Source organism: Watersipora subatra, chromosome 1, assembly GCF_963576615.1.
Source record: "Watersipora subatra chromosome 1, tzWatSuba1.1, whole genome shotgun sequence".
NCBI lineage: Eukaryota > Metazoa > Bryozoa > Gymnolaemata > Cheilostomatida > Watersiporidae > Watersipora > Watersipora subatra.
The window spans coordinates 21,263,151-21,545,557 of NC_088708.1; the positions used below are offsets into that span (position 1 = coordinate 21,263,151).

The 282,407-nt window shown below is 36.2% G+C and overlaps 11 protein-coding genes across 14 annotated transcripts; 6 read left to right on the forward strand and 5 right to left on the reverse strand.

Annotated features, from left to right (window-relative positions):
* The first annotated feature begins 1,396 nt into the window (after window positions 1-1,396).
* Window positions 1,397-7,971, forward strand: LOC137407070 (cytochrome b-c1 complex subunit 6, mitochondrial-like). Its single transcript, XM_068093678.1, has 4 exons — window positions 1,397-1,502; window positions 6,161-6,244; window positions 6,359-6,514; window positions 7,790-7,971. Exons 1-4 carry the CDS (start codon window positions 1,452-1,454, stop codon window positions 7,820-7,822), a joined length of 324 nt encoding a protein of 107 aa, XP_067949779.1. The 5' UTR covers window positions 1,397-1,451; the 3' UTR covers window positions 7,823-7,971.
* Window positions 7,972-8,989: 1,018 nt separating this feature from the next.
* On the reverse strand, window positions 8,990-16,287 carry LOC137387260 (serine/arginine-rich splicing factor 7-like). Its single transcript, XM_068073645.1, has 5 exons — window positions 16,147-16,287; window positions 15,172-15,224; window positions 14,081-14,173; window positions 9,851-10,016; window positions 8,990-9,552 (listed from the first exon to the last, which is right to left on the reverse strand). Exons 1-5 carry the CDS (start codon window positions 16,250-16,252, stop codon window positions 9,185-9,187), a joined length of 786 nt encoding a protein of 261 aa, XP_067929746.1. The 5' UTR covers window positions 16,253-16,287; the 3' UTR covers window positions 8,990-9,184.
* A 316-nt stretch (window positions 16,288-16,603) lies between these two features.
* LOC137407520 (fizzy-related protein homolog) lies at window positions 16,604-52,696 on the forward strand. Its single transcript, XM_068094078.1, has 12 exons — window positions 16,604-16,670; window positions 22,986-23,180; window positions 23,365-23,540; window positions 27,894-28,115; window positions 28,714-28,941; window positions 29,389-29,517; window positions 29,613-29,783; window positions 31,664-31,768; window positions 35,312-35,404; window positions 49,706-49,783; window positions 49,898-49,966; window positions 52,290-52,696. The coding sequence occupies exons 2-12, from the start codon at window positions 23,105-23,107 to the stop codon at window positions 52,320-52,322; spliced, it is 1,380 nt and encodes a 459-aa protein (XP_067950179.1). The 5' UTR covers window positions 16,604-16,670; window positions 22,986-23,104; the 3' UTR covers window positions 52,323-52,696.
* A 1,825-nt stretch (window positions 52,697-54,521) lies between these two features.
* Window positions 54,522-64,248, reverse strand: LOC137401017 (serine/arginine-rich splicing factor 7-like). Its single transcript, XM_068087362.1, has 5 exons — window positions 64,096-64,248; window positions 60,440-60,492; window positions 59,358-59,450; window positions 55,417-55,582; window positions 54,522-55,117 (listed from the first exon to the last, which is right to left on the reverse strand). The coding sequence occupies exons 1-5, from the start codon at window positions 64,199-64,201 to the stop codon at window positions 54,738-54,740; spliced, it is 798 nt and encodes a 265-aa protein (XP_067943463.1). The 5' UTR covers window positions 64,202-64,248; the 3' UTR covers window positions 54,522-54,737.
* Window positions 64,249-64,631: 383 nt separating this feature from the next.
* Window positions 64,632-93,827, forward strand: LOC137407494 (fizzy-related protein homolog). Of its 2 annotated transcripts, none has more exons than XM_068094077.1 (12): window positions 64,632-64,680; window positions 74,168-74,278; window positions 74,409-74,604; window positions 74,789-74,964; window positions 75,840-75,938; window positions 80,501-80,722; window positions 82,211-82,438; window positions 82,885-83,013; window positions 83,109-83,279; window positions 86,108-86,212; window positions 90,136-90,228; window positions 93,348-93,827. In XM_068094077.1, the coding sequence occupies exons 2-12, from the start codon at window positions 74,231-74,233 to the stop codon at window positions 93,387-93,389; spliced, it is 1,509 nt and encodes a 502-aa protein (XP_067950178.1). In that variant the 5' UTR covers window positions 64,632-64,680; window positions 74,168-74,230; the 3' UTR covers window positions 93,390-93,827. The 2 variants fall into 2 exon arrangements, with proteins under 2 accessions (XP_067950178.1, XP_067950177.1); XM_068094076.1 differs by having other exon boundaries at window positions 64,651-64,736.
* Window positions 93,828-98,057: 4,230 nt separating this feature from the next.
* LOC137408273 (TLC domain-containing protein 4-like) lies at window positions 98,058-118,253 on the reverse strand. Of its 2 annotated transcripts, none has more exons than XM_068094732.1 (7): window positions 118,042-118,253; window positions 109,739-109,965; window positions 106,399-106,488; window positions 103,466-103,524; window positions 103,248-103,342; window positions 99,843-99,916; window positions 98,058-98,824 (listed from the first exon to the last, which is right to left on the reverse strand). In XM_068094732.1, the coding sequence occupies exons 2-7, from the start codon at window positions 109,921-109,923 to the stop codon at window positions 98,506-98,508; spliced, it is 822 nt and encodes a 273-aa protein (XP_067950833.1). In that variant the 5' UTR covers window positions 109,924-109,965; window positions 118,042-118,253; the 3' UTR covers window positions 98,058-98,505. The 2 variants fall into 2 exon arrangements, with proteins under 2 accessions (XP_067950833.1, XP_067950841.1); XM_068094740.1 differs by having other exon boundaries at window positions 118,029-118,253.
* Window positions 118,254-121,952: 3,699 nt separating this feature from the next.
* Window positions 121,953-130,213, forward strand: LOC137408625 (uncharacterized). Its single transcript, XM_068095217.1, has 7 exons — window positions 121,953-122,045; window positions 122,309-122,367; window positions 126,343-126,371; window positions 127,774-127,825; window positions 128,568-128,672; window positions 129,184-129,318; window positions 129,758-130,213. The coding sequence occupies exons 2-7, from the start codon at window positions 122,343-122,345 to the stop codon at window positions 129,826-129,828; spliced, it is 417 nt and encodes a 138-aa protein (XP_067951318.1). The 5' UTR covers window positions 121,953-122,045; window positions 122,309-122,342; the 3' UTR covers window positions 129,829-130,213.
* A 24,810-nt stretch (window positions 130,214-155,023) lies between these two features.
* On the forward strand, window positions 155,024-169,225 carry LOC137402013 (uncharacterized). 2 transcript variants are annotated; one of them, XM_068088491.1, is made up of 8 exons: window positions 155,024-155,046; window positions 156,210-156,325; window positions 156,680-156,781; window positions 159,922-160,125; window positions 160,366-160,440; window positions 163,481-163,654; window positions 167,292-167,378; window positions 168,626-169,225. In XM_068088491.1, the coding sequence occupies exons 3-8, from the start codon at window positions 156,710-156,712 to the stop codon at window positions 168,689-168,691; spliced, it is 678 nt and encodes a 225-aa protein (XP_067944592.1). In that variant the 5' UTR covers window positions 155,024-155,046; window positions 156,210-156,325; window positions 156,680-156,709; the 3' UTR covers window positions 168,692-169,225. The 2 variants fall into 2 exon arrangements, with proteins under 2 accessions (XP_067944592.1, XP_067944584.1); XM_068088483.1 differs by lacking the exon at window positions 155,024-155,046 and adding an exon at window positions 155,073-155,171.
* On the reverse strand, window positions 169,206-175,241 carry LOC137402002 (uncharacterized). Its single transcript, XM_068088474.1, has 5 exons — window positions 175,205-175,241; window positions 172,270-172,411; window positions 171,937-172,104; window positions 171,216-171,292; window positions 169,206-169,981 (listed from the first exon to the last, which is right to left on the reverse strand). The coding sequence occupies exons 2-5, from the start codon at window positions 172,406-172,408 to the stop codon at window positions 169,394-169,396; spliced, it is 972 nt and encodes a 323-aa protein (XP_067944575.1). The 5' UTR covers window positions 172,409-172,411; window positions 175,205-175,241; the 3' UTR covers window positions 169,206-169,393.
* Window positions 175,242-184,026: 8,785 nt separating this feature from the next.
* LOC137385534 (solute carrier family 28 member 3-like) lies at window positions 184,027-203,089 on the reverse strand. The gene is made up of 12 exons (XM_068072011.1): window positions 202,988-203,089; window positions 200,531-200,815; window positions 198,342-198,486; window positions 197,427-197,618; window positions 196,640-196,720; window positions 193,707-193,787; window positions 193,482-193,607; window positions 191,404-191,527; window positions 189,002-189,180; window positions 187,424-187,693; window positions 184,644-184,824; window positions 184,027-184,213 (listed from the first exon to the last, which is right to left on the reverse strand). The coding sequence occupies exons 2-12, from the start codon at window positions 200,731-200,733 to the stop codon at window positions 184,161-184,163; spliced, it is 1,635 nt and encodes a 544-aa protein (XP_067928112.1). The 5' UTR covers window positions 200,734-200,815; window positions 202,988-203,089; the 3' UTR covers window positions 184,027-184,160.
* Window positions 203,090-207,103: 4,014 nt separating this feature from the next.
* On the forward strand, window positions 207,104-234,203 carry LOC137403932 (solute carrier family 28 member 3-like). Its single transcript, XM_068090059.1, has 13 exons — window positions 207,104-207,281; window positions 208,910-209,046; window positions 211,110-211,391; window positions 214,109-214,253; window positions 215,396-215,587; window positions 217,250-217,330; window positions 217,460-217,540; window positions 219,412-219,537; window positions 220,191-220,314; window positions 220,424-220,614; window positions 220,726-220,995; window positions 223,526-223,706; window positions 233,553-234,203. The coding sequence occupies exons 1-13, from the start codon at window positions 207,156-207,158 to the stop codon at window positions 233,609-233,611; spliced, it is 1,995 nt and encodes a 664-aa protein (XP_067946160.1). The 5' UTR covers window positions 207,104-207,155; the 3' UTR covers window positions 233,612-234,203.
* Window positions 234,204-282,407: the final 48,204 nt, after the last annotated feature.

Below are 282,407 nucleotides of genomic sequence, written 5' to 3' on the forward strand. Positions count from 1 at the left end.
AGGTACATACACTACCTGCCCTACATTCACTGGTTGTAATGCATACATACTGTATGCACTACATACACTGGTTGCAATATTTAGGCTATATACTGTAGGCACTTCATGCACTGCTTGAAATACATATACATTATACTGTATGCACTACATACACCACTTGCACTACATACTTTACCTGCAACATACATGCTGCATGCATGATCTCCGTATGTACAAATATTATGTTCTTACTTGCTCTCAAACATTAGGGAAATATCGATCTATTAGAGCCTTTTGGAGCAGTTTTAAGGTTCCAATTCTAACTTTCCTAATCCATATCAACAAGCAGTGATTCGCACCAATGATATACAGCCCCCTTGGGGGCTGTATATCATTGTTCGCACAGACAAATTGGACTACTAATTATTCACTGGACTAATACTGACACGCACTAAACACAAACAGTTATCATACAATGGAATACAGGTACCGGTAACCAAATAGTAGGCCGATGAGTAACAGTGCAGCACGACCTTTTTCCTCAACAACCCCCCCCCAGCAAAGTGCTCAAAGGCAGAATATTTGTTGTTTTAATAGTGATGCAGAAATATTTGCACAAAACCGATAAAATATACAAGTAGGTAAAGTATAATTAAGATAGCTCTTTGTGAGATCATTTTGAGGATTCATAGCCTTCGAGTTCTAGTCGGTTTGAAAAACGTGTAGCTGTGTTGGCGATTATATGTAGGCCTAGTCAGTAGTAATATAGACGTAAGAAAATAGTTTTGTATAACTTTTATAACATTTGTATAACATTCCGCAACTGAGTTAGGAACTGCAGCCTAGAAACTCACAAACAGTTATCTACGAGTAATAGTTACCATACAAGTAACTCCGTTCAAAGGTGTTGTTACATGTAGTCGAGTTTTCAATTCATTGTCAACGCTTATTGATCGTGTCGGCTCCGGTATACGAATCAAACCTTTTAGGAACTATGGTTGAAGAGCTTTTCGAAACAGCTAATCAATCAACACACCTTTTAACCGATACGCATGCGTGTGGATACGTTTCGAAAGACAGCCTAACGTAGCAATACTTAACGTAGCAATACTGAGTAAAGCGCTGATTGGTAGTTAATACAGCGTGACAAAATTAACGCGTTTTGGGATGCGTTTAATATATATCAAGTCATTTAAAAATGCAATGTAGAAAAGCTATGAGGAAAAATCATGTGTAGTTATGTCCTTTATTGCACTGACTAAAATTCAAAAACTTAATCACTTGTTTGTAAAGTAATTGTATCTAGAACTTTAATAAATGCTCAATAACTACTTATACGTTTTGCGGGTCATAAAAAGATACCATTTATTCGAAAACACGCCTACAAATACGAACCTGACTTACCGGTTCTGTATTTAAAACGTCAGGTCACCGGGACTTCAGCGACCATACAACGTCTCTACTGCCGCAGCATGTCTCTTCTAACGAACAACGTTAAAGCGTCAGAAGAAGAGGACGAAGATGTATGTATTATTTTAAGCTAGCTTTTGGCAACTGTAGTTTTAGCACTTGGAACGATGCCATCAAATAATAGTAAAGCACGAAGCAAGCTTCCAACCTTTTTGGTTCTTTCTAATACACTAGTCGTGTAGGAAGTAGAAAGCTTATATAGCATTATTTTGGTTTATTTGCGTATTATTCACTGGATTATATCATCCCTGAATCAAGCTGTTCTGAACAGAGAAAAGAATACATGTTTTCGTATCGGCGTTCTTTTAGTTGGGTTAATGTAGGGCCACCGTCTGATTTCTAGTCTGGTGTAGCGTTCACAAGAACTTTATTAGATCCTGAATGTATGGTATTAGTGTGCTAAATGTCTGCGCAAATAACTGCTCTACACTCGACAACCAAATCATGTCGTTGAAGAGCGTATTTTGCAACCAGCCCACAGCAGCGAATATCAGTCAATCTGGTCATGTAGAATATTGTTATTGTACAGCTTGTTGTACAGCGCATTTGCACAAGACCATTGATTGCAGCATTATTAAAAGTAAGTAAACCATTTTCACATAAAAACATGTACTATTCTTTGTTGGTTGATTTGGTCTACTCTTAGCCAAACGATGTAATTCATTGTGACAGTTATGAGCGTAAGGGTAGTGTCGTATAGGGTGAGTTACGTCACCAACGGAGCCTATACAAACGCATCGAAAGTTCCAAACCATAGATATATAAACCTAGATTGGCCAATAGGGAAAAAGCCTGTCAGACTTAAATAGCATGACATAACGTCATTGTATTGTACCTCATGCTTGACTGCACTCTTGTTAACAATGGAGCTAATCAGGAGAAGGTGACAAAATCACATTTATTTTCACATAAAAACCTTCTTGGATACATAATCCAGTAAACTAAAGCAATTCTGTGATAATATCTGATAACCACCATAGATTAAAAGTATAAAAGCTATGAAATGTTGCACACAAATCATGAGCCATCAGGGCTTTATTTGCCACCCTCTCCTATCCCCATTCTCTCTTTTCCTCTTCTCCAAAGAAGAAATGAGAAGGGGAAAAGAGAGAAGGGGGAAATGAGAGGGGGGCAAATAGCCCACCCACCCGAAGCGCCAGACCCTGGCTAGGTGAATAGACTAATATCATGCTGAACTAAACATGACTAAATATGAGCCTGTGAAGTTTTGATCTGATCAGGGAAATGGAATCAATGGCTTTCTTAGCTAAAGCTGGAAAGAGACCAAGGAATGCAGGGTCGGACCAGACTCAGGGTCAGCAATGAGGGCCAAGGTCAGGTCAGCAGGCGGCGATTTTTTATTCATTTAAGGTTAAGAGATAGTTCTATTACAGCCTAGTGTTGTTACATCAATAAACTAAAATAAAAGAAACCATTATCACACCAATCATTATATTTTGTGGCTTGGTTTATAGCTGCAATCTACAATTTATGGCTAGACATTGGTGGATCAAGGCTATTCAATGGGTTAGGATAAGAGAGAACTTTCAATGATACTCCAACTTGTGACATTTAGATTGGTGCACCGATGCTGTAACACCTGCGCCAATCAATGGGCGCTTTCAAGTATCATATGAACAATTGCAGAGCTACCCATTCTCTGTTTTGTCAAAACATCTGACGATGTAGCACGACAAACTAGAACGGCACAAAAATTGTTTATACAGTCAAACATGGATAACTCGGCCACGGATAGCTCGAAAACATGGTTAATTCGAACAGTTTCTTTGGTCCGTTCCCACGTAATGATAAATTGCTATAGATAACTCGAACTCAACACTGTTAATTCGAACTGTTTTTTTGCCCAACGGCTACCGAAACGGTTGTTATCGCTTTAGAAAATCACTTTATTCAAAGCCATAGAGGTAAACCTCATATTTTCGTAATTCATAAGCGTTGTTATCACCACCATCGGCAAAATAATTTTGTCAACGACTTTTCTAAAGGTTTGGTGAAATTTGATTTACACTGCTATACGATTAATAGCACGGGCTTGCCGGATCACGCGCGCAAGGATTTTCGCCACGCACATACAAAACAAAAACAGCGTGTTGTTTTGTATGTGCGTGGCGAAAATCCTTGAGTGCGTGACCCGGCTAGCCCGTGACGAATAGTTTTCCGACGTTGATTCCGTGTTGAATCAACGTCGGAATGTTGAATGTTTAAAACGTCTTAAAATTGTTTTTACTAAACGTATACGTTGTCTTAGCTAAAAAAACTATTCATCGTTTGACCTAAACACAGAATACGTGTGTACATTCAATAAGTATCCATTCAAAAAGCGTGAGTGATATACAATGTACCGTTAAACCTCGTAAAACTTTTAATTGAACTGCCTCGGAGTGTTGCTCTTAACGAATCCCAGGTAAAGTAAGGGATTTTTCTTTGGTAACTTTTTCTTGAAGTTGCATAAACTTCAAGAAAAGTCGGCAAACTTGATCGTGGGTAAAACGCTCAAAAGAAAAAGATGTCTTTTCTTTTGAGCATTTCAATAACGATCAAGTTTTGCCAATGTCAATCTAAAAAACGTCCTGGCAATAACATCACCTCAAACAACAAACCAATCTCAAGTGATAGAAAAATCTCTATACTTTTTGATAAAAACGTTTTAAACTTTACATTAGAAGCATTTAATTTGAAACAAGCCATTTGTGCTTCTGATTTATATTATAGTTTGCATATGTACATGTATCTACTAATAAATAAGTAAATACATGGACTTGTGACAGTGCTCTGATAACTTGAACGCTCTGATAATTCGAACACTTTTGCTCGGTCCCTTGAAGTTCGAGTTATCCATGTTTGACTGTATATATTTTTTCTCTACCAAGTGCGGCGATATAGGTTACCGGTCAAATTGAATTTGAGAACTCGGCCGGCATAAACCTTCGTTTTTTCGTGACGTCATTTTATCATTGTTGGCCATCTTTATAGACAATTTTATCATTAAAAACGCAAAGCTTTTGCAATGAATTTTGAAAACGATGCTTTTGTTTGCAATTTTTTATTATAGTTAAAACAACACCAAAAAGTACTATTAAATAAAATAAAAACGATCGTTTTCTACAAATATAGCGACTTTTTCATGAACGAGCGCATGTGCAAACGACTTGATGACGTCAAAAAAACTATGGATACTTTGTTATATGGGATTTTTTCACAAACTCTACATTAATTCTATACATTATAGGAGGTATATGTTTTAGGAGAGTCTACTGTACTAACTGATCACTTGCTGTAACAGAGCGAAGGTTTGCAACAGTTTTTCGTGAAACCTTATTACCGGGTCAACAAGCCTGCTTCAAATTAATAACAAGCACAAAACTTGGCTTTCAATTAACCAGAAAAAGATCACTAAATAGAGTAATGGCAACCTATCACAAGTACATAATAACTGCACATTCCTTGTAGTGAGTTCCACACACTTTGGCTTGAAATTTTTTTTTAGGTTGATCGATCTTCCGGTTGTTAGATGAAAGAGTTGGGAAAAATCATGATTTTTTTTCAGAAATTATTGAAAAATCGAATTTTTTTTCAGTTTAGTCAAATTTTTGATGTCTTTGTTTCTCTTAATAAATTTGAATTTTCTCGTGCTAATTGTCTGTGTATTGCATTGCACATCAGAATACTGGTGAACCCACTTTTCAGTGTTACTGACTTGAATGTTTTGAACTTGATAAATTCATATATTTCTCGAATTCAACAGGCAGATAAAATTATAGTGGGCAACTTACATGTAAGTTAGTGGAGTAGAGCTACTAGCCATTTCACACAAACTATGAATTAAAACCAAAGACATAGAATGGTAGTATGAAACATTCAAGCACATTCTTCCCTGGTGTGCTCGATAGAGTTGATCACACCAAATATAAATACCAGGTTGTTGGGTTTTTTAGTACCAAGTACGAAGCCAAATGTGAAGAATACTTTTTCAATGCTTGCACTTGAGCTGATTGCAGCAAAGGGTGTGATCTCGTAATGTCTTTTATTAAACAGAGTAGTGAGAAAAAACAGTACAAGTTACAGTTGCTACCTCACAGCTAATTCTGCCTTCAAGTTTACTAAATAAACTCTTCAAGTCCTAATTTCAAAACCAAGCTTTTTAGTCAAGAACCACTGATTTTGGCAAAATTACGAAATGAAATCATGAAAGTTGTCTTTTTTTCCTAAAACAAAATCGGTTATCCTTATATGGATCAGTGATTTAAACTACATTGAACCCTCGCCAAACATTTTTAATCTGTTCCAGTGTTGGCACCGTAAGGCAAAAATGTTGTATAGAAACCCATAATAATTATCTAATGCAAGCACCCCCTGGTAAAAAACATCAAAATTCTGTGTACGTACTATACATATTAAAAATTAGTTGCAAAATAGTATGTTAACCTTAGTAACTATAATTACTTAGAGTAACTTTAGTGTACTTAGTGGTTATGATTTGCAATAAAATGTAACATTTCATTGTATGATGTGCGTATGTACCGTAGGTAGTTCTTACCTTTTGGACAGACAAATAACGTAAGCGCTGAATTCAACTTATATAAATTTAGCTGACTAAGCACATAGTTGAAGCTAAGTTTTAGTATGTATGTTACTAAACTTCAACATTGTCATCGTCAAAAATTTCATCATTCTATCTTTTATCGTGCAGGTGGAAGAAGTAGAGGAAGACGGAGAAATAGACCCTGAAGAGGATGGAGGTGATGAAGAGGACGAAGATGAAGAGGATGTTGAGGTTAGTTATATTAGCTATGATGTTACCAAGCAGTCTATTTAGAGTCATAGCTGAAGCTATGTTCGCAACGCATACATAGAGAATTATTATCTATCACTCCTATGTGTTTTACAGGATCCGCAGGAGTTGTTGCGAGAAGAGTGTGCCTCTCGTTGTACAAAGTACCAAAAGGAGTTGGACATATGTACTGATCGAGTAACTTCAAGGTCAAATACAACAGAAACCTGCGAACAGGAACTCTATGACTTTATTCATTGCCGGGATGAGAAGGTAGGAATGTCTTGACTTCAGTAGTTTGATAATATCTTCAGTTTAGTCAGTACAATGAGCGAGTTGTGGTGTGGATTTCACTAAGAGTAGAAATTTTAATTACGTGTATATGTATGATGAAATTTTGTAAATTAATTGATGATAACGGGGAAAATTTAGTTGACAAACTTTTTTATGCTTTGTCTCAGACCCCTAATCAGGTTACCAAGTGACCAAAGTGTGTGTAATGTGGCCATATGGCCCCCACCATGTGTGCTAAATAACTTGCTAACAGCTCATGGGATTTCGATTTTGTAGGTGTGGCATTGTGAAAGTCTACAGTTTTTCAACATTTATTATTGCAACAATTTTATTTTAATCAAGAATAATTTTTTGTGGATCAACTTATAATCAGCCAGCGCTCTTTTGCTCTAGCAATAATACTGCTTCATGTCAACCTCAAGTACTGTCAATATTGTTGTGTAGATATCTAACTACATTATGCTCACAGCAATGCACCATATTTGCTGTTTGAGACCTGGAAAATGTGTTTGAGATAGCAAAACGTTCATGTGGCAAAGGCACTTTTTTCCCTATTATCGCTGTTGATACATTGACATTCCACATAGCTTTTTGTAACCGCTTTGTCATAGTTTAAAGCCTCTTGAGCACTGCTGTCCAACAATATGGGTAATAGTATCTCGCTGTTGCGATGTATATAATACTATTTGAATTTTTGTTTTATCATAACTTTTGTAAATTTAACTAAAACAAAGTTTATATTTTGGCTGCGCTAAATGTATAAAGACAGCTCAATATGAAAGCATATGATCTATGGCATAGTCAGCAATTAATGTATTGTCAGCAGCATTTTAACAACCCATCTGACAGAACTCGGACTCAAGGCAGAAAATCTATAATGGGTGTTGGCATAAATCCAGTCATAAAGTTGTGAATATATCCTGTCACACCTATAATCACTGTTTACACAGCCAATGATGGCTATTGGCTTTAGGCAAACAACTTTACAAAGTATTCATGCTTAGAACCGTGATTTTAGTAAAAATTCCAAATTTTGCTTGAAACATTGGAATAGTAACATGATTGTTTGCCACAAGAGTAAATTTAGTACCAAGAAATGATTCAGGTTCATTTATTGCTCCAGTGTATGTATGCTTAGTACTCGCAATTCATCTGCATGTTGGTGATTTCTAGTCACTGATTGTTTCAGCAATATCATTAAATATGAATGACAGTGTTGTGGTTCCATCAAATTCTGTGAAATGTGTGTTTTAGGTAGCCAAGACTATCTTCACCAAGCTAAAGTGATGACGATTGCTGAAATCCATTGCACCTGGTTCTCAATCTGAATTTGCCGAGTTTGTTGATTTTGGAATTTGTTTTTCACGTGTACTTTAACTTAGCAAGGATATCATCTTGTGCCCGTGTTATTAAAATATATGAATGTATTTATTGAACCTGCATCTCATCTTCATCAATGCTTAATCGACCATTTGGTTATATTCCATGATTAATATGATCTACGGTTGTGTCTGTATTAATGTGACACAATATAATTTTTTGGTTTAGTGGCCTAATTAGTTTCAACAACATTTGTTATTCAAAAACTCAGATTATTTCTTGACCTGGTCACGGTGTTAATCAGGTAGATTAGTTTGAGGCTCCCTGACACAATTCACTTTAGCTAAGATGGATTCTATAAAGGTGGCCAGTTGGAGCTTGGGTCAACAAATAGCGTGTTAATTGGTTGACTTAGGGCAACTATGAGTGCATATACCTACCTTGTAATATGAAATTGGGGGCCACATTTTATTAAGGCTTGCAACTGTTTTAACAAATGTGGCTGTTTTCGTGTTATTGTTGTAACAGGTTTAATAAAAACTACTAACAAATAATCCAAAAACAATTTCAGTGAGATAGCGGTGGCGCTATATGCGTTTTAACAGCTTAACATTCATTTTCACCTTCGTTTAAAAAGCGTGGACCATTAACCAAACTAAATTACATTTTGTACCTCAAGCAATTGGATTCTGCACCATTCTTGGCCTAAGGTAAGCAAGCCTCAGCTTCACTGTAAGCAATGTCGATGCTGTTTTACATTACGCCATTCAAACAGATTTAAAAAAACTGTTTTGTCTCCACTTTAATATCTTGATGAGTGCCCAGGATCCACTATAATTGTTCTATAATATCATTTAACTGTTATTTCTGACTTATTTGGTGAATGAGTTTTGCATCTGCTGTTCAGCAAAATTTTTGTCCAATATGAATTAAGTAGCTAACACCTTTGGAAATGCAAGATTGTGATCATGTAACTCATTATGGATACTAGACGTATTACCAATAACTGTTTTGAATTAATACCGTACCTAATCATCACTACTTGTTACCCATATGTGCTGCCAACAAGAATACTTACTAGATATGACAGTTTCCCTCATGATCCAATGATGAAAATAGAAAAGGAATAACAAGTGTCTGTCATTTTGCAATAATATTATCTGTACTACCATTGGTTACTGATAGTGGCATAATACATGCAACTGCACAAATGCAGTCAATGAATCATGCAATTAAATAATGAAAAAAATTTAGATTCGCATTGATCTATTACACGGAAAATCGCTATGTACAAACTGTGGACAAAGGAGCAATGTTTACTGAGTCACACTATCGCGAATGGCTACGATCTGACTGACTTCTTGACCTCGCTCGAGCTGTCTCTGGCGATTTAGATGCTCTTGGTGAGCGTGATCCCATTTTGTTAGGTGACCGAGAGTTCTGCATGGACCCGGACCTTTGTGCTGATCTTGACCTGCGAGGTGACTTAGACCGTTGTCGTCGAGGTGATTTAGAGCGTGATCTGCGGGGTGATTTTGACCTCATTCTCCTTGGTGATTTAGACCTTGATCTACGTGGAGACTTTGACCTAGATATCCTGGGTGTCTTCGAACGAGACCTTCGTGCTGATCTTGACCTTGATCGTCGCAGTGATCGTGAACGCGATCTTGAGTTTGACCTAGATCTCCTACGGGATCCTAAAGTAAAAAACAACAATAAACAGTGATTTTAATTAATGTTGTCGAGCTCTAAATCGCAGCTAGCAGAAAATGTTGAAAATAATGTTTTCCCTCAAGCACATCTGTTGTTAAAAATTCAAACAAGAAACTAATGTATTTATTCTCATGGTTACTGCAATGAACAATTGATGTCATAGGCATACTAAATGTAATTTATCACAAGGTACATATGTTTTCTGTATATTCTTGTTGGTAAATGCCATGTTAGACACGATATAACATTAATTTAACTAAAAGCTGAATAGGTTGAACTTACGTGAACGACGTCCGTAACTGCGACTACGAGACCGTGACCTACTGTACCTAGACCTTCTAATCACAGGAGAACGGCCTCTACCGTAACTCCTGAAGCCAGACATACGACAGTCTCGGCCAAAATGTCCAGGTCTTCCACACCTGTAGCATTCATCTCCTGGTCGCCCCTGAAATACCCAATGTCACACAGTAAAGGTTTACTAGCAACAAAATTCATATTACAGTTATTCAGTATCAAAAGATTCACCGTGTCTTACTCGGCTGTGTTATAGGTGCAAAATATGTGGAAATGTGATTAGAAGCTCTTAAAAGCTCAAAAACGAACACTTCATCGCAGCCATCACGAAAACGCCAAGTTTAGAATCCCTTTCCAAAACAGCTCAAATGGGACGTAGTTGAACAAGATGGCTTCTGTTTACACTTTCATGCAACCTCATTCGTCGAAACATTTTCACAAATGTACTTCTCGCATTCAATAAAACCATGTCTATTGTTTTACGCGGCTATTTCATCATCATCGTAACGCTGTCACGAATGTGCTCATACGCGAATATGCATGAAAAGACAATTCTCGCAAAATTTAACTCCGCGAATAATCTCATCCTGTAGGGTAACTATTCGTTTTTGAGCTTTCAAGAGCTTGTAATCACATTTCCACATATTTTGTACCTACAAAACAGCAGAGTAGAGTAAGACATGGTGAATCTTTTGATACGAAAAAACTTTAATGAGAATTTTGTTGCAAGTCAACCTTTAAATAATATAACCAAAAGGTCTGGCTACACACTCTTGATGAAATGCAGTTACTGTGAAGTGTACAGGGTTGGCCGATTAAAATCAAATGATTTAAATCATCCTAAAAAAACCATGTTTGATGAATTATTTTACTTTTTCCATGTCATAGGCTGTGATTTGAATCATCCTAAAATATCATATTTGATTTATTTTCTTCAGAACTTTCCCATCTCAACGGCTGACCCTCAAAAATGGGATTTATAGCAGGTCTACTGTGAATATGAACTGCACAATTTGGTCAAAATTAAAATAAATACAGCTTTTAATAAATTAAAGTGATGCAAAGTCGTTTTGTTATGTTGCTAATGCTTTCATATGGCACACTTCAACAAAATAAAATAATATTATGTTAGCAGTTATGAAAAAAGCTGGTAATTAATGTTTTTAAAAAAATCTGATTTTTTTCAACTTTTTGTCAAATCATGATTTTTTCCAACCCTGGAAGTGTATTTATTCGTTATGACTATACATACTGAGACTAGTGAATGACACATGATAACTATATTGACAAATGAGAATTTACTTCAGTCCTGTGAAGGCCATGACACCCTTACCGGATTTCCATTATCATAATAGAATTATTGTCGGCATTTTGATTACAGTCCTAGCTTCCTCATACAAGTGCCCAAATATATGAGAAAATTGAGATACTTTTACTCAAGTTTCTGTCTTGAAATATGAGCCAATTCTCGATGATCACCAGTAAAAATGTTAATCAAATTGACAAGCATAAGCTAGCCTAGGAATCAGCCAATGGACTCCACTACTGATTAGTTTTGGAGGTGGGTGTTCCAGGTGAATGGTCGGTTTTGTCTGGTAGAAATGTCTGGCTTTTGTCACACCTCAACATACACACTTAACCCTTTGGCTGGGTTAAAGCCCGGCAAAAACTCCCGAAAGTCATGTAATTTATTTTTCAAAATTTAATTAAATCGGTGTTTTATGAACATGCATAGCTCAAATCTTAAATTTATTTCTATGAACAAAGTATTTTGTACATTAACATTCATTTACTTATCTACTACTACAAAAATACAGCTACAGTCAAACATGGATAACTCGAACTTCAAGGGACCGAGCAAAAGTGTTCGAATTATCAGAGCATTCAAGTTATCAGAGCACTGTCACAAGTCCATATATTTACTTATTTATTAGTAGATACATGTACATATACAAACTATAATATAAATCAAAAGCACAAATGGCTTGTTTCAAATTAAATGCTTCTAATGTAAAGTTTAAAACGTTTTCATGAAAAAGTATAGAGATTTTTCTATCACTTGAGATTGGTTTGTTGTTTGAGGTGATGTTATTGCCAGGACGTTTTTTAGATTGACATTGGCAAAACTTGATCATTGTTGAAATGCTCAAAAGAAAAGACATTTTTTTCTTTTGGGGTTTTACCCACGATCAATTTTGCCGTTTTTTCTTGAAGTTTATGCAGATTACCTTACTTTACCTGGGATTCGTTAAGAGCAACACTCCCAGGCAGTTCAATTAGGAGTTTTACGAGGTTTTACGGTACATTCTATATCACTCACGCTTTTTTAATAGATACTTATTGAATGTACACACGTATTCTGTGTTTAGGTCAAACGATGAATAGTTTTTTGTAGCTCAGACAACGTATTACAACAATTTTAAGACGTTTTAAACATTCAACATTCCGACGTTGATTCAACACGGAATCAACGTCGGAAAACTATTCATCACGGGCTAGCCGGGTCACGCACTCAAGGATTTTTGCCACGCACATACAAAACAACATGCGATTTTTGTTTTGTATGTGCGCGGCGAAAATCCTTGCGCGCGTGACCCGGCTAGCCCGTGCTATTCATCGTATCGCAGTATAAATCAAATTTCACCAAACTTTTAGAAAAGTCGTTGACAAAAATATTTTGCCGATGGTGGTAATAACGACGCTTATGAATTACGAAAAGATGAGGTTTACCTCTATGGCTTTGAATAACGTGATTTTCTAAAGCGATAACAACCGTTTCGGTAGCCGTTGGGCAAAAAAACAGTTCAAATTAACAGTGTTGAGTTCGAGTTATCTATAGCAATTTATCATTACGTGGGAACGGACCAAAGGAAATGTTCGAATTAACCATGTGTTCGAGCTATCCGTGGACGAGTTATCCATGTTTGACTGTATGTGCAATTGTTCCTGTATGAAATGCTTGGAAGCATTTCTTTCGTTAGAGTCAAACGCTATAACGTAGCCGTGCGAGCTACCATAACGATTGTTTTTCTCTGTATATTCCAAGTATACACAGAATCTGTAAAGCCCAAAAAAGTTTACATCACTTCTGTCTTCTGAATAATTTTTATTCTGATCAGACAAAAAGTCACTAACGATCGCGGGATTAAATAATTTTTTATTTTACCGTTTTGAAAGTCAAGTCGATGTTGACTGGTTTTTCCAACTTTTATTCTTTTCCAATGAGGCATGATTTCTTTAGCTGTTTGCACAAAGCAACACCTCTCAGATAATCGTTTCATATTGTAAATCATCGACTGATATCTTGTTGATGATATTTAAAACTTACTAGCGTTCATATCTTATGTTTAACGTTACTAGACGACAGCTTTATAAACGTCTAAGAAAGCGACATAAATGTTGTTTCCCCACGCCACCGATAAACGACATTTTGGTCGTTTCCCCAGTCAAAGGCTTAATGCGTTCTGAACTGAGCTCGTATGTCCATTCACTCATGTCTCAAGACACTATTTTTTATATAAAATAACTAAATATAGTAGAGGCTCCTATAACATAAATTCCAGACAACATGAAAAATGTGTGAAGTTTTGCTTCTTCTTATATAAAAATTTCCATATATCGTCAAGTGTGAAGTTATGCGATTTTATAAATTCGATTTGAATGTTAATCCATCTAGCCGTATTTGTGGAAAAAACGTTGCGCGTAGTTCGTTATATCTAATATAAATAACTTTCGCGACATCCAAGGACGTTGTAATAGACCAATAAATGTGTCGACAAAAAGGAGAATAGGATAGCAGCGCAAGTTCATAGACGATCGTTTGGTGCAGGTTTTACAGCATCAGCCTACTATCTGAATGTCATGAATTGGAGTATCGCCGAAAGTTGTCTTTTATCCTAACCTTGACCCCTGAATACAGATAGACGACGAACAAGCAGAACTGTATTCTATAGTAAAAAGATTGTTGTTTGGCCTTATTGCAGATGCACAAAATATTTGTTATTAGTTTTACTTGGCCGAATAGACTTTGTCGTTTAGAAAATAATAAGCAGACCGTTGTGAATGAACACCGAAAATGTGCAGTACCCATCAACTTGTAAAATTGCTGCAATCATGGTCTATAAAACCAGTGAGATTGATCATAAAAAGGCTTTAGTCATTCGAAAGCAAATCCTATATAAAATCAACTCCGAACAACCATTTTAGGAAACTTACCGATGGCATACTGCGCCTGCTGAAACCCTTGGACCACTCAACAACCATTGTGGCACCTAATAGTTTTCGACCATTTTCACTTTTGACTGCATCCTAAAATATAAATGCGAAGATGTTGATAAAAACTGAGCATATCCCTGAGTTAGCCTAACTCCCAATGATGATGATCAAAATAACCGGACAATTTCAATGGCTCCATCATAGCTATCCAGACCCTAGCCCGAAAACTATAAATGACAAATTCCTAATATTAATATTTAGTACAAATAGGTACACTGTTGATTTATAAATAGTAGTTAGCAAGAAACTACTTGAATAAGGAAGTTGGATGCTTGTGGCAACCAACAGAGACGGATATATTTGGTGCCATTTTCTTGGATAAAACCGCCGGTTTAATTGAAAGCTGCAGACTACAACTTACCAATACTAGCAATACTGTAGACAGATATCGCTAAAAGCAATCAAACGAACCCATCACCTAAATCTCTTGGATTCATGGCTCACTTAGACTTGATTAGGGCTAGTCAACGGATTAAGAGATAATCGGCACTATCTATCTGGACATGGAACAAACTCCTAGACATAGGTGTGTCTTGGAGCAAGAGAGAAACGGATCCATGGAAATGGAGTGTCAGGTAAAGGCGTGGCTCCGGAATGGAGTAGAATGGAGTGGCTCCATGGACACCCATGGTACTAGCCCTGAGAAGATGACAACTTATTAGCGTACACATCTTCTGTCTGATCACAAGTGCTTTTGTATAATAGCTGCCAACATGGAGCTCTATATATTTGTAGAAGATAAAAAATATGTGTGTAGAAATCGAAATGGTCTTGACAAAGATTAAAGCTTCGAAAACCTTTCCGTCTCCTTTCTGCTTACCAGCGTTGGCTAAGTAGCACAAAAGGCATAATCCTAGATAGGTCATTTGGTCACGGATAAGCAGTTGAATCGCTCCCTGCTAGTTGAAATATGTTGGCAATGATACCAGAAAACTTTTCTGTTAGCATTTACTATAGACAAAACCTTATAATTTGATATCAGCAGTTATAAACTAGCAAAATACAATAGGATTATATAACTGTCTGCATACCTCTGCATCTCTATCATTGTCGTAGTCAACAAAAGCGTATGCCGTGTCTTGACCTACAAAAATGAGTTTCAAACAATCTCAAAATATGTTCAACATCTCACACTTCTGTTCTGATAAAATGATCAACATGCAAGAACAAATAATTCATTTGTAAAACCAACCATGAAGCTTGTAAGACCTGTATATAACAAGTGAAACTGCCAAACCACTATTCACTACCGTTTACTTATGATTCTAGCACATGCTTAAAAGCAAAGATTAAAGTAGTAAGCTACTTATTACAGCCACATGGCAATGAATTCAAAAGCATCAGCGGTCTGAAAATGTAGAAAAAAATACATTGAATAGTGGAGTTCCTGAATGAATAGTTGGCATATGCTTAATAACAGAATAAACAATAAAAAATTGTAAGTGACTCATTTCGCTTTATAATCATTGCAACATAAAATATTAATATTTCTTCTTTGTGGATAGATTATAATGAGCTCTACCAACCAAACACAATTGGTGAAGATAAACTTGACTAACAGGTAAAAACTTAGTATTATTATAAAATTGTAATAATATTTTTGGCCAATAATATTTTAAACTAAACCACTTTTGAGTTTTCGACCAATAGCCTAAATGTTCGACCTAAACTACACTTTTCGACGAACTGCTTCAATTTCGACAAACGACCTTACGGAATTCGGCATATGTGTGTTTCGACCAATAGAATTTCGGCCAAATAACCATAAACCCTAATCCACAACAAGAAAATTGAAGAGACTAACGCACAGCCGACACTATAGGACGTACGTAACTGCAGAACTGATGACAGTTAAAAAAAACATCAGTGTCCATCAGAGCGCTGTAGATTCACTATTGAATACATCATCAACATACGAAAATCGAAATCCTTCATCATTTCGCGTGTTGATAAGCTATAACTGGTGATAACTCTCGGAAAATTATACTTTCCATCATAAAACTTACCATATTTGACATCGCAACGACTCAGACGACCATATCTTTCAAATACTTCTTCAACGTCAGCCGTACGAGTTCTTCGACTCAATCTACCGATGAACAGCTTACGCATTGCTATTGCTAAACGTCTAGTCCTGGAAGCGATGATAAGCAAAATGGCGGACTTGTCAAACCGTTTCCGTAGCCTTGGCTCGCAGGTTTTTCGATATAGACAACCAAGAGGTTTCCAAATTTGTGATGTAGTCCTGTCTCTAAGGCATGCTTGACGACGTTTACTAAATCATTTTCCGTATATCAATCCGCATGTTTAATTAAAAAAAAATAAGTTGCTATTTAAAAGTGTTTAATTTATTACTATTATTATTATCATTATTGATTTATTTCCAAATAATTTGTTACATCGTTTTATAACAATACGTTACCATTGTCGTATCGCGGAAGCTTATGTATAGAGTTTGACATTCTGGTTTTGCAGTTTAGATCTATGGAACTGTTGACACCAAGAATATAGGAATATCTCTCCGTATTGCGTAGGTAATTCTCCAATAATAACTATGATTGTTTGAGTAACCGGAAAAACCGCCATCCCGATATGTATATATATAACGCAATTCAACAACCTTACCAACGCTCCCCCTGGGTCCGTACGATTTCGTTTACATTCGTGCGTGACCTAGCGCTTTTCAATACGCCATGACCTATTATTCATTCTTATCAAAGACATTGTTATAAATCTACTCGTTCATTACAACAACTAAACAAACAACATCCTCACCCAAGCGAAGGGGATTTAGATTAGTAGGCTAAGAGGGGTTGTCTATTCAATGACCTTCTCTTTTAAAGGAATCGCAACTCCTAACTTGTTGCTGCTTTGGTAAGGGAAAAATCCCACTTCTGGTGGGTCCCGACAAGTGGAAATGACCAGAGAGATGCAACTGTTCTGCTGGTGCACTGTGATGCTGGTACAATCGAAGATGATGGTGCAATCTGAGAGATTGTCATTTGTCAGCCTAGTTGCTCATTGGAGATAATGCTTACTGGTGCACCGTATTGCTGGTGCCATCTGAGAGATTAACAGCTCAACTGTTAATTGAAGATAAATCTTGCTGGTGCACTTGTGTATGCTGGTGCGCTTGTGTATGCTGGTGCACTTTTGTATGCTGGTGCACTTGTGTATGCTGGTGCACTTGTGTATGCTGGTGCACTTGTGTATGCTGGTGCACTTGTGTATGCTGGTGCACTTGTGTATGCTGGTGCACTTGTGTATGCTGGTGCACTTGTGTATGCTGGTGCACTTGTGTATGCTGGTGCACTTGTGTATGCTGGTGCACTTGTGTATGCTGGTGCACTTGTGTATGCTGGTGCACTTGTGTATGCTGGTGCACTTGTGTATGCTGGTGCACTTGTGTATGCTGGTGCACTTGTGTATGCTGGTGCACTTGTGTATGCTGGTGCACTTGTGTATGCTGGTGCACTTGTGTATGCTGGTGCACTTGTGTATGCTGGTGCAAGTGAAGTCGAGCTAGTTGATGTTCCTAGAAAGATCCGGTGAAGGTTGCAGTGTGTCTTGTTTTGTGCACATGAATGAACATATTCATACAGGCAGGAGGGTATTTATATCTTAGAGGGCGGGCCTTAGCAAATTCAACTAGGTTAAGAAGAGAGCTTGGTGCAAAAGAGTTTGTAATGAAAAACAGGACCCACCCTCAACACATGATTAGATAATGGCTATGCATATAATGACAACAGAAACAAGGAATAATTATGAATATGTATACCTTGTATCAGTCCACATCAGGAGTAAAACAGAAAAAAAAGTACACTGTTCACATAATAAATTATGCTTTGCCACATTTGTAGCAAAATACACATCATCAAATTAATTCATATTGAACCTACCAGGTATGTAGAGTTAATGCTCCTAATCGTACATAAAAAGAATGTAAAAACTAAACAGAACGCGTCTTCATAACATATTTAGGCTGAGGACAGAGCAGCCAATGAATATCTAATAAAAGTCGATGGTATGTCATGTTTCAGGTTAGTGTACTTGATGTAGACTCACTGGAAAGAATGGATCATTTCGAGTAGACTAATATAAACTGTTTTAAAATATAGAAAAAACACACATTTTAATTCACAAATACTTATGAAGTGCTCCACATGATTATCAATAACCCAAGTTGTATTAACGTTAGAAATTAATAAGTTTTGTAGCACTGCTTTCAATACATTCATTTATTGTAATTTTTCATGAAGTTTTCTGTATGGCATTTACTCATTTTTCAAATGTAGTGTTAACTTTTTTCTTCTCATTTTACATGCGACATTAATTTTTTTACGTGTTTTCTTTCACCGTACTGCATCTATTCCACGCACTATTTTTCGCTTTACAGTGCTCCTACAAGCCATTCCTTTCATTCAATCAGAGAATCTTATCGTTCAACTCCTTAGGCCTATATATATTACCCTTTTCACACAGTTCACTGAATTTTTCCACTGTTTTCTTATTCCCATTTTTGCTCTCTACTGAACTCAAGTATCTGCAATCTTAAACTTCTCACCAAGTGTTCATTCAGCTTATGTATATATCATCTGTTTGTTCTTTCATTACTGACTTGTACTCGGGCTTGCTTTGACTCATCATTGAGACCTTACTTTTCAACCCATGTCACCACTTTTCTACAATGGCACAACATTACATTTTCTTCGCTCAAAACAAAGCCATATGCGATCATCATACCCCAAAGGTTTTTTGTTTACTGTCATCTCAGTTAAAATTTGCAAAAAGATTGATACGCATAGATGAAGTTGGACTCATACCTGCATGTACATCAATTTTTACGAGCATCAAAATAGTGCGCTTTACAGCTGGTGTTCTTATGTTTTTGGAAGCGTGTCTCGGACTCACTTCAAGCTTTTTCATGTCTGATGTAAGGCTTTTCTTGATCAATCAACAGCCCAACTTGCTTGTCCACATTTATTTTCTCTTAGATTTTTCAGGTCAAGTTTCAATGGTAAAATTCTTATCTTTACCTTTTTCCTTGGTCTTTTTTCCACAACCCTCTTCCATAACTTTGGGTTATCACTGGTAGTTTTATTCTTCGGTAGGACTCCTAGCCGGCTAGCTCAATTCCTTCTTTAGGTGGGCACTAGCACCGCTTTCTCATTTCATTTCAGCTGTTACCGCTCAGATTACAAGTAGTCTAATCTGAGCTTAACAGATTTGGATGTTAGAGATTTTGTATCAAATTTATTTATAAATATTCCAATAATCAAAATCCACATAGTGCATAAATCAAAATCTTTTGTTGCTCTAATTGGTCAGCGCTGCGCTTTCACCAATTTTTGGTGATGTTAATGGCTTGTACATTCTTTATTATTTTCACTAAGGAAGGTTCTCAGTGTCTTTAAAAAGTACCATGAACCACATAGTGTTGACACTCCTTTAGGTAATGGCTTTGAAAAGGCTTTAAAGGTTAGCTGACAGCATTTTAAAATTGCATGTATTCCTACCAACACCACCAGGATATTTTACTTTTTAGCAACGATTCTGATGTTAGAAGAACAAAAAAACTGTTGTTGGAGACAAAAAACTCGCGATGCAAGCTCCAAGCTTTCATATAGCAAGCTCATTTTTTTGTCATAACAGATATATGATATGATATATACATATGATGTCATTGCCGATGATTAGCCAATAGGTGCATAAAGGACAAAAGCTACTCGGTAGGCTGCCATTCTATTCCATTTCTATCTTTTGGTTATCTAACAGCAGATAATATTAACAGAGGGTCGAAGCAGATTCTACAAATGTCTAAAGTATATGCCTATTTATTCATCCCACGCTAACTTTTGAGCTGTAGTTATAGACTTACACCGACCAGCTTTTGCATGTCTTGAGGAGTGCGCTAGCAAAAAGTTTTTTTTTCACGCAAATAAAAAATTTAAAAAGCTGTCAAAATCAGCTATGCTCGGAAGCCATCTGTTTAAAACATAACACATGTTCTGCTTTAATGATGTATTTTTTAACAAATGTTTTACAAAGTTCGCGAATCTTTCCATCCATTTTCACAACTTGAAAATAATTGATAAAGCCTGGTATTTTATTGAAACTACGCAAATATGTTACTGAAAACTCAATCTGTAATATTATCTGCTGCTGTTAATGCAGTAATATTTGGTGCTGTCGGTTAACCTTACAGAAAACTGCACAAATATCAAGCTTACTTGGTTTGCATAGAATAATACAAAATATGTTATGAGACCTTAGAAACATTGTTTATTTTTTCAAGCTCATCAAAAGGTAGTAGTATTAATTGTTCAAACTTATCTGTCTAATCCGGTGGTTTATAATCTCACGAATTTGAAGTCATCTTCAAAATTCAAGTCGCCTTCAAATTCAAACTTGAATTGAAGTTTGAATTTGAAAGCTCTCTTGAAAGTTGAGCGTTATGGTGAGTATGTATGATACATACTCATTGACCTTGCATTTAGCTTCTACATATTTTGTACATTCAAAAGTACTCTTTAATTTTTACAATCGACTTGTCGATTTAATATTAAATATCTTTTATGTGTGTCATGAAGGCATCAATTTATGCCGGTCCAATCTCAGAATGTTGTTTGCAAATTCTTAGCTTTGAAATGATTTTGCGCTTTACATGCTATGCACAACAAGTTCACATACTACTATCTACGCAGAGGTGATTGTTAAAGGTTGACTTGCAACAAAATTCTCATTACCGTTATTTGATATGAAAAGATTCACAATGTCTTACTCTGTTGTGTTTCAGGTGCCAAATATGTGGAAATGTGATTACAAGCTCTTAAAAGCTCAAAAACGAACAGAAAATCGCAGCCACACGAGACCGCCATAGTTTGGATTCCCTTTCCAAAACGGCTCAAATGTGATGTAGTTGTGAGAGATGGTTTCTGTGTTTACACTTTCATGCAACCTTATTGGTCAAAATATTTTCACCAATATACTTCACGCATTCAATAAAACTATGTCTATTGTTCTTACACATCTGTTTTATCGTCATTTTAATGCTGTCACTTTTAGCACTGATATCTTATAACTTACCGTAAAAATTCGTTTAATTTTTTAGCCTTAGCTTGAAGGAGTACATATCATTGTCTCATAATCATGACGAGCCTGTTGGTCACTTGTGATAATCAAAAAGTGCTGCAGAAATTATTTGCGAAGTATTGGGTCACATGATCAGATTACGACTTGCCGATTAGACCAAGCCGAAACAAAACTATAAAGTAGCGAGCATCTATATTTGATACGGGGTCTTCGGTAAAACTCGAAGTGTCTGTCATAAAATAGTACTACGATAAGTTTTATATTGAGCTTTGTATTGGCCTTTCAATTTACGTGAGAACATACGTGACAAGACGATAACCAAATTTTGTGGTTGTGTCATCGAAATAAAGAGATTCCAATCTACGGCAGCTTTTCGTTTTTGAGCTTTCAAAAGCTTGTAATCACATTTCCACATAATTGGCACTTACAACACAACAGAGTAAGACATGGTGAATCTTTTGATACCAAATAACTGTAATGTGAATTTTGTTGCAAGTCAACCTTTAAATAATGAAGGGTTAGTTTATTGGATTTGTAATAAAATAAGCCTCATACCATTAAAATATATCAGCATTTAAGATACACGTAGTCCTCACTTAACAATGAGGTCAATTGAGGATTTAGTTTTCCAATCCCTTATGTTAAGGGATTCCAAACAAACTCCCTTAATAAATAAATAAACAATCCCCCTTCAAGTCTTTGTTGCATACATATAGGCTATTCATACTGTAATGTACTTCTTCACCTTTTCGTTGTTTATACCTCCTTTTAGCTCTATAAAAATCAACTTAGACAACATTGTTGTAGATTTTATCACAAAGTATCAGTATTTTTTAATATTTGGGATCATTTTTGGTGTTTGAGGAGATCTGATTGCCAGGATGTTTCAAGATTAACATCGACTAAACTTTGTTGCGATTAAAACGCTAAGAAGAAGAATAAGATCCGAAATGATGTCAGCATGCAAGGTTTTGACTACTTCAGATGTTGGCATAACACCTGGTTCCGTATGGGCCTAGCTGAGGGATAACAGCTCAACTCCGATATCATATAATAAGCAATGCCATGGTTAAAGTGCATGTTTAACATCTATACATTCTTGATTACTTCAATGGCATTAAGAGATCACTTATATTTTCTTTTTTTATATTAAATTTTCATCTTTAAGCATGTTTTGATCATTTTTAACATGCCGCCAAAACTCGTGAGTTGTCGTTGAGTCCAATGTTAAGTGAGGATTGCCTGTAGGTAATTTTCAAGAAAGTCTCAGTAATTTTACCTATGGTTGTTACAAGATCATTCATGTTATTATTGAGAAGGTTGTTACATTTTTTGAACTGAACTTATTTGCTTGTCTATTATTTTATGAGTTCTAATGACTATCGACGATTTTAACATATTTTTAGGCTTGTCTTTGACGCCATCATTTCATAGACTTGTGTAGTTCTCTTTGATTATCAACTCAAATTTCTTCATATATTAATTCTGTCTCATCACACCATACACAGAGTCTTTACTAATGCTTTTTTGCAGTACACTTCCAACTGATATTTTCTAAAGTTGGAAATGGACCTTTTTAATTCAGAATGAGTGCGTAAAGGATCCATTATACAAAAAAGACGACTGACAGGCTCACCAGTTTCTTACAATATAATATTTGCTGTGGGCCTCTCAAGGCAACTATTAGTTGAGGTACGAGTTCTACTATTGCTGCGAAAGTAGAATCTAAAGATTTGCGGATGTCTCCTTTTAGCCGGTAAAGCAGCTTCCTAATTCCAGTCCGATTGCCTCTCCTACTAAGCTAACGTATGGTGACCAATTTATTCTTATTCGGAGTCGTCTCAAATAGCACATCACTTTGACTCTTCAAACATGGAGTCTGAAGTAGCTTCTCAAACTGCTGCTTCTACCCAAACACGACTTACAAAGGAGGTCTCAAGTTCTGAAGGTTTGCATAGTTTCCTTGTATTGAGTTCATACATTGACATCAATCATTCAACCTGTTTTATTGGTTATGGTCAATTTTATGAAATAGGTATTACACTGCTTAAAGATTGCAGCCTTGTTGCTTTCACTTTTCCTGTTGACTAGGTTTTTATGCTTGCATGGCATACATGCCCTGCTCATTGTAGGTAGCTTGGAATCATTAGCTCACCAGTGCTTGCTAAAAAATGAGCTACTTAGAGCGAACAAAGTTGACCTGAAGCACTCTCATAATGAAGAAGTAGCTACTGAAACAGCTGCTACCCCTCCCACATCGAAAAGGAGAAAAGTACTTATCGAAAGAGAAAACAACAAGCTACATCAGGTTTTGTAATATTCTTATATCCTTACTGTCTTAAGACTTGCTACCTTTACCTTTCTGATCTCGATCTTCTGCGTTTCTGTGATAGTTTCTTTGACCTTGTTGCTATTCGTGCCTTTTATTTCTGGCTTGCCGTCTTTTGGTTATGAACAATGACTTGCATCGTAGTGATGCATGCTTGGGTCAAGCAGTATGGTAGAGGCGAGGCGACCCAGTTCTCAGTATAGTAGAGAAGAGGTGACTCAGTTCTCAGTATGGTAGCGAAAAGGTGACCCAGTTCTCAGTATGGTAGCGAAAAGGTGACCCAGTTCTCAGTTTCTACAACTTGCGGAACTATGAGATTAATCTGAAGGGATGCCTTTGCAACACGTCCAGTCTGAGAGAGCTAGGTAGCCATTTGACTTGTCCAATATGCAAAGGACAGAGGTGGATCTTTAATGTGCTCACGTGGTCAGTGTGGTACACGGGAAGCCTCCAAGTTATGGTTTAGATCTGAAAGACCCAGCAATTTAGGGTTGAAAGCTTGCTGAGAGCTTTTTGGTCAGATTGGCGTTAAGCAGTACTCGAACCACCAACCCCATGGTTGACAGTCAAATGCCATATCACTAGACCACCCTGAGGCCCTGATTTTTATTAGAATTGCCCATTTTTGTATTATTGACTTCTTTAACTTTTTTGATGTTGAGCATTGCATTAGCAAAATTTTAAATTTGCCCATTAATTTCATGGGAAACTATAGTCATATTTAGGTAAGCCCATTTGAATCAATAAAGTGAGCTATTCCGATTGCGTTGCGAAGCTTGATCTTTGTTAAATTATAACCTAAGTTATTATAATCCTTCATCTTTATTTAAAATTGACAGTGTATTCAACTTCTGTTGACTCGACATCATTAAGTAAAGGGTTGACTATGCATGGTTCACGTTACATTTAAAACAGTAGTAAGGTTTTATGAAATATATCTTACTTCGCAAATGAGAGTCATGAAATTACTTTTAAAAATTTCTTAGTTTTTAAGCTAGATAATCCTTTGCATGTCTTCAATAAGGAGAAAAAGGGGTGTTTAGATTCTTTTGTCAATCATTCAGTTATGGTTAAAATTGTTTATTTCTTAGTCAAGAATCAGTCAGAATGCACTAGATTTCTATAGAGTAGTCGTCCGAGGATTTGTTTCGAATCAGTTCTTTCGTACTTACATCAGTTAATAAAGTGGCATAGCGAGTTACTGATCCTTAGAAACTGCTTAAATATCAGGGGGATGTGAAAGGTGTGTGCGAGCATAGGTGTGTGCGTGGGCAGGCGTGCGTGTGGGCGTGCTTGTGTATAAAAAAGGTTACTGTTTCACCAGAAGCTATCTATCAAAACTTTGAATGCGACGATACTGGTACCTCCCGATACTGGTACAAATGGAAAAATGAGATATCGTACTGATTTTGTTTGACTGAACAGAGAGGGTATGTAGAGGCCCTTCTTACGAAGATAATACTATTGTCCGTATAAAAAAATTGGCTTTGTTCGCGATTTAGCAGTTGAACGTTACGAATAAATCAAAAATAAAAGTTCAAGAAAAAACGAAAAAGCCTCATGTCTCATAGAATCCTTAGAATTCATAGTTTCAAATAGTTTTCAGCGTATTGTTTGTTTAGAGTGTGCATACGCTATATGGTATATGATAATGTCTTTGATTAATATGCCTTGTATAGCTCAGTGGGAGAGCACGTAAATTTAAAACTCACGGTATCATAATGCAGAATTTTAATTCCTAGGTTTTAATAGCTGTAGCTTGACATACACAGACACACAAACTTTGAGAAATATCAATATAAATTAACTAGCTGCGCTACCCGGCATTGCCCGGGTAATAAAAAAGTCTTTGGATAGAAAATTGATTTGTATTCAACATATAACGGCATTTGCCATTCAAACTATCAAACTACATATCATGAGAAAAGTGTTTTGTCTTATAAACAATGCGAAGTAGTGAGAGTTGCTCGCTATTAACCAACACGCTATTAGCCAGTAAGTTTAATAATGTGAACGAACAGCTTCTCGTGATGTTATGTGATGACCAAAGCAGTTAAGTATTTGCTTTCATATAATGACATATTGGCAAGCAGGCAATTCGATTTCTGTAATCTAGTGGGTAGGGCGTCAGACTTGTGAACGGCAGGGTCCGAGATCGAATCTTCTTTGGTACAGAATCTTCATTCCAAGATTTTAAGATCTATAGCCGGACAATCAAACCTACCAATACACATACGACGACCAACTTTAAGAACTATATATATAGTTATATACTAGCTGTGCTACCCAGTGTTGCCCGCGTAATAGAAAAGTTTTTAGACAGAAAATTGATTTGTATTTAACATATAACAACATTTGCCATGCTAGCTATCAAACTACTTATCATGAGAAAAGTATTTTGTCTTATAAACAATGAGAAGTGGTGAGAGTTGCTCGCTATTAGCCAGTTTAATAATGTGAGCGAACAGCTTCTCGTGACGTTATGCTATGACCCGCGTCATACGCAAAGCAGTTAGGTGTTTGCTCTCATATAATCAATTATATTGGCAAGCTAGCAATTCGATTTCTGTAGTCTAGTGGGTAAAGCGTCAGACTGGTGAATGTCTGGGTCTGGGATCGAATCTTCTTCGGTACGGAATATTTATTCCAAGTTTTTAAGATCTATAGATGGACAATTAATTCTACAAACCTACATACAACAAACTTTGATAAATATATATGTAGATGTTTAAGATACGAGCAGCAAGCGCCATGTTTCTCGGGATCTCTTCCATCTTCAACACAAATTGCTACACTGCTTTTATGACAATCCAAAAACATGTTCATTGAAAATACCTGTCTTTCATGAATGCAAATGTGCATTTTTCAGGTTCTAATCTGATAGCCCATGGTGCATTTATAGTTTTATACCAAAAACGAAGTTCCAAGATTTTCTATTGAGCCCAGCTTTGCTTGGAGTTGGCTCGCTTTTTCACATTAAAGGTTGACTTGCAACAAAATTCACATTACAGTTATTTGGTATTAAAAGGTTCACCATGTCTTACTCTGCTGTGTTGTAGGTGCAAAATATGTGGAAATGTGATTACAAGCTATTAAAAGCTCAAAAACGAGCAGTTAATTGCAGCCATCACGAAAACGCCGTAAATTGAAATCTCTCTCCAAAACGGTTCAAATGGGGCGTAATTGAACACGATGCGTTTCTGTTTACACTTTGATGCAACCTCATTCGTCAAAATATTTTCACAAATATACCTCCCGCGTTCTATAAAATTATGTCTATTGTCTTTACGCGTTTATTTATTCTCATTGTAATGCTGTCATTTTGAGCACTGATATCTCAAAACCTAGCCTAAAAATTAGTTTAGTTTTTAACCTTAGCATGAGGGGGTGCATATCATCCACTAATAACCATGAAGAGCCTGTTGGTCACCTGTGATAGTCGGAAAACGCTGCAGAAATTGTTAGTCTCATTTGGCAGGAAGTATGGGTCACATGATCAGATTACGACTGGATGATTAGACCAAGCTAAAAAGAAACTGTAAAGTAGCAAGCATCTACCTATATTTGATAGGCGCTTTCTGGTAGAACCCGAAGTGTTTGTCATAACCTAGTGGTATGAGACGTTTTATATTGAGCTTTTTATTGGCTTTTCAATTCCCGAGATAACATCACGGTTCAAAACAATAACCATGTCGAGTTGAGAACAGCATCGAAATAAAAGGACTCCAACCTACAGCGTTTTCTTGGTGGTTGCGATTAACTGTTCGCTTTTGAGCTTTTAAAAGCTTGTAGTCCCATTTCTACATATTTTGCGCCTACATAACAGCAGAGTGAGACATGGGGAACTTTTTTATACCAAATAACTGTAATGTGAATTTGGTTGCAAGTCAACCTTTAAATAAGCTGTAGGTCATGCATGGAACTCTGGCAGTCTGCTCTTGTAACTCTTCCATCACCTGTGAATTGCTTAACATCACGGAATATTATTCTTATGATAGGCAAGATTATTCTTTAAAACTAGAAGTCGGTCAGATTAGTGCAGTCGGTAGAATCTCGATATTTTAAGCTGAATGTCACGAAATCGAGCTCAGCGCATAGCAATCTCATGAAGCATTTTAATTATATTATTTCTTTTGTGAAATGGTATCAAGTGAGATTGCCAGACAATCCGAGATTTAGAAGTAAGTGTATATAGATATGAATGCAGATTAACGAGGTACCATTGTTTTAGGCTATATGAGAACATAAGTTATATGACTACCATTGTGCTGGCATAAGTACTATTATACGATTGATATGTACAGCATCGTACCAGTCTCTTGTATACTATAGGCACAGCGGAAGATATCAAGAGTTCCATTTAAGGTGCTGGATGCACCGGAGCTCCAAGATGACTTCTACCTCAATCTGCTCGACTGGTCTTCTCAGAATGTGCTGAGTGTAGGCCTTGGCTCGTGTGTATACCTCTGGAGCGCTAGCGATAGTCAAGTCATCAGGTTATGCGACCTTTCAGTAGAAACTGACAAAGTCACATCAGTTTCCTGGTCTGATAGGGTGAGTAATGCATCTGTTTTGTGCGGCAGGTAACCAGTGGTGTTCTCTATTCCTCACCTTAGCTACCTAAAGTTTCATTTGAACATGTCTAGCAAACATGCATGTAGATTTTGTGCTAGTGTGTTGTGTCACATTAACAAGACCCATTATAATTTTGTTGTATCAATAATTATAACTAGCAACAGGTGGTAACCTTAAATCAAGGTGCAATTAGCTGTTAGATTTACCAGTTAGCGAGTACCTCCTAGCTAAAAAGGGCATCTGAAGACGGATCCTAACTGTGAGTCACTTTCAAAAAGGTTAGCCAAGAATTTGTTGGCTCGCTCATGAATAAACAGAAATGTAACATTAATATCAATAAAAACGGACAATTTACTTAAAGCTCATGAGATTCAAGAATGTCAGGTCATCTTTCTGTTAAGATGTTGATTTAGAGCAAGCTGTTTCGACCACTTTAAGAATTTATAGTGTCCTACAGAATTTAGGCAATGTTTTTGGTCATTTGTTGTGCTAAACTATTGTTGAGAACATGATAAACCTGGATGTTCGCTGTAGTAAAATGCTCTGCACACGGTCTGTAAAGTATTTCTAAACACAGGGTAACGTTGTTGCTGTGGGCACAGATGCTGGTCATGTTCAGATTTGGGATGTAGAAGCAACGAAACGCATCACTTCCTTTGCTGGTCATACAGCGAGGGTAGGTGCCCTTGCCTGGAATGCTAATCTCCTCTCATCAGGCAGCAAGGACAGACTAATAATACAAAGAGATATTCGTTCAAATCTCCCGAGTGAGAGAGTTCAAACGCTTTCTGGTCACAAACAAGAGGTTGGTTACTCAAACAACATCCCATTTATTTGCTTGTGCCCTCTCCCTTGTCTTTTCTTCAAACTGTTTGTCTTGGCCTGTCAATTTATCTTTGCTCTTCATCTCTTGCCTCTGCCTATGAGTGTTTCTTAGAAACTTCACTCATCTGTAATGCTCTCCATAACTCTTCCTGAACTTGTTTTCTTTTGTCATTTACGTTTCATTTTTCAAGTTAATCTTTTCTCCTTTTCCTTTGTCTGTTTCTGACATGCATTGTATTTTTAGCTGTATTTATTTTTCAAATTTCTGGCTTTGTGCTAACTTTCTTTCTCCTTACATTATGATTTTTACATATGTTTTCTTGTCATGCCTCTACATTCCCTCTGCATCCTGTTTTGTCCAGTTTTTGTTATTCCTTTCTGTTACTATCTTGACTAGCTGTTTCATTAATTTGTTTGTATCTGCTAGGTCTGTGGATTGAAATGGTCTCCTGATCACCAACACTTAGCTTCTGGTGGCAATGACAACAAGCTCTTAGTATGGAACTCCGTCTCCAGTGCTAGCCCTCTGCATACATACTCAGATCACAAAGCAGCTGTATGTACAAGCATTTCTCTTATACATCTCAATGTCTAACTAGCTTTGTTCTATCACATAAACTGACACATTTGTCATTATTCGCTGCATGGCAGGTGAAAGCTATCGCTTGGTCTCCGCACCAACATGGCCTACTAGCCTCCGGAGGTGGCACTGCTGATAAATGTATTAGATTTTGGAATACACTGACAGGCCAGCCTTTACAATCCGTTGACACCGGGTCTCAAGTCTGCAATCTTGCATGGAGCAAGCACTCCAATGAGCTAGTAAGTCTATGTTATTTCATTTTGCTCGCTGTACTGTTTCTAGTTTTGATCAAACACCTTATTCTATGTAGCCTAAATACATTAAGAGTTTGGCTTGTTGGCATTCTCACTTAATTATCTACTTGACAAGGCATGCTTTATATAAACCTAACTTACTTGCGCAAAAAGATATGGCGAAACATTTTTACAACTTTTCTGAGCGGTATGTAGTCGAATAACAGTGTACGGCATATTTTATCATGTCTTCACTGCAGTTGGTTGGTATTATATTTAACGTTGTAGTGTTTTTCGTGAATGAACTCAAAAACTTTGCCAAACGAATTTCAAAGCAGCTGTCGCAAATAAATTCTGCTTTCGATCTAGCTTTTCATCTGCATGGTTTAGGTTTTTGTTTTCCCAAACTTTGTTTTTTAAGGGCCAACATAATTTGATTAACTTACAAAGCCTACAATTATAAATGGATACCAAAATGTTCATCAGAATTATTCAGCATTTTAATATTTAGGTGTCACTATAACAGACACTTGCATTTAACTGCTTTATTGTTAATGTAAATAGTACAAGTTTGTTCTATTATCAAATTACTAACTATTAAACTGCTAAACTACCATAAAACCTTTATTTGAACGCCATGGCGCTCTATTTTTCAACCTTTCTCTTAGACTGGTGACTTCATCAGAGGTGACTTTCAAATAAAAGGTGACATTGTATTTTTCAAACACCTCATCAGAATATTGAGAACATAAATTTAACCCTTTCACAGTCAAATCGAATGCCATCTATGTTTTACTCACCTTTGAGCCATACAGCATTAACCTTATTGTATGAAAAAAATTCACTAACTTTTCTACTGATTGCTTGCTATTATGGTTTTGTAAAGTTCAAGAATGTCAAATAGTGGCGCCAAATATAAGTGGCATTAAAATAGAGGTGGCTTTCAATTAAAGGGTGGTGCTCTATTTTTCAACTCTTCTTTCATAGTGACTTTTAAATAGAGGTGTTGTTTAAATAAAGATGACAGTCAAATACAGGTGTTATGGTAGCTAACTAAAAATTTAATATTTTATGTGGTATATTTTATAACGATATTTTAAATTGCTTCCTGACATATGCATATATATTTTCTCTTTAAAAATTTTGGTGATAAGCCACTAAATGATTGGCACGATGTCATTTTATTTTTAATGCAAACCATTCATAACTTCAATTGGAGAAATATATTGTTCTTTGTTTAATTCTTTTAACAGCAAAACTTTGACAATAAATACCTCAAAACTGAGAACTTAATACCACAAGTAAGTTGAAAAAATCTAATTCAATTCTGGTTTTTCAAATTACTGTTAATTTTTCTCACCAAAATTGCATAAACAACCATAACCCATTTAAAAAACTCATTCCATTTTAAAATTTACCATCTAACTGTTCTGATTTTAGATTTAAATATTCATCAAAACTCATGATGAATTGATTTTCTTAGATGATGCAATCTTGCTTTTGTATGGCATACTTTATTTGAATGGCATCATTTTTCTAGCCATTGCCAAATGCTGCAGCTGAAGTCTGTGCTTCCCTTCGCAGATAAAAAATTTGGTACCTTTTTCAACTCAACAACATTAGAGTGGAGCTTTTTAACTGCCTTTAAATCTCAGCTTTTTCTATCATTTGCTCATTCCTTTGTGAAAAAATAATATTCAACAATATTAAGTGTTCCATTCCCAAGTGTTCCCAATATTAAAAGATTGTAGATTGTAATAACACCCTATTAAGTATAATATTATTAGTTTAGTTTTATAGTTATATTTTAAACGGAAGGCATGATTCTCACATGTAGTACGCCTCCTAATTAACTTTCTTTATTATACCTTTCCTATGCTTGGCAGGTAAGCACACACGGTTATTCACAGAATCAAATACTTGTCTGGAAGTATCCATCTTTACTCCAGATGGCCAAGCTTACTGGACACTCCTATAGAGTTCTTTACCTGGTAAGTTACTTTTTAGTCCAGAGCACTCCTAGTGCTCTTGAGTGCTTGACCTGTAAACAGCAGGTCGAGATTAGCTTCTTAAAAAGGCCACTGGTGGTAACAGGAAGAAAATCTAATCTGATATTGTTCTCTGTTAAATCAACCTTGCGGATTCATCTGCACTTTGACATTGAAATAGATGAACTAGAGTTTAGTGTTTGGTGAGACTGAAATTTTGTGAGACTAGAGTGTGGGGAGACTGGAGTTTGGTGAGACTGGAGTTTGGTGAGACTGGAGTTTGGTGAGACTGGAGTGTGGCGAGACTGGAGTTTGGTGAGACTGGAGTTTGATGAGACTGGAGTTTGGTAAGACTGGAGTGTTTTGAGACCGGAGTTTGGTGAGACTGGATTGTTGTGAGACTGGAGTGTTGTGAGACTGGAGTTTGGTGAGACTGGAGTTTGGTGAGACTGGAGTGTGGTGAGACTGGAGTGTGGTGAGACTGGAGTGTGGTGAGACTGGAGTTTGGTGAGACTGGAGTTTGGTGAGACTGGAGTTTGGTGAGACTGGAGTGTGGTGAGACTGAAGTTGATGAGACTGGAGTTTGGTGAGACTGGAGTGTTTTGAGACCGGAGTTTGGTGAGACTGGAGTGTTTTGAGACCGGAGTTTGGTGAGACTGGAGTGTGGTGAGACTGGAGTGTGGCAAAGAAGTTAGTACTTTCAAGCTTCGTCGCTAATTCGTTTAAAGTGTTGAGGTCCTTACAGTAGACTAACAGAAGTTTCCCATGGTTTTTCAGTGCTCAAACTCTCTTTTATGAACGTGTAACTTGGCAGCCGACAGGTTAAAAAAGTTAATATTCGCTCTCATCACAAATTTATAGAATACACTAGCTGTGCTACCCCGGCGTTGCCCGAGTATTAAAAATCAGCTTATAAACAATGAGAGGTAATGAGATTTGCCTGTCACTTGCTATTAGCCTGGTGCATTGCCAAATGACAATTTGAGTAAGCTTACTAATAAGAGCTACTGCTTCTCATGACATTACGCCATCACGTTGCGCGATTATGGAAGCGGAAATGTATTTGCTCCCATATAGCGACATATATTGCCCAGAGTATCTATCAAGCTCGTTTGGCTTAATTAGTAAGGTGTTGGATTGGTGAATGGATAGTTCTGGGATCAAATCTTCTACGACATGGATTCTTTATTCCAAGATTTTAATAGCTATAGATGGATATATACAAAGACGAACAAATACACACACAACAAACTTGGAGAAATATATATATATATAGATTAGTGATGAGAGATCAATGATGATATAGTCACAATCACACAAGCAATAAACTAAAGGCGATTAATATTGACTGATGTTTTTTATGCTGCAACAGATCCTCTAAAATTATGATTGTAAGCTCTTGTCAGTACCCTGTTTTAGATCTCAAAATAAACTACAAATTATCAACTGTAGTACAAATTGCATGAACTCTATTAACAGGTTATAAAAATTACAACTAATTATTTTGAGCTACAAATTGTAAATGAAATTGGAATTTTGAAATGTGAAAAGTTGCTTAGTTCAGCTATTGTAACCTCATCAACAAATACAAGCTAGTAAGTGTTATGAGAACAGGAAAATATAAGTGTAGAGGGTTGGAAACTGTAGGATGTTATAGTAATGAGACAGATGACTCTTATTTCTTCCATGTCATTATAATAATCAGTGACAAACCATGTGCACTTACACTATATCTATACATGTACACTTTCATTATATCTGTACATGTGCACTTACACTATATCTGTACATGTACACTTTCATTATATCTGTACATGTACATGTACACTTACACTATATCTGTACATGTACACTTTCATTATATCAGTACATGTACACTTACACTATCTCTGTACATGTACACTTACACGATCTCTGTACCTGTACACTTACACTATCTATGTACATGTACACTTTCACTATATCTGTGCATATACACTTACACTATCTATGTACATATATACATCCTTACATATACACTTACACTATTTTTGCACATATACACTTACACTATCTCTGCACATATACACTTACACTATCTCTACATATACACTTACACCGTATATGTACATACACACTTACACCATCTCTGTACATAGCGGAAAGAGGGGCACATTGCAATGCAGGGCACGTTGAAACACTCCTCAAATTTCTTGCTTGTTTACATCATTTTAAATTCTTACCTCACTAATTAAAGAGCTTTTTAGGTCATCTTATGAGATATCTTGAATGCATGAAATAAAAAGAACGGCAACTTAGGTGAGCCATGAATTTGTAAAATTAATTGATAATTTTGGCGTTTTTATTTTTATATCCAAATTTAGAGAATTGCATATCTTCTTTGTACATGATCCCATGTTAACAAAGGTCAGTGGAGGCAGCTATTATTAGACATGTTCTTTTCACAACGCAGCCACTAACCTGTTGAGGTTAAATCATCTCGAGTTGGGATGAACATTTTGGTTACTCAGTGTCAAGTGGGGCATGTAGAAACCCAAAAGGCGTTGGGCAAGTTGCAACACATTTTAATGATGAGAATAGAGGGGCAAGTTGCAACATGTCGCAACTTGCCCCTCTATTTTCATAGAGGGAACAGCTCGAGTAGCATTGAAACTGCTGTTTGATACAAACCTTGATGTCATAGCTAAAAGTTGATCCTCACGATGAACCCCTACATTTCTGGACAATATTGATATCACGACTGCAAATAATAATCCTGTATATAGACAGAAAAGTTACATCTTTACATCAACTGCACTATAGCTGTTCTACCCGGTGTTGCCAGTGCAATAAAAAGTCTTTAGACAGAAAATTGATTTGTATTTAACATATTACAACATTTACCATTCTAACTTTCAAACTACACATCGCGAGAAAAGTGTTTTGTGTAGTTGAAATAAATTAAAAAAGAATATACAAACAACTGTTAAGGTTTTCAAACTTTGTCAAACAACTGTAACTTTCAAACTTCATATCATGAGGGAAATGTTTTTGTGCAGGTCAAATAAATTTTTAAAAAAACACAAAAGGATTTAAATGTAAAATAATTAGCAATTAATAGCTAAATTAAGTCTGTTTTGTTAATATTACAATAAAAGATGATTCGGTGATGATACAATAAATACAAACTGAGAACACAAAATAAAAATCATGAATATGTAGAATTAATAATGACTATTCTTGCGTAGAAGTGTGTGTGCATAAAAAGGTTACTGTTCCACTAGAGGCTATCCATCAAAGCTTTGAATAGGACGATATGGAAACAATATAATTGTCTGCGCGAGAAGAATTGGCTTTGAACCCAGATGTAGTAATCGAACCTTACGAAAAATATTTCTTAATAGGGGCATCGTAACGCGTGCCGCATTAGTAAAATAATCAGCGTGCGCTGTAGCTATAGCTGGAATGACAGATCCACAGACATACATGTACTTTGAGAAATATATATAAAGATTCTATATCCGCTTCTCTGTCAGGTTACTGGTATGTGTGAGCTCATTGCTTTAGGCCATGTCTCCGGATGGTGAAGCTATCGTGACAGGAGCTGGTGATGAAACTCTTAGATTCTGGAATGTTTTCAGTAAATCCCATTCTAACAAAGTACGTAGTAAGTCCCAGCTCGCATTATTCATGGCATCTTAGTGAGTTGGCCCAGACGGGTGTTCACAATTCTGAGTTGCACTTTGCTCGTGTCTCTTTTTATGATAGGCACTCAACAGTGGTTCAAAAATTGGACTTGTGCGTTACAAAGCAATTAACGGGAAAACTTGTTTAGGTGACTATAGTTAATAACTGATTTGTAGGCTGTAATTCATTAGTAGTATATAGAGAGCAGATCTACACACAAAAGTGACGGATCCAGCGGGGGATAGAAAAAGGGGGTTGTGAATTAAATTGGCTAGGGGTGTAGATTGAATCGTGTGGAGTTGAATGAGATGTTGGGGTTTGGGGGGAAATTGTGGTGTAGAGTAGGGGGTTGAATTCGAGGGGTTACGGATCCGCTCCTGGCGTAATCGTCGGATTATCTGTGGATGAGTCATCGGATTAGCGGGGGATGAGTCATCCGATTGAACGCGGATTATCGCGGGATTAGTCGGGGGAATCGTCGCGGATTAGTCGGGCGAATCGTCGCCGATTATCGGTGGAATAGTGGGGGTGAATATCTGGGACATCGAGGGCTGGATGGTTTTCCGGAGTGGATCTCGTGGATTATCGAGGAGAGCGAGAGATTACCTACCGGATGAGTGAGGGGGTTAATATCTGGGACACCGAGGGGTTGATTTTCCGGAGATTGTTATATATTTGAAACATTAAATATATATGAGAAAGTGTTTATGTACAAAGTTATTTTTTGAAGATTTGATGATTTTGTAATGTTGAAGCTCTTGAATGGTTAAGAATTTTAAGGAATTTATTTTCAGTTTTTTTTTTTTTGTATTTTTTTGTATGTAAGATTGAAATTTGTTGGAGAAATTAATATGTTGAATGAAAGATCAGTTTTATTACAAAATTATTCACTTTAAAAGATATATTTATATGTATTATTCATTATTTCCATCATCATTTTGTTTCAATAAAAATAAAATAGTTTATGTTTAACTTGAAATATATGAAAATATTCAAGTAGATAGGACACAATAAAGATAATATAGTATAAATGAAACATTGAATATATACATAAGAAAATGTTCATGTACAATCTTTATCAGTACTTTATAATAATTGTACATATACTTATTCTCTGTACTTTATTAACACACCTGATGATCTCTTACAGCACTTTATAATAATTGTACAAATACTTATTCTCAGTACTTTATTAACACTCCTAATGATCTCTTACAGCACTTTATAATAATTATACATATACTTATTCTCTGTACTTTATTAACACACCTGATGATCTCTTACAGCACTTTATAATAATTGTACATATACTTATTCTCAGTACTTTATTAACACACCTGATGATCTCTTACTACACTTTATAATAATTGTACACATACTTATTATCTGTACTTTGTTAACACACCTGGTGATCTCTTACAGCACTTTATAATAATTGTACACATACTTATTCTCTGTACTTTATTAACACTCTTGATGATCTCTTACTACACTTTATAATAATTGTACACATACTTATTATCTGTACTTTGTTAACACACCTGGTGATCTCTTACAGCACTTTATAATAATTGTACACATACTTATTCTCAGTACTTTATTAACACTCCTGATGATCTCTTAATACACTTTATAATAATTGTACATATACTTATTCTCTGTACTTTATTAACACTCTTGATGATCTCTTACTACACTTTATAATAATTGTACATATACTTATTCTCAGTACTTTATTAACACTCCTGATGATCTCTTACAGCACTTTATAATAATTGTACATATACTTATTCTCAGTACTTTATTAACACTCTTGATGATCTCTTACAGTACTTTATAATAATTGTACATATACTTATTCTCTGTACTTTATTAACACTCCTGATGATCTCTTACAGCACTTTATAATAATTGTACATAGCCTATACTTATTCTCTGTACTTTATTAACACTCTTGATGATCTCTTAATACACTTTATAATAATTGTACATATACTTATTCTCTGTACTTTATTAACACTCTTGATGATCTCTTACTACACTTTATAATAATTGTACATATACTTATTCTCAGTACTTTATTAACACTCCTGATGATCTCTTACAGCACATTATAATAATTGTACATATACTTATTCTCAGTACTTTATTAACACTCTTGATGATCTCTTACAGCACTTTATAATAATTGTACATATACTTAATATCTGTACTTTATTAACACTCTTGATGAACTCTTACAGCACTTTATAATAATTGTACATATACTTATTATCTGTACTTTGTTAACACACCTGATGATCTCTTACAACACTTTATAATAATTGTACATATACTTATTCTCTGTACTTTATTAACACTCTTGATGATCTCTTACAGCACTTTATAATAATTGTACATATACTTAATATCTGTACTTTATTAACACTCTTGATGAACTCTTACAGAACTTTATAATAATTGTACATATACTTATTATCTGTACTTTAATAACACTCCTGATGATCTCTTACTACACTTTATAATAATTGTACATATACTTATTCTCTGTACTTTATTAACAATCCTGATGATCTCTGACAGCACTTTATAATAATTGTACATATACTTATTCTCTGTACTTTATTAACACTCTTGATGATCTCTTACAGCACTTTATAATAATTGTACATATACTTATTCTCTGTACTTTATTAATACTCCTGATGTTCTCTTACAGCACTTTATAATAATTGTACACATACTTATTCTCTGTATTTTATTAACACTCTTGATGGTCTTTTACTACACTTTATAATAATTGTACACATACTTATTCTCTGTACTTTTTTACCACACCTGATGATCTCTTACAGCACTTTATAATAATTGTACATATACTTATTCTCTGTACTTTATTAACACTCCTGATCTTTAATTAAATTAAACTAGTAGACTTGCTAGCATCACATTCTAACTGATATCTTCAAAATATGGAAAAGACTGTGAAGTGATATATAATACACAATCTTTCGATAAAATCATGACAAAATACTTTTGGTAAAGAGAACCCTGTTATCATTCATCAATCTTTGAGAGAATAAATGATACATACTACATTTATTCAAAACAATACATATATTCATTTTCTTTATATTCTTGTTGAATATGTGTGTAGTTAATGCTGTAGAACGTATATTATGAATAACGAACAATAGTACATGTGAATAAGGAATACAATACAAGAGCATTAGAAAAACGTGTAACGCATCCTCGAGGATAAAAACAGAACTGCGTGCGCATGCACTAACCGGAAACGGCAAATCCAATGATTCAATAACGTAACAATTCTCTTCAAAACGAATACTTACCTATACCTACCTTAGTACAATTCCTCAATCTGTCCATTGGGCCTTCTTTTTTTTTTGCTCATCCCTCTATTTACTGGGCAAGAGACTGTTATGGAATGGTTAAGCCAAACCAAACAGGAGAATTCCATAGGCAAGCCTAGGAAAACACTCAGGTCGATTGCCAAGGCGCTTGTCCACACGACAGCCTGAACACAGCGACACTCAACGAACTTAATCGCGAGTAGCCGGCTAACAGAATTCTAGCTGAAGCATACAAGCCTTATGGTATCAACGCTCGATTGCCCCAAAATCTCAATCTGTATATAAGTAGGCATCAGGAGCAGGACTAAGTGATGAAAAGGAAAATTACACTGAGCAAGCTTCTTATACAGAGTATTGAAGAATAGTGGCGTATCCAACAGAATCAATGAAGCGAAAATAGTAAACAGATTTTCGCGAAATTGAATTTCGCGAAAGTGAATTTCGCAAAATTACACATTATATATATATTATATAGTCATCTTTCGCGAAATTGAATTTCGCGAAAGTGAATTTCGCGAAATTAAACATTATATATATTATATAGTCAACTTTCGCGAAATTGAATTTCGCGAAAGTGAATTTCGCGAAAGTGAATTTCGCGAAAGTGAATTTCGCGAAATTACACATTATATATATTATATAGTCAACTTTTCACATATAATATATATGTGTAATTTCGCAAAATTCACTTTCGCGAAATTCAATTTCGCGAAAGTTGACTATATAATATATATAATGTGTAATTTCGCGAAATCCAATTTCGCGAAATTCACTTTCGCGAAATTCAATTTCGCGAAAGTTGACTATATAATATATATAATGTGTAATTTCGCGAAATTCACTTTCGCGAAATTCAATTTCGCGAAAATCTGTTTACTATTTTCGCTTCATTGATTCTGTTGGATACGCCACTATTCTTCAATACTCTGTATAAGAAGCTTGCTCAGTGTAATTTTCCTTTTCATCACTTAGTCCTGCTCCTGATGCCTACTTATATACAGATTGAGATTTTGGGGCAATCGAGCGTTGATACCATAAGGCTTGTATGCTTCAGCTAGAATTCTGTTAGCCGGCTACTCGCGATTAAGTTCGTTGAGTGTCGCTGTGTTCAGGCTGTCGTGTGGACAAGCGCCTTGGCAATCGACCTGAGTGTTTTCCTAGGCTTGCCTATGGAATTCTCCTGTTTGGATTGGCTTAACCATTCCATAACAGTCTCTTGCCCGGTAAATAGAGGGATGAGCAAAAAAAAAAAAAGAAGGCCCAATGGACAGATGGAGGAATTGTACTAAGGTAGGTATAGGTAAGTATTCGTTTTGAAGAGAATATAAAGAAAATGAAGATATGTATTGTTTTGAATAAATGTAGTATGTATCATTTATTCTCTCAAAGATTGATGAATGATAACAGGGTTCTCTTTACCAAAAGTATTTTGTCATGATTTTATCGAAAGATTGTGTATTACATATCACTTCACAGTCTTTTCCATATTTTGAAGATATCAGTTAGAATGTGATGCTAGCAAGTCTACTAGTTTAATTTAATTAAAGATCAGGAGTGTTAATAAAGTACAGAGAATAAGTATATGTACAATTATTATAAAGTGCTGTAAGAGATCATCAAGAGTGTTAATAAAGTACTGAGAATAAGTATATGTACAATTATTATAAAGTGCTGTAAGAGATCATCAGGTGTGGTAAAAAAGTACAGAGAATAAGTATGTGTACAATTATTATAAAGTGTAGTAAAAGACCATCAAGAGTGTTAATAAAATACAGAGAATAAGTATGTGTACAATTATTATAAAGTGTAGTAAGAGATCATCAAGAGTGTTAATAAAGTACAGAGAATAAGTATGTGTACAATTATTCTAAAGTGCTGTAAAAGATCATCAGGAGTGTTAATAAAGTACTGAGAATAAGTATGTGTACAATTATTATAAAGTGTAGTAAGAGATCATCAAGAGTGTTAATAAAGTACAGAGAATAAGTATATGTACAATTATTATAAAGTGTATTAAAAGATCATCAAGAGTGTTAATAAAGTACAGAGAATAAGTATATGTACAATTATTATAAAGTGCTGTAAGAGATCATCAGGAGTGTTAATAAAGTACAGAGAATAAGTATATGTACAATTATTATAAAGTACTGTAAGAGATCATCAGGAGTGTTAATAAAGTACAGAGAATAAGTATATGTACAATTATTATAAAGTACTGTAAGAGATCATCAAGAGTGTTAATAAAGTACAGAGAATAAGTATATGTACAATTATTATAAAGTACTGTAAGAGATCATTTGGAGTGTTAATAAAGTACTGAGAATAAGTATGTGTACAATTATTATAAAGTGCTGTAAGAGATCGTCAAGAGTGTTAATAAAGTACAGAGAATAAGTATATGTACAATTATTATAAAGTGTATTAAGAGATCATCAGGAGTGTTAATAAAGTACTGAGAATAAGTATGTGTACAATTATTATAAAGTGCTGTAAGAGAACATCAGGAGTATTAATAAAGTACAGAGAATAAGTATATGTACAATTATTGTAAAGTGTATTAAGAGATCATCAAGAGTGTTAATAAAGTACAGAGAATAAGTATATGTACAATTATTATAAAGTGCTGTAAGAGATCATCAGGAGTGTTAATAAAGTACAGAGAATAAGTATATGTACAATTATTATAAAGTACTGTAAGAGATCATCAAGAGTGTTAATAAAGTACTGAGAATAAGTATATGTACAATTATTATAAAGTGCTGTAAGAGATCATCAGGAGTGTTAATAAAGTACTGAGAATAAGTATATGTACAATTATTATAAAGTGTAGTAAGAGATCATCAAGGGTGTTAATAAAGTACAGAGAATAAGTATATGTACAATTATTATAAAGTGTATTAAGAGATCATCAGGAGTGTTAATAAAGTACTGAGAATAAGTATGTGTACAATTATTATAAAGTGCTGTAAGAGATCATCAAGAGTGTTAATAAAGTACAGAGAATAAGTATATGTACAATTATTATAAAGTACTGTAAGAGATCATTAGGAGTGTTAATAAAGTACTGAGAATAAGTATGTGTACAATTATTCTAAAGTGCTGTAAGAGATCGTCAAGAGTGTTAATAAAGTACTGAGAATAAGTATATGTACAATTATTATAAAGTGCTGTAAGAGATCATCAAGAGTGTTAATAAAGTACTGAGAATAAGTATATGTACAATTATTATAAAGTGCTGTAAGAGATCATCAGGAGTGTTATTAAAGTACAGATAATAAGTATATGTACAATTATTATAAAGTACTGTAAGAGATCATTAGGAGTGTTAATAAAGTACTGAGAATAAGTATGTGTACAATTATTATAAAGTGCTGTAAGAGATCGTCAAGAGTGTTAATAAAGTACTGAGAATAAGTATATGTACAATTATTATAAAGTGCTGTAAGAGATCATCAAGAGTGTTAATAAAGTACTGAGAATAAGTATATGTACAATTATTATAAAGTGCTGTAAGAGATCATCAGGTGTGGTAAAAAAGTACAGAGAATAAGTATGTGTACAATTATTATAAAGTGTAGTAAAAGTCCATCAAGAGTGTTAATAAAATACAGAGAATAAGTATGTGTACAATTATTATAAAGTGTAGTAAGAGATCATCAAGAGTGTTAATAAAGTACAGAGAATAAGTATGTGTACAATTATTATAAAGTGCTGTAAGAGATCATCAGGAGTGTTAATAAAGTACTGAGAATAAGTATATGTACAATTATTATAAAGTACTGTAAGAGATCATTAGGAGTGTTAATAAAGTACTGAGAATAAGTATGTGTACAATTATTATAAAGTGCTGTAAGAGATCGTCAAGAGTGTTAATAAAGTACTGAGAATAAGTATATGTACAATTATTATAAAGTGCTGTAAGAGATCATCAAGAGTGTTAATAAAGTACTGAGAATAAGTATATGTACAATTATTATAAAGTGCTGTAAGAGATCATCAGGTGTGGTAAAAAAGTACAGAGAATAAGTATGTGTACAATTATTATAAAGTGTAGTAAAAGTCCATCAAGAGTGTTAATAAAATACAGAGAATAAGTATGTGTACAATTATTATAAAGTGTAGTAAGAGATCATCAAGAGTGTTAATAAAGTACAGAGAATAAGTATGTGTACAATTATTCTAAAGTGCTGTAAAAGATCATCAGGAGTGTTAATAAAGTACTGAGAATAAGTATGTGTACAATTATTATAAAGTGCTGTAAGAGATCATCAGGAGTATTAATAAAGTACAGAGAATAAGTATATGTACAATTATTATAAAGTGCTGTAAAAGATCATCAAGAGTGTTAATAAAGTACAGAGAATAAGTATATGTACAATTATTATAAAGTGCTGTCAGAGATCATCAGGAGTGTTAATAAAGTACAGAGAATAAGTATATGTACAATTATTATAAAGTGTAGTAAGAGATCATCAGGAGTGTTATTAAAGTACAGATAATAAGTATGTGTACAATTATTATAAAGTGCTGTAAGAGTTCATCAAGAGTGTTAATAAAGTACAGATATTAAGTATATGTACAATTATTATAAAGTGCTGTAAGAGATCATCAAGAGTGTTAATAAAGTACAGAGAATAAGTATATGTACAATTATTATAAAGTGCTGTAAGAGATCACCAGGTGTGTTAACAAAGTACAGATAATAAGTATGTGTACAATCATTATAAAGTGTAGTAAGAGATCATCAAGAGTGTTAATAAAGTACAGAGAATAAGTATGTGTACAATTATTATAAAGTGCTGTAAGAGATCACCAGGTGTGTTAACAAAGTACAGATAATAAGTATGTGTACAATTATTATAAAGTGTAGTAAGAGATCATCAGGTGTGTTAATAAAGTACAGAGAATAAGTATATGTATAATTATTATAAAGTGCTGTAAGAGATCATTAGGAGTGTTAATAAAGTACTGAGAATAAGTATTTGTACAATTATTATAAAGTACTGTAAGAGATCATCAGGTGTGTTAATAAAGTACAGAGAATAAGTATATGTACAATTATTATAAAGTACTGATAAAGATTGTACATGAACATTTTCTTATGTATATATTCAATGTTTCATTTATACTATATTATCTTTATTGTGTCCTATCTACTTGAATATTTTCATATATTTCAAGTTAAACATAAACTATTTTATTTTTATTGAAACAAAATGATGATGGGAATAATGAATAATACATATAAATATATCTTTTAAAGTGAATAATTTTGTAATAAAACTGATCTTTCATTCAACATATTAATTTCTCCAACAAATTTCAATCTTACATACAAAAAAATACAAAAAAAAACCGAAAATAAATTCCTTAAAATTCTTAACCATTCAAGAGCTTCAACATTACAAAATCATCAAATCTTCAAAAAATAACTTTGTACATAAACACTTTCTCATATATATTCAATGTTTCAAATATATAACATTCTCCGGAAAATCAACCCTTCGGTGTCCCAGATATTAACCCCCCACTCATCCGGTAGGTAATCTCTCGCTCTCCTCGATAATCCGCGAGATCCACTCCGGAAAACCATCCAGCCCTCGATGTCCCAGATATTCACCCCCACTATTCCACTGATAATCGGCGACGATTCGCCCGACTAATCCGCGACGATTCCCCCGATTAATCCCGCGATAATCCGCGTTCAATCGGATGACTCATCCCCGCTAATCCGATGACTCATCCACAGATAATCCGTCGATTACGCCAGGAGCAGATCCGTAACCCCTCGAATTCAACCCCCTACTCTACACCACAATTTCCCCCCAAACCCCAACATCTCATTCAACTCCACACGATTCAATCTACACCCCTAGCCAATTTAATTCACAACCCCCTTTTTCTATCCCCCCGCTGGATCCGTCACTTTTGTGTGTAGATCTGCTCTCTATATACTACTTTCATTGTATTACTCGTGAAGTTGCAAGGTGTTTACACTCATGTAAAGATCTTTAAATTGTGTGTGTTATCTCTTTGGCTTCTCAACATCATCAATGGGTGTAGCAAGGTTTATACAGTCAATTAATTTATTAAGGCAATCGGAAGAGATATCAGTCATTCAGTTCACAGGTGGCGATTCTTTACAGTTGGGTTTCCGAGTATACTAACATTACCTTTGACATTAGTGGCGGTATAGAGGCGCCTTATTGTGAGAATGCTGTACTGTTGAACAAACTTTGCTGTAATATTGTTATTATCAGAATATTGGTCAAAGTAAATTGGAAATTCCTCGGTCAGATAAAATCTTAACCTTTTCGACCTTGACTTTTGAACCATGGCCATACTTGCCAACGCGTGTCAGTAATCCTTGGCAATTTGTCCAACGATTCGGAGTTTTTAAACTTTTACTAAATACATGTATATCTAAATGTGTTCATAATACAATGTTATTTGGTAAAATACTAGTAAAAAGTCAAGCTACTCACACACCAAATGTCTTCAAACTGAAAAAAATCAGTATTTAACCATTATTCGGGCTAAAACTATAAAGGTTTGTACAATTTAAAAAGCTTGTAAAAACATTTAGTGTCATATCTATCGAGCACATATTCATCATCTTTTCATGACTCAAAATAAACTGCAAAATTATATTTAGTCTCACAAAAATTTTTTTATCACATTCAACCATGACCTTCCATCGAACATGTCGTATCAATTTTTTCGCGATATCGTTCTAATAAAATTTGTTATTATAGCGAAGGAAATAGATAAAGATATTTGAAAACTGTTACAAATGGAAAGGAAATTTCTGGTGTAACATCCTGTGCAAGAATTAAGCTGATTGGTTTACGCTGTTATACTTAGAAACAGCTTTTGTAAACAATGCTGGTATTCCGAGTGCTAGGGTTTCTGACACGCCTTACACAGTGCCGGAATAACGCCCGTTAGGGTTCAAATGGTTAAGGCTTTCACAAATACAGTGCAACCCCAGTTTGCAATTATCCTGTTATACGTTGTTTTGCCTTACGCTGTGCAAATTGATGTGTTTTCAGTTTTTGCATTCAGAGCAGCTGTAACCTGGCCTTAGCATTGTATGGGTATTTCTAATAATAATAATTAAGAATAACAAGTGATAAGAATAAGTGAGCAAGAATAATTTAGATGTTTCCAGAAGGAAAGGATCAGCAAGGATCAGCAGAACTTGATTGACGTTTTGCTGCATTGGGTGAAAATGGAAGTTGAAATTATCTATGGCTTGTGATAGTTGGAAATAGTTTGGATTCTACTATGAAGATGGGATATTTTAGCTTGGTTGATCTTCAGGTTGTTCGATAAAGAGTTGGGAAAAATCATGATTTTTTTTCTGGAATTATTGAAAAATCAAACCCACTTTTCAGTATTAATGACTTGAATGTTTGAACTTAATAAATTCATATATTTCTCGCATTCAACAGGCAGATAAAATTATAGTGTGCAAATTACATGCAAGTTAGTGGAGTAGAGTTACTAGTGATTTCACAAACTATGAATTAAAGCCAAAAATATAAAATGGTATTATGAAACATTCAAGCACATTCTTCTCTGGTGTGCTCTATGCAGTTGATCATACAAAATATAAATACCATCTTGCGGGTTTTTTCAGTATCTAGCTGGTTTTTATTTGTCAATAAACGAAGTTCAATTTGGAGAATGCTTTTTCAATGCGTGCACTCGAGTTGATTGCAGCAAAGGCTGTGTTGTCATTATATCTATTATATTACACAGAGTAGTGAGGAAAAACTTTACAAGTTACAGCTGCTACCTCACAGCTAACCCTGCCTTCAAGTTTACTAAATAAACTCATCATAGCTTCAAAAACAAGAGTTATGGTCTAAAACCGATGATTTTTGCAAAATTACAAAAAAAATCGTAATTTTTTTTCTAAGAAAATACTTATGCAGATCAATGATTTAAACTACATTGGATCCTGGCCATACGATTTTAATTCGCACTAGTTTTAGCATCGTAAGGCGAGAATGTCCTATAGAGGAGTATAGAAGCCCATAGTAATTATCTAATGTAAACACACAACCCTGATAAAAACATCAAATTTTTATATACATACTCTACATATTAAAAATTAATAAGTTAAATTTAAAAATCAGTAACAAAATGGTATGTTAACCATAAATAACTATAGTTACTTACACTAACTTTAGTGTATTTGGTGGTTATGATCAGCAAGAAAATGTAACATTATATTGTACGATGTGAAGTGCATACCGTAGGGAGTTCTTACCTTTGAGACGGACCTATAACATAAATGTTAAATTTATCTGAAATTAATTTTGTGTACTAAACACAAACTTAGAGTTAAATTTTTGTATTTATTTTACTAAACTTCAACTTTGTCATCGTCTAAAATTGTATCACCAATCTGTTTCTAGTTTTGTTTCACTACAACTTATAAAAATGATGCTAAACTGAGAAAGAGAGTGAGCATCGTATTTCTTTCAGGCATTGTGGGAGTGAATTCAATGAATAGCATATTGGCATCATTGTTATTTTGATGTATTCAGCACACTGACTGTCAAATTTGAATTTTGAGAGAAGTTTTTGTCGATATCATACGGCGAAATAAATGTCATATGACGGGGATGAGAATTTTCATGCCAATCCTGTTAGATAACATACATTATTAAATTTATTACAAAGCTGGGTTTTGCTGCATGCTGATAAGGATGTAAGGTTTAATGTCACTACTGTATATCCAGTATCCACAGCTAAACTGTTTGTTTCTCATAAGATATAGTTATATTATAGTAGTAGTTCAATGTGACGGATTTGAACCCACAAATTCTAATTGCAGATCAGTATAGTTGAAGGTTGATTTGCAACAAAGTTCACGTTACAGTTATTTGGTATCAAAAGATTCACCATGTTTTACTCTGTTGTGTTGTAGGTGCCAAATATGTGGAAATGTGATTACAAGCTCTTAAAAGCTAAAAAACGAACAATTAATCGCAGCCACAAAGACCGCCGTAGTTTGGAATCTCTTTTAAAAACGGCTCAAATGTGACGTAGTTGTGGTAGATAGCTTCTGTTTACACTTTCATGCAGCCTTATTCATCGAAATATTTTTACAAATATACTTCACGCATTCAATAAAACCATGTCTATTGTTCTTACGCATCTGTTTTATCATCATTGTAATGCTGTTTATTTTAGCAGCGATATCTCATAACTTACCATAAAAATTCGTCTAATTTTTTAACCTTAGCTCGAAGGAGTACATATCATTGTCTGATAATCATTACAAGCCTGTTGGTCACCTGTGATACTCAAAAAGTGCTGCAGAAATTATTTGCGAAGTATTGGGTCATATGGTCAGATTACGACTTGCCGATTAGACCAAGCCGAAACAAAACTGTAAAGTAGCGAGCATCTATATTTGATACGGGGTCTTCGGTAAAACTCGAAGTGTTTGCCATATACTAGTGCTGCGATAAGTTTTATATTGAGCTTTGTATTGGCCTTTCAATTCACGTGAGAACATCACGTGACAAGACAATAACCAAACTGTAATGACAACGTCAGAGAAATAAAGCGATTCCAATCTACAGCGGCTTTTCGTTTTTGAGCTTTTAAGAGCTTTTAATCACATTTCCACATATTTTGCGCCTATAACACAGCAGAGTAAGACACGGTGAATCTTTTGATACCAAATAACTGTAATGTGAATTTTGTTGCAAGTAAACCTTTAAAAGTTGACTTGCAACAAAATTCACATTACAGTTATTTGGTATCAAAAGATTCACCATGTCTTACTCTGTTGTGTTGTAAGTGCCAAATATGTGAAAATGTGATTACAAGCTCTTAAAAGCTCAAAAATAAAAAGCCGCCGTAGATTGGAATTTCTTTATTTCGATGACATAGCCACGAAATTTGGTTATCGTCTTGTCACGTATGTTCTCATGTGAATTGAAAGGCCAATACAAAGCTCAATATAAAACTTATCGTAGTACTAGTTTATGAAAACACTTCGGGTTTTACCGAAGACCCTGTATCAAATACAGATGCTGGCTACTTTACAGCTTTGTTTCGGCCTGGTCTAATCGGCAAGTCGTATTCTGATTATGTGAACCATTACTCCGCAAATAACTTTTGCATCACTTTTCGATTATCACAGATGACCGACAGGCTCGTCATGATTATCAGACAATGGTATGTACTTCTTCGAGGTAAGGTTAAAAAGTTAAATGAATTTTTACGGTAAGTTATAAGATATCACTGCTAAAAGTGACAGCATTACAATGACAATAAAATAGACGCATAAGAACAATAGACATGGTTTTATTGAATACGTGAAGTATATTTGTGAAAACATTTCGACGAATAAGGTTGCATCAAAGTGTAAACAGAAACCATCTCTCATAAATGCGTCACATTTGAGTCATTTTAGAAAGAGAATCCAAACTACGGCAGTCTCGCATGGCTGCGATTAACTGTTCGTTTTTGAGCTTTTAAGAGCTTGTAATCACATTTCCATATATTTTGCACTTACAACACAACAGAGTAAAACATGATGAATCTTATGATACCAAATAAGTGTAATGTGAATTTTGTTGCAAGTCAACCTTTAAGAAAAGTTTCAAAAGGGTACCTCTTATCACAAACTCTCAAGAATGTAAATTTGAGCAAATTAACCAGCATAAGTGTTTATACATATTATATGTAGAAACATACATTTCACCAGCCAATTGGCTCAATTTTACAGTCATGAGTGTTCAAATCAGTGTAATTAAATATTTAACTAATTTGCAATTTGGTTTGTGTGTGTGTCAAACCTATATATATACTCACAACAAAAGAATAAAATATTGGTATTTGAAACTGCCACTAAAACAACTTTTTTATCGTGCAGGTGGAAGAAGTAGAGGAAGATGGAGAAATAGATCCTGAAGAGGATGGAGGTGATGAAGAGGGCAAAGAGGATGTTGAGGTTAGTTATATTAGTTATGATGATACCAAGCAGTCTATTTAGAGTCATAGCTGAAGCTATGTTCGCAACGCATACATAGAGAATTATTATCTATCAGTCCTATGTGTTTTACAGGATCCGCAGAAGTTGTTGCGAGAAGAGTGTGCCTCTCGTTGTACCTTGTCACCTTCTCGGGATGAGAAGGTGGGAATGTCTTGACTTCAGTAGTTTGATAATATCTTCAGTTTAGTCAGTACAATGAGCGAGTTGTGGTGTGGATTTCACTAAGTGTAGAAATTTTAGTTATATGTATGATGAAATTTTGTAAATTCATTGATGATAACGGGACAATTTAGTTCACAAACTTTTTTATGCTTTGTCTCAGACCCCTAATCAGGTTACCAAGTGACCAAAGTGTGTGTAATGTGGCCATATGGCCCCCACCATGTGTGCTAAATGACTTGCTAACAGCTCATGTGATTTCGATTTTGCAGGTGTGGCATTGTGAAAGTCTACAATTTTTCAAAAGTTATTACAGAAAAAGTTTTATTTTAATCAAAACTAATTTTTGTGGAACAACTTATAATCAGCCAGCTCTCTTTTGCTCTAGCAATAACACTGCTTCATGCCAACCTCAAGTATTATCAATATTGTTGTGTAGATATCTATCTACATTATGCTCACAGCAATGCACCATATTTGCTGTTTGATACCTGGAAAATGTGTTTGAGATAGCAAACGTTCATGTGGCAAAGGCAATTTTTTCACTATTATAACTTTGGGTCTGTTGACATTCCACATAGCTTTTTGTAACTGGGTTGCCATGGAGTTTTTTAATCTCTTGAGTACCGCTGTTGAACAATATGAGTAACAATGTTTTATTTTAGCTGCACTAAATGTATAAACACAGCTCAATATGAAAGCATATAATCTATGGCATACCGTAAGTCCTCATGCTCAAGCCGCGTGGCTTGTCATTCGGCGCGCCTTCTAGTTTAAGGTAATAGACCGCGGCGAAAGCCATTTTTTAAAAACTTACGTGGGGCTCAGGGCAGCTTCTCAGCTTCCGCGTTGTAACCATAGAATTGCATTCATGATACACTTTTATGTACGGGGGTTTTGGCGACCTACCTGTTTATTTTCAAGGTCATGTTTTTGAAATACTTTAGACTAAAGAAGAATTTGCTTCTCAACTGCAACATGACCAGATTGTTCTTCGATAATATATTTAATTTACATTTCATCATATTATCACTGGTATGTTTTTTTTCTTCCAATTCTGATTAAAATATGGGATTTTTTTTCAGCTAAATGACAGACAGAGGCAAACCGGATAAACTAACCTCACAATCTTATTCAAATTATCAGTGAAGATTTTATTTAGTTTGAATCCAGGACATTAAATTTCTTGAGTGTTTTTTTTGTATTTTTTTAAATAAATTTAAATTCCAAACGAAACTTCTATCTATGAAGATGATGTGGTATGTTTAACTCACCACAGTCATAGGTTGTTAACACCTTTTCATTCTTGACCAGCATCTTTCCATAAACATTAAGCCCTCTAACAGCGCAATAAAAATCTAGCTGAGACATGGCAAGTAAGTTCTTGATGCAAGGGTTCAGGAATTTTAATTCGAAATTGGAAGTCAAAGAAAATTCTTTTCACATGTACTGATTTAGCTTGTTTTCTTATTCAAGAGGACGGGGGTACAGCAAAACCCTTCTCAACACTCTCGCTCCTAAAGGGGTCAAGGACGACAAAACCTCACTTTTTAGCCGCTGTCTGTGGGCATATGCAGCTTGTTGGTAAGGGCGGCTAGATACCACAAACGGCTTGTTCGAGGATTATTTTTTCCTTCGTGAGTCATCTGTTTTTGAGCACAAGCCGCGCGGCTTGAGCATGAGGACTTACGGTAGTCAGCAATTAATGTATAGTCATCAGCATTTTAACAACCCATCTGGCAGAAGTCAGACTCGAGGCAGAAAATCTATAATTGGTGTTGGGATAAATCCAGTCATAAAGTTATTAATATATCCAGCCTCACCTATAATCACTGTTTACAGTTTACACAGCTGCTAATGATAGCTATTGGCTTTAGGCAACCAAATTTACAAAGAATCCATGCTTGGAATATTATTCGTGATTTGAGTGAAGACCCTTAATTTTGCGTGAAGCTTGGAATTAGTAACATGATTGTTTGCCACAAAAGTAAATTCAGTTTATGTAATGACTCCACTGTCGTCGTATCTCATATTGGTTGTCTCAGGCCGTTGTGTCAAGTACTATGCTCAGAAAAAGGTGGCAAGAGATTGATGTAGGCAATACAAGAAGGTTCTAGTTATCAGTTGACCAACCTTTTCATTCAAGTACCAAGAAATGATTCAGGTTTATTTATTGCTCCAGTGTATTGTACCCGCATTTCATCTGCAAGTTGGTTATTTGTAGTCACTGATTGTTTTAGCAATATCATTAAATGTGAATGACAGTGTTGTAGTTCCATTCAATTCTGTGAAATTTGTGTTTTAGGTAGCCAAGACTATCTTCACCAAATTAAAGTGATGGCGATTGCTGAAATCCAATGCACCTGGTTCTGAGCTCGTCTTGGTTGCTTTGGAATTTGTTTTTCACATGTACTTTAAACCCGGGGTTTAAACCAGCCAGAAAAAAAAGTTAGTTTTCTCATCATTGTTTGTGAAAAATGTAATATTGGAAGCTCCTAGTGGTTCCTGTGTGGTAGAAATGCATTTCTATGTAATTATCAGCTGTGCAAGTTCATTTAACACATAGTAGTAAGGTGGTGGTAGAGCTCAAGTTGCAACTATATGAAATCCTAGCACAACAATGAATTAGTGAATTTCATTTTCAATTGCTTTTATCAAGTGATATGATGATCTCTTTACTGATGAAATATGAAAATCATGTGAAATATACTAATCCCATTATCATCTCTATTAATGCATGAAAACTTTCTCAAGTCTGGCCAGTGAGAGAGGATTGCTTATAATTAGAAAAGATAACAATACAATATTTTTGGGCAGAGCTTTAACTTTGTGAACTAATATTTCATATGGTGGGCACAAGACAAAGTAGTTAAATTATTAAAATTCAATTTCTCAAGTTTTTTGTCTTTCGAAAAATCAACTCTAGTGATAGCATTGAGCGGATATTCTCAACATTTGGGTTTGTCTATTCAAAGGGCAGAAATAGACTGGGTACAGAGAAAGTTGGGAAACCTGTATTTATTTATCGTATGACCAATACCTAAGTACACATTCAATAATATATTGTATCTACTACTACCCTTACGAATTTACCAATTTTTGGCTTCAATTTTAGCAATTGTAGATCATTATGCTCTGCTCTTCACTACCTCACAATTAATCACTAGGATTAAAATTCCAACTCAAACAAAGAGCTGTAGGTTATATACTCACTTTATGTGATAAGATTTCCACTCTGTGTTCCTTCATTCATGTTTGATTAAAGGTTCATTCTGAAATTTCCATGTTTTATCTCCTTTTTCTCATAACAACTCCCACAATACCATCTTCAACAAATGATTCCACAAATGTGTGTTCAATACTCAATTATGCAGCTATAGCAAGTGATATTAATTAGACTTGGAATTGCAAAACCTTGGCTAAATTATATAAACTATAAAAACTGGTTTAAACCAAAAAACCTGGTCTATTCGGTTTTTACATGAAAACTAAGGTTTTTCCAACCCTGCTTAGCAAGGATATCATCTTGTGCCCGTGTTATTAAAATATATGAATGTATTTATTGAACCTGCATCTCATCTTCATCAATGCTTAATCAACCATTTGGTTATATTCCATATGATTAATATGATCAACAGTTGTGTCTGTATTAATGTGACACAAAATTTTTCTGATGCGATTTAGTGGCCCAATTAGTTTCGATAACATGTGGTCTTCAAAAACTATCGCAAATAGTATTCCTGACCATTGTGTTAATCGTGTAGGTTAGTTTGAGGCTCCCTAAAACAGTTCATTTTGGCTAAGATGGATTCTATAAAGGTTGTCCAATTAGAGCTTGGGTCAACAAACAAGTCATATGTTTAATGGTTGGCTTCTGGGTAACGAGTGCATTAACATACTTCTAACAATGAGTGCATTAACATACTTCTAACAATGAGTGCATTAACATACTTCAAGATATAAATCTGTGGCGTAATGTTTTACCAAGGTTTGCAACTGTTTTAGCTAACAAATGTGGTTGTGTTGGTGTCATTATTTGTTAAGGTTGAATAAAACACTACTATAAAACCAAAAACCAATTTCGATGAGGTATTAATATATACCTTTAAACAGCTATAACATTCATTTTTCACCTTTAACCAAACTAAATTACCTCGTGCAATTGGATTATGCGCCATTTTTGGGCTGAGGTAGGGTTGAAGCTTCAACTTCACTGAATAAACAATGTTGATGCTGTCTTACAATATGCCATTCAAACAAGTTTTAAATAAAATTGATTGGTTTCCTCTATAGTATCTTGACAAGTGCCCAGGATCCAGCATAATTGTTCTGTAATGTCATTCATCTGTTATTTGGAAATGCAAGATTGTGATCATTATGGATACTATAGGTATTATCAAATATGTTTTTGAATTAATAGGGTACCTATTCATGACTATTTCGTACCAATATGTGCTGCTAACAGGAATACTTACTAGATATGACAGTTTCTGTCATTATCCAATGAAAGTTGAAAATTAATAACAAGTTTCTGTCATTTTACTTTGCCTAAACCTGTTAAAGTATATTTGCAACAATATTATCTGTACTACCACTGGTTACTAATAGTGGCATAATACATGCAACTGCACATTTGCAGTCAATGAAATATGGCAATGCAATTGAATAATGATAAGTTGGAATCACATTTATGTATTACACGGAAAATCGCTATGTACAAATTGTGGACAAAGGAGCAATGTTCACCGAGTCACTATCGCGAATGGCTACGATCTGACCGACTTCTTGACCTTGCTCGAGCTGTCTCTGGCGATTTAGATGCTCTTGGTGATCGTGATCCCAGTTTGTTAGGTGACCGAGAGTTCTGAATAGACCCTGACCTTTGTGCTGAGCGTGATCTTCCAGGGGATCTTGATCTACGAGGTGACTTCGATCGTTGTCCTCGAGGTGATTTAGAGTGTGATCTGCGGGGTGATTTTGACCTCATTCTCCTTGGTGATTTAGACCTTGCTCTACGGGGAGACCTTGACCTAGATATTCTGGGTGACTTCGAACGAGACTTTCGTCCTGATCTTGACCTTGATCGTCGCAGCGAGCGTGAACTCGAGTTTGATCTAGATCTCCTATGAGATCCTGAAGTAAAAACAACAATAAACAGTGTATGTCAATTAATTTTGTCGAGCACTAAAATGCAGCTCACAGAAAATGTTGAAAATAGTGTTTCCCTAGAGCACATCTGTGGTTATTTAAGAAATTTTGATCAATAAACTATGTATTTATTCGCTTGGTTACGGCTATGAACAACTGACATAAACCTTCTAGTTGTAATTTATCAAAAGGTATATAATGTTTCTGTACATTTTTGTTGGTGAATGCCATGTTAGACCCAATATAGCACTAACGTAAATAAAAGCTGAATGGGCTGAACTCACGTGAACGACGTCCATAACTGCGACTACGAGACCTTGACCTACTGTACCTAGACCTTCTAATCGCAGAAGAACGGCCTCTCCCGAAACTCCTGAAGCCGGACATACGACAGTCTCGACCAAAATGGCCAAGTCTGCCACACCTGTAGCATTCATCTCCTGGTCGTCCCTGAAACACCCAATGTGACACATTAAATAGAATAACCAAAAGGTCTGGTCACACACTCTGATGAAATGCAGTTGCTGTGAAGTGCATTTATTTGCTGTGACTATACATACTGAGACTAGTAAATGACACATTGAATCGACTGAAGTCAATTATCATTGTTTAATGAGAATTGACTTCAGTCCTGCGAAGGCCATGACACCCTTACCGGATTTGGATTATCATAATAAGTATTGTCGGCATATTGATTACAGTCCTACCTTCCTCATACAAGTGCCCCAATATATGAGAAAATCGAGATACGAGCATAATTTTAAGCAAGTTTCTGCCTTGAGATATGAGCCAATTCTCGATGATCACCAGTAAAATTGTGGAACAAATTGACAAGCATAAGCTAGCCTATGAATCAGCCAATGGACTCAGCTGCTGATTAGTTTTGCAGGTGGGTGTTCAAGGTGGGTGGTCAGTTATGCAGCTTGAAAGATGTCTGGTTTTTGTCACACTTCGACATCATGCTTAATGCATTCTGGAAATGAGCTTGTGTGTACGTGTATCTCCGTTTACTCATGTCTGAAGACACTATTTTTTATATAAAACAACTAAATACATTAGATGCTCCTATAACGTAAATTTTGGATACCGTAAAAAATTTATGTGAAATTTTTGCTTTTTCCCATGTAAAACATTCTATATAACATGTGTGAAGTCAGGCAATTTTTCAATTTCGATTTGAATGTTAGTTTATCTTGCCGCACTTGCGGAAAAAAAGCCACGCACAGAGAGAGCGTTATATCTATTAAATATAACTTTCATGACATTCTAGTTCGTCGTAATAGATCATTAAATGTGTCCACAAAAAGGAGAATAGGATAGCTTCGCAATTGTCCATAAATACAAAAGCAATCGATTGGTGCAGGTTTTACAGCGTAGGTCGACCAATCTGGATGTCACAAGTTGGAGTATCATAGAAAATTATCCTTTATTCCAACCTTGACCCCTGAATACTGATAGATGACAAACAGGTGGAACTGCTTTCTTTAGTAAAAATATTTTGTTGTTTCACCTTATTGTAGATGCACAAAATACAATCAAACATGGATAACTCGAACTTCACGGGACCGAGCAAAAGTGTTCGAATTATCAGAGCGTTCAAGTTATCAGAGCACTGTCACAAGTCCATGTATTTACTTATTAGTAGATACATGTACATATACAAACTATAGTATAAATCAAAAGCACAAATGGCTTGTTTCAAATTAAATGCTTCTAATGTAAAGTTAAAACATTTTTTATCAAAAAGTATAGAGATTTTTCTATCACTTGAGATTGGTTTGTTGTTTGAGGTGATGTTATGCCAGGACGTTTTTTTAGATTGATATTGGCAAAACTTGATCGTTGTTGAAATGCTCAAAAAAAAGACATCTTTTTCTTTTGAGCGTTATATCTATGAACAATTTTGCCGACTTTTCTTGAAGTTAATGCAAAGATTACCTCACTTTGAACTATGAGGTCAACAGAACACCATTTTTTCATGAAAACCTCAACAAATAATATTCACAAACAAACTTTACCTTGCTTCCGAAGGGCAATCGCTAAGCGGATGTTTGGTATAAATCAAATTTCACCAAACCTTTAGAAAAGTCGTTGACAAAAATATTTTGCCGATGGTGGTGATAACGACGCTTATGAATTACGAAAAGTTGAGGTTTACCTCTATGGCTTGGAATAAAGTGATTTTCTAAAGCGATAACAACCGTTTCGGTAGCCGTTGGGCAAAAAACAGTTTGAGTTAAGTGTTGGGTTCGAGTTATCTATAGCAATTTATCATTACGTGGGAACGGACCAAAGAAACCGTTCGAATTAACCATGTGTTCGAGCTATCCGTGGGCGAGTTATCCATGTTTGACTGTATTTGTTATTAGTTTTAAGCAGATCGATGTGAATGAACGTCGAAAATGTGCAGTACACATCAACTTGTAAAATCGCTGCAATTATGGTCTATAAAACCAGTGAGATTGATTATAAAACGAAAGTCGTCGATGCAAACCAATAATACTGCAGTTACAGTACAGCCCACAAATTGTAAGAGTTAGGTCAAGTTTTTCCTTTTTACATGGCCAAAGGGGTCGGAGTGTGTAAACGTCTTAGAACGGATTAGGCATATTACATGAATTTTACTGTTCTTGTAACGTTAATTCCCTATAACGCAAACGCTCCTAGAAAAGATTAATGTAACAGTACAAATTAATCCATTACCGTACAATGAAAATACCACATAAAACAGCATATTGCAGGGGAAAAAACTTGCTTTTAATTGTAAGTCTGTATCTATGCTAACAAAGTAACAAATACCTATTTAGGCGCGCAAACTTGCAACGATACGTAACATTACTATGTATACTACTGCACGTTTTCACATTCGACACAGACCTGGTGACATTCACTAGTGTTACATGCTGCGAATATTTGAACTTCGAAGTTATGGTTTTAATTATAGGAATGAGGAAGGCGTATTTACATGATACGCAGGAGTAGTCGCACAACTCCCAATTGTTCATAGCTGACGAGTTCACATGCTATGAATAAATTGTCGCACAGCTTCACTTTTTTATATTAGTCTGTTGCGCTTTTAGCTACACCGGGGCGCATATTATACATCGTGGCTGACACTCCTAAAATGCGTTCATGGTCAAATGTCAATGCGGGTAGAAAATTTTTCTTTCAAACTCGGGAGTTAATATTTTTTATTTCGGAATTGAGTTTTTTAAACCCTTGCATTAAAAACAGAACAGCAGAGGGATACTGTTAGGACATCACTAATGAAAATCCAACTTCCGAGCGCCAAGATTTGTGCAGCAATACGAATATTGACGTTTACATCATACGCAGTACTTCGTTGTTGATACAATGTTTTCAAACATACGCCCTTTGAAACGGAGGTTTGAATTGCTTTGAGGAATTAAAGATTCAACGTTTTAAATCATTTACACGCTCTGAAGATAAAAAATATGACAAAAATTCTCAGGATGTAACACTAGTGTAAGAGGCGTCTGAGAAATACTTGACAGCAACGCATTCAATACACTAGACTTTGGGAACTCTATGTTACAGAAACTTTGAATTGAACTTAAATGAATTTAGCTTACTAAACACACACTTGAAGCTAAGTCTCAATCTTTTACAAAATTTACTTCAAACTCTTTATTTTTTATGATGCATTTGTGGTTTAGCACTTTTTGCCTCACGGTAAATATAAACTTTAGCCAACCTTTTTGAAATGGACCAAGCAACGCTGTTCTTGAAAACGATCTTTCGCATACTTGACAACTTAGTGCCCATCGAGAAACAGCTCGTATACTTATATCAAAGGCGTCTCATATCTCAAAGATGAAACATGCGCGAAACTCTGCTCATATCTCGATGTTCTCGCGTGTTGGAACACTCATATGTTGAGGGATGACAATATAAGAAATATTGCATTGAGACATGACCACATTGGCATGTAAGCTCAGCTCAAGGACGCATTGATTAAGCTTGTGTGTCGAGGTATGACTGTATTCAATATGGATCAACAATTGTGGTAGGCATGATGATGCGGTTAGTTTTAGCGAAAAAAAAAGTGCTGCACATTAACGATAAAAATCAGACAAAAATAAAAATAATACAGCTCTATGAATAAACCATATATAAACAGGTTACGTGTAAAGACTTGTCTAAGTCATTCGAAAGCAAATCCTATATAAAAGCAACTCAGAACAACCATTTTTAGGAAACTTACCGATGGCATACCGCGCCTGCTGAAACTCTTGGACCATTCAACAACCATTGTGGCACCTAATAGCTTGCGACCGTTTTCACTTTTGACTGCATTCTAAAATATCAATGTGCAGCTGTTGATAAAAACTGAGCATATCCCCGAGTCATGCCTAACACCCAATGATGATCAGAATAACCGGGCAATTTCAATGGCTCCATCATAGGTAGCCATACCCTAGTCCGAAAACTATGACAAATTCCTAATATTAATATTTAGTACAAATAGGTACATTGTTGATTTATAAATAGTAGTTAGCAAGAAACTACTTGAATAAGGAAGTTGGATGCTTGTGGCAACCAACAGAGACGGATATAGTGGGGCCATTTTCTTGGGTAAAACCGCCGGTTTAATTGAAAGTTGCAGACGACAACTTACCAATACTAGCAATCTTGTTGACAGATATCGCTAAAAGCAATCAAACGAACTCATCCCCTAAATCTCTTGAATTCATGGCTCACTTAGACTTGATTAGGGCTAGTCAACGGATTAAGAGATAATCGGCACTATCTATCTGGACATGGAACAAACTCCTAGACATAGGCGTGTCTTGGAGCAAGAGAGAAACGGATCCATGGAAATGGAGTGTCAGGTAAAGGCGTGGCTCCGGAATGGAGTAGAATGGAGTGGCTCCATGGACACCCGTGGTACTAGCCCTGAGAAGATGACAACTTATTAGCGTACACATCTTCTGTCTGATCACAAGTGCTTTTGTATAATGGCTGCCAACATGGAGCTTTATAAATTTGTAGAAGATAAAAAATATGTTTGCGGAAATCGCAATGGTCTTGACAAAGATTAAAGCTTCGAAAACCTTTCCGCCTCCTTTCTGCTTACCAGCGTTGGCTAAGTAGCACAGAAGGCATAATCCTAGATAGGTCATTTGGTCACGGATAAGCAGTTGAATCGCTCCCTGCTAGTTGAAATATGTTGGCAATGAAACCAGAAAACGCTTTGATTAGCATTTAGTAGTGACAAAACCTTATAATTTGATATCAACAGTTCTAAACTAGCAAAATACAACAGGATTATATAACTCTGCATACCTCTGCGTCTCTGTCATTTTCGTAGTCAACAAAGGCGTATGCCGTGTCTTGACCTACAAAAACAAGTTTCAATCAATTTCTAAAAATGTTGAAACACACTTTTCACAAACTACCATCGCGCCAAAACCTGATGGTAATATTAAGATGTGTGTGAACTTGACAAATTTGAACATTAGTGTGAAAGAGGAAATATATCCTTAACCTAGAAATTTTGAGATGCTATGTAATTTGATGGTAGCATTTTTTGAAAAACGAATTCTAATTCTGAATTTTGGAAAGTAGAGTTACACCCTAAGAGTAAATTGTTCACAACTTTTGTTACCCCTAGGGGTAAGATTTTGTTTCAAAAAGATGCAATTTGGAATTTCCTTAGCACCTGAGTATTTTGAAGACTGGAAAAAACAACCTGTTAAAACTGTAGAAGCTTCGGCCAAAAGGTGGAGATAGATTTTTGGCTTTGTCCGCTTATCGAACAACCCCATTGTCTTCTCAATACTCACCTAGTGAGCTCATGTTCAGTAGACCAATTAGGTCTAGTCTAGGCGTACCATACGACAGTGATAAAGATTATGATGAATTTGAAAAGAATGATTTACTTGATAAATCAAAAATTATAGAAAGGTGGGACAAGAAATAACGAATTGGGTTACCAAAACTCTGTCTCGGTAACCTAGTTTGGGTGAAGACACCAGAAATTTCTGGGGAAAAAGGGTATAGTGATAAGGGAACATAACTCTGGCAGTAACTGTTTTAGAATAGGAGATAGCGAAGTTGGAAGGAAAAATGGTGGAATAGGAAAATGGACTTGGTGCATTAGTTGGTATGGCTGGGAGGCATTTCATTTTTATTCTAATCTTCAAGTCTAAATCTATCGCATGCATGGGGATCATCATTTTTAATTTGTTTTATTTTTGATTCAATAAAGATTGATGCTAATCGGATGGACAGCCTTGAACGTTGACTTGCCAGTTATTGCAGTTTGTGTCCATACTATTTTTTTTATAAATCCAAATGGAAAGGAAATACTAGCTAGGCAGCAGAATTAATGAGAATATTATTTATTCAAGACTCGAATTCAAAATTTTCATGTTTGTTATGACTGTCAATGATAATTTCCAAACCTTACACTTTGCCAGTTGCATTATCTTTTGTTTTCCTGAGTTTTGTTTCCCGTCTGCACTTAACTAACCATCTGAACTTAAATCGCTTAAATAAAATATACCATTTTAATAATGTGCATTATTTTTTTGCAGCGCTAAAGAACAAAATTTTATGATATAGACATTGTTCAAAGCTTTTAGAATGACAATTACTGATATAGACATTGCTGCTTGCAAAATTTTACTCTACGCTGTTCACTCTCCTCACGTTCGCGAACTGCTCTATATTTTATGTTTCTGTTTAGTTTGTAATTCGTACTCTAATTGATTTTTGTCATCATTGGTAGGTGAAGACACCGAGGATGATGATTTGGGGTTTTTATTACCAACATCATCATTGAAATTTACCGAAGATGCAAATTTGGAAGTTTTAACACCGACATCATCGAAATCTGATGTTTGGCAATGCTTTGATACACTACATTAGAAGTATAAACCACGCTGCTTACTTCTTTAATGTTAGTTATTAATAAGCACGCGATTTACTTGTAGATGGATGTAGGATTGCAGTCAACGCTGCCAAGTTGAATGTTGTTTCATATACGGTATTGTAATTACATATAAAATAAATTGTTGTTCATTGCTGAAGAGCTGAGTTTACTCTCAACAAACATGGTACATGATTTTATGTGTCTGTGATTCTGTATTCTATGCTCGCTTTTCTACACGCTCATCTAAAATAAAGAATACGCAATATCCAACTTTAAAGTTTGGAGTTAGGTGGAATGAACCAACAGGTGGGTTTTGCAATCCAAATGCCATCCCTTGTGCAAGGCACACCCCTTGCACAAGGGGTGTGCTTAGCACACGGGACCCTGTACTCCAGTAAAGTAGAGCTAGAGTTGCCTTACTCCGACTAAGCTGGCGAGTGCTGCGTAGCAATGGTAGGTGGAACACAACTCTCATAAATTCATGCGGTTTTTGTCTCATTTTGCGGTATTTGTTGGTGTGTAAATCAAACCGCATGTTTTTGGGAGTTGTTCTCTTAATGTAGGCACGCAGTGCGATATAGGTTTAAACAGGTGCAGTCTTGGTATACTGTTGGTGCCCAAAACCGTCCAGCCTTACTAATTCTACAGTGTTCTAACCAAGCAAGTACAGTCAAACATGGATAACTCGAACTTCACTGGACTGAGCGAAAGTGTTCGAATTATCAGAGCGTCCAAGTTATCAGAGCGCTGTCACAAGTCCATGTATTTACTTATTTATTAGTAGATATATGTACATATACAAACTATAATATAAATCAAAAGCACAAATGGCTTGTTCCAAATTAAATGCTTCTAATGTAAAGTTTAAAACGTTTTTATCAAAAAGTATAGAGATTTTTCTATCACTTGAAATTGGTTCTTTGTTTGAGGTGATGTTATTGCCAGGATGTATTTTAGATTGACATTGGCAAAGCTTGATCGTTGTTGAAATGCTCAAAAGAAAAGACTTTCTTTTTCTTTTGAGCGTTTTACCTACGATCAATTTTGCCGATTTTTCTTGAAGTTTATGCAAAGATTACCTCACTTTACCTCACTTCCGAAGGGTGATCGCTAAGCGGATGTTTGGTATAAATCAAATTTCACCAAACCTTTAGAAAAGTCGTTGACAAAAATATTTTGCCGATGGTGGTAATAACGACGCTTATGAATTACGAAAAGTTGAGGTTTACCTCTATGGCTTGGAATAAAGTGATTTTCTAAAGCGATAACAACCGGTTCGGTAGCCGTTGGGAAAAAACAGTTCGAGTTAACAGTGTTGAGTTAGAGTTATCTATAGCAATTTATCATTACGTGGGAACGGAAACCGTTCGAATTAACCATGTGTTCGAGCTATCCGTGGGCGAGTTATCCATGTTTGACTGTACCTGCGCATTATATAACATAGTATTCTAGCACACACTTAAAAGCATAGGTCAAAATGCTAAGCTGCTGTTCAATGTACTTAGTACAGCCAATTGGGAATGAATTCAAAAGCATCAGCTATATGGAAATGTAGAAAAAAGTACATTGAACAATAGAATTCCTGAATGAATAGTTGGCATATGCTCAATAACAGACTGAACAATACAACATTATAAGTCACTCATTTCGCTTTTTAATTATTACAACAGAAAATATTAATATTTTTTTCGTTGTGGATAGATTATAATTAGGCATACTAACCAAAATGAACTAGCAACTTCTTGCAAAGTTGTGAGTGTCGGATTGGTATTAATACAAGCTAGCATATTTCCGGTTTTTTTTCTTCGGAATATACAGACATAAAGCCTATTCCAGAACTAAAAAATTGAAAATACTAACGCAGGCCTGACACCACAGAACATACCAAAAACAGCAAAACCAACAGTAATTCCAAAAAATAACAGTGACCAGCATAATGCTGTAGATACACGATTGAATAAACTATCAACATAAGAAAATCGAAATCCTTCAGCATTTCGCGCGTTGATAAGATTTGATAACTGATGATAACTCTAAAAATTATACTTTCCACCATAAAACTGACCATATTTGACATCACATCGACTCAGCCGACCATATCTTTCAAATACTTCTTCAACATCCGCTGTACAAGTTCTTCGACTCAATCTACCGATGAACAGCTTATGCATTGCTACTTCCAAACGGCCTGTTTTATGAGCAAAATGGCGGACTTATCAAAACGTCTCTGTAGCCTTAGTTCGCAAGTTTTCGTTATCGACAAACGATGGGTATTGCAATTTGCGATGTAGTCCTGTCTCCAAGAGATGTTTGACGACGCTTAGTCAAGTCACCTTTCTATATCAATTCACAGCCTAAATTTAAAAAAAAATTGAGCACTCATTTGATAAGTGTTTGGCTAAGTGTTATAAAATTATTTTTTTTTTTATAAGTTTTAGATTTTTAATATTGCTTTATAACAATACTTTATAATTGTCGTATCGCGGAAGCTTATATATAGAGTTTGACACACTGGTTTTGATGTTTTGTTCTATGGAACTGTTGACGCCAATAATAAAGGAACTTCTCTTTTTATCGCATATGTAATTCTCCGATCATAACTACGATTGTCTGAGTAACCGGAAAAACGCCATCCCAATACATCAAAAACGTAATTTTACAATCTTGATAACTCTCTGCTGGTTTTGTAAGATTTGGCTTTAATACGTGAGTGACCTAGCGCTTTTCAATATGCCATGACCTACTATTTAGTTTCTGCAAAGCCATTGTTATAAATCTACTCGTTCAGTATAACAATAACTAAACAAACTGAGATTGTACATTATCATCACCCGAGTAAGATAAAGATAACGGTACACTGTTCACATAATAAATTATGCTTTGCCACATTTGTAGCCAAGTATACATCATCAAATTATTTCATATTGAACCTACCAGGTATGTAGAGTTAGCATTCCTAATCGTAAGTGAAACAAAAGAAGGTAGAAACAGAACACGTCTTTATAATATATTTAGGCTGAGGACAGAGTAGCCAATGAACATCTAATAAAGGTTAAGGATATGCAGTGTTTTAGGTTAGTGTACTTGGTGTAAACTCACTGGAAAGAATGCATCATTTCGAGTGAACTGATATATAAACTGTTTTAAAATATAGAAAACACCCACATTTTAATTTACAGACACCTGTGAAGTGCTCCACATGATTATCAATATCCCAAGTTGGATTAATGTCAGAAAATAATAAGTTTTGTAGCCCTGCTTTCAATACATGCATTTTTTGGGGTTTTTTGTGAAGTTTTCTGTATGGCATTCACTAATTTTTCAAGTGTAGTGTTAACTTTTCCCTTATCATTTTACATGCTACATTCATTTTTCTACCTGTTTTCTGTCACTGTATTGCATCTATTCCACGCACTATTTTTTGCTTTGTAGTGCTCTTACAAGCCATTCCTTTCATTCAATCAGAGAATCTTATCGTTTAACTCCTTAGGCCTATATTTTTTTACCCTTACACAGTTCACTGCATTTTTCCACTGTTTTCTTATTCCCATTTTTGCTCTCTACTGAACTCAAGTATCTGCAATCTTAAACTTCTCACCAAGTGTTCATTCAGCTTATGTATATATCATCTGTTTGTTCTTTCATTACTGACTTGTACTCGGGCTTGCTTTGACTCATCATTGAGACCTGACTTCTCAACCCATGTCACCACTTTTCTACAATGGTACAACATTACATTTTCTTCGCTCAAAACAAAGCCATATGCGATCATCATACCCCAAAAGTTTTTTGTTTTTTTGTTTACTGTCATCTCATTTAAAATTTGCAAAAAGATTGATACGCATAGAAGAAGTTGGACTCATACCTGCATGTATATCAATTTTTATGAGCATCAAAATAGTGCGCTTTACAGCTGGTGTTCTTATGTTTTCTACAATGGTACAACATTATGTTTTGTTTGCTCTAAACAAAGCCCTCTGCGATCATCATACCCCAAAGAATTTTTGGTTTGGTTTTTACTGTCATCTCATTTATAACTTGCAAACAGTTCATCTATATGGATAAAGTTGAACTCATGCCTGTATGTATATATATGTAGCCTATATATATATATATAAATATATATATATGTATATATATATACATTTATATATATATATATATATCAATTTTTATGAGAGCATCAAAATAGTGTGTTTTACAGCTGGTGTTCTTATGTCTTTGTAAGTAGTCTCGGACTTGCTTCAAATTTTTTCATGTATTTTCTCTTAGATTTTTCAGTTCAAGTTTGAATGATAAAATTCTGATCTTTACCTCCTTTCTTGTTCTTTTTACACAACCCTCTCCCATAACTTTGGATTGTCACTAGTCAGTTTTTTTTCGGTAGGACTCCTAGCCAGATAGTTTATTTACTTCTCTAGATGGACGCTAACACCGTTTTCTCATTTCATCTTATAGAACAGTGGTTCCCAACCTTTTTTTTGCTTTTACTCCTTTGCAAAATTTTCAAATACAAATCCCCCCCCCCCCCGGAAAAAGTGAAGTGTGAACCTATAGGCCTACTATATATTGTATTCACTGAAATGGCTACACAGGTACATATATGTAGGTCAGCAGCGCATATGCATATATTTATTTGTTAAATAACTGAGAGTAGCATATATAGTAATAAATCACGCTAACATTATTGTTATTCCGGTACACTCAACGGGTGTGGGGTGAGATTATGAGTTCTAATGAGACCGCTCCTGCTGATGCCTCTGCAAGTTTTCACAAATCAGGCTTTGTTTTTATAATGCACATCTCAAGTCGCTCTCAAGGTCAAGTCGATTTCTTTTCTCATTTTTAAGGTGCAGCATTGATGAAAATCCTACTACGCGTAGGATTTTCATCAATGCTGAAGGATTTTTACGTGCAGCTAAATGGCATCAGAATCATTATTGCCTTTTTAGCAATGAGTAGAGAATTTTTTCTCGCTGAGAGCCAAAACTGGTCAATAGACATTGATCTGAGATCATCTTTCAGTGAAGAAATGTTAACCAACTCAACAAACTCCTATTGTAGCTCCTCTAGAATTTCTTCAACAGTGCGTTGAAATGGATTTCGTGTGATGTTGAGCATCTTTTTATTTTCTGAAGGTAGCTCAGGGAAGTAGCATCCAAATTATGTTGAAATCGAACAGGTGTTCAGTAATGGTTGCCACTAGACTACCAAGAGCAGGTTTTTTATATTCCAATAATTCAGTGAGTGTGGGAAAGGATACAGTGTTCCCAGTGCAGGTTCGTGTATGCCACAGTACCAGCTTTGCTTTGAAAGCATCAATGCTGTCATGAAAGGCAAAGAAATGATGATTGCTCCCTTGTAACTTCAAGTTCAACTTGTTTAGCTAGGCAAATGTATCAACCAGGTATGCAGTCTCAAATACATAGTTATCAGCTTTCATGGCTGCTAAAAGTTCATGCTGGCCTTTACTTTCAAGAAGTTTCATAACCTGGGACATATGTAGCTCAAAGAGCCTGCCTAACATGTTTCCCTTGGACAACCACCTCACTTCAGTATGAAATAACAAAGTTGTAAACACGACATCACTTTCAGAACACAGTGCTGAAAACAATCTGGTATTTAGTGCTGATGCTTTGATGTAATTCACAACTGTTATGTTCACATCCAAGTTCAATTTCAACGCTTGTGGAAGAGTTTTTGATGCCAATGCTTCACAGTGAATGAAGCAATGCACTCCTTCTATATCAGGGTTCTTCTGCTTGATCTGTTTTACAAAGCCTGATCTACATCCTAACATAGCAGGTGCTCCATCAGTGCATACACTTATTAACTTCTCCCAACCTAACTTGGCCTTTTCAAGGAAATTTTCTACTATTTTTAACACATCCCTTGGTGAAGTTGTTTGAAGCAAGGGCTGACAAAACAGAAACTTCTCTTCAATGGATGTGTCATGCACATATCTACCATCCACCAGTAGCTGGGAAAGACTGGCAACATCAGTTGACTCATCAATTTGTATGGCTCAAAATAGGAATGCTTTAATCTTAGCAACTAATTTCTCTTCAATACTTGCTGCAATATCATCAATGCATCGCTTCACAGTGTTGTTGGATGGTGGGATGTCTTGAAATCTTTGCCCAGTTAGTTTTCAAAGTACTATTGATGCGCAGTCTAGCATACATGGCTTGATCAAGGTCTCTCCTATTGTATGTGCCTCTTTACACTGAGCAATACGGTAGGAAACAGCGTATGAAGCTGTAATTAGTGCATTACTATGAGCATAGAGATCTCCACTTGCATCAAGTCGACTTCTCTTTACTTGCCGCTCTTTGGAGTAAAAGTAATTCCGGTCATTCTCAGCTAGTGTGGGGTAAATTTTTTGCGAGTTTTGCTTCAACTGAAAGGGTTTCATGAAGTCATTTGAGAAAGTTTTCAGGCATATCACACATTGCGGAGGCCGACGACCGTTTTTCATAAGATACGAAAACCCATAATCTAAGTAACTCTCAGTGTAGGTTCGTTTCTTTGCCTTTGACATCTTGCACTAATTAGTAGTTGTAAAAATAAAGCGGCGGCTAAAAATTATTATAAACGACCTAGTATCTGTTTGTACAATAATAATCATCTGGACTGTATTAATATTTTTATTTAATCTACTAATATGATAGATACATGATTATGTGACTTATTTGCAGAAAAGCAAGTAAGACAACATGAGTGATAATAGAAAACAATAATGTGAGCATAGATGTAATTATACTTGTACAAAGAATCTTACAGTTTTTTTCTTTGACATGTGATGTAGTAGTTGACAAGTGAGTATGTCCTTGTGTCAAATACATGTGCGCTGTGAGCAGCACAATGTCAAATTAAGCCTTAGTTTGACCTTAGTTACTAAGGTCATTAATTAAGGTTAAGTTTGCTTATTGGAATTTTTCCAAATTGTTGGCAAAGATTATTACATTTACAGTACCTACATGCAGACTGTATTACAATGAATGTAAAGTAAAAGGTACTTGGTCTACTACCCTAGCCAGAATATACATGTAATAGAAGAGGAATGAGAACAGAACACACATCTAGGATTTTGTTAAAGCTTAAAAGCGTGTTCAAAAAATGCGAAATTATAAAAACTAAAATTCCCCCTTTAAAATGCCAAATTCCCCCTAAGGGGGAATTTGGCATTTTAAAGGGGGGAACCCAGGTTGGGAACCACTGTTATAGAACATTGTTGAAAGTATTTAGCGGAAACACACCACTAATAATACCTACTGTAATATTTCCCCAAAGCTTCACCAGGACGTTTTGACTTTGACCGGTTTTGGCTCAACTAATTCGCAACCATCGCGAGTTAACTTGCGGATTTAGATTGTAGCTAGGCTGCCAACGCGAGTTATCTTGCCTTGGAAGTTTACCCATTCCATGTACAGTTATTTCTAAGTTATAGAATAAAAATTTTGATTAGTTATGAAAAAAATTTCTAGCAATCAAATAAACTTACAAATATGCCTCAATGATATCTTTGGTAATAGTTATAACCAAAATACTAAACCCATACCGATGTCTACCTAAACCAGAAATCAACACGGCGACTTGAAATGTTATCAATAGCGATCAGTTTTTTCAACTCCAGAAGTGAATGTGCAGATTCAGAAGTGGTAAGACAGTGAAAGACTGCATAAATCAAACAAAAACAATATTTTTAACGTTTTTATTAACTTAATTTCGGCAATTTGAATTGTTATGCTCAAATAAAATTGCACTTTTTAGGTAGGCAGACTAAAGTTATCATTCACCTTTGTTAGGATCATATTGATTCTTAGAGCTGTCTATGGAGTCTAAAAAATCAAGAACAGAGTTATTGAACATATTTTTTTATTAATTGAAACATGTTTATGACAGTGTATTTGAGATATATTGGCATGCAGATTTGCTATGTTTTGGATTGAAGGATGATACTGTCGGAAAAGAGTTTGAAATAAGAGTTGATAATTTTTTCGTTTTTGGCTAACTGTTATATATAAAAATATTATTTATAACTTTGTATTGTATGTAGCAAAACAATAATTTTAGCTAAATTACTTATATTTTTATTGTGACATTATAACTTTGTTTCAGCAAATTAAGGTTTTTGAAAATCAGAAATTTTTTAAGACTACCTTTTTTGAAACACACGTCTGTCTACATGTAAGTAATATTAAGTCTCTTTCTGAATTTTATACTTGGTTGGTTATTTTGAAAATAGAATGGGTAGCTTTATCTCAATTCGATTTCTTGTTGTAGTAAGTTAAATTGGAACATTTTTATGAAAAATGACTGGTATTTAAAGTAGATCGCATGAAAGTTAGTCGGTTGCGAGTGAGTTAAACACCAACACGCATCATTAGCTATTACCGCTCAGGTTACAAATATTCTAATCTTTAGCGTAAAGGTTGACTTGCAACAAAATTCACATTACAGTTATTTGATATCAAAAAATTCATCATGTCTTACTCTGTTGTGTTGTAGGTGCAAAATATGTGGGAATGTGATTACAAGCTCCTAAAAGTTAAAAAAACGAACAGTTAATCGCAGCTACACGAGACCGCCGTAGTTTGTATTCTTTTTCCAAAACGGCTCAAATATGACGTAGCTGTGGTAGGTGGTTTCTGTTTACACTTTCATGCAGCCTTATTCATCAAAATATTTTCACAAATATGCTTCACGCATTCAATAAAACCATGTCTATTGTTCTTACGCGTCTGTTTTATCGTCATTGTAATGCTGCCACTTTTAGCACTGATATCTTATAACTTACCGTAAAAAATCGTTAAACTTTTTAACCTTAGCTCGAAAGAGTACATATCATTGTCTGATAATCATGACGAGCCTGTTGGTTACCTGTGATAATCGAAAAGTGCCGCAAAAATTATTTGCGAAGTATTGGGTCACGTGATCAAATTACGACTTGACGATTGAATAATGCCAAAACAAAACTGTAAAGTAGCGAGCATCTATATTTAATACGGGGACTTCGGTAAAACCCGAAGTGTTTGACATAAACTAGTGCTACGATATGTTTTATAGTGAGCTTTTTATTGGCCTTTCAATTCACGTGAGAACATCACGTGACAAGACGATAATCAAACTGTAATGACTACGTCAGATAAATAAACAGGTTCCAATCTAGGCGGCTTTTCGTTTTTGAGCTTTTAAAAGCTTGTAATCGCATTCCCACTTATTTGGCACCTACAACACAACAGAGTAAAACATGGTGAATCTTTTGATAGCAAATAACTGAAATGGGAATTTTGTTGCAAGTCAACCTTTAACAGATTCGGAAGGTAGAGATTTTCTGTCGAATTTATTTATAACTATTCCAATAATCAAAGTCCACATAGTGTATAAATAAAAATCTTTTGTTGATCTAACTGGTCAATGCTGCGCTTTGACCAATTTTTGGTGATGTTAATGGCTTGTACATTCTTTATTATTTTCACTAAGGAAGGTTCTCAGTGGCATTTGTCTTTAAAAAGTACCATGAACCACATAGTGTTGACACTCCTTTAGGTAATGGCTTTGGAAAGGCTTTAAAGGTTAGCTGACAGCATTTTAAAATTGCATGTATTCCTACCAACACCATCATGATATTTTACTTTTTAGCAATGATTCTGATGTTAGAAAAACAAAAAACCATTTTTGGAGATGAAAAACGTGTGTTGCAAGTTCCAAGCTTTCATATAGGAAGCTCATTTTTTGTCATAACAGATATATGATATGATATATACATATATCATTGCCTATAATTAGCCAATAGGTGCATGAAGGACAATAGCTATTCGGTAGGCTGTCATTCTATTCCATTTCCATCTTTTGGTTATCTGACATCAGATAATATTAACACAGGGTCGAAGCAGATTTCGCAAATGTCTGAAGTATATGCCTATTTATTCGTCCCACATTAACTTTTGAGCTGTAGTTATAAAATTACGCCAATGAGCTTGTGCATGTCTTGAGGACTGCGCTAGCAAAAAGTTTTCTTTCATGCAAATAAAAAAGCTGTCAATATCAGCTATGCTCTGAAGCCATCTGTTTAAAACAACACATGTTCTGCTTCAATCATGAGTTTTTCAACCAATGTTCATGACTTAATTGATAAAGCCTGGTATTTTATTGAAATTACGCAAAATTGTTACTGAAAACTCAATCTGTAATATTATCTGCTGCTGCTAATGCCGTAACATTTTTGCTGTCGGTTAACCTTACAGAACGATTCACAAATATCTGGCTTACTTGGTTTACTTAGAATAATACAACAGATAGTTATGAGATCTTAGAAACAATGTTGTCTAAGCTCATCAAAAAAGTAGTAGTATCAGTTGTTCAAACTTATCTGTCTAATCCGGTGGTTTACCTTCTCAAAAATTTTAGGTCGTTTAGCTTTTTCTGACAGTTTAGGGATACATACTCATTGACCTTGACTTTTCCTTCTATATATTTTGTACATTTAAAAACACTCATTAATTCTTATAATCAACTTGTCGATTTAATCTATGTAGAATACTTTCTGTATGTGTCAGGAAGGCATTAATTTATGCTGGTCCAATCACAGAATATTGTTCACAAGTTCTTAGCTTTAAAATTTTTTTGGGTTTTTGATGCTATGCATAACAAGTCCACGTACTCCTCTTTATACAGAGGCGATAGTTAAATAATGATGTGTTAGTTTATTGGATTTGTGATAGAATAAGCCTCATACCGTTAAAATATATCAGCATTTAAGATACAGGTAGTTCTCGCTTAACAATGAGGTTACAATCTGAAAACCCGTATGTTGAGGAATTCCGTCGTTGAACAATCCCCCCCTTTCAAGTCTTTGTTGCATACATATAGGCTATTTACACTGTACTGTACTTCTTCACATTTTCTCTGTCTATACTTTCTGTTAGCTATATAAAGATCAACTTAGACAACATTTTGGTAGATTCTATCAGAAAGTATCAGTATTTTTCTATTATTTGGGATTGTTTTTGATGTTTGAGGGGATCTGACCTCCAGGATGTTTCAAGAATAAAATCAACTAAGCTTTATCGTGATTAAAACGGTCAGAAGAAAAATAAGATCTCGAATGATGTCAGCAGTTGTATGGCAACCTGTCTCTCTCATTATTGATATCGGCTATTGCATGCAAGTTGCACCGTTACACGTTTCAAGTCAGTGTTTATACACGTCATAATCGCACTTTCGCTGCACCTGTTCAATCCAGAAAAGGATCCCATTCAAACTATTATATCTCTAGACTGAGTTGGTCTACAAAGACAGAAATTACATCAAATTGAAGCTTGATGTCTCAGCTTTATGTTGCTATTATTTTCATTTGCATCGCTTCAATAGTGTAAGTTAAGCTTTAATAAATTAAAGATTTTAACAAAATTTCAGTTTTAACTTTATTTATTTGGCTTTTTGTGTACATGATCAAGTAAACGAGTATTAGGTTTCCATAGAGTACAATGCAGTAAATGTTGCATTATTTTTAGCTATTTCGTGTGCTTACTTTTTTGGCATATTTTTTCATTTAGCTTTAGTTTGTAATGTAGATGTCCTTTATAAGGTTTTGACTACTTCAGATGTTGGCGTAACACCTGGTTTCGTATAGGCTTAAGTGAGGGCCTACTTCAATATCATACGATAAGCAATGTCATGGTTAGAGCGCATGTGTAACATCTATACATTCTTGGTTATTTCAATGGCATTAAAAAAAATTTTCTCGGTTCATCATCTTTATGCATTTGTTTGACAATTTTCAGCACGCTGTCAAACATGTTTAGTCATCGTTAAATGAGTCCACTATTAAGTAAGGATTACCTGTAGGTCATTTTCAAAAAATTCTCAGAAGGATTATTTATGGTTATTACAACATCTTTCATGTTATTATTGAGAAGGTTGTTACATTTTTTGAACTGAACTTATTTGCTTGTCTATTATTTTATGAGTTCTAATGACTATCGACGGTTTTAACATTTTTTTAGGCTTGTCTTTGACGCCATCATTTCATAGACTTGTGTAGTTCTTTTTGATCATCAACTCAAATTTCTTCATATATTCATTCTGTCTCATCACACCATAGCAGAGTCTTTACTAATGCTTTTTTGCAGTACACTTCCAACTGATATTTTCTAAAATTGGAAATTGGCCTTTCATTTCGGAATGAGTGCGTAATGGATCCATTATATGAAAGACGGCTGACAGGTTCACCCGCTGCTTCGGTAAGCACAATACAGTAATATGGTTTCTTACAGAAATAAAATTTGCTGGGGGCCTCTCAAGGCAACTATTAGTTGATCTACGGGTTTTACTATTGCTTTGAAAGTAGAATGTGCTGATGCCTCCTTTTAGCCGGTAAAGCAGCCTCCTAATTCCAGTCCGATTGCCTCTCCTACTAAGCTAACGTATGGTGACCGATTTATTCCTACTCGAAGTGGTGCTAAATGGCACATCAACTTTGACTCTCCAAACTTGGAGTCTGAAGTAGCTTCTCGGTCTGCTGCTTCTACCCAAACACGTCTTACAAAGGAGGTCTCAAGTTCTGAAGGTTTGCATAGTTTCCTTGTATTGAGTTCATACGTTGACATCAATCATTCAACCTGTTTTATTGGTTATGGTCTTCCTTATGAAATAGGTATTACACTGGTTGAAATTTGCAGACTCATTGCTTTCATTTTTCCTGTTGACTAGGTTTTTATGCTTGTATGACACACATGCCCTGCTCATTGTAGGTAGTTTGGACTCATTAGCTTACCAGTGCTTGCTAAAAAATGAGCTACTTGGAGCGAACATAGTTGATCTGAAGCACTCTCATAATGAAGAAGTAGCTACTGAAACAACCGCTACCCCTCCCACATCGAAAGGGAGGAAAGTATTAATTGCAAGAGAAAACAACAAGCTATATCAGGTTTTTAATACTCTGCCATTTCCTTACTGTCTCACAACTTGCTACCCTTACTCTCGTTGTGCCCTTACTCTCATGCATTTTCTGTTTTTGTGATAGTTCTCTTGATCTTGTTGCTTTTCGTGTTTTTTATTAGCATTGCCCATTTCTTCTATCATTAACTTTTTTGATGTCGAACATGGCGTTAGCTAAGATTTGAATTTGCCTATTAATTCCATGGGCAACTATAGTCACATTTGGAAAAGCCCATTTGAATCAATAAAGTGATAACACTATTCCAATTGCGTTGCAAAGCTTGATCTTTGTTAAATTATAACCTAAGTTATCATAATCCTTCACCTTTATTTAAATTTGACGGTTTATTCAACTTCTGTTGACTCGACATCATTAAAGGTTTGACTACGCATGGTTCGCGTTACATTTAAAACAGTAGTAAGGTTTTTATGAAATATATCCTACTTCGCAAATGAGAGTCATGAAATTGCTTTAAGAAATTTCAGGGGTTTTAAGCTAGATAATCTCTTGCATGTCTTCAATAAGGAGAAAAAGGGGTGTTTAGATTCTTTTGTCAATCATTCAGTTATGGTTAAAATTGTTTCTCTCTTAGTCAAGAATCAGTCGGAATGCACTAGATTTCTATAAAGTAGACGTTTGAGGATTTGTTTCGAGTCAGTTCTTTCGCACTTACATCAGTTAATGAAGTTGCAGAGTGAGTTACTGGTCCTTGGAAGCCATTTAATTATCAGTTTAGCTTTTTTATGGTATCAGAAGTTTCTACCAAGTATTTTGCATTAAAAAGATCAGTGTCTCTCATTGCCCTTTTCCTATATATTTATCAGCTTTTTCTGGATTATTACCAGTACCTATTTACCTTGCAGTATCGTGTGAAGAACAAAAATGCCACCGATGATTCATCACCTTATTCTCTCTCACCTGTTGGGGAGAATAGCCACAAGCTTCTTCGCTCACCTCGAAAGGTCAGCAGTCTCATCTGTCTAGTAGGACCATAGTTTAGGTCATTAAGTTGGCTTCATTATATACAGTCACACTTGAATAACTCGCCCACAGATAGCTCGAACACATTGTCAATTTGAACGGATTTGTTCTGTTCGTTCCCACGCAATGATAAATTTCTTTAGATAACTCGAATTTAGTATCATTACCTCGAACAGTTTCCTGCCCAACTGCTACCGATATGATTGTTCACTTTAAAATATCACTTTATTTTAAGCCATAGAGATAAACATCAACTTTTAGTAGTTTTCAGGCGTCATTATTACCACCATCAGCAAAATATTTTCGTTAACGACTTTCCTAAAGGTTTGCAAAAGGTCAAATTTTACCAAACATCCACTTTGCAATGGCCCATCGAAAACAAAAGAAAGCGTGGAAACCTTCGGATGAACTTAGAGTAAAATCGGCAAAATTGATCTTGGTTAAAACGCTCAGAAGAGAAAGAAGCTCACTTTGATTTGAAGCTCACAATTGATCTTGGTTAAAACGCTCAGAAGAGAAAAAGCTCACTTTTTCTGAGCGTTTTAACTGCGATCAAGTTTTGCCAATTTTAATCTGAAAACGTCCTGGAAGTCACATCACCTAAAACAACAAACAAATCTCAAGTGATAGAAAAATGTACTTTCTGATGAAAAATTTTTCAATTTCACATGAGAGGCCATTTAACTTGCAACAAGCAATTTATGCTTTTGATATCTATATATATATATACTAGCTGCATTACCCGCCTACAGTAACAGATTCACGTGCAGCATAAGGTTTATTGAGAGTTGGCTTTCATACTGTAAAACAACTCCAAATATGCAGTTACATCTCCCTCTCTCCATCTCTCCCTCTTTCCCCTCTCTCCGTCTCTCCCCTCTCTCTCTCCCTTTCTCCCCTCTCTCTCTCCCTCTTTCTCTCTCTCCCTCTCTCTCTCCCCCCCCTCTCCTCCTCGCCCTCTCTCTCTTCTTCTCTCCCTCTCTCTCTCCTTCCCTTTTCCCCCTCTCTCTCCCTCTTTCTCTCCCTCTCTCTCCCCCCCCCCCCCCCCTCTCCTCCTCGCTCTCCCTCTCTCTCCCCTTCCCTCTCCCCCTCTCTCTCCCTCTCTTCCCCCCTCTCCTCCTCGCTCTCTCTCCCTCTCTCTCTCCCTTAGTTCAACGCAACACATGCGAATAGACAACATTTTTGGTTTTTTTGTCGGGCGTATGAAGAAACAGTTTTCGGCGTGTGCCTACTTTTGAGCAGGCGACGTATAGCTGGTCATGGCTGATGCAGGGTGACAGTAAGTCGATAGCAGCTGCTCTCTTTTTTTCACAATAGCGTATCGCAACCCTCGGAGTACTCGTGAAAGTTCTGTAATAGTAAGTTACAGTAGGCCTACTCGTAGCTGGAAAAAAATTAGTAACTCGGCTGCTGAAGGAAATGAACATGACCCACTATCACGAACAGCGGCAAATCCAACGTTATTAAGTAGTGGAGATGTGGCAATTCATAGACAATACAACATCGTATAAGAAACACTTACATTTTTGATGTGGAAATTTAGTAGGTAAGAAATGGGTTTTTCCAGTGGCTCCAAGAAACAAACGTTTACGTGACCTTCTCGGTACACGTTGGCAGTAAATATTAATTGCATGTAAATAACTACTCGTTAATTTATTTTATTTAATGAATAGTACATTTGTATAGCTGTATAGACACCTTTGTATAGGCTGCAGAACTCAGGAAAGGTGCTTTTTAACACGGCAGAAGATTTGCCGTTTAAAAAGCATGCTAACCGGGGATTTCGGTTAATGCGCTCGAGCGGTGAAAGAAAAACAACAGAATCGCCACACCTTTATATAAGCCACTTGGCTCAAATCGTCAGAGAAAAGTAGCGGCTAATAGTCCATATTACGAAATTACGATATTACGAAATTACGATAATTAGTACTCATATTAATTCGGTTGGCTTCGTTTGACCGAATGGAAAAAGAAAGACCGCTCTATAATTTATTTACCGTTACTACACATATTAATTCAGTTCGCTTCGTACGACCGAAATTCGTACGACGATAAAAGAAAAGACCGCTCTATAAGGCGGACAATCAATCAATCACACAGATACACAGACAACGATTGCCGTTTATATAGTAGATTATTGCAAAACAACGTTTTTCCAGTGGTTGCAAGAAACAAATGCTCACATGACCTTCCCGGTACACGTTGGCAGTAAATATTAATTAGATGTAATTATTTTACTAATTAATTTATTTAAAGAGTAGTAAATTTTATTTAATTCACTACTAATATTTACTACTAATTTAACTTTACTACTTACTCATATTAATTAAGTTTGCTTCGTACGATCGAATCGAAAAAGAAAAGACCGCCATATAATCTATTTATACTGCTCACATTTGGGAGTTATCGGTAACTCGATATATCGAGAAGACAACTCATATTATTAGCATATCAGTATTTATCGTCCATCCTACGATGAATAGTAGGTTACGTATTATAATAGAGGCGTGTACTAACCGGATATTCCCGTTAATTCGCCCTAGCGGTGAAAGAAAAAACCACCGAATAGCCGCGCCTTTATATAAGCCGCATGGCTCACAAACCATCAGAAAAAAGTAGCGGCTAATAGTCGGAAAAGTATGGTACTCTATAAAGCGGACAGACAGATAGACAGACAACGATTGCCGTTTATATAGTAGATATATATATATATATATATATAGTTTGTATATGTATATGTATCTACTGATAAATACATGAACTTGTGACAGTGCTCTGATAAGTTAAACGCTTTGATAACTCGAACACTTTTACTTGGTCCCGTGACGTTTGAGTTATCCAAGTTTGACTGTATATATAAGTTACTAGCAGCAAGCTCCGCATTTCTTCGCATCTTTTTTGTCTTCAACACATATTGCTTTTATGACAACAATCTTTGAAAACCTCGGAAGGCAATTGTCTTCAATGCATGCGAATGTATTGTTAATGTAGTTTTTATGGAAATCATATCATGCACACAGTTTAAAGTTGTTTCCTCATGTTAATCAAATATTCAAAGGAGGGGCAACTCCCTATAATACTCATGTTTTTATCTGTGCAAACCTTTTGCTTTTCTGTTTCCTGTTTTTCTCTGTATTTAAACCATAACTGTCACGAACAACTTTTATCGTATTAACTAGGTAAATCAGACACGCTGATTCCAATTTTGTAATCAAAATAAAGATTAGTCCACTAACTTTCAGAGTAATGAAGGCTTTTTTACAGCGTTTTAATATCGGTCTCGAAAACAACACGATCGGCATAACAAGCTCCGCCCATAAATACATGACGTAACCTAGCTTTTTAGGTACAGCAGTTACGTAGGGATGTTTAGACCGATTTAGAATAATAGAGATGGGTGTTTTAAAATCCATTAATATCTAAATTCAGCCTTAAAAATAATATCAGTTTTTTCTGAAAGGTAGATGAGCTATTTAACATTGCATATTTAAAAAAGCGCGATAACAACGCTAGCTTGTGATAAAACCGCGCTTTTTGAGCTCATTTTTCTCAGCGTCCAGCCCATTTAAACGTCATGTAACAAGCTACGAGCAATTTTAAATAGTTTATATACCTTTCATAAAAAACTTAAATTATTTTACAGGCTGGATTTAGATAATAATTGGTTTTAAGACACCCATCTCTATTATTCTAAATCGGACTAAACATTCCTAACTTCTGTTCCTGAAAAGGCTAGGTTTCGTCACATATTTATGGGCGGAGCTTGTAATGCCGATTGTGTTGTTTTCGAAACGAATATTGAAACGCTTTAAAAAAGCCTAAATGACTTTGAAGGTTAGTGGACTAATCTTTATTTTGAGTACAAAATCGGAATTAACGTGTCTGATTTACCTAGTAAATACGATAAAAGTTGTTCGTGACAGTTATGGTTTAACTGTTTGAAAGAATACAAGACTGTGAGAGCCTAGTCTTAATTAACTAGTAATTTCCTATAGAATGAGCATTTTTCAGTTTCTAATCCAATAGCTCATGGTGCATCTATACCAAAAACGAAAGTTCAAAGATGTTTGATTGAGCCTGGCGTTGCTTGGAGTTGCCCTGCCTTTTCACATAAAATAAGCTGTAGGTCACGCATGGAACTCTGGCGGTCTGCTCATGTAACTCTTCCATCATCTGAGAATTTTTTAATGTTGCAGAACCCGTTCTTATAAGAGTATTCTTCAAAACTAAAAGTCCGTAAGATTAGTGCAGTCGGTAGAGTCTCGATATCTTAAGCTGAATGTCACGAGTCCGAGCTCAGCGCATAGCAATCTCATGAAGCATTTATATTATCGCCTATTTTATTTCTGCAGTGCAATGGTATCAAGTGAGATGGCTAGACAATCCGAGATTTACGAGTATATAGATATGAATGCAGATTAACGACGTACCAATGTTTTAGGCTATTTGGGAACATAAGTTATATGGCTGTAATTGTGCTGGCATATGTACTATTATACGATTGATATGTACAGCATTGTACCAGTCTCTTGGTATACTATAGGCACAGCGGAAGATATCAAGAGTTCCATTTAAGGTGCTGGATGCACCGGAGCTCCAAGATGACTTCTACCTCAATCTGGTCGACTGGTCTTCTCAGAATGTGCTGAGTGTAGGCCTTGGCTCGTGTGTATACCTCTGGAGCGCTAGCGATAGTCAAGTCATCAGGTTATGCGACCTGTCGGTAGAAACTGACAAGGTCACATCAGTTTCCTGGTCTGATAGGGTGAGTAATGCATCTGTTTTGTGCGGCAGGTAACCAGTAGTGTTCACCTCTATTCCTCACCTTAGCTACCTCAAGTTTCATTTGAACATGTCTAGCAAACATGCATGTAAATTTTGTGTTAGTGCGTTGTGTCACATTAACATCACCCATTATAACTTTATGGTATCACTAGTTAGAACTAGCAACAAGTGGTAACCTTAAAGGTTGACTTGCAACAAAATTCACATTACAGTTATTTGATATGAAAAGATTCACCATGTCTTATTCTGTTGTGTTGTAGGTGCAAAATATGTGGAAAGGTGATTACAAGCTCTTAAAAGCTCAAAAACGAACAGGAAATCGCAGCCACACGAGACCGCCGTAGTTTGGATTCTCTTTCCAAAACGGCTCAAATGTGACGCAGTTGTGAGAGATGGTTTCTGTTTACACTTTCATGCAACCTTATTCGTCGAAATGTTTTCACAAATATTCTTCAGGCATTCAATATCGTCATCGTAATGCTGTCACTCTTTTATCGTCATCGTAATGCTGTCACTTTTAGCAGTGATATCTTACAACTATATCGTCATCGTAATATCGTCAATATCGTCATCATAATGCTGTCACTCTTTTATCGTCATCGTAATGCTGTCACTTTTAGCAGTGATATCTTACAACTTACCATAAAAATTCGTTTAATTTTTTAGCCTTAGCTTGAAGGAGTACATATCATTGTCTGATAATCATGACAAGCCTGTTGGTCACTTGTGATAATCGAAAAGTGCTGCAGAAATTGTTTGCGAAGTATTGGGTCACATGATTAGATTACGACTTGCCGATTAGACCAAACCGAAACAAAACTGTAAAGTAGCGAGCATCTATATTTGATACGGGGTCTTCGGTAAAACCCGAAGTGTTTGTCATAAACTAGTGCTACGATAAGTTTTATATAGAGCTTTGTATTGGCCTTCCAATTCACGTGAGAACATCACGTGACAAGACAATAGCCAAATTTCATGGCTACATCATCGAAATAAAGAGATTCCAATCTACGGTGGCTTTTCGTTTTTGAGCTTTTAAGAGCTTGTAATCACATTTCCACATATTTGGCTTTTACGACACAGCAGAGTAAGACATGGTGAATCATTTGATACCAAATAACTGTAATGTGAATTTTATTGCAAGTCAACCTTTAAACCAAGGTGCAATTAGCAGTTAGAGTTACCAGTTAGTTAGTCATCTGAGGACGGATTGGAACTGTGAGTCACTTTCAAAGTGGTGGACAAAGAGTTTGTGAACTTGCTCATGAATAAACAGAAATGTAATAATTTACATTCTAATGTAATAATAATGTAATAATTCACAACAGAGCTTTAAAAGTGTTCTACAGAATTTAGGAATTCAGAATTTAGTCACTTGTGCTAAACTATTGTTGGGAACATGATAAACCTGGACATTCGCTGTAGTAAAATGCTCTGCACACGGTCTGTAAAATATTTCTAAACACAGGGTAACATTGTTGCTGTGGGCACAGACACTGGTCATGTTCAGATTTGGGATGTAGAAGCAACGAAACGCATCACTTCCTTTGCTGGTCATACAGCGAGGGTAGGTGCCCTTGCCTGGAACGCTGATCTCCTTTCATCAGGCAGCAGGGACAGATTAATAATACAAAGAGATATTCGTTCAAATCTTCCGAGTGAGAGCGTTAGAAAGCTTTCTGGTCACAGACAAGAGGTTGGTTACTCAGAAAACATCCCATTTATTTGCTTATGCCCTCTCCCTCGTCTTGTCTTTAAACTGTTTGTCTTGGCCTGTCAATTCATCTTTGTTCTGTATCTCTTGCCTCTGCCTATGAGTGTTTCTTAGAAACTTCACTCATCTGTAATACTCTCCATAACTCTTCCTGAACTTGTTTTCTTTTGTCATTTACGTTTCATTTTTCAAGTTAATCTTTTCTCCTTTTCCTTTGTCTGTTTCTGACATGCCTTGTATTTTTAGCCGTATTTATTTTTCAAATTACTGGCTTTGTGCTAACTTTCTTTCTCCTTACATTATGATTTTTACATATGTTTTCTTGTCATGCCTCTACATTCCCCTGCATCCTGTTTTGTCCAGTTTTTGTTATTCCTTTCTGTTACTATCTTGACTAGCTGTTTCATTAATTTGTTTGTATCTGCTAGGTCTGTGGGTTGAAATGGTCTCCTGATCACCAACACTTGGCTTCTGGTGGCAATGACAACAAGCTCTTAGTATGGAACTCCGTCTCCAGTGCTAGCCCTCTGCATACATACTCAGATCACATAGCAGCTGTATGTACATGCATTTCTCTCATACATCTCAATGTCTAACTAACTTTGTTCTATCACATAAACTGACACATTTGTCATTATTCACTGCACGGCAGGTGAAAGCTATCGCTTGGTCTCCACACCAACATGGCCTACTAGCCTCTGGAGGCGGCACTGCTGATAAATGTATTAGATTTTGGAATACACTGACAGGCCAGCCTTTACAATCCGTTGACACCGGGTCTCAAGTCTGCAATCTTGCGTGGAGCAAGCACTCTAATGAGCTAGTAAGTTAATATTATTTCATTTTGCTCGCTGTACTGCCGCTAGTTTTGATCGAACATTTTATTCTGTGTAGCCTAAATACATTGAGAGTTTGGTTTGTTGGTATTCTCACCTAATTATCTACTTGACAAGGCATGCTTTATATAAACTTGACTTACTTGCGCATAAAGATATCTTTACCAGCGTCTCTGTAATGTATCTCTACTAGTGTCTCTTTACTATATCTCTACTAGTGTCTCTCTACTGTATCTCTACTAGTGTCTCTTTACTATATCTCTACTAGTGTCTCTCTACTGTATCTCTACTAGTTAATATCTATTGCTTGCAATTAAACTACGATGATCTTATAGCCTGCGTTGCAATTTGGAGCTTTGAAGTTTTTTATTTCATTCTAAATTTAAAGGCATATTTTTATTTTGTAATTATATTTAACAAGGCTACATAAAAGCCCATTGCACTTATTGATGTTTGCTACAGTTGGCAGCCACAACTGGCTTTATATGCGCAATAGAAGATGAGTTAGGAGCGTCGGTCCATTCGTACGCCGAGTTTAAACAACTGCAATGACTCTATCAAATAATATGCTATAAACCTGCAAATTCATAAGCTATGTAATAATAATCTATCAACGGCTAAAAACATATTCCAGAACAAGTGACATAAGCAAACCATACTTATAATACATGCAGAAACTTAAATTAACATTTTTTTAACAAAAATATTTGCTTCATTCGGAATCCTTTCATCTTTTTCAGCCCAGTTCAGATTACTGCAGTGATGCTATCAAATAATATGGTATAATTCTACAACTTTGTAAGTTATATAATTATTAGAGCTACACAATGATCGTGTTAATTGAACGATAAAGGCAATCAATATAAATACACGATTAACTGAGTTGAGCCAATTAACTTTCAAATAAAGTGCAACAAAGGTGATGATCGTGATGTGGGTTCCTTTGTATTGTTTAATATATTGTATAGGATTTTGCTGGCCTTCACTCAGGCATGATCTAGATCGCAATGATTGTTGCATAAATTGTAAGAAAAGTGAGTATGGTTTTTCTTCGTTTTATTCCAAAGGAATTTCTATTAGTCGTATAGCTGCGACTACTATGCTCTCCTAGCGAGAGTGCTCCTTATATATACATACGTACATTTTCCCCGGACCGTATAATTGAACCGGGTAGGAAACCATAAAATAATGAATGATTAATAGAGTCACCAACACATTTGCTTAATTACGGCCAAACTAGCAAATTATTAGCGGTAAGACACATAATAAAGGCAGACGCAATATGCAAAATATATATAAGAGTAATTATATGCGAGTATATAAAAGAGCAGAAATAAATTCGTGGTCCAGCGTCCGTCACAATATAACATTAACATAGTAGGTTACTACCATTTAATTTACCAGCAAATAAATATTATGACAAGCAACACTTTACCAATTAGATACAACCACAATTATTTTGCTCCCAATTATGAAAACGCTAAGTGAGTCACTAACATAAAACTTGTTTATACAACAAAATAAGTGCTGTGTCGATCTAGCCTGTAAGCGGCCATGTTGTTAGTTGTTTGATCATGTTTCTAGGTAATAGCAACAAAAGTGATTTCAGTATTGTTTATTATCTTACAATCTATTTTTTGTTTACACATCAAAACTTTCTTTGGTAAATTATACAGGTACAGTCAAACATGGATAACTCGAACTTCACGGGACCGCGCAAAAGTGTTCGAATTATCAGAGCGTTCAAGTTATCAGAGCACTGTCACAAGTCCATGTATTTACTTATTTATTAGTAGATAAATGTACATATACAATCTATAATATGAATCAAAAGCACAAATGGCTTGTTTCAAATTAAGTGCTTCTAATGTAAAGTTTAAAACGTTTTTAAAACTTGATCGTTGTTGAAATGCTCAAAAGAAAAGACATCTTTTTCTTTTGAGCGTTTTACCCACGATCAATTTTGCCGATTTTTCTTGAAGTTTATGCAAAGATTACCTCACTTTACCTCGCTTCCGAAGGACGATCGCTATGCGGATGTTTGGTATAAATCAAATTTCACCAAACCTTTAGAAAAGTCATTGACAAAAATATTTTGCCGATGGTGGTAATAACGACGCTTATGAATTACGAAAAGTTAAGGTTTACCTCTATGGCTTGGAATAAAGTGATTTTCTAAAGCGATAACAAGTGTTTCGGTAGCCGTTGGGAAAAAAACAGTTCGAGTTAACAGTGTTGAGTTCGAGTTATCTATAGCTATTTATCATTACGTAGGAACGGACCAAAGAAACCGTTCGAGTTAACCATGTGTTCGAGCTATCCGCGGGCGAGTTATCCATGTTTGACTGTATTTTCATTTTTCAAGAAATCTTAATCATATATTGCATATAGCGTTAAAATTTTTAGATGATTTAGATGATGCCATCTTGCTTTTGTATGGCAATTTTTATTTGATTGGCGTCATTTCTGTAGCCAGTGCCAAATGCTGCAGGTGAAGTCTGTGCTTTCCTTCGCAGATAAAAAAATTTGGTACCTTTTTTAACTCGGCAACATTAGAGTGGAGCTTTTTAACTGCCTTTAAGTCTCAGCTTTTTCTATCATTTGCTCCTTTGTGGAAAAATAATATTCAAAGATATTAAGTGTCCCATTCCCAAGTGTTCCCAATATTGAAAGATTGTAGATTGTAATAACACCCTATTAAGTAGAATATTATTAGGTTAGTCTTATGGTTATATTTTAAACGGAAAGCATGATTCTCAGATGTAGTACGTCTCTTTATTGACTTTGTCTATTATACTTTTCCTATGCTTGGCAGGTAAGCACACACGGTTACTCACAGAATCAAATACTTGTCTGGAAATATCCATCTTTACTCCAGATGGCCAAGCTTACAGGACACTCATATAGAGTTCTTTATCTGGTAAGTTACATTTTAGCCCAGCGCACTCCTAGTGCTTTGGAGTGCTTGGCCTGTGAACAGCAGGTCGAGATTAGCTTCCTAAAAAGGCCACTAGTGGTAACAGGAAGAAAATCTAATCTGATCTTGTTCTCTGTTAAATCAACCTTGCGGATTCATCTGCACTTTGACATTGAAATAGATTAACTGTAGTTTAGTTTTTCGTGAGACTGGAATTTTGTGAGACTGGAGTGTGGCGAGACTGGAGCGTGGCGAGACTGGAGCGTGGCGAGACTGGAGCGTGGCGAGACTGGAGCGTGGCGAGACTGGAGTGTGGCGAGACTGGAGTGTGGTGAGACTGGAGTGTGGCGAGACTGGAGTGTGGCGAGACTGGAGTGTGGCGAGACTGGAGTGTGGCGAGACTGGAGTGTGGCGAGACTGGAGTTTGGCGAAGAAGTTAGTACTTTTAAGCTACGTCGCTAATTCATTTAAAGTGTTGAGATCCTTACAGTAGACTAACAGAAGTTTTCCCATGGTTGTTCAGTGCTCAAACTCTCTTTTATGAATGTGTAACTTGGCAGCCGACAGGTTCAGAAAGTTAATATTTGCTCTCATCACTAATTTATAGAATACATTAGAGATGAGGAATCAATGATAATATACGAGGTCTGATCAATAAGTTCCCGGAATTGTGTTATCATGACTAGTAGTCTATGTCGGAGTTACTTTTTCATGGTTGCAAATGAAAGAGCAACTCCTAATTAGTTAGTACAGAAAGTTTTAGGCCAAAATTCGTAGTCGTTGCTAAGCAATATTAATAGAATCACGGACTAGTTTGGATCTTCCGGCGAATTTTTTAAAATGGCCGATCAAAACGAACAACGCGTCTGTATAAAATTTTGTGCCAAACTCGGTAAATCACCATCAGATACCTTTCAAATGTTGCATACAGCCTTCGAAGATGAGTCCCTAAAGAAAACACAAGTCTATGAATAGCACAAACGGTTTAGAGAAGGAAGAGAAGAGGTTGAAGACGATAAACGCTGTGGAGCTCCAACATCACGAAGGACTGTCACTGCTATTGACACTGTAAAGGCTATAGGCAACGCTGATCGCCGTGTTACTATACGAGAAGTAAGCCAACAAACTGGGCTTTCTTTTGGTACCATTCATAAAATATTAAAAGATGATCTTAACATGCATAGGGTAGTTGCAAAGTTTGTTCCACGTTTGCTGAATGATGATTAAAAGCAGAGAAGAATTGACATATGTAGCGAACTTAAGACAGCAGTACTGCATGATCCCGACTTCCTAAAAACTGTTATAACAGCTGATGAAAGCTGGGTGTATGGGTACGACCCTGAAACCAAAATGCAGAGTTCACAGTGGAAGTCACCTGAGTCTCCTAGACCAAAGAAGGTGAGGATGTCATGGTCAGCGATCACAACACTTCTGGTTGTTTTCTTTGACATTGATGGAATAGTACACAAAGAATTCTTACCTCCAGGAACTACTTTTAATCAGTATGTTTACAGAGATATTTTAAGGCGCTTGAAAGAAAGTATCAGGTGCAAAAGACCAGCTTTAGCAAAGCCAGGTGGTTGGAGGTTACATCATGATAACGCCCCAGCACACACATCTTTGACTGTGAATGAATTCTGTGCCAAACACTCCATCTCTATTGTGCCTCATCCCCCGTACTCACCAGACCTTGCTCCCTGTGACTTCTGGTTGTTTCCAAAGTTAAAATTTTCTCTTAAAAGTGAACGATTTGAAGACATCGAATCAATTAAAAGAAATACAACTTCGGAGTTGCGGGCCCTGAAGAAAGCGGACTTCTGTCACTGCTTTGAGCAATGGCAGCGGCGTTGGACTAAATGTATAGACTCTCAAGGAATGTATTTTGAAGGAGACTAATTTAGTTTGTTTGTAAATCTATCTATATTGCAACAATACAGCCATTCCTGGAACATGTTGATCAGACCTCGTAGTCACAATCACACAAGCAATAATCCAGAGGTTATTAAGACTGACTGAGGTTTTGTATGTTGCAACAGATCATCTAAAATTATGATTGTAAGCTTTTATCAGTACCCCTTTGTAGATCTCAAATTGAATTTTGTCTTCAGCAATGCTACTTGCAAAAGCATCAACTGTAGTACAAATGGCATGAACTCTGTTAACAGGTCATAAAAATTACAACTAATTATTTTTAGCTTTAAATTGTGAGATTGTAATTTTGAAACGTGAAAAGTTGTTTAGTTCAGCTATTGTAACCTCATCAACAAATACAAGCTAGTAAGTGTTATGAGAACAGGAAAATATAAGTGTAGAGGGTTGGAAACTGTAGGATGTTATGGTAATGAGACAGATGACTCTTCTTTCTTCCATGTCATTATAATAATCAGTGACAAACCATGTGCACTTACACTATATCTGTACATGTACACTTTCATTATATCCGTACATGTACACTTACACTATCTCTGTACATGTACCCTTACACTATCTCTGCACATGTACCCTTACACTATCTCTGCGCATGTACACTTACTCTATCTCTCCACGTATAAACTTACACTATCTCTTTACATATACCCTTACACCAACTCTTTTCATGTACACTTACACTATTTCTGTACATGTACACTTACTTTATCTCTGTACATATACACTTGCACGATCTCTGTACATGTACACTTACATTATATCTGTAAATTTACACTTACACTATCTCTCCACAAATACACTTGCACTGTTTTTGTACATATGCACTTACACTATTTCTGGATAAAGAGACTCATTCTTGAATCATGTTCGTATCTACATTTATTATCTTGAACAAATTAATTTCCATAACAAATAACTTGAACCCAGTTAATTCATTTCTAGTAACTAAATTCATTAAATTTACTCGAAGTAACTATAAAATGCATATTCCTGATTACTAAAAACAAATTGAAAGAGTAATTGAACACAGGATTATAGTAAAAGTATAAATAAGTTGCAGCACAGTACTCTTTGGTTTTTAGCGTAATGCAAGGTTCACACTCATTTTTGTGTCAGATACTGCCAAACATTTACATACAATTGCCTAGCATACAAAATTGCAACAAACAATGTAAGATTTCGGAAAATATTTAGCAGGTATAGTTAACTAATAATTTGGATGATTTGTTTTAAAAATTGGGTAAAAAAAATCTGATAAAATTTAAGGATTATAAACAATTTTGCATAAGTAGTAGCGAAGAAGCAATGTAAATAAGTGCAGTTTTTGAATGCTACTGTATATGCTGGGATGAACAATAGTTTTTCTCCTTCTGCTACCTAGCTGCAGCAGCTGAAATTATCTGCAGTCGACTAAGAAGTCTCGTATTTGTAAAGCTCTGTGCATTGTACACATCGTCAAATTCACTGCACAAATGTATTTGAGATGCGTATGGTCCTTAAATAGGCATGGGCGGTTTCATATGTACACTACTGCGAGTATTCCTATTGATGAGAGGACAACTCTTCGCTGAAGCTATAAAGGTTCCACACATTCAAAGATGATTAATTAGGATTGTGAGACTATCTATTTATGGCTCTCTATCAATAAATAAACTTAGTTAAAATGCATGCTGTAGTAAAACAAATTAGATTATAATGTTTCGATGCGAGACCTGAGTACAGTTAGGATTCAAGCATTCTATGATTTAAAGGACGTTTGGTAACTCATAAAATGTTGAATCTTTTATTTCTGACCTCTACCTTAAAATCGTTGATTATTTCTGTTCACCACTGAGTATGACAAGCCTATTGTTATAGAATTGTATGTTTATAATACATAGTATTCATATATATTACATTTTTATATACTGTAGTATGTAAAATACATACTATATTTACACACATTGTATAGCCTCCTCTCTTTCAGGATGTCTGTATGTATGAGCTCATTGCTTTAGGCCATGTCTCCGGATGGTGAAGCTATCGTGACAGGAGCTGGTGATGAAACTCTTAGATTCTGGAATGTTTTCAGTAAATCCCATTCTAACAAAGTACGTAGTAAGTCCCAGCTCGCATTACTCATGGCATCTTAGTGAGTTGGCCTAGACAGGTGGTCACAATTCTGAGTTGCACTTTGCTCGTGCCTCTTTTTATGATAGGCACTCAACAGTGGTTCAAAAATTAGACTTTTGCTTTACAGAGCATTTTATTAAAACTTGTTTAGGTGACTATAATTAGTAGCCTAACCGATTTGTAGGCTGTAATTCATTTTATTACTCGTGAAGTTACAAGGTGTTTACACTCATGTGAAGCTCTTTAAATTGTGTATGTTATCAAGGGTTACTGTGGGTGTAGCAAGGTTTATACGTTCAATTGAGGCAATCGGAAGAGATGTCAGTCATTCAGTTCACAGGTGGCGATTCTTTACAGTTGGGTTTCCCACTATACTAGCATTACTTTTGACATTAGTTGCTGTATAAAGGCTTTTCATTGTGAGAATGCTGTACTTTTGAACAAACTTTGCTGTAATATTGTTATTATCAGAATATTGGTCTAAGTAAATTGGAAATTCCTCAGTCAGATAAAATCTTAACCCTTTGAACCTTGGCCATACTTGTCAATGCGTGTCGGTAATCCTTGGCAATTTGTCCAACGATCCGAAGTTTTTAAACTTTTATTAAATACATGTATATCTAAATGTGTTCATAATATGATGTTATTTGGTGAAACACTAAAAAATTCAGGCAACTAACACACCAAATATCTTCAAACTGAAAAGCAATATTTAGCCATTACTCTAGCTAAAACTATAAAAATTAGTACAATTTAAAAAACTCATAAAAATATTTACAGTAGTATCATATTCATCGAGCACATATTCATCATCATTTCATGATTCAAAATAAACTAGAAAGCTAAAGTTAGTACTATAAAATTTTTCATTTGCAATCATCCATCGCCTACCAACGAACAAGTCGTATCAATTTTTCCTCGATATCGTTCTAATAAAATTCGTTATTATAACGAAGGAAGTAGATAAAGGGATTGGGGAACTGTTACAAATGGAAGTGAAATTTCTTGTGTAACATCCTGTACAAGAATTAATTTTATTGGTTTGCACGTTTACTTGGAAACAGCATGTGAATGCCGGTATTTCGACCACTGGGGTTTCTGACACACCTTACACAATGCCGGAATGACGGCTGTTAGGGTTCAAATAGTTAAGGCTATCACAAATACAGTGCACCCTCGGGTTGCAATTATCCTGTTATACGTTGTTTTGCCTTACGATGTGGAACACAATGCTTTTTCACCCCCGACACGCGCCAGTTTTCACCCCTGTCCCCGACACGCGCCAGTTTTCACCCCTGTCCCCGACACGCGCCAGTTTTCACCCCTGTCCCCGACACACGCCAGTTTTCACCCCTGTCCCCGACACGCGCCAGTTTTCACCCCTGTCCCCGACACGCGCCAGTTTTCACCCCTGTCCCCGACACACGCCAGTTTTCACCCCTGTCCCCGACACGCGCCAGTTTTCACCCCCGTCCCCGACACGCGCCAGTTTTCACCCCTGTCCCCGACACGCGCCAGTTTTCACCCCTGTCCCCGACACACGCCAGTTTTCACCCCTGTCCCCGACACGCGCCAGTTTTCACCCCTGTCCCCGACACGCGCCAGTTTTCACCCCTGTCCCCGACACACGCCAGTTTTCACTCCTGTCCCCGACACGCGCCAGTTTTTGCCATACGACGTCAACAAAAATTTCTCTCAAAATTCAAATTTGGCAGTCCGTGTGCTGAATACATCGGAATAATGAAGATGGGGATATGCTATTCGCCTGAAAGAGATACGATGCTCGCTCTCTCTCAGTTCAACGTTATTCATTATAAGTTTTAGTGAAAACGAAACCGGAAACAGATAAGTGATCAAATTTTGGACGATGACAAAATTACAGTTTAGTAAAATACTTCCTAAAACTCAGCTTCAGGTGTGGGTTTACTAAGCAAAATTCATTCAAGTTAAATTCAAGGTTTATGTTTAGTGTTTTCACTTTTCTTGTACATACAATTTTTTGCCTAAAATTTGTAACAGAACTGAACAATAAAAACTTGTACATACACATGTACTAGCTGTGCTTCCCGACCTTGCCAGGGTATTAACAATCAGTTTATCAACACTGAGAAGTGATGAGAGTTGCCTACCACTTGCTATTAGTCTGGCACATTGCCAATGGAAAATGGTATTAAAATTAGGCTTAAAAACAGTGGGAGTGATGATAGTTGCCTACCACTTGCTATTAGCCTGGCACATTGCTGATGGAAAATTTCAGTAAGCTAGTTAATAAGCGCTAGGCTTATAATGACGGTACGCCATGACGTTGCACCAACGTCGTCCAGCTACAGCTATTCTAAGAATAGCTATAGCTGGAGGACACGCATACATACTTTGAGAAATATATATATATATATTTCTCAAAGTATGATCCTTACTTCTATATATATATATATATATATATATATATATATATATATATATATAGATATATATAAGTAAGGATCAGGCATACAATTGGAAAGCCCTACAATGGAAAATTTCATTGTATTTGTTGATATAATAATTAAACCGCTGTCTTTGGACTGCTAATAAAAGTTCATTTGAAAGAATTGCTGCCTTTGAAAGAGTGTTAACTGTGACCTTACCTGCTAGCCAATGTCAGGATGTAATTTAAATTCAAATTTGCATAACATCATCTCTGTTCATAGCTTGTTAGTGCTCAATTGCCAAAAAGTGTTCCACAAGTGGATTATATTTAAATATCACTTTTGTCCCTTGATGCATTCAGAGCAGCTGTAACCTGGCCTTAGCATTGTATGGGTATTTCTAATAATAATAATATTTAAGAATAACAAGTGATAAGAATAAGTGAGCAAGAATAATTTAGATGTTTCCAGAAGGAAAGGATCAGCAGAACTTGATTGAAGTTTTGCTGCATCGGGTGAAAATGGAAGTTGAAATTATCTATGGCTTGTGATAGTTGGAAATAGTTTGGATTTTACTATGAAGATGAATAACAATAAGAATACTGATAGCCTTAGAGCAGTAGTAAGTAGCATGGCAACTGTTGGATGGTTCTGAGCCTATCCGGTTTCATTTCTCTTGTCTTTTGCAGGATTCAAAGTCAGTTCTGAACCTTTTCAACAGAATAAGATGATGCACTTTTATTTGTTATTCATTCTATGTCAACATCTATATTATGTGCTTGGAGAATTGTTATGATTGCTTTATTGTTCCTAGGTAATTAAAATTATATTGTAATATATATTCTATTATATATTCTATTAATATATTTTGTTTGCTATTTATTTGTTAGTTGATAGTCAGGGATCAATGAATGATGAATGTTGTTAAAAAATCGTGATATATTTATTTGTTTCTATAGTATCTTTTCTTCTTTTGCTGTATTTTTTGATCTTATTTTTTTATGCCAGCTGAATTAGCTAACCTTGATCATAAAGCAGTCTTAACGTATTATGGTGCCATAGACATCTCACTGGCTATTTTTTATCGTCTGATTAGCTCGTCATCTTCTAGTTCACTCAGCTCTGTTCCTGTCCCAACGGGAAACACCAGAATGTGTAAATAAAACCAACTTGTCACTTCAAACCATCACCATCAGCGTGTAAACCGTGAGTTATCCTTTAGCGATCATGATATCAATTTGAGTAACCGTTCAGCTACTCATAATCAAATGGAACTGAGAACTTGGGCAGTTTGTGATTTGGATCCATCTGTGCAAGCTGGTGGTGTTCAGTGTATGAGTTGTATGTAGCAAAACTACAATTGTCTTCGAGAAGAAACTAATATTGTAAACGTATGTTATTGTCTGCTGCTTGTTGATCGGATCATCTGCAGCAGTTCATAAGTCCTTGCACATAACTTGACTTTCCTTAGACGTGATGAACCACAAAAAAGAGCTTTGAAGAGATTGGTTAACTCTAAATTTATAACATAAGAGCTTGCCTGAATAAACCCTGCGAGAGTAAAGTGGCAAACTTGGTTCTACAAACTCGTTTCCATGGTTGTACAAAACTTGGTTCTGTGAAACTAGTTTTTGTACGTTAACAGAAATATAGATCTGTAACTATAAAGCACGAGTGATCCAACAAAAAATAGCATATAATTTTGAAGTGTATGCATACAACAAGCAAATTCAAGCAATTATAACGAAATGGAATATTTCAATGGGGCGATAACTACCAGCCATCGCAGCACCATTTCGTTTTTCAAAAACATTGCTTAAAATGTCTATTTGCGAAGCAGCTTTCTTTTAAGCTGTTTAATATAGTCAGGGTGGATTATAAGGTCTACAAATAGAATTTAATATAGTCAGGGTAGATTATGAGGTATACCAATATAATGTAATATAGTCAGGGTAGGTTATGAGGTATACCAATATAATTTCATATAGTCAGGGTAGATTATGAGGCCTACCAATAGAATTTAATATAGTCAGGGTAGATTATGAGGTATACCAATATAATTTCATATAGTCAGGGTAGATTATGAGGTCTACCAATATAATTTAATATAGTCAGGGTAGATTATGAGGTCTACCAATATAATTTAATATAGGGTAGATTATGAGGTCTACCAATAGAATTTAATATAGGGTGGATTATGAGGTCTACCAATATAATTTAATATAGCCAGGGTAGATTATGAGGTATACTAATATAATTTAATATATTCAGGGTAGATTATGAGGTCTACCAATATAATTTCATATAGTCAGGGTAGATTATGAGGCCTACCAATAGAATTTAATATAGTCAGGGTAGATTATGAGGTATACCAATATAATTTCATATAGTCAGGGTAGATTATGAGGTCTACCAATATAATTTAATATAGTCAGGGTAGATTATGAGGTCTACCAATATAATTTAATATAGGGTAGATTATGAGGTCTACCAATAGAATTTAATATAGGGTGGATTATGAGGTCTACCAATATAATTTAATATAGCCAGGGTAGATTATGAGGTATACTAATATAATTTAATATATTCAGGGTAGATTATGAGGTCTACCAATATAATTTCATATAGTCAGGGTAGATTATGAAGTATACCAATATAATTTCATATAGTCGGGGTAGACTATGAGGTATACCAATATAATTTCATATAGTCAGGGTAGATTATGAGGTCTACCAATATAATTTCATATAGTCAGGGTAGATTATGAGGTATACCAATATAATTTCATATAGTCAGGGTAGATTATGAGGTCTACCAATATAATTTCATATAGTCAGGGTAGATTATGAGGTATACCAATATAATTTCATATAGTCAGAGTAGATTATGAGGTCTACCAATATAATTTCATATAGTCAGGGTAGATTATGAGGTATACCAATATAATTTCATATAGTCAGAGTAGATTATGAGGTCTACCAATATAATTTAATATAGTCAGGGTAGATTATGAGGTCTACCAATAGAATTTAATATAGGGTGGATTATGAGGTCTACCAATATAATTTAATATAGCCAGGGTAGATTATGAGGTATACTAATATAATTTAATATATTCAGGGTAGATTATGAGGTCTACCAATATAATTTCATATAGTCAGGGTAGATTATGAAGTATACCAATATAATTTCATATAGTCGGGGTAGACTATGAGGTATACCAATATAATTTCATATAGTCAGGGTAGATTATGAGGTCTACCAATATAATTTCATATAGTCAGGGTAGATTATGAGGTATACCAATATAATTTCATATAGTCAGAGTAGATTATGAGGTCTACCAATATAATTTCATATAGTCAGGGTAGATTATGAGGTATACCAATATAATTTCATATAGTCAGGGTAGATTATGAGGTCTACCAATATAATTTCATATAGTCAGGGTAGATTATGAAGTATACCAATATAATTTCATATAGTCAGGGTAGATTATAAGGTCTACCAATATAATTTCATATAGTCAGGGTAGATTATGAGGTCTACCAATATAATTTCATATAGTCAGGGCAGATTATGAGGTATACCAATATAATTTCATATAGTCAGGGTAGATTATGAGGTATACCAATATAATTTAATATAGTCGGGGTAGATTATGAGGTCTACCAATATAATTTCATAGTCAGGGTAGATTATGAAGTATACCAATATAATTTCATATAGTCAGGGTAGATTATGAGGTATACCAATATAATTTCATATAGTCGGGTAGATTATGAGGTATACCAATATAATTTCATATAGTCAGGGTAGATTATGAGGTCTACCAATATAATTTCATATAGTCAGGGTAGATTATGAGGTATACCAATATAATTTCATATAGTCAGGGTAGATTATGAGGTCTACCAATATAATTTCATATAGTCAGGGTAGATTATGAGGTATACCAATATAATTTCATATAGTCAGGGTAGATTATGAGGTCTACCAATATAATTTCATATAGTCAGGGTAGATTATGAGGTCTACCAATATAATTTCATATAGTCAGGGTAGATTATGAGGTCTACCAATATAATTTCATATAGTCAGGGTAGATTATGAGGTATACCAATATAATTTCATATAATCAGAGTAGATTATGAGGTCTACCAATATAATTTCATATAGTCGGGTAGATTATGAGGTATACCAATATAATTTCATATAGTCAGGGTAGATTATGAGGTATACCAATATAATTTCATATAGTCAGGGTAGATTATGAGGTATACCAATATAATTTTATATAGTCGGGTAGATTATGAGGTATACCAATATAATTTCATATAGTCAGGGTAGATTATGAGGTGCAATTTGGCATGCAGACTAAGAAATCTGTCACATGGAAAGTCTCAGCAATGCAAGGGGATGCTCACGAACTGGTGTTTTGTAAATGTAGTTTCAACTACATATTTCAGTGTAGCGCCCGTTTATGTGTGCAGGTGTAGTGTATATAGTGTGTATAGTGTATATACACAAACATACACACACATACCCACACACGCATGTAGATACATGCGCACACTTACTCGCACACATGCACACACAGACGCATGCACGGACATCGATGACTGCCAGTGTTGATACCAAATCTGACTATCATTTCTCAGCAATAATTATAGTTGTTTGTAGTAGACATATTTGACAGTACGTATTTAATACATGTGATAATCTTCATTATAATCAACAAGAAACAGCCACCACATTCACTCACTTATGATTTTTCGAGTTTGCTGCATAAACTCTCCAAGTCAATAGACCATCCGTCAAAAATACAATAGTCTTGGAGAAAAAATGGTCTAGCTAGTTGGATTCGCAAAGATCATAAACTAGAGTTGGCTCTCCATGATAACTTCCTTTAATTGTTCCTGAGAATATGGTCTGAATAAAAGACTGTAGTTACAGTATCCTTTGAACCTTTGAAAGGTAAATGCAAATTTAGCTTTAACAGTCATTCACTCCAAAAATGACATCTTAATCGCACTTCTAGAAGCCGCCAGCTAGTCGTGCATTCTGGATATGATTGGATAGATAAGCAGTTGTTTTAGAACTATCTTTATCCTGATAAATGCTCCTTGATTCATGTTCAATCTTCATTTTCTATCAACTGTCATTCACCTTTCTTATAGGAGCTGTTTAATGAACTGGTACAAACACACTGCAAGTGAGTCCTTTGATGAAGAAATCACAGAATTTCAACATAGAAATAATCTTAACTAGTGAGCTACTAATCTTTTCATAAATAAATCATTAATAAAATTACTGAATTACATACTCATACTCGAGTGGCACGTTAATCGTTAGTAACTGTTAGATGCGAAGCTATTGCGGACACAATCAGATAGACTTGAGTTTTTTATTTTAATTACAAAAACAAAACAGATAAAACAAGCACGCTCAATCGATGCGTAGCGGAATGAAATGAATGAAATAAACAACCACTTATAATCAGGCAATCGTTTTTATATAAATAATACAACTAGTGTATACTTCAAATATTTTACTCTATAAAGTCAGCCTACACAATGTACCAAAAAATTTGAAGTAAATCGTGAAAAGGTACAAAAAGCTTCATATATAAGACTAATCATAGGAAATAAAAGAAGATTTCCCATCTTATAAACTTCCGGTACCAATAGAAGGTACCAATAGAAGCATGCAAAGTAACGACTGAACCATAAAAAATACTATTAATCATCAAAGACTACAATATGTCTATATAACTTGTTCTACCTACTTCTGCTAGCATTGAAGAACTACGATACTTGAAATTATATCCAAACTGACAATATCTAATTAATCTTGCTTCGTCTCTTTGATATCAGCCTGTTCCAATTGATCTCTAGCCTTTTTGCTATTCCAAGTTTTAAAAGCACCCTTGAGCATTTTACGATACCATATAATGTTCAGAGAGTCTAAAAATATGACGGCAGACCAAGCCACGTATTTTACAATCCCAGAATGATTGTAGCTGGTAGTTCCAGTCACGGAATAGAGGGTGTAGACATACCACGGAAACGGTAAAATCCTAGCTGCCGTAAAAGATATGACCATGAGAAGGCCATTATAAAAATATGCGGAGGTTGTCTGCATGCCAAGATCATAGAAAACAGCCCTGCAAAGACGTAAGAAGATTATCAATTTCAACGTTAAGAAAGGAAACAACAAAGTTATCCATAGACACCTTGTTGTAGCTACATGATGGTGTAATAATTTACTAAAGGTAATAAATGTGATCACAACTAAGCCACCTGCATGAATAGAAACACGCTTAATAAAAATAGGAAAGTGGTACAAGCAAAGTTCTAACATTAACCCACTCAAAACCCACTCCATCTGTGGTGTACTAGTTAGCAGCTGTATTCTAGAATGCGTGATTCAATCAACTTTGATAATCCCTATATATGATACTTGAGTAATATGACTGCTCAGCTATGAGCTACAACAAGACCTCCGAAGACAGCGGGTAACACAAGTTCCTCAGAAAAAGTTGATCAGCTTGCCAAGCAGTTTTGTTGAAGATGGTAGAGGCTCATTCTTAGACTAACATGATTTTCTATAAAAATTTAAAACAGGAGGTAGTTCGACTACTAGCCAGGGTGGCAAGATGTTGTTTAGGTTGGAAGGTCACTGAGAAAACATCTCAACTTAGATTTCTCTTGTTATAGCTATTAAGGTAGAAACTCATGATGCAATGTGATACAAACATAATTTTAATACATGTAAAATGTTGTTTTATGCATCCAAATGTTTCAAAAAATTGAACATTGAACTAGAAGGCAGGGCAACAGACCAGTGTTGCCACCCCTCTAATCATAGCTGTTTCAATGTAATAACTACCATGTCAGATCACATCAGTATAATTACTAAAAAGGAAAAACATCATACAGTTGCACTCATGAAATGTATCATCTTCTTCACACTATCTCAGAACAAAAGAAAGCTATTAGAAGCCAATGCAGTGAAGCCCTATATTTTCACCAGACTATCAGAATGCCTTACACAACTTGTTATATGAACTTAGCAGCGGCGAATGAGTTGAGGGAACTAACTGCCCAACTGGTCGATGTGACCTTCCCACTCTTAAATGTATTACTTTCAACAGGTTTGACAGCCTTATGAGTGTAGCATACCTGTTATTAACAAATATCGTAGAATACTCAGCAAGGAGCCTGATCATAGCGAAGAAGCTGTAACTCCCATAAACCTGGAACAAGAACACAATGTAGAATAGCAATGGAGAATATTCAAATCTTTTCAAAATTTTGGCCTACAATTTGGAAAACCGAAGTATAGTCAATGACTAACTGTCAATGAGACCAATATAACCTTATTACTAAGCAAATAAAGGCGAGAAACTAAGATTTGTAATGCTAAAACAATCACCGAGCAAATGTATCGATCGTTCAACCAATTTGTGGTCGAACAAGCAACCACAGCTAACATTACAAACATTTATTATTAATATTATTACAAACATTATTTTTTATACATATAAGTTTATTAGCCACATATCTATTCAGAATAAGTGAGTTATTAAGTACAAAAGAGAAACTGAGGAAGTTATATGCTCACAAATGTTAAGCTGACAACTCCACATTTAATTACAAGATCGATATAGTCAAACCTTTACAAATAAAAATGTATCATTAAAAAGCCTGCTTCACATGTTGAAACTCTATTATATAAAAAAATATTCCCATAAGAATACATTGTAACTCAACAGCAAAAAAATGGTGTGATAACTCCTGAATGAATCCTGCAGATAATTACACAAAGATGAAGCAATATAAACGAATGCATTATCAGATAGAGATGCAAACAAATAAACTGGCATAAAACCAAAAAACAACAAGAGTTTTTACTTTTCCTTTATCTTAGACACAGCCAACAAAATAGCTTTACTTTCGAGCTATAGCTGTAGAGATATGATAAAATTTTCTTGTGTTTTTGATAGACAGTGTGTTTTTGAAGCAAGTTTGCAATGGCACAAGTTTTATATGATAAAAAAATGCCAGTTTGGGAGTCTTCTTTACATCCCCACTATAAACAATAAAGTTCAGTTTCAAAGTCTTAACAAAGTCTCACAAGATCACTCATTTGGCGAGATCACCATGGAGATAGTATAGAATGCTAGTTGCTAGTAAATTAGTTGTTGGAAATTCCAAGTGAATGAGCTTGGACTGCAATTCTTAACACTTAGCCGCCAAAAATCACTAAAAAGTTGGGGCGGCTCAGCCACCTCAGGGAATAGGGGCCTGCTTCAGCTGCCATAGACCTATAGCTTCTAATGGCCCTAGATCTCATGCTTTAGTCTTGAATACACGTATTACATTATAGCCCTTTATTCTGGTCGTAAATTCCCTCACTTTTAACTATCAATCTATTGATCTCAATCTATTGTCTTAATTCTAATACTACAGACCTTCATCACACATATGATAGACCTTAATCACATACTACAGACCTTCATCACACATATGATAGACATTAACCTCATACTAAAGACCTTCACACATATGATAGACCTTAATCACATACTACAGACCTTCACACATATGATAGACCTTAATCACATACTACAGACCTTCATCACACATATGATAGACCTTAATCACATACTACAGACCTTCACACATATGATAGACCTTAATCACATACTAGAGACCTTCACACATATGATAGACCTTAATCACATACTACAGACCTTCATCACACATATGATAGACATTAACCTCATACTAAAGACCTTCACACATATGATAGACCTTAATCACATACTACAGACCTTCATCACACATATGATAGACCTTAATCACATACTACAGACCTTCATCACACATATGATAGACCTTAATCTCACACTACAGACCTTCATCACACATATGATAGACCTTAATCCCATACTACAGACCTTCACACATATGATAGACCTTAATCACATACTAGAGACCTTCATCATACATATGATAGACCTTAATCTCATACTACAGACCTTCACACACATATGATAGACCTTAATCACATACTACAGACCTTCATCACACATATGATAGACCTTAATCACATACTACAGACCTTCACACATATGATAGACCCTAATCCCATACTTTAACCCTTAAACTCAAAACAAAGACCTTAACATTAGATTATGACCTCTAATCTCATGGCTTAATCCTTAATCTTGAAAGAGAGTCCTTCAGCTTAACAAGGCACTAAGTCTTTCATTTTAGTCTATAGCCTCATTCGAAAAACCTTGACCTCTCTATAAATCTCTACAATCACTATATATACTTCAATTATCTAGTCGTTAATCTTTCTATTTGGTACCTTATCTCATGCCATAGAATTAATCTCATAATCTAGTTTTTATAGTGAAATCAGATCTTAATCTTCCACTATAGTTGCTGCTAATCTCATGCTGTCTCAATCCTACACCAATTATCACTGTGTCAGCAACAACACTGCATGCTCCTATAAATCAATAAGGGCAGCAGCTAAGACTGTTAATTCTTAACCTAGTTACAACTCTGTGAAACATATCCAGCTCTAACATTTGAACGATATAAAATAATTCTCTGCTCCGTCTGGTAATTGTACACATTTTTGCCACTTTCAATAGGAAAACTTGTATGGGGCAATTTAAAGCATCTTTTTTGTGAATACCTACAATATAAACACAAGCTGTGATAGGCATCTTGCAAGACATCATTTTTGTGTTTTAATAGAACATAGCGGGACCGACATCCATTCTATTAGTAGGCATAGTGTGAGCTAATATACACTGATTGTACTAGTAGCTGAAGACACACATGGTTCAACCCATTTCGAGTTCCAAAACAAAAGATCGATGCTTTAGTTTAAACAGCATGTGATAACAATAATGGTGTCACTCAAATGAACTCTGGATCAACATGTTGACCTCTGATGCTAGCCAGCCTTCTCACACAACAGCGTGACCTTTGATCAACTGAGGTACATATTGCAAGACCAGCTGACATCTCTCACTTGAGTAGTTATAGATAAGCACCAGTGCAAGCAAATTGATAATCAGTCAGCATCAACAATCCACTATCCAGTTTACAGATTACCAGCTATGGTTGGCTGATGGGTCCAAAGTTTAGCATAACATAAGATAATGGACGTGCTGGGCACACGAATTGAAGAAGCAGACCAACATGGCCTTGATTGTTTAGCGAGTGAACTCTATCCACAGTAGCTGGTGTGGGGCAGGGGATGTCAACAGAGAGATAGGTGTGAAGAAGAGAGGAAGAAAAGGAGGTGAATAAGTGTTTTTCATGTCTTCAGATCAGCCCATTTTCAGTGGAGGCTTAATTTTCGTGAAATTTAATTAAAAATAAAACATTGGTTGTTTCAAAATCAACCCATAAACTTTGTTTTGACCTGCATCAGTACCTATTGATCGAGCTGCGATGCCAGCAATATTTTGGAAGGTGTGAGGCTGAAAGGCAAGCAGCTAAACAGTGGCGAATACATCTACAAGATTAGAACATTACCCATCATGTAGAGTAACTTACACATGAAACGACGAATGCTGCGGAAGACGTTGTGTGATGAAGGAGAAATTGCCAATCCCATAGATATCTCCAGTTCATAAACATGATGATGAGGTCTAAAGTACAATAGAGCTCAAATTAGAATATTATAATCGAGTAACTGAAGGCGCAAAGGTCAAATCAGGACAAGCTCAAGATCAGAGGGCAGAGATAAGTAGGAGACAGAGAATAACGCCTACCTCCTGCCATGTACCCAGCAGTTATAGCGCAGGCTGTCGTGGCTACTACACTTCTACCACTGTAGGAACAAAGGAATAATAGGAAGATTAAAATGTGGTACACTCTAAGGCTATTGCCTGAATGTGGAGCTATACTGGAATTAAAAATAACAGTAACAGTTGCAGCCAGCTTGAAAATAAGGCCTTCACTAGTTCCATAAGCACAATTGAAAACACTTAGGTTAACATATCGGTTCTTAGAGCAGTTACTGAATGTGACCATAGAGTGCCTACTACATGTACGTCTGCTCGTATAGCAAATATTATATTTTTAATACAGCGACTATTAGCTATGCCACTAGAGCAAGTATTAAATAACTTCATAGAACAACCATTAAATTGTATTTTAGATGTCACATATTGGCAAGTTAATTATCATAATGACTATAGACTACCTCAAAGTAACACCACAAATAGGAATTTTTATGATAAGGTTATGATAAGTACAGTATATATCACACTAGCATTAGGTTATGATAAGTACAGTATATATCACACTAGCATTCGGTTATGATAAGTACAGTATATATCACACAAGCATTAGGTTATCCTAAGTACAGTATATATCATACTAACATTAGGTTATGATAAGTGCAGTATATATCACACTAGCATTAGGTTATGATAAGTACAGTATATATCACACAAGCATTAGGTTATGATAAGTACAGTATATATCACACTAGCATCCGGTTATGATAAGTACAGTATATATCACACTAGCATTAGGTTATGATAAGTACAGTATATATCACACTAGCATTAGGTTATGATAAGTACAGTATATACCGTCAAACCTCTATTTGATCGCCACTATAGGAGAAGGGCTAAAAATAGAGCACCACCCTTTAATTAAACGCTACCTCCGTTTGACTGCCACTTTAACATTTTGTGATCTTTATGAAACCATAATAGTGAGTGACCAGTAAAAATGTGTCCACAAAATCATACTAATAATGGCTTGGTTACATCAAAAATAATTATTACGTTGTTTGTGTTTGGATCAAAGCCCATTTCCCAACTCCAAACTTCTCGGTTATTTTGTTAAAACGTTGAAAGCAACATCATACAAATAGTTATTAACTGTATCAGGCTAATTGTAGACCATTGTTTAATGCAGTCTTAATGCTTTGGCGTATGTGAAAAATGGTTTACATTTACGATGTATATGATCGATTAGTTATTAGGCTAAAAGTTGTGGTTTTTGGTTTATGGTCTCAGCACCCATGTTCTAAGCACAACTTTTAAGGTAACACTAAAAGGTTTATCATCATTTCTGCATAATGCAATGCGTAAAAGTTTTGCTCTGCCAAAAACATTGTTTGGACACTAATATTGACTAGTTCAGGAGTGCAGTAAAAAAGTTGAGGTCAGCAGACAATTTGGAAGGTATTGAACAACCAGAAGATAAAATCATTCCCAACAAAATCAACAATCAGAACACAACTGGCCGAGCAAACGATGCAAATAATTTTGTTTCAAAAACAATAATCTTTGTTTCTGCTTGTATTATAAGTATGGTTTGTTTATTTCACTTGTTCTTGAATATATCTGGTTCTTATAAAACTCATGAATTCGCAGATTTATAGCATACTATTTGATAGCATCATTGCAATTACATAAAGCTTACGACGGATCGATGCTCATAACTCCCCTTCTAGTGCGCATGAAAAGTCAGTTTTGGCTGCAAACTGTAAAAAATATATCAATGAGTGCAATGAGCTTTTATGCAACTTTGGTAAATATAGTTATAAAACAAGAATATGCCTTCAACTTTAGAATGAAATAATATATTGGAAGCTCCCACAAATTGCAAAGCAGGGCACAGGCGATATTGATGCAGGTTAATTGCAAGCAATTACAGGTTATATCAGAGAAACATCTCTACCAGATATCAACAGGTAGAGATATTTCTCGGCTTCTCAACACATATTTATTAAATTATCTACAATAAGTTGGAGTAAGTTACCAGAGTTATCGCATCCAAAAGGGTTAATGTCACTCCCCTCGAAGGAGAGTGCAAAATATAGACGACGTTCGCTTCGCCAGTAAAAGGGTTAAACTCATCTTACTAAAATTCTGATGAGCTATTTCAAAAGTAAAATGCCAGCCTCTATTTGAATCTTACTTCCATTTGAGTGGCACCTCCAATTGACCACCACTATAGGAGAAAAAGTAAAAAACTGAGTGCTGTGGTGTTCAACTATAGGTTTTACGGTATATATATCACTCAAGGATCAACTAATCATTGCACTGGTATAACTGGATTAGAATTGATGGTGCGCTACATGAAATATTTACCGTTCAATTATGTTAGGCGTAAGGCCAAGACATCATATTATCGTTTAGACAAGTGTCCCAACCTACCTTATACAGCGAGTGAGTCAAGTACAGCTTCACTACGGAATAAAAACCACCTTCTGCTACTACTATACAATGAATACAACTTATGCTTGGGACAACTTAGGTGGAAACAAAACAAAGAGTTGAATTACCAATGACTTTACAATGGAAACCTCAGCTATCCTAATAATCTTCTCTATTTATCACTCATAGCATCTTCTGGAGGGATTAATAGAGATGGCAGATGATAAGCAGACTGAGTATTATAGCTAGAACCTTTCTAAAGTACAGTTTACAATACAATGAATAACACCAGGCCTTTTATATTGTCTGGCCACTTGAACTTTGCTGAAATTTTTTCTTTTTGCTGCAAGTCAAAGATCAATTAAAGATTCACAGTTCTGGCAGCTAGACTGCTAGACACAGCCATAGCAAGACATACACCAATTCAGTGAATCGCTATACCATAGATGTAAGAGCTCTTACATCTATGAACTATTGAACTATGAAAAGGAAATAATGAGACAAGAGTAAAACCAAATGGAACTTACAGTACGTAGTCTTCATATAGCGAATTCTCAAAGCACAGAGCGTAAGTAGAAAAGAGGGAAGCAAGTACAGCATGGATGTAGGAAGGAAAGCTACAAGAATAGTTAAAATCAGCGGGTAGTAGTCAAGGCAACTATGTAAACATCAGACCTGGTAGTGGTCATGACAACTATGTAAACATCAGGCCGGGTAGTGGTCATGACAACTTTGTAAACATCAGGCCGGGTAGCGAAATTTTTTTCCCAAACAGGTTTACATACGGCAGTAAAATTTTGGCTCCTGATTGGTTTTATTAATTAAGTTTTAGTAATCAAAACTTACATCATTACATTAGAAATCAATAGTTGTAATTAGAAAGAAACACAAAATTCTAAATAACGTAGTAAAACTTATGTTATCATTCAAAAAGTGCTGTTAAAACGTAAGAGGCGCTCACTTAAAACTCATTAATTTAAGCCATTTTGAATAAAATTTTGGAATTCTGTGTTCCACTCTAATTATAACTATTGACTTTTAATGTAATGATGTAGGATTTGATTACTAAAACTCAATTACTAAAACCAATCAGGAGCCAAAATTTTACTGCCGTGTGTAAACCTGTTTGGGAAAAAAAATTTCGCGGCGGTTAGTGGTCATGACAACTATGTAAACATCAGACTGGGTAGTGGTCATGACAACTTTGTAAACATCAAGGCGGGTAGTGGCCATAGCAACTATGTAAACATCAAGGCGGGTAGTGGCCATAGCAACTATGTAAATATCAGACTGGGTGAGATAAAATAAGATAGCAACAATGTTCATGGTGTCTGTAGGGAGGATGCTAGCCTTTTCAACAGCGGCTAATGCTTCAAGTGCTACAATTATCAAATTTCACACTTGATTTGCCATGACATAACTTTTACGAGTATTCAAACTTGATCCGATGTGCATGTATACTCATTATGCAAAGGGAACCTGGCATATGACGGTGATCGTCAGCTAATCAGAGTATGATAAGGTGAGGGAATGCAGTTTTTATAATTCAATAAGGCTGGTCAATGTCATCTATACAAGGGAAATCACAGTTTTGACATTCTTAGTGTCACACTTGCTTTAAACTGTCCATCATATACAAACACATCTCTACTCACCATCACCTTAAAACACAAATTTCCCAATATGCAATGATACCCCAAATTTTTTACCAAATATTAACCTATACCTAAATAATTTCCAACTTACACCAACTTACAACTGTCCAAATTTCAAAAGACAGTAGGTATGAAATGATAAAAATTAAGGGACTCAAATTGAAAATTAAAAAACAAACAAGAAAATACGCACTAAATAAATAAAAGCATGAGTAAGCGAAATTAGTTTAAAGTTCACCTACTCTACATGTATGCTAAGTTCACCTACTCTACATGTATGCTAAGTTCACCTACTCTACATGTATGCTAAGTTCACCTACTCTACATGTATGCTAAGTTCACCTACTTTACATGTATGCTAAGTTCACCTACTCTACATGTATGCTAAGTTCACCTACTCTACATGTATGCTAAGTTCACCTACTCTACATGTATGATAAGTTCGCCTACTCTACATGTATGCTAAGTTCACCTACTCTACATGTATGTTAAGTTTACCTACTCTACATGTATGCTAAGTTCACCTACTCTACATGTATGCTAAGTTCACCTACTCTACATGTATGATAAGTTCACCTACTCTACATGTATGCTAAGTTCACCTACTTTACATGTATGCTAAGTTCACCTACTCTACATGTATGCTAAGTTCACCTACTCTACATGTATGCTAAGTTCACCTACTCTACATGTATGCTAAGTTCACCTACTCTACATGTATGTTAAGTTCACCTACTCTACATGTATGCTAAGTTCACCTACTCTACATGTATGCTAAGTTCACCTACTCTACATGTATGCTAAGTTCACCTACTCTACATGTATGCTAAGTTCACCTACTCTACATGTATGCTAAGTTCACCTACTTTACATGTAGGTTAAGTTTACCTACTCTACATGTATGCTAAGTTCACCTACTCTACATGTATGCTAAGTTCACCTACTCTACATGTATGTTAAGTTTACCTACTCTACATGTATGCTAAGTTCACCTACTCTACATGTATGCTAAGTTCACCTACTCTACATGTATGATAAGTTCGCCTACTCTACATGTATGCTAAGTTCACCTACTCTACATGTATGCTAAGTTCACCTACTCTACATGCATGTTAAGTTTACCTACTCTACATGTATGCTAAGTTCACCTACTCTACATGTATGATAAGTTCGCCTACTCTACATGTATGCTAAGTTTACCTACTCTACATGTATGCTAAGTTCACCTACTCTACATGTATGTTAAGTTTACCTACTCTACATGTATGCTAAGTTCACCTACTCTACATGTATGCTAAGTTCACCTACTCTACATGTATGATAAGTTCGCCTACTCTACATGTATGCTAAGTTCACCTACTCTACATGTATGTTAAGTTTACCTACTCTACATGTATGCTAAGTTCACCTACTTTACATGTATGTTAAGTTTACCTACTCTACATGTATGCTAAGTTCACCTACTCTACATGTATGCTAAGTTTACCTACTCTACATGTATGCTAAGTTCACCTACTCTACATGTATGCTAAGTTCACCTACTTTACATGTATGTTAAGTTTACCTACTCTACATGTATGCTAAGTTCACCTACTCTACATGTATGCTAAGTTCACCTACTCTACATGTATGCTAAGTTCACCTACTCTACATGTATGCTAAGTTCACCTACTCTACATGTATGATAAGTTCACCTACTCTACATGTATGCTAAGTTCACCTACTTTACATGTATGCTAAGTTCACCTACTCTACATGTATGCTAAGTTCACCTACTCTACATGTATGCTAAGTTCACCTACTCTACATGTATGCTAAGTTCACCTACTCTACATGTATGTTAAGTTTACCTACTCTACATGTATGCTAAGTTCACCTACTCTACATGTATGCTAAGATACAAAAGCTATCACCAGCTTTATGCACTGTCTGTATCCTGCATCATTAAGGTTAGACCTCTCAATCCACTCTCCAAGACAAAGCAACACAAAATACATCTTTGATTACTTTTTATTAATTTTTTTTACATCATTCTGTTCTGATTACAGAATAAGCTCCAACTTCACAAGCTGTCAAATTTAATAGCTGCCTAATACAGGGCAGCAAATAAAAACTAAAACTATATAAAAACAATTGGCAATTTCAACCAAATGCACCTTGTATCTATGCATTGACTACCTTGCTGTGGCATCGTACTGAGGTCAGCACCTACCAACTAATGATAGCTATTCGTTTCTTGGTTGTCGTGCCAGCTATGAAAGGAGCATCCCAGAAAAGGTAAAGTGAGAGGTAAAAGATTATGCTGGTAGCAATTGCTGAGAAAGTGAATATTTTGAACGTCAGCCATAGCTCCTCATTGGAGGGCATCAAAACATAATCATACGTTTCTTTATCCATCAGTCACCCCTATCCTGTCTTCCTGCCACAGTATCAGCCTCTCTGAAAAAGTCAACAAGCTATGGTAAAGAAACTCAATCGAACACAAAGCAGTATTTAATAAGAAATAAAAGCAGAGTGTTGATATAAACAGATAGCAGAAATCTAACGGAATATCGTTAAGCTTTAATTGAGGGAAACTCGAGTTGAATCTAGATAGAGACATGTATGTTATTAAAAGGAGCTATATATGTTTATTCTAAGTGAATGCCTGGCATTGCACGGGTAATTACAGTTGTTTCTACATAGAAAATGTATTTTTAATCAACATATACATTTATCTTTCTAACTTATAAATGAAGATATTTGTTTGTTTCTGTGTGTGTCCGGCCAATACATGATTCAAATATTCAAAAGCTCGAGGCATAGCTAAAATAGATCGTTAGAAAACTTTTCTTACTTTTTAAGATTTAAAATAGCTTATAAACAATGGCAGGTAATGAGGTTGTCATTGGCTAAGTTGCTTTACCCAATGAATTTGAGTAACTTAAGCTAGTGACTTAAAGGTTGACTTGCAACAAAATTCACATTACAGTTATTTGATATCAAAAGATTCACCATGGCTTACTCTGTTGTGTTCAAGGTGCAAAATATGTAGAAATGTGATTACAAGCTCTTGAAAGCTAAAAAAAAACAGTTAATCGCAGCCATCACGAAAACGCTGTAGATTGGAATTCATTTCTAAAACGGCTCAAATGGGACGTAGTTGAACAAGATGGCTTTTGTTTACACTTTCATGCAACCTCATTCATCGAAATATTTTCACAAATATGCTTCACACATTCAATAAAACCATGTCTATTGTTCTTACGCGTCTGCTTTATCGTCATTGTAATGCTGTTTATTTTAGCAGCGATATCTTATAACCTACCGTAAAAATTCGTTTAATTTTTTAACCTTAGCTTGAAGGAGTACATATCATTGTCTGATAATCATGACGAGCCTGTTGGTCACCTGTGATACTCAAAAAATGCTGCAGAAATTATTTGCGAAGTATTGGGTCACATGATCAGATTACGACTTGCCGATTAGACCAAGCCGAAACAAAACTGTAAAGTAGCGAGCATCTATATTTGATACGGGGTCTTCGGTAAAACCCGAAGTGTTTGCCATATACTAGTGCTGCGATAAGTTTTATATTGAGCTTTGTATTGGCCTTTCAATTCACGCGAGAACATACGTGACAAGACGATAACCAAATTTCGTGGCTACGTCATCAAAATAAAGAGATTCCAATCTATGGCGGCTTTTCGTTTTTGAGCTTTTAAGAGCTTGTAATCACATTTCCACATATTTGGCACTTACAACACAACAGAGAAAGACGTGGTGAATCTTTTGATACCAAATAACTGTAATGTGAATTTTGTTGCAATTCAACCTTTAAGCTAATATTTTAATCTTTAATACAATAAGTGTCATGTCTGTCCAAAACTAGATAAGAGTGTTAGGAAAAAAATTGCTCCTCACAGGAATTGAACCCATACATCCGGAAGCAGAAATGCTAAGCCAAGCGTGCTACCACTAAGCCATGCAGCCACCTTGCTACACCTTGTAGTAATTGTGCATATAGTCATTACATATCATGATCTCTCACGGCGTACTGGACTGCCTTCACACATATTTTAACTGGATTTAAATCATACTTCAACCTATTAACTGAACCTTTTATATACATAGATAAAGGTATACAGAATACAGAGAGAAATTAGAGATATATAGAGAAAGAAATTGAAAAAGTCAGCTGTTTTCATATATCTAGGGCAACCAAAACTCGAATATTCTAAATGTGTAGCTTTCTTGTATTCACATGAGATTGATAAAAGTAAAACATAAATGTCGGCTATATTACACTTTGCTTACTCTGCAACTATTTCAAGAGCTACCCTATATAGCATTACTCATATTAATATACAGCGTCATGCAATAAACTTAAATTCCCTAGCTATTTGGTTTTTATGATGAATATTAGGCTATCCTTAGATCTCAAAGGGAAGTGATCTACTGATTTACGTGACTAAGTTCTACAACATTCCTGGAAAAAGAAAGCACCGCTGTAATAATATATTGATATAGAATTAAGTTATTTTACTCAACCGAGTATGTTATCGGTTGATAACTATAACAAACATAGTTCCCAGTTTTCATTGGCCTGAACTACTGCTCTTACACAAGCATGACGAATGATTATAAATCTTTCTAGGAGAAAATTACTCCTGATTAAAATTACATTGTCTGTTCTGTAATGAGTTCCACAAAAGGCAGACTTTGTAGCTTTCATACTTCCTGTAAAGAGCTGTCTGACCAATATACGAACCAAATAGCAATACAAAAGATTGATGCCTGTGTATAATCCTAGCCTGTGTACCATAAATTACCAACATGAGCAACTATGCATACCAGCAGTAAAAAGTGGTAAAAAAACTGTAGAAAATATTTTGATAAGTTGGAATATAAAAAATGGAAAAATTACTTATAGGAACCAGCAGTGTTGATCATTTTGGTAATCAGTTTCAGGGTTCATTAATTGTAACTAAGAGACAAATCCTAAGTAACACTTTCTCCTCAGTTGCCCTCAGCGCGAGTGAACGTCGCTTTCCTAATGTTTGTGCTATTGACACTGCTCAGTTTTGATACAAGCAGATGTTAATCCTAAACATTGTCCTGCGCTCTTATGATCAGCATTCAACTAAGCTTGTTTGTGTTAGGTTTATGCAGTATGGACATTGAATATACTTAATAATCAGTGGAACTGTCAGTTTATCCCTCAACATCTGGCATACACTTTAAACCAGAGAGTTAGAAATGATTGTGCTTACTACTCAAATACAACGATTATCTGCGGAAGATTACCAAAATAATAGTTTGAAGAACTCGGATGTGAGCTCACATATGACTCGTGTGAAAACCAATGATGGGAAGGTAACTCAAGTCCTGAACATCTCCTTTCAAACAGATTAAACGGTTGAACTGTTGTAAGTTCTCTAGTATTCAACTAAGAAATAATACATGTATTTCCAAGTGCTTTCTGATCAGATCTATCTTCCCATATCATAGTCGTCATACTTCGCTGGCATACGGGTATTACTTGAGATTTGCGACCTGGATTGTTGGCTGTGTCAGACACAGGTGTGGTTGTCTCGGTTAGTGGGATGTCGCTGTGATAAGAGGCACTCAATATTGCAGCTCCTTTTGCTGCGACAGGAACTGTGATTTTGTGCATTTTGCCTGGAGAATCCATATCATGCTGTTCAATGTTCAGAGGCTCATCAAGTTGTATGGGGGCTTTTATGAGGTCTACTTGGTTGCATCGAAGAATATTGACAGTTTTCGTTGGGAACTGCATATGATCTGTCAGACATGGCTCCCAACACTTTCCCTTTATTCCAATTGGATTTAATACCCTCGAGACTCCATATCAGTACAGGCGACCTGACTTTCAATAGAGAGGGAACTTGCCGGTTTTTTAGTGTTGTTGTGTCATCAAATTTTTCCGTGCTCTTTTTTGGAGTACCACCTTCTTGTTCTGGCTATGCGGTGAGGCACTGGTAAAAAGTATTGATTTGTTGGATGCACACATCATTCTTTTGATAGGAGATGTGGACATACCAGCGATGGGTTCCTGTATTCAAGTATTGCCAGGAATGGGTCTTCTGCTCATTTCAAGAACTTTTGGAATAGTTTTACTGCTGCTTCCGTTTTCCCAATTGATTGGGCATTTCCTGAGGAGCTCGAGGTATGCTCAAATCCCCAACTGTTGCTGAAGTTGGCAACATCCGCGGTGTGAACTGAGGTCCATTGTCTGATTGCACAATCAGGGGAGTACTGTAGCTGGCAAATATTCTCTTGCAGTCTTGATGACTGTTTTTGTCCTGGTGTCGTTAAGGAATTTATAGTAAAAAAATCACTGAAGTAATCGACCGCTATGATGTAGTCTTTTTCTTTATGAGTGAGCAGGTCTATGTCAACTTTGACCTATGAAGCTGTCGGTATGTCAAGGTTTTGCATGCTTTCCTTGCCCTGAGCCGGAGCAACCATTGCGCAACTTACGCATTGATCTATGTGTGACCTGGTGGCTATTTCATTGTTTGTCCAATATACGCATGACTTGAATCTCTTCAGAGTAGCAGTTGTACCCTTTTGTAGAATTTGAGCCTGTATGTCTTTTACATAACAAATTGGGGTCCTTCATAGATTATCTCATCCAAGATCGCTAACTGGTCCCTAAGATAAAAGAAGCGTTTAATGGCTGTAGAAATCTGATCCTGCTTGCGCCATCCGGCAGCTATTAGTTCCGTGACTTCTTGGACTTCGGCGCCTGTTTGTGTTGTCTAGATTGCTTATAAGTCTCTATGCTGACTGGTATATCTTGTTGAGGATTAGCAATATTTAGATGAGAGAGGAGATTCTGTATTTGGAAGATATGTACGACTGGCACATCATTGGCATTTGGAGTCTCTTTGGGACAACTGGAGAGCATGTCGGCAGTGATCTGCTGGCTACCGCAGCAGTATATCAGTTTTGCAGGATACCTTTGTATTGCTAATAACATGGATTGTAACCTCTTATAAGGCTTGAGCATAGCTCTGTTCCAGATAAGACTGTATGTGAGCATCTGGGTTACCAAAAACATATCGATCAAAGCGCTGCATTGCGAACACTAGTGCCAGCAATTCCAGTTCAATTGGAACATAGTTTTTCTCACTCTCCATCAGACTGTGGAAAGTAAATGCCACAGGTTCGCTGTGCAGAATTAGGCAGCCTCAAGTCCTTGAGTACTAGCATGACATTGCACAGTAACTGGATGATTTACTTTAAAATGCTGCAGTGTAGTATTTGCAATGGCTAGTTGCTTGAAGGTATGGAATGCTCTCTCCTGACATTCTTGCCAGTGTAACTCTTCTTTAGTAGCTCCAAGTAGCCGTCTCAGAGGTTCGGTTTTGGCTGAGCAGTTGGATATAAACACTGAGAGATAGTTTATGTGACCTAAAAATCATTCTGGATTGTTCTGGATATGCCATTCTCTATATTCTGGATTGCCCTTGTCTTATTCGGATCTTTATTGACACCATTTTTTTAGATCATGTGACCAACGTAAGTAAGCTTAGCGAGATGAAATTGGCACTTGTCCATGTTCAGCTTTAACTTGACCTGACCTTATCGGCCCTCTTTAGGAATTGGGCTAGATTTTGATTGTGATCTGCAGTGGTATTTTCAGTAGTGTCTTCTTTCCCATATACTGAAATGTCATCAGCTACAATCATAACACCTTTGAGGCCAGCGGGAAATTCGTGAGCCTGCGTTAGAACTCTTGGACAGGATGACAGTCCAAAAGGCATTATGAGCCATTTATATTTCTCGGAGGGCGTTCAGAAAGCTGTTAGATAACTTGACTTCTTGTCAACTCTGATCTGAAGGAAACCATCTTTAGCTTCTTAGAACATCTCCGAGCACAGACCTAGAAAAATGGTTTTTTCGCATGATTTCGATGCAAAGCTTTAGCTTACCGTTTGGCTTTCTTCTTCCTAGAGCATTGCTGATCCATGGAGTAGGCTTTTAGCACCTTCGCAATCATATTTCCATCAGTGAGTGACTGGATTTTGTCTTTCAGATCGCTTCTCACTGATAAGGCTATTTTTTCTGATTTGACACTAATGGAGTGACATTAGGTTCTATTTCTATGTGTTATTCCTCGGGTAGGCAACCTATTCCACTGAACATGGTAGTATGTTTCTGGAGGAGGTGGTTGATGTTGTTTGATTGTTGATGATTCTTTGTTTACCGATAGTAGTCCCAGATCCAAGCAGGCGTCCAATGAAAGCAGGTTCATGTTAGCGACCTCACAACAAAAAATTTGAAAAGTCGACCAAAGTCGGATTATTACCTCGTATCTTCTAACCGGCTTTGTTTTGGTGCCATCATACAGCTGTAGACTGGACAGCTTGTAATTAAACATGGACGGTCTCCCCAGTAAATCATAGTCTACGCTGCTTACCACATTACAGGAAGCTCCTGTGTTCAACTGATATTCTACCGCTCTGATTCCAGTAGCGGTGTCAGCTTGGATGATAGAAGTAAGCTTTTTGCCTTTGCGTATTACTTGTATGAACAGCAACGACCCAGCTGAGTCTCTGCCGTCCTCATCTAGCTGTTCATCAGTCATCTGGCGTGGTGTATCTTTTGTCCTCTTGGACCTACAAACAGCTCTGAAGTGATTGAATTTGTTCGACTTTTCACACCATTTTCCATAGGCTGGGCATCTGCGGGGCGGGTATAACTCAACATAGCTGCAGCATTGTGATCGATTCGCAGTCTGGTTTTCCCCTCTTTTTGTGTTGTTGGAGGTTGAGTAATTGATGGGTTTGTTCCTGAAAAATCGTTTGATACTGTGAACAGATTCTCCGGACTTGATAGACTGAAGATCTGTTGGTGATGATTCTGATATCTTGCACTTCGTGAAAGCTTCCTCCGAAGTGAGGCTTTCTGCTACTTCAAAGAGTTTCCTTCTGAGTGAGTCTTCTGCTATTTCAAACAGAAGAGCTTGCATCATAAATTCTTCTTGTATGTCTCCTAGACTGCACTCTGGCTATCTTGTGTCATGTAGTTACATATTCATACATGGATTGAAGCCCTTGTTTTGTAGAAAGCATTTTACCTTAAGTTAGTTTGTTTGACCTTTTGTTGCAAGTTTGATCAAATTTCTCTATCACATCATCATGATTGTCTTTCGTCTTTCCCGTTTAATATCTAAATGTTTTAAAAATATCCACTCCTTGAGGACCGATGCATCGTGAGAGAATGGCTACTTTGACCTTATCATTTTTGTCTGCCCTCTCCAATGCTATAAGATAGTAGTTGGATTCCTTATTGTGTGTGAGAGTGATTGACTGAGTAGTTGGGTATTATCTTTTTCAGCTGCTAAAAAGTAGCAGCAGTTATTGTTGTTACTCTTTCCTCACACGGGGCACCATGTCTGCGGTAGGTTCATGGAGTATAGAAGTTGATAGACTTGATAATTTGGGGAACTGTCAGTTTATTTATTAACTCCTGTTGTACACTTTAAACCAGAGACTTGAAAGTGATTGCGCTTACTACTTAAATACAATGATTGTCTGCGCATGATTACCAAAATAATAATTCAAAGAAACCGGATGTGAGCTCACACATGATTTGTGTGAAAACAAATGATGGAAGATAACTCAAGTCCTAAACAAAAAAATTAAAGAAAAAAAATGCTAAAGACAAAAATAGTAACAGGTCTGTAGTCTAAATAAAAATAAATGACTGAGAGCTGAAAAAGGCCGGTAATCTATTAATAATGACATTAGCACCTTTTTGAAATCTAAAATTTCAATTGTGAGATGAGCTTAAATGCTTAGTAGTTATTACCTTTTGCACAATCTTTAAACTATCAAATCTCAATACATCTCCAGTTGAATCGTAAAGATGAAGACTCTTGAAAGAGAACAAGCGGCATTTTCATTACCAAATCAAATATGTTGCAAGACAGTAATGTAAGAGATGCAGTAATATAGGCTATAAACATAAGTTCCTATGCAAGAGAATAAAAAGATGACAATAATAAGCAAGTCAGAATGTCAAATTTGTTTAAAAAAAACTTTACAATGAAGACTGGACGAGAAGCAAGGTAAGTAAGGTGTGAGATATGAGTAAAACAACAAAAGGATTGAAAGTCAAAACGATTGCATGTATAATGAAGTGAGGTTAAAAAATGCTATGCATCGCTTTTGCTGCTGCGTCTCATAACAAGAAGTTCATATGTACCGTTAGAGCAATGTCTATCATCGGTTCCTCGACAAAACATGCGGTTTCACAATATGGTGTAGGCTATTATGTACACAACGTTTTATATGTACTCTAATAAAACCTTGATAACTCTCTGTACTAACACGCGTTTACTAAACCAGCGCAAAAAGATTGACAACTGCAGCTGCTGAAAAAGTATGATAGATTTAAGATAAGGATACACGCGTTAGTAAACACCAGTTCATTCTGTAATCAAAAACTCGAAAGCTGAAATACGCAACCAAGTAATATTAGTAACGTACCTACAACACATACCTTGCTTTTCAAATTAAAAATATGGTTTTTGGTTTACGTAACGAAGATATATCGGTTCTCTAGACCACTGTGTTGGAGATCATAGATAAGCAATTTACTGTACAACAGCCGATAAGGTTGAAACCGAAACCATGTAGTCGGTTTCGATTAATAGACGTAGTCTTAGCTCGGCATTTCTTCATTTGACATAAAGTATATTTGTGTGTGCAACGTTATAAATATGAGTTCTCAGCGAACGTGTTGTAAATCTGCCATTTTGCTCAGTGACTAACAGCGATTCCTTGCAAACTATTCTTTTCTCATTTCTTGAATTCAGTTGTTGTGCTATGCTTATTGTAAAGTTTTGCGTTAAAAACAGAGTATATTTTTCTAAATGATGCTCTCATAAATGTATTTTGTTGTAAATTTAAATTTGATAAATACACGCTCACCTTGTATGTATGAGAACAGATCCAGTGTTATATGATAGATTCACGGACAACCAGATTGAGAAAACCTACAAACGCAATCGTTATTACTTTTAATGTGGATAGAACTGTACAGCGTTTTCAAAAATTATAAAACAGTTAACACATTTTTGAGGTTATTTGAAGTTTTTTACTATTGTATAAACCACAAAAGTTATTTTAGTGTAGAAAGACCGAGTATTATTAGAAGCAATTTTTTGTTTGGGCAAAGCTGTCCGCAATACCTTTGCTTTATTCTATATAATTTAGCAGTATATTTAGCATTGAAAAGTTATTTCTATGACCTCTAACCAGAAATTGCACTACAGAGTCTTATACAGTTTTGAAACATTTCTTTCTGATGTACTTTGTGTACAGTATTATGTTTCCATGTGTAGTTTTTGCTGTTGACATTCATTTTCAGAGCAAACATGAATATTCATACTTATGCACAGCAAAATAAATGTGCTTGAACACCCCAGAGCAGCGGTACCATTCTATAAATTTGCATGATAAAAGTGTTTGTAAAGAAGAATGTTTTCAAATGATGGGTGGTGCACCTGGACAAAAATTCACACAATTGAAATGGTGCTGTCTGAAAACCAACAATTGCACAGAAAAAGTCACTATGATGAACAGCCAACAAATGCATCACAAGACATGGCAACTCTCTATTGAAGCTGGATATTTACCCTGTGCAACAAATGAATAGATCTAGTTAATGCTAGCATACCTGTTTCTGTTATTACTTCAACTTAGTATCAATCTGTAGCAAGATGAACTGTATTATAGTCATAAGCCAGTAATAAGAAGCTGGAAAGGAACCACAATATAGACCTCTGCTAAACATAACAAAGTGTAACGCGATAGTGTTTCAGTAGCACACTTTTATAGTTTCAGATGTAGGCCTACAAATACATGTTAAAATGAATTGAAAAGATTTCAAGTGTGCACAACAGTTGCAATTAATTAAAATGTACAACATGGCAACTAAAACAATAACCTATGTGTATTGATGTACATATTTGCTGTTGCTCAGAATTTTCCTAGGGTAAAAAGAAAATCTGAGATAGATGATGACCTTACAGCAACAAAGCTTTTTTGTGGATAACATAAGCTGGTAATTAAATACAACCAAAGCAGACCAATGAAGAATATTTTAAATACTGCATCAAACTACACGATGCCAAAAACTGGCACAGTTGTACCAAAGTGATGCCTAACAAGTTTTGGATTAAAATGTGTTTTTTGCTACTTGTCAGTACATTCTTTGAACATATGTTTATGCGGTTGTTTCTATCAATGAATGTTTAATTTTGACCATATAGACAAAATGTCTGGCAAAGTAATAAATCTTCAATGAAACAAGCAAAGCATTTTGCTAATTGGCAATGCTTGCCACCAGCTTTAACATAGCTCTCCAATCCAGTTGTACTGCATACCATAAACCCTTATTTAAACGCTATAGCGCTCTATTTTTCAGCTCTTTCCCTATAGTGACGCTTTATTAAAGATGACGTTCATATTAAGGGCGGCGTTGTATTCGCCAAACACCCTGTCAGAATTTTTGAAAGATATATTTAACTCTTTCACTGGCGAAGTGAATGTTGCCTATATTTTGCGCTTTCCTTCAGGCAGAGTGACAGTAACTTTTTTGGGTGCAAGAAATTTGCTAACTTACACCCAAATTTTAAGGCATATTTTGATTTTATAACTATATTTAATAATGTTGCGTAAAAACTCATTAGTATGTTTGCTACAGTTTGCAGCCAAAGCTGGTTTTTTATGTGCGATAGAATAGGAGTTACAAGTGTCAATCTATTGTAAGCCAAGTTTATATAACCGCAATGGTGCTATTAAATAATGTGATATAAACTTGCAAGCTTCTAAGTTATATAATGATAATCTATCAACACTACAAATATGTATTCAAAAACAAGTGACATAAACAAACCATATTTATAATACATGTACATTTAGAAACATAAGTTAATATTTTTAAAACAAAAATATTAGCAACGTTTGCTCAGCTAGCTCTGTTCTGATGGTTGCCTTTGTTTGAAACCGTTTCATTTTATTTTTATTTTTCTGGCCGTTCAATACCTTCCACATCGTCTTCTGATCTCAACTACTCTTCTGCACAGCTGGGCTAATTGATATCACTTCCAAACATATTTTCAGCAGAGCAAAAGTTTTACGCGATGCAATTCACACTTCTCGCACAAGTAAAGAGAAACTATGTAGAATCAATACAGCCTCAAAACTTTAGCCTCCAAATACGTTGTAGCACAGATTCCATCATAAATGCACAAAACTTGTTTCACATACATCAAAGCATCAAGACCACATTAAACAAGGAACTACTATTAGTCTGATGCAGTTACTAATTATCTCTGGGATTTTGCATTCAAAGTTTTCAAGAAAAATCGTAAAGATTTAGAGTTGCAAACGCCTTGAAAATGGACTTGGATATGGACAGAAACAACGCAAATTTTAATTGTACTTGATTCATTATTAGTACAGGTTTGTGAACACTTTTCTACTGATCACTTACTATTATGGGTTCATAAAGATCAAGAATGTCTGTGTGGCGATCAAATGAACTGGCATTCAAATAGAAACGACATTCGATTAAAGGGTGGCGTTTTATTTTTCAACCCTTATCTCATAGCGGTGCTCAAATTATAGAGGTCGCGTTGAAGTAAAACTGGCGTTCAAATAAAGGTTGCGTTCAAATACAGGTTTTAAGGTATTTCAACTAATTAAGCCATCGACAAAATTATTGCAAGGCCGTGTATTATTCTATTAGGTACAATTCAGTACAAAATCCCTAAATCATCACATAATGTGTGCACAAAAAAATCCGGCTAAAATTAATAGTCATTGCTGTTATTTTTTTCATTAATGTAACAACAAAACTAGTAACCTTTTTGCGCATACTCCAACTGGGGAGTTGTGTGCCGGTGACAAATGGTTTTTGAGTGCTCCATACTGCCCATTTCCAATGTTGTATTTAAAAAATACTATATTTATTAACCGCAACAAACTACTGAGAAACAATTACCATTGTTGGTATCTCCTAAACTTGGTGTGTGTTCGAAAAGAGTTTCATGAAAAATGTAAAGGCATATTGCATCCATTTCCATTGCTACAGGCACAATGTTTGAGGTTTTTCAAAACTGCTTCTTTCACTTCTTCTTTTACCGTATATGTCGTCAGCCAATTGATATTTTCCAATATGTTTGAAGCCTTGTGAAAATGAAGTTACTTTTACCAAACCATGTCAAGATAGTATATTGTGAACAAATCTGCCTTGTGTATTGACTTAGTATCAATTTTTTAGAGCAAATAACTTGCTTGTCCAGGATATCCTTGATCAGGGTCGTAGAGCAATGAGCTCAGGTCTACTATTCTCTGTATTTATGTTTAGTTATGCTCTTCTATCGAAAAATAATTTTTAGATATGCTGTTTGGCCGAGGGCTGAGGGCAGAAACCCGTAGCAAGGCAAAGGAAGATATCAAAAGGGTTGCAAATGCAATACACAAAGTACGAACATGGTAAGCAACTTTGCTGTACTGTACAGTCTCATACATATTACACGTTATTTTTAAATTACCTGCAGGGTTTTGGCCTAATGTAGAAAATATATAGTGTATATATTAAATTTTAATATATACATAAGCAAAATTTTGCTGCTGGCAGATTTAGAGCATTGCGACTGTGAAGCATGTTGGTTAAATAGTTCTATATGTATTTGATTTCCTGATTGTCATATTATAGTTACGATTCGGACCCTGATATGGGTTCCTTTTGTCCTTAGGGAAAAGAAGTGGGTGACAATAGGTGACACCACCATGAAAGTATTCAAGTGGGTTCCAGGTGAGCAATACTTCATTCTTTTGTTTATTGCTGTTGGCCTTAAGCTGGTTGCCTGAAAACAGCATACAGCGCTGTTTCAGTTTTTCCCGGGCTCACTGGTTTTGTCTTTCAATATAGCTACGTGGGTACGAAATCATTCCAAAGTTCAACTCAAGTAACTAGCAAAGAAATGCAAAGTAATGTATTGAAAGAGGTACAAAAGTTGTCTCCTCTTTGTTAGGTTAGAGCAACCTTAGCATTCGAGCTAACTCTCTTGCTGCCAGACCGTCAGTCACCGTATTGGGCACGCTGCTACTAGACATCGAGTTTTTACTGCTTCAGGAAGGCTCTGTTTGTTCTATTGAGTAATAAACATATATTATTACTTCAAACTTAGGAGGTAGTTTTCTAACTTTGTTGCATATTTTACAGAATTGTAATTTGCTCTCATGGAAATCAAATAGCCCTCCACCAATCAGGTTGAAAAACGCACTCCATCTTCGCGAGTCTTTTACAAAATGGCATCAAATCCATAGCACTTCTTAGCTTATTTAATAACCAGAAATGTTATTCAAATTTATCATTAACCATTTTTCAACAGTTTAACCAGATCTGCATTGTAATTTCAGTCACTGACCGAGTTTTATGTTGAGAAAGTAAAGCTGTAGCGATATTTAGTCATATTTGGAGGTTACTGATGGGAAGAACATTTCTTAATTGCATATTTTGTAAAATCATTTAAAAAAACTCTAGGCTGTTCAGCTACCACCTTTCCATCAGACTGAAAATATTATTGGCCAAAGTTTCAAATATTGAGACTTGATAAAATTAGCTTTGGATTTAGCCATACAAACAGAAATTGAATATCTTTAGGTATAAATTACCTGCTACATTATCAATAGCTAGCCAACAATAGTGAATAGATTTCGGCAAACCTCTAGTTGCCAAACAAGTTTGGCTTGTCCCTATTGTCACTATTTCTCTAGATCGGTTCAGCTCGTGGTACAAACTGAAATTCGTCCGCCTCTAGTAAAAATAACTCTATTTAGACATTGAGATCAGGCATTTTCTTGTTACAAACTGAGAATCCTAACTAAAAAGCAAAATTGACTCGCTGCTGATCATTCATGTTTCTTGCTTATGTATTGTGCTTATGCTTATTGTGTTATGGTTACCTCTGTTATACAGTTGATCAGCAGTTTATCATTAGGACAATTTATGGCTTGTGTACAGAATGCCCATACCAATATATTAATAGAATATTGGTTCAGACTAGGTTTCATGCACATGTAAGTGTGACAAACTACAATTTGGTGTAACTAGTTTGCCTTTTTTTATTAATAATAGTCTGAATGGAGGGTAAGACAATTTTTAACTTTGCCCTTCATGGCTACTATATATGTAAGCCGCCGACATAATTTAACCGATTTTGTTATATTGTATCTGAAATTCTGGCTTGAACAAATGTATGAGGCTATTCAGTGAACAAGTGACAAATACAACAGCGCATTACTAGTCATAAGGCACAAAGTTGAAAGTTACCATTTTCGTTCTAATCGTTGTTTGTAAAAGAGCACACAAGGCTCTGGAAGTTGTGAGATAAACCAATTATAGAAATATGTGTCACGACCACAGAAACCATGGTTAAGTCGGATTTATCAGATTCAGAGTTATCAAAATTAGCAGAAGGAGAAAATTCTCAGTTATTTTGCAAAAAAAATTTTGATTCTAGCTTAACTACAGCAGATTTATGGCCAAAAAACTGAATACTTGTTTACCATTAGTGCGAAAACATACATGTAATTCCGAGAAAACTGGCGTTAAAGTTTGAGAAACGAAAACCAATGCACAGTTTTGTTTACATTTCAAAACGTCATAGCAACCAATATCAAGAAGTTGTGATATTTATCTAGATTTCTGTATTTTTATCAAAAAGTTATGCTGAATTTAAAAATCTAAACAGATTTTAGCTGGTTGTCATAGAAATAACTGTATATTTATTAGAAAATGTATTACTTAATTTTGCAGATTTTAAAAACGGCTTGCCAGTATCGCGATATTGGGCACAGCCAAACCATCAACAAAATCTTTAGAAAAATAACAACAGAAACATTGCACACAATCAGTCACTATATGCTTTGATCTTGTAAATTCGAATAATTATTCTTATAATTAAATCTGATAATATTCTTATAAAATCGAACAATTATTCTTACAATTAAATATTGTAATAACCTTGAAGAATCGTTAGGAAAATAGTCTCGTAATTCCCTTTGCTTTCACTGCTTTTGACATCAGTTGGAATACCAAAGTACTCATATAAGTGTCCAAAATGTCAAAGTTATATTTAAAATCCGCAAAAAAGAAACGATTATATTTATCGGACGCCATTTTTCAGTACTTCCTGTTTAGCATAGCAACGGTTTTAAGGGGGTTTTCCGAGTGTTAAAGACTTCTATTGGCTAAACTGACTTCAGATTCAGAAAGATCACTCTTTGATTGGTCAAGACGCACGTGTTACAAAAATCGTTACCATTATTATAAATCGAGTTAGTGCAACTTTAAAGTCAGATAACTCAACTTCGTGATTTACGACTTAACCATGGTTTCTGTGACCGCGACCCATATGGTTTTATCTCACAGTCTTTTTATTATAATCCTACTGTATTTTAGGTCAACCTATAACATGCCTTTTTAGTTGTATGTTTTATCTTTTGCATATTTTAAGAGTACGAGTCCTAATATATACATGTACGAAACTCTTTAGTAAAATATTTTAAATCAAAAAATAGTATTAACTTTTTTATATATGTATATGTATTCATGTATACACATATGCAGGCCCGTTTTCCCTGGGGCGGCTGAGCCGCCCCACTTTTTAGTGATTCTCGCCGACTGAGTACTAAAAACTGCAGTCTAAGCTCATTCACTTGGAATTTCCAACAAGTAATTTACTAGCAACTAGCGTTCTAGATGGTCTCAGTGGTGATCTCGCCAAATGAGTGATCTTGTGAGGCTTTGTTAAGACTTGGAAACTGACTTTATTGCTTATAATGGGGGTGTGAAGATGACCCCCGAACTTGCATTTTCCTTATAACATAACCGAATCAAAACATCGATGAGGAGTGGTATGGGGCAGGCTCGTCTAAATAATCTTCTAATATTACACATACCAGTATATAAAGATATTGAAATACATACAAAATCAGTTGTAAAAGATTTTTGCCATGGTCAGATTGACAGAACAAGAGCTATTGCAATAAAGAAGTAATAGCTCTTGTTCTGTCAATGTCCCTTAATGAAATCTGTAGCGTCATGTGTTTTATATCGCTCGTTGAATAAAGAAAAAGTTTTGCCTATCATAGACCATAACAATATATTTATGTAGATTTTGATGCTTACAATTGGTTGCATTTATGCATACTTTAAGGGTTGTGGATGCTTAAAAGGTCCAGAGCTTCGGGGGGCTGAACACCCCGTTTGGGGCTTACACCGCCCCCAAACCCCTAGGTGTTCATAGCTAGTCGCCTAACATTTGCAGCCGCCTTAACTTGCAACCAGGAAATACAGGCCTGCACATATGGACATATACCGTATATATATATATTGTTTTTATATACATTTATATATATGATCATTAAAAATAATAGTTTTATAAAAAATAATAAAGAGCACTTAATACACTACATGTATGTTTAGGGTGAATTATACAGTAATATAAAATATAACGAACACTTAGCTGTTAGTCAGTTACAACATGTTTATTTAAACCAGAAGTAGGTCAATTTTTTCAGTAGGTAACTGCTTCAGTTGTAACAATAACATTATCTCCTAGATGACAAGTGCTCATAGAACAGTGTTGTGATAAGTGTTCACTATTTTCCAATCGGTAGAACAAATCAACCTGTCTTGATTAGAGTCTTTTGACTCTAATACATGTAGCTCTGTAAAAGTTTGTAGTAGTTTGTACTCAATCAACTTGCTGATCTTTTGCAGCCGCCAACCAAGCCCCACGAGAACTTCAGGTATGCATAACAATGTTCTTATTTACTAGCACTCCCTTTCTGGCTTTGTTTCAGTAACTTTCGTATGGTACGTTGATAGAGCGGTTCTATTAACCCATTTGCTTCCTCATAGAACTATCATAACATCACATGTGCATGCCAGTTTCAGTGGTGCTTAAACTTGATTTTTGGATGTATTGCATATAGTGTCAGATTATAATTAAAGGTTGACTTGCAACAAAATTCACATTACCGTTATTTGATATGAAAAGATTCACCATGTCTTACTCTGTTGTGTAGTAGGTGCAAAATATGTGGAAAGGTGATTACAAGATCTTAAAAGCTCAAAAACGAACAGAAAATTGCAGCCACACAAGACCGCCGTAGTTTGGATTCCCTTTCCAAAACGGCTCAAATGTGATGTACATGTAGTTGTGAGCGATGGTTTCTGTTTACACTCCCTTGCAACCTTATTTGTCGAAATATTTTCACAAATATACTTCACGCATTCAATAAAACTATGTCTATTGTTCTTACACGTCTGTTTTATCGTCATCGTAATGCTGTCACTTTTAGCAGTGATATTTTATAACTTACCGTGAAAATTCGTTTAATTTTTTAGCCTTAGTTTGAAGGAGTACATATCATTGTCTGATAATCATGACAAGCATGTTGGTCACTTGTGATAATCGAGAAGTGCTGCAGAAATTATTTGCGAAGTATTGGGTCACATGATCAGATTGCGACTTGCCGATTAGACCAGGCCGAAACAAAACTGTAAAGTAGCGAGCATCTATATTTGATACGGAGTCTTCAGTAAAACCCGAAGTGTTTGTCATAAACTAGTACTACTCCAATCTACGGCGGCTTTTCGTTTTTGAGCTTTTAAGAGCTTGTAATCACATTTCCACATATTTGGCACCTACAACACAACAGAGTAAGACATGGTGAATCTTTTGATACCAAATAACTGTAATGTGAATTTTGTTGCAAGTCAACCTTTAACGAATGCATCCTGTTATTGTCATATTGGTGAAAAATCGTAATGCTTACTGGGACACTAAAGCAAAGTGCATGCCAAGGGCTGCACTAAGACATAAATAATAACAATATGCAAATGGAATAGTTGGATTTTTATTAAATCACAAAATGTTTTATGTTGCCTCTAACTGGCTACAGTAAAAACTAAAATTCATTATATGTACTATTTCATATTGTTGTCTTCGTATAGGCAACATTGATGACCTGGTAGCGCATCAACATCTTTGACTATAAACAGTGACAAACTGTTGAAATAGCGAGACCTTATTGAATGTATCTTCAATATCAAAATGGGTGATGGGTGATGAATACCTAGGGGAATGTCATGCCCGTAGCCCTGTATAAGATTGACCAGTTAGCTACCATTTCTGTTGTATTTTAGAAAACCGCAAACGCAAGTCAACTCAACATTGATAGTACTACAGAAGGAAAAGGTAAGCTCTTTGCGCTTTTATATTCAGATTAGTTCTGGCCTCCGTTGTAGCAGCTTGCCCGCTGAGGATTGACAGTAGACCGATCAATAGTTTTCAGGTCTGTTGATTGTGTTGTAACCGGCCAATATGACCTAGCGTGAGCAAGCTTACCTCCTATGCTAAATGCTGCGCTTTCTCTTTTATAAATCGGTCTGTAACACCAATGCTGATGATTGTCATTGATTGACCTATCACTATCATATCAACACCATTATATGTCATTTATTTAGAAAAAACACCGCATAAGATTCCCATCACCACTTACTATCGTTAGTACATTGACTTAGAATGCTACAGTCGGCATTTTGCCGACCTTCTTCTAAAATCATATGCATTTTCTTGTCACATAGTTGTCCAATCTTCAGCATTCTTCGTATTGTTGTATGTTTAAACTAGTATCATTGTATTACATGTGCTGTATTGGTGATTTCATGGCATACTATCATTTCTAGGTATAGCCTAGTTAATCCGAGACAGTCTTCACTTGTGTGAGGTTGACTGTGGCAAGAAACGGCCACATACATTAAGTTCAGGTTCGCATGCAAAAAAAGCTGCAGTTAGGCAAGCAAGTGGCAATTTACATTGAAAAAAACATAAATAGCCTCATAAAAGCTTCATATATTAGCATGCGTATGACTTGTAATAGACATATGCACACAGAGTTGTTTCAAATCGCTAGTGTCTGTTGCCTTTAATTATGTAGTAGAATCACAGCCCATCGCTGGAGTGAGCAGCATACCGAAGCGCATGCTCTCATACATTAATGATGATAACTCTATGGATAGTGTGGCTAGCAGCAATACATCAGGTCAGTAAAACAAGTTTTGTACAGAAAAATGTTGCAGGTTTGTTGTTTATTTCTACAGCAAGAGTCAAGCAATATACTATCATATGAATCTATGCCATTATATTTTTGCATCCGATGTTGCTGTTGAGTAGCAATTACACTATTTTCGTTTAAATTCCAATGGTGTATATCTGTTTTTAACACATACAATGGAATACAGTGTATCTTCTCATCTTCATGCTCACTAGGCAGGTAAAAAGCTCGCACCTGCACTTGAAAGTTTTCATCCTGACACTTTATCAAATGTCAACCAAATTATGCTGCCAAATCCTGATATGGCCAAGGAAATGTGTTCAATATTTTATATTCTTCTTGCTGGATGATCACTTTAATCCTAGGTTTCATTGATATCCTCAGCAGGTATATGCTTGGGGCATGTCACCAATTTTACTGCCATGCATTTGTTATCAATGGTTTTCTAATTGCTCATCCAATTTTCTGATCAATATTATCTGCCATTTCTATTTTACAGACAACAATGATGAACTATCCAGAGACTTTCAAAGTTACGCGTCTGATGGTTCAAATTGCGCAACAAATCTCAATAATTCTAATTCTGCAACTCCTACATTGGCAATGATGCAAACGGGTGATTCATATCTTCAAGGTATTGTAGCTATACCCTTGTAACATAGACATATTAACTATACTAAAGTATATAAAAAAATATATACAGTAGGCCTATATATTTTTTTTTTTATATATATAAAAATATATATATACTAAAATATATTAATGTATAGTTAATAGGTCTATGCCTTGTAATGTAAATGTAATAGCAATGATTCAAATACATGTAGATGTTTGAATGCAAAAAATATGTAAATATGCCGAGTACATGCTCATTTTATTTCAAAGACACATTTTACTATGTTGCGATATGCTATAGTGTAGTGCACTATTATAGTGAATGGCAGCTTTTCTATTATGCCACTATCATTTTGACATCTAGATTTGATTGTTGACCGATTACGAATGTATCATATGTGGCCATTGTAATATGCATTCTAACTTTATCATATATTTGTAATGTATTATCCTTTTAGAGTCCGATGACACATCACAGTCTAACACACAGATTCCTAGTCTTGATTCACAGGCAGGAGCTGACAATTAATATATTTTATATCTTCATTTATCATTCAGTCATTCATCTAAGGATCCTACATAACTTGTAAATGTTTCCCATTGTCTCAACCTTTTTTGTTTTCCTAACTTATATATCACATATACATTGAAAGATCAAAACAATAGTGATGTCTCATTTAAACGTTGATGGTCAGGTTCATTAAGAAATGACAAACCATCAGATACTGGCCTGTCCCAATGTTCTCCTCCACCATCTGAACCAAAGTCACAGCTTCTTGCAGTTCTCCTTAAATAGATAAAATCAGATAAAAAAACTAGAGCACCAGATAGTTTTAATAACGGTATTAGGTGCATCAAAAGCTGTAAGACATCCTTCACTGGAAAGAAAGTGTAAGCTTCAGGAGGGTAAGTATCAGGGATCGCTAAACATATTATGGAAATGTTTACTTTTCCATATCCATTTCCATAAACATAAATATTTCTATAATTTTATGGAAATGGATATGGAAATTTTATTTTAGAAATATGGAAATGTTATGGAAATGGAAATGAATTATGGAAATATTATGGAAATGGAAATAATATGGAAATAAATTATGGAAATGATATGGAAATAAATTATGGAAATGGAAAAAATTATGGAAGTGAATTATAGAAATGTTATGGAAATGGAAATACTATAGAAATGGAAATTGTGACAAACACGTAATCCCTGGTAGGTATAAGGAAAAGCTAATGATTGAAAATCGATGAATCATCACCATTTGTGAACTTGCCTTGTCGCGATTTGTGACATAATATATAACATGTTATGATCTCATCAGTTGGTATAAAGCTATACATGCATAAAACCATATTAGCTGATTTTAACGCAAGAGTATATATGCATTTAGTTTTTCCAATGATCACATGGTGGTATATAAGACAGTGAGCCCATTTTGCTACATAAAATGCGTCTGGCGGTTTTTGATATTAAAGCCATATATTGGCTGGATTGTTGTAAAATAATAGAAACAAAACATGCATTTATGATAATTTGCGAATGAAATTCGTTATGATATTTAAATGTGTCTGTGCAAGCAGAAACATAATATGCGAAAGTTACCTTTGGTATTGCAAGTACTCCTTTGCTAATTCGGCATATTTTTGTTCCACAACTGCCAGCTTTTCTTCTAATTTTGTAATCAATTTAGCCTTTCTCTCCAAATCTTGAGATTGAAGCTTTATATGGCTGCAGGACACAATTTAGTACAAGATTTTTTAATTCGTTTCGGTAAATAGTTAGTATTTTTAAAATATGTATATGCATTGAATAGCAAATAAGCTATGTTTGAACAAGTCTCTCAACCAAGGTCAAGGCAGAAAAACCACAATGAGCAACCCAAGTCTATTACCGATATTACTCATTAAACATATCCTTAATTAGTAATGCATAATGCCTACCACAGTCAAAACTTTTGTAGTAATGATCAAAGCACATCCTTATTCCATATTACCATATCTATCAGTTTAAGAAAATTCTACAGCTTGCGGGTAAGTCAAACAAGAGAGGAACAATCAGTTCAAACAATGCTTCCCAACACATTCTCAATTGGAATTACAGCAGATGCTTTATGTAACTCAGGCAAAATTTGTTTCCATTTTTACATTTTCTATACCCAACAACAGTTAACCAATTATTTATAATATTCATGTATAGATTGTTTATATACACACCCTTTGGCATTATCCAGATGAAAATTAATGATCTTCTGTATCCCACTACAAGACCTAGAAGGATTGCAAGACTTCAACAAGTACTGTATTGGTAAAGGGAGATTCTTGCTTGAAAGATCTTTCAGCTGGTTAGATTGTATCATAATACCACATGTTCCAACTGGGCAACGAAACCAGAATGATTTTCCAGCATTCCGTCTTGCTGATTGTTGATCAACCAAACTCTTGAGACAGTGCATACAAAAGCTATGTAAACAAGTAACAGAGGCAACATTAGCTGGAGAAACCTTTGGTGGTTTCGACATCCAAAGACAAGCTTCACACTCTGGAAGCTTCACTTGCAACTTCGAAGCCATGTAGACCTACAGAAATATAATGATGTATTATAGTTAACTCATTATATCACATCTAATAGCAATTTGCTATTACTTGAATACTGGTGAGAGATTTAATTGATTTTTTTAACAATCTTTCTCCTGGTAGCACAACAAGACCTACCTATTTCATACCTACAATATTCTATATGTAATATATAAAATATCCCACTATATTATATATACATATATATCTATATATATATGTATACACACTGAAACTTGGATAACTCAAACTTCACAGGACCGAGCAAAAGTATTCGAGTTATCAGAGTGTTCAAGTTATCAGAGCACTGTCACAAGTTCATGTATTCATCATTTGATAGATCAGTTGATACACAGTTGATTACATATACAAACTATATATAAATCAACAGCATGGATTGCTTGTTACAAGTTAAACGGCCTCTCATGTAGTTTTAAAAATTTTTATCAAAAAGTATAGATATTTTTCAATCACTTGAGATTTGTTTGTTTTGGTGATGTGACTGCCAGGATATTCTCAAATTGAAATTGGCAAAACTTGATCGCAGTTAAAAGACAACTTTATTTCTTGAGCATTTTAACCAAGATCAATTATGCTGATTTTGCTTTAAAGGTTGACTTGCAACAAAATTCACATTACCGTTATTTGGTATCAAAAGATTCACCATGTCTTACTCTGTGGTGTTGTAGGTGCCAAATATGTGGAAATGTGATTACAAGCTCTTAAAAGCTCAAAAACGAAAAGCCACCGTAGACTGGAATATCTTTATTTCGATGATGTAGCCATGAAATTTGGCTATTGTCTTGTCACGTGATGTTCTCACGTGAATTGAAAGGCCAATAAAAAGATCAATATAAAACTTATCGTAGCACTAGTTTATGACAAACACTTCGGGTTTTACCGAAGACCCCGTATCAAATATAGATGCTCGCTACTTTACAGTTTTGTTTCGGCTTGAACTAATCGTCAAGTTGTGATCTGATCATGTGACCCAATACTTCGCAAATAATTTTTGCAGCATTTTTCGATTATCACAGGTGACCAACAGGCCTGTTATGATTATCAGACAATGATATGTACTCATTCGAGCTAAGGTTAAAAAGTTTAACAAATTTTTACGGTAAGTTATAAAATATCAGTGCTAAAAGTGACAGCATTACAATGACGATAAAACAGATGCGTAAGAACAATTATACACCTGGTTTTATTGAATGCGTGAAGTATATTTGTGAAAATATTTCGACGAATGAGGTTGTATGAAAGTGTAAACAGAAACCATCCTGTAACAACTACGTCCCGTTTGAGCCGTTTTGGAAAGAGAATCCAAACTATGGCGGTCTCGTATGGCTGCGATTAACTGTTCGTTTTTTAGCTTTTAAGAGCTTTTAATCACATTCCCATATATTTTGCACCACAACAAAGTAAGACATGGTGAATCTTTTGATATCAAATAACTGTAATGTGAATTTTGTTGCAAGTCAACCTTTAAGATTATCCGAAGGTTACTTGGCTTTTCTTTGCTTTCGAAGGACTATCACAAAGCGGATGATTGGTAAAATTTGATTTTTTGCAAACCTTAAGAAAATTCGTTAACTAAAATATTTTGCCGATGATGTTAATAACGACGCCTAAGAACTACTAAAAGCTTATGTTTATTTCTATGGCTTGGAATAATGTGATATTCTAAAGTGATAACAACGACTCGGTATAGCCACTGGGCAAAAAACTAATTGAGTTAATGATGTTGAGGTGGAGTTATCTAAAGCAGTTTATCATTGCGTGGGAACAGAAAAAACAAATCTGTTCGAGTTAACCATGTGTTTGAGCTATCCGAGGGCGAGTTATCTGAGTTTGACTAAATATGTATTTATACATATATATATAGAATAGTGTATATACATGTATATATATATATGTATATACAATATTCTATATGTATATACAGTCAAACATGGATAACTCGAACTTCAAGTGAACTACAAGAAACTTGCAAAAGTGTTCGAATTATCAGACCATTCAAGTTATCAGAGCACTGTCACAAGTCCATATATTTACTTATTTATTAGTAGATACATGTACATATACAAACTATAATATAAATCAAAAGCACAAATGGCTTGTTTCAAATTAAATGCTTCTAATGTAAAGTTTAAAACGTTTTTATGAAAAAGTATAGAGATTTTTCTATCACTTGAGATTGGTTTGTTGTTTGAGGTGATGTTATTGCCAGGACGTTTTTCAGATTGACATTGGCAAAACTTGATCGTTGTTGAAATGCTCAAAAGAAAAGACATTTTTTTCTTTCGGGGTTTTACCCACGATCAAATTTGCCGTTTTTTCTTGAAGTTTATGCAAAGATTATCTTACTTTACCTGGGATTCGTTAAGAGCAACACTCCGAGGCAGTTCAATTAAAAGTTTTACGAGGTTTTACGTACATTCTATATCACTCACGCTTTTTTAATAGATACTTATTGAATATACACACATATTCTGTGTTTAGGTCAAACGATGAATAGTTTTTTGTAGCTCAGACAACGTTAAAGTTTAATTACAACAATTTTTAAGACGTTTTAAACATTCAACATTCCGACGTTGATTCAACACGGAATCAACGTCGGAAAACTATTCATCACGGGCTAGCCAGGTCACGCACTCAAGGATTTTCGCCGCGCACATACAAAACAAAAACAACATGCGATTTTTGTTTTGTATGTGCGTGGCGAAAATCCTTGCGCGCGTGACCCGGCTAGCCCGTGCTACTCATCGTATAGCAATATAAATCAAATTTTACCAAACCTTTAGAAAAGTCGTTGACAAAAATATTTTGCCGATGGTGGTAATAACGACGCTTATGAATTACGAAAAGATGAAGTTTACCTATATGGCTTTGAATAAAGTGATTTTTTAAAGCGATAACAACCGTTTCGGTAGCCGTTGGGCAAAAAACAGTTCGAATTAACAGTGTTGAGTTCGAGTTATCTATAGCAATTTATCATTGCGTGGGAACGGACCAAAGGAAATGTTCGAATTAACCATGTGTTCGAGCTATCCGTGGACGAGTTATCCATGTTTGACTGTATTTATATACAGTCAAACATGAATAACTCGCCCTCGGATAGCTCGAACACACGGTTAACTCGAACGGTTTTGTTTGGTCCATTCCCACGCAATGATAAATTGCTTCAGATAACTCGACCTCAACTTCGTTAACTCGAACAGTTTTTTGCCCAACGGCTACCGAGACGGTTGTTATCGCTTTAGAATATCACTTTATTCCAAGCCATAGAGATAAACCTCAACTTTTAGTAGTTCATAGGCGTCGTTATTACCATCATCTGCAAAATATTTTTGTCAACGACTTTTCAAAAGGTTTGGTAAAATTGATTTTTACCAAACATCCGCTTAGCGATAGTCCTTCGAAAGCAAGGAAAAGTGAGGTAACCTTGGCATAAACTTCAAAAAAGATCGGCAAAATTGATCTTGGTTAAAATGCTCAAAAGAAAAAGATCTCTTTTCTTCTGAGCATTTCAACAGCGATCAAGTTTTGCCAATTTTAATCTGAAAAACGTCCTGGCAGTCACATCACCTAAAACAACAAACAAATCTTAATTGATAGAAAAGTCTCTATACTTTCTGATAAAAATTTTTAAACTTTACACTAGAAGCATTTAATTCGAAACAAGCCATTTATGCTTTTGATTTATATTATAGTTTGTATATGTACATGTGTCTACTAATAAATACATGGAATTGTGACAGTGCTCTAATAATTTGAACGCTCTGATAATTTGAACACTTTCACTCGGTCCCGTGAAGTTTGAGTTATCCAAGTTTGACTGTATATATAGTAACTAGAATCAGGTGCAAACGTCAAAAGTAATAAATGCTTGCTGTTGTTTTTTCTTTATTTCTCTAAACCAATTCAGTACATGACCCGTATTGAAAAGTTTACCAGACAAAATCAACAACCTATTAAACGCACTCTCATCAAATGAACAACAATTTAACAGCACAGTGCAACCATACCAAGAAGCACTCTACAAAGGTGGATAAAACAGCAAACTACAATTCAAAACCAACATGAAAAAATCCAAAAATCGTGACAGACAAAGAAAAATCACATGGCACAACCCCCCATTCAGAACCAATGTTGCAACCAACATCGGCCAAAAATTTTTCAACATAGTTACGTGCTTCACAATAAAATACCCACCACAAGCAATATTTAACAGACAACCCTTAAAACTGAGCTACTCAGTAATGCCAAACATGAAAACAATCATTGATGCGAGCAACAAAAAACTCACTAAAACTATTAGACAACTATAAGACAACAAAAAAAGTTGTAACTGCAGACAAAAGAACAATTGCCCTTTGGAAGGAAAGTGCCAAGCTAAGAATGTGATATACCAAGCAACAGTGAATAACCATACAGACAACCACGTAGCAACCTATCAACAGTATCAACAGAATTAAAAACCAAATATAGCAATCCTAAAGCCTCGTTTAACCACAAAAACAAACAGCACCACACAGAACTGAGCAAGCACATGCGGAAGTTGAAAGACAGCAACTCAGCATACAACATAATATGGAAAATATTAGCTCAAGCACAACCATATACAAACAAAACGATGCAAACTATGTTTACTAGAAAAATACTTCATAATATGCAAACCACACTTTAGCACATAGAATAAAAGAAATGAGTTGTCTTCTAATTGCCGACATGCTAAAAGTTATCTTCTCGGTTACACTTTGTACTAAATCACATGATTTAAACATCGAGCCCATTTCTAGCATTTTGGTACAGCTTTTGATTTTAGTCCAATTGCGCCTGAGGAGTGCATCGCACGAAACAAATTTGCAGGACTATTACTAAAAGTTTACTTTCTTCTTAATTTTTTTTCTATTATATATATATCGTAAAACCTCTAATTGAACGCCACCTCTACTTGAACGCCACCTTTATTTGACCGAAACTATGACAGAAAGGTTGAGAAATAGAGTGTCGCCCTCTATTTGAACACCACCTCCATTTGACCACCACTTTTACAATCTTTGATCTTTATGATCTCAACATATCAAGTGATCAGTAAAAGTGTCCACAACATTGTATTAATAATGAATTGTTTAAATCAATAAAAATGAATTCTCTCGTTGGCCAACTCTATAGTTTTTCGCTTTTTCTCATTAACTTTGAAAGCATCCCCATAAAAATAATTAATAACTGTCTCAGGCTAATAGTAGCTGTTTAAAGTAGTCTTGATACTTCGAAGTAAATGTATATAAAAACGGTTTAGATTTATGACAGTAGATGAACGACTAATTTTAGGCTAATGTTTAGCTAGCAAAACTTTTAGGCATTGCATTTGTGCTAAATGCAACGCGTATGTTTTGCTCTGCCAAAAAATTGTTTGGATGCTAACATCGACTAGTTCAGTAGTGCAGAAAAAGAGTTGAGGTCAGAAGACATTGTGAAAGGTATTGGACAACTAGAAGATGTTCGTTCCATCGAAAGCAACAATCAGATCGCAGCAACCCGAGCAAATGATGCAAATATTTTTGTTTTAAAAACGTTAATTTTTGTTTTGCATGTGATAGATACAATATGAATCATTTGTCACTTGTTCATGAATATATATTTGTAGCCTCTGATAGATTATCATTATATAACTTATAAGTTAGCAGATTTGTAGCATATTATTTGATAGCAGCATTGCGTAATCTGATCTTACAGTTGATCGACGCTCGTAACTCCTCTTCTACTGCACACAAAAAGCTAGTTGTGGTTACAAACTGTAGCAAACATATCAGTGAGTGCAACCAGCTTTTATGCAAGATTGTTAAATATAAAATAAAATAATGTCTTCAAATTTAGAATGAAATAAAAATTGAGAATGTCGACAAATTGCAAAGAAGGACACAGGCTATAATATCATCGCAGGTCAATTGCAAGCAATATATACATGTATTAACTGGTAGAGATATTTCTCAGTTTCTTGGTTCATACTTTTTAAGAGATCTTTGACAAACTTTGACAAGTTAGAGCTAAGTTAGTATATTTATTGCATTCAAAATGTTTAATATTGGTCCACCGGAAAAAGAGGGCAAAATATAGACGACATTATCTTCGCCCGTTATAGGGCTAAATTTATCTTCCGAAAATTCTGACGAGCTAGTTGAAAAATAAACTGCCAGCCTCTATTTGAACGTTGCCTCTAACTGACCACCACCATAGAGGAAGGGTTGAAAAATAGAGCGCCATGGCGTTCCATTAGAGGTTTAACGGTATATACATGTACATGTATATACACATGTGTATATATATAACAAGACCGCAAAACTTATGTATAGATATATATGTTTTGTGGTCTGACTATGTCAAGACTGAAATCCAAGCATTCTGCAACAAGACATACATGAATATATGAAAAATTTTTCATTGAGTAATCTGAAGCATGCCAAGCACCGAATCTCAAGCATGGAAGAGAATCAGCAAAAGCTTTAATGAGGCTCTTTAAGTGAAAGGTAGGAGTTTCTCGAACAATTCGTAGAAACCTATCCACCATCCAGGAGGTTAGGAAAATCTGTAGAGCATTACTTTAATTCAGAAGAAACTCCTATAATGTAAACCTCCTACACAAAGTCCACTGAACATAAAGAATTTATGTAAAGTTCTTGCTTCATATAACATACAAGTTCTCAAATTTGATTGGAATAACGGGAATCTCATAATTAGCCTTTAAAATGTCGTTTTCTCTCCTGCCACACTTGGGAGAAAAAATGACGTAGAGGAATATCTATGTTACTCATACTAGTACCCTGGTCGTCTAGTGTGCTGTGAAAAACCGTCGGGTGTGCCGATAAAACACAGATAATAAACAGTTGCACACTTATTATTTAAAAAACAAAAAGGCAGTCAATTGATGCAGGGGTTACAGTATCGGTCCACCAAGCTGAATGTGACAAGTGTCATTAAAAGCGTTGGTTTATCATAACCTTTCACCCCTGGCTTTGGACAGATGGATGGACAGACAGACACCTCTTTTATTATAGTAAAGAAATATTTTTGTTTTACTTTATTTTCAATGTATACAATTTTTTTCTATATATGCGATTTACATGTATTTTACTGTTTGTATAACGTGAATCCCTAGAACGTAAACTTTTTCGGAATGGATTATTGACGTTGTAGGAGCATCTACTGTATACTTAATGTACTGTATAACCAAACTATAGAAAAGGAAACTAGATACATTTGTACTGATTTACAGCAGCTATGTTTTAAAAAACTTAAAATGCTGAAAAGTATTATTTTAATGTAAATTAATAAAATTTTGGAAAAAACATTCGATAAATTTTGTGTTGCATGAAAAAAGAGACAGTGTTTAAGTGATCATAAGTCAGGGGTTGACCGTATATCAAGCTTTAAACTTTCATCTCCATGACATTAACTTTTCAAAAATAGCCAGTGAAGGTTTCTCATTGGCCTAAAATAAAAAATACTGATTGGTATGCAGGTCAAAGCAATAATAAAAAATCCTTCTACAAATACAAATGAGAGACAGCTGCCATAAAACCTGTATTTGAAAGCCATGGTGGTCTATTTCTCAACCCTTCCACTAAAGTGGCGTTTTATTAGACGTGACATTCAAATTAAGGGTGGTGTTTGATTTGTCGAATAGGTCATCAAAATCTTGGGAAGATAAATTTAACCCTGTTATGGGTGAAGAAATGCAAAATAATAGCCGGATATAGCTATTAATTATTTTGATGGCTTGGCTTTTAAAGTTCTAAAGAAAAACCGTAAGACTTTGGAATAAAAAAATGGACTTCGATGATTGGTTTGAGTAATTACGATGGAATCTTTACTATTTGGGGTCTAAAATTTGTGCTTAGCACGCATTTGCAAGCTGTACAAACGGCTAAACGTTCTCTTTATTTATGCGAAATTTGGTTTTATTCTTTAATTTCTCACCTAAAAAATTGTTTGGACACTAACATCAACTAGTTCAGCAGTGCAGAGAAGATTTGAGGTCAGAAAACAATGTGGTAGATATTAAACATGCAACCAGAAGAAAATAAAATGAGTTCAAACGAAAGCAACAATCAGATGCTAAGATGCCAACGATGCTAATATTTTTGTTTCAAAAATGTTAATTTTCATTTTTGCGTGTTTTCAAATATAAAGTTGTAGTATGTGATAGATTGCTATTATAAAACTTGAACAAACTTGCAGATTTATAGCATATTATTTGATAGCGTCATTGTCATTATCTAAAATCAACTTTCGATGCCTCGACACTCGTAACTCATCTTCTATTGCCCATAAAAGTCAGTTTTGGTTGCTGTAGAAATCTGTAGAACTGTAGAAAACATATCAATGAATGAAATGAGCTTTTATGCAGTATTGTTAACACTTTCCATACCAAGACCGATTATGTGGTAGTAAGATACTTGTCCATGCGTATGGATCTTGTCTCGGCCCGTTTGAGTTCAGTCTTTGATAGACCTTTTTTTTTAAATATTTTCATTTATTTAGAAATCTGCATTATAACTTTTAATTATTGACTTGATCAATCATGAAAGAGTCGGTCATTCTACATGTATTTGGAGGCTAATAGTTGTGCCTAATACGTATGTGCGGCAAGTACATGTGGCAAAAATGTTATCTTTTTTTAATGGAAAGCTATTCAACATGAACGCACACAATAATTCGAGCTCTGCAAAGAAGATTTGTTTGGATGATAATATCGAGTGGTTTGAAAGTGAAGAAGAATATTCCAGGACAGAAGAAAGTGGGAAAGACGATGGAAGTAAAAAAGAAGATCAACAAAGTAAACCTGATTGCGAAAGTGTGTGTGAAACCGCCAGCATTGAAACGGGGAAAAAAGACCAATAACAAAAAGGAGCTGATTTAAAACTGAAAGAACTATATTTTGATGAAAGCTTGGCAGGAGTAAAAGTTCGAATTGCTGGCTAAATAAGTATTTTGATTATTTAAAGCCTTTTATAACATAAGCCATCATGAATGTTATAGTAAACAAAAAATAGATATGGCATGGCAATGTCAATCATCGCCATACCAACAAAAACATGGCGATGCTTTGAAACCTGTTGATCATAATGATATTTGGTCAGTTTTTGGCTTAGTTTTGCTCATTGGCATTGTCAAAAAGCTTGCTCCCTTTTCTTACTGGTACACTAATCCTTTACTATCTACACCAATTTTTGGTGAAACAATTTCAAAAAGCAGGTTTTTCATTTCATTTTTCAGGGTTTGTAATTTGAAAATAATTCTCAAAACCTTGCGGGTAATAAACTGTTTAAGCTACGAAATGTATTTGCCATGATATGCGATCGGCTATCTTCTGTTCTGCTGTCAGGTAAATTCATATCTATAGATGAAACTTGCTAGGTTGGAAAGAACGGCTCAGCTGTAGGCAGCATATTCCATTTAAAACATCTAGATTTGGAATGAAGTTATTCGCTCTCTGTGATGCTGTGTCCGGCTATGTGCATATGTTGGCTGTTTACATCGGTGATGAGTGAGAACAAGCTGTAAGCACTGGCAGAGGAATCACCCACAACATAATCATGAAGCTAATGAATGGTTTGCTAAATTTAGGTCATTGATTATTTATGCATAATTTTTATAGTTCACCAAAGCTAACAGCCGACTTTCTAAAAATAATACTCATGCTTGCAGAACTCTGCATGCAAACAGAAAAAGTGTCCCTACAGATTTGAAACTGTGTAATAGAAAAACTATTAACATGGGTGAGACAACAAGCTTGTTTAATGGCGAAAGTATGGGAGGTTGTTGGAGAGATAAAAAATATATTTCTGTAACTTCAACTATGCATAACAACTTGTAAGTCGTAGATACAGGCAAAGCAAATTATAAAGGGGTAAGGTTTGCAAACTGGCTGCTGTCTTGAATAATAATAAATACTTGGGTGGAGTGCACAAATCTGATCAAAATTTGCATTATTATAATGCTCCTTGTAAAGCCATGAGATGATACGAAAAACATTTTTTCATTTATTATATATTTATGCATGAAATGCAGACATAGTTTATAGCATCCGTAGTGGCTGTAAAATACCCAACCTAGAGTTTCGCCAGAAATTAATTGAACAAATATTTGAATACATTGTATGTTGCCGCAAAAATACAATTTATCGCGCTTCAATTTCTTCCACTCATAAATTGGTTCTAAATAGTCCATGAAAAAGTAGTGCAGCTAAGTTTAGAGCTTGTCCCCGCTGAAGTGCATTGCATAAGCAAGCTGTTGAGAAAACCAGTAAGCGAACTGAATGTAAATATAAATGCAGTGCAAGTGGAGTTTCTTTATGTGTGCAATGTTTTGAGTTATAACATAATAAATAAACTTATTTGCACATTTGTATTTTAGTTTCTTCAACTCCTTCATTGTTTGTGTTTTGTGTCGCTTGCTTTTGCATATCCATTTGCTAAATAGTTATTATCTAATACATATACTATATTTGCAGACTTGTAGCACATTGTAAGGTATCCCCAAGTTTCCTTTTTAGGGAACCCATCTAATCAAGAGTTCAGTTCTCATATTTGTCTGCGATCTAGCAGTACATGAATTCTTGTTTCTGCTTATAATAAAATTAATATTGCTTCCCTTTGTTTATTACTGCTTCACTAAATGCGTGCATACAAGCTCATAGTTCAAATCCTATCGCACACAACCAGCCAATTTTTGCTGTAAATGACAGCAAACATGAATCTGCGCAATAAGCTCACATTAAACATTGTTATATATACATGTATATATGTATATATATACAGTCAAACATGGATAACTCGCCCACGGATAGCTCGAACACATGGTTAATTCGAACGGTTTCTTTGGTCCGTTCCCACGTAATGATAAATTGCTATATATAACTCGAACTCAACACTGTTAATTCGAACTGTTTTTTTGCCCAACGGCTACCGAAACGGTTGTTATCGCTTTAGAAAATCACTTTATTCAAAGCCATAGAGCTAAACCTCATCTTTTCGTAATTCATAATCGTCATTATTACCACCATCGGCAAAATATTTTTGTCAACGACTTTTCTAAAGGTTTGGTGAAATTTGATTTATACTGCTATAATACGATGAATAGCACGGGCTAGCCGGGTCACGCGTGCAAGGATTTTCGCCACGCACATACAAAACAAAAATCGCATGTTGTTTTTGTTTTGTATGTGCGTGGCGAAAATCCTTGAGTGCGTGGCGTAACCCAGCTAGCCCGTGATGAATAGTTTTCCGACGTTGATTCCATGTTGAATCAACGTTGGAATATTGAATGTTTAAAACGTCTTAAAAATTGTTGTAATTAAACGTATACGTTGTCTTAGCTATAAAACACTATTCATCGTTTGACCTAAACACAGAATACGTGTGTACATTCAATAAGTATCTATTAAAAAAGCGTGAGTGATATAGAATGTACGTAAAACCTCGTAAAACTTCTAATTGAACTGCCTCGGAGTGTTGCTCTTAACGAATCCCAGGTAAAGTGAGGTAATCTTTGCATAAACTTCAAGAAAAAACGGCAAAATTGATCGTGGGTAAACCCCCAAAAGAAAAAAATATCTTTTCTTTTGAGCATTTCAACAACGATCAAGTTTTGCCACTGTCAATCTAAAAAACGTCCTGGCAATAACATCACCTCAAACAATGAACCAATCTCAAGTTATAGAAAAATCTCTATACTTTTTGATAAAAACGTTTTAAACTTTACATTAGAAGCATTTAATTCGAAACAAGCCATTTGTGCTTTTGATTTATATTATAGTTTGTATATGTACATGTATCTACTAACAAATAAGTAAATACATGGATTTGTGACAGTGCTCTGATAACTTGAACGCTCTGATAATTCGAACACTTTTGCTCGGTCCCGTGAAGTTCGAGTTATCCATGTTTGACTGTATATATATATATATATATATATATGTATATATATATATATATGTGTAACTTCCAAAAATACATGAAAACCTAACCCTTTGGCTGGGGACATGACCAAAATATCGTTTATCGGTTCCGTGGGGAAACGAATTTTCTGTAGCTTTCGGTAAACATTTATAAAGCTGTTGCCTACTAACAATAAACAAAGGATATAAATGCTAGTAAATCTTAAATATTATCAACAAGATGTTAATCGATGAATTACAATATGTAACGATCATCTGAGAGGCGCTGCTTTGTGCTAAAAGCTAAAGAAATCGCGACCCCTTTGGTAAAATGGAAGTTGGAAAAACTAGCCAACAGACGGCTCGACATTCATAACAAAAAAATAAAAATTTATTTGATCCCCGCGATTGTTAGTGATCTTTTGTCTGATCAGTATGATAATAATTCAGATGATACCCTAGGACACTTATGTATTTGCCTCATCTAACTTTCGCGTTTTCCCGGAGTCATCCTTTCGCGAAAATTTCATGTGCGAAACTAAACTATCATAACGAACGAGCGAAAACGCGAAATGAAATAGCTTTGTTCATTGATAGTGCAAGAAACAAATGGCAGCAAGCGATCAAATTGCATTATCAACCTCGCCCACACCATTCTACCTGCGGTTCACAATAACAAACTAGTCCCAAATTGAAATTTTTTTCTTATCGGTGAAGTCCAGGCCAGTATTCCCTGGGTCGGCTGGCCGGCTGAGCCGTCCCAACTTTTTAGGAACTTTCAGCGGCTAAGTACAGTCAAACTCAGATAACTCGCCCTCGGATAAAATGTAACATTTCATCTCAAAAACAAGGTTAACTCGAACGGATTTGTTTGGTCCGTTCCCACGCAATGATAAATTGCTTCAGATAACTCGACCTCAACATCATTTATTCGAAAAGTTATTTGCCCACCGGCTATGGAGACGGTTTTTATCGCTGTAGAATATCACTTTATTCGAAGCCATAGAGACAAACATCAACTTTTAGTAGTTCTTAGGCGTCATTATTATCATCATCAGTGACAAAATGTTCTTGTTTACGATCTTTATAAAGGTTTGCAAAATATCAAGTTTTTTTCAAACATCCACTTGGCCATGTCCCATCGAAAGCATGGAAACCTTCGTATGAACTTAAAAATCGGCAAAATTGATCTTTGTTAAAACACTCAAAAGAAAAAGATGTCTTTTTTCTGAGCATTTTAACTACGGTCAAGTTTTGCCTATTTTAATTTAAAAACGTCTCGTCAGCCACGTCACCTAAAACAAAAACAACCTCAAAAAATAGAAAAATGTTGATACTTTCTGATCAAATTTTTTAAAACTTCACACGAGAGGCCCGGCTGAGGCCCTACATAAGAAAAACCTGTTGGGGGCTTACACTGCCCCCCTCCGCACCCCCAGGTGTTCATAACTAGTCGCCTAACATTAGTCACTCCAACTTGCAACCAGTGAATACAGGCCTGCGGTGAACTGAACCTGAGGAATCTAATTATGTTTGTTCCACTGTATTTATTTTCACATCACTATATTTTCGCACTCATCAGAGCTGCGAAATTAGGTTGCAGTGAAATTTTACTCCATATGCTACTCACGAAACTAAATACTAGCGAAATATAAGTGTCCTAGAGTAGTAGTGATGTAAACTCTGAAGATTTGGAATATACAGAGAAAAGTGATCGTTATGGTAGCTCGGCCGATGACGATGCTACTGGCGTTGGCTACGCTGTGGCATTGGACTCAGCCGAATGGAATACTTCCAAGCATTTCATACATAGACAATTGTACATAGTCATAGCTTTTTCGTAGTAGTACACAGGTAAATGAATGTTTATGTACAAAATATGTTGCTAATAGAAATAAATTTCAGTTTGAGCTATGTATGTTCATAGAATATCGATCTTATAGAATTTTCAAAAATAAATTACACGATTTTCGGTTGTTTTTGCGGGGCGTTTACCCAGCCAAAGGGTTAACATAGCAAAAAGTCGTAACTTCAAATATTTACAACTCCGGCTTTAAAGTTCTCCCAAGTTGGCTAGAGGAAAAGAGACTGTAGAGAAATTTCTCAACTTTCCAAAGCATATTCATTTATGGCTTTATGGCATTTTGCATGTAAGTTACCGCAGAGTTTCAGCGGCCATATCCTGCATCCATCTTGCATTGCTTATTGGCTTGGCACTATGAGCATTTCGAAGATGCGTGCCAGCAATGCATGGGAGCTCAAAACTCAACTTTCAACACACTTAGACAACCAATTTATTGTCGTAAACTGTTGCAAACATATGAATCTATGCAATTACCTCTCATACCTCTCAAAATTATTGCTTTATAAATTGTATTTGCATTCAACATTTTAGAACAAAAGAATAACTTCAACAAATGAGAATTTGGACTATGAAATATTTACAAGCTACAGCACACCCTCATGACACAATTACTTTGATATACGGTTTGTTCACCTTACGAAGTGGAACATGATAATTTTTTCACCTCACCATATGAATATTATTTCACTATACGAATTCAACAAAGTTTTCACCCGAGTTCAGATTTGGCAGTCAGTATGCCTATTTCGTTTGTCGAAATAACAAAGACGCCGAAATGTTGTTTGCCATAAACATTGTTACAGCGCCTGAAAGAGACATGAGGACTGATTTCTCCTAGTTCAGCAATTCTTGTGCGTAAAACGGTAATATTTTCCCTTTAAAACAAAGTCGGAGTTGCGAGCCTTTCAAACAGAAAGTCAGTGGTCAGACAACTTCTTTTAACCTGCTAACAAAAATACACGTCATTGCGAAAACAGCATCATTCAGGCTTTCTTGTCGAATTAGGGTGAAAAATGTTTTAATGAGATCAGCTAACATTATATTGAAAACGAAGTCAGAAACTAATAGGTAATCAAATTTTAGTTATAAAAAGTTGAAATTCAGGAAAATAGCTCAAAATACATACTAAAACTTAGCTTTAAGTGTGTTTACTAAGCTAAACTTATTTAAAGTTAATTCAATGTTAATGTTACAAGTACGTTTATCTTGAAGGTAAGAACTCTCTACATTACGTACTACCAGGGCCGTATCCTCCTATACTGCAGCTACTGCCATGGCAGTACCATTTTTTGAGGCTCAAAATCCCGGAATTCACGTCATTTTTGCTTGATTTTAACACTTTGGTTAGGGAAATGACCAAAATGTCGTTTATCGGTTGCATGGATAAACGGCATTTATGTCGCTTTCGGTAGATGTTTATAAAGCTGTCGTCTTGTGACGTTAAACAAAGGATATGAATGCTAGTAAGTTTTAAATATCATCAACAAGATATTAGTCGTCGATAAATTAAGATATGAAACGATTATCCGAAAGGCGTTGCTCTGTGCTAAAGAAATCACGCCTCCTTGGAAAAGAATAAAAGCTGGAAATACCAGTCAACATCGGCTCGACGTTCAAACCGGTAAAATAAAATATTATTTGATCCTCCGATCGTTATGTGATTTTTGGTGTGATTAGAATAACAATAATTCAGATGATAGAAATGATGTAAACTTTTTAGACTTTTATTATACTTGGAATATACAGAGAAAAACGATCGTTATGGTAGCTCGCACAGCAACGTTATAGCGTTGGACTCAACCGAAAGGAATGCTTCCAAGCATTTCATACAGAGACAATTGTACATGGTTGTATTTTTTGTAGTAGTAGATATGTAACTGAATGCTTAGGCACAAAAGATTTTGTTCATAGAAATAAATTTAAGTTTGAGCTATGCATGTAACATGCATAGCACAAACTTAAATCTACTACTACTTGCTCAGTATTATTGACTATAGTATAAGTGCATTATTTTTAACATGGTGCTCTATTAATTTTACTTTTTAGCTCTACAATATTATTTAATTAAATTATTTCATAAAAGACTACTCGCCTCCTACACTATTCAGCATTGTACCAGGTGATAATTCTACCTCATGCTAGCTGTGGCCAACCGCTTTAGCAGCTCTCATTCACATTATATTTTTAATAAGCGTTGTTAAAGACAATCTCAATAAACAGTTTTATATTTAGAAAACTGGATTATAGTGTCAAATTTGCTGTTAGAACATGTGCCCCATCAGGAGCCAAGTGTGCTAGATTTGCACCATTTTGACTAGTTATACTAAAAATTTTCCGGAGAGGACCCCCGGATCCCCCTCCCCTCCACCGAGAGGGCGCTCGATACCCCTCTTAGAATCTCCCCGCAGTACCATTTTCAAACAGATGGATACTGCCCTGCGTACTACAGGTAGCACATTGCAACGTTGCATTTTTATTCAGAGCATAACCAATAAATACACTAAAGTTACTGTCGGTAACTATAGTTCCTAAGGTTAAAATACTACTTTTTTACTAATTTTTAATTTGTACAGTACCTTGTATAAAATTTTGATAATGTTTACCAGGAAATGTTTGCATTATATTACTATGGTTTCTATACCCCTCCATCCGAAATTTTTACTATTTGATGCCAACTTTGGAGTGGATTAAACTTGTATTCTGCATGTGCCCTGTATCTGCAAAGAAAGAATGGCAGCCTGTAGAGAAATTTCTCAGCTTTCCAATGCATATCCATTTATAGCTCTATAGTAATTTGCATGTAAGTTATTTCAGAATTAAGCATCCATCCTGGACTGCTCATTGGCTTGGCATTATGAGCCTTTCGGAGAGGCCACCAGCAATGCACGAGAGCTCTTAAGTCGACATTCAATGCACTTATATGACAGAATTTTTGCAGACTGTTGTTGCAAACATATGAATCCATGCAATTACTTTTCGTACAACATTGTCACATAAATTTAATGATTAAAAAATGTGTTGGAATTTGCCAAATTAAAGTAAAAAATTCATACCTTCAACACATTGGGACTTGGGTTATAAAATCTTTGCAACCTATCTACAGAAAGAAAATATCGGCAAGTAGAGAAACTTCTCAGCTTTCCTATGCGTATTAATTTATGTATACATCATTATTTTGATGTAAGTTACTGCAGTTTTCATGCAATCATTTCAAAAGCATAAATATTGCGCAAGTAATTGGCTTGGTACATTGGAGATTTCCCAGCCGCATGCGCTCGGTAGCAAAAAGGTTAAATATAGTTATAAAATAAAAATATGCTCTTAGATTTCTACATTTGATCGTTGCTACTCGGTATAATACAGACATATCAACGATGGCTGTATTATACCTAGTATAATACAGCCATCATTATACGTTATACATCAAGAGACTGTATTATGTCATACAGTGTCTTGAAAAGTATTCTCATTGTTCATCAAAACACTTAGCCTTCGGGGCAGATTGTGAACCACATTATGGAGAAATCTGATGACAATTGATCCGATTAAGACCTTAGTGACTTTGAATCAGAGTGTAGTTCTGATGATTGTAATGATCAATCTTCTCAGGTACACTGTAACGAAAACCATGGAACAACAATGAAACAATTAATTGCTATTGATGTAACAATATTAGTGTTATAACTATTATAAAATTATTACTATCATTTCTCGACACTTTTCTACTGATCACTTTCTATCAGGAGCTTGTCAAGATCAATCAATGTCAAAGTGGTGGTAAAATAGAGGTGACGTTCAACTAAAGAGTGGCAAGCTGTTTTGCAACCCTTCGCCTATAGCGACGTTCTAATAGAGGTAGCATTCAAACAAAGATGGCGTTCAAATAGAGGTCTTGTGGTATGTACAATCAACTTCAAAACTGTGAGTAATATGCAGTGCAAACGATATTTATGTGTCTTGCACTAGCCTAGAAAAATATTTAGTGAAGGTCATCTACTAGTTAGTAACCAAATAATAGCTGTCGACCTAGCATCAATACAAGCAGCAAAAATAGATGTACATAATGAAAGATATTTAAAGGTTGACTTGCAATAAAATTCACATTACAGTTATTTGGTATCAAAAGATTCGCCATGTCTTACTCTGCTGTGTTGTAGGTGCCAAATATGTGGGAATGTCATTAAAAGCTCTTAAAAGCTCAAAAATGAACAGAAAATCGCAGCCACACGAGACCGCCCTAGTTTGGATTCGTTTTCCATAACGGCTAAAATGTGACGTATGTGTGCTAAAACGGCTAAAATGTGTGCGAGATAGTTTGTTTACACTTTCATGCATTCTTATTCGTCGAAATATTTTCCCAAATATACTTCACGCTTGCGATAAAAACCATGTCTATTGTTATACGCGTTTATTTTATCGGCATCGTAATGCTGCAACTTTGAGCACTGATATCTCAAAACATAGCATAAAATATGTTTAATTTTTTAAACTTAGCTTGAACGATTGCATATCATCCTCTGATAAAAATGATGAGCCTTTTGGTCCGCTATGATGGTCGAAAAATGCTGTAGAAGTTGTTCGCGCCATATGGCGGGAATTGTAAGTCACATGATCAGATAATGTTAGTTTCAGTTCAAGTTTGATCTATCGCAAATAACAGATACGCTTTCTCGTATTGAACTTGTTAATTTCAATTCGTCATAATCTCTAACGCGCCACATCGTGTTTGTGCAGCTGGCAAGCTGAGAAGCACCTTTTTTCTTAGCCAAGAGCAGAGAAAAGACCAGCCCTTCACCGGGCGTGGAGCAACTGGGTGAAGCTGGATGTGACAATCTTTATTTATTCGCCTGCTTACTCTTACCTTTGTTTTTGCCATTTCAAAGACGACATGTTTTCTAACCTGTTTGCATACTCCACATGCCACCAAAGCACGTGAGTAATTTATTTTATGAACCACTTGTATTAGTAGTAACTCGGGTTATTTTCTAGTACATGTATTCTCCTAATACTACTGTATTAATCTATATTTAATATTATAATATTAATGTCATTTAATTGTAATATGATATTATTAGTATTTTATCTTTTTAATTATGTGTATTATTTTTATTAAAATAACAAAACTAATTCATACTGCATATCTATCTGTAAAACGTAATATATTAATCTATAATTGATAAAATAATGTTAAAAGTTTCACGATTAATTTCGCCAAATTTTTTAACCCTACTCACTTATAGATATGTTATATAAAATAGTTGTCATTTTCTGGTATCATCGTTAATAGCATATTAGTATTATTAGATGATTATTATTAGTATTAGATGATGAAGAGTTTGTGCCAACCACTGAAGACTGGGAAGAGTTTGAGCGCTATGTTGGCCAGCGTCAAACACTCTCCAATTACATGTAAGATAGAGCTGAACTTAACCAAACTTGACAAAATATAAAGAATATCCATAGAGTTATTACTCACATTTTTATGTTTACAATATCATGGATTCTGATAAGGTTTTGTAAAATCTGTGTCATGATTGCATGGCTATATATTTATTCTTTTTCTGATCAAGCTAATATGATATGATAACAGGAAATGATGTTGTACAAATCTCATTGCAAGTCAACTATTGTGTTGTGATTTCAGACCCAAATCCTCCTTCAAAGAGGGGAAAATAATAGTAAGTGTGACAGCACTCCAGCGACTATTTCACTGTCACGCCTGCGCCCTCCCCTGCTCATTCACGATGGTGCAAGAAGGCAGATGGGTAGAGTTCAAGGTTACATGTGCCTCCTGTCACCAATCGTACACTTGGGAAACAACTGCCAGGATGAACAGAGCTCACGTCATCAACCCCCTGCTGGAAGCTGCATCACTCTTTTCTGGCGGATGCCTTACGCAGAACCTCCGTTTTCTGTCGCTCCTGAACATCGCGATACCAAGCCACAGCGTTTGCCTCTACCAACAAAGAGAATACTTACATGGTGTAAGTGTTAATATTTACCCATAAACTTGGAAAATGTGAGTAAAAGCTAGGCACACTAATTGAATAACGACATTTAAAAACAATTTTTTCTTGAAATGAAAATATGTCATCCTTCAAGCGAAATACATTATAATTTGAAATTCTGATTCTTCATCATAATATAACACAAAAAGAGGGAAGAGGATTCTACATTCTTAGACTAATGATAATGATACAAATTAATCTTGTATAATGAAGTTTTACAATATTTTACAGTGTATTGCTGAGCAGTACACCCTGCATAACGAGGGACGGATGGCAGCAATTGATTGGGAGCTTGATTTGGCAGGTGACAGTCGATGGGATAGTCCGGGGCATTGCGCACTATACAGGGCCTACACTATGATGGATCAGAGCTGCGGTTTAATAGTCAGCAGCCATCTTATCAAGGTAAAACTTTGACAGTTTTTACTTCACAGCCTGACAAAAACCGAAATTTTTTAGTAGTTATTAATACATAAACATGAAGTTGCTGATTTAGCTAAATAATTCATTCAAATAATGTGAAAGTGATTGTTGGTCGTAACTTTTTACTTTGCAGTCAACGGAGACCACCAGCTCTAACGCCATGGAGCTGGAAGGCTTCAAGCGATGCCAGTCCGATCTAATTTCCCACGGCCTGAGAGTGAGGTCCATTACAACGGATGTTGTTACAAAGGTTGTGTGCATACTGCAAGCTTGTGTTTTGGCTTATACCGCAAATTCGTCGCGGTGAGCGACGACCTTTACCTGCCTGGTGTCTAAGATTCGGGCTTTTTTCCCACCAACGGATGATGAAGAAGAGTTTGCAGACCTGCAAACAAGATTTGCGGCATAAACCAAAACACAAGATTGCGGTATGCACACAACCTTTTCCGAGCATTTGGAGATGGCTCTCCAAATGGGAATAGATTATCTACCAAAACAATTATTGAAAAACAATAATTGCTGATCATCAAAATAATCTCGATCTTTATATAATAAAATCATAAAACTAATACACTCTCTACTGTAGTAAGTGTACAAGCCAAATATAACAATTCTCCTTGTGTTCCATGAGTTCAGAATATGTGTGTTCAACCGATGCATTAAATGTGTAACACAAGAATTGTAGATAATGCATGACACATTAGCATAGCTTTGGTGTTATTGGCATTAAATGAAAATCCAACTCACTATGATATCGCAGATAACTATTCCACCCCAACTCAAGGGGTGCAGGCGCCACAAGTTCGTCCACACCAGGATGCATACACAGGCATTCATGCTCCCCGCGGTCATGGAGACGATGCGCAAACTCAGCATCATGGCAGCACAAACATTCAGGAAGAGATGGCATGTCTTGACAGCGCTTGCAGACACACCACTCTGTAGCCGGTGGTATTAGCTCTTAAAAAAATGCACAGATATGTCTATGCAACCATAGCTAATACATCAAGTCGATGCTATCCAACAGTATATCAGTGCAGCACTAAATTTAAATATTAAAATTGTTAATGTTGTCATTCGAGAAAAATCTGTAATTATTTTTTGCAATATGAAGCGATAATTATCATCATTAAAATCATATACATGTATATAATAATAATATTCGTTCTATCACTCTCAAGCTAAAACTATTACTACTAGCTAGCTTAGCACATAAGAGCTGGCTAGTGGCGGTGCTTACTTGCTGGGAGGTTTGATTCTGTTGAGGATCTTCTTCAGATAGAGCGTCAGGCTCAAAACGCCAGTCTTAACTCTTCAGAATTTGACATTTTTTATGATCGCAACTCGGACATGTACACGTATGTTGAATAGTCGGACGAAATGGCCAAGCTGAAACTGTAAAGTAGCGAGCATCTATATTTGATACGGGATCTTAGGTAAAACCCGCAGTGTTTGTCATAAACTATTGCTACGATAAGTTTGATATTGAGCTTTTTATTGGCCTTTCAATTCACATGAGAACATCACGTAACAAGACAATAACCAAAATCCGCGGATACGTCATCGAAATCAAGAGATTCCAATCTACGGCGGCTTTTTGTTTTTGAGCTTTTAAGAGCTTTTAATCACATTTCCACATATTTGGCATCTACCACACAACAGAGTAAGACATGGCGAATTTTTTGATACCAAATAACTGTAATGTGAATTTTGTTGCAAGTCAACCTAAGCAAAGATAAGCAATTCCGATTCATGCAGATATTAGTGATACGGGCTTCAAATTGAAATAGCAGTATCCGAGCTAATATATATGCTCATGCAGCATAAGGCACATTTAGAGTTAACATTGCTGGAGCGTAGAATCTACAAATATATCTTATTCTGGCAGATCATATTATAGGCTACCTTCAAGATGCAGCTAACAAGGTCTAGATCTAGATCTGTACAGTCTATAGATGTGCAATTGTGGTATATTCTATCATATGTTAGGCATGTCCGCATACCACAAATCAGCTGAAACTGTCATGTTTTGTGAAACTTAGCAAAAACTGAGGTTCTTTGTTATGAACATCATAATAAAATCATTAAAGCAATAATTCGAAGGCAATAGCTAAGATGATTAATAGTTTGATAAAGACAGCTGCAGATCTGACAGCATTAATACTAGAGCATCCCAACAATTAGCTGCACTAATGCAGATAAAGCCTGGTTATGTTGCAGTCTACATGTATTTTATCTACTGGCTACATAGTGTATTGCCTGCACACTATTACAGCAAAGGACGATTCCGACCCGTTTCCTAGTAGCCCTAACGCTGTAATTACATGTACATGTACCTGACGTTAACGGTATCTGCAATAAAGTCAGTTTTGGTGGCTACGCTGATTTAGTTTGGATTGTTTTGGACTAAAGTCTAAATACGCAATATGCATTTTAACACTTTTCACGATCGCACAATTTTTGCATCAGTTAGTAGATCAAGTATTTTAACCACAAATAGCAATTTAATCTCTACAGTACATACAAATTTCCGTTAAAAAGAGTTAAAAGCAGTCATTTTGCAAATATTTTTATGTATAATCGGCTGAATATACGTCGATAGTACGTAATAGTAACATTTCTTCGCGCAGTGATATGTTATAGGTATATTTGCAATCAGAAATGTAGCCAGCACGTTGACTCGTCTGCTCAGGCATCAGCTTGTCGTAAACCTTTATTGGTTATTTCATAACGTCGTTATGGAGCTTGATTGGAGCACTGTTAGCCCACGAACCTAAAATCGTTGAAGAGCGGCTTCTAATTTTGTTTGCAAAATGTCAAGGATAAGTTTTTATAGACCTAAAATCGGACTAGTCAGATCTTTTCAAAATACACTACATTTCATATGTACGGATGGGTAACATTACGACGGGGAAGCAGTCTGTTATATTGGTAATATGGGGCTCCAAAACGGAAATGTTTTGTATGTACTGATTGAAATTAACGCGAACTTGCTATCTTTTTTTAGAAGTGTTTACCTATCGCACAGCTAGTCTGCCAAAATTAACCTTGTTGTGGTATGCACATTAGAGCAGACTGTGTACGCTTATAATGTGCTTTGTTTCTAGAATAGAATTGTCAAAATATATTGTTAAAAGCTTTGCGTATAAGAGAGATCTGTTAGTAGCCTTCCAATTGATTGAGGCGTGAATTATTAACGTTTTTATTAGCCATTTAAAACTCGCTCAGTTTACTAGTTCTTAACCTATTTTAAGAGGAATTTGGTTAAGGTTGCTAATTATTTTCAAAAGAAATAATTGTTGTATGGCATTAAACAGCGAGTGAATATGTAATTAATAGTATCACTCGAAAAACAACATGAATAAGCTCAAACAAAGCTCAAGTTATCAAACCAATTTCAATTAACTGTCAATCAAATTTACCAACTCCAAGAGAGAATAGGCAATTGGGTCAGTATAAATGTCTTTGTTATGCCATGCTCTATTCAAACATAATTTTAAAGTAATATTAAATTGGCAGTGAATAGGTCTATGTTGTAAAATAGATATCAGTTATTGAAATATGTATGGCAGAAGAAATATTATTCAAAACAAAGTGTTTTAACTTTGGCTACATTTGTACTATTTAAGTCGTTTAAATTTTGTTCTTTTTCAATGCTTCACCAATCTAAGAGTACATTGGTAGGAATTAGTTAGAGGTTTAGCTGACCCATTTACTAATTATAGTGCTGTTTAGGACATATCTCTTTGCTACTCTAATGGTCATCACATCCCATATTATTTATAGTTGTTTATTTTTATAGTACATTCATTATTCACCTCATGCAGTGGTGCATCAGTGCTGCTAATATAATGGGCAAGTAGAAATGGTTACGAAAGGTCCATCATAAAAAAACATAAATGTTACTTTATGAGTTTACACTTTGACTTAAAATGTTTCATTAGTCCAAGTTGTAACCATATTTGGCAAAAATGCAAGTTTGTATATAAATAAAGACAATATCAATACATAGATGTCTTGTGAGTGTTTTGTTACTAGTATGGTATTTTTGTGCTATAATATTTCATGTCAACAAAATAATGATTATATTGCAGTGCCACTCAAAATATAATTAACTGTATCAGCAAGTTACAAGATAGTGACATTTCCAGATTTGTTCACAGAGTCTTGGTTCGTAATCTGGACCATGGCGGCTGACTGATTGTCCTCAGTGAGTTAGACACTAGATCATTATTTGTTTTATGTACATGTGATCAGAATTCAAGCGCAGGAATATGCGAGCCATTTGAAAGAATATGTGGTATCTATTAAATTGGTTGTAAAATTCTGGCTTAAAAAATGTTTGTAATAAAATGTTGCTTTAAAGTATTGTTTTAAGCAGACCTTCTTTTCAGTATTTCTTTTTCCCCTTTTGGTCTTTATAGTCTATCCAAAAATACAAAATGTTTGGTTTAATTTTTATTATTGCTCAGTGTTGGAAACATTGGAAATAATACATTATAATTAAAGAGATGGCAGGTCACTAAATAGTTCTATTCTCAGAGATACCTTGTTTTTTATGTAGGTCCACCATATTCTGGAATACATTATAAGGATGGAGGATAAGAACCCAGGAAGGTGGTTTGTGAAGAAGGCCTGTTTTATAGTCTATCTCATCACATTAGAGGTAAAGGCCAGCAACTGTCTTGTCTCGTGGCCATATTAATCCTGGTTTATATTGTTCCTAGTCTATTACCATTGTGACAATGTCAGATTGTTAATGAGTCATCAATTGTAACATACACAGTCTGAGCCTCCATTGAATTTTAAGTTAGTCATGAGAACGGTAGCTACTCTAACCATGAATGTTGGGCGCTGTTAAGTTTATGTGCTTTAGCTTGCTTCTTGCCGCAATGGCCGAGCTCCAGTATTTTCAATACTGTTTGGTGATTTGAAATCCAGTCTGCCAATTATGATTACAAACAACAATGATGCACAACATTTCACAGACCCGCCCAAAAGCTTAAACATCAAAGACTCACAGCGCATGGTATCCTTGATGCAGATAATATGTCTTTTCGCGCATCACACTGCACATATCAACAGTTTATAGCGTAGATGAACCAAGTATTGTTTACATATTTTACCTCGGGAATAATAATAATAGATGTTGATATATGACCTCAAGTCATTAAAAGAGTTGTGATCTCTTGATATGATGGGGGTTATCATAAAGTTATTTTCTGCAGTCTGGGTTCTTGCTATTAACTAATTTCAAATCCTAATCATGTCATGCTAGGTATGTCAAAAAAGCAATATAATTGTTATTAGAAGTGTGTTAACAAGCAAAGACCTACCAGACAGCAACATCGACACCCATTGGTGATACATGGATTGTGATCAGTTTGCAACATTTTAGCGACATTGCATTTGCTTAAAGGTTTACTTGCAACAAAATTTACATTACAGTTATTTGGTATCAAAAGATTCATCATGTCTTACTCTGCTGTGTTGTAGGTGCAAAATATGTAAAAATGTGATTCTCAAAAACAAATAGTTAATCGCAGCCATCACGAAAACATAGTTTGGAATCTCTTTATTTTGATGACGTTCTCAAACATTTTGGTTACCGGTATTGTTTTGACACGTGATGTTCTCACGTGAATTGAAAGGCCAATAAAAGGCTCAATATAAAACATCTCGTAGTACTAGTCTATGACAAACACTTCGGGTTTTACCGAAAAGCCCGTATCAAATATAGATGCTCGCTACTTTCAGCTTAGTCTAATTGTCTAGTCGTAATCTGATAATGTGACCCATACTTCCTGCTAAACAGCACGAATAATTTCTGCAGCATTTTTCGACTATCACAGGTGACCAACAGGCTCGTCATGTTCATCAGAGGATGATATGCACACCCTCGAACTAAGGTTACAAAATTAAACGGATTCTCACGGTAGGTTTTGAGATATCAGTGCTCAAAGTGACAGCATCACGATAATGATGAAATGGACGCGTAATGACAATAGACATGGTTTTATTGAATGCGTGAAGTATATTTGGGATTTGCATTTGAGTCGTTTTGGAAAGAGATTCCAATCTATGGCGTTTTCGCGATGGCTGCTGTGAACTGTTCATCTTTTAGCTCTTAAAGCACATCAATTACATAAGCAATGTTTCAGCTTATTCAGGTTCTTTAATATCTCAGCTTTCAAATGAGCCATTGTTTGACATGGTGAGACAGACATTGGTTGATGTTTATCAGATTTTCACAGAGCTCTACCGCAGAAATGTTCAATGGTATAGGCCCGCAAATTATGGCGTCACAGTTTTCATATTCGTTGTTGTATGCTCTTACCACTTATTTTATAGCTTACCGCTTATATTTATCCACTATGATAATGACGCTAATGGCAGGCGAAGGTAGGACAACTCCGGAGAACCAATGAACATGACAAAGGAATCAGTGTCATTAGCTCTCTATGTACAGATTATTTTTATGATAAATAACTCAGATTCCAACGACCATACTATATTTTCCTGATGATATTATGCACTAGCCCTCTCTTTTTATTGTGTTGAGGGGCACGGCTGAGGCTAATTAATTTCAAGCATTGCGCGATCTTGCAAGAGTGCAATTTACATATAGTCCTAGGGCCACGCCACTGCAGGTCACAATTTAATCGATATGATTTCATTACCTTTACCACCATGGGTTGTTAACAACCAGGAATGTTGTTAGTAGTCACCTCTATTTTTGTTTAATTTTGTTATAGAAGTCAATTGAAATAAATCAATCATTGGGGTTGACTCACTGCACTCCGGGATTGTTCAAAATAGAGAATCCTACTGTAAATAACTTAATCTGCCTATAAGCTGGTATCATACACAAAGTGATTAATTTAACTGTCCAAAACACCTGTTTTTTATTTTCCATATAATTTATTTGAATATGATATAATATAAATATTTTAATTTTTGTATTTTTTTCTTTTTGATATTTAATTACTCATTAGTTATTAATCAAGTTATTAATCATTTCTATATGGGACAAAAAATGCCATCATATAAAACAGTGTGATAATAATTACTATAAATGTTTAAAATGAACGAAAAGATGAAAAAAGCAAACTCTAACAATCACCCAAAATCTATTAAGCCAGAACATTAGTTTGTATTGGAGGGGTGTTAGCGCGATCCCCGGGCATTGTTGATTATCTAGAATGCTTGTTTATTATTAGCGCTTTCTGGGTTTAAGAGCACCAATTGTTACAGAAAAGCGCAGCCTCAATGGCAGCGAAAGGGATCGACGACCTAAGGCTAAATGATAATTATGACATCACATAATTGTGGGAACCACAACCAAGTATTTTTTTATTGCAGGACATACTTTTGCCACCCTGTTTTTTTATAGTTCTATTATTTTTTGTATATTGAACATAGGCTCATTCGAAAGCTAAGACTTTGGTGCGCTGAAATATATGATAAAAGTACATATGTAATTGATGTGCTTTAAGAGCTTGTAATCACATTTCCACATATTTAGCACTTACAATACAGCAGAGTAAGATATGGTGAATCTTTTGATACCAAATAACTGTAATGTGAATTTGGTTGCAAGTCAACCTTTAAGAATTTTTTTATTTTGGCGATGTTGTTATAGTCTATGGCTATTGTTGAAAATAGCTGACAATAAATTTATTAAATATTGTCTATATTTAAATTTGTTAAATATTGTCTATATTTCTTAGCGAAAGCTAGTTCAATGCATGCATCACATTTTTCAGTCAGACCATCGTCCACCTGCCGGTGTATGTCATGTTTCAGCTGGTTGGGATAACTGCACTCAGCCTAGCCATATTCTCTCTCACCTCGGTCACCCTGCGTAAGCTCAGAATCTGGGAGCAGTTTGATTATGATACGTCGAATATAGTTCCTTTGATGGCCACTGCTGCCGCTTCAGTTACTCTGCTCTGCCCTATCGCTGCTATCATAGGCCTGGTTAAAAAGAATCAAGTGCTGATGATGGTGGTAAGTTCACGGCATCACAATACTCTTCAATCGATTCTCAATGTCCTTGTTAGTAGTTCACGAATCGCTTTGTATTTATTCAAGTAATTTTCTTATGAGAACAGCAATCTTTTTACTGTATTCAGGCAGCCCAGGTGTGTATCCAATTGAGGTTGTTTTGTAATCTTTTCTGAAAGCATCCTTATTATTATAACTGCTAGTGATGCCATAATACATCATTGTTTCATTATATCATTTTAGTTTTGCGGGTTGGTGACAGTGTCCGCCCTTTGTTGGCTAGGAATCGGTTCGTGGTGCGTGACAAAACATAACCTCGTAAGTTAGTCTTTTTGCTCAGTTCCTTACTGTAACTGCACTGATTGATGCAATTGCTAGAACTCATTAGTTTGTACAATGATGTTCTAACCACATAGCCTCTGACAGCCTAAGACTGTATGTTTTAGTTCCACAAGATAGGCCGTTGGATTAATTCCTTGTAAAAAGTCTTTAAGATGGTCGATAATAAGTAATGAATATTACCGTGTTTTAGTCATCATCTCTGATAGATGGCGCTTGACAATGCGCCATCTATCAGAGACATATGCATAATATATGAAAATGCCTAGAGTCAAAAGTACAGCGGTAACTCTACTTACGAAAGGCTCTACAAGCAAAAGCGTCAGGTGGAAAATTTCTTTTGGAAAAAATGTAACATAGAAATGTTAGCATTACTACATGAATATTAAAGGTTGACTTGCAACAAAATTCACATTACAGTTATTTGATATGAAAAGATTCACCATGTCTTACTCTGTTGTGTTGTAGGTGCAAAATATGTGGGAATGTGATTACAAGCTCTTAAAAGCTAAAAAATGAACAGAAAATCGCAGCCACACGAGACCCCCGTAGTTTGGATTCGCTTTCCAAAATGGCTCAAATGGGACGTACTTGTTACAGGATGGTTTCTGTTTACACTTTCATGCAATCTCATTCGTCAAAATATTTTCACAAATATACTACACGCATTCAATAAATCCATGTCTATTGTTCTTACACGTCTGTTTTATCGTCATTGTAATGCTGTCATTTTTAGCACTGTTATCTTATAAATTACCGTAAAAAATTGTTAAATTTTTCAACCTTAGCTCGAATGAGTACATATCATTGTCTGATAATCATGACGAGCCTGTTAGTTACCTGTGATAATCGAAAAGTGCTGCAAAAATTATTTTCGAAGTATTGGGTCACGTGATCAGATTAAGACTTGACGATTAGTCCAAGCCAAAAGAAAACTGTAAAGTAGCGAGCATTTATATTTGATACGGGGTCTTGGGTAAAACCCGAAGTGTTTGTCATAAACTAATGCTACAATAAGTTTTATATTGAGCTTTTTATTGACCTTTCAATTCCCGTGAGAACATCACGTGACAAGACGATAACCAAACTGTAATGAATACGTCAAATAAATAAAGAGATTCCAATCTATGGCGGCTTTTTGTTTTTGAGCGTTTATGAGCTTGTAATCACATTTCCACGTGTTTGGCACTTACAACACAACAGAGTAAGACACGGAGAATTTTTTGATACCAAATAACTGTAATGTGAACTCTGTTGCAAGTCAACCTTTAACAAAAGAGCATCAGACTGTATTGCCGATATGAAAGATGGCAACTTCATGATGTAGTTAATGTTAACATGCTCTCTTTTCTTGGCAATACTACAAGGCTATAGTCACCATTCATGTGTTTTGTGGGTGGACAAATGAACCTCCCAAAAAATCTTAAGAAGAGTATAAGATATTTTTTGTCCAGACTTCAATAAGATGATGTTTTGGTTAATAAACAAATCATGCTTTTATACTGCTGTGGAAATACAGTCAAACATGGATAACTCGAACTTCACGGGACCGAGCAAAAGTGTTCGAATTATCAGATCGTTCAAGTTATCAGAGCACTGTCACAAGTCCATGTATTTACTTATTTATTAGTAGATACATGTACATATGCAAACTATAATATAAATCAAAAGCACAAATGGCTTGTTTCAAATTAAATGCTTCTAATGTAAAGTTTAAAACGTTTTTATCAAAAAGTATAGAGATTTTTCTATCACTTGAGATTGGTTTGTTGTTTGAGGTGATGTTATTGCCAGGACGTTTTTTTAGATTGACATTGGCAAAACTTGATCGTTGTTGAAATGCTCAAAAGAAAAGACATCTTTTTCTTTTGAGTGTTTTACCCACGATCAATTTTGCCGATTTTTCTTGAAGTTTATGCAACTTCAAGAAAAAGTTACCAAAGAAAAATCCCTTACTTTACCTGGGATTCGTCAAGAGCAACACTCCGAGGCAGTTCAATTAAAAGTTTTACGAGGTTTAACGGTACATTGTATATCACTCACGCTTTTTGAATGGATACTTATTGAATGTACACACATATTCTGTTTTTAGGTCAAACGATGAATAGTTTTTTTAGCTAAGACAACGTATACGTTTAATAAAAACAATTTTTAAGACGTTTTAAACATTCAACATTCCGACGTTGAATCAACACGGAATCAACGTCGGAAAACTATTCGTCACAGGCTAGCCGGGTCACGCACTCAAGGATTTTCGCCACGCACATACAAAACAACATGCTGTTTTTGTTTTGTATGTGCGTGGCGAAAATCCTTGCGCGCGTGACCCGGCAAGCCCGTGCTATTAATCGTATAGCAGTATAAATCAAATTTGACCAAACCTTTAGAAAAGTCGTTGACAAAATTATTTTGTCGATGGTGGTAATAACAACGCTTATGAATTACGAAAAGATGAGGTTTACCTCTATGGCTTTGAATAAAGCGATTTTCTAAAGCGATAACAACCGTTTCGGTAGCCGTTGGGCAAAAAAACAGTTCGAATTAACAGTGTTGAGCTCGAGTTATCTATAGCAATTTATCATTACGTGGGAACGGACCAAAGAAACCGTTCGAATTAACCATGTGTTCGAGCTATCCATGGACGAGTTATCCATGTTTGACTGTAATTCTATCAATGCTGCCTCTGTTTGTATTCTGTCTTTCCGTTCTGTGTGGTTTTGACAAAGTACAAATCATGCCAATATCCGTTGCATTTTGCTAAATAGCTGTCAAAGTTCAGCAAATCCTCCATAATACTCATTGCTTTCATTGTGTAATAAACTAGCCAAATCACTATGCACCCTGGTAAAATCTAGTATTTGTTGTTTCATTCATACCTGTTTCTGAAAAAGCAGACGACCTAAAATTTGTCAGCGTGTTGTTGTTTGGACTATATACTATATAGGATTTCTATTTATACCTTTAACCTTGCATTTTTTGTTGTCTTGCGAGTTAAACTCTGATTTTTGTACTTCAACAGATACTCAATGACATTCCAATTATCTTCTCTCGCTTGAGCCAAGACGGGCGAGGCATAGAAGACGCAGCAGGATTTCTAGCTGATCTCAAAGAGAATATGCCTCTTATAAACAATAAATTAGATTTCCAATGCTGTCAAGTCACACCAACTCAGAACAATGTTTTATGTGCACAGGTGAGTTAGTTTTGTTTCACTACATCCTACAAGTTTTTTTAGCATATAGATGCTGATTAAATAGTCTTATTTTAGCTAATATGATTGTCATTTGCTTGTACTTGCCAGTCTGAGGATAGCCAGAGACAAAGCATATACATGTATTTCCACGATGCCCATCATTTCATTTGGTTGAATATTCATTGCTTGCTATTAATAAGAACCCAAAATACTTTGATGTTGTTGCAAATTCAGGAATAATGTTTTCGTATTTTATTGTCTAAATTTAAACTTTGAAATGATGCCTTGCAGATTGCTGTATTATTTTTAAAAAGGCAAATTTGAAGCTGATACAGTCAAACATGGATAACTCGTCCACGGATAGCTCGAACACATGGTTAATTCGAACATTTCCTTTGGTCCGTTCCCACGTAATGATAAATTGCTATAGATAACTCGAACTCAACACTGTTAATTCGAACTGTTTTTTTGCCCAACAGCTACCGAAACGGTTGTTTTCGCTTTAGAAAATCAGTTTATTCAAAGCCATAGAGGTAAACTTCATCTTTTCGTAATTCATAAGCGTCGTTATTACCACCATCGGCAAAATATTTTTGTCAACGACTTTTCTAAAAGTTTGGTGAAATTTTATTTATACTGCGATACGATGAATAGCACGGGATAGCCGAGTCACACGCGCAAGAATTTTCGCCACGCACATACAAAACAAAAATCGCATGTTGTTTTGTATGTGCGTGGCGAAAATCCTTGAGTGCGTGACTCGGTTAGCCCGTGATGAATAGTTTTCCGACGTTGATTCCGTGTTGAATCAACGTCGGAATGTTGAATGTTTAAAACGTCTTAAAAAATGTTGTAATTAAATGTATACGTTGTCTGAGCTACAAAAAACTATTCATCGTTTGACCTAAACACAGAATACGTGTGTACATTCAATAAGTATCTATTAAAAAAGTGTGAGTGATATAGAATGTACCGTAAAACCTCGTAAAACTTCTAATTGAACTGCCTCGGAGTGTTGCTCTTAACCAATCCCAGGTAAAGTAAGGTAATCTGCATAAACTTCAAGAAAAAACGGCAAAATTGATCGTGGGTAAAACCCCAAAAGAAAAAAATGTCTTTTCTTTTGAGCATTTCAACAACGATCAAGTTTTGCCAATGTCAATCTGAAAAACGTCCTGACAATAACATCACCTCAAACAACAAACCAATCTCAAGTGATAGAAAAATCTCTATACTTTTTCATGAAAACGTTTTAAACTTTACATTAGAAGCATTTAATTTGAAACAAGCCATTTGTGCTTTTGATTTATATTATAGTTTGTATATGTACATGTATCTACTAATAAATAAGTAAATATATGGACTTGTGACAGTGCTCTGATAACTTGAATGCTCTGATAATTCGAACACTTTTTCTCGGTCCCTTGAAGTTCGAGTTATCCATGTTTGACTGTATTTGCTTAATTTTTGTGATAGAGAAGTATGTAAATATGAGTAACAACATTTTGCTTTAACATTAGGAGAGAAATTCTTCATTTTATTTACCAAATGTTCGATTATACTGATTTAAAGACCATTTTACTGACCCTGATGTGTTCACCAAAGCTCAACGACGTTCATAAGCTTTTCAACATAAAGAGTTGTCTGCTCTTTCTTAGTTTACAATACGAGAGAAGACAATCCTCATGTTTCATCTCGAAATGCTTATTTACGTGATATAATATATCATATGTAAATATTATTTACACCTCTCTTTTTAAATGGCTACCTAAACTTACCCACAGATTATTGGCTGAGCCTATTGCTAGATACAAAGCGTAAACTGGATAATTGTTTCTAGCATCATAATAACTGGTAATTTGTATTGGCTATCTTTATTGTTTCTCTTCCAAATCTACTGTACTAAACACGTAGTTGTAGTTCATTTTCTTTCCAAACTCTGGTCATCACACTTGATTGTTGTTCTACATGTAGTAGGTAACTAGTAGTACTAGAGGTAACTAGTAGTACCTCGGGTTATGCGTTTCAAGCATGTACAGGTGTTGTTTGAAGACCATGATATGCGAGGGTTTACTGCATCGACTGATCAAGTGAAATGAGTCGTTATTGAAAGGTTTGTTAGATTGAGCTTAACTATACCAAGTGGATAGGGTGGTTCATTTAGCCCGTGTTTCATCAAGTACAGTGAAACACGGATAACTCAAACTTCAAGGGACCGAGCAAAAGTGTTCGAGTTATTAGAGCGTTCAAGTTATCAGGACAGTCATAAGTGCACATATTTATCAGTAGATACATGTACATATACAAACTATATATCAATCAAAAGCATAGATTGCTTGTCGCAAGTTAAAGGGTCTCTCGTGTGAAGTTTTAAATATTTTTAATCAGAAAGTATAGATATTTTTCTATCACTTGAGATTTGTTTGTTGCTTTAGGTGATGTGACTGCCAGGACGTTTTCAGATTAAAATTGGCAAAACATGATCGCGGTTAAAACGCTCAGAAAAAATTTATACATATTTTTCTACCAAGTGTTTTAACCAAGATCAATTTTGCAGTAAGTCAGTTATTACAAAACTGCTTTACTATTAAAAACCCATTATCAATTTTGCCGATATTACTTTAAAGTTATCCAAATTTTACCTCGCTTTTCTTGCTTTCGGAGGGCTTATCGCTAAGCGGATGTTTGGTAAAATTTGATTTTTGCATACCTTTAGAAAAGTCGTTAATGAAAATATTTGCCGATGTTGGTAATAACGAGGCCTAAGAACTACTAAAAGTCGGTGTTTATCTCTATGGCCTGGAATAAAGTGATATTCTAAAGTAAAGCGATAGTAACAACCGTCTCGGTAGCCGTTTGGCAAAAAACTGTTCGAGTTAACGGAGTTTTGGTCGAGTTATCTAAAGCCATTTATCATTGCGTGGTTGCGTGGAACGGACCAAGCAAATCCATTCGAGTTAACCATGTGTTCAATATATCCGAGGGCGATTTATCCAAGTTTCACTGTATTTATAATAGAAAACTTTCTTGCTGCCAATTACATTACATGTGCTTGAGGATTTGTCATCGACGTTCTCTCTGGCTCTTTGCTGGACTAAATGACTACCTTCATTGAAAGCAACCCAAAAACTCTTTAGATGAGGAAAATTTATAGATGTGTGGTGACTTATCTTGCTTACAACTTTGCGTGTTGCTTGGAGTATTTTCCTTATAAACAAATAGATAGCAGCATTTACAGTTTGGCTAGTCTTGACTTTCCCAAATAATTTAGGCCGTTTATGGATGCTTCATCATTTAGACTGAGGTTTTATTGTATAGAAACAATACTCATTTGTTCCATCACCCCCCCCCAACACTAGCATCTACAGAATTTCAGCATTTACTTACTAAACTGTTCAATTTAGACCTAAAGTACATTTTATCACTGCGCTAAATTGTCTCATGTATATTATGACAGATCCCTTTTGCACTGCTGTAGATGGTATCTTTGGGTATTTAATGCTTTAAAACTTTGATCACAGAAATATATAATTTATAATAATAATATAAATAAATATAAATATATAATTTGTTGAAAAGCTAGAAAAGTAATAAATTCTTGACTGACTTATGCTTAAACGTTTTGGATGTGTTTTAGCAATGTGGTGAGAGGTACAAAGAGCTGTTTGAAACCATCATATTCCCTTCTCTGTATTCCGTTATCTTTGGGTCAGGAGCTCTCTGCGTGAGTATTTTGGACTGACTCTGTCTTTAGCTGGTAAAATGAGTACCTTTAACTATCTAGCTACACAGTAGTTACATAATTACTAAGTTAGTTGCATACAGTGTTACGTAGCGATACAACACAATATGGCGCTGCTATACCATCATGGAAACAGCCTTGTCGCTCTCATTCTTTTATGATTCGGCCCTGCTGTTTGGAAGTGAAATATCTGTTTGATGCGCCATCTTTGTGCCATGAAAATGGCCATAGCAACCAACGGCGTCGCATTTTTCTTATTTTCCAGTTGCTTCATATGAAAAAATATTTGTTGGTGAAATCTATTGGTTTTTACTTGAAACTGAAAATGGCAGAAGAAGCTGTATGGTCCAACCGCTCTATTAATATAAGCTTGACATAAGATGTCACACAACCATCGCTCTACTACAACACCCTATGAAAACACGATCTGCCTGTCGGCCCAGGTGCAGGTACACTATCGCTGTATGGAAACTTTGCTATAATGGATGCAACAATGGATAACAAAATGCTGGTCTATATCTAAAGTTCTTCACTCTGTTCATGTTCAGTTTGGTAATGAGCCCTCAGGGCTGATGTGTAGTCAGCTGTCTGATGAAAATCGAATAATCCTAGACTAATCCCTTCAGTGTGGTGGGTGGACACTGGCAGTACTTGTTCGTGGCTCAGCTTTTGCTGCTACAATTTTATAAGTGATATAGTCTCTGCTGCCATTTGAATTTTGGTTGTATTTTTAGTTGGGTCGTAGTTATATTGTCATAAGAGGTTATCATTCATTTTTAATTCTCCACTGCTAGGGTAAGCTAGGGTGGGAGCTCTTGTGTATCCATAAGCATCCCTGTCTCTCAGCCAACAGAGTCTGTGCACTGCTTTATAACTATTGTTTTCATACTGAAGCGTGCTTGGTGTTTTTCGCAAAACGTTACACATGGAGTATTGTTGGATACGTTAGTCCAATCCTCGAGTATCAATTTATAGAGCTTCAGCAATACATAACTAATGCTGATCATCAGCGGTTTGTGAAAGTCAGCTGGTGTGTTGTTGTTTAACGTGGAAAATTGGTGATACTATTTTAATAAACAGTTATCTTACATCTGCGTAGCGCTTGAGGCACATTATCATGGTAACTGAGTGTGACATGCGCTTTAAATGGTTTTTGCCATTATCTTAGATATATGCCTCTCTTACAACTGTCGCATGTTCCATCGTAAATAGGATTACTTGCGTTTTAGTTGCTGTCATTGGTCGGAGCTTGTCTTGTCAGCTGCCACTTGGATGATGTGAATCCAGCGTTATGATCAAGACAACCTAGGATTTCATCCGCTGCCCCTAAAGACTGTTTTTGTCACTGTTGTAGGCTATAGTCAGGTTGTCTGAGCATGCAGTAGCAATGAGAGCAATTTATCCTGACCAAAACTTTGCATGACATATATTTTTTAGCCAATAATCTCAAGTGACTGCATATGACCATAGCTTTAATTTCTGGCAACAACCTTTTCAACCTCTGTCCTTTTTATTTCAACTCTTTCTGTATTATGGTCATATTGTATATTTGCAGGTAGATTTACCTTGTTTATATTTTATAGTCATTTATATTCATGAACACCCCTCCCCTTTTTGCCAGCATATCATTTCTCCAGCTTCCTCTACACAGAAACTAAAATTGTGACTTTTTCTCTTCAAGAATGTTGCATGATTTTTGGTTTCATTAGTCCATAGAATTTGAGTAATGTTCATCAACTGGAACCTGTAGCTGGTGCAGGTTGTTTCACCCACGCTAATGTTGGATTCCCGCAATAATTGTCATACAAATAAATGCAAAAATGTAGGAATATATTTAGCAAAGTGTTGCATACACAAAATGTACAAAAATGGAATGTTGAAGTATATAAAATAAGAGTATAAATAGCGATAACATCACGCAAGCGCTAAAACATTATGCAAATATATGTACAAGCCATTGTCAAGTAGGTAAAGATAAATTTGAATTCAGGAAGGTGTTATACAACTGTGTCATGTGACTGACCTTCAGTGTCTCCACTCATCACAGCCACCCGCTCCAATGCTTGCCTGAGTTGATTAGGTGGTACTCCTGTAGACACAGATGCATAGCTTGGAGGTGCTGCAGATATTTGATAGTGCCGAGGACTGCGGGCAGTGTGCTCTTCCCAAGCAGGATTATTTGCGTTTTGTAAGTGACTTTTGGCTTCATGGTTGGTTCGTCCGTCCGATGAGGCAATTGAATAAAGCTTTTGTTGCGGACGAGATTCCCGCTGAGCTGAAGGAGCATAAGTAATATGACTAGCTCTTTCACCATGGGAAGGTTTTCTACTATTATCCATTTGTTGGACATGCTGCGTAGTAGGTTGTGGGCCTGAGGTTGTGCGCTGCTGCATAGAATGCTCTGTTGCCCTCAAGATGCTTGCCAAATGATTTGGCTGTTGCAAACGGTTGGCTTGCCAGTCTCTGATGGATGGAACTCGTTCTAGCTCAATCGTTTCTTGTCGGAATCTATTTAATGGTTTTCCTGTTACAGAATAACTGTTCGGAGGTTGAGAGGGTGCAGAAGTCGGATTAGAATCAAATGCCTAAAATAGAAGACAGCCTATTAAATAGCACACACTGACTGGCTAATGACTGAAGCTATTTGTGCCATAAGGATTGCCGAAAAATATAAACACCAAGTGTATCTGCAAGTTCCTCATTTTAAAAATACAACAGCTCAGGAACATATTTTTAAGGTTTACACAAATACTTTTATCATGATATTCTGCGGCATAACGAATGATGACAGTAGATGGTCGCTCTCACCAGTAAGTAGTAGTCGATATTTTACATGACCTAATTTTGTTATATCGAATAACATTACGAAAAAACAAATATACAGCTGATGAGCAATTAAATTTAAAACAACATCATTTATAAATAATTCAGATTTTTATACATTATTTCAAAAGGCATATAATTCAGGTTTATGGATTGTTTTATTTCAGTGGAAAAAACCCAGTTTAGGCCTAAAAAAATTGGACTCGCCGAATAAAGCATTGTTAAAAGGTGATTTTTTGGCTGCTCACTTTAAACCGCTCAAGATTGTACACGTATTAAAAACTATCGCAATAAAAGTAGCTGGTTTGAATAAAATCAAGGAACTACCATGGCGGTTTTATTTGCCTTATAAAACATGTATCAGTTGTAAACTACAAGTAACCACAAACAGTGTTGAATATTAACTTCTGCATGCAGTGAGTCGGAGTGTTATTAAAACAGAAACAATAAAAACGAAAAGATTTCTAAGCCCCTTCAGAAGAGACAATTTGTCATATTCTGGAGAACAAACCGAAACACTTAAAACAATGTAAAGCGATAAAAATGAGTTTCAAGGCATTATTATATAGTAAACTATATTGTATAAATGAACAGAAACTCTCAAAATTCCCGTTCTAAGTCGACTCCGGTCTACTTTAGTAAATACTTATTTTTAAAAAGTATATTTGACTTGAAGATAAATCAAGCTATATACTTAGCAACCTTTCTACCATGGACACAGCCTGGAGATGATTTATCTTACACTTCTGATAACCAACAGTAACCTGTAAAGAAAACTAGATTTCCTTTTCTGATTATTTGATTTTCAACACTGCTAGAACAATTCAAAGAAGTAAAACCTTAAACAGATGGAGGCTAGTGCTGGCTCTGATCCCACTGATGTAGGAAAGGCAATGCGTATCCATGTTCGTTACAGCACACAAGTAGTGTGATGAGTTTGATTCGCTACATGTTAAAGGCACTAGACTCGCTTTATGAGTAAAAGAAATGACTTACTCCATTAGACAACCCTAATTTATCAGAAGGTGAGTCCAGACGTGGAGCTGTAAGCTGTTGAGAACTTCTATCCGCAGCTACAAATGGTGAGCAATACCTTGTTTAAGGATGTTAAAACTGTTAATCCATTGAGTAAAGACAATACGTAGAACCACCGTCTGCAGTCTACATTAATAATATACAGTGCGAAATAAACTGGACCCTTTGGCTGGAGAACTAATATTCTCATTTGCAACATTGTTACTCATTGTGAATTCAGTAAATAGCCATAAATTATATATTAAATTAATCCTCATTCTCTCCTGATTTTAAATATGTAAACCAAACAAACAGAAAGTTGTTTTTGAATGATTATGTAGACTAAATTCTGAACATCTCATTTTTAACGGTTTAACACCAATCTGTATAGATTGCTAGACACTGAGGTGACAATGCAAATTACTAGGAAATATTTTCAGAGCATGTTTGCTTTCTATAGCAATTCTTGGTGATACAATGAGCCCTTACAAATAGAACCACTCATTGATCATGTCAATAATAAAATGCAGCTGAAGGGAAATAATTAACATAATAATGACATTCCCGCCGGCACTGCAACCACTATAAGCTTCCCATCCTACTCTTACTAATGATAAAACAAACTAAAGTTGTGAAATTCGTTCAAAATATAAATCAAACCCTCTATCATTAATCTTTATGGAAATGAAGGCAATAAAACTACCTGAGTTTGATACGCAACAGGGCAGGATTCTTTCTAATACAGGTCTTGCCGAAGGAGGTATAACTGGCTTTCTCTGTCGTCTTCTCACAAAAACATAGATAATAGGAACAGCGATTATCACTCCTATGACAGCTAAGGCTATAACAGCCTGAATCCCAGGCGCAACAACTACAAAAATTACAAAAAATAAAGGTTCTTAACAGACAGCAAACACCTGCTATATGATACAGTCAAAAAAATTGATAAATATTTCTTACAGATTGCCACCCCGCCACCCTTCTTCTTTGTCATTAGACTGAAAACGGTCAGTAATTTTAAAACAGTGCAACTTACTTAATCCACAATTCTCTTCATCTTGTCCTTCGAGGCAGTCTTCTTCCCCATTACATTGCAGATGGGCTTCCAAACACACTCTCTCGCCTCTGATTGAATTAATCGGAACACATATGACAGGTTTTTCTGGACAAACCATGGCCTGGAATTATCACATTGTTACATTCTACAACTGAAAAGCCTATAATATTACTGCACAGTAATGCAACTCTTCTACCAGACGATTTACGACAATTTAAGATCGTTAAACAAATCGACCTATATTTTATACTTCATTTAACTTGATGGTAGCATTGAGCCATAAGCGACATTTCATAAGTTAGGGTTGACATGAACAAAGCAGATGATTTAAATCATTGATATAAATCAATGATTTTCGTCTAAACTCTCGATTTTTAACGTTTTTTTCGTAATGTTGCAAATATCAGTGTTTTTAGCAAACAATGTTGTTTTGAGGTGTGTAACAAATCTGTACACACTCCTCTATCATGCATAAGCAAGTAAAGTGGAGATAATTGACTGTATGTGTAGTACAATGCCACAGAAGGATCTTTGAAATTAGTATCTTTGAGTTTATTTTGTACACCTCAAAGTAGGATAAATTGTGAGGTAGCAATCATAGCTGAGACGGTTTTACCTCATTGCTCTGTTTAATAAATGACATTGCAAGCTTTTTATTGCTATCAGATCAAGTGCAAACATTGAGAGAGTATTTTCCACCTTTGGCTTCATACTAAATAAGAAACTGGCTAGAAACTGAAAGAGCCGGCAGAGAATTTGTCAAATTGAAGCATGTAAGTCACTCATACTGAGAAGTGGCTTCACCAGGATTCTGAGGTGCAACACACGGAAAATTTGCATGAACTAAAAACAAACAAAAATAGAATTCATCAAAAGAACCCTGAATATCGAAAAAATCGGTTAAATCGAAGAAATCAACTAGGTGAGGGTGGGGCACGTTGCAACAAAAATGCATTTTAGCTGTAAAGTTTTACTAAAATACTAGAATATTATTTAAATAGTCACGTAGGATGCAGAAATATGTTTTACCAATTGTGTATGCCACTTCTGCTGGTTGTATACTTTGGAAAATATCACAAAAGTACTAATTGCATAATTGGTGTGTCAACGTGACCCGGTAGGGAGTATGGTGAAACACTCTATGGGGCATGTTGAAACGTCCTTGACTTTCATAGTAAATGTTAGTTTTAGAATGGCTTTCTTGGAATTCATTTTCAACCAAACATTTCAAATTTCCACTAATTATTTGAGCAAGAGAGTATTGATAAAAGTTGGCTATGAGCTTTAGAACACTGTGTACAACAATCACGACAAACAAACTAACAGTACAACAAAACATATGTACAGGTTTATCTAAAGATTAAACTTTTCTTTCTATATGTTAGCATTTGAAGCCGTGATATCAATATTGTCCAAAAATTTAGGGGTTCAAAGCTTTAACGCTACTCAAGCTGTTCCTCTCCATAAGAATAGAGGGGCAAGTTTGAGACATGTTGTGCAACTTGTCCCTCTATTTCTATGTTTAAAACATGTTGCAACTTGCTCCATACCCTTTGTGTTTCAACGTGCCCCAAATGACTCTGAGTAACCAAAATGTTCATCACAACTCAGGATGTTGCAACATCATGAAGTTGGTAGGTGCATTGTGAAGAGAACATGTCTATAGCTGTCTCTATTGACTTTGTTAACATGGGGTGATGCACAAAGAAGACATATATGTTATTCTCTAAATTTAGATATAAAAGAAAAGAGCAAAAATTTACCAATTAATTTTACGAAATCATGGCTCGCTTAAATCGCTGTTCTTTTCATTTCATGCAATCAAGATATCTCATAAGATGACTTAGAAAGCTCTGTAGTTAGTGAGGTAAGAATTCAAAATGATGTAAACAAGCAAGAAATTTGAGGTGTGTTTCAACGTGCCCTACTCTCCCTTACTTAAAAAAATCTAAACTTTCTGAAAAAAATCATGATTTTTACTAACCATGTTATTTTTACTAACCATGCTGAGTCATCCCTGTGGGCAAATTTTGCATATAGCATTGGTAAAAATTGTTGTCGAAGCCATAATTACCTATTAACTGATGATATGCCTATAAAATGTCAACCATATCTTCCTCAATTGAGCGAAGTATATATAAGTCTTACTAAAAAATAATGGTCGCAATTATAAATATCAACTAGTAAAGAAGCAAAGGATATAATATACGCATACAGCAAATCACAAACCAAGCATTGATTAATTGGCTGTTATCAAACAAGAATACTGTTTCAAAACAAGTTAAAGTTTACTGTGTCGCAACATGTGACGCTAGCTGTATCTAGATTCAGGGTTGTCAATCTATGTATAAAGTCAGCAATTAGATAGCTTTGTTGGTTAACATTCGATGGTGCATGATCAGATTCTGTTAGTTCATTGACATGCTACTGGCCTAGTAGTACACGCTAAAAGTTTACATGAATACCTATAGTTCAATGTTTTGTATTTTACATGTCACGCTGTAAACTAAAGGAAGCTTTGTTGCAGGATTAAAAATAAGAGTAACCTTTCTACTGATACATTTATATAATAGTGTTTGCAAAGTTACAGCTGATTTAATACGTATGATAAACAGCACATAGCATTAATCATACAGAATGCATCTATCTAAAGTTAAAATAATATACACTGATGCTATATATTAAATCGCGAATGCTGCGTAAACATTATCCAACTTTAGTGATTTGGGCTAGGACTTGATAGCGTTTTGACAAGCTTTTTTGTCCATGTTATGCAAATAAAAAATAGATCCACGTTTAGTAACAAAACCAGTTCTCATTTATAACGTTTGACATGCTGATTTGTAGTAACCCTGTGTACAAATACAAATATTTTATTAAACAAACATTTTAGTTGTTATCTCATTTGACCTACCTGAATGCGTCCGGTCAACTCGTCTAATTACCAGGCGACCTGAAGCTTTTGAACAGATTATATTCGTCTAATCTACTGGACGACTTGCCCGAAAATAAAGTTTTTGTTGCTGGTACGTGTATTGAAAAAATGCAAAACAATTATTTAAGATATTTTAAAAAGTAAACTGACCATTTAGATACCATATAATATTTAAATACGACTTATGCTATTTAGATAATAGCTTAGGCCGACTTATGTTACAATACGAACCAACCGAGGCGGCTTAATAGTAGGGCGGCTTACAATAAAACCAATCTGAACACCTCAAACGGTAAAAAAAACGAAGGTTGGCTCACTATACTAAACTCACTGACTAAACCCACTGAATTATACTGCCCCTAGAATAGCCAAGGTCATTTATCTGCGAAACAATTTGAGCACCATCTTGGTCCATGCTAATGGTCACGCTCCCTTTTATAGTAACCTAGCAACATTGTACAACGTTTAATCTCAATGAGCTTGTTAATGCTTTTATCCATTCCCAATCTTAATCAACCTACATATTAGAGTCAAGATATATAGGTTGAATGAATATGTAGATCTTTATCTTGATCTTGACCAAGATTTTAGATTTTAGTCAATTTTAACCATGCCAATAGCCATCTACAACAAAAACTTATAGCTTAGAATCTGTAGATCTTTAGCTAGCTCGACTTTGATATATAGGTTGAATGAATATGTAGATCTTTATCAAAGTCGAGCTAGCTGAAGATCTACAGATTCTAAGCTATAAGTTTTTATTGTAGATGGCTATTGGCATGGTTAAAATTGACTAAAATCTAAAATCTTGCCACCTACATTGCTTTACTTTGCTTTGTTCAAAAAGGGGTTAGATTGGCCTCGAGCCTAGATTGGTTTTAGCTATTGCCTCAGTAGGTCTCAAAATTCAATATATCTTGATTTGTGTTAAATTTATAAGCGTTATTCGTTGATATAGACTAAAATCAAACTATAAATCTTAACTACAGTATGCATGACCACAAAATTGATTTGTGATTTAGAAAATAAATGATCTATGCATAAAATATTAATGAGCCAGATGCTCTGATGATCCTAATATAACGTCTAAGAGCACTATAGTAGCCTATATATAAATTACATAATAAATTGAACTACTACATGCTTGCAAACTGTACAATTTGTATGCATATAGCCTATATAGAGAAGTCTGAATAATAAATACTAACTTAAACCGGCTATAGACAATTTATGTCACAGTGACATAACAGTTCGCTGTCCTCTAAATAACATGTTTTTGTAGCACTATATCTGATGTTCACTTTATGTAAATCTAGATTTTTTAAGTTGGCAAAGTGGTGCTGTCTTAAATCAACATATGTTTCAACCACTAAAGCTAGTAGTGAAAAGTGATGATTATCAATTCCTACAGAAGTGTCAGTACAATGTTGCTTTAATTCAAATATATCATTGCGTGCAATCTTTTCTTTTACACATTTCAGAGTCTTGAGATATTTCAAACATTGATTTGCTGATGTAGCCGCCTTCAGATTTTTTTCGGTGCAAAGAACAGTTATTACAACACCATCAGAAAGAGAAATCAAGCCACCGTTGTTCTTAACTCTTAACAGAACATGAATATCGTCCTATTTGCTAACTTTCTTAGACTGAATTAGGGAGAGTCTACATGGCTCACAACGCAACTTTTTAAGCTGTTTTCTGACAAGCCAACGTAATAAATATACAGCAATTTTACCAAGAACAGGATGTGATGTTATGTTTAGCATTCCTTTGGGAAGCATAGTTTGTCTGTCAATAATATCTTCAACATAATCCTCACTACCAACAGTTGGAGGCATATAGGTAGTAGAAGCTTGTAACAATAAGGTGTCACCCATAAATCTGACATTACCAGTAGCTCCTGGTGTAACACCACATCTTGTAACCAAGCGCCTAAAGATATGCTGGAATTGTTCTACTAATGGGTTGTTGTTCCAGCCTCCTAAAATAATAACAGTTATCCTTTGTTGCAATTGAAAATAAAATGGGAATGGTGCTAAAATATGGACTGAATAATAATGATTTTTAAAAGAAAATTGTCAGGCAGTTAAGGTATCAGCCAAAATGTCCTCATTACAATTAAACATACCAAGAAAATAGATTCATAGTCGAGCAATATCATGGTGTCCAGCAATATATGAATTGATTATATTTAGATTTTGGTGCTTATTATCTTGAAGCTTGGTGATATAATTTTTTGTATCATCCTTGATTTGGCCCACTTGATCTATTTTGCTTGAAAGCAACGTGTGGTCTCAAAAGCTATATCCAGCAGGTGAAATCACATACTGCAAAACATAATATGTGCGTTTTCAGCTATACATGTACTTGTATGAGATGAATTAACAAGCACTGTACTACATACCACACCTCCGCACAGCATTAAAGAACTACTCTAGATTGGACCGCATTTGACCAGTTTTACAGATCATAGACTCATTGAAGTGGGCACTACATTAAGTTGCATTTTTGCTGGGGATCTCCTGCCGCCTGGAAACAGTCCACCAAGTATGTCATTTTTCTGGCTCTTTCTCTTTACTCGAAAACCTGATGATAAGAAAACTAGGTAATCAAATTATTAAAAAAACATACAGATTTGGATTTGTGGTCTTATAGTCAGTTATAATTAGGGGAAACTTTTATTGACAAAGAAAAAACTAAAAGATTGACTTTCAATCTTTTAGCAAAATGTACCTTTGATGCTCAGGATGTTTTCTGTGTTTTAAAACATTCTTACCAACTAACAGAAGTTTACTTTATGGAACAAAACTTGTTCTAGTGATAATGATAAGGATTGCAGTTACTAACAATGTTTGTTTCATGTAACTGGCACTCCTGATCTATGAGAACAGTGATTTCTGTTATTTGAATTTAGCAGCACCAGTACTGACCTACTTTGTCTGCAACACCAGCCAAGATGAATCAACCAGCAGTACAAATTAATTCTAGTAAAAACAGTCAATGATATTGATGTGTAAAATAATAAAAATCAGGTAAAGGTTCACTAAAGGCTGGCTGGGTGTAGTAACAGAAAGCGAGCTACTAACCAGCTATTAGCAAGCTACTACTAACCAGTTGCTAGCAAGCTACTACTAACCAGCTGCTAGCAAGCTTATAACTAGCTACTACTAAAAGCTGCTAACCAGCTACTAGCAAGGTACTAACCAGCTACTATCAAGATACTAACCAGCTACTACTAGCAAGCTACTACTAACCAGCTATTAGCAAGCTACTACTAACCAGCTACGAGCAAGCTTCTAACCAGCTACTAGCAAGCTTCTAACCAACTGCTAACCAGCTACTAAACATCTACTACTAGCAAGCTACTACTAACCAGGTACTAGCAAGCTTCTTCTAAACAGTTACTGCTGTACTAGCGCTACTAATGCAGGAATAAAACGCTAAACTCACCTGTGAAATGATATACTATTCACCCTCCATGTTTCAGGGTTATCGTAGCGGCAGCAATTAATGGCAAAACACTGATTTCAAGCAGATAAAATGAGCTTTTTTCTTGGGATAACTATGATCCGCCATATCACTAATTACAGCCAGAAGCCCATGTAGCAGTAATCAAGATGGCGCTCAAATCCTTGCACGGAAGTTCATTGGTTTAGATAGGCCAATGCCATTCTAGGGGTAGTATAATTCAGTAGACTATACTAAATAGAGTTGGTTTTTCTAGTCGAGTTCGTCGACTCATAAACATAGCTACCAATTAAGATTTGTCTGCTCAAGATTAGGCTTTCGTACTGAGTCTCCAACTGCTTGTTCTTTACAAAATGCAAAATTTAAGACCATCAAACCGTCTTATCCAAATTTAAAAACACTGAACCGCCTTATACAAAGTATAATAGAATAAATACTTTAACGTTTTTGGAATATAGAAAAAAACTTGAATATGAACTGGCTCAGATCTACTGTGGACTCTGTAGCATCCCTACTCACATGAATACTACAAGAGAAATGAATACGATGATCATTGATCAACATTAGCCAAAACCGCACAAGACCGGTTGCGCAAGCACACAATTTATCATGCAAGCATTAACTTGGTGTTACTACATGATTTTTAGCCCTCATAACCAAACAGTCAGAGGTTTGGGGCAGTACACTCACTCTCCAGTTTCTGGTACCCTTACAATATATTATACTTTGCTTAAGGACATTTCTTATCTTTGATCTCCTTTAATTGCTTTCCCTTTCAGTGTTTTCTAGCTGCACTGAAGGCCATTCCTTCCGCCTCTCTGTCTGCCACCTCCAAAAACCTTTTTTCTTTAGTGTCCTTTGCGCAGTCGGCTAGTATTCTTTATCTTCTCTGCTTTGTCTGTGCGAGATTTTTCAGCAAGAAAAGTCTACTTCCCTTTTGCAGATCTACAGCTAACTTAGATTTCTATTCCTTTTAGCTTATATCCAATTTTTGCGTATGTGATGTAGGTGGTATTCATTGTGTGGGCAAATTGACCATAATAGCCAAGAATCACAAGACTCTTTCTCCACCGTGATTCAACACATAAGGCAACCGTAAAGTTGATCCAAAATTTCAAACACAATTTTCGTGGCTCAATGCAATTACAATTTTCATATAATAGGTCTAAAATGAATAACAGCATTTACCTAACATAACAATATTAGCTAGTGAAGTTTTAGTTTCTTTATCAGCTACTAAAACCTTTGAAGAGATGAAAAGGTTTTAGTAGCTAATAAAGAACTACTTTTATTCAACTTTTCAAACTACTCTTTCATTCAGTTAAAAATCTAATGCTATCATAATAGCAATAAAGACAATAATAAGCTGACAAAATTGGCAGTTAAATATTGGCAAACTAATATTACTTAACAGATATTACTTGGAGATATATTAGATGTACTAGATATTAGTTGTCCAACAGCTTGACTCAAATAGGAAGTCAATAGATTGCTAACAATTAGCATGTTACATGTATTTGCTTGAGAATCTGCAGTAGCTAAAGTCGAGTCTGGTTTTATCTGAATAAAACACTCAATAGCCATGTAGTTGAAAAATACATTCCTGATTACCTGCATGCCATATATTCGTGTGATTCCTTTTGCTAATGCATGTGTATGATGTGTATGTTCGTATTATTTATTTTCAGAGGTTGTTAGTTCCCATATGTCTATCATTGCTGCGATAAGAACGGTGTCCATTCAAAGCCGCAGTTGGAGGTTGGGAAAAAATATCGTATTATAGGAGATGGGAACTCCCAACTTTCACCTTTGAAACCCAACACACTAACACATGTACCAATCAACTAACATCTAGCTTACTAGAATAATTATGGAGATATTTACTCGCTGTGTTCGCATTGCACACCTGACTATCTTTCATAACACTACACTAAACTGTCATGGTACTACGGGTTACTTATGGTACTACTGGTTACTCACGGTACTACTGGTTACTCACGGTACTACTGGTTACTCACGGTACTACTGGTTACTCACGGTACTACTGGTTACTCACGGTACTACTGGTTAGTCACGGTACTACTGGTTACTCACGGTACTACTGGTTACTCACGGTACTACTGGTTACTCACGGTACTACTGGTTACTCACGGTACTACTGGTTACTCACGGTACTACTGGTTACTCACGGTACTACTGGTTACTCACGGTACTACTGGTTACTCACGGTACTACTGGTTACTCACGGTACTACTGGTTACTCACGGTACTACTGGTTACTCACGGTACTACTGGTTACTCACGGTACTACTGGTTACTCACGGTACTACTGGTTACTCACGGTACTACTGGTTACTCACGGTACTACTGGTTACTCACGGTACTACTGGTTACTCACGGTATTACTGGTTACTCACGGTACTACTGGTTACTCATGGTACTACTTGGTATAATGACTGCTAGTAAAAAGTACTGCCGGATGGCGTTGAGCATATTCACTTTCTACAAAAGGTATAAATTCAACATAGTACAGATATTTACCACATTCATTTTAGTTATAAGTATGAGTGATTGTTTAATAGATTTAGTAATGGAATATTCAGATCGAAACATTAAGTGGTTTTGCGTGTATTCTGTATAGTTTTAATTAGTTTTAATGACTGGTTAGATAATAGGATGGTACCTTTTGTCTATGTTTTGATAAGACATTACTTTGATGGTTGCATAAACAGCATTACCATGTTTCATCATTGTTTTATGAGGCCTAACACTATTTGCCAATCCGTACTGTAATAAAAACTGCGTTCATCCGTCTGCCTGAATCCATGGTTGAAAAAGATTGCATCGTACATACCAGATTTGAACTCACAACTTTCAGCTAATTGGATCAACACTCTAATAAATGCCCCAATCAATTGCTTCTTGACATTCCTGAATACCCTAAAACCTGTATTTGATTGATACCTTTAATTGAATGCCACTTCTATTTGAACACCACTATTTGACATTCTTGATCTTTATGAACCCATAATAGCAAGTGATCAGTAGAAAATGTCCACAAAGTGCAGTACTAATAATGACTTGGTTACATTAATAACAATTATTTCTCTCGTTGTTTCTGTTTGTATAGAAGTAAATTTTCTAAATTCAAAACTTTACAGCTTTCTCGTTAAAACTTTGAAAGTAACATCATAGAAATAATTAAAAACTGTTTCATGCTAAAAGTAATTTGTTGTTTAACGCAGTCTGAATACTTTGACGTATGTGCAAACTTTTAGCAATTACATCAGAATTTGGAAACTAATTCTTGTGCTAAGTGCGCATACGGCTAAAAGTTTATCAGTATTTCCATGAAAAGTTTTTTACATAGCAACGCGTGAAAGTTTTGCTCTGCTAAAAAATAGCTTGGACGCTAATATCGACTACTAGATTGCAGAAGAGTTGAGTCAGCAGACACTGTGAAAGGTATTGAACAGCCTCTCAGAAAATGAAATGTTTCCAAATGAAAGCAACAGCTAGAGTGCAACTGGCCAAGCTAGTGATGCAAATATTTTTGTTTCAAAAATGTTAATTTGTGTTACTGCGTGTTTTATAAGTATGGTTTGTTCATGCCACTTGTTTTGGAATATATGTTTGTAGCGTTTGATAGATTATTATTACATAACTTATGAATTTTCAGATTTATAGCATATTATTTGATAAAATCATTGCAGTTATTTAAACTCGACTTACAATGGATCGACGTTCATAAGTCTTCTTTTATTGCATATAAAAAGTAAGTTTTGCTTGCAAACTGTAGCAGACATCAATGAGCGCAATGAGTTTTTGTGTAACACTGTTAAATATAGTGCTAAAATAAAAGAGTGCCTTCAAATTTAGAATGATATAAAAAACTTGAAAGCTCCGACAAATTGCAACACGGGCTATAAGTTCATCATAGATTAATTGCAAGTAATAGATATCAACTGGTAAAGATATATCTTGGTTTCCCAATACATATTTATTTAGAGATCTACTACAAGTTGAAGTTGCTTGCATCTAAAAAGAAAGAGAGTGCAAAATATAGGTGACATTCACTTCGTCCGTCAAAGGATTAAATTTATCTTCCCAAAATTCTGACGAGTAATGTGAAAAATGCAATGCTACCCTTTATTTGAACATCACCTCTAATAAAGCGACACTATGAGGGAAAAGTTGAAAAATAGAGCGCCATGACAATTTAATAAAGGTTTCACAGTAGTTGTACGTATTGTACAATTTTTCGTACAGATATACAGTCTTTCACGGTATATTAGGCTGCTAGTTTATGCTTAGGCACCAATAAAACTTTGAATATCTTCTAACAACTTACTAATGCAAACAATGATAAAACTAACTAGCCTTATCTGTCTAACTCGTGGCATGCTTGCCCACTTCAACTGTCGAGAATTTTTTTACAATAATTTTAAAAACTTTCAAGTGCCTAGAATTTTTTTTCTCTTATCAATTGGTTGTTTCTATTACTATCATTGTTTTCGTAGCTTTACTTTTATTGCTGATTAGTATATTTAGTGCGCACTAGTATTTGAATGCATAAGTCCTGCAGTAATTAGTTGACAGCTAAAGCGTGACCTTACCAAACGGTCAACATGTCATGGTTTGAAACAAAAATGATTCGATGAGGAAAGTTGTGCTAAAAAGTTCCTATCAAATGTTCATCAACATGCCTAGTGAAGGTAGAGACTCTGTAGTTCATGAACATGCCTATTGAAGGCAAAGACTCTGTAGTTAATCAACATGCCTATTGAAGGTAAAGACTCTGTAGTTAATTAACATGCCTATTGAAGGTAAAGACTCTGTAGTTAATCAACATGCCTATTGAAGGTAAAGACTCTGTAGTTTATCAACATCCCTATTGAAGGTAGGGACTCCATGAGTCACTCAGTTTTGTCAAGCGAGTTGCTGTGAGAGAAGATTCAAATAAACCTTCCCTGATAAGTCTATTTATCCTCAGACCGAGGTGAGTGCCTAGCAGATGAAGTCATGAGCAGACAACTCTGTGTGAAAAAAGCGCCAAAAAATACTGACTGACAATACTAAAATAAGCAAATGGTAAGTTGAGTAGATGATTTGACGTTTTTGCAGCATTCAGCCGTGGTTTTACATACAGAGTCTAGTTTCTAGCTACTTACTACCACATTCCTCCCTTTACAAAGTTCAAACATCCGGAGAGCCACTTACAGTACATATTTATTTATGTTATATTTAGTAATATGGTAATGTTTATGTTATTATTGGAGTATAAGAATTTTCGGAAATGCTATTTTATGGATTCTGAAATCAGGTTGGTTTCTTTTCTGTGTAACAGCCTGACTAGCTATCTGCGAGCATGTTGTACTAATCTGTCTATAATCCAAGTGTCCGTGTCGCTATCTTTTTGGTCATGCGGCATGAGTTGTAATACTAAAGCACTACTCCCTTGAGCAGTTTATATTGTTCCACAGGTCTCTGGGTTTAAAGCGCCTGGCACCGACAGCAACCCTAGTAGCAAAAAACAGCAAACATTTAATAATTTTAGAAAACTACTCGTGACACAAGGCCATACACACTATAGTTGCTCAATCTATCTGAAGGCAGAGCAGTTTCATAAACTTTTGTTCATAGACTTCCGCAATTTGTTTAAGATTTTAGAGATGTCAAGATCGTGTAATAGGGAAGCTCAACTGACTTTTCCCGGAGACGTCGCTGAGCTCAATAAAATTATAAACATATTTTCTTCTATGAGGTTATACTGAGGTTGGCTGTTGGGAAGTCAGAGAGTTTCTTAAAAGGTTTTAATCACAAGACAATGCCTTGCAGCCATCTGAATTCCCTCCTTTGGAAATTGACTATTATTCAAAAAAGCTTGGATATTATTTACCCCAAAACAACAGTTAATGTAAGAACAAATACTTTTCCTTGTGAGGCTTACCTGCTATGCATGCTGTCATAAAACATGCCACATTTCCAGCAATCATTGCCCGCAAAACAGTTGTTGCGATATCCTTTTTTCTTTGGGGCACCATGGCTCCAAGACCCCCTAGCATGATGCCAATGCTGCCAAGGTTAGCAAATCCGCAAAGGGCGTATGTGGCTATTGTTTCTCCTCTCTCCTACAGTTAGTAACAAAATCTTCCAATACTAGTATGTATGCCAATAGACATAAGTATTATGAGGGCTTACAGTACAAATGGTTTATTAAAAATTGGCCTATTAAAATATGACCTATTAAAAGATGATCTATTAAAATATGACCAATTAAAAAATGACTATTACAAAATGACCTATTAAATGATGAACTACTAAAAGATGAGTTAATAAAAGACGATTTATTGAAAGATATAATGAAAGATGCCTTATAAAGCGGTAAGTATCCACATTGGAATTAAACAGAAATCCACAACCACAGAACATGCAACTTGATACGCTAGACCATACCAACTCAGTTTAAAGGTTTCACAGATTCATCATAGTAATCAGCTTTTCTACTGCTTAACTTTAGTAATGATTCTGATATCAAGCTTGATAATCTTCACATGTTTTGCTCAATGTGCTTGCAACGTGAACATGTCACAAGAAATCATATGGTCATTTTTACCGTTGGCTCTTTGAGGTTTATTCATTCAGCAAAATATAATATGGATAAGATAATTTTAAAATGGAAACCAAAATATCTTACAAATATAATTTGAAAAGTTTGAAAAAAAATATCTATAGAAAAAACCAAAAAGATTCTGATTTGGATCAATATTGTCATTTAGCCATAGCTTGCTAACAGCATAATGGTAGTGAATTTCCGTCTTTTCTAAAGAATACATTCCAGTCTTATATGTTTACTCTTTTCTATTCAGGGAGATGACTTTGGCTCTTGTTTTATATCCTCATAATTCTTTCAATTAGGCAATTTTTCAGCAGTTATCTTATACCATATCAGGCGTCGGGTTTCAATTCTGATTTTTCGTTCCCTGTAAACTCAGCAAGTTATGCGTCATGCTTATTGCGTAAAATTTTTAGTTTCTCAGAGTACGCTCTGGTTTTTCCCCATATTGACTTCTTATTGGTAGATTCTCAGAGTCAATGGTACAGTGTACTTTATAGGATTTTGAGAGTACATTGTTTTCCGTATGATTCCAAGAATATGAATTGAAATCTGAATCATATAGTTCATTATCTTTTATATATTGTTAAGGTTCCCTTTGTGCCTTACATGTTTTGTTTGCTATAAATGGAGCAGCAAGGTTTTAGTCAAGTTGCTATCTGAGCATAAACACAGTACAGAGCCTGCTATCTGAGCGTACACACACTACAGAGCCTGTTATTTAAGCGTACACACACTACAGAGCCTGCTATCTGAGCGTACACACAGTACAGAGCCTGCCAAGCAATGCAGGCATCTACTCTGTTGGAAGTGGATGCCTGCATTCACTCCCAACAGAGTGAATGCAGGCATCCAGTGAATGCTCTAACCTTCATTTATCAATATTTTTAACATTTGCTACTGAGAAACCTTCTGCACCAAATAAAGATGATTTAAAGCAGGAATTTAACCAACTTTTTATTTAAGCCCTGAATGAAAGAACAATTAGCTGTGATCAGTTGCCCATTGTTTTTTAACCCGAAACTGTGAATTTCCTTAAAGGTTGACTTGCAACAAAATTCGCATTACAGCTATTTGATATGAAAAGATTCACCATGTTTTACTCTGTTTTGTTGTAGGTGCCAAATATGTGGAAGGTTGATTACAAGCTCTTAAAAGCTCAAAAACGAACAGAAAATCGCAGCCACACGAGACCACCGTAGTTTGGATTCTCTTTCCAAAACTACGGCTCAAATGTGATGTAGTTGTGAGAGATGGTTTCTGTTTACACTTTCATGCAACCTTACTCGTCGAAATATTTTCACAAACGTACTTCACGCATTCAATAAAACCATGTCTATTGTTCTTACGCGTCTGTTTTATCGTCATCGTAATGCTGTCACTTTTAGCAGTGATATCCTATAACTTACCGTAAAAATTCGTTTAATTTTTTAGCGTTAGTTTGAAGGAGTACATATCATTGTCTGATAATCATGATGAGCCTGTTAGTCAGTTGTGATAATCGAAAAGGGCTGCAGAAATTATTTGCGAAGAATGGGTCACATGATCAGATTACGACTTGCCGATTAGACCAAACCGAAACAAAACTGTATAGTAGCGAGCATCTATATTTGATAAGGGGTCTTCGGTAAAACCCGAAGTGTTTGTCATATACTAGTTCTACGTTAAGTTTTATATTGAGCTTTTTATTGGCCTTTCAATTCATGTGGGAACATCATGTGACAAGACAATAGCAAAATTTCATGGCTACGTCATCGAAATAGAGAGATTCCAATTTACGGCGGCTTTTCGTTTTTGAGCTTTTAAGAGCTTTTAATCACATTTCCACATATTTGGCACCTTTAACACAACAAAGTAAGACATGGTGAATCTTTTGATACTAAATAACTGTAATGTGAATTTTATTGCAAGTCAACCTTTAACTATTTAAATTCAGTATGTAAAATATTATCTTGCAAACTCATGAAATTGTGCAAGGAGTTGAATATAAAGAAAATCTCTGATAAGTATATTAGATTTACTATGCAAATGCTCAGTTGAGTTCTCTGAATTGGAGATAAACTTTGTTTTCTAGGTCAAGGTCAGAGTAGATGCAAAGTAGTCTATAGTCTTACCGATATCGTAGGCAAGCAGGCTCCTGTATGAGTACTGTTCCGAAGATGGTAGCAGTCACCTGCTGCGTTGAAATCAATAGTCTGGTTTGATACTCCGGAGGCCCATGCATCCAAGCTGTGACGATTTTTTATTAGTTTTGCTAGCTGGTCATACGCGATGAACTCATTGGTGAAAGTTTTAACTCCGATCAGTGTCGCTACCTGCTTGCAATCTTCAAGAGGAGTTCCCATGACGTAAGCAAATGGAAACAGCACATAGGAGCAAATATACTACAACAAGAATTCAAAATGTTCTCATATGTCTAGACTATAAAGAAAGTGTAGAAACCTAATGTGTTGTATTTCAGACACATCGTACGGTAAAATGGTACGATATGCAGATATGCACTTCTTCTTGATCACAAACAATTGGTATGCATATAGCAACACTTGGCTAGTTACAACCTACTCAATATAATCCTATTCAATCCATTTCTCGTCATTTTTCATTATATTATAGTGCCTGACTATTTTTTCATATATTCACGGTATGTATCTAACGATCATTTTGGTTTGGCAAACCTTGATAACTGCTGACCAGAGTTTTAGTTAGTCATATACTTTAGGGTTTTAATTGGGCTTCCTACTTGTTAATTAATGTTCAGTAAGTGCAATGACTCATCTCTTAGAATCCTAATATCTGTCTAATCAGCCGTATCAACTGAATCAGCCGAATCAGCCGTATCAACCGAATCAGCTGCATCGGCTGTCATCTGCCGATATCAGCCGGCGTCTGCCGATATCAGCCGGCGTATGCCGATATCGGCCGGCCCGATATTGGCCGGCCCGATACCGGCCAGCATCTGCCGATATCGGCCGGCGTCTGCCGATATCGACTGGCGTCTGCCGATATCGGCCGGCGTCTGCGGATATCGGTCGGCGTCTGCGGATATCGGCCGGCGTCTTCCGATATCGGCCGGCGTCTGCCGATATCGGCCGGCGTCTGCCGTTATCGGCCGGCGTCTTCCGATATCAGCCGGCGCTTGCCGATATCGGCCGACGTCTGCCGATATCGGCTGATGTCGGCATATATTTAGGAAGCCCCAAGTTTAGAGGAAGAGAGAATCGGCACTAGAGTCAGTCGGAGATTAAGATCTGATACATATATACAATTATACGATTTATACTCAAGGGTTTGGAGACAATTGTATTTTACATGTGTAACACTTATAAATGAGTAAGTGCACAGTTGAATAGAAAAAGTCAAGCAGTGCCGTCTTCAGTATAAATATAAACAAGCGCCAGTACTCTTTCACTATCATACTCTCCATATGAAGGTTACTTATACAGCAAGTGGTGCTTATGCTTGGAAGTGAACCATTCGTTGATAGAGTAAGGAATGTTAAACTCTATCTATATTATTTCAGATTATAAAAAGTAAAATTGAGATTATGCATGTTTGTAGCTTTTTATATTGATGTAGTTTGCTATGGCATGATCCAAACCAACAAAGACAATCAACTTAAATATTGAAAGCTGTCACCCTCTACGAGCAGCGGAAGCTCAGCAAATACACATGGCTATGAGTTGTATACATACTTGGAAGGTTATATCCTGTTGTGCGCCAGCTAGAGCTCCAAACCATATAAGAGTCTGGTTAATGAACTCGAGGAGAGCGAGAAAAGCAAGGACATTCGCTGCAATGTTAGCCACTAGTTTGATCGCGGTAGATGCTCCATTAGATGCTGCCTCTATCAAGTTTCTATCTTGGGCAGCTCCTACAATATAGACTGAGATCATGAAGAGTAGGTGAAAAGACAATAGAGCTGTACAATAGTTGGTAAAAAGATGGCTAAATGAGAACCTTCGAACTTTCTACGCCGAGTAATAAGTAACAATCCAGCTTGCCTCTTTACAGCGAGTTTCAAATACAGTATGTAAGTGCTATATTGGCATACATATCATCATATATTGGCATACATATAATGTACATATAATGCTATATATGATATATACATAGTTTCACAGAGTAGCACCTCCGCTATGGCTCAAGTTTGATATACACCAGTACCCTGGCAGTTTAGTATGGCGCGAAAACTCATTACTGTGCCAAAAAAGTATAGATAATAAGAGTTTGAATATTTGATATCTAAAATTTGTGAAGTGGTGTGTGTGCGTGCGTGCGTGTGTGTGTTAGAGTGTCAGTCCGCCAAGCATATAACTGGGAGTTCAAATCCTAATGAAAGCAATCCTTTTTAACCTTTAAGCATGGCTTTGGACAGATAGACAGACACGGCTCTTATTATAGTAAAGACCTAAGATTCCTCAACAACTCATTCCACTTGTTTGTTTTGTTACTCAATGTGTTATAGCACGGTTATTGACAGTCATTGCTATGAAAAACTGTTGTCGATTGCATAACCTTGACCTACACTTCATGCGCAGAAGTAATAAAAGTTTCAACCATGTACAATCATATGCATTCGATTTAATAATCTCAACAATCAAACAAAGTTATTGTGTAGCTGAAGCCAGAACAGTTTAATCTATATACATATTTTTCAATGTTGGTCTGTTCATGTATTTGTCCAGGTATAGCTATTGCAATTTTAGAATAATGAATCCGTATCACAGAAGATTTGATCTCGGACCCTCACGTTTGTCAGCCCTACTAAGTTAGCAACACGAGCTTGATAGATTCGCTAGGCGATATATGTCGGTGTCTGGGAGCAAATACTCTACCAATTAAGTCATGACACAGGGTGATTACTTAACGTCATGAGAAGCTGGTAGCTCTTATTAGTACGCTTACTCAAATTATGCGTTGGCAATGCAACAGGCTAATAGCAAGTGACAGGCAACTCTCATTACCTCTCATTTTTATAAGCTGATTTTTAAGACCCGGGCAACGCCGGTTAGCACAGCTAGTCCATCTATATAAATCTCAAAGTTCGTGTATTTGTGTGTAGCCCAGTATGTCCAGCTACAGCTATTAAAATATTGGGTTGATGAATTCCTATCACAGAAGATTCGATCTCAAAACATCCCATTTGTCAGACAAATGTTTTACCAAATTAGCTACGGCAAGATTGATGGATTTACTGTGCAATATATGTCGCTAATTGGTTAAAAATACGTTACCGCTCTCTGTTATGGCCTACCATCATGATTACTCTCCAGTGAGAGCAAATAGTTACCTCTTATTAATAAGCTTACCCAAATTAGCCATTGGCATTGTGCCAGGCTAATGTGAAGTGGCAGGCAACTACATTAATTTTCATAAGCTGATTTTTAATACCCGTGCAATGCCAGTTATTCCGCTAGTCAAATCTATATATAAATCTCTGTGTTTGTCTGTCTGCCGTTTGTGTGTCCAGTTATTGCGATAAAGCTTTTGGAACAAAAACCCTACTTCGTACTGGATTTGAACTCGACACCTTCAGTTCTGGAGACAGGCAAGGTAACCCACTAAGCCACACGGTTTGTTAGTAATACAATAGAGTATTTGTACAAATACATATTACATTGGTTGAAATACGTATAGCGATGTTGTGTGATGCAAAACGTCACGCGAACTGGCTTTGCAGCTCTTATTATAGTAAGTTTAGCAAAATAAGCAAGCTCAAGTTAACTTCAAATTAAAATTAAATTTTAAATTAACCATTGGCTAATTAGTCAACTTAGTCGGTGGTAACTACATGTAAATTACCTGTCACTGTTTATAAGCTGTTTCTTAATACATATGCAACGCCGAATGTTCAGCTAGTGTATATCATAAAATGAGCAACACATTGAGCTGTGCGCATGTATAAATTCCACAATGCTTGTGTGACATTACATGATGCATGCAATGTCTGAGGAGATGTGCACAAACCAGTTTTCAATTCACTTCAAGATGTCAAAAAATAGTAACATTTATATGTCAATCAGAAGACCTGCCTTACTTACCTGAATATAACTAGAATATGCCAACATTGTCAAGCAGGTTGTCTGACACTTACCCATGTTTTGAACGTCATCAACTTTTGTCTTCGAGCGTTTTGTCTCAGGGTAAAACAGTTTTGACATGGCAAGGGCTGCAGGTGCAGACATGAATGATGCAGAGAGCAGGTGATTGGCAGGTACCTAAAGATGAGCCGTAAAATGTGTGACACTTTGACTGTGTGCTGTATTTTGAATTAATCTTTGATAATACGAATATTTTAAAATAAATAGAATATTGAAAAGAAATTCATGTTGAGGTACTTTTTCAGTGCTTGCCCTACTGTATGCTGTAGGCGATGAGTCATTACCTATGAGCAAGGTTTGATAGCTGAAAGGATAATAATAGTAATAATGTTCAGATGAAAAGTCGTTGGCAAGACCAAAAGTTTAACCCAAAAGCTAAGAAGAAGTGTTAAAATCTTTATAAAAAATTAAATATTTGCGACTTCAGTTGGCAGGTTTTATGGAGGAACCACTAGCATATGGTGTGATCTAGGTATTGTTGCCCTTAAACAAGATCTTAAAAGATTTAAAATGTAAAAGCCTTTGGGGGATTTCACCTATCAAAACTCAACAATCAAATTCAACTCAATGATCAATCAGTTCTGCTGACAAAAGCTACGAATAATTATAAAACTTTTATAGAAAGATAAACTAGAAATCCTCATAAAATTTTCTATTTGTCTTCCATTTACCGATACTTTCCATCTAGGCCTTGCTTTTGCAATCTTAGCTGAAATTTCTGAAAGGACCTTTTTATAACTTAACAAATTTGCAAAATATTTTGAAAAGTTTATAGTAAAAAGCCTAAAAGATTTTTCCAAAATGTTATCAAACATATTTTTATTACTGATAAAAATCTTCATTGCAGAAAATATAGCTCAATCCAATATAGTAGAAGAGTATTAACTTGAACGGGTAGCCACACCATGATAATACGCCAATCTGTTTGCTACTGAACCAGGGTTGTGCCATGCTAGTTGTTATTGGCTACGCTACTAGGTTCACAGTTGTTACAGTAGTTCCATTGTGCAGCTTCACTGTTTCAAGTCTAAGATAAGCCTTTAGAAACTGACTGTTAACTGAAGTGAATTTATGGCCTTCTTAATGATCAGTTCAAATTGAGGGAGTTGTCTCACTTATTTTGAATTGGTACCGCTAGCCAGGCAGAATCTGGGTTTTATTTATATTTATTAATAGTGAGTCGTTAAAAGTGAACTCTATCACTGCGCTGCCCTTAATTGTGTCTATCAAACAGTGTGAGTTTTTAAGCCTCCGGTACTTCAGGTAGCAATTATCTAAAACTGGTCTGATTCTGTAGCAAGTCTTAGGTCTGTAGAAATCTTCTCATATGTTTATGAACAGACACGAGTTGCTTCTTCATGACAAAACTAATGAATCGAAAAATTGGTGAATTTTTGAAGGAGGGGCGGAACTCTCCCTTAGTACTGAAATATAGTTCAATAGTTTAAAAAGAACCTGCAATTCAACTGTTTTTATCTGATTTTCATGTCATTGCTTGTGTCAATCAAGCACTTTGGGGAAATTCATTAGACTGCCTCTACAACATAGATAATAAAATGGGGGTTCATGAACCACATGGTTGTGGGTTCAGAAACAACCAAACTCAAACATGCATACAATAAAGTAGAAAGGCTGTCTTAGACATAAACACACAGAATTTTCTGATTTCTTATTGGCTCAAAAACATTTTAGCCTTTTTGAGTTTGGCTCCAAAACCTGTGAGTCTAAAACTTGAAGCACAGCCAAAATTTTTTACTTTAACTAGATATTTCAGTCAATGATTTGTTTATAGAAAATGAACATAAACCTAAAAAATGTTTGAGTTAATATTGTACACCATACATGGAAACCGGTTACAACTACAAACGTAAATACAAAGATTTTATTGATTAGCATCTTAAGTAACTTGTACAGCCAACTCAAGTCCCTCCTTGCTGTTGGTTACTTCTGAAGAGATTCACAGGCTGTATTTAGTTCATTTAATTGTATGGCTTTTAGGCTAACATTCAGCTCAGGAAGCGTGTAATGTGTTATTAACGGTTGCCAGCCAAGCTTCCTGTATAACACTTACCCCAAATGTGATATATGTTGCCAGAACGCTACCAGCTATAGTAGCAAATCCGCCGGTCATGACAGCATGCAACTCGGATTTTGTCATGTCAGGCAGCATGGGCCTGATGATAAGTGGGGCCTCAGTCTAAAGTAAAGTAATTTATCTCATGATTGTTGATTCATACCACACTGACATACGGCACTCGTAGGGACTATCACTCGATTAAATAATGACATAATCTACCTGGCCAACAAAGATGTTGGCAGAGGCATTGAGAGACTCTCCTGCAGTGGTTCCCATCGTCACTTGCATAAGCCAAGCCACCTGCAGAATATGTCATAAAAGTCAATGTGTGTCTCGCTCATATGATATATCGCATGCTACATTTTTAAATTGATATTAGCGAAGGTGACCAAAAATAATAACAATAATGGTGGGAACCACTCGCAAAGTTCACAGAACTTTGTGCGCAAAAACTACAGCTATTTTTAAGGCTCAATTGCTGCTATGATGATTGTTCATAGGTTCAGTAATTTAAAAAAAAAAACAAGTAACTCTAGTAAACTACAGTTTGCTTAAAAATGATGGCTCTGGCAGTATATGAGGAGTCACAGAAATAGTCTTCAATTCGGATGAAAACCATTAAAATAGAGCAACTTTGTGCTAGCCAAACAGCTCATTACTCAAGTATTGTAATGGTACGATCATCAGTAGACGTATACTTCACATTAAATGTTCATTACATTGAAGTTTACAGTGCATTACATGAAGTTGTAGGACAAATCATAAGGATGAATAAGTCAAACTGTTGTTGAAAAACAACTTCAACTGGACGCAGTTTCCTTTTAATGAAGGCTATGCATCTTTGTTTATAGTGAGGGTGGTGAGTGAACACATTTTTCTTAACATCCAGTTATACAGAAAACAATGTACTCCTAGAGTTTTATAAAGTACTACTGGTTCTGAGAATCTACCAATAAGAATTCAACATGGAGGAAAAGCTAGTGTAAACTCTGTGAAACTCAAAATTTTCAAACACCAAGACTGTTGCATAATTTGCTGAGCTCAAAGGGAACTGGATATTCAAAATTGACCTGATATAGCTGACACCAGATAAGATAGCTGCTGAAAAACACTAATAACGAAGATTAACAACAGCATGAAACGAGAGTCCAGGTTATTTTCCTGAATAAAGAAGAACAAATTGTTACAGCAGAGCGCCGTGACCAGGGCCATAGTGATCGACCTCTGGCCACCACGGTCACAGAGCCAAGCCTTCTAGACACAGGAGAAGACTCAATCACTGTTGAGGACGTTTGGATGACTGAGGAAACCATACTAGACAATCGAACGTAAAACAAAGAAAAAAGTGGACAGAGCCTCAAAAAGAGAAAAAATATAAAACGAGCACAAAACGATCGTTAAGGCAGAGTTGTATGCGCACTTTGCATGTTTGCATATGGTTTATTGCTTATTTTCCATTTATGCTGATTTACATTTATTTGTTAAAATATATATATTATTGGGGTTTAACCATCGGTGTTATTGCTTGACCGCCTTGTGGAAAGTAAAAGGAACCAGCAGTTTCCTTTCCAGTGGTGGCAGCAGTGGATCCCTGATTCCTGGCAGGCTGTGTGCCAGATACAGCATCCCCATCCTCTGGCGGTTAACGAGCACAGCATGAGTGAGTATTAGAAAAAAAATTTCTTGAACTCGATGGGCCGTGTTGCATGAGCAATGCTGCCGCAAAGTTTGGTGAGGTTTTACCAGTGAGAGAGAGACTTCCTAGAACTCGTTAGACCGCGTTGTGTGAGCAACGGTGCCCAGGAGTTTGGTGAGCTTTCTGCAGTAGGAAGAAAAATTTTCCTGAGCTAGGTAAGCCGTGCTGTATGAGCAGCGCCGCCTAAAGCTTGGCAAACTTTTCTAAATAAAATATGGATAGCCAACACTCAAGGAGCGCAGACCAAGAGACAAACCGGCTGGCAGAGGTCCTTGAACAACTGGCAATGGCACCTCGAGCTCAGGCCTTGGTTCCTAAGTTCAAGGCACTTCAATACTCTGTAGCTGAAGGAGTAGAGTATTTCATCAGCCAGTTCCAGGAGATAGCCGGAGCTAATGCTTAAACTGAGAAAGCTGGCCTGCTACAATTTCAAGAGGCCTTGAAAGAGGCAGAGATCTGTGGAAGCCAACAATGTCAGCCCAACAATGTGAAAGCCAAATTTGAAGCGCGCTCAGTTCGGCCTCTTGCTTAGGCAGGCTCGTAATAAGCCTACTGCTAAGGCGGGTCGTAGCAACCCCCCTTCAGGAGCACGCTTGCCAAGTGGAGAGGTTGGTGCGAGTGGCATACAACAACCTGCCGGGCCCGTTTAGGACTGCCAAGGCCAAAGAGTGGTTTTGGAGCTCCGCCGACCATGCTGGCCTGCAAAGACACTTACTGGTTATCCCCGCAGCTACTCTAACAGCGGCCTATCCAACTGATACTAGTCTCAAATCTATCAAACTGATACTAGTTTCAACTCTATTAAACTGATACTAGCCTCAACTCTATCAAACTGATACTAGTCTCAACTCTATTAAACTGATACTAGTCTCAACTCTATCCAACTGATACTAGTCTCAACTCTATCCAACTGATACTAGTCTCAACTCTATCCGACTGATACTAGTATCAAATCTATCCAAGTAATACTAGTCTCAACTCTATTAAACTGATACTAGTCTCAACTCTATCCAACTGATACTAGTCTCAACTCTATCAAACTGATACTAGTCCCAACTCTATCCAACTGATGCTTGTCTCAACTCTATCAAACTGATACTAGTCTCAACTCTATCCATCTGATACTAGTCTCAACTCTATCAAACTGATACTAGTCTCAACTCTATCAAACTGATACTAGTCCCAACTCTATCCAACTGATGCTTGTCTCAACTCTATCAAACTGATACTAGTCCCAACTCTATCCAACTGATTCTTGTCTCAACTCTATCAAACTGATACTAGTCCCAACTCTATCCAACTGATGCTAGTCTCAACTCTATCCAACTGATACTAGTCTCAACTCTATCAAACTGATACTAGTCCCAACTCTATCCAACTGATACTAGTCTCAACTCTATCCAACTGATAATAGTCTCAACTCTCTCAAACTGATTTTGAACTCACTATTACTTACCTTGTGTATGACTACCTGCATGACTCCGAGATAGTAGAGCATGGATATGAATGTGCTAAAGAATATGATGACAGGCAGCACCTACGAAAATAGGAATATGGTGACAGGCAGCACTCAAGGCATTAAAAACAAAGCTTAAAGCTTCTATGCAACAAAATAAGCCCTAAGTTCTTCGATATTATTTATTTTCTAAGATTTAAACATCGAATGAAACAATATGAAAAATAATATTTAGTGTCGTATGTTCTGCAGTGCTGTCTTCAAATATGCTGATAAGTAATTTTATATTGATAATAAAAAGATAATTAAACTAAATATGCTGTACTAAAGCTGCTTTAAGCCCAACTCCTCTTGTGAACACTAAGCAATAATATTTTCTTGTTTGAATATGAGAAATGCGATTTGCCACTTCCAATTTTTTATGGCTAAAAACTATAGGCCAGATGTATTGGGTATACCTAATTAACCGCCTAATCACCAATTGTATATAATCAACATATTCACACAGTTTTGTCTTTTGCAGCATATATAGTAGCAATACAGTTGAGTCATCAAAAACTTTCCCATTATGTCTCATATATTTAAATAACTACGGTAAATGCATTTTCACATTTTAGCCACTAAGTCAACTGCACAGTAAAAATTAGCAATTTTAAGCTAAGTTTAAATGTGGTTGTAATGGTATTCTTGCAACTTGTAAAGTCTGATGACTGAAGCTCCGTTGAACTTTGATATTAAAATTATTGTGTCTAAAGATTTCAACAAAGCACCGGATGAACATGACTACCTTAAATGCAAATGGGTGTTCAGTGTAGCTATTTCCAAAGACAAACATGGAGCCAGCATCTGTATGTACTAAAAACTCCGATACTCTGTCACCGAACCATTTGAATGTCAAATATCCTGCGCACGTCCTCAATATCAGGTAAGCAAATACAAACTGCAGCAATAGTCCGAGTATAACAGGCCGCCATCTGACCTACAATAGCAACAACCTCTTGTGCAGTGGTCAACGCATCGGTCTATAGTAATACCATTCATGCATTCAGCTGGATTTATACAAACTTTGTTTAGCAGTTGTTGTGAACATTATCAAACCAATAGATCAGCTAAGATTTGATAACATATTTGGTTGGAGTGTCAAATGGATGCATAGTTTAAGCTGAAGAAGCTTGTAGAGAAGCTTTCCTAGTTTTACTGGTTCTTATATAAGTTAGTGAAAAGGGCACAAACATTGCTGTAAGATGATTAATGATGTTTGGGCATTGCTTATGTTTTCTTACGCTTTGCTTGTATAATTAGTTTGCTAATTTTCGAATATATCATTTTATTGGAAAGCTTAGGAAGCTTATGTTAGTTGGCAAAGTTTCACTCGCTATTATGAATGAAAATATAGAGGCTATACAGTTTTACTTGGGTCTAACAGTTAAATTATATATAAAACACTTCCAGCAAAAACTGCTAAATATTTTCATGGAAATGGAAAATTCATTGTATTGAATAGAATGCTTCGTTTTAAATCTTAGCAATTCATTTTCTGTCATTTTTTTGTTACTATTTATATTCATACTGGAAGTATGAATACTGGAAATGATAATAATGAAGTGGATACTGCAGTGCCAATAGCACCAATCTATCACTCAAATACGTCTGTTGTATAGTTAGTCATTAGAATGCCTCCTATCAATGCTTTATACGCTACCTTGGAAGGATGAGCGGAGAAGATGTAGCAGAGAATAATGTATACAGCCAATCCTGACAAGGAGATCAGGTTGTTGGGTGCTTGCAAGGCAATATCAAAGATGATTATTGCTGCCACCGCTAGGAAAGCAATAGCTCCCGCTATCCTACAACACCGTATCGTATTAATGGGATCATGGTGAGCTTCCTATCCATCTGTGACAGTGCAAAATATGTGTTTGCTGAAAATATAAAGATATCGGGCATGTTGATTAATTACACACTGTATGCATTATACGTGAATATGTAAATAAATAATTTATCAAAGTTTGTAGTCTAATGCATACCGTATTACTATATACAGTTGAATATCAGGCTTTTGGTTGCTATAAAATATGAAAGAGAAAATTGCTAGGTGCAGAACTCTATGCACTATACATGCTATCTGTCAGTTGGCTCTGCATTGCATCATAATCACTTATTCAATCTTTGTATTCAGATATTAGAGCCTAATCATCATAAATCCAGACTTTGTAAGTTCTAACTGCTTTTGTAAGTTAGTACCGACATTATTCGTCTCTAAAAGGTTGTTCACTTTTGCTTGCTCAGGCAAACTTTCGTAGCTTTGGAAGTCTATCAGCCAACCTTGGCCTACACCTCACAAGTTCGTTATGGTAAAAATAAACATGGGGAAGACTAAAACTGGAGAAAAGTAACAGAATGGAAAATTAAACACGGCAGTGAAGTTAATATATTGAAAAATTAAAAATGAGGCGGAAAGTCAATATGGGTTTTTTCAGGTTTGATAAAGGTCAACTGAAAAGTAACATGATTCGTAGATTGCCTGCATTGAAGAGGAGTAATTAAATAAAGAATACACAACTGTACAATCTTTCTGGTTCCCAATACTGGCTATTTAGTTGTTGTTTCTAAACTGGAAGAGAGATAAAATGCTACTGCCCAGGCCACAAATTTGATCGATCTGCTAAAGAATTGATATTTCAAAATGTAAAGTTGCAATACGTGTTAGTCAGTTCATGACACATTGAAGATCTTTTCTAATTCGAACCATGATGTCTCATTCCGCTCATTAAAGAACGTTAAAGCAATATTTGTAGAGGTCATACAAACGGTGCTTCAAGGACAGTAGCATAAATAGCAGGCTACAGAAATATGAATCTATATGAATCTATTGTTCTTTCTCAGTTTCATCATTTATCAAAACATCTTATTGCTTAAAAAGATCTACTTGTGTCCCTATTTATTACTGTATGACGTTATAGCTAATTTTTTGCACCTGAAGGTTGATCTTGTAGAGTCAATTTTTCTCCATGAGCGACACTTTTTTGACATGACCAGTATTTTAAATTGAGTCCATCGAGCCTGTATTGATCTAATTCAGGCCGATTTTTGTTGACAGGATGACTACGCTTGGTCTTCCTTCCACCAATTTTTTAATGTTTTGCGCTTTTATTCATAAAATTTGTATCAAGGGTCGCCATTTGGCACCAAATTTTGTTTTCAGTATTGTTAGCTCCAGCACGACCGCACTTATCACCATTGGCCATCGCTACTGTTACGCTTCTCATTATTGGTTATCACTGTTGTTATACTTCTCACCATTGGCTATTGGTACCAGTGCTATATTTCTCATCAATGACTATTGTCAAAACTTTTTATCATTGCCACTTGATATAATAACAAATTCAAATACTCAAAAGTGTTGACTTAAGCGTAACCCAATTTATCAGTGGCTCTCATAACTAGAGAAAAGTTTGTTATGCTACGCATTATGTTACTCTGATGTTGAATGTATATCTTAGAACAATTTTATTAAATTATTATCTTGATTTCTCACAAATATTTCACTAAGTATAATGTGGTGTCCACATGTAAGTACAAGGGGGTATCTGCGTGTAAATATAATGAGGCATCTACAGGTAACTATAAAGGATGATTATGATGGATTATCATATGTAAGTATGAGTAAGTATGAGTGTTATCCACGTAAGTATGAGGGAGTTTCTACATGCAAGTGTACTGTTGTATCTACATGTAAGTATAGGGAGGCATCTATAGTTAAGTATAATGAGGTATCTACATGTAAGTGTACTGGGGTATCTGCATGTAAGTATAGTGAGGCATCTATAGGTAAGTATAATGAAGTATCTACATGTAAGTGTATTGGGGTATCTACACTGTCATACTCACCACTTCAGTGCTTTCTCATGTTTGTAAGCAAATGTTGATACGCTGTGTGTACACGGCTTCATACAACTCTTCCATATTTGGTTCCCATAGTACTTTTTTATAGCCCAATAGGAAACACAAAAAGCGGCGAATATGTTTAAGGTAAAGAGACGAATGGCTGGTTCATTTGTCGAGTCAAAACCATTTTGGAAATTGTGTATCATAGTCCAGATGAAGTAGGCTGCCCATAGCAGGAGTAGAACCCCACCTATGAAGTACTTGACAGCACTTGAATGGTCTGTATACCTGAAGAAATCAAATTGGCGCAACGGCTAGACATGAGGCTAGATTATTTTTAGAATAATAAAACAATACATTACGGTTTAAGATTTATGTTTAAAAAGAGATATTTTTGATGGATACAAGTCATTAGCTCTAGAATATCTTCATCCAACTGAAGCATTGACTATCATTTGGAAGCGTTGAAGGTATTCCTGCCATGTACAGTGTTAAACATCAGTTCTAAAAGAACTTGCAATAGTTGATTGTCTTAAGTATTTTGTAACTCGTCAATGTTGTAGAATCACCAAAAGAAACTTTCCACAAGTTAGTCTATCTTTAGTGATACTTTGAGATCGAATTACGGTCAATGCTCTACATGCAAAGTTAATTTGTTCCAATATTTTTTGTGTATTTTAAAACTGTCATACATGGAAGAAAAAAAATTTCACAAACAAAAATTCTCTATATTTTAATTGATTTAACAGCTCAGTAACTAAACAATAAATATTCTAGTTACCTAATTACATAAAGTAATAAAACAAACACATTGAAGAAAGTAAATAATATGTAAAGATCCACGTAAACAAAATAACAACCAATAAAACAGTTTTCATGTCACCTCACCTTTACTTTAAAGGTTGACTTGCAACAAAATTCACATTACAGTTATTTGGTATCAAAAGATTCATCATGTCTTACTCTGTTGTGTTGTAGGTTTCAAATACGTGGAAATGTGATTACAAGCTCTTAAAAGCTCAAAAACGAAAAGCCGCCGTAGATTGGAATCTGTTTATTTATCTGACGTAGTCATTCCAGTTTGGTTATCGTCTTGTCACGTATGTTCTCACGTGAATTGAAAGGCCAATAAAAAACTTAATGTAAAACTTATCGTAGCACTAGCTTATGACAAACACTTCGGGTTTACCGAAGACCCCGTATCAAATATACAGTAGATGCTCGCTACTTTACAGTTTTGTTTCGGCATTATTCAATCGTCAAGTCGTAATCTGATCACGTGACCCAATACTTTGCAAATAATTTTTGCAGCACTTGTCGATTATCACAGGTAACCAACAGGCTCGTCATGATTATCAGACAATGATATATACTCCTTCGAGGTAAGGTTAAAAAGTTTAACGATTTTTTACGGTAAGTTATAAAATATCAGTGCTAAAAGTGACAGCATTACAATGACGATAAAACAGACGCGTAAAAACAATAGACATGGTTTTATTGAATGCGTGAAGTATAATTATTTGTGAAAATATTTCGACGAATGAGGTTACATGAAAGTGTAAACAGAAACCATCCTGCAACAACTACGTCATATTTGAGCCATTTTGGAAAGCGAATCCAAACTACGGCGGTCTTTGTGGCTGCGATTAACTGTTCATTTTTTAGCTTTTAAGAGCTTGTAATCACATTCCCACGTCTTTTGTACCTACAACATAACAGAGTAAGACATGGTGAATCTTTTGATACCAAATAACAGTAATGTGAATTTTATTGCAAGTCAACCTTTAAAGAAAGACGATTTGAGATGTATCTATAGCAGACAGTGCCTAAGTAGGGATAGAAATGCATGATCTTTAAATAAACATATTTAGCCCTATTTTTTCCTTATACCGGTATATCCTATTATATGTCACACAGATTTCAAATTTAATCAACTCTGTCAGCTTGTCCACTTTCACTAGTTTTAGGCTCTCTGTCTTACATATCACTTACACTTCTTCAAGGTTATTACTCGATGGCTTTAGAGATTATTTAATATTTCAATCAAAAGATTTTTGTTCCTTCACTCTGTTATTTGTTGTTTTAATTGTAAAAAACATTACCTTCTTTTTCTTACCACTTGCATTAGTCTGCTTGAGGTCCATTATTTTAAAACTGAAAAGGAAGGTGTGAGGCACCATTCTATATTCTTCAAGCACCCTAGAATTTTGCTATGGGAAGGAGAACTGCATATATATGCACGGACGGATTCACATACCTGCACCTTTCACGAAACTTTGAATGTTGTATGTTGGAAACTGCTTTTTGTGACATATATTTGCTCAAATTTGTCGTGTATGTTGAAATGATCATAAGTCAAAGTTTGACTGTACATTTTAAATACCTCATAAAAGGCTTTCCTGTTTACCGTAAATAAATTTTATGAATGGTTGAGTATCGTGTCACTAGTTCTAATAATACCAATGTGACAGGACGGAAGTGATCTTTTCCACTTGAGCACTACATCCTGTTTGTTCATCATCATCATCATCCTCAGAATCTGAGTTGTCCTCAGCATCATCTCCCTCCGCTGGCTCATCAATGGTGACAGTCACGGGTGGCTACAGAATGAGCACAAAGCTACTAGTCAAGGTATGACTTCAACAAAGTCTGTCAGACTCCGTCACGTAACTTTAAGTTTCAGATTTTTTCATTCAATAAATTGCGACTCACAATCTATTTAGCTGAATCAAATCACCAAACTGACAACTATTTTTTTAGAACCCAAACAGTAAGGCATTTCTACAGTAGGTGTGACCAAAGCTGGTACGTTGGCAGATAAATTTACAAATTTTTGTTATTTTATATTTATAGTTTTTGAGTCAAAATGACTTTGCTGAATGTCAGTTAACTAACTCCCTAGTCAACAGCAACATGAGTTTTATTTCTAGCTAGTTTCGAAGAAAATAAGATATATGGTAGATTCTCTTTTTACCTCTAACAATAGCATTTGGTTTGACTTAAAACTCTGCCAAGCGCTGTTTTCTGTGAATAATTATCATATAAAACAAACACAGAGAGTTCCAAAAGTTGAAGTCGCATATATGGTATGTTAGCTATTTTCTGGTACTAAATGCGTTTGCTGAAACATGAGGAGATGTAAAATTGTAAAGAGATTATCTTCAAAAATACATCACCAAAACTTCTGTTGGGCGCGTGTGCGACTCCTAATATGCGCCCAGTAAATGAATGCCCGACAGAAGGAAGGTTCACATTTAGCTGGTAGTGAAATAAACGTTGAGTAATATTTTCTGTATAATAGAGTGAGACAGTTGTCTAAGGCTATGGTAAATGCTGCAAGACTAAATTCAGGAAGTATGATTGAAATATAATGATAAACTGTCTAAACGAACTATGTAACAGAACCCAAAGTATATATTTGTGTTATCAAATCTCCCTAACACAATTAACGAGCAGCAAGATGCAATGTTTATCGTAAATGGGTCATAGCTTTTTATTTAAATTGGTCTATTCCAATGGCCTGCAAGCAGAAGATTTGATGTTTCGTGTTTATTTTCTCCCATAAGTTATCTGTAAGAGCTTGGTACTTTTTAATTGAGCCTAACTTCATTTGTGCATCTTCCTAGTTATCAAGTCCTTCTCTCTAGTCATCAAGTTCTTCTCTCCAGTCATGAAGTCTTTCTCTCTAGCCATCACGTTTTTCTCCCTAGTCATCAAGTCCATTTCTCTAGTCATCAAGTCCTTCTCTTCAGTCATCAAGTTCATCTCTCTAGTTATTAAGTCCTTCTCTCTAGTCATCAAGTCCATCTCTCTAGTTGTTAAGTCCTTCTCTCTAGTCATCAAGTCCTCCTCTCTAGTTATTAAGTTCTTCTCTCTGGTCATCAAGTCCTCCTCTCTAGTTATTAAGTTCTTTTCTCTAGTCATCAAGTCCTCCTCTTTAGTTATTAAGTCCTAGACATATTACCTCTTAACACAATTTCTGATTTATTAACTCTTCCCCAATTTTTTGATCTACGTCTGTTTTTCCTCTATTGGATTGTTCTCCGTCTTCAACCAGTTCATATTTTCATTTTTTCATCAATTATAAATCTTCCGGTCTTGTTATATAGACTTTTATACTCAGCAGAAATACTGGATGTATCTGAAGACTCTCCTGGAATTAATCTAGCTGCTAATCATCACTCTATCAAACAATTCATCTCTTACATTTCCAACCATGTATCACAATACTAATTCTTATAAAAAGATACGCTCACCTCCCACTTAATCACTCTTGTGCATTATTCACCATCGATGCTCGCGTGGAATCTTCCTATTGTTTTTCTTCAGGTTTTCTCTTTCGCCAAAAGAGAGAACACCTGATCTTGTCAACCATACCCCCTTTTTTTACTCTATCCTAAACCTACACCTCACACTCATTATATATAATATAGTTTAGCAGTTTGTTCCATTAGCAGCATCAATGTCTATGCGCTGCCTTGCTAACCGGGCAGTAATAAAAAATAAATACATTCATACGGTAAAAGACTCGTTAGACTTAGGATGAATGAGCTTATAAAGCATCTAGTGCTGCCAGCCCTGAGCTGTTGGTGCTAGTCCACTAACTCACACAAGCTATATTGCTTCAAGGAATTACTTAAAATTCTGTTAGAGCAAAAAGCTTTGCAAGGCTGTAAGGTTCCTATTAATGCTACACAGGTATTTCCTGTGAAATATTCATCGTCTGCAATACGAATACGATGTCTGCTTGCTAGTGTACTTTCAGGTGGTTAGTGAGTTCAATCCAAGATCAAATGGATTGCAAGCAGAAGCGGTACATGTTGAGGTCTCCATTGCATAGTGGAGTTTTGTTACTCGATCAACCGCTACTTAGCCTGATGGCATAGAAGCCTTGACAGCCAAGGAACGCTCGACTGCACTGAGCTGGCCATTGACCATTTTACTGGTTCATTTTACTGGTTTAAACTCTTCCAGTTTCCAAAGAGCGCCTACAGACCCATAGAGTTTGTTTAGGGGTCACCTCCCACAACCTTTACTTCTTACAAGGAGCATTCTGTAAGGCAGCAGATAGTTGGAGATCGGCACAAGGCATGTGCATGTACGTTAAAATCGGTGATTCTATTTGTCTTGTCAGGATGTCTACCCACTCTCCACACCTTCATAAAAGGTGGATTTACCAGTTTCACCACCAGCGGTTCAACCGTGAAACAGGTAGTACTGGCTTACGTGGTGCCAGTGGCAAGCGAGCTGACCTGGCCCGCTACTGTGAAATACTAATTGTCATTCCAAAGATGTAAAGTTTTAGCCTGAAATTCACTTTCGTTGTACTTTGCTGACTTACCATATTAACATAAGCAGCATTATCCTTTCCTCCATCACTAGCGATATCCGTCAATTCCAAGGAGGCTGATGAGGCCATGACACCATATACAAGTTGCAGAAGCGATATGGGCGGCAAGCAAGATGAATAATTTCGTACCTAAAGTACTTGTGTTTGCGCAATAAACCTGACTGATAAAAGCTACATGCACGCTTATCAATAGAGGTAAGCATTAGCGAACAGATAATGTTGTTGATACTGAGTAAATATACTTGCCAATAGACCTACCTAAGCTTCCAGATTTTAAGTTTCTGGAAAAGTAGACATGAAACTATAGAGTTGTGTGACTTTTCACTGCATTTTCTTTGAAGTATCTTAAAAACCAGCTTTCACAACAAATGAGCAAACAACTTTTTATGCAACACGCTTTTAAACTTTTTTCACTAGAGAGCTTCTGGTTTAGGAATGTTTTTATCAACACGCTCACCTTTCCAGTTAAAAAATCTTAGAAGCTACCTCTTTCGTTTAAGATATTTCGGGTGAGATCTGCTTTGGAGTCAGTCCATGAAAATGAATAATGAATATCTCATAGGAAATTAGGGATGACTAAGCTACCTACTAACTGTTCTTACTTGATCACAGTAGGTTAGAAGTTGTCATCTCTTGCACTCTTAGTCTGAACACCAATTAAATTGCTTACAATGCACTTGCGATTGGCCTTGTTTATCAAAGTCAATAATGTTGTGAGAATTTGGCTGTGACTGAAGCCTTACATTTTCAACCTGGCTCCATCTTTCTCTTGGCACCATTATGAAAGTATGTCATTAGAACAGGAAGTTGGTCGAACAAGCCATAGATCTACTCTGGGCATTAGCTATCCAAATATTTTCAAATTATGTTCGACCAAATACCCCAAACATCTAACAGAAAGAACCAAGTTAACAGATAATAAGAAAACTCACAAAGAATAAAAAACAGATACAGTTATAAACTATTTTTAGATATTTCTAGCAATCATGAAACAAACTCGCCAAACACATTTGTAAAAACAAAAACTCGGCGAAAGGTTGTAGAATTGTGAGCCCGAGTTATATAAGGTCACTATATAGAACACTTACGGTGAGAGCGGGCCAATTCATATTAATATTGTTTTCTCAGTCATTTTACGTTAAAGTAAATGAGTTGTTTCAAGCAGAACTTACTCCGTTCATTAACCAGATGAGGCAGCTTCTACTCTGTCACAACATCTTCAGACGAGCATACCCAGCACCGTAGTGGCTAGAGCTTCTACAAGAACTCACTAACTTCATGGCGTCTTCTGTCGAATGCGAACTGGTTGAGATGACATTCAATGGAAATGGAGACATATCGGCAGCTAAAGATGTTGAGAAGGGAGTTGTAAACAGTGCTTTTACACAAAGTAACAGCGACCAGGTAAGTTACATCCAAGCAGACATGCATATCTGAAAATATCTGCTAACAAACTTAGCGAATGTATTTAGGATTGTTAGAAGTCTCCCTGGTAGGGCAGGGATAAACATATCGCAGCAGTCTATTTTGTTATTCCGCCTATATATGTTCTCAAAATAGGTTCTCAAAGTATGTTCTCAAAGTATATTCACAAAAATATTAATAAGCGGCAGATATTTTAGTAAGTTATTTTTGTTTAAAAAAATTTAAAATTTAAATTTAAGTTAGTTCGATTTAAATAAATAGTTTTAGCGTCATTGCTAGTGTTCATCTTCTAAAAATATAACCAGAACATATAATATATAACATGGAGGTAATTGTTATTTTACTATTGACTACTGGCTGGTCATAAAATTAATATTTAAACTTCTAACAAGAGATTTCAACATACATATTTTGATTAGGAGACTGAAGCACATCGCACTATGCAATGTTATCTAAAAGTTGCTAATTTGTTACATGCGTACTAGGTTTGATACTTATAACACTGTTTTTGTCACAGCAAAACTTTATTATATGTCTAAAAACTAAATCACTATAACAATAATAAAAAAACCGACTTTCGTAACTTTGCTTTCAAGTTAACCCCAAATTAATTGACAAAATGCTTTACAGGTAGTACCGAAGCTCCAGTATGGTATTAGTACATATACAGTCGTTACATGCTACGTACAGCTACAACCTAGGTATATAACTAAATGTTTTATAGCTATTACATGCGACTACGATTATATGATTATATAATCACTATATAATACACATTATATACAAATAATACAATATAACATATATATAGTGACTATATAAGCACTAGATATATTATATAGTAATTATAATATATATACATAAAATATATACACTATATGATTATATGTATTACAGCTACTACATGCTACATACAGTCACTATATGACAATATACACTACAACTGTTACATGCACATACAGCCACTATATGATGATACACATTACAGCTGTTAAATGCTACATACAGCCACTATATGACAATATACATTACCACTTTTACATGCTACATACAGCCACTATATGACAATATACATTACAACTGCTACATGCTACATACCGCCACTATATGACAATATACATTACAACTGTTCCATGCTACATACAGCCACTATATGATGATATACATTACAACTGTTACATGCTACATACAGCCACTATATGATGATATACATTACAACTATTCCATCTTGCATACCGCCACTATATATGACAATATACATTACAACTGTTACATGCTACATACAGCTACTATATGACGATATACATTACAATTATCCCTTGAGACTCCTCATGAGAGTCCTTACTTGAAAATGGAATACCATACTTTAATGCAGGAAGCAAGAGACTAACAAATGTAGTGTCTTTCCACTGCTGCCTAGATGAACTGGGAAGTGCAACCAAATGATTCATTAACTCAGCAACACAAGGAATAATAATGATATTTTGGTGTGGTTTTTCTTTTGGCACCTTTCTCCATCCTCTAGGCATGCTGACGACACTAGATGAGTCATGCTACAAAAAAATAGTTTTTTCTCTGTGTTTTCATATAAAACAATTTTGTTGCAGGACTCCCAAAAAGTTATTGTCGTTGTCTCAGAAGGCAGCAATGACAAGATTGAGAGCGAAGGGTCAGCGTCAGCTGATCAGGAAGAAGCCAACTGCAGTGCGGCAGCAGGATGTATGATGGACAGAGTATCAAATTGGTGAGAACTTCCTGCTGACTCTTCAGTTCAGCCTCAAGTCTACAGACAACATCAATAGGCTAATGCTCATGGGCATTTCTAGTTGTTCCCTTATGGATATCTCATGTTCATTCTTGAGGCAGTTTGTTGTCATTCTCTGTAATGGCTTCTCAGCAGTGGTTATTGCCAGAAATGGCTCATTGCTTGTTTATTGGAAACCGATTGCCATGCCATTTAGGACAAATGTTGGTCTCTGAGAAATAGCTATGGTTGGTTATAGTTCACCTGGAACGTCTTGTAAACTAAATTCTTCATCAAAGAGAATGACTCACCAGTTGAAGATTTAGACCACTCTTATGTATCGGCTCACTACATTTCATAACAAACGTTACAACGTTCATAACAACATACATGCTTTGGTCTGAGAGAAAAATGTTGGTCTGCCAGAAAACCTAATACATGTAATCTGAAGCTAGCAGTAGCAACGGTGTCAGTCAGTTATTCGGTCAATCGTGTTATGTACTATGCAGTATTTCGCTCATATCATCTTTTAACAGGAGAAGGCAATTTCAGCTAACACTCAAATTTTGGTCACAAGAATTAAGTTAAAATTTTTAATTTCTCATTTTCTCAACTAGACGTTTTATTTCATGGGTCGTCTCATACAATACAAAATACATACCAGTTTGTAAAACTTGCTGGATGACTTCTTCAAGGGTCAAAGACAATGTTATATCATGTGTCTAGTCATAATGACTTTCACTAGAAACGTTCCAAAAAATAACTATTTCAAGGTGTTGCCAATGATAGTTTTGCAAAGAAAGATTTTTTGAATAGGCAGCTTATAGTTTGTGAAAGCGGAGCAAGTTTTGGATGATAAAAGTTATAGCATCAATGGAGGTTTTGATGGAACTGAGGCTTAGCTCTATACACATAACAAGTAGTGGCCTTCCTCGAACTGCTCCTAACAAGTAAAGAAAGGCTATAAATTATTTTTTCATGGCTATATAGTGTATGGCTACTGTACTTGGCTAACTTCAACGCATTAAAATACCAGTTTATAGGGAGCTGCTGGGTAGGTAAGGTACCGTACTGGCTGAAGGTATTGAATGTTTTAGCTAAAACGGTTGTTTCGTTGAGCATAAATGTTTCCAAACCACTTCAATTGCCAGAATTTAAGTAAACCTGTTGAAAACATTTAATATACAGGTGTAGAAGTTGTGAGAACTGTCTACTTGTATATGTATAGTCAAGCGCATAGCAAATTTGTGGCTATATATGTAAGGTATATTTATATTAGGAGTTGATGTGAGTAATTGTGAAGTTTTGAATCTTTTATGATGAAAATTGCATTCTTAAAGAGCAATCTGTGATCTACACCAACTATACTGGTAATAATCATCATTGAAGTAATTTGATATGAAATTGCATTTGCTTCTCATTGGCCGCAAGTTCCTCATTAGAGGAATCAAGCAACCACTTGGTCTAATAATTACTATAATCAATTATTAGTAATAATAATTAACCTTAATGATTAATTGTTATCAAGTTATTATTAATTTTAATGATTATTATGATTAATAATAATATGAACAATATGATAAACTAGCTCATTATAACTGCTGTCTCTACCAAGTTGGCTGTATTTAGCGCAGCTAAAGGTTGAGAGAAAAAGGAGAGGACGAGAAAAAGAGAGAGAGAGAGAAAGAGAGAGTGAGTGAGAGAGTGAGTGAGAGAGTGAGTGAGAGAGAAAAAGAGAGTGAGTGAGTGAATGAGTGAGTGAGAGAGTGAGTGAGGGAGAGAGTGAGTGAAAGTGAGGGAGAGTGATAAAGAGAGAGAAAAAGCTCATTAAAAATTAGCAGACAACCATGTGATTAACTTGCCCCCAATGCTAGCTTGAGATCTGACTACAAAAGTTGCATCTCCGAACGATCTAATGTGAATACACCTTCATGCTTTAGAGTGCTTTTACAGCTTTTTACAGATATGCAGACCTCTGGATACTACAATTTCAGCCAGCAATTTAGCCATTTACACTGTACTATGTACACTCAAATGGTAAAGAACAGATGCCTTGTTTGCAGGTACAAAAGAAATGCCACCTCGGTGAAGTATGCCATGAAATGGACTTTACTCCTGCTATGGATAGTCTACTTCATTTGGACTATGATATACAATTTCAAAGATGGTTTTGACTCAAGCAATGAGCCAGCTATTCGTCTCATTTCATTAAACGCGTGCGCCGCGTTTTGTGTGTCCTATTGGGCTATTAAAAAGTACTACGGGTCACAGATATGGAAAGGTCTGCAGCCTTTTATTACAAAAGTGTCTCATTTTGCTAACAACCATCGACTGATGGTAGGATGGTGAGTTATTCACTCTTTCTATATCATTCACTGTTCTTTGTTTTTCACCCAAGAATACTAATAAATATTAGGAAGATATTATTATACATTACTCATCTTTAATCTTATTGATGCCACAAAAGAATCTTTATTCTAGCTGAAATTTTTTTAAGTATAACCACCAATCTTGGTTTGCTCCTATAGGGAGTAGGTGAATCCAATCAACTGCCCCCCATTTGTAATGTAGTTTAAGAAACTTTGGTGAGCATCAACTTTGGTTTCATTGATTTTTAGTATGTATGTATAAGCCTTTTTTGCCATTCGTAAAAAATGATGTCTTCCATTACATGCCAAAACAAAAGTGAGAAGATAGAAATCAAGAATGATTAAGTGAGTTGAACAAAAATGTTTTAAAGTAGGTAATCTAATAGTAATGTGAAGGAGTCGGGGTAGGGAGTTGAAGGTTGTAGTAACAGAAAGTTCATAATTTGAAACATGCGATGGTGGGTGTAGTATGTTAGTGTCAAGGAATAGAAAATTATGTTTGTCGTGTGTAAGGAAAGATAAGTCCGAATATGCTGTGCATAGTTTCAGTAATCAACTTAGTTGAAACTTCCTGTCATGATAATAGAAGCCTTTTTTAAAAGCACGGGTTACTTGTGGAGAGTCTAAAGAGAGCCCACAAATGCCAGACAGATCTAGCTCCTGGTAGACTTAGTACCAATGTACCAGCATAGTAGAAATAATAGCAATTAGGTGAATGCCTGGCGTTGCCCGGGTCATAAAAAAGTATTTGCACAGCAAATTGATTTTTGTTTAACTTATAACAACAGCTAACATTCTAACTTTCATACTTCATATCACGAGAAAAGGTTTCGTGCATTTCAAATAAATTAAGAAAAAAATACAACAAATCTAAAGGTGCTTAAATGTAAATGGGAAATAATTAGCAAGTAATGGATAAATATAGTCTGGTTTACTTTGGTTATAATGAAATACAATTAAAACAAACTGAGCAAACAAATTAAAAATCATGCATTTGTTGAATTAATAATAACAATTCGTGCATGAAAGTGTGTGTCAATAAAACAAAATAAAATTAAATAAAACAACTCTAAAGGTTTTCAAACATTGTCAAATAACTGTAACTTTCAAACTTCATATAGTGAGGAAAATGTTTTGTGCTGGTCAAATAAATTAAGAACCAAATAAAACAACTATAAAAGTGCTTAAATATAAATGTGAAATAATTAACAAGTAATAGCTAAATTAAGTCTGTTTTGCTACGATTACAATAAAAGATGATTTAGTAATTATAAAATTGATACAAACTGAGCAAACAAATTAAAAATCATGCATTTGTTAAATTAATAATAACAATTTGTGCATAAAAGTGTGTGTGCAAAAAAAACGTTAATGTTCCAGCAGAAGCTCCAGCAAAACTTTGACTATAATGATTAATGACACTGGTATCTTTTAATACTGGTACAAACGTAAAAATGAGATATCGGACTGTCTTTGTCTGGTACATGGTACTTTGTCTTTGTCTGATCAAATGGAGAAAGAATGTAGAGGCTACTCCGACTCAAGATAATACAATTTTCCACATGAAAGGAATTTAGCTCTCACAGATTCAGTAATCAAACCTTAGGAAAAACTGGAAATAGTAAAGTATGTTAAAAATCATTAAAATATTTTTACCATTACCTTTAAAAAAAAATAGGTAATAGTAAAAAATTTACATTTAGAAAATTTCAAAAAAATGTCAAATGCAAAAGGTAGTACAATGTATTAATTAATAATGAAAAGTGCACATTTAGCAAGTGCAATCACGAAAAGGATATATAGTATATGGTCTTAGCGATGGGTGTGATAATCAATCGAAAATTACAAATTGAAAAATAGGTAATGGGTAATGGTGAAACAGATAAGTTTTAAAAAAAATAACAATTGCAAAAGGTAATATTAGTTAATTATAGAAAGTGCACATTTAGCATGTGTAATCGTGAGAAGGATATACAGTATATGGTAATAGTGATATAGAGTGATGGAAATGACAGTATATGGTAATAGTGATATAGAGTGATGGGAATGATAAGACGGCTTAGCTTTGTGGTTATGAGGTTACAATGCTATGGTTACAATGTTTTGTGGTTATGAGGTTACAATGCTATGGTTACAATGCTTTGTGGTTATGAGGTTACAATGCTATGGTTACAATGCTTTGTAGTTATGAGGTTACAATGCTATCATTACAATGCTATGGTTACAATGCTTTGTGGTTACGAGCACTTGTTAGTAAAATTGCTGTTTGATTGTTGTGAGTTCAAATTTAGTATAAAGGTAAATTTTCATTGCTAAAACTTTATCGCTATAGCTGAACAGACAAATGATAGATGAACAACAGACAGACAGACAAACAGACAAACAGACAAACACTGAGATTTACATATATAGACGTACATGTATCTCTACGACAGCATTTCAAGAAAAAGCCAAAATTAACAGATCATCGACAACGAGGGTTTTTCAAAAGATTCTATTCTTCTGCACTGCTGTTGCCAAAGCAGCTTAGTGATATGGTTGTTAACTCGAGGTTTAGTTATCCAATAGTAAGTTGTTGAACTAATCAGGTTATCCTTGAAGAGTTAGCTCTATTGATCCACTGGTAAAATATTGAAATAACCAGGTGATCCTTAAAGCGTTAACTCTATTGATTTGGTACTATTTACTTTTAGGGTTCTTCCGTGTTTCCTCATCATCGCCTTTGCTGCTGTGATAATTGTGGACGTGGCTTTGAAGGATCCCTCTAGACTCGTATCTCTAGTAGGAATGGTTGTCTATATTAGTCTCTTTTATGTTTTCTCCGCTCATCCTTCTAAGGTAAGATTGTCATTCAATCAGACGTAATACATGGACCAATGGGGTTTACTCCATGTGTACATGTCAGTAGTCTTACCAATATTACCTGCTAGACTAAATGCCTATCACTCACACTTAGTTTAAAAAATTATTTCGTAAAAAGATAGACCAAAAAGGTCGATACGAATTGTTTGTTAGTATAATGTGAAAACATTGTTTTGTAACCCATCTATTATCAAAACTGGTTTTTATATGATTTTATATGCTGCCTTTACTTATCTTTGCAAAATATGACTGCCGGTCACAACTGGCAGTCAATGGCTGCACTCACAATCAAATATATTCAGTTACAGATGATAGAATAATTTTAACAAAGAGTTTTCAGAATATAGAGAGGACAACTGAGAATGTTGTACTATTGTTCAGAAGCAAAGTGAAAGCTCCTATTACATTATAAACTAATGCAATCTAAAGTGAAAGTCCTATCTCATTATAAACTAATGCAATGTAAAGTGAAAGCTTACAATGCATTATATACCAATACAATGAAAAGTGAGAATTCCTTTTAGATTGTAAACCAATGCAATGTAAAGTGAAAGCTTACAATGCATTATAGACTAATACAATGTAAAGTGAGAACTCCTTTTACATTGTAAACCAATGCAATGTAAAGCGAAAGTCCTATCTCATCATAAACCAATGTAAAGTGAGAACTCCTTTTACACCATAAACCAATGCAATGTAAAGTGAAAACTCACAATGCATTATAGACCAATACAATGTGAAGTGAGAACTCCTTTTACACCGTAAACCAATGCAATGTAAAGCAAAAGTCCTATCTTATTATAAACCAATGCAAAGTAAAGTGAAAACTCCTTTTACATTTTAAACCAATACAATGTAAAGCGAAAGCTCACAATGCATTATAAACCAATACAATGTAAAGCGAAAGCTCACAATGCATTATAAACCAATACAATGTAAAGCAAACGCTAATAATAGACTGCAGAGTATTTTAAACTTTAAATATTGAGCAAGCAAAGACATACCTCTCCATATCCAACATGATAGACTTATAGCTCAGCCACTGCATAACCATGAATACATGTATTCCATGTACGTACTCTTTCTATAATGTATATATAGCTTCTATTTATCTCCAGGTTAGATGGAGGCCTGTCATACTAGGTTTGCTACTGCAGTTCATATTCGCCTACCTGATACTGAGAACATGCATCGGATATGTAACATTCAAATGGCTGGGAGACCGTATACAAGAATTCCTAGAACACACAGACGTTAGCTCGAAATTTGTCTTTGGAGACAGCTACACCGACCACTTCCTTGTTTTCAAGGTTAGTAAGTGGTGTATCTAGCCAATGTTACTAGCAATCCCTACTATTCTAGACTTTTCTTCACAACCATTTGCAGTATGTAGAGATATGTAACATATATGTATTTGTTAGATATGTATATGTATGTAACATATATGTGTTTGTTAGATATGTTTTTGGGCAACAAAAAGCTTCTGTCTTATAGGTAGTGCAGAAACAATAAAATCCTGTTGTCCTCAATTTTTTGTTGTAAAAAACTTTTGCTTAGTAAAGGGTGAAGTCCTACCTTTTCTTCTTCCAATACAATGCCAATGTTTAATGCTAGCAATGCCATGGGAAAATTTTAGCTTGCTGCAAAAATGAAATATTAACATTACACTGTGGCTTTCTCTTCATTTCGCTCAGCTTTTCAGCTTAGGAAAACCGAATTTGGTGAAAGGCCAAAAATATCCGCAGCCATCGTGCTCTCAAGCCCCATATTTATTAACTGTATGCATAAGATTTTTGGCCCAAGAGGCAACAAATTTCACTGTTGCACACATTCCTCTTGTTCAGTATTTCAAATTTTAAAACGCTGTTGATGATAATCATTGATCTTGTTAAGGAAACACAAAAAGAATTATAGAGTAAGTGACCTTGACCGGCAATGTATGGATAAGAGTAGAAAATAAAATTATCGTACATGCATGAATATTTGATTTTAAGAAGCCCAGCGGCAGAGGTAGCGCTTGTATTGATTGTATGTGCAGTTTAATCGATTGAACATAATGTTCGGTGTCTCATGATGGGCTCGTTTTTGTAATTCTTTGTAATAAAAGACATCACATAAGACGGCTTAGTTAAAGAACTAGAACAGCCAGGCTACACAGGCAAGAGAGACTGTGGCATAAATGCTTGTCTCTACTTGCTGCAGCACTAGTCTGCTGTACAATACTCCACGCAGGACAATATTCAAATGTGTCTGAATACATCTATTAGCAATTAGAGCTGTACTTCTATTGTTTAGTTCATCTTAACTAGTACTTCAGCTCACCTAATACTGTGCTACAAGAAATGCTGGTAGTACATTCCTGCCTGAGCTATTAATGAGGAAATCTAACATGCAGGAAGCCACTTTTTGCATTTTAAGAGAGCTGTAGGAGAACCATAGAGTTATCGTCATAAAGGGAGCTGTAAGAGAACCATAGAGTTATTGTCATAAAGGTAGCTGTAGGAGAACTATAGAGTTATCATCATAAAGGAAGCTGTATGAGAACCATAGAGTTATCATCATAAAGGGAGCTGTAGGAGAACCATAGAGTTATTATCATAAAGATTAAGAAGTGCAGATCAGCCCACTTTAGCTACATTTTTATAGCAATATTCTTAATAACTTTTAGTAACGTGATAAAATTTGTTTTTCAACAAAATTATGAACAAAAAATAGCACCTAGACAACAAGAAAATCACTTTATAACCTGAATAGCAAAGGTGGCACTTTTCCTTCACATAGAGTCAGCCACTAGTGATTTGGTCATACTGATTATTAGTACACACTCAAGAGCTGACTCGCACCCAGTGCAATTCCCACCGCTGGTTCAGCGCATCGAGCTGATATACCATTAGTATATCATAAAACTGTTAGCAGATAGATTTGTTCCATTATAATCGACTCTCTAGTTTTTATACCTTTATTATTCACAGGTGTTCCCAGTCGTCATATTCTTCAATACAATCATCTCTGTTCTTTACTACCTAGGAGTCATGCAGGTTATAGTTGAGAAGGTATGCAGAGTAGTCTATTTATCATGATATTCTATTGTACCCTTTTTGTGTCTATGTGTATGTCTATGTCTATTACTTGAAAATAGGTTTATGGCTTTTTTCGCTTACATTGAATGTTTACTTTTGCAGATAGCGTGGCTGATGTTAGTAACTATGGGAACCACGACAGGAGAGTCTCTCAACGCTGCCACTAATATATTTCTTGGTCAGGTTAGTCATTATTTTAGCTGGTTAACTGGTTGGTAGAGCTGAGGGCATTCATTACAGTCAACATTCGTTGTAACTATGAGAAAATAGAGCGGTACAGCTAATTCTTCCTAAATTCATAGTTTTCAGTGGTATGACCAGCTAATACACAGCAAGTTCAGCAAGTTTTGTGATAACGGATGTAATGGGAGGGTGTAATGGCCAATGGGAGGGTGTTTAACAAATAAATCTCAATGGCTGTTTTTACTAATCAGCTTATATGGAAAATTACATAGTTAGCAGCTTATATGCTTTAAAGATGCTGTCCGCTTTCCCACACATGCGGTGAAGCAAGTAGGATACCTATGAGGCTTTGGATTCCAATGACCCGGCCTTCACTATTCTGGGAAAGTTGGAGTAGTTTTTGTTTATATTGAAGCATGTGGTAACTGAATCATAATAATAATATATTATTACTACTATTATTGTTATTAACTGAGTCATAATTATATCATACATAACTGGTCTATAATCATATACACGGTGGTGAATCATTGAAAACCATGGCCTGAGGTTTAACAGATATTTTAATATTTATGATGCTATGATGGTCAAACACTTACCTTATAGCAACCACGTTCTATGAATGCTAAAAAGGTTTTATTGGGTTCATTCACAGACCATCGATAAAGTAATTACCATGTCAGTCGCATGTCAACAAAAGTGGCAAGTAGCAAATAATTCCTGGCTAATGGATATGCATATGACTAAATAAGTTTTTAGGCTTCTAAGGTAGATATTTTGCAATATTGTGGTAATCGTATCCCTCTGGTGTATACGAAGGTACTTCCGAAGATCCCTTAGCCATTTATAAGCCATGTTTTTTAAAGTACACTGGGTAACAAGAGTGTTAACTATATTTATTGTATTGTTTTCAAAGTACCTTCTACTCACAAATCAAAAACTGCATTAGTAAACATAATTGCTATCAACAACATCACGAATATGGTAAAACTTCTGATAAGCAACCTTTCACGTTTGGCCAATTAGGCCTGATTGAAAAACTCATGAATTAACCCAAGAGGACATAGTAGAATCTTAGCATACACGTTGCAAAATGCAGGACACAATGTGGGTAGGTTGCTACTTACTATGTATGAAACAATGCAAATTCAAGGGCATTAAAAATAAAAGGCATCTTTTGGAGTTTTCTTACCCTACATCCTCTACAGTAATCTAATATATCACCTCTTGATGGCTTCTCCCACAATTAGCGACTTTCTGATTAAGCTCACATAAAGCAGTGTTTTGTAAAATGATAGTGATGACAAGACTCAATTTTTGTGGTAACCAACAGATGTGTCATTGACCTTGTGTGAGATCATTCTGCTGCCACAAATGTTAATGACAAAGTCTGATAAAGGAAAACCTTCAGCGCTATCAGCATGCACTCTGAAGAAATCAACCTTTAGGTTGTAATTTTTTATACATAGCTCATTCATTCTCACCACCCGCTTTCATTTAAGAATGAGTAGTGTCTTGGGAACGATTGCTATAGCCTGTTCCGACTAGCCTGTTAGCAACTTTGGCTATTATGATGCAATCTGCAGAGCTGTTTATAAACATTGTAGACCATATGTCTTTGCTCACAGATTATTTCTTACAATTATACTTGTCAGGGATGTTTAAATCACAACACTATATGACTAAATTTTTGAAAGCAAATCAGCAGTTTAACTAGTTGCGTTGTTTATTTTTACAATATCTAAAATCTGTTCATCTCTTTGACAAACAGTTTACATTTCATGCTTATGCTAAAGTTGTAGCGTCTTTGATTAGGTTAGAATGCATGTTCTGTGTCTTGTTTTAAATCTCATGTGATATTTGCACTACAGACGGAGACAGCCATGGTTATCAAGCCCTTATTACATGGTTTAACAAAATCTGAGCTACATGCTGTGATGACAGGAGGGTTTGCCACTCTAGCAGGAACTGTCATGGCAATCTTCATGATGTTTGGTGTAAGCACCAGAGGCTACACATACTCTCATCAGCTCTTTCTTTTAAATATCAATATGAAGTTCTGATGCCTCTTGACAAATGCATTGTTACAACTGCTGTTGCACATTTGGTAATCTAGTTGACATTGCTGATTATTGTCTCACTTCTTCCAGCAAGCGGTGTTGTTCATAGCTAAGTGCTTATAGCGTTTATAGTGGTTCATATATAAAAAGCGGTATAGTCAACATATAAATTTAAAAAGATGGCTAAAACATGTTATTGCTTTAAATCTGTAACTTTTCTATAGTTTCATAGTAAGATAATAACAACTTGTGTCATCTTTAGGTTTATCAATGCCAAATTTCTAATAATACACTAATGTTTAAAGTTTTAGAAGTAAAAGTGGTAATACAACTCTGATAGGCAGAACAAATGTAATGTGGGAAAACAACGTTAAACCAATATTTTAATAACTAATAGTTTTTTTAATGTTTACACTAGTTTACACTAGTATTAGTTAGTACACTAGTGTAGTAACACTAGTGTACATATGTCACTGTATGTGTTACTACACTAGTGTCTCATAGCTAATGCGCACAAGTTGGAACTAATGCTATATTCCAATTACAGAAATCAAAAGTAGGCTCTATAGAACCTAATTTCTTTCTTTCAGGTTCCTGCTAACCATTTAATGTCAGCGTCTGTCATGTCTGCTCCTGCTGCTCTCGCTATGTCTAAACTCTTTTACCCTGAAACACAGAAAACTCAAGTGGCCATCGAAGATATCGAAGAGTTAGGTAAGCGTGTCGAAATGTGAGCAATAATATTACAGAGAGGCTGACAGTTGTGGTAATTGAATGTTTTTAATTGAATGTTTTTCACTAAGTTTTATCTTTCCTGTTTTAGCTAAACCACAAGAAAGCAGCATAGTCGAGGCAGCTTCCTCTGGAGCTATGGCAGCAGTAAAGCTTATCGCAAACATCCTCGCTAATATTATAGCTTGCTTGGCTATTCTCGAGTTCTTTAATCAAACTCTTACCTGGTTTGGAGCCGCTGCCGGTCTCAAACCTCCCAATTATCCAGAGCTGACCTTCGAGGTGAACAGCAATAACACTTTTCAAATCACTTGCTTATTATTCAAATATTTACGGCTGTCAGTTAAAATATTTTTGATCATGGTATGAAAACCTTTGAATTACCTTTTGCAGCTCATCTGTTCATACCTGATGTATCCATTTGCTTTCATCATGGGAACTCCAATCGCAGACTGCAAAAAGGTGGCTACATTAATTGGTGTGAAGCTTTTTACCAACGAGGTCTTCGCATTCAGTACACTGGGAGCTCTACGGAAGAACCGGCTTTTTTTAGAATCTTGGGAAAACCCAGCATTGAACCAGACATTGAAATATGATATCGCTGATGAGTGTTATATTCTGATGAGTAACAGCTATTCTGGCAAATGCCTTCCTGCCATGTCCGTAAGTTTGAGTAGATGCTTGTGAAGGTATTTACTCTGGAGATCAAAAAAAACTTCAATGTTAATTGGCAGCAGGGAATGACTGCTACCAAAGAGATGCTTACAGTTTGAATCTAGTTTTAGTGAGATATAAATAAATTATTTATTGAATATTATATTGAATATTGAATATTAGAAAAAAGGGAGAGAGAACTTCTAAAATTGAACAGATAAAAGTTGACAGCTTTTATAATACTCTTGAATACATTTAAAATACAAAATAATCTATCCATCAAAACTTTGTGAGGCCATTTTAAGAGGTGAATGCTGACAGTTTACATATTTGTATTATATATTTATATCATGTTGTATTTATATATATATTTCTCAAAGTTGGTCGTGTCTATGTATGTGTATAATATGTGTGTATGCATGTCCGGCTATAGCTAGTAAAATCTTGGAATTGAAATTCTGCATTTGGATGGATTTGAACTTAGGACAAATGCATCCGCAAGTTATGTATCCAAGCACTCTACCACCAAGCTACATGAGGCATTAGATCAATGATGTTATCATATTTGGTATATCATATGCACGCAATAACTATTTTAGCATTGCGCCCATGCGTTGCGATGCCCTTATTAACAAATATTTTTCGTAAGGTTCAATTACTATATCTGGGGTCAAGGCCAATTCTTTTCACGCAAAAAATTATATCATCTCCGTGAAAAGAGCATCAACATTCTCTTTCCGTTCGGTCAGACAAAGACAGTACGATATCTCATTTTTACATTTGTACCAGTATCGAGAGGTACCAGTATCGTCGTATTCAAAGTTTCCATGGATATCTTCTGGTGAAGCAGTGACCTTTTTTATACACACACTCACACACTTCTATGCAAGAATTATTATTATTAATTCAACATACTCAGGATTTTTATTTTGTTTTCTCAGTTCATATTAATTGTATCATTACTGAATCATCTCTTATTTTAATCGTAGCAAAACTGACTTAATTTAGCTATTACTTGCTAATTACCCTAGGACACTTATATCTCACTAGTACATGTATTTAATTTCGTGAGTAGCATACAGAGTAAAATTTCGCTGCTACTTAATTTCGCAGCTCTGATGAGTGCGAAAATATATTGATGTGAAAATAAATGCAGTGGAACAAACATAATTAAATTCCTCAGGTCCAGTTCACTGGTAAGGAAAAAATTTTCAATTTGGGACTAGTTTGTATTTGTAAACCGCAGGTAGAAATGTGTAGGCAAGATCGATAACGCAATTTGACCGCTTGCTGTCATTTGTTTCTTGGACTATCAATGAAATCTAGGTTTCTGCCGCTGTGGCTGATGTGATACCAATATTAGATCTCAAGTATTTATACCATGCGGTAGCCATGGCTCAGTTTGATTTCACTTGTTGGTTGAGAGGATTTCATGTTTATTGAGAATTCTGGACTCCTGACATGGAAGATGTCTTGACAGTATGTTATCAACAATAGCAGAGGAGGAAGGCAATTACTCACTAACACGAAAATTACCTGCATTTCTAATATGACAATTTTATTGTGGATATCAATGAACAAAGCTATTTAATTTCGTGTTTTCGCTCATTTGTTATGATTGTTAAGTTTCGCGCATAAAATTTTCGTGAGAGGATGACTTCGCAAAAACGCGAAAGTTAGATGACACAAATACATAAGTGTCCTAGGGTATTTCACATTTATATCTAAACCCTTATATAGTTGTTGTATTTTTTCTAATTTATTTGACCGGCACAAAACATTTTTCTCGTGATATGAAGTTTAAAAGCTAAAGTTGTTTGACAAAGTTTGAAAAGCTATACAGTTGCTTTTTTCTCTTAAATTATGTCAACTACACAAAACACCTTTCTCATGATATGTAGTTTGACAGTTAGAATGGCAAATGTTGTTATATGTTGAATATAAATCAATTTTCTGTGCAAAAACTTTTTTAACACCTGGGCAACGACGGGTAGTACAGCTAGTATGTATATATATATATATATATATATATATATATATACTAGCTATACTAATATGCCCGGCGTTGCCCAGGTACTAAAAATCAGCTTATAAACAAAAAAGTAATGAGAGTTGCCGACCACTTGCTATTAGCCTGGCACATTGCCAATGGAAAGTTTGAGTACTGCGAGGTACTCAAATTCAGAGGTAATCTGAGGTACTGCGAGCTACCAGCTTCACGTGATGTTATGCTATGACCCTGCGTAGTACGCAACGCCGTTGGATATTTGCTTCCATGTACCGACATATATTATGGTAACTAGCTATGTAATGTACCTCTGTGGCCTTGATGATACAGCGCCGGACTTGTTAACAGGAGGGTCCGAGATCAATTTTTCTTGGGTGCAGATTGTTTATTCCAAGATTTTAACAGCTATAGCTGAAATGCAGACACACATCAGACATACTTTGAGAAATATATAGATATAGGGCAGATGTAGATCACAGAACTATGTTCTTCAAGAGTTTTTCGGGAACACTTTTAGTATGATACTTGCAGGAGAGAGCTGAAACTGTAGCAATATATGCCATTGGTGGCTTTTGCAATGTTGGAAGCACTGCTATAATGCTGGGGGTCCTTGGTGCTATGTTACCAAATAGAAAGAAAGATTTGGCTTCTACTGTATTTAGAGCAATGATTGCTGGGAATGTAGCATGCCACATGACAGCATGCATAGCAGGTAGGTACTCTCTCACACTTTTAAAATACTTCCTTTTTAGTGTTTCATTCTTATTTATCACCTGTTATGTATGACATGTAATGACAAGCATAGCAGGTGCTCATGCATCCTTTGCTAATTATAGGTGTTTAGCTACTCATTTCTGTTAATTGCCTGCTTTACAGGTAATATAATATTGTGGAAGACCGGGACATACATGTATACTATTTACTGCACTTATATATATATCCGCACTATCATTTAACCGAACCTCTCGAACTTCCTTCATTGCATACTTGAACTGCCTTTTTATTATTATATAACTGTATTACTGAACTGCCTTTTTATTATTATATAACTGTATTACTGAACTGCCTTTTTGTTACATAACCATACCAATCCTGTTATATCTTGCATATCCTTTGTGATATAAATAGATCGGTAGGCGGAGCTAAACTATAGGCGCTGGCTATATAAGCCAGCGCGGTAGATAGGCAGGGTGTGCTTGATTCCACTCATACTTGTGAATACTTGTATTGAAGATATCGTTAATAAACTGCTATATACCCATACGAACTGATTCTATTGACGCCTGCCTGGTTGGCTCACCAATTGTACAAGCAGGCTCAGTGCAACCATCAGACGGAACTGCCAGGGTGACTCTAAGAAGGCTAGGAGGCGATCCACGGCTTTGTCTAGACTCGATCGGGTGTGCCATGGCACAAGAGATCCAGTCTTAAGACCAGCCATTAGTGGATCCAGACTAGCCTGAGATAGAGATCCAGAGGCAGGCCGGGGGTTTGGTTTCGGAGCAGGCCTGACTACTAGGTTCTTGCCTTGGACTGACTTGACCGCCACGGGCAGGTCAATCAGGCCTCGGACAAGGCCGGCCAGTAGCCCAGGTTGCGACTCCCTTGTTAGGAAGTAAAGCTGACTCAGCTACCAGAGTCAGATCCTTTACACTGGTGGCAGCAGTAGGATTTGCTTAACCCACAACAGGACAACTAACAGGGACTAAAGACGACGCAGGTATGACCAAACGGACTCGCAGCGCGGAAAGACCGGAAGCTCTCCGAACGGAGGGACTAGGAGGTCTAGAGCGACTGACAGGTGTCTTGGAAAGACTGCTCGTCAACCAGGGAACACAGGGACCCCCTGCACCAAGAGAAACATTCAGAGCCCCAGAATATGACGGGAATAGCGATGTAGAGGCCTTCATCAGGCAGTTCAACGATGTAGCCGTTGCAAATGACTGGGGGCCAGGGTCCGCGCTGCTACACATCCGAGAGAGACTGCGAGGGCAGGCTAAGGACTGTGGACACGGACAGACCATATACGCCGTATTTAACAACCTCCGGGCCAGGTTTGGACTGACACCCAAAGAAGCCAGAGCCAAACTGCAGGGCCTGAAAAAAGACCAGCAAGCCACGCTATTTGAGCACGCCACCCAAATAGAGAAGCTGACCGACATCGCGTTTGGGGAAATGTCGGATCGCCTGAAAGAAGAGATGGCCGTGGACACGTTCTGTGGTTTGCTGGGCAATGTGTATTTACAGAGACATCTGCTAGCGGTGCCTACCCCTACGTTAGAGGCAGCCGTGAGAGCAGGGAACGAGTACTTACAGGTTCGACCTAGTATAGCGTCTCACCAAGCCCAACCTTTCCGGTCAGACGTCAGGGCAGTCCAGCCGGACGAGACAGGGCAGGGCGAAGGAGAACGGGCCTCCGAAGAGCCGGTTGTGGTGGCCAGGACTACCCCGAATACCCTCGAGCTGCTGTTGACCTCGGTGACGGACCTAGCCAAAGAAGTGGCCAAGTTAAAATTGTACACCCATCGACCGCAGTCTATTCCAGAAAGCGGGGCCAAGAAAAAAGAAATGGCGAGATGCTGGGGGTGCAACCAGGAAGGCCACCGGAGGAGAAGTTGTCCGCGGAGGCAGGCAAATCAGGAGACGCCCTATAGGCAGGACCAGGGAAACGCCTACGGCCCGCAGCAGTAGGTCTACCTGCTGGCTGCACAAGGGCACCCGGACACAAAAAACACAGACAACTTAACAAAACAAGTCGAAGGGAATCTGGGGTTGATCCGGAGGGTTGGCAGCATCCGGCTAGAACGGCGGCACCGGTCAAGAGACCCCCGGCAGAGACGATTCCCGTCTACAACCCATACCAAAGTCTATGGGAACTGGACGAGGGAGAAAAGGAATGCGAGGCGAGCCCCCGGGACTCGCCGCGGGCGGCCAAACAGGCGCAGCGGCAGTACCTCCACCAGATCCAGAGACAGGGCGAGAGACGAAGAGTTTATGGACGTACCGAAGAACCAGAGAGGCCAGGGCGGAAGGGAGGTCCGACTAGGGCCGAGCACCCCGAGCGATCTGGACAGCAAGGGTCGGGACAGAGAGCGGATTTAGTGGTAACTGAAGCTCTCGAGAGACCAACGCTGTACAGGTCAAGAAGGAGGGAGCTTGCGACCCAGATGGAACCCCGCCTTAAGCCTAGACAGGCTAGGTCGGAGAGAGATGGCCCTACCGGCGCTGATCCGTTCAGGAGATCCGTATCAACCGGATCGGGATGGAACGAGGACCCAGCAATAGCGGAGCATCTCCAGAGACCGGAGTACCATGGACCCAGAGACGAAAAGGGCTGGAAAGAAGCTGAACCCCCTAGGAGGCAGGTACCCAAAAAGAGACGGGGGCCGAACCGAGGCGGCCATCTCTGAGGAGGGAATCTAGGCCAACCCATGAGTCCGGTGTCGGGTCCGACAGGCCGGTACGGGGAGAGCACAAGGCCAGCTACTCCCGAGGAAAACCTGGAGGACCAGCTCAAAAAGAGTTCACCACCGGACAGGCCTAGGGGACGTCCGAGGAAGAAAAAATCGGAAGAGATGCTCGATACCGCCGCAGCGGAGGAAGGGTTGCCAAGGGTTGGGGCCTTGGAAAAACCCCATAAGTCAAGCTACTTCCTACCTGGAAAGGTAGAGAGGCAAGACCTACTGTTCCTCATAGACACCGGCTGCAACACTAACCTACTCTCCAAAAAGGTGTTCGACAGAATGCCGGAGCGGGTGAGGGTGCAGTTGGAAGAGAATGACCGGTACGGACTCATGGCAGATGGTAGCAAGCTCCAGTTTTATGGACTGATAAGGCTAACCGGAAGGATCAGGGACGTGGCTATAGAGGAGAACTTCCTCGTAAGCCAGATCAGCGAAGATGCTATTCTGGGTATGCCTTTCCTGATCTCCCACAAGTGTCAGATTAAATTTGGCCGACCCGTCATTTCCCTAGGGAATAGGCAACTTACTTGCACCGACAAGTATGGGAGGATAATGGTGTCCAACGTTCATGCCTGGAAGAAAGTTACTATCCCTCCCTTGTCGGAGGTAAGAGTGACGGGGAAGATTTCCGCCAGAAATTACGTTCCGGTGGGCTTGATAGAGGGCTCTGATCCACACATACCCGTAGCCTGCAGCCTGAACAGGCCTGGAGAGGGGGGTGATGTCACCATACGATGCCTGAACCCCGGACATCAACCGATAGAGTTGGGCGCCGGACACGTCATTGGCTCATACACGGCTGTTGAAGAAGAGGACATACAGACGGATCTCTGGTCTGGGCCGGAACACGGGAACCTCGACGAATCAGGAGTGGGGTGTGCCGCTGTAAGGACGAGGGAAGCCGTCCCGGGTCACCTGGTTGAGCTATATCGGCAGGCCCTTCCAGGATGCCGGCACGAAGGAGAGAAGCAGAGCTTGGCCTATCTTCTGACCAGGTACCAGGACGTGTTCAGCAAGTATGATGGCGACGTAGGAAGGACCGACCAAATAGCCCACAGCATACCCCTGATGGAGGGTGCCAGGCCGGTCAGACAACCCCCCCCCCCACTGGTTGGGACCCCTCAAAGAGGCAGAAGCGAATAAGCAAGTACAGGAACTACTGGAAAAGGGTTTGATCGAGCCTGCCAATGGAGCATGGAGTTCCCCGGTCGTCATGGTGAGGAAGAAGGATGGCGGGTGGAGATTCTGTATTGACTATCGACAACTGAATGCGGTCACCCAACAGGATGCATACCCCATCCCTAGGATTGATGAGAGCCTGGACGCCCTGGCGGGAAGCCGATTTTTTAGTACGTTGGATCTGACCAGTGGATACTGGCAAGTACCGTTAGATCCGGACGCCCAAGAAAAATCTGCCTTTGCCACGAGAAGTGGGTTGTGGAAGTGGAAGGTACTGCCCTTCGGATTGACGTCGGCCCCCGCCACCTTCCAAAGACTGATGGAATCTGTACTTCACGGGCTCCATTGGAAAACCCTCTTGTTATACTTGGACGACATCATCGTAATAGCTCCAGACTTCGAGACCCACTTGGCCCGTTTGGGAGAGGTCTTCCAGAGACTCGCCGCCGCGCAGCTGAAACTGAAGCCCTCTAAATGCGAGCTCCTCCAGAGGAAAGTGAGGTATCTTGGCCATGTGGTGAGCCCGGAAGGAGTGTCCACGGACCCAGAAAAGGTAAAAGCAGTGGCCGAATGGCAGACCCCTCGAAATATAAAGGAACTGCAGGCCTTCCTGGGGACCACAGGGTACTACCGGCAGTACCTGCGAGATTACGCCACTAATGCCAAACCACTCACGATCTTGACTAGCAAAGGGAAGCCTTGGAGGTGGGGAGAAGAAGAACAGCAGGCATTCGAGACCCTCCGACAAGGCCTGATCTCGGCACCAGTGCTGGGGTATCCCAACCCAAAGAGTCAATATACTCTGGACACCGATGCCAGTAATGTGGGAGTGGGGGCCGTCCTGTCTCAGAACCAGGGGGGTAGGGAGACCGTGGTGGCATACTACAGCAAGACCCTCAGCCCAGCAGAACAAAATTACTGTGTGACGCGCCGAGAGCTCCTGGCAGTAGTAAAAGCCGTCAAACACTTCCGGCCCTACTTGTATGGTCAACAGTTCGTGCTCCGCACGGAACATGCCTCCCTGAGATGGCTGTGTCGGAGGAGGGAGCCGTCGGCTCAAGTAGCTCGGTGGCTGGAGATTCTGTCGGAATTCTCGTACCTACTGGAACACCAATCAGGGGTCAAGCACGGGAATGCCGACGGCCTGAGTCGACAGGTCTGCCCAAACGACTGTCGACAGTGTATCCGAATAGAGGAGCGAGACGGGGGCCTTAGCAAACAGGCATTGCTGGAAGGAGAGTCTGACACCGTGGCCGCAATTAAGCTACCAGGAGACCGAAATTTCCGACAGCTGGTACAGAGCCAAATGGAAGGGACACAAGCCGTGGCCAGGATGTACTGGGCGGTAAAAAATGATCAAGAGCTACCAGAGGAGGAGCTGACTCTAGGAAGTAATGAGCTCCGGATCCTACACAAAAGACGGGAAGCTCTGAGGTTGTCCCCCAACGGCGTCCTGGAGGTCAGACTAACGACGGACGGCCACCCCAGATGGTGTACCCTATGTCCTCGGGCGGACCAGAACCGGGTGATGTGGGACACGCACAGGCTTGCCCACGCGAGAGTTCACAAGACCGTAAAAAGACTACTGCTCAATTGGTACTGGCCGGGACTGAATGCCGACGTGAGACGACTCATCAAGACGTGTGAGATCTGTCAAGTGGCAAAAACCGGTGGGAATCACGCAACCAGGAGCAGACACCGATTGTACGCCGGGCGGCCGTGGCAGAAGTTAGCGACGACCTGGTGGGACCAATGCCAGTGACTAACCGGGGGAACAAGTGGATCCTAGTGATTAGCGACCATTTCTCCAGATGGCAGGATGCAATAGCGATTCCGGATGCAACTGCCCCGGTGGTAGCCACGACCCTGGACGAAAGGGTGTTCTGTTATTTTGGCCTACCCGAGGAATTACACTCCGACCAAGGGGCCCAATTTGAGTCTAAACTCATGGGAGAATTATGTAGTCTATGGAACGTAGACAAAACACGGACTACACCATACCACCCCCAGGGGAATGGCGTTGTAGAAAGAAACAATCGGAGCCTGGGAAATTCCTTAAGAGCCTTGCTCCTGCGCCGTGGACCTACAGAATGGGACTTGTTGCTGCCACAGATAATGAGGGCTTTCCGAGGCACTCCCCACTCCGCCACGGGAGAAACCGCGAATTACATGATGATGGGCAGGGAACTGCGATTGCCAGACCAGCTCTCAGAACCCGTTGCAGTCACTGGCCAGGCGGTACAACCCTACGTACTGGAACTGGCCAGCCGGCTGGAGGAAACGTATGAAATTCTCCGAGAATGTCAGATGAAGATCCGGGTGGAGGACGAAAAGGAGCCCCCGTCGTTTGAGGCAGGTGACTTGGTACTGCTGGTCAACAAGAGACGTCGACGAGGAGAAAACCCCAAGTTACAGCCCAAATATGTGGGACCCTATACAGTCACTAGGTGTAATCCCAACCATACGTACCAAGTAGAGAGACAAGGACAAATATCAGTACAAAACGAAGAGAGATTAAAACCATACTATGCGTGTCCAGAGGCGGATGGGAGGGCCCCGGCCACCAAGGAACCCTCCAGAAGGCCAAACATGAAAGGTGCCACTGGACGAAGAGAGAGGAGGCTGGAAGGGCTAAGAGAGATGCTGCCCACAGTAGAGTACACTAGAAGGGAGCCCCCTCCGCCAACGCGGCAGGAGAGGATGGAACCTCCCCCGGATATGGACAGTGACACGTTTAGGAGACGACTTCTGGAGGTCCTGGCCAGAGAAAGAGGGTCTGCCTCGGGCAGTCACGATCCTACCGAGGGGGTTGGAGAGGCAACAGAGCAACCCGGTATATCCAACACAGAACCAGAGGAACCGAGTCTCGGGCCCTGTTCCGAACCCCCGGTGGAGCCTTCCGGACAGGATTTGACAGAAGGAGAGGCAGACAATACCGCAGTCGATGAGACCTCCGACTCCGGGGTCACCGAGCAAAGGGATCCGCCCCAACCCGAAGTTTCTATACCAGCACCAGCTGAAGAAGAGGTGCGAATAAACTCAGAACCAAGGGGAACAGAAAATAGTATGGGAGAAAGACGAGAGGGGAGACCCCGGCGAATGGTGGGTTCTCCCATCAGATACGGCCAGACTGTGTGCCACCAAATCGACCCTGAAGAAGAAGGATCGGAAGCCAGAGAAAGACAGGCCGAACTCAGGGAACGGTACCAGTCTACCAAAGTTATGGTGGAACAACTGGAGACCTTGATAGAGAGGGAAGGCCTGAGGACGAATTTAGAACTGATGTCTCAATATACAATTTTAAAAGAGTCAGTTGCCGAGCTAGAAGGGATGATGGCCGCGAGCCACCATGAAGAAGAGCAATCAGAATCAATCATACCTGACCGAAACATCTCGGAAAAGGGGGCAGAGACGGAGGCAGACGAAGAAAATCAAGCAGGAGAGGAACCGGCCGGCAATGAAGGCTTTCGACAGCAGACTCCGAACGGCAGAAAAATTCAGGAACAAGAGCACGGCGGGACCGGAAAGCGGCCATCTTCTGAAATTGAGACGGCCTCTAGTCACTTCAACCGTTGTACGCTAACGAATAACCAGCTTTCTCCACAAACCTATATCACGAAATTAAATATGAGACCAACTTCAGATGAAACCGGAGCCATCGAGGACCAAGAACTGCAGGAATTATTGACAGAATTAGATGAGATCCTGGAAGAAACCGAGATAATGGCAGGAAACCAAAAAGTCGATCAGGTAAAATTACCTGGGAATAACGTAGCCAAGAGAAATATCGCACCCATTGCCTATAAGGGAGAGAGGCCGGTAGAACTGGCGATAACCAATACCAGGATGGTGCAAATGGTAGGGAACAGGACGCCCCAGAACAAAGCCAAGCCAAAACAAGCCAGGCAAAATTCTGAGGGCCAGAGTTTCCAAGTCAGGAGCAGAGGTAAACCACTTCAGGGTGGCCCTCCGCTAGAGACTAGCCAGAGGCACCAATTGTATACTCCACTACGACCAGGACCAATGCAAGCCTGCTCGATAAACCTACCAACGATTCCGGTCGATCAGACAAAAGAGAACGGACTGCCCAAGAGAAGGAAAAACCGGGAAACCCTCGACGGAGTAGCTGAGGATATCTGGTACTCTCCCACTTCCTACGAAAGGATGGAGGCCGCAGAAGACCGCCAGAAGGGGGAATGCAGACTCTGTGGCTTTAGAAACAAGGACAGTAGGGTAGTAAGGAGACACATATGGCAACACTTCTGGCGCTACTGGTGCAAATGTCAGAAAAACTCATCGTCGTTCTTTAGTATATACAAGCACCAAAAGAAAGCCAAGGATTCCCGACTACACCCTAGTATTGTATACCAAGTAGATCAGGAGTGGTATACCGATTTTTGTACATACATGAAATGGACAGAGTGCCCCCCGTTTGGAACCTGCCTTCCCATAAAGGATGGGACTGGATGGGTACGAGGTAGAAGGATAGGACAAAAACGACTAAGGACAGAGTCACCAGAAGAAAAGGGGTGTACTGAACAGGAGACCCTCCAAGAAGACGGGAGGGACGGACAAGCCGACCTCCGCGTCCACTTAAACCGATGCCGAACCGCCGAAGGAAAGGAGGAGCGGGTCCAAAGGCCTTTCCCCCAAGGGTATGTAATCCCAAGGGTAAATCAGAGGAAAGCGAGACTCATCAGTCAGGAAATAAACACACCGCCTAAGGGAGCTGGGATAGAGGTAGCAGGAGAAGGCGAGACCGCCTTGGAGATCCACGTCAGTGCGGACGATATCGCTGGGGTATATGCCGGAGCCGGTGCCAAGACCAAGGAATCTACCAGCAGCAAGGTAACCAGGGCCAACAAGAACACACGGCCCCGGCGGGAAGAGTACAACCGTAGAGCAGAAAGAGAAGAGGAACGATACCAACGTTACATCCAGATGGCCGAGGAATGCCGTATAGAATAGAAGCTCAGAGGTTGAGAGCACAAGCGCGACGTTTCCGCTGAAAACACTCCCTTAATTGTTCACCCCTGGCCAAACAATTGGGGGGGAGAGTGTGGAGGACCGGGACATACATGTATACTATTTACTGCACTTATATATATATCCGCACTATCATTTAACCGAACCTCTCGAACTTCCTTCATTGCATACTTGAACTGCCTTTTTATTATTATATAACTGTATTACTGAACTGCCTTTTTATTATTATATAACTGTATTACTGAACTGCCTTTTTGTTACATAACCATACCAATCCTGTTATATCTTGCATATCCTTTGTGATATAAATAGATCGGTAGGCGGAGCTAAACTATAGGCGCTGGCTATATAAGCCAGCGCGGTAGATAGGCAGGGTGTGCTTGATTCCACTCATACTTGTGAATACTTGTATTGAAGATATCGTTAATAAACTGCTATATACCCATACGAACTGATTCTATTGACGCCTGCCTGGTTGGCTCACCAATTGTACAAGCAGGCTCAGTGCAACCATCAGACGGAACTGCCAGGGTGACTCTAAGAAGGCTAGGAGGCGATCCACGGCTTTGTCTAGACTCGATCAGGTGTGCCATGGCACAAGAGATCCAGTCTTAAGACCAGCCATTAGTGGATTCAGACTAGCCTGAGATAGAGATCCAGAGGCAGGCCGGGGGTTTGGTTTCGGAGCAGGCCTGACTACTAGGTTCTTGCCTTGGACTGACTTGACCGCCACGGGCAGGTCAATCAGGCCTCGGACAAGGCCGGCCAGTAGCCCAGGTTGCGACTCCCTTGTTAGGAAGTAAAGCTGACTCAGCTACCAGAGTCAGATCCTTTACAATATCCATTGTCAATTCACCAATACTTGTTGGTTATACAAACTTGAGCAAATCTGCTTCCTACAATACAAATGAGGCATACATGTTATTTAGGTCTGATATCTGGACCAGAGGCTATGAACCCGGAGACCTGTCAACTATACATTACCTAGGATATGAATGACTGTCTAAAGACACATTCTCATTCTACTGAAGAAACATTTAAATCGGTATTGAAAAAATGCATCTTTATTTTATTTTACACATATCAGTAGAATATGATATGAATTATACAGGATTATACACTAAATATGTCTACACTGGTTGGATTTGTCTTATCTCTGTTATGGTTTATTAACTATTATGCACTCTGTCTATACATGCTTTGTAACGGTCAAGTGTCTCTGTTGGTCAGACGTATCATCTTTTTATATCATACATTAGCAAACTGGTTTCATATGGTTGTAAGTTCTGACTTGTTTTTGCTGAATTTCTACTTGTTCTACTGAAGGTCAGTCATATTTTAGCAGCGGTAGGAATAGAGTCGACAATATGACCATGGTGGATCAATGTTGGTGCACGTTACCTTCCTTTATGGACTATTTTGGTATATCAATATTTTTTCTTCTATTTCATGTTAGCTAAGTTTGTGCATTTATATTTTATGGTTATTATTACATCAGAGAGTCACTATCAGGATGGAGATGTTTATATATAACGTAACAGCTCAAGTCTGCTAAAATAAACTATGTTTAGTATCCCAGGCTACACTGTCTCTACTTAGGAGCTATGGCTATTGACCAATAGGAAACAGTTAGAGTTGTGTTGAGATGACAGACGGAAAACTAGAGTTGCTGTTAAATGTTAACTATAAGCAAAGAGTAGGTTTATGCTGTGGTACTTCACATAGTAGTACGAAATCATAAAAGTGCTTATATGTATCTTGGATAAACTGAGATATGCTTGTAATAGTCTACCAATGAAATCGAACTATAAATATAGGACACTGAGTTCATATGAATTGTTCCAGAGCAAGCGCTAACCATAAGTGATAAGTTCAAAAAGAAAGCCAATATTACGATGTATGTGTGTCACACCACATTAGGCCTTGAATTCACGTTCGAAGACAATTTGCCGCCATTTACATCTTCATAGTAATACTATATATTACTAGCACCCTAGTGTGCTGTGAGAGATTATCAGGTGTAATAATTAACTGCACAATTATTCCAAGCTCTGGCACAGAGGTCGGTTGATGCGGGTGGTAAACTTTTTTCTCACAAAGACGAAAGTTATGAGTTCAAATTCTATAAAAAGCTTTTTTTTAATGTCAAAGTGTGACTTCGTACAGATAGACTGGTGAACACAACTCTTATTATAGTAAAAAATGAACATAAAAACATAAAAACAACATAAAACAAAGGTTTTTATGAAAAGCTGATTATTTTCCAACAAAATATATGTCAACAATGTGGTGACTCAGTAACAGTAATAGGTGAGAAATACATATCACTAAAAAAGTAACTGTAACTGCAGTTGAAGCTTTTCGGTTGCTGGTGGATTAGCCCAGTAGTGGCCAGCAATTTTCAGTTTGTGGTAGGTTATTGGAAACTGCAAAATTTCTCGTCAAATTGTGAACTCACCTTCCTGGCTAAGCTAGCATCTTAAGGTACAACAAACGACAAGCTTGCGACCGTTCATAATACACCGATGAATAAAAGAGTTGATTGCAGTTAGATTATCAATGAGATGGCTGAGAGGAATTTTGAAAGATGCGGCTTAACAATCATTCTATCTACTGTATACTCTTTTGTCTGTGAGATAATATAAGAACCTTTGGCAAACTATACCTCTAATATGGGTTCATAATTGTCATAAATAAATAATACATTCATAAGCAAGTTTAAAGGAAAAGAATCGCGAGTAAACTGAAACTTTCAGGATTACAGAAACTGCCAGTTGCACCCAACCTTGCAGAAATTAGTAGCCAATAAAATGAATTTTTGGTGACAGATATGAGTAATAATAAATTGTTATTATGGACACAGAAAGTTGAATGGGTTCTATATATCCCGAAGAACAACTACATGTACTAAGACTTTGCCGAAAAAGTACAGTATTTGAAAACTTTGAATGAGAATGGGGTGCTCTTTTTTATGTTTAATTTTGTCAGGGCAGGTTTTAAAGGTTAGTTTGCCTCAGGGCAGGTTACTAAGGTTAGTTTGTCTCAGGGCAGGTTACTAAGGTTGGTTTGTCTCAGGGCAGGTTACTAAGGTGAGTTTGCCTCAGGGCAGGTTACTAAGGTTGGTTTGTCTCAGGGCAGGTTACTAAGGTTAGTTTGCCTCAGGGCAGGTTACTAAGGCTGGTTTGTCTCAGGGCAGGTTACTAAGGTTAGTTTGCCTCAGGGCAGGTTACTAAGGCTGGTTTGTCTAAGGGCAGGTTACTAAGGTTAGTTTGCCTCATGGCAGGTTACTAAGGCTGGTTTGTCTCAGGGCAGGTTACTAAGGTTGGTTTGTCTCAGGGCAGGTTACTAAGGTGAGTTTGCCTCAGGGCAGGTTACTAAGGTTGGTTTGTCTCAGGGCAGGTTACTAAGGTGAGTTTGCCTCAGGGCAGGTTACTAAGGTTGGTTTGTCTAAGGGCAGGTTACTAAGGTTGGTTTGTCTAAGGGCAGGTTACTAAGACTGGTTTGTTTCAGGACCGGTTCCTAGGGTTGGTTTGTCTACGGGCAGGTTACTAAGGCTGGTTTGCCTCAGGGCAGGTTCCTAAGGTTGGTTTGTCTCAGGACAGGTTACTAAGGTTGGTTTGTCTCAGGGCAGGTTACTAAGGTGAGTTTGCCTCAGGGCAGGTTACTAAGGTTGGTTTGTCTCAGGGCAGGTTACTAAGGTGAGTTTGCCTCAGGGCAGGTTACTAAGGTTGGTTTGTCTAAGGGCAGGTTACTAAGGTTGGTTTGTCTAAGGGCAGGTTACTAAGACTGGTTTGTTTCAGGACCGGTTCCTAGGGTTGGTTTGTCTACGGGCAGGTTACTAAGGCTGGTTTGCCTCAGGGCAGGTTCCTAAGGTTGGTTTGTCTCAGGACAGGTTACTAAGGTTGGTTTGTCTCAGGGCAGGTTACTAAGATGAGTTTGCCTCAGGGCAGGTTACTAAGGTTGGTTTGTCTAAGGGCAGGTTACTAAGGCTGGTTTGTCTAAGGGCAGGTTACTAAGACTGGTTTGTTTCAGGACAGGTTCCTAGGGTTGGTTTGTCTACGGGCAGGTTACTAAGGCTGGTTTGCCTCAGGGCAGGTTCCTAAGGTTGGTTTGTCTCAGGACAGGTTACTAAGGTTAGTTTGTCTCAAGGCAGGTTTTCAAAGTTGGTTTGTCTCAGGGCAAGCTACTAAGGTGGGTTTGTCTAAGCTCAGGTTACTAAGGCTGGTTTGTCTCAGGGTAGGTTCCTAAGGTTAGTTTGTCTCAAGGCAGGTTTTCAAAGTTGGTTTGTCTCAGAGTTGGTTCCAAAGACTAACGACCTTAGTTATCTATTTTGAGCTTGCTTGAAGTTTGCTCAAGTTTAAGCTGCATAAGATGCACTTTAAACAAATTCTTCAATAGCTATTGGAGAGATTGACATAAAAGTTATCATTTATATAACAACATTATAAAATCATGATATACCTAAATAACTCACTCTTTAAACTGTTTTTTGCCATCACACATGTAGGTATAGCATTAAAAAGTATTTGATTAGCTAAACAGTTCTGCACTTGAAAGATAAACGGGAAAGTACAAACACTGCTTACACTGCAGTAAAATCTGCCTCTACCTACTACTCTTGACCTATCAAATTGCTTAAATGCTCACTCATCTCGTTTGAGTATACTTTTACATGTACATTACTCTCAGTAGAGGGTGTGATGTATTTCAACTTTGAAATTTATTCCTAATCAACAGGTTGTCTTAATTGCATTAGTTCGATGCTCAAAACTGATCTCTGAGGAGAACTTCTTTTGCTTTCTTTTATTCACTGTTTTCAAGGCCACTATGTTCTGCTGCTATATTTAGTTCAGAAGCAATTATGAAAAATCGAAAATATTAAATTCAATTCTGATAAAGATAAACAATAAGTACTTAGACTATTGATTAACTCTTTAATGTTTTGAGCTCTTTTGTGAATGAGGAAAGAGGAAAGTCACACTATTATGTGCTACTTCAACTGGTGGACAACCAAGCCAGTCTATTTTGAGAATACTAATAACCTTTCAAGCATGATCCTTGTATTATGCCTGAAAATGTATGTTTATTGTGTAACGCCTAGCGGCATGACCTAATATGAAGATTGTGTTACCTCCTGTGGCATGACTGGAGTACGATACTACAAAGAGTATGTTTGTTCTAGTATGCTTAAGGCCGGTTCACACTATATCGCCATTTGTCAGCATTTCCCTTTCGGCGTTCATCGTCAATTATGTGAACCGTGAATTGATGGCATCGACAAAGCATCCCGGACAGATGCATCAAAAAAGTTTGCAGCTGTCAAACTTTCCCGATGCTTCACCGAGCATCGTCGACCGCCTTTCAAATGAGAACCATTTTGGCGATGATAATTCGCGGTCGAGGATAGAGTTTATCATAAACGGATTTTCATATCAGTTTATGATAGTCGCTGCGGGACTAGTTTTTGATTCCATCCCACGAAAACAAAGAGGATTCTTCGTGAAAATTTTAAAAGATAAATGAAAACACTACGTCACGGAGTATTTCATATGGATGGGTATGTGATAGTGTGAGCATGGTTATCATCGACAATCACCAAAGTATTGTGGCATCAACACCGAAATACGGCGATATAGTGTGAACCAGCCTTTAGGGATTTGGTTAAACAAACTTGAAGATGTTTGTTTTGTTACACCCGGAGATATGGTTGGAGCAAAAAATCTGAAAATGAGCATTTGCTCGGTTATAACTGCATGTAAGTGGTTATGGCCGTCATACCCATTACATACGCTTAACAAAGTTTTAAAAATGTAACTCAGATTTTTTTCTTTTGCGCTACTTCAGCCACTATCGTTGACAGTTTCCCTGAGTAGAATGTTGTCACTAGTAAACATGTCTCTAGAGATATGAGGGACAGTGATGTCTCTGGTGAATCGAAGCTTTGCTTCACTGACTCCGACAGCCATAAATAGTGTGATTGATTGAGAAACCAAAAATGAGTAGGGAATGGAAGCTGACTCATAGACCATGTAATTCTACTAATGTGTCTGGTCTATAATCGCTAAAGGCGGCAAGTGGTTATCATATTATTGTTACGATTTTTGATAAACTGTCCTGCTCAGTGTAATGTATCCTAGCTTCTATAACATCCTGGGCTTTGAAAATATTCTTTCTGTTTTATCTAACTGATTGCATGAAAATGTGAAGAAACTTTCAAGTGACAACTTCTCTATGTTAGTGCAATTCCTAGTTATTTATTTATTTTTGAATATTTAATCTTGTAAGTGCTAAATGATGAACTAGGTAGTAAGAACAAAAGGAAAAACAAAGAACAAGAGGTGCAATCTTTCACCAGAACAATGTATGGAGCCCTTCTTCTAACAGAACTTTAACTAAAATTGACGAATTGAACTGGGAACTAGTCAGACATCCTCTGTATAGTCCAGACCTAGCTCCATCTGACTGCTATCTTTTTGGGCTGCTTCAAAATCACAAGAGAAGGAAGCACACTGATATCACACAATCACAATTTTGCTGCTTTTATCCCAGAACAGCATATGTGTTGTGCTGTCTTCTCTATCACTAACCTGTTTCTAATCAAAGCAAAAGCAATTGCAACAGCACCGAAACAAAAAGTTAGATTCTACCTTTAAAAAGTGTTTTTATCTCATTGCTGTATTTTTGTTTTTCTTTGTGTTCATTTATTTACTCTCCATGAGCAACAAATTTGTTTTTTATTCTAAAACATTTTATTTCAAAACAAAGATAAGTTCTGTACTACTGATTTAGGGCACTCATAGCAATATAATTATGATATAAATATATAATATATATATTATATAAATATTAAGTCTGATTAATAGAATGTTAAATTTTAGTACAAGTTAACAGCACGAGGTTGTATCAAGCTGTTGTAGTTTATCAGTAAGCCAATAACCAATAACCAATAACCAAAGATTAACAGTTTCTGTATATTTCTGATTATTGAGGTTTTATATCGATGAACTGTTTCTACTGTACTCTGACATTTGGTAACAAGAATGCTGAAAGGGTCAATTGAATAATGATTTACGTAATCAATTATATATATTGTACAGGCAGCCGCTTTGAGTTTGTAAACAATAAATATAGTTGTGCAAAATAAAGTTTCAGCAAATTTGTTCACAACAGAGATAGTACACGTATCAAAGCTCCAGATGCAAATGATCGTTCAAATGCAAAAATACATTCTTGCAGGTCCTTATATATGTGAGAGGTCTGCTCCTTCGACTTGTTGGCTGGCTGATCAGTTCTCTTCCGGCCGGCCACCGGCCGGCTTGGTTTAGTCACTGTCAGTTTCTCGGCCCTGCTGGGTCGTTGTCCTCTTACTCCAGCAGGGCCGAGCCATTGGTCTCTTAGTCTGACTGGCTCAAGTTTTTGTTTGACTGGCTTCCTCTTTGGTGAGCTAAGGTGAGAAAAGGAGCCAGCCAACGACCGCCACAGTATTATAATATTAATTTATTGGTAATATATATTACAATACCATAATATTTCGCAGCATACAATGTATTATCATAATATCGCACAATATCAGCATATTGTATATTACAACACCATGGCCTTGTATACTACGATATCATGAGTTTGGACTATAATATCTTCAGAATATTTTAATATAATTATATTATATATTGTATTAATATTGTGTTATTAATTACATGTACCCGTACTACTTCATGATATATATATTAAAACTAGCTGTGCTACCCAGCGTTGCCCAGGTAATAAAAAGGTTTTTGGTCAGAAACTTGACTTGTATTTAGCATATAACAATGTTTGCCATTCTAACTTTCAAACTACATATCATGAGAAAAGTTTTTGTGTAATAGAAATAAATTAGGAGAAAAAATAAAAACAACTGTAAAGATTTTTAAACTTTGTCAAACAACTTTTTAACTTCATATTATGGGGAAAATGTTTCGTGCAGGTCAAATAAATTTAAAAAAAGGAAAACGACTATAAAAGGGTCTAGATGTAAATGTGAAATAATTAGCAAGTAATAGCTAAATTAAGTCGGTTTTGCTATGATTACAATAGAAGATGATTTGGTAATGACGCAAAAATACGAACTGAGAAAAAAAAAAGAAAAATCTTTATTATGTTGAATTATAAATAATATTTCGTTGCATAGAAGTTTGTGTATAAAAAAGGTTACTGTTCCAGCAGAACCTATCTATCAAAACTTTGAATACGACGATACTGGTACCTCTCCATACTGGTACAAATGTAAAAAGGAGATATCGTACTGTCTTTGTCTGACTGAACGGAGAAATAATGTCAAGGCTATTCCTACTCGAGATAATATAATTGTCCACATGAGAAGAATTGGCTTTGACCCCAGATATAATTGAATCTCACGAAAAATATATAATGGTATAGAAACCCATAGTCATTATTTAATGCAATCACCTATTGGGAAAAATCATCATCATTAAAAATAGTACCAAAATACTATGTTAACCTTAGTAACTATAGGTACCTACAATGACTTTAGTGCATTTTCTGGTTATGATCTGCAAGATATAACATCACAATGTGCTACATAAAGAGTTCTTACCTGACAGAGACAGACGTGCAACTTAAACGCTGAATTTAACTTAAACTTAAAACTTAAACTTGAAGCAAGTTTTAGTATGTATTTTAGTAAACTTCAAACTTTTAACAGAAATTTTATCATTTACGTTAGCAAATCGTGTTTATTATAACGGATATCGGATAACAGATATGGATAATTTGCCATGGCGAGTTCAGTGACGTGTAACTTTTAATAATGTATATAGTCAGTACACTGATCGCCAAATTTCAAGTTTGAGATAAATTATTGTTGATTTCATGGCCGAACAAATTTGCCCGAACAAAAAAAAGACGAGGAAGCATCGTGTTGCATATATTTGGGTCTCAAAATATTTCAATATAATTCTCTGCATGAGAAGAATTGGCTTTGACCTCAGATATAGTAATTGAACCTTGTACGAAAAATATTTTTAACAGGGGCATCGTAACGCGTATCAGCATTGGTAAAATAATCAGCGTGCGCTATAGCTATATCTATAGCCGGAGTGACAGACATATTTTGAGAAATATCTATATATATATATATATATATATATATATATATATATATATATATATATATATATATAGTAGATCTGTCTATATATAGATAGAGTAGAAGCTTACAGCCTGAAGAATGCGCCAGCAGGAAACTGACAGTAGCTGAAAGATAAGTAAACTATTTAATTTTACAATTTATATATATATATATATATATATATATATATATATATATATATATATGTATATATATATAGTTGTCTTGTTGGGAGCAAGTGCTCCCAACAAGGCAACTCCAAACAAAAATCTATCACACTAGTGACGATCCTAGATGCAGACTGTGCAAAGATGCACCTGAAACCATCCAACACATATTCAGTGGATGCAAGCAGTAATCATATCGCAGGTGTTGTGTATAGAAGTCTATGTGACGAGTATGGCCTTAATAAACCACAACACTGGTGGGAAGCTCCTGGTAAGATCAATGAAAATGACCGCGCTAAGATCCTCTGGGACTTCTACATCCGGACTGACAAGCATGTCCTAGCAAACCAACCAGATATAGTGGTGGTGGACAAGGAGAACAAGAGAGCTACTATAATAGATATAGCAGTACCCAATGACTACAATATAGCCAGCAAAGAAAAAGAAAAGGTAAAGAAATATCGCCCTCTTGGAGAAGAGATTGAAAAATGCTGGAATGTAAGAACAACTGTTATTCCAGTAGGCATTGGGGCACTGGGGGCAATAACACTGGCGCATAAAATGTGGCTTGCCCAGATATACTGACAGCAATTAACTCAGGTGAGTTGCAGAAAAGTGCGCTATTGGGAACAGCTAAGATCTTGAGGCGAGTGCTCAAACTCTCAGGTCTCTGGTAGGAGACCCGAGTTAGAGCAGAAATTACTACCCATATGGGTTAACCGGGGTGAGGAATCAATTTTTTTATGTGTAATATTATATATATGTCAACTCTGGTGTCAGCACATTTAATATTTTTTTAGCTGCTCTGTGAGGCAACTTAGTGGTTTCATGGCAGGAAGTCAACTCTCATTGGTAATGGGATTTGTGTCCCTTGCCTAAGGTCTGAGTTGCGCCGTTGAGGCTTCAATAGCCGAAACAGTACTGTCTGTAGCATGAGTATATGCTCCCTCACTTCGGTTTGGTTGAGCACTCTGTGAGAGGTGAGGCACTACTAGCCTTTGTGCAAAGCTCATCACTTTTGTGATTTGAGCACTCTGGTGTCAGCACATTGACTTTCTTAAAGTCTGTGAGGCAACTTAGTTGTTTCATGGCAGGAAGTCAACTCTCATTGGTAATGGGATTTGTGTCCTTTACCTAAGCTCTGAGCTTAAGCTTTGCTCTAAGCTCTTATATATATATGTATGTATATATGTATGTATGTATGTATGTACGTATGTACGTATGTACGTACGTATGTACGTACGTATGTATGTACGTACGCATGTACGTACGTATGTACGTACGTATGTACGTACGTATGTATGTACATACGTATGTATGTACGTACGTATGTACATACGCACGTATGTACATACGTACGTATGTACGTATGTATGTACGTATGTACATACGTACGTATGTATGTACGTACGTATGTATGTACGTACGTATGTACGTACGTATGTACGTATGTATGTATGTACGTATGTATGTATGTACGTATGTATGTATGTACGTATGTATGTACGATGTACGTATGTATGTATGTACGTATGTATGTACGATGTACGTATGTATGTATGTATATATATAAGACTTTTTGTATTGTTTATCATTCAACATCTAATGTAAATATATGCAGGATATTATAGGGGTGGTTAGAATCTCATAAGAGTTGACATGTATATATATATTTGTTTGTAATGAAAAGTAACACCGGTATGTATCCTGAACAATGAGCAAAAACTTGCATTTTCTAAATAAAATATTAAAAAACTCTTACCTCTAAATTAATTTTGTCAACTTTAAACTTTAACCAGTTGTTTGTTACTAATATGATTGAAGGCCACTTTCAGGCTATTGACAAGAGATACTAAAACAGCAACTTCTCATGTGATAATAATAGGTAATCTGCTGCTGAAATTTATAACATGAGAGGATGAATCGTTCCATCAATACTCATAGCGCAGTCAGCTAATCTCACACTTACTCTCCATGTATAATCAATAAACACATGAAAAGCAAGCCATCAACTCATTGAGTATTTCCGACTTTTTACAAGTTCACAAAGATAGCAATTCTTGACAAGCTAGTTTTATCTCTTGGGATGAATCCGCCTGGTGCAAAACGACTTGAAGTTGTTCCACACTATCAGCATGTATCCTCGGTGCACAAATGCATATAAAACAACATTGGTTATTCCATACAATGATTGAAAACTGCTCATTATATGATTATGGATATAAAAATACACAGATAGCGTCTCTTCATCCTCAACAAATATATATACAGGAATTGCTCCCCAAGCAGGAAAAATGGTAACATAAAATAAGAAGCTAACACTCCTGACATACCGGCTGGCATTTACCAGCAGGTGATCTTCCTCATTTAAGCTCTCCCTTCTTTTCATTCTGTTTAGTTCTCTTGTTACTCTGATCAAAAGTGCTGTAGTTAAAGTCACTGCTGGTAGCAGAGTCACTATTGGTCCGATCGCTGACTTGGCTCGTTCTTTCTGGTTGGAACTTGGTGGTATTTTTCCGTTTAAAAGAGCTACAATTCCAGGTGACAATAGTACAAAAAGTGTGCCCATAACCATGGTGAAAAACAAATTTAGCAATGAAACCTTGCCAATGTTGTTCATTATTTTCGAATTTTTGTACTGAAAGGGTTTGCAGACGGCGTAAAACCGGTCCAGAGTAGCGATCATCAGCTGCCAATATCGAAATCGAATTGCACCAGCTTTGATCACTTCTACAATAGTCTCAACCCAGTCTCTCAGTTCTGTTAGAGCTACGAGTGACAATCCATTATCAACTATGTCGGCGCAACTATAAATGATATCTGCTAGCCCTAAGTAGAGTAGTATCCAAAAATAGCTTCGTCTCGTCGATTCCATCACTTTATTCAGAAAACATAAGTGTGCGACGTTTATCGAAACAGATATGACATTAACAGTGATGAGCAATGTTATAAACGCTACGTGTTGGTACGTCGCATAATGCTCGTCTGATCGTGATTCATTTGTTGCTATAGTCATGTGGTCAAAATGATATTAAATTCGTACGTTTGTAACACAGGCGAGATAAGCTGATCAGCGAGTGGCTCTACAACTTGTGCGAGTGTAAACTATTCATCTGTATTTCATTCCTTGTCATCTCATTGGATGAATAAGTTGCCAATAGTTAAAAAGCTTTTCTCATCACTACTTAAAATAGTATACTGAGAAATATAAAAAGCACAACTTCCATGCTCATTAAAACGTGCTTCCTGTAAACCACATAAAATAGGTTTACAAACACTTGAAACTATTGCGTCACATTCTTTATAGACCTTATACATTGTTCAACACTTAGCTTTATTGCTATGATATCATACCTTGTTCAACACTTGGCTTTATTGCTAGGATATCATACATTGTTTAACACTTAGCTTTATTGCTATGATGTCATACATTGTTCTACACTTAGCTTTATAGCTATGATATCATACATTGTTCTACACTTAGCTTTATTGCTATGATATCATACATTGTTCTACACTTAGCTTTATTGCTATGATATCATACATTGTTCAACACTTAGATTTATTGCTATGATATCCTACATTGTTCTACACTTAGCTTTATTGCTATGATATCATACATTGTTCAACACCTAGATTTATTGCTATGATATCATACATTGTTCAACAATTAGCTTTATTGCCATGATATCATACATTGTTCAACACTTAGATTTATTGCTATGATATCATACATTGTTCTATACTTTGCTTTATTGTTATAATATCATACATTTTTCTATACTTAGCTTTGTTGCTATGATATCATACATTGTTCTACACTTAGCTTTATTGCTATGATATCATACATTGTTATACACTTGCTTTATTGCTATGATATCGTACATTGTTCAACACTTAGCTTTATTGCTATGATATTATACATTGTTCTACACTTAGCTTTATTGCTATGATATCATACGTTGTTCAACACTTAGTTTTATTGCTATGATATCATACATTGTTCTATACTTAGCTTTGTTGCTATGATATCATACATTTTTCAACACTTAGCTTTATTGCTATGATATCATACATTGTTGAACACTTGGCTTTATTGCTATGATATCATATATTGTTCTACACTTAGCTTTATTGCTATGATATCATACATTGTTATACACTTGCTTTATTGCTATGATATCGTACATTGTTCAACACTTACCTTTATTGCTATGATATCATACATTGTTCAACACTTAGCTTTAATGCTATGATATCATACATTGTTCTACACTTAGCTTTATTGCTATGATATCATACATTGTTCTACACTTAGCTTTATTGCTATGATATCATACATTGTTCTACACTTAGCTTTATTGCTATGATATCATACATTGTTCAGCACTTAGCTTTATTGCTATGATATCATACATTGTTCTACACTTAGCTTTATTGTTATAATATCATACATTGTTTTACACCTTGCTTTGTTGCTGTAACTTGCTGCATTCGGCAATGCATTGCTTTATTGCTGAAATATCAAACTTCGTGTCACACATTGATAGATTAGCAGACAGCCTGGAAAGACTTGGTGGTTTTTAAACCTGTTAGCTCAATGGATATAATCATAAGATTGTGAAATACTAAAAGTGGAATTTGAAACACTATTGTTGAGGTTAGATGACTAAACACATAATAAAATAGTATATAACTATGTGATCTGTGATTCACCATGTTGTATGGATAATGTAGAAACTACGCGTATAATGGTATCACAACCAAGACTATGTATCTCTCTATGTTATAGTTAGTCTCTTGTGTTTTATTGAATGGATGTTTGTCAGGGCTTCTACCGAAAGGGGACAACTCCTTTTCAATTTTGTGAGTGATGGAAACAAGCAAACTGGCCTGGAACCAAAAAGTAGTCACACGACAAGCCAACCAGACAGATGTCAAGAGAACAGTCTAGCCTGGCAAAGCCGAGAGACTCAGGCCAACTCCGCCGGACCAAGGCAAAAAGGAACTGTGCCGGGCCACTAGTAAACTGGTAGGAAGTGTTACGACCGACGGCTAGTCCGTAAACGACAGCCCGGCTGCCGGCAACACAGAGACCAACCTGTTCTGAACCGGCTGATGCCAGCCACTAAATAAAAAGGGCGGAGTCTATAATCACGACGGGCTATACGAGAAGCCAGGGAAGGCAAAGTAAATCGGAGCACGAGGAAGCCTTACCACTGCAGGTACTGTATGCGCACATTGACTGTACTCACATATATTTATTTATTATAATCATATAAAGCATTTATACTAATAGATTGGTTTGGCTCATTGCGGAGTAGTACGGCAGACCTTTTACACATGATCACAACCTTCTCTAAATAGTCAAACATTGGCATGCAAGTATAATTCGTTTTGTTATTTGCTTTGTATGTCAAAACCATCAAATCTTGCTATAAATATTTTTACAAGCATCGATTGTGTTATATATATACATGTATATATATATATATATACATGTATATATATAAGGAAACCACTTTTTTTTTATATATATGTATATATATATATACATATATATAAAAAAAAAGTGGTTTCCTCAACCCGGTTAACCTGTATGGGTGGTAAATGCTGCTCTAACTCGGGTCTCCTACCAGAGAGCTGGGAGTTTGAGCACTCGCCTCAAGATCTTAGCTGTTCCCAATAGCGCACTTTTCTGCAACTCACCTGAGTTGATTGCTGTTGGTATTTGGGCAAGCCACATTTTATGCACCGGTGTTATTGCGCCCAGTGCCCCAATGACTACTGGGATTACAGTTGTTCTTACATTCCAGCATTTTTCAATTTCTTCTCCAAGAGGGAGATATTTCTTTACCTTTTCTTTTTCTTTGCTGGCTATATTGTAGTCATTGGGTACTGCTATATCTATTATGGTAGCCCTCTTGTTCTCCTTGTCTACCACCACTATATCTGGTTGGTTTGCTAAGACATGCTTGTCAGTTCGGATGTAGAAGTCCCAGAGGATCTTAGCGCGGTCATTTTTATTGACCTTACCAGGAGCTTCCCACCAGTGTTGTGGTTTATTAAGGCCATACTCATCACATAGACTTCTATACACAACACCTGCGACATGATTATGCTGCTCAGTGTATGCGTTTCCTGCTAGCTGCTTGCATCCACTGATGATGTGTTGGATGGTCTTGATGATGTGTTGATGGTTGGATATATACAGTGAAACATGGATAACTCGCCCTCGGATATAGCGAACACATGGTTAACTCGACTGGATTTGCTTGGTCCGTTCCCACGCAATGATAAATGGCTCTATATAACTCGAATTCAACACTGTTATAACGAACTGTTTTTTGCCCAACGGCTACCGAAACGGTTGCTATCGCTTTAGAAAATCACTTTATTCCAAGCCATAGAGGTAAACCTCAACTTTTCGTAATTCATAAGCGTCGTTATTACCTCCATCGGCAAAATATTTTTGTCAACGACTGTTCTAAAGGTTTGGTGAAATTTTATTTATACTGCTATACGATGAATAGAACGGGCTAGCCGGGTCACGGGCGCAAGGATTTTCGCCACGCACATACAAAACAAAAACAGCATGTTGTTTTTGTTTTGTATTTTCGTGGCAAAAGTCTTTGAGTGCGTGACCCGGCTAGCCCGTGATGAATAGTTTTCCGACGATGATTCCGTGTTGAATTAACGTCGGAATGTTGAATGTTTAAAACGTCTTAAAAATTGTTGAAATCAAACGTATACTTTGTCTTAGCTAAAAAAAACTATTCATCGTTTGACCTAAACACAAAATACGTGTGTACATTCAATAAGTATCCATTCAAAAAGCGTGAGTGATATACAATGTACCGTGAAACCTCGTAAAACTTTTAATTGAACTGCCTCGGAGTGTTGCTCTTAACGAATCCCAGGTAAAGTAAGGTAATCTTTCCATAAACTTCAAGAAAGATCGGCAAAATTGATCGTGGGTAAAACGCTCAAAAGAAAAAGATATCTTTTCTTTGAGCATTTCAGCAACGATCAAGTTTTGCCAATGTCAATCTAAAAACGTCCTGGCAATAACATCACCTCAAACAACAAACCAATCTCAAGTGATAGAAAAATCTCTATACTTTTTGATAGAAACGTTTTAAACTTTACATTAGAAGCATTTAATTTGAAACAAGCCATTTGTGCTTTTGATTTATATTATAGTTTGTATATGTTCATGTATCTACTAATAAATAAGTAAATACATGGACTTGTGACAGTGCTCTGATAACTTGAACACTCTGATAATTCGAACACTTTTGCTCGGTCCCTTGAAGTTTGAGTTATCCGAGTTTCACTGTATATATATGTATGTATATATATATATATATATATATATATATATATATATATATATATATATATATATATATATATAAACTATAAATTCCTAAGAATTATGAACTAGTATTACTAAAATTAGAGTGCTCAACAATATATTGGAGCAGCTATATACTAATAAATTATTTAAAAGCAATACTTATCTTTTTTCTCCGCTACTGTCAGTTTCATGATATTCTCATTCATCAGGCTGTGTTGAAATAAACAAGATGGTGACTAATCTCTTCCTGGCTATTTTTCCCTCCTTTAGTTCTTATTTTTTAATTTCCTCTTCTTCTGATTGGTTGTTGGTTAGTAGCTACAAAATGAGAGAGAAAATAACTTCTGGAATGACGACAGGTTGAGACAAATTCAGATTTTTTATTAAGTGTTGCTAAGTCAGGTCTATTAATGATGTAGTATTTTTCTGTCAAACATAGGTTGCACCTTTTGCTGGAGTTGTTGTATGATTTTGTTTGTTTTAGTACAGTCCAGTCTAGTTTGTAGTCAATGTCTTGGTCTTTCAGTTTCCAAATGTGTTTGCTTAGTTCAGTTGCGTTTCGCTTGGTGCTATTTTTGATACTAGTTTTGTAGTTACTATATCGTGTTTTAAAGTCAGTTTCACAAAGTCCTATGTATGATTCAGTAGTATTGTTGTCTAGTCGTGTCACTTTGGCTTGGTATATCACACTTTTTTGCAGGCAGTTTTCATTAAGTGGGCATTCACTTTTGACTCGGCAGTTACATTTTTTGTCATTTACTGGGGTTTCATTGCTTTTTCCAAGGATTTTTTTGTTGTGTGCATCAATTTTACTCTTCATGTTGGGCATTGTAGAACAGCTGATTTTTACTGTGTTCTTGTTAAATATTTTGCCTAGTGGGTTCTTTTTGTCAAAGCATTTGTTTACAATTTTCAAGAATTTTTTGCCAATATTAGTCTGTACATTGCTGTTATATGGTGGGTTGTACCATATTACTTTTCGTTGCCTGTTACGTTTATTAGTTGTGGTTTCTGGTTTGTATTTTAGCCTGTACTTGTAGTTACTGTCGTTAAGTGCTTGTTGGTATGGTGTTTTTGATTGCTCAAATATATATTTGTTAGCAGAGAGTCGGGAGAGTCTTTTGTTGACATTTTCTGGTAAGTTTTTAATGATGTTAGGGGGGTGGTTACTTTGGGCATGAACATATTGTATGTTGTTGTTGGGTTTAGTGTATGGGCTGTGTGTACCACTGTTTAGGTCTAGGGTTACATCTAAGAAATTGATGATTTTTTGATTAGCTTCACTAGTGATTTTAAGTTTGTTCTGTTTGAAGGTTTTGCATATTTGTTTCTTCATGTTTTCAATGCTGCGAGGTGTGCCATCGCAGATTGCAAGTCCGTCATCACGATAAAGTCCAGTGTTGCGTTTGAGTTCGTCTGGAAGTAAAGAGAGTAAGTAAGTCCCTACAAGTTCACAAGTCTCAGCTCCGTTATAGCTTCCCATAGTCACGTCGAACAAGTACAAGCAAGGCTATAGTGAAATATACAAGTACAAGCAAGACTATAGTGAATTGTACAAGTACAAGCAAGGCTATAGTGAAATATACAAGTACAAGCAAGGCTATAGTGAAATGTACAAGTACAAGCAAGACTATAGTGAAATGTACAAGCACAAGCAAGGCTATAGTGAAATATAACAGTACAAGCAAGGCTATAGTGAAATGTACAAGTACAAGCAAGGCTATAGTGAAATATACAAGTACAAGCAAGGCTATAGTGAAATATACCAGTACAAGCAAGGCTATAGTGAAATGTACAAGTACAAGCAAGGCTATAGTGAAATATACAAGTACAAGCAAGACTATAGTAAAATTTACAAGTACAAGCAAAGCTGTAGTAAAATATACAAGTACAAGCAAGGCTATAGTGAGATATACAAGTACAAGCAGAGCTGTAGTGAAATATACAAGTACAAGCAAGGCTATAGTGAAATATACAAGTACAAGCAAGGCTATAGTGAAATGTACAAGTACAAGCAAGGCTATAGTGAAATATACAAGTACAAGCAAGGCAATAGTGAAATGTACAAGTACAAGCAAGGCTATAGTGAAATATACAAGAACAAGCAAGGCTATAGTGAAATGTGCAAGTACAAGCAAGGCTATAGTGAATTATACAAGTACAAGCAAGGCAATAGTAAAATATACAAGTACAAACAAGGCTGTAGTGAAATGTACAAGTACAAGCAAGGCTATAGTGAAATATACAAGTACAAGCAGAGCTATAGTAAAATATACAAGTACAAGCAAAGCAATAGTGAAATATACAAGTACAAGCAAGGCTATAGTGAAATGTACAAGTACAAGCAAGGCTATAGTGAATTATACAAGTACAAGCAAGGCAATAGTAAAATATACAAGTACAAGCAAGGCTGTAGTGAAATGTACAAGTACAAGCAAGGCTATAGTGAAATATACAAGTACAAGCAAGGCTATAGTGAAATATACAAGTACAAGCAAGGCTATAGTGAAATGTACAAGTACAAGCAAGGCTATAGTGAAATGTGCAAGTACAAGCAAGGCTATAGTGAATTATACAAGTACAAGCAAGGCAATAGTAAAATATACAAGTACAAGCAAGGCTGTAGTGAAATATACAAGTACAAGCAAGGCAATAGTAAAATATACAAGTACAAGCAAGGCTGTAGTGAAATGTACAAGTACAAGCAAGGCTATAGTGAAATGTGCAAGTACAAGCAAGGCTATAGTGAATTATACAAGTACAAGCAAGGCAATAGTAAAATATACAAGTACAAGCAAGGCTGTAGTGAAATATACAAGTACAAGCAAGGCAATAGTAAAATATACAAGTACAAGCAAGGCTGTAGTGAAATATACAAGTACAAGCAAGGCAATAGTAAAATATACAAGTACAAGCAAGGCTGTAGTGAAATGTACAAGTACCAATAAGGCTATAATGAAATGTAAAATTACTTTAAGTACAAATGCCATATTTCTGAAAATATGATTAAATATCTTTTACATTTTTTGTTCACTCCTAATAATTCTACCTTTTTTCCTGAGTGCTTCAAATATTAATAATTTGTTTTTATAAAACGTACTGCAGGAAATATTTCAAATTGAAACTCTAATATGTACCAATATTTTAGGAAATAATAAAACACAAACTTTTGCTCAAAACCTATTACCATGATTATGGCTAATTTATTATCCAAATGACAGTAAGATTTGTGATGGAGACAAAATTCAAAAACGTTACTAAAACCAATTACTAAACAATATATTTTGTCAATCCTTGTCTTCTCACATCAATAAATAAGTTCAGACACAAAAGTTGTAAAATAAATTACCGGGCATCTCTTTAGGGTTTTAGTAACTAAACTCTAGTTATTATAATAAAGAAAAGTATTACTAGTAACAACTGATCGGATCAGCATTGAATCTCCAGAAACAATATTAAAGTTGGGAGATTAATCATTTCTAATTTGTTAAGACATTTTACAATATTTGATTGAATATCATGTTAGTAGATTATTGATAAAAAATCAAATGAGTTATGTAATGTAAGTCAGTATTACGAGGAATACGTTGAAAATATGCTCGAGATGAACCTTAGGTCTTCAAATACTTGAACATAGATATTTTGGTGTTGAAATCATTGGAAGGGAAAGCCACTTTGAACTGCTGCTCTTCAAGTGGAAATCTGTGAAAGATTTTTTATTTAATTTTTTTTTTTTTATAAACTGGCTCAGCATGATTTTAAAACATTTTTAAGGTACTTGAAAGTTTGTTTTAAAAAGTGGTAAAATCAGTCTTAAAGAGCACCATAAGAAAAGCCATTAAGAACACTATACCAAATGCACGTGGCATCTTAGAATGATATCCATTTAAAATGTAACATTTATTCCTCCAATCAGATAGACTTATGAGAAATTCAAACATAATGAATCGATGCAAGAGCATGTATTTAAAAGACAAAGCTCTGTTGAAGCAGCATTTACTGGTGACACAGAGGTCTACTGTTTACCAAATGGCGCTGACCAATGAATCACAAATGGATCAGTGCTATACCAATAGTACAGTTTCGACAAATACTGAACACGTCGTGTTTACGATCTCCGTAGTGTTCATCGATGTCTGTTCCTTGGTGATTACCGTCGCACACTCCATTTTTTTAAGCTGCATGACTGGACTGAGAAAAAAAAATCACTTTTGGATTCTGTTATATTTGGGACTGGCAGATATCATATACAGCCTTGCTGATACCATCAGCTCTTTGCTGTCACTAGGGATGACAACAGAAACTGCACAACCAATTGCACACTTCGCCACTGCAATTAATAGCCTGAAAGCGGGTGCTCTTCAATTTCGAAATTGGCAGGTTTTGATTGCTTGTGCGAATAGATTCTACGCCGTATGCAAGCCGTTTCAGTACGATGGCTCTAAGATTTTAGAGAACATCGGCAAGGTTTCGTTTCTTAATTTGATAGTTAGCATGTGTCTAGCAACGATTATGACGACTCGTACATCTGACTTCTCTTGTCTATTTAATGGCAGAGGCGTCATGAGCTCCGACTTTACTCAACGAATCGTAACAATGCTTGTACCGATGTTATTCACCATTCTCACAATCATTGTTGCCACTGCATTGCTTGTCAAGGTCACACGAGAGTTGCGTAGAATGAGAGCAAGAAGTAATTTAAAAGAAGAAGATCACCTGCTGATAAATGCTTCTCGGTATGTCAGAGGAATGAGCATCATGTTTTTTTCAGCATCAACTTTTGCTTTTATAGCACTACCTGTTTATTTGGCTGTTGAGAACCAAGCAATACTTAGTACTTTTATTTACATACACAGCACAACCAAGAATTTCCTTTTCTCCTTTTATGGTATCGCAAATGTTGGTTTGTACGCATATGTAAATCGAGGATACATAGAGAAAGTAAGGAGTATGTTGAAATCTCATTGCACCAGCCAAGTTACTGTTGATGGATAGACACTTACTCTAGATTCAGTAGTTAAGAGGTTTGGTGTTTGTCTTAGACTCAATTTGGTAGCCTTTGAAAGTCTTTTGGAGAAATTTATATAGATGTAACATGCACATGTTGTATCACAGTGTTGTTGCTGACAATGTTGGTGCAAACGAAAGTTGTGAGAACCAACAAGTTTTATTTGTTTTGTATTTCAATTTTTTGTGGTGTTGCTAAATTGAATCGAAAAGAGATTTTGTAAATGAAAAAAATAATTCTTACCATTTCTAATGCATTTGTAGGATCTACACACAGATTTTTCAAATATTCTAGCTTATATCATAATATAATATATTTGAATATATTATATTCTTTCAAATATAATATATTCAAATATTTTTCTAATATTCAAATGTTCTTAAAAATCGTTTATGTATTGTGGTTTAGCAGTTTTAGTTTTTAATATTCATGTTTTGGAACTCATTTATAGAGCTATTTATTCTCATGATATTATGTAACTGGAGTCTTGTTAAAATTTCACAGCGTGCATTAAGGGAAATTTATCATTTTTCATGTTTTGTGAACAATGTTTGATGGCAATTGTAGTTCATAGTTTGTGTTCTACATAAATATTAATATTATCTATAATAAATAAACATTGTATTAATAGAATATTGCATTACTTTAACAATCAAGTTATTTTATTTACAGAGTCAATTATGCAAAGCCATTTGACCCTTTAAATGAGCTACAGTTGTAAAAGAGCATGTGAAACTCAATAAACAATTTCACATAATGAACAAAGGACAATCTTAAGTAACAGGAAAAGTGTATTTGATGTAATGACGGAACTCAGCTAGTCTGTAAAAACTCCATATTGCCTTCAAGTAATACAACTCATTTTAAATAAGTATCCTCAGTCCGGCTTAGTCTTTGACAGCTTAAAAAAGTCGGTTGTCAAAGGCAGTTGTTTTTGACAACCGAAAAAATTATCATCATTTTTTTCAATTTGCTTTGTTAACTTATTATTTGGTGACTGGCTACTACTACCAACTACGGTAATGTTATTGTGTTAACTCATCGACGGCATAACTAACCAATCAAACATGAATGATTCATAGGTATTTCAAGTAAACAACAACATGATAGTTTTAGTGCAGATGTCATGAAATCCAAGTAATAGACACAAGAGGTCAGTGTCTATCATGGGCTTGTGTAGACGCCTCTTAATAAAACCTCTTAAGATACCTCTATAAAAAGAGTATTCACCATCATCATTCCTCACTAGTCTTTACATAATCTGTCGATGTTTTTAGCCACCACATTTATATAAGGCGCTTTTGTAAACATATGACTCTTGTCTACCGATAAAATTTAATCCTTGTTCATGTCCTTCTTCCTTTTTTCTTCAAAACTTTTGACAACGTTAACAACTTAGTTGTTAAAGTTGTAGGAGCTGTAAAAGAGCCAATGTGACATTTGAAGCACATTTGCCAGTACTGCAGCTAGTGTTTCAATTAAGCATTTTGTAACAGTATTATAGGAGCTGTAATAAAACACATTCATCAGAAAAATGGCTAAGTCATTGTTCCAATTAACAATAGATCTGTGGTAAAAACAAAATTCTACTAAAACCAATTCCTAAACAATATATTCTGTCAATCCTTGTTTTCTCACATCAATAAATAAGTTCAGACACAAAAGCTATAAAGTAAATTACGATTAAATTTGGAAGATAAATCAATTATGTTTGTCCATGGTGTGATGGAGTTCATGAAATTCTTGACCTTATATATTTTGGTATTGAAATCAGTAAAAGGGAAAGCAATTTGGAATTTTGTTTTTTAAGTAGGCTACACATTCATGGAAATATTTTATTAAATAAGTTGTTTATTTTCATACACTGACACAACATGGTTTCAATACATTCTCCAGAGATTTAAAAAATTGTATAGAAAAGTGTTAAAATTGTTATTAAGAATAGCCTCATGACCATTATAATGGTTTTTGTCCGCTCTTCCTCTTTTTCACATAATACAGGACTTGATATGTAATAGGAGCAACTTACTGATCTTTTCACAACATGCAGAGCTTGATTGTGTGGTAATAATGGAGCCCTGGCAAACACATCATAAAAGTAAAAAAATATTTCCCTCAGACCAACATGAGCAGGTGGTCATCATGGCTATATTCTCATTATAAACTTCATATCTCACAAGGTAATTAAACTTGTCACTGAGCACCGATGTTAATGATTTCTTGCATTCATAAGATTTTACATTTTCACTTAATGACACTCAGAGGTCACTAGCTGCTGGTTGACTTATTTGACACATGTCAGCATGCCCAGCTGCCATTATTGTGGAGTTTCGTATGATGGAATCTTTATAGTGGGATGACCATCCAACATACATGTATATAGAGTAATGCTTATTGCTGTATGGAACTAATACTAACTTTATAACATCATCACCCATTATCATCTCTTCTAATCAATGAAGTGAATGAGAATGACATTCTTTTGCTATCAGGTAGTGGAACTGCCTATACACAATATAAGTCTGTATAACAATATAAGGATGGATTTTCTTCACTTTATACATTAACAATTTTTATTGTATAGCCTATATTACGTATGTCCATTTGGAACAAAAATTATTTTGACTTTTATGAAAACTACCATAATAAAGTAAATTTTTGTATTGTATTTCAGAGTTTGCATAAAAATTAATTTGACAATAACAGATATTGACCAGCTATATGCAATCAATAGGCAAATCACTGAAAATAGTTTAACCTATTAGGTTCAATAACTAAAAGAACTGAATAACTTAATAGCATTCAGGTTTTGCAAATCATTTATAGAATTATTTGGTTTTATGATATGATGTAAATAAAGTTTTTGCTAAAATTTTACAAAGCTTGATATGCAAAATTATTATAAAAAACTATACAGTACAAGTACGAGTACAAACTATAAAAAAATTTTATAGTTTGTACTCTACAGAAATACTGATATGTTATTATGTGATATTACATAGTTCATAGTTAACAAATCTTGTGTTAATGATATATTGTATCACTAACAATTAAGCTGATTGTATTCGCAGCGTCAATTATGTAAACCTATTGTACCCTTTAAATAAGCTACAGTTTTAAGCACATGTAAAACTCGGTTTGCTTTGCCACTTAGATGAAATACCTAAGGCCTCAGCTACCCAACAAAGCAAACTGTTCTCGGACAATAGAGGTAAGCCGCTGCTCAGAGATGAGGCTTCGACACCTGCTCTTACAAATGAAAGAGTGCAACCTTCTATCAACTATCTGATAAAATAAAAAAAGACTAAATGTAGTGCCTCCTACATATAACGGAACTGCAGACAGAGAAATCTATCAAAAACTTTGACTAGATAACGGAATTGACTAAATGGGCTAATAAAAAAAGAACATCATTCTTTTAAGTTGGCTTTGAAAAGGAATACAACCAAAAAACTAAGAGACACATATATTGATCGCCACTATCAGTTCATAAAAAATATAGTATATGTAGACAGACCGCAACCCAGAAGTTGAAGTGAGTCTGCTATCGACGAGAGAAGAAGCGTACTTTTTCACAGATCACTTGCAATAGCTCATCTGAACAGCTCAATTATCAATGACTGAACAGGATAGTCTGGTCATCTATGAGTTTCTAGTCCTGTTGCTTACTTAGCACCCCACCATCTGGGATTTGAAACTGAATCCATAATGATCTGAATTTCAAATAAGAGTCACTATTGCTCTCAATCCCAATCAAGAAAACCACTCGAACAAAGTTTCATTTCCGCTAAGGACAAATTGAAAGGCAGTTTTTGTGAGACTCAAATCAACTCATGATAGTTTAAAAAGATGGTAAAGGTTATTGTGTAGAAGGAAGGAATTGAACTGAAGGTCATTCTTCATTGTTTGCTCTGCCAGAAAGAAGGGCATATTGTCCGATTTTGCTTCAAACGAGCCTCGGAAATGAACTAGTATCAGAAAATGAGGGTGTTTAAGGCTAGAGAACTTAGATGACCCTAGACAAACTCACCTTATCTATCAGGACATCAATTATGCAGAATCTACAGATTTCATGCTGGCTTAGTACCCGCCCTATTGTACAGGTGAATGATACCTGGTGAAAAGTTGGATACTTGACCAGAGAAAAGCCAAAGAATTTAGTTGATGGGGGGGTATCCCTCCTTAAGCAAGATCAAGCTAAGCTTACTTCATGTATTGTAAGAAATGCATACAAACACTTTTTTATTGCAAATCACAAGAGCATATTTGACTGAGATAAAGTTTTAGAGAACAAAAGTGTTAACAGAATGTCACAAAAATATGAGCATCTGAAGGGCCCAGGTTCACAGTGGGTACCAATACGACAGCCCCCCCCCCTTGGAGGTCATTGTACTAAATGCACAACCAGGCAAAATCAGTCCACATCTGGAGGCTATAATAGCATGTTAACTGAACTATCTTTGGGTAGCTGGGATATGCTGTGTTGTAGGTACAAAATATGTGTAAATGTGATTACAAGCTCTTAAAAGCTTGAAAAAGGTTGGAATCCCCCTCCAAAATGACTCAAATGGGATGCAGTTGAACACGATCTGGTTCTGTTAACACTTTCATGCAATCTCATTTGTCCAAATATTTCCACAAATATACTTCACGCATTCAATAAAATCATGTCTATTGTCCTTATGGGTCTATTTGATTATTATTGTAATGCTGTCACTTTGAGCACTGATATCTCAGAACCTAGCTTAAAAATTAATTTAATAATTTAACCTTAGTTTGAAGGAGTGCATGTCATTCTCTGCTGAGCATGAGGAGCTTGTTGGTCACCCGTGATAGTTGAAAAATGCTACAGAAATTGTTCACGCTATTTGGCAGGAAGTATCCGTCACATGATCAGATTACGATTAGATGATTAGACAAGCCAAAATAAAACTGTAAAGTAGCGAGCATCTATGTTTGATAAAGGCTTTGTGTACCAATATAATTTTATCCTTGTTCATGTCCTTCTCCCTTTTTTCTCTGTAATTCTTTGACAACTTAGTTGTTAAAGTTGTAGGCTCTGTAAATGGGGTAATGTGATGCTTAAAGCACATTTGCCAGTACTGCAGCAAATGTTTCAATTAAACATTTTGGTAACAGTTCCTATAATTGTAGGAACTGTAATAAAACACATTTATCACAAGTATGGCAAATGATAATTAGATTTGTGATAGAGACGAAATTGAAAAACTCTCCTAAAATCAATTACTAAACAATATATTTTGTCAATTCTTGTCTTCTCACATCAATAAATAAGTTCAGACCCAAAAGCTGTAAAATAAATTACGGTACTTCTCTTTGGATTTTAACAGTAACTAAAATCTAGTTAGTGTAATCAGGAAGAATATTACTAGTAACAACTGGTTGGATCAGCATTGAATTACAGGAAACAACATTAAAGTTGAGAGATGAATCAATTCTATTTGCGGGTGTTGTGATAGAGATCATCAAGTATGTACATAAATACTTTGCTATCGAAATCATTGGAAGGGAAGACACTGGTAACTGTGGCTTTTAAAAGCAACAGTTTTTAGCAATAGAATTATTTTATTAGGTTATTTGCTTTTTTACTTACACTAATGCAGCATCGCGTAAAGATTTTTGCAACACATTTAAAAACTTGTTACAAAAGTGTTAAAATTGTTATTAAAAACTTCCTCATAAATAGTTGAATATTTTCTAGTCTGCTGTTCTTCTTTTTCACATAATACAAAACTCGATCAGATAATAACCACTTGACGACTTATAAAAAGACAGAAAATATTTTGCTCAGCCTAACATGAGCAGGTGTCATCATGGCTATAATCTCATTATAAACTTCATATCTCACAAGGTAATCAAACTTGTCACTGAGCACTGATGTTAATGATTTATTGTAATAATAAGAGTTTTACACTTCTGCTCAATGACTCTCAGAGGTCACGAGCTGCTGGTTGACTTGTCAGCTACATTTCAGCATGCTTATTTTTAATTATTATAGAGTTTCGTAAGATGAAATTTTCATGGTGGCCTGACCATTCAATATATAACGAGTAATATTCATTGCTGTATGGAACTAATACTAGCACTGTATAACATCTTCACCCAATATAATTTCTTCTAATCGATGAAGTGAATGAGAACAACATAGTTTTGCCTTGCAAAGGCATAAGACTTGCAAAATGCAAAAGGCTGTCATAAAGACTAACTAGGTTACCAGTCCCCAGGAATAATGCACCAGTACAAGTGAATAATAGCTGGTGGGAAGTCTGATACTTGTTCATTGAAGAGTTAAGTAGTTCCAGTTGACAGGAGCAACATTCTTAAGCAAGATCAAGCAAAGCTCACTTCATGACTCAGAGTAAATGGATGTGAACACATTTTTTGTAATCAAAATCGTGTTTCCCCAGAATAAAAATATTTTTGAGAACAACAGTCTCAACTCTATTTTACAAGAAATCATGAGCATCTGAAGAACACATACTAACTGTGCGGACCATTACGGCAGTCTACAGGAAGTCAGAGCCAATACGGCAGACTACGGGAGGTTGGGGTAAAGAATACACAACCTGCCAAAATTGGCCAACATTCAAAAGCTATGATTGCGTTGAGTGAACCAGCTTTGTAGAGCTGGGACAGCCATAATCAAAGGGCTGTCATCACCTACAAACGATTTACATGGAGGATTATCAGTAATGGTGACATATGAGAAAAAGTGGCAGGTCAATTGACCGATAAAGCTAAGAAGGAAGACTTTGCTATGTATTCGCGGCAGTATGAAGAAGAAGTTTTTCCTTTTGGTTTGACTTCTACACCCTCCTACGTACTTCCACACCCTCCTACGTATTTCCAACTTTTCTTACGTACTTTCACACCCTCCTATGTACTTCCACACCCTCCTACGTACTTCCACCTCCTCCTAGGTACTTCCACGCCCTCCTACGTACTTCCACACTCTCCTACAAACTTCCACCCCTCCTACGTACTTCCACACTCTCCTACGTACTTCCACACCCTCCTACGTACTTCCACACCCTCCTACATACTTCCACACCCTCATACGTACTTACACACCCTCCTGCTGAAATAGCCTTGCTTGTACTTGTATATTTCACTATAGCCTTGCTTGTACTTGTACATTTCACTATAGCCTTGCTTGTACTTGTATATTTCACTATAGCTTTGCTTGTACTTGTACATTTCACTATAGCCTTGCTTGTACTTGTATATTTCACTATAGCCTTGCTTGTACTTGTATATTTCACTATAGCCTTGCTTGTACTTGTACATTTCACTATAGCCTTGCTTGTACTTGTATATTTCACTATAGTTTTGCTTGTACTTGTACATTTCACTATGGCCTTGCTTGTACTTGTACATTCCACTATAGCCTTGCTTGTACTTGTTCATTTAACTATAGCCTTGCTTGTACTTGTACATTTCACTATAGCCTTGCTTGTACTTGTATATTTCACTATAGCCTTGCTTGTACTTGTATATTTCACTATAGCCTTGCTTGTACTTGTACATCTCACTATAGTCTTGCTTGTACTTGTACATTTCACTATAGCCTTGCTTGTACTTGTATATTTCACTATAGTTTTGCTTGTACTTGTACATTTCACTATGGCCTTGCTTGTACTTGTACATTCCACTATAGCCTTGCTTGTACTTGTTCATTTAACTATAGCCTTGCTTGTACTTGTACATTTCACTATAGCCTTGCTTGTACTTGTATATTTCACTATAGCCTTGCTTGTACTTGTATATTTCACTATAGCCTTGCTTGTACTTGTACATCTCACTATAGTCTTGCTTGTACTTGTACATTTCACTATAGCCTTGCTTGTACTTGTATATTTCACTATAGTCTTGCTTGTACTTGTACATCTCACTATAGTCTTGCTTGTACTTGTACATTTCACTATAGCCTTGCTTGTACTTGTATATTTCACTATAGCTTTGCTTGTACTTGTATATTTCACTATAGCCTTGCTTGTACTTGTACATTTCACTATAGCCTTGCTTGTACTTGTATATTTCACTATAGCCTTGCTAGTACTTGTATATTTTACTATAACCATGCTAGTACTTGTACATTTCACTATAGCTTTGCTCGTTCTTGTAAATTTCACTATAGCCTTGCTTGCACTGTTTTAACTAGAAGCCAATATCAAAATTAGCTTACAGTGACATGGCAGAGAAAGGTGAGAGATACGTAGTCAGGCAAAAACTGGGCAAGATATCTAAAGCGTGTGACTTGACCCAGTGTCAGCGTAGGTTTGGTTGCCGCTTACATAGGAGCTGAACTGCTTGTTATTCATAAGAAGCTAACTCTAGTTCATGAAATAGCCTGTGTTTTAGAGATATGACGCTGATGTTCAGTAAAACAAAACACAACCATAGTTGATGCTCTTTGGCGTGCTTACAGAAATTAATCATAGGTGCAACACTAGAAGAATAATTCTGCTCATTGATGCTCCACTATTTTGGACTAGTGATTTATACCAAACCAATAAATAGAAATAGCAAGCAGATAAAGTAGGCTTTACTCTGTAACAACTTGCCAGCATTGATTAGAAAGAAGGTGGCTGTAATAACCCAAGAAGTATGTAAAATCATTCTTCACTGGAGTTGTCATACCACCAGCTAAATGTTGAACATGTCCCTGATTAATCAACAAAAGAATAAAATATATTTATTCTCAAATATAAACAAATTTAATTTTTATCTGTTATAACTCAACAAGTGCAATTGTAGACTCACAGAAGAATGAAATTGGTCAGAGACTAAGCATAGTTGAGTTCTTTTTGGCAGCGTTGCTGCTGTTTGCACTAATCACCTATACCGACTAAAAAACATAAGCATTCACCTTAATGATGGTAAAAAAAACCTAACAAATTATCATAAAACAAGTAGGTAGCTTTGGATTACTCAATTAGAGGATACATGAAATGATAACTGCAGCCAGGCATAGCACTGGTTACATTAAGCACCACATTTCCACGCAATATGGTGTACAATAAGTATTTTTATTCCTTACAAACTGCTGGTATGTAGTGTCATTGGAAATTTATACCATTGATTGAATCATTTTTAGTGCGTAGATTGATGAGCTATGCAGACTTTGATTGGTCGAGTTTGCCGTCGCGCCGGTAAAAGTCTAAAACTTATATAATTAAGCCTATAGCTTCCTTTGCAGTAAAATAGAGCCCTAGCATTAGTTGAATGAACATCCTGCAGCCTCCAACATGAAAAATGTAATCCAGTATTGGTTGGTTAGCCTGAAAGCATCACTTCTTACTTCAGGAAACACTGAATGAAGAGGTAGAATCGACAAATTCTATCTTGCCAGCCCAACAGGGCCCTCTTTGGCTGATTGGTCATTATTTCTCCAGAGAAGAGGTACTGGTAAAGGGCCTAGTTCGTCTCCATACCAGCTTTAGATACCAGCCTGACTTAAGGCTGCTACTTGATAACATAAGTGCCTTGTTCTTATTTACTTTGTTGATTAGAAGAAATGATATTGGGTGAGGATTTTATAAAATTGCTGTTATTATTAGTTGATTTTTAGTATCATACAGCAATGAGTATTACTTTTTATATACTGAATGGTCACGCTACTGTAAAGATTTCATCATACGGAATTCCATAATAATTAAATATAGTTATGCTGAAATAACATTTAGCTTGTACGCAAAAGAGGCCAATAGAAAATTATTGCTGCCAATCTGTGCTTTTTCTATGCACAGATTATCTTCGACAAACGACATTATAAGTGCAGAGGGCTAAACATCTAAAATTTATAACTAATACATGATCTGCCTTACCAACTATGTTATACCGATGTTGATATTTAAGGCCATTGAATGATCAACTCTACAACCCTTAAATTAAGTCTACCTTAAACGGTATCTTCTTCATTTGAGGTACTTTAGAGCTAAAGATCAAAAAATGACTTGTATCACCTGAAGTGAATACGTAGTTTTACAGGCTGGGTCAGTGCTGTGGTTACATCAAATAGACTTTTGCTGTTACATCCAAGGTGTAATCCGTTCATTGTGTGAAACTTTTCATTAAGTTTCACATAACTTACAGAATAACTGTAACTCAAAACAGGTTTGCATAACTGACTCTGTGAATAAAGTCAGATTGATTGTTAAAGTGATGCAATATTCCATTAATAAAATATTTATTTAGTTCAGATTATCATTTATATTTATGTAGAACACAAACTATGAACTATAGCAGTCATTTGACAGAGTTTACAACTCATAGGAAATGATAATTTTCAGATAAGACACATTCTAAAATTACGTCAGATCATGAAAACAAATCATTTAGCAAAAGATTTTGAATGTCTCAGTTTATGAACTTTCTGTTACTACAATCTAAAAGTCATCATACCGACTCCTTCGCAATGCTATTAGATTACCAACTTTTAAAAAACTGTTATTGATCTTACTCAATAATTTCTGATTTCTGTTTTGTCATTTTTGTTTTTGGCAAGTAACAAAACACATCATTTTTGTTGATGATTTACTAATTCCAATAAAAAGTTCAAATTCATACAACAAATAACTTCCAAAACATAAACCATAAAAATTAAAACTGCTAAAGAACATTACATAAACAAATTTTAAGAACGTTGGTACAGCGCGTAAAACCCTGTGTGTGGAATTACCAATTGTATTAAATTACAAAAAATTGTTTCTTTCATTTAAGAAATCAACTCAATATTTGGCCATTTACTTAAAAGACATCACAAAAATTGAAATATCAAGCAAATAAAACTGCATCTACTTGTTAGTTTTCATAAAAACCCTCTTTTGCATCAACATTGTCAGCAACAATACTGTGATACAACATGTGCATGTTATATCTGTATTAATCTTTCCAGAAAACCTTCAAAAGCACCAAAAGCGAGTCTAAGACAAACTCTAAACCTCTTAACCACTGAATCTAGAGTAAGGGTCTACTCATTAGCACTATCTTGGCGGATACAAAGAGACTTCCACATACTCCTTGCTTTCCCCATGCTTACTCTCTTCACCTACTGTTATTGCCGCTATGCCATATAATTTCTCTATTGCTATATAAATGTATCTTATCCTACACTTTGCTTTATTGCTGTAATGCCGTAATACCATATATGTATATTTATGCCATTTGCTTTATGCCGGACCAAGACAGGAAGGGACTGTACGGAGCTAAAAGTAGATTGTGGCGCCCAGAGGTACAACCGGCTGGCTGCCAGCTGGTAAATTGCAGCTGATAAAAAACAGGTTGGTTGTCCTTGCCAGCCGGCAAGGACAACCAACCTGCTGCCAAGCCGGCAGTTGCCGGCCACTAACGAAGAAGGGCGGAGTCTATGATCACGACGAGCTATATGAGAAGCCAAGGTAAATCAGAGCACGTGAAAGCCTTGCCACTGCAAGTACTGTATGCGCATGTTGACTGTATTTGCATATATTTATTTATTATAAATATATAGTTTATTTATTTATTATAAATATATAAAGCCTTTATACTCATAAATTGGTTTGGCTCATGATAGGGTAGTATGGCAGATCCTTTACACATGATCACAAAACCTTCTCTATATAGTAAAACTTTGACACGCAAATATAATTTGTTTTGGTATTTGTTTCATATGTCAAAGCCATCAAATGTTGATATGAATATTCTTACAAGTATTGATTTTCTTTAACATGTATACTAGCGGAATGCCCGGCGTTGCACGTGTGTTTAAAATCATCCTATAAACAGTGATAGGACAGGCAATATAGTTGTCTGCCACTTGACATTAGCCTGACACAGTGCCATTGGCTAATTTGAGTAAGGTAGTAACCTATTGCTAAACTTACTAATAGGAATCGTGAGAGCAAGCGTAAAAGGATGTTGCACCATAACAGAGAGCGGCATGCATGTTTTCACCCACATGGCGACATATATCGCCCAATAAATGCATCAATCTCGCCAAGCTCAATGGTTTAGCATATCGTCTACGAGAGGGAAGATTCCGAGATCAAATCTTCTGTGATACAGATTCTTCATTTCAAGAATTTAATAGCTATAGCTGAACGCACAGAATCACACGCAAGCTTGGAGATTAATATATATGTAGATATTACTTCTTTCTTAAAGCATCCATCGTGTCTTATATATATATATATATATGTATATATATGTCGCAATCGATATATAAAATGCATATATATATATATAATGGTGCAGGCCATAGTATATTGTTGATATATCTAGCAACAGTCAGGTGATGTCTATTAAGATACATTCATTATTAACAATGGCTCAATGTAGGACATGACTTTACCAACTCTCTGTAAATCTCTATTAATAAACTAACAATAACTGTAATCTCAATAATGATAACCAGTAACCAGTAACCAATTGCACACTCAGATTGTTGTATTTGGTAACCGAGTTTGAGCAAAACAGCATATATTACCTTTGGCAGTAAAGAACAGATATTTATTATATCTTATTATTATACCTTATTCTACTATTATCTTATTATACTAACTTTTTGCTGTGTAGAAATCAACTGAAATATTATTGGTGTTGTCTACTGATTATTCTCTATGAGGTCTCAATGCCATCTCAGTCGACCATTAATGATTGATTTTGCATTAAAACTCTTTTAGAATTCCAAGTAATAGTATAATAATTATAGTAATAAATAAAGTAGTTATAAATATAGTAATTTCCAATGACACTACATACCAGCAGTTTGTAAGGAATAATACTTATTGTCCACCATATTGCTTGGAAATGTGGTGCTTAATGTAACCAGTACTATGCCTGGCTGCAGTTATCATTTCATGTATCCTCTAATTGAGTAATTCGAAGCTACCTACTTGTTTTATGATAATTTGTTAGGTTTATTATCATCATTAAGATAAATGTTCCCATTTCTAGTCCTGTATAGATCAGTAGTGCAGACAGCAGCAGCGCTGCCAAAGATATGCTCAACTACCCGTAACTTCTGATCAATTTCTGAGTGTACAGCCACACTTGTTGAGGTATAACAGACGCAAAGTAAATTTATTTTTTAAATTGAATAAGCTAAATTTATTCTTTTGTTGATTTATCAGCTACATGTTCAACATACGGGCTGATGGTTTGACGACTCCAGTAACAGACTTGAGTTGAATAATAAATTTTACATCTTTCTCTGGTTTACGACAAGCCATCTTATTTCTAATCACTGCTGACAGGTTGTTTCAGAGTAAAGTCCACTTTATCTGCTCACTATTTCTATTTATTGGTTTGGTATTAGTAATTAGTCTAAAATAGTGGAGTATCAATGGGTAGAATTATTCTGCTAGTGTTGCACCTATGATTTATTTTTGAGAGCGAAACAAGAAGCATCAACTGTGGCTGTTTCGCTTTTTGGACATCAGCGTCATATTTATAGAACACAGGCTATTTAATGAACTAGAGTTATGTTCTCATGGATAACAAGCTGTTTAGCTCCTATGTAAGTGGCAACCACGCCTACTGAAGCGCCTACATATAGTTCCAACTAACACCTTCTTGATCTCTTGTCCATCTTCTGCCTGACTACATATCTCTTAGTTTTCTCTGCCATGAAATCAGATGCAAACTTTGATATTTACTTCCCTTTAAATTAATGCAAACAAGACTATAGCGAACTATACAAGTACGGCTATAATGAAATGTACAAGTACAAGCAAGGCTGTAGTGAAATATACAAGTACAAATAAGGCAATAGTGAAATGTACAAGTACAAGCAAGGCTGTAGTGAAATATACAATACAAGCAAGGCTATAGTGAAATGTACAAGTACAAGCAAGGCTGTAATGAAATGTACAAGTACAAGCAAGGCTATAGTGAAGTGTACAAGTACAAATAAGGCAATAGTGAAATGTATAAGTACAAGCAAGGCTATAGTGAAATATACAAGTACAAGCAAGGCTGTAATGAAATGTACAAGTACAAGCAAGGCTATAGTGAAGTGTACAAGTACAAATAAGGCAATAGTGAAATGTATAAGTACAAGCAAGGCTATAGTGAAATATACAAGTACAAGCAAGGCTGTAATGAAATGTACAAGTATAAGCAAGGCTATAGTGAAATGTACAAGTACAAGCAAGACTATAGTGAAATGTACAAGTACAAATAAGGCTATAGTGAAGTGTACAAGTACAAGCAAGGCTATAGTGAAATGTACAAGTACAAGCAAGGCTGTAATGAAGTGTACAAGTACAAGCAAGGCTATAGTGAAATGTACAAGTACAAGCAAGACTATAGTGAAATGTACAAGTACAAATAAGGCTATAGTGAAGTGTACAAGTACAAGCAAGGCTATAGTGAAATGTACAAGTACAAGCAAGGCTATAGTGAAATATACAAGTACAAGCAAGGCTGTAGTGAAATATACAAGTACAAGCAAGGCTATAGTGAAATGTACAAGTACAAGAAAGGCTATAATGAAATGTACAAGTACAAGCAAGACTATAGTGAAATGTACAAGTACAAATAAGGCTATAGTGAAGTGTACAAGTACAAGCAAGGCTATAGTGAAATGTACAAGTACAAGCAAGGCTGTAATGAAGTGTACAAGTACAAGCAAGGCTATAGTGAAATGTACAAGTACAAGCAAGACTATAGTGAAATTTACAAGTACAAATAAGGCTATAGTGAAGTGTACAAGTACAAGCAAGGCTATAGTGAAATGTACAAGTACAAGCAAGGCTGTAATGAAGTGTACAAGTACAAGCAAGGCTATAGTGAAGTGTACAAGTACAAATAAGGCAATAGTGAAATGTATAAGTACAAGCAAGGCTATAGTGAAATATACAAGTACAAGCAAGGCTATAGTGAAATATACAAGTACAAGCAAGGCTGTAGTGAAATATACAATACAAGCAAGGCTATAGTGAAATGTACAAGTACAAGAAAGGCTATAATGAAATGTACAAGTACAAGCAAGGCTATAGTGAAGTGTACAAGTACAAATAAGGCAATAGTGAAATGTATAAGTACAAGCAAGGCTATAGTGAAATATACAAGTACAAGCAAGGCTATAGTGAAATATACAAGTACAAGCAAGGCTGTAGTGAAATATACAATACAAGCAAGGCTATAGTGAAATGTACAAGTACAAGAAAGGCTATAATGAAATGTACAAGTACAAGCAAGGCTATAGTGAAGTGTACAAGTACAAATAAGGCAATAGTGAAATGTATAAGTACAAGCAAGGCTATAGTGAAATATACAAGTACAAGCAAGGCTATAGTGAAATGTACAAGTACAAGCAAGGCTATAGTGAAATGTACAAGTACAAAAAAGGCAATAGTGAAATGTATAAGTACAAGCAAGGCTATAGTGAAATATACAAGTACAAGCAAGGCTGTAATGAAATGTACAAGTATAAGCAAGGCTATAGTGAAATGTACAAGTACAAGCAAGACTATAGTGAAATGTACAAGTACAAATAAGGCTATAGTGAAGTGTACAAGTACAAGCAAGGCTATAGTGAAATGTACAAGTACAAGCAAGGCTATAGCGAAATGTACAAGTACAAGCAAGGCTGTAATAAAGTGTACAAGTACAAGCAAGGCTATAGTGAAATGTACAAGTACAAGCAAGACTATAGTGAAATGTACAAGTACAAATAAGGCTATAATGAAATGTAAGATCATTTAAGTCCAAATGCCATATTTTTGAAAAACATGATTAAATATCCTTTACATTCTTTTATTCACTACTAATAATTCTACCTCCTTTCATGAATGTCTCAAATATTAATAATGTGTATTTATAAAAAGCACTGCAGGAAATACTGCAAATGAAATTCTAATAGTAATATTTTAGGGACTAATAAAACACAATTCTTTGCTTTAAAAAAAAACTTTTATCCAGATTATGGCTTATTCAATGATCCTTATGACAATTAGATTTGTGATGAAGACAAAATTCAAAAACTCTCCTAAAACCAATTACTAAACAATATATTTTGTCAATTCTTGTCTTCTCACATCAATAAATAAGTTCAGACCCAAAAGCTGTAAAATAAATTACGGTACTTCTCTTTGGGTTTTAACAGTAACTAAACTCTAGTTATTATAATAAAGAGTTTAGTTTAATAGTTTTAGTTTAGTTTAACAATAGTTAGTATAATCAGGAAGAATATCACTAGTAACAACTGATTGGATCAGCATTGGATTACAGGAGACAACATTAAAGTTGGGAGATTAATTAATTCTAATTTGTTAAGACATTTTACAATATTTAACTGAATATCAAGTTAGTAGATGATTGATAAGAAATCAAGTGAGTTATGTAATGTAAGCCAGTATTTTGAGGAATATATTAAAAATATGCTCGAGATGAACCTTAGGTCATCAAATACTTGAACATAGATATTTTGGTGTTGAAATCATTAGAAGGAAAGCCACTTGGAACTGCTGCTTTTAAGTGGAAATCTATGAAAACTCTTTATTTAATTATTTGTTTTTTCATAAACTGGCACAACATAGTTTTAAAACATTTTTAAGATATTTAAAAATTTGTTTAAAAAAGTAGTAAAATTGTTAAGAACAGTTTTAAAGAACACCATAAGAAAAGCCACCAAGAACGCCATATCAAATGCACGTGGCATCTCAGAATGATATCTATTTAAATTGTAACATTTATTCCTCCAATCAGATAGACTTATGAGAAATTCAAACATAATGAATCGATGCAAAAGCATGTATTTAAAAGTTACGTTCCAGTATGAAAGTTCCAAGATTTTAGGGAACATCGGCAAGGTTTCGTTTCTTAATTTAATTCTTAACATGTGTTCTGGAATGGTCTTTATGACTCATACATCTGAACTCTCTTGTATTACAAACTTTAAAAGATCATATTCTGGTGTAGTTTTTTTAAACAAATCCAATGGTATACTTGGTTTGTTCACCAGACAAACGGTTCTCATTTTATGAGTCAGAATGTAGTTTCGAGGTCATGTTTCTCATGCAAAATATCTGGATGAAAGTCAAAGTGTACCCACTTTAAAAGTGGTTATTATAGTGCCAAACAGTGTATATCATGACAATATGGGAGCAGAATTTTCAATTACAATTTTTATTCAGGTAAAAAGAGACAAAAAGTCACATATGCGAAATCAGGTTGGAGTTTGGATCTTGGGTTAGACCCCGTACACAGAGAAGAAAAATTCTGAGACCATAAAAACATCAGTTAGGTTTCAAGGATTAGCCATACAAAATTTCAAGTCGATATCTTTAAAATTAACAAAATGACAGCGTTTTAAAGATTGAAAACACTGACAAAAAGCCAATAATGAGAAAACATTGCCTAAAGTTTGGGAATAGAAAACGGATGATTTCTTTACAGTTATGGGCAGATGGATTGTCTCATACACTTTTAAAACCCTCCACTTGAATATATATTATTAAAACCCTCCACTTGAATATGTATTATCATCTGCTGCAGCTGACCCTCTGTTTGCCTTCCTAGCAGCAATTGCCACAGGTTCAGCTGCCTTGTTTCTACGTACCACCCGGCAGCGATCAATATCTCGAGCATATTGTCTCTGGAAGTGGCCAACATTCAGTCCAAGTTATAAGTGTTATAAAAAGTGGTTTGACATACTTTTTAGTGGCAGCAATGGAAAGAGCACACTTGAATTATATAGGAAACATGTTTTTTTTTAAATAATTTTTTTGAAAAAAAATACTATTTTGAGGGTGCCTTCTAACCTTAAATGCATCTCATATGTCGACTGTGGCAAGTGAACTCGGAATGTCATTGAGTGAAAATATGACAGCTCTTTAAAACAAGAAATCATTCTTGAAGACGTTAAACTAATTTCATATTAAATTCAATGTTTAAAACGAGAAAATTTAGCCATAGTCGCTCTGGTCTACCTTTGCCTTTTTACAATTTATTACAGCGCTTGTCAGTTGTTACATCTGTCGAGTCTGTATTATTATAAAGAGAGGACCCAAACAGTGAAAAAAAACTATCAAGTTTCATAAGGGGTCACGGCCAATAATAATTACAATTATTTCAACCACGGTCTGATGATGGGTTAGAGAGTTTGAGCCAAGAACAATAAAAACCATAAAAAACTAAATGTTGTTGGAACCAACAACTTCAACACAGTTAAGTTTTGTAAAAGACTAATGAAAAAGAATGACTTTAGTCTTACATTTGTGAGAAAGTGTAATTTTGCTAATTATTTGAAAGGCTGCAAATGCATTAGCAAATTATTCTTGACATGAAGTAGTGGCTCCAAAAGGGCTGATTCAGTTTATTCTGTAAAGTTGCTCATAATCTTCTGTCCATAACAAGCTCTGCAACCTCTCAGCCCATTCTCCAGTAGTGTAGGTTATCCTGGTGATGCAACATCCTAACTTCGATGCGGTCAGTTTAGGACTTGTATGATGGCCGGCCTTGAAAAACAGCCTAGCTTTGATTTGGTCAGTTCAGGACTTGTATGATGGCAGACCTTGAAAAAATTCTGACCGGAGTATGATTTGCTCTAATAGTAGTCCTTTTTGGTCTTTCACTCCTCGATTTAGCCCAAAAATTTCAGGTCTTCTAATGCGGTTTCACCACTGGTAAGTCACCATTTTCACTACAGCCAACCTATTTTGCCATCGCTCTCATGAATTCACTTTTGAAATGTGAGTGAGTGATTACTCCTTGCTATTATATCCAGCTATCGGTTTATCATGGAGACTACATCTGCATTTAAAAAACTGACGGCATGCTCAGCTTTGGTCTTAATTTTATAGTTCATGGAAACGTTTGAGATTAGTTAAATCTGATCAGGGACTATTGTCACTAATTGGTTTTTTACGTAGAATCTCAAAAATTGGCCCATGGTTACTTAATGGCAAAGGTAACATGAGTTCTGACTGCACTTAATGAATTGTAACAGTAAATGTGCCGGTGTGGCTCACCTGTCTCACAGTGATTTATATAACTGTTCTGTTTGTCACAGTCTTACGAGAGTTATGCAGAACGAGAGCAAAAAGTACTTAAAAACAGCAAGATTGCCTAGAGACATTTCTTATCAAAAGTGAGAGCATCATGCTTTTTTCAACATTGGCCAACATTATTTTTTGCATGGATAGCAATACACGTTTAATCAGTTGTCAAAAACCAAGCCATGCTTAGCACATTGTTTTACAAACATGACTCAACCAAAAGTTGCGTTTCCTTTATTTAGAGTGTTGCAAAGCTGGATAGTAGATTCATAGATAAAATAAGGAGCATTTGCAGTCTCCTTCCACCAGCTCGGTTGACCTCGATAGTGGATAGACTCTCGCTATAAAGATTTAGGTGGTTAAGAAGTTTACATTTTTATGACTGGTTGTTGTTGCTTTTATAGGTCTAAAACGTAGATGTTGTTTCATGGCATTTTTGATTTTTTTTCACTATGTTAGTACTAAAAATGTTTAGAGATAACCAAGTAGTCATAGTTGTAGTCAGGCACAATTGCAACCTCTTTAGCGTTACCACAATAAACAGCAAAATATTATGTTTAGATTTAAATAAAAGAAGCATTTGTGAGCATTTGCAATACATAAGTTAGGTTTATCAGGCAGATTTTTTGCATAATGCTGTAATATTCTTTAGGTTTGCTTGCGCATTGTATTCTAATAACTATAATAGGCCTATGTAGTCGTTATTGCAGTTATTTGCTAAAATTACATTTATCGTGTAGTGGCATGTGAGCTTTGCCAGAGCTTACAATGTGACATCTGTACTCATTTACATTATTGCACCTTTTTATTAAGCATTATTTTTGAACATATTGTACATAGGCTGTTTCACGAAATCAGCAGCTTAGAAGATAACATGGCTTATTTTTTTCTAAGAATTTTTTAACAAACGATGTTATTGAGTTTTATGTGAGTCGCTCTTCAAATGACATTGCAGATTGCTGAAATCTGAGAGTATAATTTATATCCACATAATCAAAAAGAATTTTAAGAGCTAGAAATAATATGACGAAGATCACACAGACGAATATTGAAATAAAGTTTTGTTTTGCCTTTTGCTATTAGATATCTTGTTTGTTGTCAACAATTGTTTTATTGCTTTCTATCCTCTGCTGTAACACACAATTTTCAGCAGGACTAACTATCGATTGACACATGTCTATTAAAAAAGAAATAGATTGCGTTATTACAGCTAAATTATTTTTTCAATAAAAACTAACTTAACAAATTATATTATCTAGGATATATTGCATTTCACTGCATAAAAGCATCTGGTACTTCAGCTGGCGGCAAGTGAACTCAGAATGTCATAAGGTGAAAATTTGACATCTCTTTAAAACAAGAAATATTTCACAGAGACGTTAAACCAATTTCCGGTTAAATGGAACGTTTATAATGAGGAAATTTAGCCATAGTCGCTCTGGTCTACCTTTGCCTTTTTGCAATTTATTACAGCGCTTGTCAGTGTTACATCTCACTACCTGTCGAGTCAGTAGTGTTATAGAGGAGGACCCAAACGGTGAAAAAAACTATCAAGCTTCATAAGGGGCCACGCCCAATAACAATTATAACTATTTCAGCCGCGGATTCATGGTTTTGAGTGTTGGAGCTGAAAAAACAAAAACCATAATAAACTAAAGTTTGTTGAAACCAACTATTTCAGCACAGTTAAGTTTTGTAAAAAATTAATGGAAAATAATGACTTTAGCCCTACAAATGTGAAGTAGTGAAACTGTACTATTTAGTAGATTGTAAATACATCAGGAGCAAATTACTTTTATGGAATGGTGGCCCTGAGACTGGATTATTGAGTTTATTCTAGAGTTGGTGGTAATCTTCTGCCGATAAGTTTCTTGCAAGTTTTGCAGCCTCTAAGTCCATCCTCCGACAATGTATTCTGGTGATGCATCAGCCGAGCTTTGATTTGGTCAGTTCAGGACTTGTAAGATGGCAGACCTTGAAAAAATTCTGAGTGGAGTATGACTTGCTCTAATAGGTTTTTTGTGGTCTTTCACTCCTCGATTTAGCTTTGAACCTTTTGGTCGTCTAATGCGGTTTCACCATTTGTAAGTTGCCATTTTCATTACAGCCTACATATTTTACCACATTTCTCATAGGTATACTGAAAGTGAGTACCGTAAGTCCTCATGCTCAAGCCGTGCGGCTTGTGCTCAAAAACAGATGACTCACGAAGGAAAAAATAATCCTCCAACAAGCCGCCTGTGGTATCTAGCCGCCCTTACCAACAAGCCGCATATGCCCACAGACTGCGGCTAACGACTGAGGTTTTGTCGTCTTTGACCCCTTTGGGATCGAGAGTGTCGAGACGGGTTTCGCTATACCCCGTCCTCTTGAATAAGAAAACAGGCTACATCAGTACGCGTGAAAAGAATTTTCTTTTACTTCCAAGTTCGAATTAAAATTCTTGAACATTTGCATCAAGAACTTACTTGCCATGTCTCAGCAAGATTTTTATTGCGCTGTTAGAAGGCTTATAGGCTACACTGTATTTTTTTGTGTGAAGGTTTAGCACTAGTGGACATGATTGTATCAAGTTACTGAGTTCAGTCTTGCTGCTGCTAACAATGTGAAATAACTGAACGCCTGTGGCTTGCTGCAATTTGTTCGATGTGGTGAGTTTTGCACTCAGTTTAGTCCATAGTTTCTGCTTCGATGTCAGCAGGTATTAACACGCTCCCAACCACTTGTCTCTCACTCGTGTGTTACGAATTCATCTCGACTAAGAGCGATAAATTCTTCTTTAGTCTAAAGTATTCCATAAACATGACCTTGAAAATAAACGAGTAGGTCATAAAAGTGTATTATGAATGTGATTTTATGGTTATAGCAGAGACCGCATTTATCGAGAAGCCGCCTTGAGCCCCACGTAAGTTTTAAAAGTTTAGCCTTTAGCCGTGGTCTATGACCTTGAACCAGAAGCCGCGCCCAACGACAAGCCGTGCAGCTTGAGCATGAGGACTTACGGTACACTCGGATACACAGATATACTGAGTGACCACGCCTTGCTTATACCCAGGTATCGGTTTACCCATGCTGACTACATTTGCATTCGAACAATTGATGGCATGCTCAACATTGGTCTCGATTTTATAGTTTATGGTGATGTTTGAAATTACTTGACCCTTTGAACCCTAACGGCCGGTTTTCCGGCCTTGCGTAGGGTGTCGGAATCCCTAATGGCCAGTTTTCCGGCTTTCCCATGGCTTTGTTTACAAAAGCTGTTTCTAAGTAACAGCGTAAACCAATCCAATTAATTCTTGCACAGGATGTTAGACCAGAAATTTTGCTTCCATTTGTAACAGTTTTCAAATATCTTTACCTACGTCCTTCGTTTTAATAACAAATTTTATTAAATCGATATCGCGCAAAAATTGATTAGACTCGTCTCTTGGTAGGTCATAAATGATTGTGATGCAAATAAAGAATTTTATGATACCAACTATAATTTCCCAGTATATTTTGAGTCATGAAATAGTGATGAACAAATGTTAAATAGATACGATGCTACTGTAAATGTTTTTACGAGTTTTGTAAAATCGTACGAACTTTTATAGTTTTAGCTCGAATAATGCTGAAGTACCGTTTTTTCTGTTTGATGGCATTTGCTGTGGGTTGCCCTACTTTTTTACTAGTGTTTTACCAAATATCAATGTACTATGTGCCCGTTTAGTTATATTTAATAAAAGTTTAAAAACTTCGGATCGTTGGATAGATTGCCCACGCATTGATAGAAACGGCTAGGGTTCAAAGGGTTAAACCTAATTAGGGACTACTAAAATCTCAACAAACTGCACCATGGTTATTTAATGGCAAAGGCACTGTAGTGAACTGCAATAGTACATTATGACTATGCCCAACGTAAAATACAATGGTGTTGGTACGATGGCAAATGGCCTGAGTCAGTTTTGCTTTGGAAACAAGGTCTGAATGCACACCGCAGCTTGTATCCCTTCATTGCTGGTTCAGCAAACATTTAGAAGGAATGATCATAAAGATCTAAACCATTACAGTTAGAATGGATATTGACGAATTGGTTTTTTGAGGAACTCCTAGGTAAGTAGTCATGTTTTTCTTTTTTAATTTACCTTCATATCTTCGCATACATGCACACAAAATACATTGTAATTTGCAGTAAGGATCATGTTTGTGGTCTTTATTTTAATATTTAGCATGTGTTTGATTAAGTAACCCCTCTATCAGTCATGAAGACCTGTATCTATTTACTTGTTATGTTAGTCTTGATGGTTGGTTGGTCAAGGAGCTTAACGATTGAGTTTCGAATGACATTTTAGGGAATAAAGCAGGGATTAATGCTTAAAAGATTAATGCCAAAAAGTTCCAGTTTACCATAAGCGTCATGAGTTCAGACTCCACTCAATGAATTGTAACAGTATAATTGCACCGGTGTTGCGCAACCATCCCACAGTGATTTGTGTAACTGTTTTGTTTGTCTATGTTCTACAAGAGTTATGAAGGCAAAAAGTTATGAGCAGAGATTATTTTAAAAAAGGGAGATTGCCTAGAGAAAATTTCTTATCAGAACACTGTGGATCATGTTTTTCAACATAATTTTTTTCATTACCGATTTATTTAGTTGTTAAAAACAAAGCCATGTTTAGCGCATTGTTTTACATGCATAACACAACCAAAATTAGCGTTTCATCTTTCTGCTTTGCAGAACGTGGGTTGTAGGTATATGTGACTTGAGAATTCATAGAGAAAACGAGGAGTATGGTGCAGTCGCTTTCCATCAGCTATGCTAGTGCAGGGGCCAGAGTCGGTGACACCGACCCACTGTCACTGGCATAGCCGGGTCGAACCTTCCTGTCCTAGGAGGCTTGGTCGCCAGTGAGCCGGCTCGGCCGACCAGAAAGAAGACAAAGAAGGGGCGGGGCCTACTATGAAGATGCGATATATCAGGAGACCATCGCGATCGTTAGAGCAGAATCGTACTGCGTAAATGCTTTCTGCATGCATGTTCATTTGTTGTACATGGCATTGACACATATTTATATATATTGTACAAATTGTTTATTGCTCATCGGTAAAGCATGGCTGATCAGTAGGATTAAAATTAGCAAGCAGTATGATGATGTACAAAGTAAACGGAATTGTTAGCTTTGTCCCATTGCTTTGTACATCATCGCACTGCTTGCTAATTTTAACCCTACTTATCAGCATTGCTTTCAGGTATTTTAACAACTATGCTTTTATGTCAACCTATATATACATGACGCTCTCAGTATTAGCAATTTTATCTGATGATTATTGCTTTACAATATGAAACTACTATAGGCTGTGAGCCGAGCAGGCAAAAGAGCTTTAGAAATGATGTTCCGTTGGCACCTCTTTTCAGTGGCAATTTCTGCAGTGGTTCAGACTAATTTGGGTATGGAGAATTCAAAACTGAAGAGTTGCCGCAGCTGCCATTCCCACTTCTATGAGAAATTCAATAAAAATGATATTTTAGGATTTATCTACTTGTAAATAAGATTCCTTCCATAGAAGCATCAGACTTGCAACTTTTTATCATAATTATTTTGCAGTGATTTAGGCTGTCAGTGGTGACGTCAGAATTCATCTTCTAACTATTTTCGAACATTCCATATCCTACGATTGTTACACGCACATGCAAACTATATACATGTATATACGTATATGTACATGTGTATATAATAGTATGGTTTAATAGCTTTAGTTTACAAAAAAAATTCAAAGCACTATAATTATGTTTTATAACCTGACACTGATGAATCATAGAACATAATAAGATACAAGATAAGTGCATTTACGGTTTGAGCTTTGACATGACTTGTGTGTAGTCCCCATACATGGCACTCAAGAAATTAATTTGATAAACATTGACTAAGCCCACAGGTCAAACACTTAGTCACTGTCTAGAAAGCTGAAAAAACACTTTTTAAAGAGCCTGAAAGGTCTGTTTCTAATGGTGTATGCCTTCAACTCGTCTGCAAGGGCTCCCAGATTCACAGAACATGCTATCAGAGACTGACTAACAACAGCAACATTGAGCATGCTCGGAGAAAATACAGTGAGGTGAGTGAGTGTTTGTTTAAACTTGTAATACTTTACCACTCAAGCATTCAAAGTGAAATAACAGGACTTATAATTATTCTATAAAATAATTATTATGTAATTTAATTACATAATTAATTATCATTTATAAGATGGAAGGAATGCTGACATTGTAATCTGTACAAACCAGTAGTGGTGGCTACTGATCAAGATGCTTGTATTCAGTTTAAAAAATAACTAAATTTCAATCCAGCAAGGCATTAACCATTAGTCTTGCCCTCGTTTATCAAATGGGCAAATCATGCATGCATTCACTCTAGTTTATTGGTCTAAGCTGACTAAGTGATAGTGATGTGCCCTCTCATTAATGTTGTCCTGGCATTCATTTAGCCACATGAAGAGAGTCGGAAACCTGCTACTCATGATACACCTTGTCAAGATGAAGACAAGCCAAAGAAAATCACAAGATCCAATTCTGCTGTCCACTTATAGGCATCACATAAACATGATTTGTAAAAATAAATAATACTCACACAAATCAACTACTTGCAAAGCTGTCCTTCATTTGGCCAAAACTGTGTCTGCTAGTATGTCCATCTAGCCAGTAAATTGACCTAAGATATGATTTCTTCAGTTGCTTTGACTATGATTAATTGATAAGCCGTGCCCTGTATCGTTTTGCAGTCCAACTTGTACTGGTATGGCGCCAATGATTGGCATCATAACGCCCTACAAGCAACTATGGCCCTCACATCTGATTCAAACTCCTATTGACACCTTCAAGCATGGTTTTGCGTAAGAAACTTGCTAATTTTGCAAGCGGTGCACCTGTTTACATACGCAGATGGATTGAAGAATGCTGCTACCATCAAACAGGAAGAATGTATACTTTGTAGAACTTTGATCAAGATGTTGTTGCTTTAGAGATGGCTTCTCATAACAAGTGTTATGACGAGTATATCTGCGTAATGCTCGATACACAGCTGCATAACTGGTGAGAATATTGATCAATTTTGTCTCAACAGAATCAATTAAGATTGCTCATTACTTACCTATAGTATCTTGGAACTTTTTATGTAATGGGACAAGCAGAGAGCTGCGCCTCTAACTGCAGTTTGTGGATATTACAGCCCAGATTCCCAAAGGGCAACTGAGTTAGAAACCTTCTCAGAGGACTAGTTCATATCTATGACAGACATGATCAAACTCCCATAAATACAGTGACTCCAAGCTATTGAGGATGTGGGGCCGTCCTTATGGATGCCATGGCGCTTATCCAAGCCCTGCCTGACAGTGCCATTCTTTCAACATTCCGTCAACTTGCTGCTACCATTCTTGATGTGCTTATTGCTCATGCTAAGAAGTACAAGTCTGCTTGTGCGGATTTTGTGATCGAAAACTATTGCAAGAATAGAGCTACTAAGGCAACTAAGCTCGGAGATAAACTTCCAATGTGAAAATCTCATAGGTTTGCACGGTTTCTCTAGCTGTGATGCAGTTTCATCCTTTGCAGGCAAAGGAAAAAAGAGTGATAGGAAGCTCATCAAAACAAAAGTCGAGTAACAGCAGGCAATGAAAGAACTCTGAGAATCATTTAATATTCGGGGCAACTTTATTGTCTCTGTGAGACTTACACATGCAAACTCTATGGTCAAGAAAATAGCACCCAGGAAAATGGCACAGACTTCAACTGACTAAGGGACAGGCTTTTTGTGTCTAGGCCAGTCAGTCCCTCCCTCCCTTCAATCGCTGAAAAAACATACATTGTGTCAATTATGTAGCGGCAACCTAAATGTATATGGAAAGAGGCAACAACATAACTTGCTAATGCACCATTTCCTTCTTTACATCGGTGGATACTAGATAAGAAAAATGATGAGTATGCAGTCAAGTTTCATACCAGAATCATCGCCCCAAATGATATTCTACAAACAATTCTATGGGAGTGTCAAAAATCTAGGTGCCGAGGGAACTGATGTGCCAGTATCATGGCAAAGCTGCCTTGCACGGAGCTTTGCACATGCGTACACTAAAACAAAACTGAAGCAGTAGCAGAGGATGCTGATGGTGGAGACAATGACTAAGAACTCAATATATTGAACAAATAGCTATAGGATATGCGATATTTTGAAATATCCCAGCTCCTTTTGTAAGACTTGATATTAGCTACTAATAATGCTACTAACAATAATGTTAATAATAATCACCATGTTCACATTGCTTGCAGCGTTTTTATTATTTTCTATGATTCATCAGTGTCAGGTTATAAAACATAATTACAGCGTTTCGAATTTTTTTTGTTAACTAAAGCTTGTGCGGAGGATGCCGATACCATACAATTAAACCATACAATTATATACGTGTGTACATATACGTATATACATGTATATAGTTTACATGTGTGTGTAAAAATCGTAGGATATGGAATGTTCGAAAATAGAGAGAAAATGAATTTTCACTTCACCACTGATATTCTAAATCACTGCAAAATAATTAGGATAAAAAGTTGCAAATCTGATGCTTCTATGGAAGGAATCTGATATACAGGGGAGATAAGTCCTAAAATATCATTTTTATTAAAATTTCTCATAGAAGTGGGAATGGCAGCTGTGGCAACTCTTCAGTTTTTAATTCTCCATACCCAAATTAGTCTGAACCATTGCAGAAATTGCCACTAAAAAGGGAGCCAATGGTATTATGTTTTGGTACGCATTTGAAGTGTACACGATGTGCAGATGGTTACGATTGCATTTATCGACAGAAGAAACAGCTAATAGTAATGGCGTTTAAGCCTCGCGCATATATTGATATATATCACGTGACTTCCGTTAAAAGATAGCATAGTGGTTAAACATTAAGAGCAGCATAACTCTATGGACCCAACAAATGGAAATGCAAGATAAACTGCCTTGGCCCACTGCCTACTAGTAATAAAATTGTTTTAAACTGAGCTTGAACTTTCATCTTACTTAGTTTTACATACATAAATTATATATTTATTTATTTATATACTCATGCTACAGACAGCACTGTTTCGGCT

Bases quoted from the DNA above. Each gene is read 5' to 3' on its own strand.
- LOC137401017 (XM_068087362.1), bottom strand. From the start codon at position 64,201: ATGCATAAGCTGTTCATCGGTAGATTGAGTCGAAGAACTTGTACAGCG. The intron at 60,493-64,095 runs GTCAGTTTTATG...TTGTTTTTGTAG, and splicing joins TCGATGTGATGTCAAATATG to GTCAAGACACGGCATACGCC. The intron at 59,451-60,439 runs GTATGCAGAGTT...TTGATATTTTAG, and splicing joins AAAATGACAGAGACGCAGAG to AATGCAGTCAAAAGTGAAAA.
- LOC137408625 (XM_068095217.1), top strand. From the start codon at position 122,343: ATGAAAGTATTCAAGTGGGTTCCAG. The intron at 126,372-127,773 runs GTATGCATAACA...GTTGTATTTTAG, and splicing joins AAGCCCCACGAGAACTTCAG to AAAACCGCAAACGCAAGTCA. The intron at 128,673-129,183 runs GTCAGTAAAACA...TCTATTTTACAG, and splicing joins GGCTAGCAGCAATACATCAG to ACAACAATGATGAACTATCC.
- LOC137403932 (XM_068090059.1), top strand. From the start codon at position 207,156: ATGGCGTCTTCTGTCGAATGCGAACTGGTTGAGATGACATTCAATGGA. The intron at 217,331-217,459 runs GTATGCAGAGTA...TTACTTTTGCAG, and splicing joins TGCAGGTTATAGTTGAGAAG to ATAGCGTGGCTGATGTTAGT. The intron at 217,541-219,411 runs GTTAGTCATTAT...TTTGCACTACAG, and splicing joins CTAATATATTTCTTGGTCAG to ACGGAGACAGCCATGGTTAT.
- LOC137402002 (XM_068088474.1), bottom strand. From the start codon at position 172,408: ATGGTTTGTCCAGAAAAACCTGTCATATGTGTTCCGATTAATTCAATC. The intron at 172,105-172,269 runs GTAAGTTGCACT...TAATTTTTGTAG, and splicing joins TGAAGAGAATTGTGGATTAA to TTGTTGCGCCTGGGATTCAG. The intron at 169,982-171,215 runs GTAAGTCATTTC...CTTCTATTTTAG, and splicing joins AATTAGGGTTGTCTAATGGA to GCATTTGATTCTAATCCGAC.
- LOC137387260 (XM_068073645.1), bottom strand. From the start codon at position 16,252: ATGCGTAAGCTGTTCATCGGTAGATTGAGTCGAAGAACTCGTACGGCT. The intron at 14,174-15,171 runs GTATGCAGACAG...TTTATATTTTAG, and splicing joins ACAATGATAGAGATGCAGAG to GATGCAGTCAAAAGTGAAAA. The intron at 9,553-9,850 runs GTAAGTTCAACC...TTTTTACTTTAG, and splicing joins CAGTTACGGACGTCGTTCAC to GATCCCGTAGGAGATCTAGG.
- LOC137385534 (XM_068072011.1), bottom strand. From the start codon at position 200,733: ATGATACACAATTTCCAAAATGGTTTTGACTCGACAAATGAACCAGCC. The intron at 193,788-196,639 runs GTAAGTAATAGT...CATATTCTGCAG, and splicing joins TGCAGGTAGTCATACACAAG to GTGGCTTGGCTTATGCAAGT. The intron at 193,608-193,706 runs GTAGATTATGTC...ACTTTACTTTAG, and splicing joins CCAACATCTTTGTTGGCCAG to ACTGAGGCCCCACTTATCAT.
- LOC137402013 (XM_068088491.1), top strand. From the start codon at position 156,710: ATGGAGGATAAGAACCCAGGAAGGTGGTTTGTGAAGAAGGCCTGTTTT. The intron at 156,782-159,921 runs GTAAAGGCCAGC...GTCATGTTTCAG, and splicing joins TCTATCTCATCACATTAGAG to CTGGTTGGGATAACTGCACT. The intron at 160,441-163,480 runs GTAAGTTAGTCT...GTACTTCAACAG, and splicing joins GCGTGACAAAACATAACCTC to ATACTCAATGACATTCCAAT.
- LOC137408273 (XM_068094732.1), bottom strand. From the start codon at position 109,923: ATGGATAAAGAAACGTATGATTATGTTTTGATGCCCTCCAATGAGGAG. The intron at 106,489-109,738 runs GTAGGTGCTGAC...CTATTCTTGTAG, and splicing joins CGAATAGCTATCATTAGTTG to CTTTCCTTCCTACATCCATG. The intron at 103,525-106,398 runs GTAAGTTCCATT...TTGTTCCTACAG, and splicing joins CTATATGAAGACTACGTACT to TGGTAGAAGTGTAGTAGCCA.
- LOC137407520 (XM_068094078.1), top strand. From the start codon at position 23,105: ATGGAGTCTGAAGTAGCTTCTCAAACTGCTGCTTCTACCCAAACACGA. The intron at 29,784-31,663 runs GTAAGTCTATGT...TATGCTTGGCAG, and splicing joins GCAAGCACTCCAATGAGCTA to GTAAGCACACACGGTTATTC. The intron at 49,967-52,289 runs GTGGGAATGTCT...TTTGTGTTTTAG, and splicing joins CACCTTCTCGGGATGAGAAG to GTAGCCAAGACTATCTTCAC.
- LOC137407494 (XM_068094077.1), top strand. From the start codon at position 74,231: ATGGATCCATTATATGAAAGACGGCTGACAGGTTCACCCGCTGCTTCG. The intron at 83,280-86,107 runs GTAAGTTAATAT...TATGCTTGGCAG, and splicing joins GCAAGCACTCTAATGAGCTA to GTAAGCACACACGGTTACTC. The intron at 86,213-90,135 runs GTAAGTTACATT...TCATTGCTTTAG, and splicing joins CATATAGAGTTCTTTATCTG to GCCATGTCTCCGGATGGTGA.
- LOC137407070 (XM_068093678.1), top strand. From the start codon at position 1,452: ATGTCTCTTCTAACGAACAACGTTAAAGCGTCAGAAGAAGAGGACGAA. The intron at 6,245-6,358 runs GTTAGTTATATT...TGTGTTTTACAG, and splicing joins AAGATGAAGAGGATGTTGAG to GATCCGCAGGAGTTGTTGCG. The intron at 6,515-7,789 runs GTAGGAATGTCT...TGTGTGTTTTAG, and splicing joins TTCATTGCCGGGATGAGAAG to GTAGCCAAGACTATCTTCAC.